The sequence below is a fragment of the Manis javanica genome, chromosome 14 (assembly GCF_040802235.1).
Source record: "Manis javanica isolate MJ-LG chromosome 14, MJ_LKY, whole genome shotgun sequence".
In the NCBI taxonomy this organism is placed as follows: domain Eukaryota; kingdom Metazoa; phylum Chordata; class Mammalia; order Pholidota; family Manidae; genus Manis; species Manis javanica.
In genome coordinates, this window is record NC_133169.1 from 10,984,916 (window position 1) to 11,270,544 (window position 285,629).

The window sequence follows — 285,629 nt, forward strand, 5'->3', positions numbered from 1 at the left end:
CTCAGTGCTGGTGATACAGAAAAAAATTAGGCCCTTTCTCTGTACTCAAGGAGTTCACAGCCTAGTGGGAAAGGCAGCCATATAAACCAAAAATCATTACTTTTCTTAAACCTACTTTCAGATCTACCTTTTGGGGGTAACAAGTTCCACAGATCACAGGTTATGGTATTTTAAAGTTGAGTGATCTTAGAAATCATCTCTTCTATCTCCTCATTTAACTGATGGGGACATTTTGGTTATTATTTGTTGTGGAAATTATTATGACTTCCTCTTATTTGCCTCCAAATAACCTCCCCAGGTTTCAAGTTCAGTTCAGTTCAGTGAATCTTTATTATGCATCTACTATATGCCAGGCTCTGTGCAAAAGCTGAAGACACAGTGATGGAGAAGACATCATTCCTGCCCTCCAGTAGGTCAGTCTGGGGGGAAAAGAACAAGCAAAGAGATAACAGTGATACTACTTGATAAAGGCAGGGATGGAAATGAACACAGGGTACTGAAAATACAGACTAAGGGCCTCTGCTCTGGATTTGGGGAGCTCAAGGCAGGCTTCCCAGAAAGAAGACCTATAAGGCATGTCTTTAAGGGCAAAAAGAAATGTGTTAGATGAAGATATATGGGAAAAGCACCCCAGGCAGAAGGAACAGCATGAGCAAAGACATGGATGTGTGAAATACCATGGCTTATTAGAACTGTAAGAAGCTGGTGCTGCTGGGGCATAAAGAGGGAAGTAGAGCAGAATGCATGCGGAAAGGAGGGCAGGGCTGAGCCCCAGCACACCTGACGTGAAGCTTCTATGGCCAAAGGTCACCTTTACCTACTGGGTTTGGTGAACCTGGCCTTGTTCACTTCCCTGTACTGTCTGAGCTAAGGAGCTCCACCACAGCCCCTTGTCTTCATCTTTATAAATCGAAGAGGCCTAATTTATTTTAAGGGAGAGCCTGTTCTTCAAGATGTGGCTCAAATGCCACCACCTCCATGAAGTCTCCATTGACTACCCTTTGCCTTCAAATGAACTCTGTTGTCTAGACCACACTGTGGGATCTCCGTGGTTCTCTTTCACCCTGAGGGAGTATCGCTTGTCTCTGCAGTGAGCACTCAAGCTCCCAAGGGCCATAAGAGTCACATGGTAAAGTTTAATAAATACCAAAAAGACTGATTTGGATTTCAGGACACATGGGAAGTGCTGGGGCTTTGGGGTTGGACAGGCCTGAGTTTGGTTCCAGTTACATCACTGGTTAGTAACTGGGGGCAAGTTTTAAATCATCCTAATGCCTCAGTTTCTTCATTTATAAAACAGGTGATGGCTCCAACTTCCTGAAGGCATGACTGTACGTGGGGGCTGGGGAAGGTTGGGGGCTTCCTAAGAGTGAGGATTTAGATGTGCAGCAGTGGTGGTAAGAGGCCTGAGAGCAGTGGGTCTGTAGGACAGGATGGAAGACCTGGAATGATGCGGCTCTGCGGCTGAGCAGCTCCCAGTTGATTCACTAACCAGTTAGATACTTTCCAGTGACAAAGTACTTGAGCTGGACTACCTCATTAGAGCTAAGGAAGCTAAAGGCCTGAGGGGAACGCAACCGGCCCAAGGTTACACAGTGAGCAAGTGGCAAAGCCTGTGTTGGAGAGAGGGAGAGAGGAGAGGAAGTGCCCAGGCAGGGTGGAGAGCAGGGTGGAGTCACATTTTGGATAGGATGATATGGGATAAGAGCACAAGGGTGACGGTAAATGTTTATCAACTGGCTTACCGGGGAAAAGTCAGCCCTGATTCTCAGTGTTTGCTGATTCCTATGGTGTAAATACTTCCACCATCACCTCACTGTCAGTGTGATATCGCTGGACTCGGAACAAGGAAGACATATGCAAGGCTGGCTTTCCTGAGCCAGTACCAGGCAGCTTCAGCACAACACTGAGGGTTCTGGGTTGCCACATGTGGTCTGGTGGGATGGCCCACTCCTATAGGCTTGCATCTAATTCTCCCCCAATCCCATAAGGTAGGGGACTTCTTACTCCTGTTTTATAGGGTGGCAAGCTGAGGATCAGGAGGTGGTTGTCCTGCCTGTGGTTACACAGCCGTCGTGTGGCAGCCTGGGCAGTCTGAGCATGAGCTCTAACCACGACACTGTTCTCTTCCCATTCCAGCAGGGCAGCTGTATTGAGGGGCCTGAGCTGCTTCAGTGGCATTACCTGCCAACTTCCAGTCCATTTCTTCATGACTCTCCAATCAATCTTTGGCTTTCACATAGTTTGGTTTTGTCTCCGTCCACTCCCACCCCACTGACTGTTTCTCATCCCTACCCTACAGCAGGATGTACTTCAACAGTCCCCATTTAGATCCAGCCAGCGCAGCCAGGAGACCTGGAGGCAGGAAGCTGGCCCAGAAATGTCAGCTGAAGCAGAAGGCAGGTCTGGTGGAGTGGACACAAAAATGCCCAGGCCTGGAGTCTGTCCCTGAAAATGGATCTTTCACAGCCCAGATGCTGTATCTGGCACTGAGAACCAATACTAACAGCACATTTCTGCTACTAACAACATAAATGATAATTTATTAGGAAATCATTAAGCTTAAATATGTTATCTGGAGCCTTGAACCAAACAGGTGGCTCTTTGGGGAATAGAGGGAGGGAAACCAAGGGGAGGGAAGGGGAAGGGAGGGAAGGTAGGGGGTGCTGGAGGGAGGAGGTGGAGGGGTGCTGAAGGGTGTGTCCAATACAAGGAAGGCCGGTGAGACCCCAGGCTGTGTCTGAGCCCCAGGGCTGTGACTGGCAGTGGCAGGTTAGGGGAGGAGGAACGACCATCTCATTAATAATACTAACAATAATCAAGATTATTGTGTGTAAGCAATTGTAATTATTCGGTTTCTTGGGTTGTGGCTAAGATTACAAGTAATACTCGCCTCTTAATCATGAGGGCCAACAGGGGATTGGGAAGGTGAGAACTGATATAAAGAGGGTGCTTTGGGCTCACTTGATAGGAGTTCTGCTCCTCTCTGACCTAGCCACTTGCCACTCACCATTCAGGAGAGCTGCTTTTAGAAGCTCACTGTGTGAGCATGTGTGTGCACACCTATGTGCATGTATGCACCTGTATCTGTGTATCTGTGTGTGTGCATGGCTCTCCTACTCTTCCCTCTTCCTATGCAGGGAAGCAGCTGGCCAGAGGCCAAGGGGTGATGGAAAGCAGGAGCCAGGCAGAAAGATGCCGCCCTCTTAAAAACCCAGGTGTGCCTGGGGAATCCCATAATGGTCCCTTCCTCACTAATCCCTAAGTCTGCCACAGTTATAAATGCATTTCCATTCAGCTCTGGTCCCATCTCTTTGGAACTCCCTTTGTACACAGTGGGAACTTAATAAATACTTGATGATGGTTCTGAACCTGGGAAGCCAACAGCTGTTCCTAGCTCTGACTCTCAGAGCCCCCTTGGGGAGCAACCATGGGGGTCTTCAGTCTTCCGGCTAGATACTCTTGTGACTTTATGCTCAGGTGGAGTCATGGTCCACTTACACATCTTGCTTTGGGGAGGCCATTTCCTCCATGGCTTCTTCCTGGCTTTCTCCCACCCACCATTTGAGCAACACTGATGGAGCAACTACTTGGTGTTGAGCATCATAATGGAAAGGCATCCTGGGAGATAGTATAGGAGCTGTGGGGTCAGATTGACCTGGGTTCAGATCCTAGCATCCTTAATTACAAGCTGGGTGACATCTGGCAAGTTACTTATCTGTGCTTGGGCGTTTTCTTTTCCTTTCTTTTTTTTTTTTTTTTTTACGGTTTTCATCTGTAAAAGGAGAATGATGACATCATTTCCATAGGGTTGATGAGAGGGTTAGAAATAACCTAGAGGAGGCACCTGCGCAGATTGCAGGCGTTCAGTAGGTGAGCTTTTCAGCCGGGGGTAAGAAGGCTATGGGTCCTCTCTGCTTCTGTGACCTTGAAGTTGTTACTCAACATCACGGACCAGTTGGTAAAATGGGAAGATAATGCCCACCTCCTTGGGTGTCTGGAGGACGTAACTGGATAATATGTGTAGACCCTGGCCATTAATAAGTTGCCTTCCTGCTTCCTGCCCCAGCGTCGGGGTGCACAGCTACCCTCCTTAGGAGGCCCTCTGCTCCTCCTCCCCACCGCCCCCGTCCGTGTACATCTTTCATGGCCGTGGGCTCGCGGGTTTCTGCCATACCTGTCAGAGGAAAGAGGGCAGCAGCTCAGCTCCGCGCACGCAAGCGGAAACTACAGTTCCCAGCCCTCGCCGCGCCGCCGCTGGGCCCAGAGCTGAGGGCAGTTGGCTCCTCCTCCTGGGCGGAGCCTAAATGGGGGCGGAGTTAGGAGGTGGTTGGAGAGTTAAGCCAAGCCAATGAGACCAGCTGCTAATAAGTGGGCTTGGCTTACAATATAACAGTGGCAGGAGGAGGCGAGCAAAGCAATTGAGCCAGCGAGGAGTGGAGCTGGACCTGGCCTCGCACGCTCCTAGAGGACCACCTCCTGAGACAGAGTTCTTTTTCCTCCTTCTTCTTGCTCAAGCTCTCTCCTGCCCTCCCTCCCTGCCCAGTGCAATGCATTCTTGAGTGGCAGCGTCTGGACTCCAGGCAGCCCCAGAGAACCGAAGCAAGCCAGCGAGAGGACGGGAGCCAAGACACTCCGGTTGGGGAGCTTGGATGCCTGGCTTTCTTTGAGGACGTCTTTGGAGCGAGGGTGGCTTTGGGGTGGGGGATTGTGCTGCAAGGAATCCAGCCAGGTCCCAAGATGGACACTTCTGGGCACTTCCATGACTCCGGGGTGGGAGACCTGGATGAAGACCCCAAGTGCCCCTGTCCATCCTCCGGAGACGAGCAGCAGCAGCCGCCACCGCCGCCGTCAGCGCCACCAGCGGTGCCCCAGCAGCCCCCGGGACCCCTGTCGCAGCCTCAGCCTCCGCAGCCTCAGCCTCAGCAGCCGCCGCCGCCGCCGCCGCATCCCCTGTCTCAGCTCACCCAACTCCAGAGTCAGCCCGTCCACCCCGGCCTGCTCCACTCCTCTCCCACTGCTTTCAGGGGCCCCCCTTCGGCCAACTCCACAGCCATCCTCCACCCTTCCTCCAGGCAAGGCAGCCAGCTCAATCTCAATGACCACTTGCTTGGCCACTCTCCAAGCTCCACAGCCACAAGTGGGCCTGGTGGAGGCGGCCGGCACCGGCAGGCCAGCCCCTTGGTGCACCGGCGGGATAGCAACCCCTTCACGGAGATCGCCATGAGCTCCTGCAAGTACAGCGGTGGAGTCATGAAGCCCCTCAGCCGCCTGAGCGCCTCCCGGAGGAACCTGATCGAGGCTGAGCCTGAGGGCCAACCCCTCCAGCTCTTCAGCCCCGGCAACCCCCCGGAGATCGTCATCTCCTCCCGGGAGGACAACCATGCCCACCAGACCCTGCTCCGTCACCCCAACGCCACCCACAACCACCAGCACGCCGGCACCACTGCCAGCAGCACCACCTTCCCCAAAGCCAACAAGCGGAAAAACCAAAACATTGGCTATAAGCTGGGACACAGGAGGGCCCTGTTTGAAAAGAGAAAGCGCCTGAGCGACTATGCTCTGATTTTTGGGATGTTTGGAATTGTTGTTATGGTGATAGAGACCGAGCTCTCTTGGGGTTTGTACTCAAAGGTAGGGGCTGTGGTTTCTCTTTATACCTTGAACAAAAGGCTTATGTAGGTAGCAAGAGAGCGAGAGAGAGAGATTGGGGGAGAGAGGTGCTGGTGGTGGGAGAGGCGTTTGCTCAATTACATTGAACACTCCAACTTCCCATGGTTTTCCTTCTTAATCCCGGGAGAATTCATTCCTCGCCTTCTTGTGGGTGGGGGGGGGGGGACATCCCCAAACACTGTGTCTCATTTGCAGACTCTGGGTTAGGGAGGACGATAGAATCCCTTCTGAGAATCATTTTTCCTCCTGGCTCACTCGTACAAAAGCATAACCCAGCAGCTTAACGCACCAATTAATTACATTCTGCCTCGGTGCTTGCCAGTTCCTGTGACTTCCCCCCTCTCCTCCCCTCCAGGCTCCACTCCATTTTCCCGAGGATAAAAAAGAAATAAATGTCTGGGTGGGGGGCGGGGAGGGGAGTCCATGCCAGTCCCTTCTCTCTCTGTCCTCTCGTCTCTTCCCAAGTTTCTATTTCCCTCCTCCTGAGAGACTTAGGGCGAAATAGAAAAGCACCCATGCCCTGAGTCGCCTAAAAATACAGGCGGAGGAAATCATCGGTCCTTTCCCTCGGGAAAGAGGACTCAGAATAAACCTGCTGCTGCCTCGTAAACATCCCCTGATAAAAATGGCTACAGGTGTTCCCCAGGCAGAGCAGATGGGCGCCGCCTTGGCATCGGCCCGGGGTGGCGGTGGGGGGAGCGCCTCTCCTTGGGCTGGGATGACGGGGCTTCCCAGGAGGTCCCCAAGAGCCGGCGCCCCCGGCTCAGCCCTGGTTCTCCCCTCCCACCCCAACAGCTTCTGGGAATAAATAAGGATGAGTGTGTGCGCGAGCGGGTGAGTGCGCGTCCCGTGGAGATGGGCGGGCACCGGCTTTGGCGAGGTCCCTGGTCCCACTTCTCCGGCCCCTCAGGCCAGCCCCAAGGAGGAGAGGTTCTCCTCCCCGAAGGGCTCGGAGCTCCCGTCCTCCAAGAGAGTGGGGACTGAGGAAGGTGGGTTCTGTGGGTGCTCTGCCTGCTGGGAGCTCTCCTGCCGCGGGCTGGAAGGCTTGGAGACCCTGGAGTTCTTGGACAAGTGGATTTCCCCCCACTCTACCTCACCCCCAATTTGTTGGTGTGTGTGTGTGTGTGTGTGTGTGTGTGTGTGTGTGTGTGTGTGTGTGTGTGTGCGCGCGCTTGCTTGCTTGCTTGCTTGCTTGCTTGTTGCTTGGATTTTTCTACTTATTTGTAATTTGGGGCAGGGGGTGGCTGGGCTGGCCGGCGGGTAGCTGGGAGGGGTTCAGCTGTTGGCGGTTTCAAATAGAGCTTGTTTCAGGCTGGGCACAGCTGCTGCGAGACTGTTACATTCCTTGTTGAAATCCAGCCGCAAAAACCTAGGAGGTGCTGATCGGATTTCCCCCTTCCCCAGCCTCTTGCTCTACCAGGGGATGGGCAGGCTTGCCTGCTCTGGCCGCGGGCGGGGCAGACCTGTCAGATGACCTCAAGAGGCGGAATCAGGACTTCCAGGCGGAGGGTTTCCCCGGGACCTGGCTTCTCCGAGGGGGCTGCCTCAGCTGACGGCAGCTCCTGGAAGCTGCGTCCGTCCAAATAGCAAGGATCTGAGCCCCTCAGTGAGCAGGAGTAAGCGGGGTTTCCCCTGGAATCGCAGCTCACTGAGTCATTCCCTGTAATGAGCCTCGGAGTCTGCGGGTCCTTGTGCTCGCTGCCTTCTCAGAACTGCCTCTCCTGCTGGGCGCCCCCGAGAGGGGCCACCACCCTCCGCAGGCCCAGCAGCCTCCCTGCTCACGGCCCTGGCTCCCTCCAGTCACCCCCTGGGAATCAGGAGGCCTTACTGGGGGAAACTGAAGAGGGCCTAAGTTCTGTGAGGGGGGGGTGCAAGAGGAAGGGTCAAGACCAGCACCCCCTCTTTTGGTGACCCCTGTGGTCAGAGCTCTTCAGGGAATGGCTCTTCCTTGGGACAGTTCCCAGCATGAGATTGGTGTGTGCACACTTGTCTTAATGCAATGGAAAGGTTGATGCTGGGCAGGGAGGGACTTGGAGCAGGTGCCCCTCTGATGGAGTATTCAGGCAAAGGGGGCTTTCCTGGAGCTGGAGAGAGCAGACCTGGGTGTGATGAAGGGTGAGGTGACCCAAGGGGGGCCGGGCTTCACCCGTTTCTAAATTGCTGACCCCTGGCTGATGGCAGCACGGAGGGGGCAACAACTGGGAAGGTCCCGCTTGCTTCAGCTGGTGAGATGGCCACTTCCTGCGCACCTGGGGCTGGTATTGGTGTGATAGGTGGGGCTCACTTTAACCTGCTCACCTGATCACCAAGGCTTCCACCAGTCATCCATGCCCTGACTCCTGGAAGAGCGTTTTCTGGGTGGCTTCTATGTCAGGCCCTGTGGACCCAGGAGGGGCTAACGCAGCCACACTTCTCCTCCCCTGGAGGCAAATACGATTGTTTTCAAGAATCAGACCTAAGTCTGAATCCCAGCTCTGCCATTTGCAGTTGTGTGATCTTGGACAAACCGTGTAGCTTCTGCGAGCCTGTCTCCCAGCTGTCAGGTGGGAGAGTGAAGTACAGCAGTGTAAGGCTCTCACACAGGGCCTGCTCGATGAGCGGGACCTCCTGTGATTGGTGTTGGTGATGATGAGAGAAAAAGAGATGCCTTTTCCCTCTGTATCTAACTCTGGCTCTGGAATTAGCTGGGGCCTTAGCAGATTGGGAACCAAGACTGGACATGCAGTAAGAAGTTGTCTTGGAGGGAGAAGTTCTGAGAAGGGACTGGGAACCTGGAAACCACCTCTGCGCATGGGTCTGTTGTAGGGGAGGTGAACACCTGTTCCCAGCCTCATGGAGAAAATGGGCTCTATTGTGACAAGAGGCTTTGGGTTAGAATGAAGGATCACACACAAGCTGGGAGAGCTCAGAGGTGTTCAGCCGACACTGGGTGGGATGGGTGACAGTCTCTTTTGCTGGAGAACTTAGTGTGTCTTGTTGGCTTTGCTGACCAGTCTGGGGCAGGAGATGGACGGGGTGACCTCAGCACCCCAGTCAGACTGAGTAATTCTGCACCTATGGTGGCAGTTCTCACTCAAAGGCCCTTGGGAGAGGGATACACATTTTTCCCCTCAAGGGACTGAAGACTCTTAGCCTTGCGCTGAGCTGCTGCTTTCTCAAGTTCTCTGCTTCTTGCCAGGGGGCTGTGGCCTTCCTGGTTGCCTGTCTTTGGCTAATACCTGTTACTCGGGGACGCATTCCCATGCAGGCCTGGCTCTCTGGGAAGGAACAAGGCCTGCCCCTGCACATATTCAAAGTTAATGTAACAGGGAGCCTGCGTGAGGAGGTAGGAAACGAGGACAGAACAGTCCTTGGCCCCCTTCTCACAAGCTGCAGAGGATGACAGTGAAGGAACACACACTGAAGTGGGGCACCGTTTACAGGAGGGCCAGTTCCTGATCACGGCCGGGCCATGAGGACACACAGCAGGGAGCCTGCCAGGGATGGCCCTGAGAGCCTCCTCATGGTACCGGGCTACCCCCAAACCGGCGGTTTTTGGAATAGGTGGATTTACCCTCCAGGGCTTAGACACATGACCGGGCCGGGTCTTGGCGATCCTGCTGAGAAATCGTAGTGACACTGTCTGCCCCGTTAGCATGAGTCAGGACAAAGACAGTGAAGATTTGGGGAGTTCTTGGCATTCTTTACTTTCCCCCAGAGCTGGCCTGAGGGGGCTATTCCCAGGCACTCACCCTGGCTGCCTGTCAGCCCTTTTGCAGACTAGCCCTCCACGAGTAGGGAGGGCAGGGGTTCAGAGCTGGGACAGGTGGTCCTAAAGTGCTTTAAACTCCCTGCTGTGCTCCCTCCACTGGGGTGAGGGAGAGCTGGGACCGGGCAAAGCCCTCTCCTCCCCAGCTGTGGGACCCCACCCGCCACCCTGCTGCCCTTCTGGTGGCTGAGCCAGTGCCTCTGCCAGCTGGCAGGTCACTAGCGGGCCTTGTTTCCCAGGGACCTCAGGCATAGGGCTGTAGGGCCATCTCGGGGGCTGCAGCAGAGGCTCTCCGTTTCTACCATTTTTGCACGACCTCAAACCACTTCCCCACCCCCGGGCTCACAGTCCCTGTGGGTTTCACCTCCCAGATGAGCAATCCTCCACCCCCTGGTGTCCCATTCACTCTCACCCCACCAACTTCCTGCCCCTTTGCTCTTCCTGCTACCACGGCCTGGCCTTGTTGCAGGGGGCCACCCAGGCCACAAGCAGAGAAGTCAGTATGACGGGGCTGCCCCCTCCATTCCCACGTGTGGTGTCTTTTCTCATACTTCCTTCTTAGACCACCTTGTGGGATGCAACTTTGAAAAGGGCAGGCGTCTCTGCATGCCCAGAGGAACTCAGGCCCTGGCTATTTACTCTTCAAAGAAAATGGGGTCCCTTAGGGCTAACTTGTGTCTCTGCTGGCCTCACAGAGGGCAGTGAATCCACTCCCGGCCTCTAGCTTGAATGCCTGAGTAGGGTCACCTGTCCAGGCTCTTGAATCCTCTGCCCTCCCTGGTCATGGAGGTCTTGGCTGCAGAAGGGCAGAGTGGCAGCCGGGGCTTAGCTGGGTGACTGGCCTGCACCTCCTGCCAGACCTGGGGCCCTTGGAGTAAGTGGGTGGCTGTCCTGATGTTTGGGAGGAGATGGCTCCGTGCATTGTGTCTGCGGCTTCAGGCATGTTGGGAAAGTAGAAATGGGGCAGACCCCTTTCCATGGACCCTGTCTGTGGGATCACCTGCAGGACAGGGCTGTAGAAGGGGGGAGACTCTTTATAAGCACTTGGGTACAGTTAGGAGCCTGAGAGCTGGCAGCCAAGTGCCCCAAGCAGTTAAATCGCCACAGGTCACACCGAATGTCTAGGCCCAGGGAGGGCAAGAGTGACTCTGGGAGTGTGAAAATGAGGTCCTTCTCCCACCCAGGGTGGGGCCACTTTATTTATAACCTTTGTGGACCGTCTGCAAGTGAGTCAACCGTTTGTTGGGGACACAGAGGGGACAGCTAACTTTTATATACGCTTCTCCTTAGCGTGTCATCACACTATTTATAACTGTCCTGGGGGAAAGACTTCATAATACATCCGGATTCCCTTCCTCATGGGCGGTTCTGCTCGCTGCTTGGGCACCAGCAGCATCTCTGGGGCATTTATCTGCTGCACAGGCTAATTAGAAAGCTGCTGGATCCTGGCCTTGTATTTCCCTTACTGAGCTTCAGGAAGGGGGCTTGTGAGGCCGTGGTCCAAAGGCCTGCTTTAAAAAATATGAGGTGAAGAAAACAAATGAAAAGACACTCGAGTGACCTCTGTAGGGAAGCTGAGGCCTGGATGGCCGTGTAAAATCAGAACAGGGAGCTCTGGTTTTGTGGTAGTTATTTGTAAAGCACGTTTGGGGGAGAAAATGAGTGCGAATGAAAGAGAGAGTGGGAAGGGGCCTGTGAGGGGGCGGCTGTGGATTGATGAAATGCTGCTTCACTCTGCTCCGAGGCAGGCAGACCAGCTCGTTCATTCGTAGCTGTTTTTCTTCTCTTTCTTTCAAAACCCCAAAGAGGGAGAGAGACAGAAGAAAGCCACCTATTTCTCTTTAAATAATGAGGGTGGGGAATTCTAAGACCATGCTGTTCTCTGGAGCTGTGGGGAGGAAAATTCTAGTGCCTTTCTTTCTGGTGAGGAAAGTCCGGAGGAGGCTAATGGGTTTTCAGGTGCCCCCTCCCTCCTTCTGTCGTTCCACCTCCAGGAGCTCAGCTTGGATCCCGGAGGAAGTAGGGGAGAAGGGGTTGGGAGCAGGGGCGACGCGGGCCTGGCACCACATGGCCCTTGAATGCTGCGGGTGATAGGAGAAGGGACAGCACGGGCCGTTTGTGCAGCACCATACTATGTTTACATTCGAGAGTCTTGAAAGGAGGTGGTGGTCAGGTCCCCCCTTTGTAGATGATGTCACTTAGCTGATTCTGCTAGTGGGGGGGCGGTGCTGGGATAAGAAACCAGCCCCACTGATTCTCAGGTTTAGGCCTTATCCCTTGCCTGCTGCTGCTGGATAAACTGCTTATCATTCTTAAAAGACAAGTCAAGGTTTGTGGGCCAGACACTCATGATGCAAAATGTTGGGACGGGAGGAACTTTACCAAGAGATAGGCAGGAAGGGGCTTGATGGAGGGTGGGAGGTACCAGGGCAGGTACCAAGAGGAGACCGAGTCCTGGGGGAACCCAGGGGCAGCCTGGGTCCAGAGGGAGATGGTGGACAGACCCACAGTCTGTCCTGGGGATGCCCCCCTACCTGCAGGTCTACTGCCCTGGGGCAAGGCTGGCAAAGCTGAGAGGGAGTACGTATCAAGGTTACAGAGATAAGAGTCCACCCGGCAAAGGCCTGGGCTGGTGCAGGTTCCTGTCACAGCCCTGCAGCATGCCCCCCTTCCACCCTGCATAGCCAGCAGGCCCCAACCTGGTGGAACTCTTCCTGCACACGGCCCTCTGACCTCTTGCCCCTCTCTCGCTGTCCCTGGAGCCCACCTGCCTCTTTTCCAGCACTGGCTACAGGGCTACTTCTTGGGGGTGGTCCGCTTGGGCTCATCATTTATTCTCCCAGACATTTTCCTGCTTGTTGTTCCTCATGATCCCCTGGGAGTCAGTATGGTCAGCAGTAGTTCACAGATGAGTACACTGAGCTGCAGAGCGGGTGAGTGGCTTCCTTCAGGTGCCCATCTCAGGAGAGATGGTTCTAGAACAAGAGCTTGGGTCTCCAGTGCATTGCTTGTCTCCTTGCTCCAAACCCCACTACAAACCTCTGCTGGGGATTTCAGCGGGGGAACCTCCCAGGGCTTCTGCATTCCCTGGTTCTAGAATCATCTTCATCCTTGAGTCTGAGTTTCCTACCTCCCTGGTGAGGGGCTTTGTTTAGCTCAGTCAGTGGCAGTTAGTGTTAAAGGCTCCGAGAAGGTTTTTCCACCTCTTGCATCTGACTTGCGAGATCTTTATCAAGTCCTTTCACCTCTTTGAGCCTGTTTCTCCAGCTTAAGAATGAGGGCTGACCTCTGATGCTGACTCCCTTCCTGCTGCAAGCTTTCTGATTCCTTTGAACATGCATTTGTCACGTTCTGGTGCAAAGACAGCAAGCCCTAGTCCTCAAACTCATGTTCTTGAGGGGTGTCAGGCCTGCACCCAGGCACCACCCATCCAAGCTGGACTGTGGTCTCTGGCGCTGGTGCTGGAGGCACTGAGGCATAGGGCAGTAGTTTTGGGCTGTTGGGGTGGCTTCCTGTAGGAGGTGGGCTGGTCCCGAAGGATGGGACAGGCCAGCATGGGAGGGTCACAGGCAAGGGGCCTTTTTGAGTGTGAGGAAGTTGGGTGCCAGGGCAGAGGGGGCAGTGGGTCAGGCACAGAGCTGGGCAGTTCCTGTCATGTGGTGTATGCAGGGGCAGGAAGGGAGGAAAGAGAAGCCTGGAGAAGTTGCCGGGGCTGGTCTCACCCAGGACGTTCTAAGTGGGAATGAAACACTTGCACTCAGGGTGAGGGCACAGGGATGATTAATATTGATTTGATGTCTGGAATTGCCAGGGGCTCAGAGTTCTGCACCCTCAGGCCCTGAAGACCTGATGCTCTTCTTTTCTCACAGCTGATATTAATTAGCACAGCTGGCCTGGTGTGTGAGATAAGGGCTTGGGCTCTGGGTTCGAATCCAGACTTGGTGGCATATGGCATACCAGGGGTGGGTCCTCAGGGAGTTTCCTGTATTTGAAGCGTGTTTCTTAGACATTCAGAGGGCATCACAGCCCCTGCCTATAGTATAGCACCCAGCCGGAGCCGGGTACACACTGAGCCTCGATGTCTGCCAGCTGTTGTTTTTGTGAGAGCCCTACTTAGAAAATGCTCCTGTTAACCCACAGCTACCCAGAGGCCTGTGGCGGGGCGAGAGCACCCAGGTCACACCCCTACCCAGGTGGCTGTAGAAAGGGGTGCTGGAAAAGGTGAGCGCACTTAGAATGTGCCCCCTTTCTCATAAAATCAAATGGCCTCACCTCGGGTGACCAGCTGCCCAGTCGTGTTTGTGGTGAGTCCCTGTGGGCGCATCTGCCCAAGTGAGAGAGAAGCAGGGTGTTCCCTGGAAGAGTTGCTGGGCTTCTGGAGCCTTCTTACCTCATGGGATCCTCATGTAGTTATTCTACACTCACAGTCAGCAGTCTGTGGCCTGGAACAGCTCACTGGGTGTGGACATGCAAATCCAACAGGTGGAGGGAGAGCAAAAATAAGCCCATGGAGTCAGGCCAGGGGCTGAGAGGCTGGGCGGAAGGTCAGGGGGACACATGATGACCCGGCAAAAAGAGGCTGTAAGCGAGGGATGCCAGGGAGAGGGCCAACAGGAGGCCGTCCTGGGCTGGAACCAGGGAGCAGAAGAAAGGCTAGCCCTTCCCCCATGTGTCTTCAGGAGAACACAGTCTTCCTTCAAGACTTGTGACAGGGCACCTGCTTGGATTCAAAAGGTTGTGGGGCTGGTGAATCAAGGTTCTTTCTACCCTTTCTGCTGTGGCAGGTGGTCACTCTCCCGTCCAGGTGCCAAGGGGCATGAAGAGCAGCTTGGGAGGGGAGGGACGTGCCAGGCTTGCCCTGCATGGAGGCCATTTTTTTTCACAGGGGCTGGTTGCAAGGTAACTAGTGTTGTATTCTGAGCAGACCTGTGGTGACACTAAATGAACAACATGCAAATGATGTGTGAAATAATATGCAAATTGGCATCTGTTATTTTTGAGTCAGCTTGTTGGGCATTTTTCTTAAGGGACAGGCACCGCACTCAATGTCAATGAACAGGAAAGCTGTCTTAGAGGACACTCTCACTGAGGCTGAGGCCTACTCTGTAGAGCTTATGGGTACCAGGCATGCCAGCTGGCATCTACAGGAGCCATTGTCTAATGTTTAGCTTGAGCTAATAGATGAAGTCCGTAAAGGTGGATGCCTTGACCAGGGCCACCTGGCAGTAGGGAGGAAGAGGCAGGTGACCTGCTGGCCAAACTGACAGAGGCCCTTTGGGGATGGGGGAGAGACCGTGCTGGGGGGTAATTCTGGCCCATCCCTTTGCTGCCAGGTGACTATAAGGCCAGTGACTCAAATGCTCTGAACCTCGGTTTCCCCATTTGTAAATGGAGATAGCGGCATTCACCAGCTTGGTGAGAATTACATGTGATAATAGTTGAGTAAGTGGCCAGCCCGGTGGTTGGCACATCCCGGGCTGCCAACAAATGGCAGATCTTTCTAGCGTCTGTGCCTGAGCTGGCACCTGCCTGCATCCTTGCAAGGTTCCACTAGCAGGAATTTTTGCAAAGCCTTTTCTCCCTTTTAAGACATCCGATTTTAACAAATTGGGGCTTAGCCATTTTCTCTCTTTTCTGGATGCCACTGGGTAGGATGTTTGTTGGTTTGCTTAGCCAGATGCTGATTAGCTCCCACAGGTGGGGATGCCTGGGGCCATGGATGTAGGTGATGTTACCTTCCTCCAAGGTGAGGGCTTGGGGTGGGCATGTTACTCTGGGTCAGGCTACCTCCTTTGGAGGGTCTCCAAGCTGAATGGCATTGGTAGGATGGCCTAGGGAAGCCAGGAGCCAGCTGGTCTCCCTCTTGTCATCCTCATCCCCCTCTTTATAAAACCTCAAAGCCCAGAGAAGTTATGTCACTTGTCCAAGGCTGCTCAGCATTGTAAGTGGCAAGGGTGCAAGTGGAATCCAGGAATTCTGGCAGCCCCACGGTAGCTTCCAGGAGTGCAAGGATCTGTGCCCTCAAGGACTTGATACCAGCGACAGGTGTTTCTCCTCAACAAAATGTATTGCTCTCTGCCAACTCTTCCTAAAATTGCTCAGGCTTTCCACACAGACCTGGGTTTAGATCCTGGACATGCACTATTTAGCTGTGTGGCCTTGCACAGCGGCTTCTTTACTTGGAAGGGTGTGATTATAATTCTTTTTGCTGAGGGCAGAGGTGGAGGATTCAGTATGACACAGACCTAGCCCCAGGGGGCTCTCTGGGCTATGCTCGTCCGAGGCAGGCTTCACCATGGTTGTTTCTTCTGAGAGCTCAGCGGTCATGGGATCATACGGGGTCCCTCGGAGCCCTGTGCATGGCTCCCTGCCCCTCCTGCTCCAGGCTGGACCTGGCGTTTGGCTGTGCCAAGATACTCTCCCCTGCTCTGGTGGGGGGAGTAATGGTGCTGAACCGGTGGAAGGACATTTGGCACCAGACATTAGACTGGGTCCATGCTGTGTGCCAGCGATGGGAAGATCCCTCAAGAGTGAAATGAAATTGATGCAGGTCGCGAGCAGGCCCAGGGTGGAGGGGTCTCCTCTCGGGTGGATGGGATCATATGTAACGCTTCGGTCCTCAGCCGCGTGTGAGAAGGCGCTGCTCTCGTAAGATGGAAACTTCTTTCCCCTTCCGTAAAAATGACTCCAAAGCAACTCTGAATTTTATTCAGGAGTGAAAAGAAGGACAGATGGGGGAGGAGAAGAAAGTGAACATTTTTTAAAGGCCTTCTATATGCTGTCATCCACCTCATCTCACTTAATCCTCTCAGCAACCCCCGTTCTACAGATGACTGACCTGAGGCTCCGGGGCCTTAAGTGACTTGTGCAGGGTCTCACAGCCAGGAATTGGAGAGGGCATTTGAGCCCAGGAGAGCCCCCAAACTCCTGCTCTGTGTGGCAGGTGTGCTTTTGCAGACTGCCTCCTGGCCTGGGCTCTTCACACCAAAAAGCTGTTCTTGCTTTAGAAGCTCTCCACCCCTGCCCACCTCCCACCCCCCACCCCTTGTCTGTGCTGCCCTCACTGCCAGGCCAGCCGCACCCAGAGCATCAGTGGGTGACATGAGCTGTGCAGGAAGGGGTGGAGGGAGGCCGGGAGGGGAGGCCGTCAGTGTAGACACAGAGGTCTGTTGAACCTCCAGGAGCCCTGACAGGGCAGGCTGGGCCCTGAGGCTGATGGTGGTCTCCCATGGGCTCTGGAGGGCCCCGCGGAGTAGTCAGTAGCACATGTGCGGCTGTTCTTGTCCCAGCGCTGTGGCTTCTTGGCTGGGCACGCTCAGTGAGAGAACTGACTTCTATGAGCCTCAGTCTGCAGATCTGTGAACAGGGGTGATGACGATTTTGCCTCGGTGAGGTGTGTGTCCTGAAGAGCAAATGAGACTAGGCACAGTGCCGGGCTCATGGGAAAGGGCTTGGAAAGTGCCTGCCCTTATTGTCGTTAGTTTTCTCCTCATATAACTCTGAAAACTCCAAACACAGATTTATCCGTCCTACACGCCCCTCTCCTGGATCCTCTGTTTGCTGGCCTGGCCGGCAGGCGTACCCCTCAGTCCCCACATGCTGCGCCCACACCCGCCCTGGTTTCCTGCAAACTGCAACTGCTTTCTGCCCTCTCCTTTGTTGATCCTGCTCCATGTCTATCGCAGGAGCCCCCCTCCTCCCGCCCTGCCCCAGTTCCCTTCTGCTCCCCAAGCCCTTGGTCTCTAGTTGATAGTTACCCCTGAGGGCTGACAGCTGCCAGGGGTGCCTGTTGGCCCTGGGGGTTCCATCCTGAACAGGATAAGGAGCTCACAGGCTGGTTGGGGGACACAGGGAACAGGTAATGACAGGTATGATGAGAGTTTTATAGGAGATGAAACCATGGGTATGTGGCCTGGATTTGGTGGGCAAACCTGAGGTTGGGTCCCCTGCTCCTTCTGTCTGTTTCCCACCCTCTATTTCCCCGCAGGCCATAAACTTCATCTCCCCGTTACCTCTTCTGTCTTCCCTCTTGTCTGTCTCCCAGCCGCCCCCTGCTTCTTACTCTAGGCAGCAGAGCCGGGTGTCACGGCAGGCTGTAACTGTACCCAGCCATGGGCTTGAATCCCGACTCTGCATCACTTACTGCCTGTGTGGCTTTGGGTGAGTTGCTTCAGTGCTTTGATTTCATGCCCTTGGGGGTTCACCATACCGCTGGGGCAATCGTGAGGATTAATGAGACACCTCTCCATGTAAAGTGTGTGACGTAGTGTGACTGTGGCATCTGGCCTGTGCTGAGCCCCAGAGGGTCTGTGAAGAGAAAGGCCCTGGACTAGGAGTGGGTCTCTGTGTTTTTGGGTCCCTGTATTGCCATCTGGAAAATGGGGTAAGTGAGGTTGAGATGGTGACAGTCCCTCCCCTGGCGGTCTTAGAGGCAGGTGGTGAGGATCAGGTAGAATCAGGGAGTGCGTGGAAGGAAGCTGGGACACCCCGAGCAGAAGTAGCCTTTGCTGATCAGTGGGTGCATTGTGGTGACCTGGGCTGGGCTGGGAGAGGGTTAGCTTCCCGGCTGGGGAGGGAAAACCTGCGAAGGCATTATGGCTAAGTGGATTTTGTCACTATCAGGAGGCGGCTGGGAGAGAGAGAGACAGGCCTTTCTGGCCAGCCTCCCTCCCTGCAGACCAGCCCTTGGCAGGAGGCCTGGCTGCTCCCGAGCCCTCCTAGCAGCAGGGATTTAATTACTATAATGTAAGTAGCTGTGGCTCGAGGCCTTTTGGCGGAGGGGAAACAGATTTGTCTTCTCACTGGGAGAATAAAAATCGACGGGAAGGAAAGGAAATGTGCCATCCACTACCGTACCCACGCCCGATGAGAACCTTTCCTGGGGGTGGAGAGAGAGGAGTGTGGCAGCGCGGGAAGGAGACGCCGTGTCCAATTCAAGGCCCCTGGGTTCGTGTCCATGCCTTCTGTGGCATGACTCAGCGAAGCGCCTCTGTTTCCCCAGTGATCCTGGTAGCAGATCAGCCTACCATTCCAGCACCTTCTTTGTGCCTGACATTGCCATTGAGAAACTTCCAGCCACGTAGGGAGCCCTGTAGAAAAACAGGTAACTTTGTTCATTCAACAAATAGTTACTGAATGCCTAATGTGTGCCTGGATTGTTGTAGGCATCAGAGTAGGAAAAAAAACCCACAATGAATCAAAGTCCCTGGCTTCTGGAAACATATATTTCAGTAGTAAAACCGACAGTAAATTCTACAAGTTAATTATATATATTATATCGATGGTGATAAATGCTATAAAGAAAATTAAAGCTGGGATGGGAGGCAGCATGTTTGGAGGGAATAGTGGAGATCAAGTGTTCAAGGAAGGCCTTCCCAGGCAGGTGACACTTGATGAAGGATTGTTAGGAGGTGAGGGAGTGAGCACTGTAGGGACGAAAGAAGAGTGTGAGAGCCCTGGGTCAGGATCATACCTGGCACGGTCTGGACATCTATGTCCATAGAAATACAATGCAAGCCACATCTGGAATTTTAAATTGCTCAGTAGCCATATTAAAGAAAGTAAAAAGAGAAATGTGAAATTTATGTTAATAGTTTTTATTTAGCTTAACAGTAAAAATATTACCATTTCAATGTGTAATCAACATAAAAAATGACTGAGGTCATTTACTTTCTGTTTTTCAAATTAAGCCTTTGAAATCTGGTGTGCATCTCACAGCACATCTCAATTGCAATCTCAGTCATTAGTGGAAATACCACATCTGTATTTAGAATTCATGAAATTTACACTTAAAAAAGTAGACCCACACACCCAAGTTGTTGCAAATATATTTAAAAAGTTTATCAATTAATGACTGGAGGGAGTATCAGGTTTTACATGTTAATTACTGCAAATGAAATTTAATAAATGAGATAAAAATTCTGTTGCACTAGCCACATTGCAGTCTCCGTGGACATGTGGCAGTGTCTGCTGTGGGGGACAGTGCAGGTGTCGAGGCAGCGAGAAGCCCTGTGAGGCTGACGTGGTGAGAGCTGAGGAGAATGAGGGGACCGTGGAGGCAGGGTCACGGGTGAGGTCAGAGGGGAGCAGGATGGACTCTGGGGGGGCGTTGTAGACTGTGGTAAGGAGTTCGGCTTTTACCTTGGATGATGGGAGCAGATGTAAGGCTTTGAGTGGAAAAGAGAGAAGATATGACTTGCATTTTAATAGGATCAGTCTGGCTGTGGTGTTGGTAACAGACAAGGGGGTGGGGGCAGAGGAACCCCTTTAGGCCGTGGCACTGTCCAGGTGAGGGGTCATGGTGCTGGTGAGAAGTGGCTGGACCCTTGGACCATCTGGAGGGAAGGCCTTCCTGAGGCATTGGATGTAGGGGCATGGTGGTGGTAGTGGGGGGGTGGCAAGAGATGCAGGAAGTCAGGGATGAGGGTGAGACTTTGGCTCAAGCAAGTGCAAAGATGAGTTTCTATTAACTGGGAAGGAGGAGACTGTGGGAGAAGCAGTTTCGGGGGGACCATGGGAGTTTGGGGCTGGACTTGTCTGAGGTGCGTCGGTTTCAGTATGATGTGGGTAGCACATGCTCCAGAGGCTGTGGGAGGTCAGAGGACAGGTCTGGGGCATGGAAGGCTTCTTGCCTGGGCTTCTGTGCCCTGGCGGGTGACTCCCTTCCCATTCCACAGGACAGATTCTTGGGCAGGGGGCCACGTTTTAAAAACATTCAAGTAAGTTCTCTGTGCCTCCAGCACCATCAGCACTCACTGGAGGTTGCTAGGGTCTTTCTGGGCCAGAGCCACATTTCAAGTTCAAATTTCTCTGCTCCAGGCTGACCTCAGGGCAGTTTGATGAATAAAGAGTCAAAAGCTTCCCCAGCCTGGCTGGGAAGCCTGATTTTATGGAAAGTTATTGAAACAATACAGAACTCTAGAAAAGGGCATTCCTGATTTTCTGCAGGGATATTGGGGTGGCTGGTGGATTAAGGCACATTAGCATGGACGTGGGGGAGCCACTTCCTCAAGGGGGAGGAAGAAAGGATGAGCTCCTCACCGAGTGCCCAGGGCTCTCAGGGACCACGCAGGGAGCTGTCACACCTGTTCCCTTTGTGGCTGGAAGGAAAACTGGGAAAGGGGCCCGGAGGGGCCTGTAATGTCTTCTCCCAACCCTTCTGGTGTCTGAGGCTGGTCCCGGGGCCTGGAGGATGAGGGTCTTGGGACCTGTGGATCAAGGCCTTCTGACCGGGGTCCAGATCTGGACCCTGACCTTATTGGCTGTGGGACGTCAGTGATTTATCTTTGAGTCCGTTTGTCCATCTGCTGAAGGGCGGGGGTGGTTCCTGCCTTGTGGTTTTGTGAGGTGATGTTAATGAGTGACCTTCACCAGGTGACCTGACACTCTGTAAATGCTGCTGCTCGCCTCCTTCCGTGGACGCAAGGTATGCCGGTGGGCAGGCTGGTTCTGCCCCCTGACTGGAGGGAGACAGAGCAGAAAGGACATCTGAACTGGTGTTGGACTGAGGATGCCTGAGGGGTAGCACGAGCAGAAGAGGAAGAAGCACCTGCTGTATGAGAATGGTGGGAGGTCTCGTCCCCTTCCAGGAGACCTAGGATCTCACCCTGTGTCCTGAGATCATCTGTGGTGATTGTGCTCCTGGGGGGCTATTTAGCAATGACTGCCGACACTTTAGGCTGCCCCAGCTCGGGGAGGATGTTGCAGACATCTAGGGGGCAGGGGCCAGGGATGCTGGTTAGCATCCTACAGCATGCCAGACAGTCCCCACAGCAAAGAATTATGTGGCCCCAAAGACCATGGCACTGAGTTTGGGAACCCCTGCTTCAGATGACTCATTCTCAGGGGCTTGTTTTGAAGATAAATGAGAAGAAGGGCGGGATTGCTTTATCAACTTCAGCATGCCATTCTGATCACGCCCCGCCTTTTCTCAGGGGCAGCTCTGTGTCATCAAGGGCTCGGGACCAGGAGTCCCAAGACCTGAGTTCAAGTGCCGACTCAGTGGAGTGTTCCCGCGTCTTTCATCCTTGCAGGTCCCGTGTGTAAATGGGACAGGGGTGTTTCCCCGGTGGGGAGCCCAGGTGAGAGCCTGTTTGGGGAAGATGCTGCATTGGCTGTGATGTGCTGCCAAACTGGAGGTGGTGGGTTGTAGACTTTCTACCCCAGCGCTGAGTGATGACTTTTGGAGGAGGAGAGCGCAGGAACCCTCTCTGCCCCATGAAAGGCCTCACGGTTCTTCTCCCAGGCCTGCTCCATCTTGCTTCTTGTTTTGTGTTTCCTTGGAAAGGTGGAGCTAAAGTCTCCATGGGGAAGTTGGAATTTGCAGGAAAATGCAGGGCTATTATCTCGGTGCCGTGTGAGTGGGAGACAGAGCTGGGTGACTGGCAGATTTCCTGGCAGGGGAAAGACAGCTGAGTGCGCCAGCATGGGCATTACTCGGATCCTTTTGGGGTGAGTGGACCAGGATTTCCCAGGGGCCATCTCAGGGAACAAGCATTTGTTCTGAGCTCAAGACTTAGCCCCAGGGAAAGACAGGACTCACTGTTAGGGAAGGGCCAGCATCGGTGTGTTGAAGCTCCAAGAACATTCTTCTGGGCAGTCTTTAGGTGGTGCCTGTTCTGTGCCAGGCACTGGCCCCAGAACTGCTGGGGGACAGGGAGGGACAATACAAGGCTGAGGGGGCGGTTGGGCTGCCACCAAGCTGCGGCAAGGCGGACGTGACCAGCGCATCACGTTGAGGGACGTCTATGATTTTTCATGTCTGGAGGCCTCTCAGAAGAAGAGGGGGTTGAGCTGGGCTTTGAGGGAAGGTAGGGCTCCAAGAGAAAAGAAAGAGTATTCCAAGCTGGACGGACAGTATGGGCAGAGGCCCAAAGGGGAGAGTGCCAGGCGTTCTCTGAGAAGGACAAAGGAGGTAGATGTTCCTGGAAGTGTTGGAAAGAAAAGACTGAAACGGGACATGGAATCTGCTCTCAGGGGCCTCGCACTCCGGGCTGAGGAGTTTGCACTTTTATCCAAAGGCGTAGGGAGTGATGGAAGGTATTAGAGCGGCACAGCGATGTGGTCAAGCCACAGTGGAGGATGGATTCTAGAAGGAGGAAGCTCCAATCAGGGAGGCTGGTTAGTTAGTGTAATAGTTCTACAGATGGAGAAATAAAGGCTTGAACCAGGCTGGAGGCAAAGGGAGGGAAGGTGTGGGAGCAGGTGGGGGCTTTGGGGAGGCAGGTAATAAGCGGGCCTCACATTTCTCCTGTGTGTGTGTGGGTCATCCAGGTGAGTGCTGTGGCCTGAGCTCCTCACTGCTCTGCTCAAAAACCAGCCCTCTCTTGGAGGCTGGGAGGCTGGGAGCACTCCAGCGGCAAGCTCAGAGAGCAGGTGGCGCAGCGCCTGTGCCTGCCGGCATCAGCCGCCCTGGCTGGGGGGCTTTCCTTCTGGAACCCATAGGGCCGAGCTGGCTTCCTGCCAGACCCAAGGGAGCTGGAATACACCCTCTTCCTGCTCATTTTCAAAGATACGGGAGGAATCGCAGCAGCGTGTGGAGCCAGCTATGCTTGGGCTCGCATCCTAGCCTGGAGCTGACAGGCTGTGTGGGTGGGCGGGCTGCCTGTCTCCCTCAACCTCAGTCTCTGCGTGTGGAAAATGGGGGTAATGATGCATAGCCCATGGGGTGGTTGTGAGAGAGGAGTAAATAAGAAATCATTATAGGGGTAATGTTCTTAGCTCAGTAAACAGCCACCATTTCTAGTTGGCAAGATGTGGTGACAGACCGGCCGAGGTGAGGTGGGAAGACGCAGGACCGCGAAGTTTTTAAGGGAGATGGACTTGGGAAATGGTTGAGAAAGTAAGTTCTTGCTCGATGTGTCAGCTTCGAGGGGCTCGGGGGGTCCCAGGAGGACATCCTGCAGGAATCTGGTGACGCCGGGGCCTTTAACAATGTGGCCCCATAGACGGCCCTTGTAGCTAGCTTGGAGTCAACTTCTTAAAGCCCCAGCCTCCCTGCAGGTGACCGCAGAGTGGCGCTCAGGAGCTGGGTGGGCACAGGCAGCCCCGCCGTGGTGCTCGGGCCTCCCGCCCGGAGGCTGGCCCACCTCTGCCTGGGGCTCTGACTGGGGCCTGGCCCAGCTCAGGCTCCAGAGGAGAAGGAGCCCTGGGTTTGGGATCCAGGATCTGGTAAATGTACTGGCTCTGCCCCTTCCCTATCAGTGTGGCCTGGCAGATGTGTGGGCTCCCTGAGGGGCAGGGTCCTCATCCATAACGTAGGGGTGGTTGTCGGGGATAGTGGCTGGCATGTTGGGGCTCTCAGCTAATGTTTGGGGAATGAATGAAGGGAAGGTCAGGCAGGGAGAGGGGTGGGGAAGGCAGACCCATGGGAGGCTCTGGGCATGGGATGGGCAGTGAAGGGGTCGGGCAGACCCAGGCTCCACTCCTGCCTTAGCCATCTGCCACCATGATGACTGAGCTTTGGTGTCTCCTCATCACCCATGTGTGTGGGTGGTAGTGGTGACGGGAGGTAGGGTTTGGGGTCTGCCGTAGTGCCTACCTCAGTGTGGTGATGGGTCTGGATGGAGACACAGCACCAAGGGCTTATAGAGCACGTGTCTTACATGTATTGGTAAATAGAGTAGGCAGATGGGGCAAAAGTACCCCAAGGGGCAGTTCCCAAATGCTGTTATTGCCCCAGCTGGGGCAGGGGAGCAAGCAGTGTGCTTCTGGAGGCTGGGCTTGCTTTCTGCCCTGGCTGCACACCAGGTGTTCCTTTGACCTCTCCTCTCGAGAAGTGTGACCCTACAGAAATCGGCTGCAGCCACCTAAGGGCAGTGTGTCCTGAGGGGTGGGCCAGGAGTGGTCTGCTCCCCAGGCAGATACATTTTCTATGGCACACCATAGAAAATGTAAAAAAAATAAGTACAACCCATGAGAAGTCACTCTACATTTATTATCACCACGCACCGGCTCTTCTAAATAAGGTCAGTGGTGAGATCCCCGTCCTGCCCGTGGTGTGCCCTGCCTAGCAGTCCTCCAGGAAAGAGCCTGGGGACTGTGAATGCCACGAGGGAAACTCACTAAGCCCTGGCAGAGGAAGCAGAGATAATTTGGAGAGTGAGCCATCGATGATCGCAGTGGCAGCGCAGATTTGGGGCCCAGGGGACCTCTCTGGGAAGGCAAGGTGGGGTAGGGGTGAGGAGGTTCTGGCTATGAGCTTAGCTGGGAGAGACATTGTCCAGTCTCTCTGGATGAGGGCGGGAAGAGGGTGCATTCCACCTCCCCTGGCCTGGCAGGAAGCTGGCGCTGAGTCTGTGGGTTCCAGAAGGAAAGTCCCCAGCCAGGGTACTGGTGCCAGCTGGTGGGGGGCTGTGGCACTCTGCTCTCTAGGATGGGCAGGCTGCTTGCTCCCTGTCCCCCAGGGAAGGACTGGCCCTTCAACTGGGGAGAAAGGAGCCAGGGCGGCTTGGGGAGATGAATAGGGATTCACATGTCTCTACCTTGCATAACTGGGATGTGCATGAGGATCAAGATGAGCACTTTTAAGGGTTTTATTACCATGATTCAAACAGGTTTCTTGCAGGGTTGTGGGAGAGGCTGATGTGGAAGGATTGTGGGAGCATTGCTTTCTAGGCTGGAGAGGCTTCAGGGGATATGCGCGGAGGGAAGTGTGTCCCTGGGGCTGGCTGAGGCTCTGGCCTCGGGGCTGTGTGTGACGGGGGCCTGGCGGTGTTCGGCCTCTCTTCTGCCTGAACTGCTGGAGGGCTCCTTGCCAGGGGAATAGCATGGCCTACATCTGGAATCAGACTCCTTTGATCCTTGCTGTAGGAGGCAGATGTGCATCAGTCAAGATGGGCCTCAGTGGTCCTGTGCTCTTGCAGTGAGGAAAGCAGGAACCTTTGGGAGTTGGGGGAGTGGGAGGCCCTCTTCTCGATCTGCTCTCCAAAGCAGATGTGTCTGGTTCCATTTGGAGCCCATCTGGAACCAGTGAGTGGAGTGCCTGTGACTGTGTGGAGTTTCTGGGGCTGAGCAGCCAAGCTCAGTGTAGCCTGTAGGCACCTCCCAGGATCTCATGGCACCACATCTGTACTGGCTGGATGTTGAGGAGTTAGCAGGATTTAGTAGGGATAGCAAGCACGTTTTATTTGGGTGTCAACTCTGAACAATGGACACCAGCTGCTGGAAGGGCTGTGTTGAGAAGGATCTGAGGTACAATCTGAGTTTGCTGGGAAATGTTGTGATTTATTTGTGATGTCTGTCCTGGGCGAGCAAAGATGAAGGAGTGGCAAGGTCCTTGCCATCCTTGGTGTAGTGGAAAGAATACGGGCAGCTGTGTTTGGTCTTAGGTGAGCAACTTTTACCTCTCTGGGCCCCAGTTTCCTGACTTCTAAAATGGGGGTAAAAATGTTGCCCTTTCAACCTGATAGGCTTATCATGGGGCTACGAGTGAAGTAAAAGCACTTTGTAAAATATAAAAAAGTGATACAAGTTCAGAGTGGGGGGGCTGTTATTGCATCACCCAGGACCCGTAAGTGACCTAATAATGATGTCTGCATCTCTACTTCTCTGCCTCTCTGAGGACCAGACGGCTCAATGGTCTGAGGGCGTGAGAGACATGGCTGACGTGATGTGTGACCGGTACAGTGCCTGGCACCAAGGTCTTGGCGAAAGTGTCAACAAAGTGTTTGGTCATGTGTCTAGTTGGAAGTCACTTTGTTTCTCTCATTTGACCCTCTCTGCAGCTTAAGATTTGGAGACTTTTTGTGTTTAATGAGAGAAGGACAGAAAATCTCTCCTCTTGATTTTTACTCTCCATTAAAGATAGCAAAATTGCTTTATAAAGTCTAAAAGCCTGACAAAAGCGTGTACATTTAATAACGCATGAATTATGCAAATCTGTGTAGTCACTTGATTTGCATAATGAGGGGCTGGAGGAGGGTTGGGGAAGGGAAGGAGCCTGGGTGAGGACTTCTGCCCAGATCTGTGTGTAATGGGGGATACCTACTCCCTCATTCCCTGACCTCACCTTTTCCTGCCATCCTGCTCTCTGTCCCTCTGCCACCTGGCATCCCTCCCACTTGCAGGGGCAGTCACCAGGGCAGGGGACACCGATCTGTGCTCACCTCTCCTGTGGAACTGGCTTCATTAAATCTCACGGCCACCCCTCCGTGCACAGACAGCTTTCTCTGAGAAGTTCCCCCGGGTCATTATTTCTCCAAACGTCTGCCTTGCCGAGGTGGTGGACTTCGTTAAGTGCTGTCTGGAATTGTAACTATTGCCAAGGGCCTTTTTCTCCAGCTCTGCGGGAAGTGAGGGTGGGAAGGCATCCGGAGGAGAGGACTCCTCACCTGACCTCCCTGGCTTCTCCCTGGGCATTTCTGATCATTGCTTTGAAGGGTTTCAGTGTCTGGCGGTGAAGGGGGCTCCTCCTGCCTTTCCCTGCCTCCCTGGGCCCTTGCTAATCTTAGGACTTCAGATCTGAAGACGGCTGAGGTGGGGACAGAGGACACTTGAGGCTGGCGCCAGTGGGAGCCTCCTGGAAGCCTGGGGATATGGGGGCTCAGGCTGATGGGGTGCAGGGAACCAGTCATGGAGGTGGGCTGGCGGTGGGAGGGGTCGGGCAGCTGGCTTCTCCAGAAGGCACTGATACTCCTTGTTCTGGAGAAGTGGGGCGTTCTGGATGGTGGCTGCAGGGGCTATCCGTGGCTGGGGAGTGGTCAGGGGGTAGGGCCCACATCTGGGTCCTGGAAAGGCTGAGCAGACAGTCAAGACTGACAGGCTGGGGTTCAGCTCTTTTCAATATGCTTATTAAGCCCCTAGCTTCATGGGCCAGGTGCATGCTAGGTGTTGTTAGGACCGTGGGGATAAAGACCTCAAAGCTGTCATTTACTGAACTTCTACTATAAGTGTCAGGCTCTGTGCTTCTTTACATGCATCATCTCATTTAATGTTCATAACAACTTTATGAAGTCACTGCTCTTATTACCCCATTTTATTGATGTGTAAGCTGACATTTGGTCATAGCCAGTACGTGGCAAAACAGGACCTAAGCCAGGTCTGCTGACTCCAAAGCCCATTCTCCTGACCACAAGATTTTGCTGCCTCTGTTGACGCTGACCCAGATCCTTCCCTTGAGAGTCTTATGGTAACAGGTGTAAGCAGGTGGTGGGTGTGGTACAGCATGATATGTGCAAGGAGAGAGGTTTGAACTAGGATCAGAAGTAGCATTTAACTTAATGCTTCTTAAATTGATTAATTTAAAAAACATTTGCTTATGTCAGAAAGGGTCAGGGAAGGCTCACAGAGGGGGCGGCCCCTGAATAACCACAAAAGAGAAACCAGATTCTGCCTTACATTCGGGGGATGAGGCCAGTGCAGGTTGCAGGTCAGGGGCTGGGGTGGGGAGCGGGGTGTTTTCTCATGAGCAGGGTAATTCCAGATGCTGTCAGCTCCCTCCTGCCCCACTTGAGGGGTGGGTGGGGATGAGATGGAGCTGACAGACTTCTGTTCCTGTCCTGCTCAGGGGATCACGGCTGAGACAGGTGGGGGCAGGTGCTGGGTGCTGTCCTAGGGGCTCTGCTTTTTGGCCCGTGTGTTCAGCAGATGCACTGGCCGGGCCCAGCAGCCCTGAGAGCCTGTGGGTGTCCTGTGTGTGGACTGTACCTGCTTGAGGTGAGGCCACAGAGGTTCCCATAGCCACACCCACTCAGACTTCAGGATGGGGCTAAAATCAGAGCGGTCCTGAGGATTCTCTGCACTGCAGAGGATGGGGCAGGGCTGGAAGGACCCTATGTTGCCTAGAGGAGGAATCTGAGGTTCAGAAAGGGTAAGTGACTTGCCCCAGGTCACACAGCCAGTGAAGAACCAGATCAACCCCTGGGTTTCTGGTCTGGGTACTACAGGGTTCTCCCCTCATTTGCTCTCTGCCCTGGCCTCCTGCACTTTCCAGACTGAGCCCCTGACGTCGTGTACTTCCCACACATGCACACCCCAGCTGTGTTCCCTCACCCCTGGCCATCTTCTTGGGGTCCTCTGAGGCCTGGGCTTTGTTCTGGAGAGAACTGAAATGGAATTGGCAGATGAGGAAGGAGCGGAACCCACTGATTACATTACCGGGACACCCTTCCCACACACTCCGCCCTCCCTCCCCAGCCTGGCCCCAAGGTCCTTGCCCCTGCTCATCAGCACAGGTGCCCTGGGGATGCGCTGACTGGGGAGCAGGAGTGGAGAGAGAGAGAGTAGCTGGTGGATCTGAAAGGCTTTCTGCAGAAGCTCGGGGTTAGGTGGGCTCCGTGTTGGAATCACAGAGGTGTGCACTGGAATCCTGATTCTTTTGCTTACCGACTGTGTGACATTAGGCGAGTGACTTAACTTCTTTGAGTATCAATTTCCTCATTAATGAAATGGGGGTAATAATAGCATCTACCTCACTGGTTTCCTAACTTTGCTACATTTTGGAATCACCTGAGGATCTTTAAAAAAATGCTGATGTCTGGCTCTCTGCTTCTGGGCTGATTTCATGGCCTGGGCACACCAAGGGCATCAAAGTTTATAAACCCCCAGGGGTACTAAGGCATAGCAGAGGTGGGATTTGTGGGGGGATTAAAGGAGAGCATACAGACACCTGCTGGGGACTCACTAAAGGGAGGGGATTATTGTGTTATTCATCTCCCTGAAAGGGAGGGTTTTCATTTCTACCCCACCGGGTGGGACTGCCCCCAGGGCTGACCCTGCCGGGCTGCCTGGGGCCTGTCTGTAGAAAAGCCCCTCCTTCACCCCTCTCACTCCACAGCCCTGGGGCAGGTGTCAGTCATCCTGACGTCCCTGGGACACTCCTGCTTAGGGGCTGGGGACCTTGAGGGGGCTCTGGAAAGAGCTGGCTCCTCCTCCTGGTGGCTTTGGGGACGGAAGTTGCTGGCATGCAGTATGTGGTACTCCCGGTCTGGATTTGGTGGCCTGATCTGGCCTGTGAGGCTCAGGGCAGGGGATGTCTGTGGGAACAGAGTGGGGTAGGGGCTTCTTCTCTGAAACTGTCAACTCTGCTGCTCAGCACTGGTTGAGGCTCTGCAAACCCCAGGAGAGGCTGTGAGGGAAGACACATTTCCCCAGATTCCTCAGCTGTCCTGGCAGGAAGCTGTGCATCACCGGGCTGACAGGAAGGAAATGGCTCTGTGGCTTGGAGAGAAGTAGGGAATTCAGTTCTGACTGGGACTGAGGGAAAAGGTGGTTGCTTGTGGAAGCCGTTTTGTCCAGATGTAAGGACTCTTTCTCCCTTCAGGCAGGTGCTGCCTGTTTCTGTTCCTTTGAATGGCAAAAATGGAATTTAATTAACGAGGAGCCGTGAGAGGGAAGTGCGAAGGGGTCCTGTGAGCTTCCAGGAGGTGGAGAGCCTTCGCGGGACGTGCATCCTTCTGCCTTTAATCAGCGCCTTTCTTACCCAGCTCCCTGCTTCGGGGTACGGGGGGGGGGCGACAAAGCATTTTGTGATCTCACACATTACTCTCTTTCTTCGTCCACAAACCATTACCTTTGCAAAGGTCTTTGACTTCTATTTCTTTTTACCACCCTCCCAAAACACAGTCAGTCTTTTAATAGCACAAGGCCTTTTGGATCTGTCACCAAAAGTGCCCTCAGAATAGATGCTTTTAATAAAATATATTACCTCTAAGCCAGTGTAAACCTGTGAAATTTGTATATTTCTTTTAGAGCATCTCTACAAATTCTACAGTATTGAAATCGCCACCCAGTGACCTTTTAGGAAATACCAAATAAATTACAAGAGACAAATAGACAAACCAAACAGCAAAGTATGATTTCCAGCACCTTTCCTGCCAGGTTCTCAGGATGAGTCTGAGAAATCCCTGACTCCCTGGGCACCCCTCCTCTGTGCTCCACCACTACCCCTGTTCCCCCCACAGGCCTTGCCTGGCAGGAGCCGGTGGCCCCGGTGCTCTTTGAGAGCCATTTGCACACAGTTCTGCAAGGCAGCTCTGGTATGTGGCTCCCGGCACCTTGTCCTGTCTGTGTTTGTCTCTGGGCTCCATCATTTAAAACACTTCCACTGATGGCCAGAGCCCCTGGAAGTGCTCTTAGGGGTGGCTGGGACTGCTTGGGGAAGGCTCAGGTGCTCTGCCCACTGGGCTGCCCCAGGCACACGGCACGGAGCCCTTGCCTCTCCGTGTGAGAATGAGCTGGGGTCCACCCAGTGACCCACCCTGTGGAGCACTGTCTGCGCCCAGGCCGGCCCGCGGTCACCCGTGTAGAGCGTCTGCTCTGTGGACCCCCTGCCGTGTCCTTCCCCCCACTCCAGGTCAAGTCCCCACTGTCATCCCGCTGCACTGGGCACCTTCCTTCCCTGCCAGTTGGTGGTGCTCCGGGGACGTAAACCAGGTGCAATAGCCTGTTTGTACTTTGTGTAGGGAAAACATAATTTGGGGGGGAAGTGGTCTATAAAATCGTATTGCCTAGAGCCCCCCCAGGGGTCTTCTGAGGACTCACAGCTCCTCTGGGTTATGGGGTCTGCTCCCCTTCCAGGACAGGTAGCCAGAGCCTCTGAGCACCAAGGGGTGGTGTTGCACGCTGTGCTCACTTCCTGAGGGCCACTAATTGCAGTTTACTTGATAACAGTGGCCATGTTGACAGGCTCATTTCATGGGTAAGTGAACTCAGTAGCCAGCCTGGCTGCTTTGCCATCACCGTGCAGTGACCTGCGTCGCCATCATCTGGAAGCGTTGCTCAGGTCCCCTAGAACTCAGCTGCTGTTTTCCCCACAGAGATCCCACCTCACTTAACTCTTGGTGGTGACCCCACCACCCTCCCACGTGGGGAGGGGGGGGAAATGAGAAGGAAAACCGGCGGTTAGAGAGTATTCCGAGAGCTGCTGGCCCTTCTGTAGGTTAAATAGTTCCATGAGGAACATAAATGAGACATTATCAAAGCTGCTCAGGGGTTCACTCACTCCTTAATTTGATAATTAAATCCACAAATATTAATAGAGTTTTTCTCACATACCAGGCACTGTGCTAGGGGTTGGGGGTGGGGGAGAAACTAAAATATGGAAAAGATCTTGTTCCCACATTCTAAGAGCTCACAGCCTGGTAAACACATACCTACGGCACTTCACCTGTCTCCCAGGCAGGCCTGGTTTCCTCAGTGGAGGAAGCAGAGGAGAGGAGGCAGCTTGGGAGGGCGTGCTGTGCTTGGAGTGGTGAGAGAGCATAGCTGGGTATTGAAGGTTGACTAAGAATGTGACAGGCCAAGAGAGGAAGGTGGTGCTTGGGCCAGACAGCATGTGCAAAGGCCCAGGGAAGTGAGAGTGCAGTCCATTTCAGAGGAGTAGGAATAAAGCTTTCTATGTTTGGGATCTTTGGTTTGGGAGTGGGGCTGGAGAGGTAGGCAGGGGTCAGAGCACACAGGTGCCTTGCTTAGGGGATCCACTTTTATCCCAGAGGACATGGAGAGCCACAGAGGGATTTAGGCAGAGGGGTGCACAATTTGCATTTTCTACTAATTGCTGTGAAATCCACATGGCATAGCAGAAGGAGCATTGGAGTAGCTGCTCTAGGGAGCTGGATTCTAGATCCGGACCTAGCCGCTGGGTGACCTTGGCCAAGTCTAGGCCTCCGGGTCTTAGACTTGTAAGATGTGGAGACTCAACGTCTCTTCCCAATTCTGACGTTCCCCACCCCATGACTGCCAATCCTTTTGGCCTCCATACCCTTTGTTCTGTACTTGTCCATCTACCTCTGGCTGCCTGCCCTGTGTCTCCTGGTTGTCCCACCATGCTCAGTAGCTGGTGACAGCTGGAGGGAGAGGGGTGAGCTCTTCAGGAAGAATGCGCGCTCCTGAGCTCTGTAGCTCACAGGCTGCCCACCTTTCCAGCCCTGCAGGGACGCCTTCATTTCCCTGGCCCCAGCCCACCTGCCCCACAGCTCACAGCCCCGGGCCCAGCTGCATTTCTCCAGTGAAAAAGTGCGTTCCCCTGGGCCTAACCTCCTCCACACCTGACCCCCAGGGACAAGAGGCAGCTGATCTGGAGTTGCTGCCTGGAAGCTGAGGACATCTGTGTGGGGAGATGTTGGTGCCTTTGGCCCATCTAGTCTTTTTTTTTGCTCTGACCCTGGTTTTAAAAGCTTGGCATGGTATCCCGGTTGCCCCACCATTGCCCTTCCTGCCCAGGGACCCCTGGGCCACCTCACAGGGGGCTTTGGGATCGGCTGTGGCAGGGACAGGCTTTCCTCCACGAGCACCGTTGGTTCTGCTACCACTTCGGCTTTAGTGCTCCTGGTCCTAGAGCTTCTCCTGGGGAAGCAGCAGGGAGAGGGGTCGGCTGGGTTTCTGTTTTCCTAAGTCTCTGATCATAGCTGTTATATTTAAAGGCTTAAACAATGGGTTGAAAACAAATCTAAGTATCTGTTTAGTCAGTGGAATGAGGAAGGAAATCAAAGGTGACTCAGAGGTCCCCCCACCCCAATTCTAAGTGTTATTTACTACCTGAATGGTCAGACCTGTAATGGAGTAATTTTGCCTGATCCTCCTCTCCTTGGGAATTTGGCATGGTATTTCATTCATTCACTCATTCATTCATCCATCCATCCATCCATCCATTCATTCATTCATTCATTCATTCATCAAGTGTCTATTGAGTAGCTACAGCTGTATGCCAGGCCCTTTGTGAGGTAATGGGGGCAGAGACAAATAGGACCCACACCCTGCCAGGAAGCAGCCAGAGTCTGGGGTGACCACCCAGTGGGAACCCAGGGGCTGTGGGATCTGAGGGGCTCCAGCACAGAGGGGCGTTCAAACCCAGGACCTTTAGCTGACAATCTGAAACCCTATTCCTAAAACAGGGAGATAGAAATAGTGCAAGAGGGGCAAAATGTCAGGAGGAGAGTATGGCAAGGGCAGAGTAAAGAAAGGGACAGAATAAAGGAAGCAGCAAATTTCCCCACAAGAGAGATGCCCCAGACAGGCCCCAGTTCCCTGTGGAGGGAAAGGCCATGTGCTCTCTGAGCTCTGCCCTGGCAAGCTGGGTCCCAGACTGGTCACTGTTGAGTGATGCCTCAGTTTCCCCATCTGTAAAACTTGGACTGGGGTTATCTCAGAGCTCTGTTTCGAATGAACATTCTGTGACCAGTGCAGGGTCCTAGATATGGGACAGGAGCCCTTCAAGTAGAAGACATGGTGTTCCTCCGGCCTCTCCTGTCTCAGTACTGAGAGACACCCAGATGGGGCTGGTGGGCGTCCTGCCACCCTCTCACTAGCAGGAGGCGCCTTTGGGCTGCTTTGCCTGCTGAACTCTGGAAGAATGAAGGTTCTGGGTCTCCATGTTTGTATATTTTTCTGGTGTGGACATAAGTCTTTGTGGAATTTCTTTCTTTGCTTTTTCTTTTCATCAGTAAGGCCATTTGAAATGGTCAAGGCATAGCACTGCATGGTGAACTTGCATCTTTGGATGCATTGGACTGGCTCCTCAGCAGGCCTGTCTCCAGGTGCCCCAGATTCTGTCCCATATGTGTGGCTGTGGGGCAGTGTCAGACCCCCGAAGCCCAAGGGTCACAGGCCCAAAGGCTCCCATGCAGGTCACACTCATGGATCCATAAAGACAGGGTTTTGGCAGCACAACATTAGTGGAACTGGGGTTCTAGCTATGTGACCTTAGGTAATTGCTTAGATACTCCGAGCCTCAGTTTTCCCATCTGTGAGATGGGAGTGGCTCTCTCTGTCTCCCAGTGATCAAATAGGAAACTGCACACAAAAAAAGAAAAAAAGAAAAAAAATGCTTCATAAACAGGAAAGCTCTGAATTGACGTCCAGGATACAATGATTCAGTAGCAAATCTATTCTGATATTCAGCCTTCTCCATGGTTATAGCTCCCTCTGTGCTGAGTAATTCAAGTCACAAAGGGTTAAGACAGGCTAGGCACATGACTGAGATTGTCCATAATTGATGGAATAAACCTTAAAGGAGTGACATATAATTGCAATTAACCCAGGCACTGTGATACTGCCCTGCTAAAAATAGTGTCTACTAATAATGCTTTGATCAAGCAGAATGATCCTGTCTGTGAGCCTGGGAGCAGGGACCCTGGCAGGGGGTCTGCTAACTGTAGCATGGAATCCCTCCCCTCCCACTGGGCAAGGTGGGTGTGGAAGCTGGGAGATGAGGACCAGAAGGGTGGGGAGGGGACCCCAATTCTCTCAGACCATATGGCAGCAAATGCTACATATGGAGGGTGATCATAGAATTCATTGTCTAAATGGGGACTCTTTCAAGAGTATTACATTAATAATTACTATTCATATTCATAATTATGCCAGACAACAGTCCCAAACTGGTCTCTGCCGGGCCAATGGGGATATGTGGTTGCCCTATGCTTAGACTGTTTTAAGCTCCTGAGAACCCTTGGGCGATAGAAAGAACATTTCCACATTCATTATTTGGTCTTCCTCACAATACCTCTGGAAGGAACAAAGGAATTTTACTCTCATTTAGTGGATGTTAAAGATAATGATCCAGCCAAACCCGTCCAGCCATGGTCTTTGGTCTGGCTTCCTGGTGGCTGACCCCATGCAGGTAGAGGGCAGCTGGCCAGGACCAGGGAGCTCTGTGGCTGGGGAATGGAGCTCAGAGGGAGAGAACCGGCAGCCCAGGCTGCAGAAGGGCAGCAGCAAAGGGACCATGTCACGGACAGCACAGGGCATAGGTCTCAGCACAGGCTTTGCCTGGGTCTTTGCTAATCTTGAGCTTGGAATCAGATGCCTCCACTTACTATGTGGTCTAGCAGATTGTGTAATTCCTCTGTGCCTCGCTTGTCAAGTGGAGACACTAATTCCTTACTGTGAGGGTTGTGAGATCCTTATGACCATGGGAAGACCCGGGCTCTGATACGTCATGGGGACTCAGTGGGTAGGTCCCTGTAGAATCTGAAACTGGAGAGATTTCCTAGAAGCAGCCTCCTTTAGGGAACCATGGGGAGCCTTCTACCTCAAAACAGCTCTAACTTGAACCAGTGAGAGTGGATGAGCTCCAGTTTTGAGATCCAGGGCTGCCTGAAGTTCTTGCAGGAGGCACGTAGATAAAATAAATACATGAGGAATCAGGAGATCCCTGACTCCCACAGGTAGTGGATAATTTACCACATGCACTGTGCGAGGCAGGGCTGCACCCAGGGAACCTTCGGCCTCATGGTTCCCTTGAAGCCCTGCACAGACAGGTAGCCTCCATTGGCTTCCTAGGCTCACGGATGTGCTTGCTTGGACATGGGCAGAAGACATGGCTCAGGTGGCAGGAGACATTGCTGGAATCAATGGCCCTTGAGAGCAAAAGGTAGGTAGGTTGGCAACAGTTTGGTGCCAGAGAACCAGTCAGAGAGAATTACAAAGGTGCCATGTTCGGCCTATTAATAGCCCATGTTTGGTCTCCATCGCTTCTATCAACATCGTCCATCACATCCAAACAATTAAAAAGCCTGTTGCCAAATGGCTAGGAGTTAACAACTCCCGGCTGTGCTGAGTTTCTGAAAAACAGTATTTCTACTTCTTATGCTGCACTGAAATACCAATTGTTCCAAGCCAACTGGTTATTTTTCCAGACCATTTCCCTTTATTTATGCGTAAGTGTTTATATTTTTAAGTGAAAAGAAGATGGAGAACCTGGAGTAGGTAATCATTATTTCTCCTGATTTGCCCTTGAATGAGTCATAGAAGATACGTCCATCCCCCAAAACTGAATGGAGTATTTGCCAAGGGATGGGAGAGGAATCGGACAGGGGTCCTGCCCCTTTTGGGGGCATTCAGGCTGATGGACAGGCAGAATGGGGGGCTGGGAAAGCACAGGCCCTTGTAAGATTTAACAGCCCTTCTTGTCACTGCTGTGTGAGCTGTGGTGGGGCAGAGCCCTCTCTGGGCCTCAATTTCCTTGCCTGTAAAGTAGGGGAGTCAGAAGAGATGGCCTCGAAGGCCCCTTCCAGCTGAGACTGCGCTTTCAGTGGAGGACTTGCTGTCCCGTGTTTATTGGCAGGAGCGTGGGTGATGCTGTCCTCAGGGTGCTGCTCCAGGAAGCCTGTGAATGTGGCAGGGGAAACACCGGTAGGATTCTTCTCGATCTTGGGAGCTCCGGAACAGCCTTCAGAGATGTCTGTGGAGCCTGCCAGGCAGTTGTTTTTCTCACCATATGTGATTTCTGGGCATCTTAAAATTTTCATTTGGCCCAAGCATTGCCGGCTCAGGGAGATGCTTTGCTCCTGGTGGGGGTGGAAATGGGCTTGCCTCTGGGCACTGGGCTGGGAGCTGGCAGAGAATTCCACTGTGGTGAGGTTGGAGGGTACAGGCGGGACTCAGGGTTGCCTCTGCCAGGGCAGCTGCCTCTGGTGCAGATGAAGGCTGGGGCTGGAAGGCGAAAAAGGAAAGAGAATTGGAGGGTGAGGAGCTGAGAGATGGAGTCGGAATAGTCTGGAGGCCTAGTGTTGTGTCTTTCAAACCAACACATGCCTTTCTGTGGCTATCAGGGAATGTGAGTTAACATCTGTGTTTCAAGTTAAATCCATCTGAAGGTGAATTTACCCAGTTAATTGCAATTGGTCGACCACAGCTCCTGCAGAGAATCTGGGAGTCTGGTGTGTGTTGGGGGGCAGGACAGGGAGAGAGGAGCCCAGGTCTGGGAGAGGCCTGGCCTGGGCTGGTTCGGTTCTAGCTGGGAACCCGGTGCACACACAGCTTTCTGTAGAGGCAAGTGATTTCCTGATGTTTTATTGGTTTGGGGGCCTGATAAGGTTTTAGGAAGAGCAAAGTAAAACTCCTTTAAAGCATACCATCCACAAAGCACAGTTATTTGTTTCAAACATTCTAGAACACTTGAGAAAACGGAGGCCCCTGTAAGCTGGAGGAAATATAGGGACCATGGTTTTGTTGAGGGGAGTGGCGCATGTTTGTAAGGAGAACCCCTCACGGTGTTGACCGTCGTCTGTGCCGCCATCTGGGACTTGGACGAGAGATCCTCAGTGCCTCTCCGGAGAGGAAGGTGTGGGTCAAGACCTTCCGAATGGGATGCACAGTGATGTGCACTCCTCAAGGCAGAGAAGGCCGCAGGGGCTTTTGGACAACACAGGGGTAATGTAACAAGCTGACTGGTCAAGAGCGCTCACATTCCTCAAGCAGGGGAGGGTGGAAGGTAACCAGGAGCAGGTTGCCTATTGGAGAAGGAAAAGTGGCTGGGTGACAGGTCTAGAGGTGAATTCCAGGACAGGGAACTAGGCTTTTGGAGAGAGACAGACTCAGGGTGGTTCTCTTTTCCTCAACAGGGAGGACATAGCAGGCAGGGATGCCTACCCTATGAGCATAGACCTGGCAGCCCTGGGATCCAGGTTCTAAACTTGCTTCATTGCACTGGTGTTTGATAGGGGCTGAGCCAGCCTCACTGGGCTTCCTTCCCTGGCCTCATGTAGAAAGAAGGGTGGGGACTAGCTGATCTCCAAGGGCATCTCCTGCCTGGTGTTCTGTGTGTTCATGGGTGTTCGTTTTGGGGAGGGACTCACTTACTGCATCACCAATGATGCTGAGGGCAGAGTGGGGCTTCACAGACTGGAGGTGGAAATGGATATTTTGTTTGTTTGTTTGCTTAAAAAGCAATTTTTGTTTAGCTTTACTGGGGGCTAGGCACCTGGGAACACTGAAGTTAGATCTTTGAAAAAGCCCTCCAAAGTAGAGATGGGCTACCTTGAGAGTGAGTGAGTTCCCTGTCCCTGGAGGTAATCAAGCAGACTGATGGCCTTTTGCCAGGAATCTTACAGAGGAGAGTCTGTAAGATAGGTCATTTACTAGAAGGCTTTTAAGTTTCCTTTTTAACTCCAAGGTTCTGGCGCTCCACTGCTTCTGTGTGACTGCCTGTTCAGTGGTGTCTTCTCAAACCTATCACGGTGGCCCCAGCTTCTGGGCTTCACTCTTGTACCCCTAGAGTAGCAATTCTTATCCCTGGCCTGCACATTGGAATTGTTGAAATATTTTTTAAAATGTCAGTGCCCAGGCCTCATAGAGATTCTGATTTAATTGTTGTGGGGTGGGGCCCAAGGCCCTCTGTTCTAGAAGGGCCTTGGCTACCACTGTCAGGTGGGCTTCCATCCCACCCCCTGCTTCCTGATGGGTGGGCAGACACAACCTCCCTCTGGTTTCATTCTACTTTGGTATTGAGCTCAAACGTTTGAGGCTTTATTTACCCCCTTCCACATTCATTCACTCAACAAACATATGTTAAGCTCTACTTCGTGTCTGGGAGAGCCCTAGGTGGGCCAGCTTTTGGCTGTCTTAGGAGTGGCAAGCACCAAACTGTCTTTAGAAGGACTTCACCATGTGCATTTCTACCTCTCACACTTAGCACAGTGCCTGGCCAATATAAGCACATAATAAAAAATGCGATTGAATGGCATCAAATCTTTGCCAATGCTTTAAGTGGGGCAGAAAAATAAATTATAAGCAAGCGTACAATGGAGAATTCATGATATGCCAGTTCCTCTCTGCTCAGATCCTGTGAAGGAAACCATCTCTTTAATTGGAATTATGTCTGTGGCCTTAGGGGTGACCTGTCTGACCTGGTATTTTGATAGCACGGTCTTCTGGATGACCTGTTTCCTTCCTTGGGGCACTGCACAGTGGGATAGCCAGGGCCTGGGGAGATCATTTCCTCTTAATTGGTGTCCTGGTCATCATGCTGGCTTCACTGTACAATATCAGGCCACCTTCTGGGTGGCTGGATGCCCTTGTTATTAACTGCATGATGGCCCTCAGACATCAGGTTCCATCTTCTGGGAATGACAAAGTGGAGGGCCACTGAGAAATGCCCCAGGCCAACTTGGCTGGATGAGTTTTATTTTGAGACCATCAGCTTCCTGCACCCCACAGGTCTCCCGCCTCCTCCCCACGTCTACTGGGGCCCAGTCTGGCCCACACTTGGAGCAGTGATGCAGACCCCAGTCCTGACCGGAGGTTGCTCACAGCTTGTCTGTTAGTCCCAGCCAGGAAGGCTGGCCGGGAGGATGGTGACTGGGTGACTGACATCCCGTGTGTCCTGAGACTCACCGGGTGGAGAGAACACAGACCTTTCTGTCCAACATGCCCAGGGTTCGATTCTGGCCTCCACATCTTCCTTGATCAGGGGTAGTGGGCAAGTGACAGAATGTCCTTGGGATTTTTGAGGGCCTAAAACAATCACAACAGTGCCTGGCCCCTGGCGAGTGCACAGTCCGCTTTAGCTGTGGCTTATTGTGTTCCATCAGCTTGCATGCCTTTGGAAATTCAGAAGTGTCTACCTGCTTGACACATCTCAAAATGTTGTGTTCAAAGATTCAACATTCAACTAATATTTGTTGACCTACTATATGCTGGACAACATCTAGGCATGGGAATGTAGAGCTGGATAAACAAAATGGAAAAATCCTGCCCTTCTGGGGCTTTCATCCTGGGGGGTGAGAGACAGTGAACATCGGTGGGTACACGGGTTTAGATGGTGATAAGTGTTTCGGTCATCCCACAGGAGGCAAGGGCTGACAGGGTGACACTCTGGGGTCTGCTCAGGGCAGGCTAGCGGGCTTCTTGGTGCTGAGGTTACCCTGCACAGCATCTAGGTAAGGAGCAGAACTCCCAGCTGAGATGGTGGATGTGAGGATGGGGCTCTGAGAAGCCACCTTCCCATGGGAATTGGTCACATCCCCACTCCCGGCCTGGGTCAGCTGACTCAAAATATCCCTGCTGGAGTCTGGGAGAGAGAGGAGACTGGAATGATTTAGTTTCAGCCCTCTGCCCACTGGCAACATGCCTCACTCCCCCAGCAGTCGGGTCGGGGAGCGACGAGAGCAGAAGCTCCATGTAAGAAGGTGAGTCAGATGCAGAAGAGGCCACGGGGATACTCAGACCCATCACCAGCCCCTGGGGCCGGGCGGAGGCACATCCTCACTCACACAGGGGGCTCCGAGGGTAGGCAGGCACCTGGAGCTTGCGTTCTAGCGCCAGTGGGTGTTGAGCAGGACAAGGCCTCGTGGACTTGAGTCTGTACAGCCCATGTGTGCAGAGAGCCTGCGTGCTCGGAAGCTAGCAGCTCTGGGGAGAAGGAGCTCCCTGAAGCCCCCTTTGCCCACAGGTTAGTCTGCCCTCCTCACCTCCCATTCAGGGTTCAGGGTCAGTTTCAAGTTCATCTGCCTCTCTAGGGATACGTCCTCTGGGCCCTGTCACACCCTGGTCATCAAGGAGCCACTTGATGTCTTCTGTCTCAGCCTAGGCTTCCTGCCCATTCCTGCCTGTCTCAGTCCAACTTCTTCTTCAGCCCTGCTCACCTGCCCCTTCATCTACCTGGTGGGATCCAGGCTCAGCAGGCTCGGGGTGGATGGGTGGGGTGATCCCTGGCATTTCTCAAGTACCAGCATAGGGCCTGGGCATAGTTAGGTGCTCAGTAAATATTTATAGAGTGAATGGCTGAGTGAATGAATGTTTGGCCCCCTGCAGACTGCCGAAGGTGTCTCTTTGAAATGCCTTGGGAGCATCTTTATAAACTGTTGTAACTTTAAAATGCTGACGTGGGAGGTGCATTCAGAAGCCCTTAGTGAGGACCAGCTGAGCTTCCCTGTTCTGTGTGGAAAGAGAAAGGGTGTTTGGCTACAAGAGAATGTGAGCTTTTCTTTGTGTGAAGAAAAGGATGAGGTTTTTCGTAGGCATTATTTCACTGCTTCCCCCAACACCAGTGGGTTAAGTGAGAACAGGTCCTGTAGACCGGGCTTGCAGAAAAGGAAACAGAGGCCAGAGAAGTTAAATGACAGGCCCAGTGTCACACAGCTAGTGAGCAGCAAAGACATGACTTGAATTCCGGCCTTTTGATGTCTAATCCCATGTTGTTTAGAAAGAGACCATGGTAATCTTCTCTGTTAGCCACCTCATTCTGTTTGAAGAGAAGATGGCATGAGTGGGTTTTGCTGCTGATAGTTATATCACGTACAGAAATGCTTGGGGAAGAAAAAAAAAGAGAAATGTTTGGAATGTCCTTATGACCTGTGTGTGTCATGGCCAGTGTGTGCCTGGGGCCATTGGCCATTAGGCTTAGCTGAACTTCAGGGACTATTTGGCCCAAGAGTCTCATTTTACCAGAGGGATCAAGGCCGAGAAGAGTGAGGCAGCTTGTCCAGAGCCAGGAATTTACAAGGGTCTTGGCCCCTCTGACGCCAAGCCCAGGGCACAGCGTCAGAGCCCCTGTGGTTATTCAGAATCCTGGGTTCTTGGAACGTCTCCCTTCTCAGCACTTCTGGAGATCCAGGTGCTCTCCGTGGCCCCAAGGACCCCCCTTGTCCCCTTTACCTGTTTGCTCTGCCCTCAAGTTGGACAGTCCAGGGATGCCGAGGACAGTCCTGGTCTGGACTGTGAGTGACCAAAATAGGATTCTGGTGGCTGACTTCTGGTAGGAGCCAGGCTGGACAGCTGCTGTGAGGATGCCAGGAGAAGGCATGGCTGCACTGAAAGCAGGTAGCTCAACCTGGGAGGGTGAGCCTGAGCTAAAAGATGAGCATGAGGCCAAAGATGTGGAGAGTGGATGGGAATGAGAGATGGTGAGATGGGCAGGGTCAGAGTGGGTGAGGGAAGAAGGCCGGGGCTTGGCACTGAGGGGAACACACCAGGTTGCAGAAGGGAGCCCCGTCTCTGCAGAGAGCAGAAGAGAGCAGAAACCAGGAATGCAGTCTTCCCTGTGGTGGGTGAGGGACTTGCTTTAATTTGCATAGCATTAATTAGCAAGAGTATTTAATTAGGACAGCCGCTACAGAGCCACAGGATTACGCGGCTACTGAATATCAATGAATTTTGGAGCCTCTCCATGAAATTGAAGGAAAAGTTCATCTTATTAAACAGAAAAAAATTTCTAAATCAATTAATTCCCAAATTGAATGCACAAAACGTAGATCTGAATTCAGTAAATACAGACTCCAGATAGTATCACCTCTTCCCCTTTGGGGGTTCCAGCTAGTAACAAAAATCATGAATGGACCCCATATGTGTACACACACATGCATATTTGGGGGCTATCACCTTGGTTGGAGAAGGCCCCTGTACATCCTTACCTGGCTAAGCTGACACGTCACTTCTGTTCGGTGGTCCTCTCGGACTCTGCCTGCAGGCATAGTTTTCTGTTATTTTCAGATATTTATTTAGAACTGCAAAGTCTCAGAAGATCTACTGTAATCATTACAATTCTGGCCTGTCTTTGGAGGCTACAAGGCAGGCCAGGAGAGCAATTTATACTGCTGGCTCAGAATCCAGAGAACACACTCCATCACTCTCTGTACAGCCTCAAGGGAGGAAGGGCTGGAACAGTTCTGAGAAGCCTCCCTGCAGAGCCTGGCAGGGCAGGGCACGGAACCCGGAGGCCGACCGATCGGAGCAAGTCCTGGCTTCTTCCATCGCGACTTAGACATTTGTCGGCCATGTCCTTGGACGAGTTAGGCAACTTCTTGGAGCCTTGGGTTCATCCTCTGTTAAAGTGGGTTGATGAGGCCCACCTAGAGGGATAGGCCCCTATGGTAGTGCTTTCTTACAGATTGTTGTCATCCGTGAGAAATCACAGATCTGTGAAGGGCTGATGCATGGCCTTCACAGAGGCCACACAGGTGGGGTCATCCTGCTGGAATGCGGTCCACCCTCTTACCCCCACAGCACTCTGAATGGCTGCAGCCAGCCTGCCCCAGGATGGCAGGAGCTCACTCCCTCACACGGGAACCTAGTGCATTTTCAAGGTGATGGAGGGGGGGAAGCATGGTATATAGAAAAGTCTGGGCTAATTGTGCAACCTGGAAAAGTCACTGTGTCTCTGACCCATAGTTTCTCTATCAGTAAAATGAAGACATTATGACCTCATCTATAGGGTAAAGATGTGAGGCGAATTGTGTAGAAGACTAGTCGAGGACCTGGTACATAGTTGGTACTCAATAAGTGTTCGGTAAAAACAAAAGAACTCTTAGTAAGCAGTTTCAAGAAGCAATTAGTAAGCACCTATCATCCTCAAAGCACTGCGGTGATCTAAGTGGAGTAATCCCTGGATGCTCAGTTTCTGCCCAGCAGGATTGTATGATCTCATGCTAAGTTGAGTACCCTGATGCTTGGTAGCATAATACTATATTTTCACAGTTTCTTTTTTATATTAAAAAAGTAGAAAGCTAAAAAATAATTGGAAATATACCGTATGCAGTTTGGGGGTCTGTGTTTTTCACTTGATATACCATGAACCTCATGTCTTTAGATACTCTCTACAGAAATAATTTTAAGTGGTTACACGGTGTTTTATCACTGGCTGTTCTCAAATTGGCTTAACCACTCTAATATTTTTGGGCATCTAAGGATAAATGGCTTTAAGAAAATGACTCTCATCTGTTGGGATATAATTCCTAAGCATTCCTGTGTAGTAATTACTCTGTTGTTGAAAAGTTCTGAGTTACAGGGGAGAAGGGTAGACCAGTTGACCAGAGGACTCCCTCCCAGCCCAGTGGGTGGCAGCAGGGCAGGTGTATCAGGTGCCCCCACCACGTGATGTGTGGCAGCTAATCAGCCAGCCCTGAGGCGCAGCCATCACCCAAAGAACCATATCAATTTCAAGCTTTATCATGGTGCAGGCAGCAAAGAAAAAAATGATAATTCAACATTTTAATGAATAGAAAACATGTCTAGTCTAGCCAGACTCTTTTGACATGTTTTCCAGCTATTAAAAATGGTTAATGGTTTATTTTTCATTGACATATGATACAGAATGCACAGAAATCTGTAAAGTAGCAAGCATTCCCGCTGATCCAGAGAACGGCTCGTCTCCCCATGGGCCTGGAACTGGTCAAAACCAAGGAGCAGGTGGGAGTTGCCTCTTATGTAAAGGCTTTGAGTTTTAGAACAAAAGGAAGAGGCTCAAAGGAGAGGAGACAGCATCTGGCCCCTCTCTCTTTATTTCTTTCTCTAAAAATGTTGGAAATAGACTTGGATTATGATTTCAGTTCATTTCTGCCAAAAGAAATAAATTACAGGTTGAAATGTGCAGCTGATCCCGAACCCTTTCCCAGGGAGGCATGATGCTCCCCAGATGCCTTCAGATTTCTTTGAGAAAAAAGTTGTGGTCATTTCTGGCTCAGAAACATTGCAAACTGTTGATTCCAGGGAGGTGGTTTGTCTCATCCTAAAACAGTATGGATTCACTGCCTGCTCTTCTCAGCTCCACCTAGGTTTTATGGGTTGTATGGCACCCATAGTCTCTGTATGGTTGGGATAGAGGCTAAGGGCTGTCTTGAGGACAGGTGAGAACAGATATGTGAAACCACCCTGTAAACTGTAAGGTGCTTTGCAGAATCAGTTACTGTTATGATTAGCAGCTCCTGGGGCCTAGGAGCTGTTTCATGTGTGGCTTGCGTCTCTCAGGATGCCTTCGCTGTCTCCTTTGAGAATGGGAGCCGTCTCTATTCCCTACCTTCCAAGGACCCAGGAGGGCACCAAGTCCCCAGCCTAGACACCCTGAATCTGTAGGGGATGAAACGGAAATGTAGCCGCTAACCTTACATGGCCAGGCATGGGTCCAAGGCACTTTACATACAAATGCATTTATTTTTCACAGTGGCCTGATGAGGTAGGCGCTCATGTTATCCCCATCTCACACACGAGGCAATGGAGCACAGAGAGCTGGGGGAAGGAGCCTGAGGTCACGAACTAGTAAGCGGCAGGGCTTGGACCCAGGGGGCTGGCCCCAGAGCGCAAGCTGCTAACCATGTGGGTTCTCTAAGCTGCCCTGGGGCTGGAAGGCTGCAGTGAAGGTCAGGTGGCCCACGTCCCCCATTCTCGGCAGGAGGCACCCTCAGGGCCCTTCTCCTGCCCAGGCCCCCTCTCTGCTCCCTGCCAGGCCTCTTCTCTCTCCAGTAGCTCCTCTACTAACCTTGCCTCCCTCCCTGCCCTTCGCCTAAAACAAGACACTGGAAGCAGCTGCCAGGGCATCTTCATTCATGACACGACTCTGCATTGTCAGAGATGGAAGGGACCCCAGGAATCCTCTGGTTCAGGTTTGTTAAGAGGAAAGACAGGCCCGAGCTGGCACAACACTGATGCCCAAAGCATATAATAGCAGCACAAAAAAGAATTTTGTTCAAATGACTTATGAAGGTGGAGGAGAAATTCTAAACAGCACATCAGCAAACCCAATCGAGCCATGTGTAGCAAACATAATACATCGTGCCCAAGAAGAGTTCATCCCAAGAATGCAAATATGACTTAACTTTAAAAAATGGAGGCCTGGGGGGCAGCTGCTGAGCCTGGGTCGGCCCAAGGCCCAGCACAAGGGATTTTCACGGTTCAGGTTACCTGCGTGCTGCACTCTGCTCCCAGAAAGAACTGGTGACAGTCCCTCCTGCACCTCCACTCCTCCCCCTTTACACAGTCTCTGGGTAAAATGAGATGCTCCATCCCTGGCCTTCCCTGATTCTCTCTTCCTATTTTTCCTGCAGGATTCCATGTTCTCGCTGGCCCTGAAATGCCTTATCAGTCTGTCCACCATCATCCTTTTGGGCCTGATCATCGCCTATCACACACGTGAAGTCCAGGTAGGTGCCCTCGCCCTCACCCCTTCATGCAGGGGGTCATTCCTTTGCCTTTCTCTGCACTGAGCCCATCCCCACCCAAGGGCCCCCCCCCCAAGCAACTATTCAGGTGATCTTGCAAGATGGTGTCTGAGAACATGGCTCTTCTGGTTTGGAACCTCACAGAAGAGAGAATTGTGAGGCTACCCTGTGGCTTTAGAATAGCTATGGCATTATTTTCATTTGAGGATCCCAGAGGCAGACATGTCTTTGTAATCTTGGGGAGCAGCCTGCTCAGGATCCTCAGCACTGTTGTAGTGTGGGAGCCCTTTATGAATTGCTCTGCCTTTTCTGTCTCTTGTGGGATCCTTTCTGAACTTGAGCCACTGAGTCCCCCCAGTGAGACACACCTGCCTCATGGTCCCCTCCCCACCCCCACTGCCAAATGCCACCAGGAATCTGTACTTCCCGGTGGGGTAGACTTTACCCCTGCTGGGTCCTGCCAGGCTGGAAGGAGTCATTTTCTAGATAAAATAGAAGTTTTAGGTGGTTGAGGACTATTGTTTCCTGCTGCCCAGGAGAGATTTGGCACCCAGAGAAATATGGGCTGGGCTCTGGGGTGCACTTCCAGTTTGGCCAACATAGGCAGGATGGCTCGACCTGAGCTGGGAAGGGCAGGTGGGGGTGAGCAGGTCTGCGGAATCTTCTCGTGACAACAGCTCTCCTCCATCACCCGGCCCCTCAGGCCGACCTGTTTGATGGGGACCTGGGTGGTTCTAAAGGATCCAGATGCTTTTCCTCACATCCACATGAATCTGGATATAATCCTGGTCCTTTGGCAGGAGGAACATGGATTGATGCACATCTGGGCAGCAGGCAAGAGATTGACAAAGACCAGGACTCAGAGTCAGAAAAACTGGGGTCACGTCTTGGCTGTGACCTCTTCTCATGGTGTGTCTTTGGCCAGCCCTTCAACCTTTCTGGGCTGGAGCACATGAGCCTTCGCTGGTCTGGAGCACGGGGGTTTTACTCCAGTTTTTCTGGGTTGGAGGGTGGAATGAGGAGCACAGGAGCACGTGTGCTGTAAGCAGTGAAACGCTATTCAAGTCTCCTCCCTTCGCTTCTCAGCATTTTCTAGGTGGAGCTGCTGTGTAGACAGATGAGGTGTGGGCGCCTCCTCTGCTCTCTGGCCAAGTGTCAGGGGGCCTCTGTGGCTGGCCTGGATGTGGACGCCGTGGCTCCAGGCCACCTCCAGTCTGCCGATGACCTGAGGATGCTAATTTAGAAGGCTGTGACTCTTTAGTCTCCAAAGGGTCACAGGTGCTCAGACAGAGGCTGTGCTCTGAGGCTAAGAGCCCTGACACCACCAAGCGGCTTCCTTCATGGAGTCCGAACTGGACAAAGCTGCTGGGCTTTAAGCCAGACCATTGTCCAGTCAACCCCAGAAAGGAGCCGGGAATACAGGGAGGAGGAATGGGGTGAGGAACCGAGATGGAATCAGGAGTCACAGTCTGGGCTTCAGGCCAGGTTGCACCCCCAACCCCTGCCCCAAACCAGCCTCGGGGCCCACGTATTCCCTCAACCGCTCTGAGCCCGCATGTCCTCATCTGCACGGAGTCTGCCTTACATGCATCACCCTGACCTGTGTGGGAGGTATCACACAGGCCAATGAAAACAGACAGAGTCGTAAAGCTCGGCTATGATCCAGGCTTGAGGGAGGGGAACAGAGGAGCGGCTTCTAACCTCTGCCACACACTGGTCCCGCTAAGCCCGGCTGCTTTGCCTCCCACTCCAGGCACTGGCGTGCAAGAGCAGGTGTCCCTCCCTCTGATTCTCCTGGGCTCCTGGCTCCCAGTGCAGAGCCTGCAGCCTGAGCTCTCAGGCCTGATCCAGCCCAGCTGCGCTGGTGACCTCAGTCCTGGCCTGGTGGCAGGCCCATGCTGCTGACAGGCAGTCACCTAGCTGGGCACCCTTTGCCCCACCCTCTGCTCGCAGCCGGTCTCTGCTCCACCCTAACTGTGGCCAGTAGAGGATGCTATTTCAGTCACTTAGCTTGGCCTGGCACAGAACTTGGAGAAACAAAGTGAATTTGGTGACACTGAACCCTGGCTCAGACACTTCAGCCTGGATGACCTTGGGCCTGTAACAACCTATCTGGGCCTCAGTTTCCCCATATGGAGTATAGACTTCTATCACTCACTTTGCTGAACTCCTAAGAGGTTGGTAACAGTAGAGAGTACAGGATGGGCTTCCATGAAACGGAAACGGGTCCCTTCTTATGACCTCTATCCCACTGCTTCCAGCTGGGCCTCGTCTATGAATACGCTGGGGCCACCAGATGGTCACTGTCGTGGCTGCCCACTGCTGGCAGGTGGCTGGACTTCCTCCTTGCTCTGGCCTGGCCCTGTACTCTCAGCTCCCATTGCCCAGCACCCTTAACCTTCCTGGCCCACCTTCACCAGTACCTGGCTCCCTCTGGGCTTCTTCCCCTTCCAGGAAAGTTCTTTCTGCATGTAGCTGGACCTTCTCCTGCCAGAGGGAAATGGGAATGGCTTGGGCCCAGATCGTCAGTGGGGGGAGGGAGAGGGCCTGCCTCTACTGGGCCCTCTTGTGTACACCTCACCTGACCATATTACAGTTTTCTGTTTTGTGTCTTTCTCCCTCATCTTGGGGGCAACGATGTCATTAATCTGCATTCTCAGGGGCCCACAGTGTCTGACAAAGAGCAGGTGTTTGCTGTGCATGTTTGGATTGAAAGGGTACTGGATTCAAGCTCTCTGGTTCCCATAGCATTTCAGATGATGACTTAGCTCTGTGGTCTTGGGCCTGTTTCCTCATCTGTTGAGTAGGGATCCTAAGCACCCCCAGATCTGTAATTCTCTGATTTAGGTTGGGTGCATGGCCAGCTAGGGGACTTACTTCCTGGTGGCTTCAGAGGGGGGCACTTGGAAAATACCTTTTGCAGGGAAAGGCCACATCTGCTGCCCACCTGTTGTAAAGCAGGACAGTGGCAGGGTGTTACTCATCTCCTCTGTGGGGTGATGGCAGGAGCTTGTGTTAAGGAGACGCTCACTGCTTCCTTTATCTACACCAGTTGCTGGTCACTGAGCTAAATTTTAGCAGGAACCAGATGCCCATGTCTTCACCTCCCAGCCCTGCCCAGACCTCACATCCAGGCCCCAGGCCCTGGCCCAGCACACCTGTGAGGCTGGGGTTACCTTCTAGAATAATATTCTTATGTGTTAGCATGGGTGGCTTGCGTTTTTGAGGGAGAAGAATTCTGAAACATCACTGGGTAACTCTCAACCAAACTCTGGCTTCAACTCACAAAGTCTCAGGCTTGGAAGGTCCCCAGAGGGAGGGGTGTGCTCCACCAGTACAGGAACCCCCCTACCTCTGTGGCACTGCCCACGACAGGGTGGCACTGCCTCTTGAGGGAGGCTCTTCTCTGATGGGCAGCACAAGGTTTTAGAAAGTCATCCTTCCACTGAGCGGAAAGCGGCCTCCCTGGAACTTCCACCGAGCCCCGACGCAGGTTCTGGAGCAGAGAAAGGAAGATGCGGTGTCTCCCAGGAGACAGCCTCTATTGTCTGAAGAAGGCTGTGCATTTCTCCTCCATCTCCTCTTCTCTCAGTGTTTCGGAGCATGGAGCTTTCAAGGCTCAGGCATCTGTTATCCCCAGTCCAGTGTGTCCTGGAAGGAAATGAATACACACACACACAATGCATTTTGCTTATTTACCGAAACTCTGAAAACAGTGAGTAAAACCACTTACACCTGAGGTTTGGTGATCACCAACAATTCCCAGATGGGCAGGGCCAGCCTCCAGCGCCCCGACTGCAGACTCACGATTGAGATGTCATAGGCATGTGCCTGGCTCAGCATATGAAACGCGGAACTCTTTACTGCTCCCCCAGTTTCCTCGCTTCCCTGCTCCGGGTGACCCATCTAGCTCATTCATTCAACATGTACTTACTGAGGGTCTGTTCTGTGCAGAACAGGAGCCCAGTTCTCTGCACTAGAAACCCTGGAATTACCTCTCTCCAAAGGGGACACCGACCTTGAGGAATCTATGGCTTTAATTAGTGTCTCCGGTGCCATCGTGGAAGGCAAAGTCTCAGGTGGCTGAGAACACGGACTTTAGAGTAGCTAAACTTGGGTTCAAATCATGCTCTTTGTCATATTTTAGTGCGCATAGTGGCCTTTCGCAAGTTACTTAATCCCCCTTAGCTTATTTCTTTTCTGTAAAAATGGGACGAATAATAGGACCTCCCACAAAGGGTCATTGTGCAGATCAAATTAGATAATATATGCAAAACACCTTCCCTGAAATGAGGATGCACTTGCCTGGCAGGCAAGGCGGAAAGGATATCCCAGGCAGAGGTGTTCAAACAAACAAAGGTGCCGGGATGGCAAAGTGCAGAGTGTCCTGGGTGGGTGGGGCGGATCCACTGTGGAACGTGGACGGGACCAGCAGGAGCTTGTCTGCCCTGTTGAAGGGTTTGGAGCTGCCCTGTAGGCAGCAGAGGAACCACGGAAGGATGTCAAGCTGGGAGAGAGGGGATCAGATCTGCATTTCAGCCACAGCATGGCAAATGTTAGAAGGGCCAGTTTGGGACGCAGGAGATTGAGTTAGAAGCACGTTTCTGTGGTCCAGGTGAGGGAGTGTGATGCACTGAACTGGGACAGGAAAAGAGCTGGGACGGGGGGTGGGGGCATGGGGGGCTGTGTACACATGAGAGACAGACGTGCAGCAAGTAGAATTGGCCAGACCTGGTCACGATTAGGATGGAGGTGCTGTCCGCAGGGAGAGGAGGGGCCTATGCATTGCTTGGGTAGCTCGGTGGCTGGGAATCCATTCACTAAGATTGAAGCCACAGGACTGCCAACCATGTGAGTTGTGGACCTGTTTTTGAGTTTGGAGTTTGAGGTTTGGCAGAGTTGGGGGGGGATCCAGCTGCCTCCAGGACTATGATGCAGAGGCCAGGGCAGGATGGGCAGGGGGCAGTGAGACGAGAGGAGGGCACAGGGCAGATCACTAGAGGGATACCACCACATGAGAAGTGGGAGGGGGAGGAGCCCCCAGAGGAGAAGGAAGAGTCAGGGTGGCCAGAGGCAACCCAGGGGGTAGGGGGTCACAAAGCCAGAGGCAGAGAAGGCAGAGGTGGTTATGCCACAGGGGCAGGGAGCGGGGACCACGCTGCTCCTTTGCCGTAGGCCGGGGGAGGCCCCAGTGCAGTCACTGGAAGTGGCAGTCACAGGGCAGTGGCAGGGGAAGGGGACTGAGGGGGAGGTGGAAAGTGGTCATGATGAATAGGGTCAGTCTTCTCAGAGGCTTGGCTGTGACTGGAAGGAAGCCAGAGCGGCAGCTGGGGAGGGCACAGCGCCGAGGAGGGATGTTCGGTCTGCCTCTGTAGACTAGAGGGACTGTGTGCGTCAGTTGTCAGAAAGGAGCCCATTGAGAGGGAGAGGAAGTAAGCGGGGTGCCAGGCTCTGGTCCAGAAGCATACAGGAGGGGAGGGGGTCACACCCCATGGAGGAAGTGAGCTGGCTGGGAGCCTGGGGGCTGGGGTAGGGGACAAGGTGGGGAGGTGCACTGGCACCCCAACCTGGAGGTGTGGCGCAGAGCCCTGGTGTCCTGAATGAAGCCTCAGGGCAGGAAGTTGCAGGACAATGGCTGGCACGCAGCAGGTGTAGGGGCTGCTGTGAGCCTAGGATGGGACATAGGGCAGTGGTGGATTTCACATCACCTGGAATGTGAACTCTGGAGATAATTAATTTCAGTTTGTGGTTATTGGTCATATTCAAAGTAAAAGGCATCAGTCAGATCAAAGAATCAAGAAGATTTTTGTTTGGGGGTGTCGATCCTTTCAAGATCTGACATTGGTCTCCGGAAGCTTCTGGTCTACTTCAAACTTGATAGAAACATGGTGACCAGACATGGACCTTCACCCCCACAGGGGAGCAACAAAATTTAGTAGGCATGTAAGAGTGGACATTATTATTAAATAACTGTAGATTTCTTAGCTGACAGGGAAATAATTTCAAATTTTAGCACATAAATTATATTCAAGAGACAGCTCATATAACAAAAAGGCTCACCTGCCGTGGCGTGATTTTCCTGTCGGTCAGGGCGCCCTCCTGGGTGTGCGTAACACACTGTCACAGGGACACGGGCATCAGGAATGCAGGAGGTATCCCCGGTCCAGGTGCTTCGGGGTCCCAACTGCTGAATGAGTTAGTGGTGTCTTCCCCTTGAGGGACAGGGCAGGAGGGTTCAGACCTACCCTCCCTTCTCTAGTCCCATTCTGAACTTAACCGTAAGGAAAGAACTACTTTGTCAGACACTGAGAATCAGGAAATAATTCTGTCTTTGGAAGCTGCTCGTCCTAGACCACGATGCTCTATGACCCCGGCTAATAAGTGCCATGATATGAGGTGTGTGTCAAACGCCATGTGGCCACAGAGGGCTGGGCAATTTCACAGGGAGATGAGGCTTTAGTGTGTATTCATTGGAAGCAGAGGCCTTGTGTATTTGGCCTGGAACATTTCAGGGCAGTGGGAGAGGGCAGGCACTGGGTCTCCGTCCTTGCAGGCCCCTGGTGGACATTTTCTCAGGGTGTCTGGCTGGTTGGCAGATGGTTTTGAATGGCTTTCATGGGGTTCAGAGATGGGCCACTGGCCAAGGTGCTCCTTTTGAGCTGAACGGGTTGGGGACCTTGAGACCCTGAGGCCTCCAGGCACCCCCTCACCTGCCTGGCCTGAGGATATCAGTAACTTAACCGTCTGTGTTGCACAGAGACGAGGAAGGAGCTCCAAGCACCCAGGGTGGCTCCAGGACCAAATATTTAGTGAAGCTTGATAGGAAAATCCCGACAGCGCCCCCTCTGCTAAGCTCACCCATCTCCTGTTGCACTTTAACAACAGGATAGATCACAGCACAGTGGGGGACTGGAGACGGGGGAGTATGTTTCTGGAGCTGGTGCCTGGTGGGACCACCGCGCCGAGGACACTGCCTGCCCTCCTTCCCGGCCTGCCCACACCTGGTGGGGCTGGAAAGGAAGAGGGAGAGGAGGTGAGTCACCCTTACCGTGGCCACGCGTCCAAACACCGAATCCTTCTCAGACTACCCTTGGAGGACAGAAAGCTGAGAGGCTGACGCGTTAGCAGCCACCTCAGTGACGGTGGTGTCACCTCATCTCGTCTAGTGCCTTGTATTTTTTGCTGTGTTTTCACATATATCATCAGACCTTTTGCCCACCTGACTTCGCCTCCCTGACTTTCAGGTTTCATCATAGATGTGTCCTTCTTCAGGAACCATTCCGGTGACCCCTATTCCCCAGCAAGGTGCCCCTTCTGGGAGACGGCTTGGCAATGCCTCTGACCCCTGGCATTGCAAGTCTTACATAGGATTGTAGGCACGGTTTCTTGCCCAGACACGCTCCCTGGCTATGTGTCGCTGGTGGCGAGGACTGACTTGGGGTCACGCTGTGTCCCAGAGCTGGAGCACCTAACATGTGGCAGGTATTCAGCAGGTGAATACCTCACCCTGACACATGAATGACAGCAAACCTGAGGCCACTGAGGCAGGTTTATCCTCCCCTCACTCAGTAGAAGAGAAAATTGAATCTCTACAAGGCTGAGAGATGGTCCCGAAGGCCACAGCCTGGCTTCTGGCCTAGGCTTTTGCATCATAAGGGGTTGAGGGTCTCCATGGGCCACCCCCCATGAGGTGCTGTGCCCACTGTGGACCCCCTCAGCCCCTTCTCAGCAGCCGGCCTCAGTCCTAGCACCTCTTCATTCTCGGATCTGGGGCTGGCCATGGATTGCCATGGTTACCAGGCTAGCCCTGCCAGCCACCATGTGGGGTTTATTTGCTAAATATTTAAACAGTTGGGTTTAACCCTTTCTGCCTCAAACAGGGCTCTTCTGCCCCTCTGCCCCTTCCCGTAGGTGTGTGGGCATCCAGGATCCCCCAGCTCTCTGAGGGCCTGCTGTCCAGGGCTGGGCAGTCCAGAGCCCGTGGGGCTTACGTACTCAGCGTAGTCAGTCGCAAGGCTGTTTCTCAGCTGCCTGCACTGACTCTCTGTTATGTCACTTGGAAATGGCATCCGTGTCGTGCTTGTTGACGGGACTCGTGCAGTATCTGTTAACAGGTGTGAAAACCACTGCCCCTGGGCATGTTCAGACTTGCCCCAGCCGAGAAGGTCAGTCCCAGGCCGCTGGAGCCAGCCTGGCAGGGCCCTGGGGACTTCCAGGCAATGCCTCTTACCAGTCTTCCAGAAGCTTCCTCAGCTCCAGGAGTCCAGGATGTTAGAGTGTCCTCTACCCCTGAGCCCCGGCAGGGGGACAGAAGCGCACCTGGGCTTGGGGGAAGTCAGTGTTTCTGAATGGGAAGGCGGTGTCCCCTCACCTCCCCCTCCCCCTCCCCTGCTGGCTCAGGACAAGGTGGCCCTGGGAGGCTGAATCCACCCGGCTATGTGTTACCTTGGAAACCACACTCTGTCCTCACCCCGAGCCCTGTGATGTGAGGGGGCCGGGGCACGCTTCTCAGGAAGCTTCCACTGTAATTCAGGGATGCACGAAATCACCATCCCAACACTGGCAGCTGAGTGAATGAAAGGGTTCTGAGGAAAACAGCCCACGTGCCTGCCCACCTGGGGGCTTCTACCCTGCCAGCCTCTGCCACTGGTACATGGTGTGGGGGCCTGTGGCCTGTGACTGCTGTGTGAGCTTGGACGAGCTACTTCTCTCTCTACCTCAACTGTGTCATCTACAGAGTGGGCAGATTGGGTCAGGTGATCTCTGGGGCTTCTGACTGTTTCCAGGATTCCTTGTCGGAAGGATGCTCAGTGACAAGGAGAGAAACTGTAGCCAGACTAGCTGTGAACAGGTTCTGGTAACCACATGCAGTATCCTTTGCATTCAGGAGGCCCTCGGGGGGACTGTCCAAGCCACCTTGTCCTGCCTCCTAACTGCCTTTCTTTTGCCCAGAAAGGGACCTGGCTGCCCCTCAATATAGTCTCGAACCTGAAATAGCAAACAATCAGGAGGACAGTTCTTTGGCTGCAACATTTTGAAGTTTAAAGGTGACTCCTCTTAAGTCTCCCACGGATGGAAGCTGGCCCGACATCCTAAAGCTTTCAGGCTAATTAAAGCCAAGGACCGCGCTCCCATCAGCAGCTCACTTCCAACTCCTTCCATGAATGCAAACTCCGGCTGCTCCAAAGTCATTGTGGAATGAGTATGGAACTGAATAGAATATTCTATTTCCCTGAGAGAGCCCATGTATACCATCCATGACTTCTTCAGAGTTAATTCACTCTATTTTGTATTGTCCTCACTATTTTAAAATGACGATCTCTTCCCCCATGGCCGTGCTTCTGCCAGGAATGGGCATCCGTCTCATGCCCTGTGCTGTGCCCGGGCCCCCACAGGCCAGGGACCCCTGCTCCTGGGAGCATGTGTTTTGAAAGCACCACAGGAATTCCAGTCCATCCTCCTGATTAAGAAACATTGTGCTCACTTATAAGCCCACCAAGGGCTGTGTCTGCTCTTAACCATCTTTGTGGCTGTCCTGCTGTGCCAGTGAAGGGCGTTGTGCATAGTAGGAACGTAATGATTCTAAATCTGGGCTGAAGATATTGACGGAGGACTTGGGAAGTTGGGAGGCATTGTAGAAGTTTTAGTGTTTGGAGGCTTCTGTCCAATTATCATTGCATCGTGCTACCAGGAGAGGCCTGATAATTCTGGTCTGTGCAGCGGGAATCTGGTAAAATGACATTTTCTTCATTTTAAGAGGAAAGAGCAAAATCACCACTGCTCAAATTCTCCGAAACCCAACCACTGGAACACATATGAACTGGGCTTGGTTTATCTTTGGGTGAAAGGATCCAATACAGTTCAATGAAGCAGAGTTCCGTTTCCTCTGAACGTATCACTGATACAAACCTTTGGGTGGAGGAGGGAACACGGGGCTGGTGGTCATAGAGCTGTGGCCATGCTGTGGCTTTGTTATTAAAATTGCTTAAAATTTTGGTAAAATATACGTGACACACAATTTATTGTTTTAACCACTTTAAAGTTCAGTGGCAGTAAGTACATCCACACCGCTGTGCAGCGATCACCACCATCCATCTCCAGACAGGATTTGTCATTTTTTATGTGACCTCAAGTCACCTGCTGGCTCAGGGCTGTGGGTACCCCCTCTGAGGCCTCTGGTGGACCTTCTTCATACAGTTCATACCAGAATCCCCTATGATGTCAGCCCCAGCCTTGACAGCCTCACCTTACAGCCCAGTTGTCACCCTGTGAGTGACAATAATGGCAGCCTCCATTTATTGATCTCTGACACGCAGGGGCTGTGCCCTTTACGTTATGACCTCAGTGAATCCTTATGACAGCCCTAGAGGTGGATTCTGTCATTAGCCCCATTTCGCAGACAAGGCGACTGAGGTGGAGAAAAGGCAAGTGATGTGTCCAAGATCATGCGCCTGGTGAGAGGCAGAGCTGGACTCGAGCCAGGCTGACCCCCTCCAAGCCTGTTGGGCTTCACTGCTTGGGGGCGAGAGCTCCGTCCTCAGATGTCCTCTCCTACCTCTGGTTCCTGCAGTGCTGGAAAACAGCCTGGAGGGTGGGCTGAGCAGGGGGCTCCCCTCCAAAACAGAGCAAGAGAGAACATAACAGAGCCCAGGGTGAACAGCGACTCAGACGCTGTCATCCAGCCCTGCGGCAGCACCAAGGCCCTCTGCCCCAGCCACACCTCCAGGAGGGCCCCCAGCTCTGTCCTGCCCTGTGATGGCAGCTCAGCCCATCAGAAATCCCCTCCTTATCCCGGCTTCTCTGTTGTCCTCCCCTTGAACTCAGGCCTGCCCCAAGGATGAGGTCCAGTGCCCTCGGGAGTGGGAGGATTGTATCTCGGGGTACGTCCTCAGCCACAGAGCCTCCCCTCTGGATCCCTGCTTGGCCAGAATCTTCCCTGGAGCCCTGGATGCCTGGCTGGGCTGCATACTGGGTCTTGTTCTTTCTTGACCCCCTGCCGTCTGAGGGCACGACTCCTCCGTCCTGTGCCCACTCAATGCTATCCAGAGCCACAGGGCTCCCGACGGCCCCTCGGGACCAGACCTGCCTCCACCTGCAAGTCAAGGCCTGCCTGGGCTGCATCTGGTCTTCCCTGTAGACAGCGAGTGGCCTGGCACATTGGATTTTAACAACCTCCTCAGTTTCCCCACCCTTTTTTCTGATGACCTTCTAGTAAGGGGCTCGCAGCCTCACAGCCGAGGTTGGATGTAGGATGTCCCAGGGTCTTCTCCTCCTTAGAGGAAACGTCCCCAACTCCCCTGGCAGGATGAGGAGCCCTGTCTCTAACCTGCGCCCCCTGCTTCTCCCGGGCCCCCTTGGTCTGCACCTGCCGGGGCTGTGCACTGGTCAGTGCACAGGGCCACTACAGCTTTCTCCTTCCCTTATCACAGCCCAGACAGCCAGTGCCTTTGACTTGCACAGCAGCCTATTAGTTCACCCTGAGCTGAATTTTTACTAACCCCTGGCTCCTTCACAGAGCTGCTCAAGCCCCAGGCCCCACCCCGCCGACCCTGATCTCCTTTTCTTGCTTGTATAGTTGGCTTCTGGGGGCAAGTGCCACACCTTTCATCAGCCTCTGTTCTGCTCCCCTGCATTCAGCCCTTCTGTCTAGTCTGTCTAGTCTCATTCAGCAACACGTGTTGGGGGCCTCCCAGCGTCCTGTCCTCCCACATTTGGTGAGCCCAACTGTGACAGCGCCATCCAAGCTATTGATTCAAAGGAGAAACCAGAAGTGAAATCTGGGGAAGTCTTTTTTTGGATTAAAGTCAGGAGGAATGGAGAAAAAGGAATTAAAGGGGTTGCAAATCTTTCTCATTCTAAATATTCTGTGGCCTCCTCCAAGGCTGTGGTTTCATGCTCCCTCCTGGCCTACCCTCCCCAAATGAGCCCCGCAGGTGCGTTCACACCGAGCCGGGCTCCGAACTGCAGAATGGACCCTGTGTCTGTGCGGCCCAAGGTCTGTAGGATGAAAGGGTGAAGCAGCGCTCTTGCCGCCTGCGGGACTGGGTGTGGCAATGACCAGGACCCAGGCAATGACTGGGTTGTGACCAGGAGAGCGTGGCCACATGCCCCCGGGGCTCCAGCATTCCCAGAGCCATTCTGAGCTGCAGCAGCTGGGCTTGGCCCTGACTGCTGACCTGTAGCTCCACTGACCACAGGCACAACCAGAGAGCAGTAACCAGGCACGGTAGAGCCGTCACCAGGTGCTGAGCAGCCGTGGCCACTGAACTTGACACCCCGGCGGCTCCTCAGAGCACCAGGTCGGGGGCAGGCGTACCCTTGATACTGGCTGCTGTGGTGGTGCCTCAGGCCCTGCCCCTTACTGCTCTTAGTCTCCTCGTTTGTGCTACGGGGCAGGGAGCTGAGTGTTCTCCAAGGTTCCTCACAGCTCTCCCTGGTGCTTCTTGCTAGAATGTGCTAGAAACCGTTTTGATTTGAGAGCAAAGAGAAATGGCCACCACTGGGTGTGTGTAGCTGGTGGGGGGAGGGAGTGGGCAGGGCCATATTTGTCTTCCTGCTGCTGTTAGAAATAGCAACTGTTCTCCAGCTCCCCAGAGGACTGGACAAAAGGGGTGATTAATTCATTCGACAGAGCTATTGAAGGTCTGTTCCATGCCGGGCACCATGGGGACGGCAGGGTCCCTGCCCTAAACGAGCTTGTGATCTAATGGCAAGATAAGCACGCCAGTGCTCACCACGGCCTCAACTGCCAAGTGCTGAGGCTGAGCTGCGCAGCCGGGGTTGGGTGGCGCCGCGGGGATCTCCTCAGATGGGTGCGAGCACTGCTGTGCAGGGTGTCTGACGGGGGCCTCGAAGGTGGCAGAGTCCTTGCAGGTGCCGTGGGGCGAGGGTGCTCGAGGGAAGGGGCCCGCTTGAGCATGCATGGAGAGCAGGGAGAGCTGCGTTTCTGGGTAGTGGGAGGGACGCGGCTGGCCACAAAGGCAGTGTGAAGTGATGATGAAAGGGAAACTGGAGCCAGGTCCCGGTGAGTGGGAGCAGGAAGGATTAGGTGTCCCTGTCTACAGCAGCAGCACTCATCTATTAGAGGGGGTTTAGGTGGCAATCGGATGGGGGGCCAGGGAAGCTGGGGACCATATCCCCAAGTTGCATTAGCAAAGCATTGTACCAACAATTGAGGAAAATATCAGTCTTCAGTATTAAGACCAAGGGGTGGGCTGGGGAGGCACTGGGGAGACTGGTGGTGGTTAGGGTGGAGGCCCACTCCTCCCCCAAACTTTAGGACCCCCAGGCTGACTTTAAGGACGCAGCGCTGGGCTAGAGGAACTGCTGAGCAACCTCCACCCTTGAGGGATCTTTAGGAATCAGCACAACAGCTACCTGGTACACTCTTGTTCAAGAGCGAGAGGAATGGAAAAATACCCCTCCTGGCCCCAGAATCTGAGGCTCTGTGATCTCGCTGAGGGAACACAACCCCACAAGGAGCCAGGGCTGGTTCGGAGCCTGAGCATGTCTTGCTCTGTCAGATTCTTTTCAGATGTTTAGCAGGAGCTGTGCTGATGAGAGTGTACAAGAACCTTAGGATTTTACAGTTTTGGTCTTCTCTCACTGTTCCCAAACCCAGTCTTGTCCTAAAAACACACTGCTCACCAGCGGCCTGAGACTGAGCCTCCCCAAGGCAGGGCGTTGCTGTCCTTTGCCTGCAACATTGCGCTTGCAGGTGTGGGGTGCCATGCGGCCGGCCCCCCGAGTCCTGGCAGGATGGGCTCCTCTCCCCACGGCTGGGCGTCACCTGCTGGAGTAGGGACAGCACCTAAGGCTGCCGTGGGGGCTTTTCAGTTTGTAGTGGGCTTGAAAGTAGCAAATGCAGGGGAAATGGAGATACACCGGCTGTGGCTTGTAAAGGAGCAGCTGACTTCGAACAGGAACTGACTGTGGCTCATGCTGCTGTCGGCTCAGAGCGTGAGAGCTTGCCAGCAGCCGCAAGATGCAGCGTTTGCTCTTCCCAGTTGCTTTTTGACCTTCTTATCAGCATCATCTAAACCTACCTCTTCCCACCTTCTCTTAATGGCCCTCCTTTCCTGCTCACTTCAATCTTTCCTGTCTTTCATATCTAAACATGTGGTGTGTGTTGCTGTGGGCTGGCTTCGTGTGTGTGTGTGTGTGGCTTTTGAGCTGAATTTGCAGGGCTGAGGTTTACAGCTGATAGTGCCTGGCTCTGGGAAAAGAGAAAGAGGAGGACAATGAGAGACGGGATCCCTTGTTGCAGAGAACATTCTGATCTGGGTGTCCTTTCAGGATAAATTTAGTCCCCAGCACTGGCGCAACGTTCTAATTTGGTGGGAGTCCTCAAGCGCCCATGGAGGGGGGTGGCTGTGTCTTCCCTCACCTTCCTGGTGTACTTCTGGGGTTCAGGGGCCAAATGAAGCCCAAGGTTTATTGACCATCATCTAGGACTGGGATGATGACAGTCCAGATCTGACACAAGATTTAATCATCTGGCACCATATTTCCTTCAAGCCATGTTCTAGTTGGTCGTAGCTCTTGAAGTGTCTACATTCTTGTAGCTGGCACATTTCCAAGTGGAGATACAGATTAATAGTCTGTACTAGCTGTGTTCTCATGCTTCCAGGATTAAATCAACAGGTACAGAAATATTAATTGGGCCTTTATGAAAGAAAGATGAAAGATGGTACAAAGCAGAGCCTTCTAGGTTTGGAAACAAGAGGTGAAATTTCAGTTCTGCCCATGGGTGACCTTGGCAGATCACTGAACGCCGCTGAGTGTCTTCCCTTCTGTATAATGGGATCATAATGGCCATACAGGAGTGTTGGGAGTATCAGCTGCAAGAGCCGTGTCAAGGGGCCCCTGAGAGGCTGGCACAAGCAAGGGGCTTGATGAATGTTTAATTTGGACTAAATCATGGAGATGGCCCTGCAAACCTAGCCCTCTGCTCATGGCACGGGGCTCCGGCTCTTGCCCACTACTGGCAGCTACTGAGTGTGGACACCTTTAGCCCTTTAGATTAAGTCTCAGGCCCCTGGTGACCATTCCCACAGTACTTTTCTTAGCCTGTGATCAGGACGGCTCTCTGGGGGCCTCCTTCCCAACCCTTTCCCTGCCACCCTTCACTCCCATGGCCCCATTTCCTATTGTTTCTCATGATCAGAGTCAGGAAGCAGAAACACTGGCCAATGCTGTGTTAATAGGTATCGCAGGGCTCTAGGGAGCCTCCTGCCTTGTCCAGGAAAGACTGGCTGGTTCCCACCAGCCCAGGCCCAAGTCATGGAGCTGAACTAATTGCTGACACTTGGGGCCTGGGACCACCCAGCCTCATGAGCTAGAGTGGATCTAGGGATGGTGGACAGCCCCATAGCAGGCGCATAGACCACCCTGGAAGGATGGTCACTGTAAAAATGGTAACAGCAACTAATAATCACAAAGCCTAAAGAGCAGTGCTACATGTTTTTCAAGATTTATCTCATTTAATCTTCATACGATCCCATTTATTCCCATCTGTCCTGTATTAGTTTCCTATTGCTGCTGTAAAAAACTATTATGGACTTAGGGGCTTACAACAACACAAATTTATGATCTTACAGTTCTGCGGCTCAGCAGCTCAAAATGGGTCTCATAGGCTAAAATCAAGGTGTCTGCATGGTTGCATTCCTTCTGGAGATTCTGGGGGAGAATCCATTTCATGGCCTTTTCCAGCTTCTAGAAGCTGTTCCACACTTCCATCTTCAAAGCCGGTCATAGCAGGTCAAGCTTTTCTCGCACGCATCACTCTGGCACTGACTCTTCCTGTGTCCCTCCTCTGCATGTAAGGACGTTAGGATTACATTGTGCCCACCCGGATAATCCAGGATAATCTCCTTTTTTTAAAGTCAGTTGATTAGTCATCCCAATTCCATCTGCATCCTGAATTCCTCTGTCATGTGAAGTAACATATTCACAGGTTCTGGGTACTAGGATGGGGACTTTTTGGGGGGCCATTATTCTGTCAGAACCCCTATCTGCAGGTGAGGAAACTGAGGCTTGGATATTAGATAATATAAACAATATACTAGATAAAGTCATGCAGCCAGTAAGTGGCAAGGTTAGATTTTGAACCAGAACTGCAGGATCTAAAATCTACCACCATTCTAAAGGGCTCCTTAAAGAACCAGATAAAACACATTCCTCCATAATGGCCCCAAAGAGTTGACCACAGCTGGGGAAGGAAGGATGGAAGGAGCTCACCCAGTTTGAATCCCCACACACGATTTTGGTCCATAATGGAAGAACAGGACTCTCCGGTGAATAACACTGCACAGACTCTAAATCAGTGGTCCTCAAACTGGTGTGTCGGAATCACCCAGGGAGTTTTCAAATAATACTGGTGCCTGAGTCCAACCCCCAGAGACTGGGATTTAATTGCTCTGGGGAGGCACTAAGTATAGGGATTTTTCCAAGCTCGTCAGGTAATTCTAAAGTGCATCAGAGTATGGGGATCATTACTTTGAGCTAATCCATGGCCCCAGCCATGCCCCCACAATAATGTTCCATCTCATTTGACCATGCCCAGACACACCCCTCTACTGCCAGGACTTTGCTTTTGGGTCCTTTCTCTGAAAGGCTGTGTCTCCCCCGTTTCTCCCTTGTGCTCACTCTGGTTGTGTGCCCAGCAGCATCAAATGTGCCCAGAGGCACCCCCCACCCCACTTTGGGAATGGGGTGTATTGTCCACCCATGTCTCTTATCTCTACATGGCTGCCTGCAGAACTGAACTATATTAATTCCCCCTGGCACATGTTGTATTTCTATGAAGGGTCTCTCCTAGAAAATATAATGAACTGGTTTGTTTTTTTAGGGATTCTGCATCAATTCAGCTTGAGAGGCAGTGGATTTGGAGTCTGACTGGAGATCAGGGTCTGGAGCCAGATAGCCTAGGTTCAAATTCCAACCCTGCCAGTTCCTGAGAGCTTGAGGCAAGTTATTCTATCTTTCTGTGCCTCAGTTTTCTCATCTGTAAAATTGGGACAGTAATAGTGCTGGCCTGGGGTTGGTGTGGGAATGAATGGTTTAATTTATGTAAAAGGGATTAGAACAGTGCCTGGTACATAGCAAGACTATGTATTTCCTGCTGCTATTACTATTCTCTTAATGTAGCCCTATGGGACTCAATTAAATGGAGCTAACACTGTTTACCCACTCAGTGCCAGGATAGGAAAGGGCAAGATGTGTTCCCAGTTCTCAAATGGCTCATGGTCTTGGAGGGAGGCAGGGGTGTTGAGAAGGAGTCAATCAGGCAGACGACTAACTGTAATGCAGTGTTAAGGACTTGAGCCAAATGGCTACGGGGTCATAAAGATGGGAACATCCGTGGTGCAGGGATTTAACAGGACCATGGATGTGAAGGTGAGTCATGAATTCTAAGCACTAGTAAAATCTTACTGCGTTTTGTCCCTACCACCCTCACTTTTGAAAATATGGCCTGTGACTCCCAGGGGAACTCCTTGGACTAGTTCTGCACATGGTGAATTCAGGTAAATCGAGTCAGCAGTGCTTGCTCGTGAATGTATTACCATGTCCCTGAACAGTGTGAGTGATGTCCCAGTGCCCCTGACACGGAAAACCTGCTACTGGAGAAGGGGCTGGCTCCCTGCAAGGAAAGGTTTACAATCCCCTCCAGGGGCACCCCAGACTGCAGCTGGGGGCCACTTCAGCGGGTCATGAAGGAGGATGTCATGCAAATGAGGGTCGATGGATGGCCACAATGAACTCACAGTTACTTAGAAAGTCATGGGGTGGTACAGGACCAGGGGCCTCAAACCCCTCCAAGGAGAGGGACGGAAGATGCCCAGACGGGAGCTGGAGGTGTGAAGGTGGCCTTGGGGTTAGTGGAAAGGGAGAGAGGCGAATCCTTGGTGTGAGAGGCTCTTTAGAGGGAAGAGTCCTCCCCAGGCTGAATGTGCCCCCCACCTCCTCCAGCCAGACGGCCAGTGGCTCCACCCACAGACCTCTCGCTGGCTCCCTGCTCCCTGGCTCAGTGTTGGCCCGTGTTGCTGGCAGCTGCGGCGTATCTGCCAGCTGTGGGAACAGCTGTGTGCTGCCACTGGGCCGTGTTACCCTCTGGCACATTTCCCATCCCCACTTAGTTGAACATGTTTAAAAACAGGACTCATGACTCCTCTGGTTCTAACTGTAAAATATATGCTCAGAGGACAAAAATTCCTGTCTGCTGGGGGAGGACAGTAGGGTGAATGTTTGATAGGCTTGTAGGTTGTCTGATCTTGAAAAAAAGCACCTGTCGCAAGGCCGACAGATGTTGATGAGTATATTCAGAAGGAACACCATGTGAGCCAACAATGACACCGGGTTGTTACCAAAATGACAGGCATCGATTCTGACCCAGAGCTCAGAGGGCTTTACTGTCAGAGACATCATTTAGACCTCAGCTCTGTGGGAGCAGCCTGCTTGATGCTGACTGCTCAGCTGCAGCCCTGGTGTGACTTGGGACAAAATGTTTGCAGGTTCCCTGGGCCTGCTTGGATGCCCTATGGATCCATCCATGCACCTTGCTGGTGGTCACAAATGTCCCTTCTGGTTCCTGGACTACCAGAGTCTCTAGGGATCTGTCCTGGGCAGGAGAGCCCTTGGGCTCACTGATGGGTAGGACCCCACGGGATTTCTGAGCCAGTTCATCGGGCCTGGCCAGAGACCAAAGCCCAGTACCTGCAGCTGGAGCAGGCCAGGCACCAGAGAGAGCCAGTCCCTGGCCAAGGTACTTGCAGGCTTGGTGAGCCTGAGCCCCATAGGAGGCCATAGTCCTGACTTGTCTCTCATGTGCGAGATGAAAAGGGCACTCACAGACAGGCGGCCTCTTTCTGCCAACTGGTCTGAATCGCGTGGAAAGGCTGGAGAATGAGGCCAGGGAGGAAGCCTCCAAGGGGCAGCCAGAAGAAACTGTCAGGGGCAACTGAGCTGGCTTAGTTCTGCCTCACGTTACGGGGCCACATGCATGCCCAGGTCAGCAGGTGCAGGGAAATTCAGGTTTCAGATGCTTAGCTCTGGCTGGGGCATTTCAATCAATAGATCCTATATTTTTCTGTAATAATCTAGGTAGTACATTTTGCCTCACATCCTTGGATCATAAATATTTGTCTGCAGCTTGTAGTCTTCCTAAAACATGACTTTGAGCAGGTCATCCTCTATTCACACATTCTCACCTTCCTTGACTTCTAGATAAACTGAACGCCCGTGCCTGCCTTCAAGGTCCCACAGTGAGCCTGGGCTCCATGCGGCCCCAGTCCTGCCCCTGACCAACTGCCCTGTGGTCACTGAACATGGACCAGATCTTACTTTTTCTCCTCCTGGCATTTACTCAAATTCTCCTCCATCCTAGCTGGAGGTTGAGCTCCTGCACACAGGATCCTGTGTGCGAATCTCTGCAGGTTTGGGTGAATAAGCCTGTTCACACTGACATTGACAGCTTGTCTTTCTGTAGCAGAGAGTCAAGTGGATCTGGTCTAAATCCCAGCTCTGCTTCTGATAAGCTGTATGACCCTGGGCTAGTTGCTTAAACCTCTCTGCCTCAGTTTCCTCATCTGTCAAGTGGGGTCATATTAGTGCTTGCCTTGAGGCTTGAAGTGACCATTAGATGACATGATGCACAGAAAGCACTTGGCAGAGTGTCTAGCACAGGGTATGAGTTCAATAAGGTGACTGCTGTTAGTTTTGTTACTATGATTATTTCATCCCATGCCCACTGCCAGTGCTGGGCACACAGTAGGTGTTAATCTTTGTCGAATCAATGAACAAGTGAATGGACATTGAGCTAGGCTCTTATTTCCCCTTCTTGTGGATGTGGCCCCTTCCTCCCTGGATGCCTATGTGCTCCCCCCTCCGCCACCCCCAGCACCCTGACGGTTCTCGGAGTGCCTAGGTGCCAGTGGAAGCACACGGGACGCTGGAGGTCGAGTTTGTCACCCTTGGTTTGCACATCCTCTTGGGGTGTCAGCTTTTCCACGTTTTTCAGGTCCTGCAGCTGTTGGCTAGGGAAGCCAGCTCTGGAGTCAGCTGTGCCTCTGCCATCCTGCCCTTCCCACCCCCTGGGTTGCTGGCTGTCACTTTAAGTGCGCTTAAAAATAGGCGGCAAAAGTTGCCCTTGTTTGAAGTGTAAGATATGTCACTCTCTGAAAGTGATTTTATTCTTACTGCATAAAAGATAAGAAATAAGTATCTAGTTAAAGAACTTTTCTGGCTGGCTCTTCTTTCAGGGGGTGGGAACGAGCATCCTTTGTCTTGTCGGCGTGGGCTCCAGGGAAGAGGGAATGTGCTCCCTTCAGAGCAGCCAGCGCGGCCTCTCTGGGCTGCTTCCCCATTGATCTATTTCCTTGAGTGAATGGGTTCTACAGAGCCTACAGAGAGATTTTCCCTAATGACTGTGGGTAGAAAAGAATAAAAAGTGACTCTGGGGGTATCTTGGGACCTTAACTGTCATTCCAGGCTGAGACCTCATTTCAGAATGCAAAGGGCCTTCTCTAGTCAGGGACAGTGAATGGGAAGCAGGGCTGTCTGCATAAATTAAAGGATCTCCTCTGGGTGGGGTGAGGGTCTTCTCCTTCTCCTGATCTCCCTCAGAATCTCAGAGAAACGAGGCTGGAGCCCACTGACCAGCTTGGGCCCAGGACGGGTTGGTGGATAGAGTGGTAATCGGTGTGTTCCTACTGGGTTTCTCCCAGTAAAGCCTGAAGTCTAGGGAAGGAATTCCTGCCTGACAGGCCCTTGGGAAGACCCCTTCTCAGATCGGCCGGCATTATAACTGGTGCCAGGGAGATGCGGGTGTTGGTCTGCAGAGGGCTGGCTGATGTCACTCTTCCTGTAGGCCCCACATCCTGGCCAGCTCTGGAGCTCTGCGCTGGGATATCCTGTATCAAACCCTGGTCCTGAGCACCATCTCCAGGGTGAGGGTTTGGATCAGAAAAATCCAGAGCCAATTCTGGCTGCCCCATGGTAGAGCAGCAGCTCTGGGAGGATAGAGGGAGGCCACCCTGGTGTAACACATCACCACAAGCCCAGATTCAGTAAGTGGGGATTCAGTAAATACCCACCTGCATTTGAAAGGAGGGATAAGTGAACTCACAGCTGCTTTTCCAGCAGGGGTGGGTGGTTACTCATGATCCCAAGCTGTGCTGTGATCTGCTCTGGGCTGGGTCAGGGGAACAGGGAGGGCAAGCCCCTCCTTTTATTTCGGAGTGACCTGCCTCTATGGCCCATTCTGTAAAAACACAGCCAATGAAACCATCCAAAGCAGTGCAGTGACAATGATGACTTTGAGGCCCAGAATAGCAGTCAAAGTCCCTGACATTTGCTCAGGACTCTGCACTTCTACAAAGCTGTTTCCCATGCATGAGTCGCATGACTAGCCTGGTGTTTAAGCTTTTAGTTACAGATGAGAAGGTTGAAGGGCCTACAGGTCAAGGGCCATGCCCAGCACTGTCAGGCAGGAAAAGGCTTCTGTCTGGGGTGCAGAGCCCTGGATACCCCAGCACTCAGAGCCATTTCAAGTCCAGCTACAGATGTAATCTCAGTGACCTTTCTCAGGTCCTGCATTCTGCTGCCTGATCCCTTAAGCCGTGGCAGCCACCACGTGGGTCACGGCGGCTCCACGCCACGACCTGCTCGCTGTCAGCCCCAACTCTCATCCTTGGGGCACTTGTGTGTTCCAGAGGGAAGCAGTGGAGGCCTTGGGCAGGAGCTAAGCCCTGTCACCTGCCACTCTCTAGGGCGTTTATGGCTGAATGGCCTGCATGACCCTGTGTGGGGGACAGGACAGGGCCCTTGGAAGCTTCACTTTGTGAGCTTATAGCGTGCCTGGGTTCCAAAAGCAGGTCAGCCTGCCCATGTTCCTTGGAGACTCTGGCTACACTGTTTGGATGGTTCCCAGGGACGGTCTACAGAGGCACCCTGAGCAGACACGGCAAATGCCTCGCACTTTGCTCATTCACCCAATGAGTGGCAGTGACCTTGACCCTCTGGCCTAATCCCAGAGAGCGACCTAACCCTCTTGGTGTCAACCGGCTGAGGCTGGAGAGCATGCACCTCTTTTCATCCCAGTTTAATCATATTGTAAGTGCTGTGTTTGTATAAATCATTATGGATACTAGGCTTTGTGTATGTGTATATAGTAAATATTATATTACTATAACACGAATATAATAAATGTTAATGTGAAATAATTAAATGGTGATTTACCCCAGTCGTATTGCCTGTCTGCCCAGGGTATGGTGAGGTGGTGGGACTGAACACCTGGAGTTAGAGAGCTCAGGGTTTGAATTTTGTCTCCCCCTCTTCTAGCTGTGTGACCTCAGGTAGGCTGTGCCTCTCTGAGTGACAGGTCATCATCTGCAAAGTGGGTACAGTTTCAGTGCCCACTCGGTGAGTTTCTGTGGGCGTCAAAGTGAGTGCTTGTGGAGGGCTGAGTGCTGCGCCCACCTCACCCCTAGGAGATGCTCTCTAGATGCTATAGTGCTTTCACAGCTCTTATTACTCCATTAGCGCAGACAGTGCTTCCTGTAGAGGCTGTTCCTGAATTAGTAGTGTCTTGCTATAAATTACGCTTGGGGGATATCCTGATTAAGTCACAGATGAGCCTGAGGTCGAAGCCCCGCCGCGTTCTTCAGTGTGGAGGCCCTGGGTCAGAAGGCTGGGCTTTATTTCCTGCTTTGTCCCTTGCTGCTTCTGCGGGTATTGCTAACACACCCTCCCGGGCTGTGCATGGGAATAATGATGCCTCTCAGGCTACGAGGACCAGACAAGCTAGTGTGTGCCAGAGTACCTGGCACAGGGCCCAGCACATGTCCATGCCCACCTGTTGTCCTTCCTTCCCTCCTTCGTTTCCAAACCAAGGCTGAGGCTGAGGTGAGCTTCACTCACCTTGGCAAGTCTTGGTGAGTCCTCCAGGCCTGACACCAGGCAGCAAAGGAGCAGAGGAGTAAGGCTTGGGGTGGCTGCTAGCCGTTCCCAGTGCCCATCTCGTTCCACGAATTGAACTCGAGCTCTCCATTCCTTTTGTATGGCAGTTGCGGAGCCGCGAGTTACCTGTAGGCTCCAGTGTTGGAGCCGGCCTCTCTTGGGTCTTACGCAGTTCAGAGACAGAGGGAGCCAGAGAATGTTAGAGAGGGTCTCTGTCATCATCTTCAGACTATCGTCCTCACTGGACTGACCACCATCCCTTAAGCATCTACTGTAGGAAGGGCACTGTGTTCCCCAGGCAATTCATTTATCCAGAATTTAAAGGGTGCTTGCACTGTGCCAGGCATGGGGATATCATAAGGGATACAGTCGATCATAAGACAGGTCTGATTGCTGCCCTCATAGAGCCTCCTGTCCCTGGGGAGGGACAGGGACAGGTAATCACAGTAGAGAAGTAGGTAAGTCAGTGGAAATTCAGACAAGAATAATGAACAGAACTGGGCCATGATGGAGAATATTGGCAGAGGAAGTCATGAGGGTTGGGGTTTCACGGAAGACCTCTTTGAATAGCAGTGATTTTGGTATTGTGAGATTTATTCCTATTAATATTATCTCCTTTCCCTGAGTACTACATTATCATTTCCTTAGGAAAGTGAGGTTCAGATGGGTTAATTAACTTGCCTCAAATCACACAGCTGGTCAATAGAGAAGCAAGAATTTGAACCCTGCTCTGTATGACTCTAAAGTCCAAGGTTCTTTCCACCATCTTTGTCTCCAGGAATCACGATAATCCTGCCCCAGGTGTTCATGGTAATAGGGTGACTGTCAGTATGAGCATTAAAAGACCCCAAGGCCAGGCTCTCTGCCTCCCATCCTAGGGGAAGGGATGATGGGGCTAATCCAGGTGGCCTTTCCCCCTCATTCTCTTGGGACTGGCCTCATTAGGAGTGAGATGACACTGCCTCAAGACCAGGTATTTTAGGTCATAGTTTGTCCCAGGCTCCTTATGAAGCCGGGCAGAACATTTTCTGTTTTTGCACACACACCCGGCTGACATGCTCCAGTTCCAACTCCTAAACGCCTTTTACATTTCCCAATTTACTGATTGTTTCAGTGCCACCAGCTTAATTTGAAAAACCCTTCCATTCATCACAAAAGCAAACCACACAGTTAAAAGAGCCGTCTTCTGTCCTCTGGGCGCTGCCTCATTTCCTGCCCTTGATTGACAACTTGCCCAGGAGCACCTCGCCCGCCTGGGCGAGTGTTTGCTGTGCACATAGACCAGAGGGGCCATCATGCTGGACTTGGGGGGTTAGGAGGACATGGCTTGGTCTCTCCCAGAGCTCCTGGCCTTGGACATTTCTGAACCTGCTGCTTTATCGACACAATCAGTTCTTGAATCAAATTTGCAGTCAGTTTATTGTGTGCCTTGGTGGCTAGATGAATTATAGCCTGGGCAGTCTGCACTGAAATCTTTCATTCATTTAAGAATTATATCTAAACATCTATGTATGCATTAAAGTATATATATATATATGTTGGGTGTCAGCCACGTGTCAGGCACTGTGCTGGGCTGATGGAATACGGAGACGTGTAGAATGCCGGCTCTGCCCTCAATCTGTTCTCAGGCGGGGGTGGGAGACGACACTCTTGTGGACTATAATTCTAGGAGGACAGACTAATAACAAAGAGCTATGGAGACGAAGGGAAGGGGCAAGAATTCAGATATGGAGTGGAGACCAGGAAAAGGGTCCTGGGAGGCTGGGCTTTCCAAGAATTTATGTGCTCTTTCTCTTGCTGCTGAGTGTATATCTTCTAAGATAAAACCCCTTTTGCTGGCAGTGTCATTCGCCGTCTCCACTTACCTCCCCACACCGGGTCTCACGTGGACTGTTAAAGCAGGGCCGCTGCTTCCTTGCCCTCCTTCCATCACCACCCCACCTCTACTGCTGCTGAGGAATCCAACAGACACACAAATCTGAACTTGGCCTTGTCTGAAAACCTTCAGCAGCTCCCTGCTGTTTTAGAATACCATCTAGACCCCTCAGCATAGCACCCAGACCCTTGGGACACTGGGCCTGCCCTGCTCTGATCTGCAGCTATTTCCTCCTTGAACACTGTGACAGCCCTGCTGAAGGTCTCTGGGCCCCACCGTTCTGCATCCCTGGGCCTTTGCACATGCCGCCCTTCTCCACCTTGCCTGGTTCGTGAGTGCCTGCTCATCTCTCCAGCCTGAGCTGTCCCATGCTAGGAGGCCTCCCTCACCTCCCTAGCTAAGCTGACCTCCCCCTCTCGGAGGCCCCCACTCAACTTCATGTGCACAGACCTCTTTGCCTCTCATGTGCAATGCATTCCTCTACTTAGATGACTATTTTTAGGGAGTCCTTTGGGGCCTCCCAGGCCCATGCTTCTCTGAATCCCCCCATGCCCGGTACAGCATCTAAGAAGAGAAGTGTCCCACAAAATGTTTGGCAAATGAGTGACTTATATACAACTTCGGCCGCCTTTTCAGACAGTGACCAGGAGGCCCCAGAATTGAGCCTCCACCGTCAAAGCAGCTTCTCTTCATGTTATGGTTTGTGAGCAGAAATCTGCCGTTGTCCCTGCAGAGGTGGCTCTGTTGTACATTCTAATGTGTCTTCTATGTTTACAAAGTGTTTTCTTTCAGGTGGTCAGCCCACCAGGGGCGGCCAGTTTCTGTCCTCAGAAGCCAAGCAGAGGAGGGCTGTGGCTTCCCAGGTTATACAAAGGTGACCTAAGGCTGGTACTTTAGTTTTGTTTAACCCAGAGCTGCAGAAGTGTCCTGAGATCACAAAGACTGGGACTTGGGCACTGTGGCCTCCCTGTTTCCTCAGACGCTTTAGGATGCTGTTCTCTCACAGAGTCCCATTGGCAGTGTTTCAGAGAATGTTCTGTGGAAAGTGTGACTGACCTAAGGTGATGCCTGCCTCAGGAACTTACGTGTAGGCTCCTTATGGAATCATCCAGCCACAAGCAGTAACTGTAAACAGGAGACCTCCCTTATCACACAGAGCACATGCCCTCAGAGACTGGGCAGGGGACATCTCCGGAGGAGGTCAGTGAACTGGCACCCCTGCCTCCTCAGAGCAGGGCTGGTCAACACATGGCACGCATGCCACTGGGATCCCATGCTGTACCCACAGCAGACATAATGAATTGATCCCAGTATTTCTTGATGAGCCCAGCTGTCTTCCCAGAATCCTTCCCACAGAGTGCTCCAGGCAGGCGCCTCTGATTGTTCTGAGCTGACTCAGGAGAAGAGCCTGTCACCCCTCCCTGCTCTTGTGCTTTCCCCTCTGCAGCAGCTCGATGTCCAGCCTCCCGCATCCCGCTGCTCCGGTTCCTGTGGGCCTCAGTGTGGCTGCACGACTTACCGGTTCAGAGACTGGAGAGGTAGTAGTGACATACTCTGAGCATGACACAGTCTATTCTCCATAGTCCAAGACTTTTCTCCTGTTGGAGTCCCTGACCTCCACCAGAAGACCCACTTCCTCACTCAAAACACTGGTCTTGCAGGAAAGGCCTGATGGAGTTCTTTACATGGAGGACCAAGAGGGCCTCTCCTGGCTGGGCGTGAGCTCCTTTAATGAATGCTTCGTTTTCTTCATTCATCAAGTATCAGTTAAGCACCTAATACTAAAGGCAGTCTCTGGGGAGACAATGAAGGTAGAAACAGATGTGACCTCTGCCCTCCAGGAGCTTATAGACTCATGACAGATCAGAGTCAGATAATTACACACATTGCTATAAAATTGCAACTATAAATACCACAAGGAGCCTAGGGTTGACACAGTCAATGGGAGGGTGAATAGGTACTAACTTGACATGGCGTGGAGGGAAGAGCATTCTAAGGGAGAACAGCATGTACAAAGGCTGTGTCAGGAAGGAGGAGATGAGCACAGCAGCCTGAAAGACGTCCAGTATGGCTGAGGCGGAGAGCGAGGGGTCAGGACAAGCACATGGACGCCCTGGAGAAGGAGGGGCCCAGTCCCCCTCAGAGCCCTGCAAGCTCTGAGAAGATGACTTGTTGTCCTTCTGCATGACAGGAACCCCCTGGGTAGAATGACGACTCCATCTCCAGTACGTGGGGCAGTGCCATGCACGTGGCTGAGGAGTGAAGGGAGCCAGGGATGGAAGGACTGAGGGATGGAAGGACGATGCTCTCTGGAGTATTTGCAAACTCTGGGATAGGTGCCCCCACCTCTCCGGACCATGCTGTCCTTGGGGTCTGGGGCAGGCCGGGCTTTAACTGTAGATCTTCGGGATTCCTTGACTGAGTCAGCTTAGGGTATAGCTCTGGCCATTACAGGGGTTCACTGCAGGCACTTTGTGCTCTATTTCTGCCCTTCCCCACGCCACTAGTTGAGTAACAGTCCCCAGTATCTAGAATAAGTTCCAAGATTTGACACTGATTTGTTTTCTTTGTGAAAGTATTATTAATGATTTATTGAGAGTTTAAAGTTCACATTAATAACTATCATTAATGGTAACCCTTTTACATGGCTTATAACTTTCAAATGGAGTCTGTTGGCTCCCAAGCCTGGTAGCTTTGTCTGTAGGCTCCCGTGGGGTCTGCCACCCTCACTGGTGGCTGTTTTCTTCCCCTGTCCCTGTGGTCCTCCCCAGCCCTCTTTTGTTGTAAGGTGCGGGGATGGAAATCCAGATATGAGCTTTCTGATGTCAGCCTCTCTCCAAGGAGCAGACATTTGGGCGCCCCATCTGGTGGAGAGCCGGGAACAGACCTGGCCCTGGGCCTTTACTGTAAGCAGAAGGAACCAGGCAGCTGTGAGCCAGCCATTCAACATGTCGCTCCACTTACAACTCTCTGACTTTTCATTCATGGCCTTGCACGTCTGACACCTCACTTGGCACATGATTCATTACAGCTTTTAAATAGCCCTTTCTTTATGGATTGAACTGTCCATATTCGTTTGGAACAGGCAGGTCGGCTCTTCCTGAGTGCAATAGTTTTGGGTTAGGGGCTTTCTGCTTGGAGTGCAGAAGCAGGACCGTAACTCAGGGAACTGCCCTCGAACTGGGCAGAAATGAGAGAGGTGGGAGAACATACCAGAAGTCTCCCGGCCTGGCCGAAGGAGGGAATGTGTGCAGAGAAAATTACTTTTAGTTTTGCCAACACTTTCAGGCATAGAAAAACATCAAACTTCTATCTGGATCTCAGGCAAGGGAAGGTAGTTCCACCCAAACAGACTGGAAAGGGCTTTGGAATTCACACAGGACTTTCTCTCCCAGATGGACAGGTCTGGATTCCATTTTGAAAACACTTCCCTGGGAGGAATTTCTCCAACATATGTCTCTCTCTCTCTCTCTGTCTCCAAATTGCAAGACTTGACAGTCTCTGAAACCAAAATCCCTCTTGCTACGGTTAAAGCCTCTTAGGGACCAGTTAAACTGGAATAAAGGATGGATATAACAAAACATGCAAATTCCCTTTCCTTTTAAAGAGAGCTATGTCTCATGGATACTACCTGAATGAAGGCATCAGTTTGTTATTACCATCCTGGGATTATAACTGGGGAGGGTGGTTGCAGAAATCCTTGTGAAAATCTCCCACACTCTCTTTGGGGAGGGCAAGCCCTAGCAGCTTCCTGTGGAACATTCTGGTTCCTATTGTTGCTCTCCCTTTATAGACTGGGCTCCACTAAGAGTGTACCTCCTTCTGTTGCTGGCTGAGAGGCTATTTGATACAATCCCAATTAAAGGAAAAGGATTTGGCATGCTTGTGGGAGCATGGCAGAGAGGGCCAGGAGGGAATAAACCGCCCGGGCGCTGCATGAGTCCCCTGACCCTCTGTAAAGGGACAGCCATCAGCAACATCAGGGCCCTTTGTTCCCTTTCAGATTCCCACAGTGAGCGCCACCCAATTTTGCCACCATGGTGACAGGACTTATTCTCATGCCTGTCTGCCTGTATCCACTCTCCATTCTGAGCTTGCAATGGCTTCACCCTCCATTGATCATGACACAGGTGCCAACTGCCACTCTGGCTTGGATTTTCTTGCAATCACATTGTCTCCTTTGCTATCCCCTGGCCCCATGGAAGGCTGCTTTTACAGACAGGATGTTACAGACAGGTTGGCAGGTGAGGTGATTTCTGAGGGGCTCACATGATGCCCAAAGGAAGGCGAGTCACCTCTCGGAATAGATTTGGTTCTTTGTCCTGAGTTCATGCAAACAGTAGAGTTTTGCCAAGACTAAAATAAAAAGTCTGAAATAAAATAAAATCTCAAGTATCTGAAAACCCCACTCATTTGGCAACAGAGGGACACAACTGTCCAAAAGTCCATGTACTTTAAGCCACAGGAGAGGCATGGAGTCACTCTCAAGTTAGAGGGGGCCTCAAGTTCTTTGTAAAATTCACATCAGAGCCCCCTGGTCCCCTTCAAGATTCCTTTCAAGGACGGGTTTGAACCACCCACTCTTTACTGCAATAGCAAGTGGATTTACACTCATCTGCCTCCACCCCACCCTCAAGCCTCTGTGCTTTTATTGTTTTTGTTTTTAACCAAACTTAGTTGTTAACTCCCCTGTGTGCAGGGCTTCTAGAAGTTCCAGCCCACAGCTGGGGAAAACGGCAGTAAGAGGCTCACCTCTTTGAGCCCCCACTGTGCCCCGGCCACAAGAAAGGGTAAGATGCAATCCCTACCCTGAAAGAACTCTCAGTTTAGAGCAAGTGCTCCTTTTAAAAAAAAATTGTGGTAAAATGCACATAATCTAAAACTTACTATCTTAACCATTTCTCGGTGCGCAGTTCAGTACTGTCAAGTACATTCACGCTGCCTTGCAAGCAAACTCCAGAACTGTTCTCATCTTGCAAAATGGAAACTGTGTGCCCATTGAACTCCCCATTCCCTTCTTCCCCTGACTTCTGGCAACCACCATTCTATTTTCTGTCTATGAGTCTGACCACTCTGTGTACCTCATGTAAGTGGAATCCTATAGTATTGTCTTTTTGTGACTGGCTTATTTCCATTGGCACAATGTTCTCCAGGTCCTTCCATGCTGTAGAATGGGTCACAATTCCTTCCTCTTCAGGGCTAACTAATATTCCACTATAGGTCTAGACCAGATTTTGCTTATCTATTTATCCATCAATGGACACCTGGGTTACTTCCACCTTTTGGCTATTGTGAATAATGCTGCTGTGAACATGGGGGTGTAAATAACTCTTTGAGAGCTTGCTTTCAAACTCTCATCTATCTGAGCTGTGCCACTCACTGCCTGGGTGACCCTGGCAGCTTGTGTGACTTCTTGCACCCTTAGTCTTCTAGTCTATAAAATTGGGGTAATGATAATACTTCCAGAATTGCTGAGAAAATTACACTAACATAGCACAGGTTAAAAGCATGTTGTGAAAGGCTGAATAATGCACACCCTGCCCCCAAATCCAGGTCATAATCCCTGGAATATTACCTTCTGTGGCAAAAGGGACTTGGAAGATGTGGTCAAATTCAGGATCCTGAGGTAGAGAGATAATCCTGGATTTTCAGAGTGTGCCCTAAATGTAATCACAGGTGTCCTTATAAAAGTGAGGCCGAGGGGGATGGGACCATAGAAGAGGAAGGAAGGGATGTGAGCAGTGAAGCAGGGGAGGAAGGCCGTGAGATGAGGAGAAGGAAGGAACTGGACTCCCCCTGAACTCCCAGAAGGTGCCAGCCCTGCTAACGACCCTGACCTTAGGCCAGTGAGACTCATTTCAGACTTCTGATTTTCAGAACTGAAAGAGAATAAATATGTATTGTTGAAAGTCACTACTTTTGTGGTAGTTTGTTACCACAGTAGGAACTAGTGCCCATGGACTCTGGGGCCAGGCTGCCCGGGCCGCATCCAGGCTCCTCCATTTACCTGCTGTGTGACCTTGAGTAAGTCACTTAACCTCCTCATGCCTCAACTTCCTCGTCTTTAAATGGGGGTAATAACAGGGCTCATTGTATAGGGTTGTTTTGAGGATTAAGTGAGTTAATATTAGTAAAACATTGAGAATAGTGCCTGGAGCCTTGTAAGTGCTGTGTGTGCATTTGTTAGATAAAATCCCTCCCGAGCATGTGGATGCTCTGGCTGACAGGAGGCCATTGGATGGTGCCAGGGGACACTAACTGCTCTGGTGGCTTTGGTGTGCTTGGCAGAGCCCACCGAGGAAGACCGGGGAGTATATGGCGCCTTTCAGGAACACCGTCAACCGTATTGGTTCAAATAAAGCATAGACGCCTGAAGGGTGGACTTCAGTTTTCTGTTACACCGAACGCGCCACACTTTCCACTTCCCAGTCTTCCTTGAAACATGACTACCTCTTACTCCAAATAAAAAGTCATGGTCAAATAAGTTTGAGAAACTACACTTCAAAGCTGACTGGTTTTCTTTTCTTTAGGATTTCTCAGAACCTAATACACAAACAAGCCCAGCGAATCTCCAAGAGACATTTCCCACACACTAGCCACTGGACTGCTTTTTAGGGCATGTCCTGCAAGCCTAGTGTGCTGCAGAGGCCACTGTAGATCGATCTGGGAGCCCAGGGCTGCCGGAGACCGTAGATGAGGTAGGCCAGGCCACCTGAGAGGAGTGTCGGGGTCCTGTTTGCCTGACCTCAGAACAATCTAGAAAATATAGCTGCTGCTGCTAAATATATGCTATCCCAGACCGTCAGAGAGGATTACGGACAGACCCACCCCTGAGGTCTGCAAGGCCTAGGGCCAGTCTCAACTGAGGCCCCGGACCCACAGTGCCGAGTCCCTAGCATGTCCCCCTCTCTGCCCTCTCCTGGATCATCCAGTGCCCTGAGGACTCTTGTGGGTACCTCAGCCCTCAGGCCCAAGCTCCATCCAACCCCTTCCCCAGCTGCCTCCTGGCCACCTCTCAGGCTTAGGGCCACATCTCTAGGCAGTTATGGTCTGCCTGCCAGAGGACAGGTGGGGGAAGGGGAGGTATGGGCCCTGGAAACAGGCTCAGAGAGCGAATTTGGGGTCCAGTATACATGAAAGGAGGCTTACGAGGTGGGGGTGGATGTGGCCCCTTGGCCCTGTGGGCGCCTGGCTCCAGGGGGTGGGCTGGGACCGGAGGAGGTTTGGAGCTCTGCCTCCTAGTTGGTGGCAGACCCAGAGCCAGAGCCTCAGGGTGTCCTCAGTTGGGCAGGAGCTTAATCTCCACTGTATCCCATGGAGCCCAGCACTGCACCTGACCTTGTGCCAGGTCCCCAGTGAGCCTTCACCATGCCAGTCCCCTTGTGATGGAGACCCCCAAGCCCTGCCCTGGCCCCTCCCTTCCTGAATGGGGGAGTGGGCAGTGGTGGGTGAGCAGAGCGAGCCGCTCTCAGTGCCCACAGGTAAATGTGCACAAGAGGTGGGCCTTGAAATAAGTGCCTTTATCAATCTTTGTACCTTGGTACTGTTTCCTACAGGGTGGTTTAGTCAGAAGGGCCATGGAACAAGTAAAGAAATTGGTCTCGGAGGGGGCGTCTTGTGAGTGGAGCCCACCTCTCATATGCTCCAGCAGGACTCTGTTCACAAAATCCTGGGGAGGGGGGCGTCCTGGGGGCTTCAGAGCTTATTAGGGAAAATTACAGGGCAGGAAAGGACTCAGGGGACCATTGTCCTTCCAAGAATGGCTGTGCTTAAAACATCCCCATTCCACTCAGCTAGCAGCTTCCCCCAGGACAGTTCTTTAAAAAAATACTTCACTGAGTTTGCAAAATTACAAAAGCCATATAAGCTTGTTTTAACACAGAGGTGTGTTCTAATTATTAAAGGGAAAAGCAATCAATAGTTTCCCTGATTTCCCTAACCCCCCACCTCTTCGGAGGTACTGGTGTTAACAATTTGGTGGTTAATCAGAAGGCTTTCATTGCCTTTGCGTGTGTGTGTGTGTGTCCATATTCAAGAATATACCATGTATGTATATATATATATATATATATATATACAGGGAGTTTTGTTTTATATATTGGTGTTTGCTTTTTTTTTTTAAAGAGGATTCATGCTATACTCATTACACCGGAATTTTCTCTTTTTACTTAATGATGTATCATGAGCATTTTCTAAGCCAATACAAACAGATCCACTTTGTTTTGAAAAACAGATATAATGTCCCATAGTATGAGTACCATCATTTATTCAACTGTTTTCCTACTGATATGTATTCAGGTTGTTTCCTGTTTTTTTAAAATTATTATCAGTTCTTTTTTAACATTCTTTGGTTTCTTTCTCTATCTTGTGCCTGTGTTGCAAAAGACTATTTTGCCCTGGGAGAATTATAGAAATGGTGAACATTAAAATGTTTTTCTTTACAGTCACGCTGACAGTTTTGATACCCTAACTTGTCACACTTTCAGAATATTTGCCACCATTTATGCATTCATTTGGGCAGCGGTGTTTCCCCAGCACTGTGTGTGGCGCTGTGGCGGTGCGGTGCTGGGGAAGGTGTTCTGGCCTCAGGGGCCCAGCCAGGTGCAGACAGGTGGACAGGTGCTTCAGTGAGCAGCTCAGCTGGGAGCACAGGGGGCTGAATAGATGAGAGGGTGGACCCTGGGCTCATGTCCTGTCTCCACTGCTCATGTGTTGTGCAGTCTTGGCAACCGGGTCATTCGTAAACTAGGGAAAAATGGGTACTTTTCTCACGGGGCTGTTCTGAGAACCAATTGGCTTAACATAAAGAAAATTACTTTGGACCAAGCCAGCAAGTTAGAAGCACCAAGTGGGTCTAACCGCTTTTTGCTGAGCTCACCCCCCCCACCCCACCTGCCACAGGAGATCAGGAAAGCTCCCAGCCCCCCGGGTGAGGGAGGTGATGTTTCAGCTTGTCCTGGAAGATGTGTTGAAGGTCATTTTTTTTAGCCAGTTGGGAGAAGACAAACACTCCCCGCCCACTGCTGACCCCTTCCTGACCTGGTTCTTTAGCTCCCCAGGTTGTTGAAAAATCCAGAAGCCTCTTTACTTTTCAGCAAAAACACCCTCTGAGCCAGGGTTAAAGAACCCCTCCTTAATGGTAAACAATTTCAAGTTACAATGGATCTGGGACCAGCAGCCCCAGTGATACCCCACAAACATTCAGCAGGATCTGTTCATGTGTCAAAATGAAATGGAAACTTCTCAGAAACTGCCTGTGGAGAAATGAATCTTCTCACCTCAGACTTAGAAGGTGCTCAGAAACCGTCTAACTTCCTGATCTGCCAGGGCACGCAGACTCAGAAGCCCCTGTTGGCCTGGCCTGAGTACACCCGGGATCAGCCCGCCTAGCCCCCCTGGCATAGCCCAGGACCAGAACGCAGTGGGCAAGACTGTGGACTTTGGAACCTGTCTGCACTGGCTTGAGAGCCTATGTCTGCTCCTTATTAACTGTATGGCCTTGAACAAATTACCTAATCTCTACCTAGCCTCAGTTTTCCATCTGTATAATGGGAATATACTGATTGCAGAGCCCTGTTAAGGACTAAATGGGATAATGCCTATAAAGCACATAGCACAGGGCCTGGTACACAGCAAGGCTACAAGACGTTGTGTCCATTGTTGGTGCTGTTGATGGCGATAGCTACCCTGCTCTCTCTCCACCTTGCCTGACACTGGGGCTAGCACTCCAGCCCTGAAAGTCCTTCACTAGCTGCCATGTGAGGGTTGGCTCTGTGACAGCATGGGGCAGGGACTGGAAAATCCCCAAAGAAGGCATATAACCCTGCCGAGGGCTGGGAGGAGCCAGCCAAGACTTGTGGAGAGGAGAGATGCTTGATTTGGATTGTGAGGAATGAGAAGGAGCTTCTTCCTGGAGGTGAAGTTGAGAGGAGGCGGACAGCTCGAACAAAACTCGAAGGGCCAGAAGTTTGGGGATCATGACTAACATGGTTTGCTGGAATGGGAGGCTAGGTTGGGGGGATGGCTGGGGCCATGTGGAGAAGGGCCCTTTGCCATCTACAGCTAGGATGATGGACTTGATCCTGACGTTCTAGAGAGCCTCGAAGGGCTCTAAGGAGGGAAGTAGCACAGTGTGGTCTGCATTTTAGACCGTTTAGGTAGCAGGCTGGAAGATGGATGGGGAGGGGCATGCTATGATGCCAGGTGTGGCCACTCTACCCTGCCTGTTGGCTGGGGTCACCTTGCCCTTACTGCTTCAAATAGAAGTGAGCGTGAACTCTCACCCCACGCAGGAGAGGGCCCAGCGTCTCTCCGTGGCTCTCCGGGGGTTCTTGGGAACTTCTCATTCTCTCTTGGCAGTTTCTTTGATGCCAAACTCCTATTTCTTCTGCATGTTCTCCAGGTTTCATCCTGCACATAGTGACCACTGTAGGCATGGCTCACCTTCTGGCCCCTTGATCTCCACGGGACCCAGGATCAAGGCCTTTGGTGAGCTGACTTCTCTGTGGATTGAAAGCAAGGGGAAGGAATGATGCTGCTGGTGGCACAACAAACAACACAGCACAGAACTCCGCCTAGTCTTGTTCTTGCAAGTCCATAACTGTTGCTGCCTTAAGGGGCGGTGGTCAGCAGCAGCTGCTTCTAAGGGGGCTCTGTCCTCCTTCCTGTCTCAAGACCAGCTCCGGTGCTCCCTCACCACTTCCCCTTTGCTCCTGATCCCTCAGCCTGTAGTCCCCATCTCCAGCGTTCCTGTTCATGTCTAGGGCAGGTAAATTAAGTCCTGTGTTTCTCCTCTGACCCTGCCCCAACTTTGCCCAAAAGGAATCTTCTTCATTAACAAACACAACTGGGTATGTAGGTGGGTTTCTGCACAAAGATGATCTGTTGTGTGCCAGGGACTCCACCACCTGATCCGCTCGCTGGAGGGGCTGAGGAGGGTGGACAGACGACGCCTGGGCATTCTGTCTTGTGGGAATGAAAGCAGCTGTCTTAGTTCCACAGACAGAGACCAGTCTGGATTGCTAATCACAATGTGGGTTTCCCAGGGTGGTGCAGACCCGGCCTATTTTAATTATATATTGATTCTGTGGTCAGTGAAGGATCTTCTGAGAATAGAACATTTAAACAATGACCTTGAATTTTCTTTAGAATTACACAAAGTAGAGCTAGAATTGGCTAGTCCCCACCATACACGGTTCCGCTGGGCAGGCTGGCAAGTGAAAGGGGATGGGACACGGAGTCATGCCAAATGCTGTTGGACCCTGGGCAACTGATGTAACCTCTCTGGGTTCTAGGTCCTTCATCTGTAATATGGGCATAATATTACTTCCTTATGAGAAGGTTGTAAAGTTGCAGTAAAACAGTATGTGCAAAATTGCCTGGCTTGGCCTGCACTTAGGTTTGGGGTAATTTTATCACATAAGAACACCACTAGAGCTGTGTTCCCCCAGCCCCCTGCTCAAATTCATATGTTGAAGCCCTACCCCCCAGCATGATATATTTGGAGACAGGGTCTTCAGGAGGTAGTTAAGGTTAAATGAGGTCACAGGGCAGCCTAACTGATAGGATGGTGGCCTTAGAAGAAGAAGAATTCTCTCTCTCTCTCTCTCTCTCTCTGCCACATGAGGACAAAGTGAGAGGGTGGCTGTCTGCAAGCTGGGAGGAGAGTCCTCCCCAGAACCAGACCATGCTGGCATCTGGACCTTGGACTTCCAGCCTCCAGAACAGTGAGAAAGTAAAGTTCTGTTATTTAAGCCCCCCAGTCTGGGGTGCTTTGTTATGGCTGACCAAGCTGACTAACAGAGACATGTATTTAAGTTCTGGACACTCTGTCTTCAGAAAGTGATGGTGATGTGCACATGGCCTTGGTGGGGTTTGCTGGGGTCTCCCCGCCCTCCATACAGCTCCTTCCATGGTCTCCAAGGTCCCAGTGATCTGGGCCTTGCTGCCTTCTTGGCCTCTTTGGGTCCTATCCTTTACTTATTTCCCACATTGGCCTTTTTTCTTTCATCTCTCAAACTCTCCACACTCCAACCTGCCTTGGGTCCTGGCATGCACTGTACCCTCGGCCTGTTACCTTGCTCTGCAAGTTCCACCCTTCAGAGAGCCCTGTCTGGGTGCCTGCCTAAGCCAGGGCGGCCTCCACCCAGACTCTTCTCATTTCCTTTGCCCATCTTAGTCCCTTCCTACCAGGCATTGCTCATTGAAGTTAAGCAGTTTACTTGTTTATTATCTGTTTTTCTCCAGTAGAGTGTAATCTCCATGAGGACAGAGGCCTTGTCTACTTGTTCTCGCTGTATTTCTAGAGCTAGCACAGTGGGCGTCATATGACAGGGACTCAAGCACAGAATGAGTCAGTGAGTGACCAAACAAACTGATCTGTGCTTGTGCATCCTGCATCTCTCGAACTAGACCTCAAGCACCTTGGTTTCCAGGACCATATCCCTCATTACAGCTACAGGCCAACCGATCCAGCCAGTTGTTTTGCAACCAAAGTGTTCTATGGAGGAGTGTGGAGCCACCACAGAGAGCAAGGCTGGAGGAGATGAATGAGTTGGTCTTGAATGCTTTTCACTGCCCTTTCAACTAGAACAGCTCTGAGTTATCTGGTTCCCATGTTGGGTTTCTAATGAAAAATCTCTTTAGAAGAAATGGCTCCATACTAGCAGAATATGGAAAACTACAAATTGGATCCAGCCTTTCATGTTACAGATGAGGAATCTGAGGATTGGAGAGAGAAAGGGACTTGCCCCTGCACAGATGGCTGGTGGCAGAAGGCTTTAGCCCCAGTGCTGCCGTGATCAGGGATCAAGAAATCCTTGTTATGTGGGTGAAAATGACTTGCTTCCTGAAATGCTGTAACTTAGATTTTATTTTCTAAGGACAGGGAGAGGAGAGGATGTATGGTTGCCCGTGGTCTCTGGCAGTCCCAAGCAAACTTCAGGCTCAGGAGTCGCCTGGGTTTTCATGTGCGGTGCAGGAGCCCCCTGCTTGGGCCAGGCCAAAGAGCCACTGGGGGACATTACATATGGCCCAGTGCCATTTGACTCAGTAAGTCACAGCAATGTCAGACAGGGAGGATTTCTTAGAAAGATGCAGAGCTGGCTGGCAGGGGCCCCATCCCTCTGAGAGCCCTGGTGGCAGACTCACAGACTCTCCTGACAGACCCCTACTTGCTCTCTCTTTTAGAGGTAGCTTTTTTTCTATCTTTGATTTTTTTTTCTTTCTTCCCTTCCTCCCTTTCTAGTTCTATGGCACATTTACTTACTAGAGATTTGTGTTAATCATTACTGCAAACCCAGTGGTTCATTTCATCACAGGCAATCCGCTCTTGTCCTTGGGGAAACCTAATTAGTACTACAGGACTTTCGATGTTGCTTTTCCATGGAAACTCTGTAGTAATGGTTTAGTATGTAGAATATATGCTCCAAGGAGTTTGGAAAAATATATATATTATTACTGGATTTTAAGAAAAATGTTTAGTTTTTTTTCTTTTTTCTTTTTTTCTGCATATATATTTTTTTATTTATATTTAAATATATATATTTAAATAATGGAAAATTCCCCTGTAGTTTTTCTCACACACAGAGGAGTAGAAAACAAAAACAGCCTTTTAGTTTTCTCTCCTTTAATTAAAAAAAAAATTCATAGTTGTGCAAGAATAAAAAATTTTCAGGTTGGCTGGAAAATGCCTAGGCAGGATCTCCCCTAACAGGTGAGAATATTTTCACAAAGATATTGTTTAAATAAAGAACCTGAAGATGTGGTACCTATACACAATGGAATATTATTCAGCCATAAGAAGAAAACAAATCCTACCATTTGCAACAACATGGATGGAGCTGGCGGGTATTATGCTCAGTGAAATAAGCCAGGCAGAAAAAGACAAATACCAAATGATTTCACTCATCTGTGGAGTATAAGAACAAAGCAAAAACTGAAGGAACAAAACAGCAGCAGACTCACAGAACCCAAGAATGGACTAACAGTTACCAAAGGGAAAGGGACTGGGGAGGGTGGGTGGGAAGGGAGGGATAAGGGGATTTAGGGGCATTATGATTAGTGCACATAATATGGGGGGGTGGGCACGGGGAACGCAGTATAGCACAGAGAAGACAAGTGACTCTATAGCATCTTACTACGCTGATGGACAGTGACCGCAATGGGTTGTGTGGTGGGGACTTGATAATGGAAGGAATCTAATGACCACAATGTTGTTCATGTGAAACCTGAGCAGAAGATTATATATCAATGATACCTTAATAAAAAATAAAATAAAATAAAAACAAAAATATACTAAAAAAAACCCACAGAACTTGAAAAGCCTCAAGTCTTTCAGAGTAGAATCAGAAAAACTAGTGAATCCTATGGGACAACTCCAGACTTACTCTGAGAGGGAGAAAAAAGGGGCAGGTTTCCTGTGTGCCTCCAAGGAAAATGCAGGGGCTCCTGGGGGGCCTGGTGCTCAGTGCTGTCAGGCCGACACTGGAGGCTCCGGGATTGTCTCTGTCTCCCTGTCAGACGGCCTGTCGTGGGCCCTCAGCTAACTCACGGTGGGCTCCAGAAATTCCACTTGCACTGACCTGTCCTGAGGTGACCAGGTGGCTCTTCAGGGTTGGCCCCCGTGAGCAGCTGGTGAATGACAGGACAGCTCTGTAAGACACTCTAATGAGGGCGGCGTGCAGGCATGTGTAGGGATGGAGGTGCAGATGGGATGGTCCAGTATACTTTACAGAGAGACAGCCTGGTTGCACCCATGCACTACAGCCAAAATTCAAGGGTTTCTGGAGAATCCATAAATAATTGAAATTGTTTTCTTTGGTACCTCTACTTGGCCATTCAAGGATGGAATGCCCTCACTGACCTCTTGGCTAGCTGCCAGCTAATCAATGTGCCCCCCAAATTTGCCAACAAGATTCATTGTTCACAGGCCCTATGAAGTTTTTCTTCCCCCAACACACCCAATAAGTTGTTTTTTTTTTCTTTGATTCAGCCTGCCAGTTGACTTTTTACATGTGAGAAACACTTTGCATGCAAAATAACTAAACTGTTGGCAAAATAACTTTTTGCATGCTTTGAGATTTTCTTTGATATATGAAATGATATCTCCACTGGGTGGGGGTAGTGCTGGGGGAAGCTGGCATGGCTACTAATCATACTCTTCTCCACATCGAGTTACTCAGTTACTTGAGAAAGACTGGCCAGCCCTGACTGATCAACTGTGCGGGTGGGTGGGGTGGGGTGGAAGTTCCTTCTCACGCACTGGCAGGAGAAGCTGAAAGGGAAATGTTGGGCATGGCAGGCAAATTATCCAACTCTTCTAATACATGTGCTAAGTGTATCAGTTGGTTTCCGTATGTATTTAGCTTTGTTGCCTAACAGAGCGCTCCAAAAATTAATGGTTTAAAACAATAATCATTTCACTATTGTGTGGGTCCGTGATCCAGGCTGGGCTCAGCTCCCTGGTTCTTCTCCTGGTCTCACCTTGGGTGGGCATCCATACGCAGCTGGTAAAGGATGGTCTCACTCTCATGCCTGGCAGCTGGGGCGCCCGTAGGCTGGGGAGGCAGGGGAAACAGAGCCATGTGGGTGCAGCGAGCCCCACTGCACTGTCATTTTTCAAACCTCTGCTACATCACATTTTCTTATGTTTCCTTGACCAGAACAAGGCACATGGCCAAGTTCAGATTGAAGTGGTTGACAAACAGCCTGTCCCTTTTGCTGGGGGAGAGACAAAGTCACATGTGAAGAAGCAAACAAATGGGATGGAAGGCATCTGAGGCCACTTTGATAAGCTGCCACACCAGGCTTGTCTGATACCTGCCTTCCAGGCACTACTGAACCCTTCCTTGCTTAAGAAGCTTTTCAAGATGAGCCCTCACCATGTCCAGAGCAGCCAGAGCTGCTCCCGACTGCAATCTGATTCATGGAGTGTGTCCAGTTCATCACAGTGTCCTCATCTAGTGGGTTCTTTTTTATTGGTGCATAATTGACAAATAACATGGGATACAGCTGACCCTGGAACAGCACAGGGGTTAAGGCTGCTGACCTCCCATGTGGTCAAAAATCTGCATATAACTTTTGACGCCCCCAGAACCTAACTAATAGCTTACTGTTGACCAGCAGCCTTACTGATAAATAGAAACAGTCGATAAACATATATTTTGTATGTTATATGTATTATTTTCGGTATTCTTACAATAAAGTAAGCTAGAGAAAAGAAAATGTTTTTTTTTTCAGATTGTTGCACGTCTCCAAAAAATTATTGAAAAAAAATTCATGTATAAGTGGACCCACACATTTCAAACCCATGTTGTTCAAGGGTCCACTATATATTTAAAATTATGCAGTGAAATCATTACCACAGTGAAGTTAATCAGCACATCTATCCCCTCACATCATTACCTTCTGTGTGTGTAGAAGAACATGTAAGGTCTATTCTCTTAGCAAATCTCAGGTACTTGTTTGTTCTTGCTAACTGCTTTGTTGAATTGAGTTGAGTTGAGCTAAATTGAAGTGAGTTGGTTCTCATTTATTTCTCTTTTATCACAAACTCCATGAAGGCAAGTTTAGAATGGCTCTGACGCATAAAATCTTCCTCCCAAAGCTTTCAGAATTATACTAACATGCTGAAAATCTTACAGGCTCTCAGAACCACCAGTTAAGTGTCAGAAGGATTAGGTCAGGCGCCAGCTTAGTTCAGGGCACTGTTTGAGGGCAGAGCGGGACTTGCGGGAGCCCGGACATTGCTTCTTCAGGCTGACCCTCCCCCAGATGAGAGAAGTCACTGTTTTAGGGTTAGAAAGCAGAATGACTCAGCAACTGGAAAGATATAGCTTTCCTCCGCCACTTAGGGAGGCCAGGCAAGAGGGGCAAACCCAGGCTAGGTAGGAGGAAGCTTGTTGGTCAGCCCCAAGCCTCTGAGGCTCCTGCTCCATGACAGCCCGAGTGGACCTCCCCGGGGCTTCCTGGTGTCCCGCACCCCATGCCAGATCCTGTCCGTATCACCTCGGCACTCTTCCAAAATTCACCAGAACAAACAGCTGCTCTGGAACCAGGGCTGGGTGGCTGAGACTGAACCTCGGGAAGGGTAGTCCTTTGTGGGAACTGCTTGCATACTCCCCCTCGCCCCTCTGGTCCAGTGGCACTCAAGGTCCTGGCTCTGGATTAGCTCTAGAACTTTCTAAGGCTTGAAAATCACCTGGAACAATTTATTCCAGATTGGACCATCCCTTGGGAATAGGAGGGTGCCCTTCCCATGGCATAAGATGTATTGACAGGTATTAGTTACAGGCTTAGAAATGAGTTTTCTATAGGAATTTATATTCTGGATGGTTAAAAAGGACCACTGGTAACCTGTCTTCTTCTTCCTATCAGTCATTCACCCACCCACTTCTTTATTCACTGAAACTCTACTGACTGCCCACTGTGTGCCAGGCACTGCCTCAGGCATTGGAGAGAGGCGGGAGGTGCCATGCCAGAGGGTCTTGAGAATTTTGGCTCTTCAGAGCAGAAGGCATCTTGGGGATTATCTAATCCATCCACTCATTCCTCAGAGGAGGAAACTGAGCCCAAGAGACGGGACCTTAATCATCCAGGGTCACACAGTAAATGGCACTTACTGATTCTGAATAAGCATCAGAGGCCTGCTCTGTGTTAAGATCTGGGTTGGGCAATGGAGATCCCAGCAGGAACAAGGAAGGCACAGCCACTGTACCTTTGGTGCTCCAACTGTGACTGTGGGTCCCAGTCCTGGTTACACTTTAGAGGCACCTGGAAGCTCTAAGAAAAATCCCTCATACCCAGAGATTCAGATTTGCTTGGTCTGGGTGGGCCCTGGCCTAGGTACTTTTCTTTTTTCTTTTGAGAGGGCATCTCTCATATTTATTGATCAAATGGTTGTTAACAACAATAAAATTCTATATAGGGGACTCAATGCACAATCATTAATCCACCCCAAGCCTAATTCTCATCAGTCTCCAATCTTTTGAAGCATAACGAACAAGTTCTTACATGGTGAACAAATTCTTACATAGTGAATAAGTTCTTACATGGTGAACAGTACAAGGGCAGTCATCACAGAAACTTTCGGTTTTGATTACGCATTATGAACTATAAACAATCAGGTCAGATATAACTATTCGTTTGATTTTTATACTTGATTTATATGTGAATCCCACATTTCTCCCTTATTATTATTATTATTATTATTTTTTTTTTTAATAAAATGCTGAAGAATAGGTAGATGCAAGATAAAGGTAGAAAACATAGGTTAGTGCTATAAGAGAGCAAATGCAGATGATCAGGTGTGTGCCTGTGGACTATGTGCTAATCCGAGCTAGACAAGGGCAACAAAACATCCACGGGTGCAGAAGATTTCTCTCAAAACAGTGGGGGTGAGGTTCTAAGCCTCACCTCTGCTGATCCCCAGTTTCTCACCTGATGGCCCCCCTGCGACTGTGCCTGTCTTAGGTTGTTCCTCCCTTGAGGAATCTTACCCGTCTCTGGCTAACCAGTCATCTTCCGGGGCCATACAGGGAAATGTAAAGTTGGTAAGTGAGAGAGAAGCCATATTGTTTGAAAAGGTTAGCTTTTTACTTCTTTGCAGATTTATGGCATAGGTACTTTTAACAAGCTAAGTGACCCTAATGTGCAGTCAGGTTGAGAATCACTGCTTTCAAGGAGAAACAGATGAAAACCAAGGAAACGCACATACAGACATGACTGAGATTTGTGATTTGAAAGGAATGAGCAGAAGCTGAGTGAGGATGGGGCCAGGTGGGGCGTCTGTTCTCTGCCCACTGTCTGAAAGCAGTGAGGCTACATGTGGAGAGCTGGGGTCCCGGGACTAGATGCCAGCAGGCATGAGGGTGTCCGCACATGGGATAGCAGCAGAACCTTCTGGGACATAGTGCTCCCTGCTGCGGAGCCACAAATCCCACACCAGAGCTCTATCTAGGCTAGCTGACACTCATCCAACCCCCAGGAGCCCCACTCCCCAGCACACACACGCAGGAGTGCCCTCCAAGCCAGCATCTTAATAATCCCTCACATTTTTGCAGTAGTTAGTGAAGTATGTTCCTTCTTATTATCTGTGTTGCTGGATCCTAAGGCTAATCCCATGAGATGGACAAGGTCAAGATTAACAGTCACATGAGAGAGATGTGGAAACAGGCTCAGAGAAGTGGTGTGACCTGTCTAAGATCACACAGCTAATAACTGGATGTGTACTGCAGCATGCCTCACTGGGCAAGTCCACTACCCCAGGTCGCCCCCCACCCACCTTGCACCAGGAAACTTGAAACAGAAGCAGGGCTCCTGAGAGGCAGGTGGTGACCCTGCCCTGGGAGCAGCACCTTCCTGTGAAGCTGGGCAGAGCAATGATGTGCCCTCTGCTCTAACTGGTTGGCACACAATCTTGCTCCCTGTCAGGCAATCAAAGGAATCTGACTTCGTTGCTTCAGTTCCTGCCCAGAGTGAACCCAGTTACTATAGTAACCGGATGCAATTCTTTATTATAGGGTGGATGATTTTCATTTTGTGTTTGAAGAGTTTGGCCAGGCAGTCACGCTGCCAACAGGGTTGGCCTGTCCGTGGCAGTTAGGAGCAGGGGGAATGCTTTAAGCAGCCATTAGGTCTTTTCTGCTGGAAACACCCAGGCCCAGCTGCATGGGGAAGGAGGGAGAGGGAGTCTCGGCTGGGTGTCCTCTCCTGTTCAGAGATCACACCTTCCTCATTAGAGCCGCCTGCCTGGCTCCTGCCTTAGTACCTTCTAGTTGCCTTCTGTGAGCCTCATGGGGGCCACGCTCAGAGCTGATCTGTTCAACCCTGAATCCTCACGGAAGGACCTCCCTGAGAGCAAAGCCTTGCCTTCCCCATATGTGAACCCCAGCACAAGCCCAAGCTGGGCACGTAGCAGGTGCTCAGTAAGTGCTTATTTCAGCTGCTTTGCCCATCCTCGTGGAATGACAACAGGCATCTCAGGTTCATGGAAGGCTAGGGCTGGAAGGGAACTTCCACATCACTGAGTCCAACCCTTATTTCACAGAAAGAATGACGCCCCCATTAACAATGCTACAAATTGTAATAGCTAGTATTTTCAGAGCATTTACTGGGTGCTAGACAGGATTCTATGCACTTTGTATGTACTGATCCATTGCAGCCTCACATAGACTGCTCTTTTCATTGCCCCCAGATGAGGAACTGAGACAGAGAGGTTCAGTAACTCACCTAAGATCACAGAGCTGGTCAGTGTTAGGATCCGGATCCAGACCCAGCAGCCCGGCTCCAGAGCCCTCACCACGAATACGCCACTGCGCAGTGTTAGAGAAACGCGCTGCCAGCACACACTCGTCAGTCCCTTCCCCGAGCAGCGAGAGGGGTCTGGGCCAGACCCGAGAGTTCACTCCGCGGCAAACACAGCTGTTCCATCTCTGTATCGCCCTCTTGGCCTTCAGTCAGGGCCTGGTAGGGGCTTGGAGCCGGTTTTTAATACAGATGAACTGTTCTCTCGCCTCCTCTGTGAAACAGATCTTAGAGCAGGTGCCTCCTCGGCGGCACCTTAGAGCAGGAAGGGACCTTGGGAAGCAGTTTACAGAAATGGAGGCCTAGAGAGTGGAAGTGGCTTAGCCAGTTCTCCCCCTCCCCCTCCAGGGCTCTAACCACACCAGCAAGGTCTCCAAAGAGGGCTGAGGTGGGTCAGCTGCCCCCTCCTCCCTCTGCTAGCTGTGATGTTCCATCCGGGCCACACTAACTAACGGGCTCTCTGCTCCCGCCAGCTCTTTGTGATTGACAATGGTGCGGACGACTGGCGGATAGCCATGACCTATGAGCGCATCCTCTACATCAGCCTGGAGATGCTGGTGTGCGCCATCCACCCCATTCCTGGCGAGTACAAGTTCTTCTGGACGGCGCGCCTGGCCTTCTCCTACACGCCGTCGCGGGCGGAGGCCGACGTGGACATCATCCTGTCCATCCCCATGTTCCTGCGCCTGTACCTGATCGCCCGCGTCATGCTGCTGCACAGCAAGCTCTTCACTGACGCCTCGTCCCGCAGCATCGGGGCCCTTAACAAGATCAACTTCAACACACGCTTCGTCATGAAGACCCTCATGACCATCTGCCCCGGCACCGTGCTGCTCGTGTTCAGCATCTCACTGTGGATCATCGCGGCCTGGACCGTCCGAGTCTGTGAAAGGTATTCCCGTGGGTCCTGTTCCCCATTCAGCCCAGGCCTTCTGAACGCAGAGCCTGGGGTGTGATGGGGGATGGGAGGGGGAGCAGGGGTCCCAGGAGGCATATGGTCTGATGGAGGAGGCCATCAGTTGCTCAACACCTCTGAGGAGAAAATGGGAAAGGGATGGGCGGAGTCCGGGCTGAATAGGAGCTGCAACATGGCAACACCAGAACCAAGGTAGGTGGGGAGAAATGCATATAGTATTTTGTCATTTTCTGTTCCTTCTTTGTAAACCAATATATCAAAGCAATCTGGTTATATCATTAACCCTTTCTCATGTCTAACACTTTGCAATTTCTGTATTATCTCTTCCTTTTAGAGAGTAACGATGCTCACCAGCATTCTAAAGCCTCTGAGAAGTCCTGCCATAATGAAACTGGTATAATTTTGTTTCATGCAGATATTCTCAGAAGTATTTACCCACAAACCCTTTTCATTTTATATTATTGATGGCTCGCTGCTCAGACTGCAGACCCCAGCAGCAGCATCCCTGGGAACTTGTTAGAATGCAGAACTAACGAATAGAACTTGCATTTGAAAAACTTTACCTGCTGATTTATAAGCTCCTAAAAGTCTGCCAAGCACTGTAGTGATGGAACATACTTTGGGAAACATTATTTTAGGAGGCTATGGTTGGGCAGTGACTCAGAGAAGCAGCTGGTGAGAGAGGAGGCTATCGCCTAACAGAGATCAGAGACTCTAACGCATGCTGCCAGCCCCTCAGAACAGTCATTCCCTTGAGATAGGAGGAAGGTATGTTGACTTGAGAGAGGTGATTTTTATGATGCTGGGGGCCTGGTCAGGCAGCCTGTGTAACTTACGTGGATTCTTGTAGTCACCCTTCATTCATCAACGCATGATTGTTTTGCCAAATCTTCCATGTACCAGTGTCCCTGCAGAGATAAAACAAGAAAGAAGACGTCCAGAGGATAGTTAGCCTAAAAACATCTCACATGGGTACACTGAACCAGATTTCCCACCTATTTCCAGATGTTCTGTTTATAGACATTTTTTTCAGATATTTGGTGGTCAGCAGACAGAGTCAAACTGGAAGGGCATTCTTCTGCAGCAGGACAAAGGTGCCTAAGCATGGCCAGCTTAGTCTGAGAGCCAGGGCAGCATTGGGAGGCATTTTTTACATATAGGGAGAGCCCCAGGGACACATGATACCCAACTGTTCAGAGCGCCACCTTTACTCAGTAGCTGACATTGCCACATCGGCTCTAAGGGGGAACCATACTTCACAGTGCTTCCTGAGCCATTTCTGGTAACAGACACTCTCTACAGTGGAGAAAGCATGTGTTTGGGTTCTAACCCCAAACTCCTCATGGTCTTCTTATCTGAGCAACATTGTGCCAGTCACTTCAACCTCTCTAGGCCTGTCTTCTCATCTGCAAGCTGAGGGTAATAATGCCTCCTTTAGAGGATTTGTTGTTAGAATCAAACAAGATAGTGTGTGTGAACCATATACTGCAGTACAATGATAGTGAAAATTAATAATAGTAACAGAGATCCCTTGATAACTCTTGGGAATATTGTGGCTGCCTGCTTATAATGAGAACCAATTCCTACCTATGGTAGTCCATGCTCTTTCTACCTTCCCTCTAATTGATCAAAGCCAAGCCCTCTAACAACAATTAAATTCACATGGTCCTTTAAGATGTTTGAAATCTTCCATATCCTCAGATCAACCCTGTTTGGCACATGTGGTCACCCCACTTTTCAGATGGACAAATGGGTTGAACATGGAACAAAGTACATTAAGTGAGTTTCATTGTTTATTGAACCTGTCACAAGTATGGGTGCCTATTTGTTACTGGAAAATAAGTGAGCTTCTAAGTGGGGTGTTTGCAAAGTACTCTGTTGAGTTTTATTTGGCACTGAATGGCCCTCCAAAGCTTCCGAGCTGAGGCTGGGTTACCCTGGCTCCTGGCCGACCACCAGGCCCCTGTCTGCAGGCATGACTGACAAGCCGCAGCTGAAGTCCAAAGACTTTTGCAAAGGCCCAGGGGAACGATGTGCAAATTGAAAGTTCTGAAGTTTCCCCTTCTCTTGTAAGGAGGCCCTTTGACCAAAAGGGGGTCTGCTGAGCTTTCACAGGAAGTCTATTAAAGCCATGGTGGGTGTGAGGGCTGCCCCTGTTTCACCTGATGCCAGACCTGTGTGAAATGCTGCATGTATGTCATCTCCGTTTGCCCTCTTAATAGGCCTATGATGGAGGCACCATTTTAGGGTTGAGGAAACCTCTGTGAAGGAACTGGCCCAAGGTTACAGAGCCAGTAAATGTGGAGCCAGGATCTGAACCTGATTCTGCCCCTGAATGTAGTCCTGTTTGTCTCACCTTCCCAGGCTGAATCCTGCACTAAAAAGGAAACTGTGGCCTAGACTCTCCTGGCAACTTTCCTGAGCTGAGAGTCTCAAAGCCACTGAGACTGACACTTAAATCCCAGTCTTGCTGTTTTGCCTGCCTCTGATGTCTGTGTTCTTAACCATTTTATCACACTGTCTTCAGGGTGGACTTTATGTTAAATTTAAACACGGCCGAGGGAGTAGGTGCCCTGGTGCAGCACTGTCTTGCCAGTGAGTTTCAGCCCTGGGCAAGTTCGCTGTGGGTTCAATGTGATCAAAGAATTGACAGCAAACGTTCTTGGGGTGAAAGGGTTACATCCAAGTTTATTCCCAGGTGGCAGGTCAGTCACTAAAATCCGGTTCACTCAGAGCAAGTTTGCATGCAGCAAGCCGGTCTCTGCCTCTGGGCCCCTCTGTCCGCACAGCCATCCTGCACAGCCGTCCTCTGGGCCTCTGTCCTCGGCGCTGCCACCACTCCAGCCTCTGCTCTGCTTTGCTGCAGCCTTGCAGCCATGCCACTGTGTTGTGCCCAGAGCCCTGGGCGGAGCTCTTCATATACAGTCAACAGCCATGTATTGCCCACAGGTGTTCAGTGAGCTAGTCAACCAGGGCCAGGTGAGAATCCTGGCCACAGGAACTCTCATTTTATCCACAAGCACCCAGATGCCCACGCTAGGCCCAGGATCTCATTCCCTCAGCTGGGCTTGTCTGTTCTCCAGAGGCCAAGTCTCTTTCCTCTCCCAGAATTGCCCTGGCTGAAGGGAGCTGCTTCAGCCAAGGTCAAACCCCCTGTCTAGGGACAACAAGCCTCCAGTGACTTATCAGTGTAGGAGTTCAAAGGCCAGCCCTTTATCTCCAGCAGGATAGCTCTGCAGGGTCACTCTGGCCCTGTTGAAATGCATGATACTTCACCTTCTCCCTCTGCCCAGTCCCACTTTCCTCAGGCCCCACAATCCTGAGAGCAGCCCCAATAACCTCTCATACTCAAATCTCAGTCTCAGAGACCCTTTCCCAGGAATCTGACCTATGAAACTGTGAAAACGTATATGAATAAGTATGCTTTTTCCTCATCAGGCAAAGCACTTCTCTTAAAAAGACAAAGCAATTTCTTTTAGAACCAAGCATAAAGGATCATTGTCCTTTCCCAACGTCATGGAATAAGTAAGATTGTCAGAGACCTCAAGACAGGAATCATTCAATCATAGAGGTGGGGGCTGCTTTTCCAGAGAAGCATCAGACTAGGGTGGGTGGATGATGTGGGCAAGATGACCTTGATCTCTGTTAGCCCAATCGGATGATGATTCTGTCACCTTAGATAGAAGAGAGGGTAAATGACCTGCCCAAGGTCACATAGCAGCGTGACTGGTTCTAGAAAAAACGCCCATGTGCTAATGCCCAGAGCAGGGCTTGTTCACATTCCAGGTGGCTTTCATCAGCCTGGACTTATCTCTGGTTGTATACACATACTTCTGAAGTTGCTATGGAAATCCCTCTTCAGCAAGATGCATTTTAAAAGACATCTCTCATATCTTGGTTCGGCTTTTATGTGACAATAAAGGTTTTTCACATTTCCTCCTCCCAAGGAGAGAGAGGGAATCAGTAATTACCCCGAACAGCCGGCTATTGGGAGGGCAGCGCCTGGTTGCTGGGAGGGCAGCGACAACAGCAGGCTTGTTTTCCTTGGACCCCAGTGAGGCATTACATCATGGGTTCCGAGGCCTGACAGTTGTGGCACTCGGCATTCTCTGGGATTCTCCTGGCCGCTTGCCCGCCTCCCACAGGCCTCCCAGAGCTCATGCGAGGAACCTCCTCATTAAACACTGTCACGCGCCAAGCAGCCTTGCTAGTGGAGAAACCATCCGAGGCTCGGGTCTCCGCGGGCAGCAGGTTGGGGAAGTGGGCTTTCCTGGCACACCCTCCACAGAGGTCTGCCAGCTCACACTGGTATGTTTGTCGCCCTGGAGGGGCAGCAAGGCCTCCCCAAACACCGATTAAATGGGCTGAGTCTTGTGATCCCGAGCCAGGTTTTGTAGAGGACCTTCCAACCTTGTGAATGGGTTCCCTTTGGACCCTTCCCTCCTGAGGCACCACTTTCTGCATGCAGGCTGTCCCAGGGTATCGGGACTTCTGGCCTGTGAACAGGTCTTTGGTGATGGTGGCATGAATTTCCACCTACTTCTGTATTTTGGTATTTCAATGAGAAATTTGATTCTGGAGACCTGACTCCTGGAACTGGAGGAAAACAATTTGTGGCCCATTCTTTCCCTGATGAAAACAGCACCCCCACCTCCACCCCCATTGTAAGGAAGATAAAGAGAAGCTTCCTTCCTCCACCTGCTCCTGCCTCTCTGAGGCCCCCAGGCCGGCACCAGCCAGAAGCCAGGGGGCAAGAATAGCTCCCTTGTCCTTCCCACCACCTTCCCACAGACTCCTTCCACCTCTGGCCGGGGAACTTCGGCTCCAGGAAGGGAGGAAGCACATTAGATGGGGTTGACACAAACCCCTAGGTAGGGCCCTTGTGTGCTGGGCAGAGTGGAGAAGAGCCCCGAGAACAGTGGCCCAAGGACTGTGGTTTCTCACTGGTCCCTTTGGTTTGAGGCACGACCTCCAATGCGGAACACATGCACAGTGACCCACCGGGACAACAGGAAGAAACGATCGGAACTTCTATTCATAGTTATTGTTGTTGTAAAACCTTAAGCTTTACTAATGTTTAATATGCAGGTGGACAGTAATGCATGTGTGTAATTTATAGTAATTATACATATAGCAGGGGAAGGGCACGTGCTCAAAACCTTTTTACTAGCAGAGTCCATCATTTTAAAAGTTTGCAAACCACTGGTTTGGGGTATCAGAGAATTGGTTAGTGAGAATAGGCAAGTATCCTGCCACGTGGAATGAAGCCTGCCAGACACGTCCTCTAGATGGAGAAATGAGAAGTCAGCACCCCATAGGGCAGGCACAACCTACAGGCAGTCCTGCTGTGGGGTTGGGGTAGGGGTGGGGGGTCAGGTCTGGATAGATCACTCCTAATTCAGAGACTTCACAGCAAGTGTGGTGGGGGAGAGGACGGGAGGAGGGGCATGGGGTAAGGGTGTGTCCCATCTTTGGAAATAAGACTTTGGATACCAACCTGCTGCATTAAGAAAGAGGAAGATAATCCTGAAGATGAAGAAGAATGTTTAATTATGAGGGAAAAAAAGTAACATTAGAAGATTTTTGGGCATCCCTAATAGGGTGCAAGAAGATGTGATCTCCATTAGAGATGAGTGGGCAGATATGAAATGAAATCGTATCTGGTTCGCATAAGCATAGAGTGCCAAAAAACTAAAATCATATTAGCAAAAAATGAAATCTATGTTGGGAGCTTGGGGGTACTGAATTTCTTTAAATGTGGACTGTGGAGGACAAACTTAAAAGTTTTCTCAGAATGTGGAAGAAAAAAACAAAGAGATGGGAGAAGAGGGGAAATAGGACAGAGTTGGAAGCTATAGAAGCAAGGCTAAATCCAAGAATTAAGAGTTATTTTGGAAGAAGAAATCAGAATAATTTGGATAAAAGCATAATCAAAGACATACATGAAGAAAACTTTCCCAGAATTGGCCAACCAAGGGGTGTGGGGAGGTTATGATTAGGCAGATCAAAAAGGCTTCCTGTTTTCCAGCTAGGATAGGGGCAAAAAGCCACCCTAATAAATAAATAAAAAGCCACATATCCTAATAAAAAAAATATTTTTCTGGACATTTACTGAATCTTAAGGCTAAACACTCTTAGCAGCACACAGGCAACAAAAGCAGACTTTTCTCAGGAACAAATTCTAGACGTTAGTGTCATTTGTGTTAGGAACCAAGAGGAACAAAAGTCATTCTTGGAGGTTTGTAGTTTCAGAAGGTAAATAACTACACATTTTGGGGAATTTGTATACCAGTTGACCAAGGGATCAATCATAATTACGATCTTAATAATAGAATGATATGAAAGACAGAAGGACAACATTGAAACCAGTAAACATGAAATCCAGTCTACATTTAAGCATGGCTGTAAAACCAAATTCCAATGTCAAAGAAAAAGCAGATTCTGGAAAGAGTAGATGAAATATGAAATAAAAAAAATAATTCCATAATAATTAGAGGGTTGCAAACCCTCAGGTTAAAAGGCTGATAGATGAAGGCTAGAAAGGATTAGTAAAATAACACAAAATTCATCATCCTAGGTAGAAGAGGATTTTTAAAACCGTATCACTTGATTTTAATAATTAGAGAAGTACAGTTTAAATCATGTTTTTTTAAAGCTAAAGGTACTCCCAGGTAGAATTTTTAAAGTATAGCAATAATGATATCAATAGCATCAGCCAGGTGTTATTTCACTTAACCCATACTACAGCTCTACTAGATACAAGGGCTCTTATTATCCCTGTTCTACATGTGGGGGAATGGAAGCACAGAGAGGTTAAGAAATGTGTCTTGGGTCACAGAGCCAGGGAGCAGAAGACCTGAGACCCCAACACCCTGCCTGAGAGCCTTGCTTCTCCCACCCTGAGAATGTGTACTTTCTACAACCTGGATAAGACACCCAAACAACATCAGAGATGGAAAAACAAAGGAGAAGCAGGAAGGAAGAATTTGAAAAAATAAAGCATGAAACAAATGAAAGACAACCAAACTTAAAATTTATAATGATAACATAATTGAGTTCACCTCCCCTATTAGAAGATAATGTCTCTTACTTAGACAGGATTTAAAAGCAAAATTTAATTTCATGCTGTTTACCAAAAGAGATACCTAAAACAGAAGGAACCCAGAAAAATTAATGAACAGCAGAGATTTATTAGGTAAGTACGAGCCAAAGGGCAATTGAGTAGAAATCCTCATTTGAAGCCAAGTTGAATTCAAAGCAAAAGTCATTAAATAGTCTAGAGAAACCATTTAATATGGATAAAAGTACCACACACATTAACAGTGAACTTTTCTGCAAAAATAAATAAGGAGATGAAGAATCTGCATTATTAAATGTTTTAATAACTGATAAATATTGAACTTTGTAGCCTATAAACAAATAGTACATCTTTTTAAGCACTGATGGAACATTTACAAAAACTGATCGACTTATTGGCCACACGTTTCAAAACATAAAAAATTTTCAGGCTTATTCTCTAACCACAGGACATAAAACTTCAATTAAAAGGAATCTTTTTTGAAGGGAACTTCTAACGCAATATCCTCAATTACAACTTGGTCAAAAGAGAATTATTCAAAACTACCATTAAAGACTATTTAAAAAGTTGCAACGACAGCTCCATATATCAAAACTCAGAGTGTGGCCAAATTTTTGTACTCAGATGAAAAATATTCCTAAAGTTAAAAAAAAAAAGCATCATGAAAATAAATTGAATTCATTAGAAGAACAAAACAAACCTCAGGAGAACAGATTGTTTATAACAATGACAAAGACAGGAATTAATGAAGTAAAAAAACCCAGAAAAACAGAATTTACAAATCCAAACGATTCCACCTTCTAATAAATCTAATAAAAAGAAAACACAAATGAAATTAGAAATTATAAAGGGGAATAACTACCGGTACTGAGGATGTTTTAATAAATGAGAATAGTGTAACTTTTTTTGAAAGAGAAGACCATTGAGGGGCCTTGCTTCCCCTAGATGTTAAAAGTATAATAAAACTAAGGTAATTAAGCCCCTGTGGCATTACTGAAAAATCAGTAAAGACAGATCAGTGAAACAAAATGGAAAACCCTGAAATGAACCCTAGTATGTAAGAACCCAATATATGAGAAAGAAAACCAATTAGGAAGCAATAGATTATTTAATAAATGTTAATGGATAGATTGGATACTTGGATAAAAACCAAATTAGAGTCCCACCTCTCCCCAGCCACCAAAATAAATTTCATGTGGACTAGAGTCAAATATAAAAGCAGAAACCACGAACAGGCTCCAGAGAACAAAGTGAATATTTAATCAATGCTGGGAGGGGAAAGTACTGTTAAGCATAAAATCTCAGAAGAGCAGAAACATGAAGGAAAAGACTGGTGTATCAGCTAACATCATTCATACAATAATTTTTAGCTTTTTGTCCTTCAAAACACAGAAACTTATTCTAAAAGCAAATATTACACTAGGAAAAATCTTTGCAGCAAACAAATCTCCCTATTATACAAAGCAGTCTTAGGAACTGATCTGAAAAACTCATTGCCTAAATAAAAAAAAAAAAAAAGCTAAAAATAAAAACAAGACAACCACAAAAGAAAAAACACAGAAAGCCAATAAAATGAAACACGCTTTTCAGCCTCACAAATCCAAGAACTACAAACTAAAACTATACTTTTCTCCACTGGAATGGACAAAAATTTAAATAAATATAACTCAGTACTTGAGAAAGTTGTTATAGCTGGTGGTGGAGTGGGCTGGTTGTTTCTCTCACACTGATGGCAAGAGGGAAAATTAGCATCAGCTTTCTGGAAAACAATTAAACCGTATGTCATGGGAGCCCTTACAAGTTTGTAACTTTAGCCCAGTAATTCTCCTTCTCTGAAGTTCTTCTAATGGAATAAACAGTTTATGTTAAGATTCTTCAGCACGATGCCATCCCCTAAAGTGGAGAATCAGAAGCCAAGTAAACGCCCAGAATTTAAACAGTTAAATTATATCACTTCCAAATACATTATACTTTCCAAATTCAAGTTAGGCAACAACTTAAAAGTAAACCTTTTGAAGACTGTAATAAGAAAATAGTCATGATGTAATATTTGAAAAAGGAGCACATATATTTTATGTGTGTAGAATATTACTGATTTTAAATATATAGATACCATAATATACATAGAAAATGCTTGGAAAACATACAAATATTAAATTATTTTCTCTGTAGGATATGACATGTGATTTTTTTTCCTTACATTTTATTTTCTACGATGTATTTTCCCCATTGTATTTTCTACAGTGAGAATGCATGACTTAATATATGTGTATTTGCTTTTTTTTTTTGATGGAAAGAGGTAGCATTTCTCTCCGCAAAACCCCTCTTTTCATCCTTCACAGGACCTCATGTTTTGTATCGACAAGGCTAGGAGAGTAAAGTTGAAAGGCTCGGTTTTTCCAGACAGTTCTCTCAGAAAAGCGCAGCTTCTGCCTGAAGGGTTCCCCTTCCAGACTAGCAGCCAGGGGCCCAAGTACCGGGGACAGCGGGACGGCGTGAGCCTAAGTCAGTCCTCCGGCCAGGGGAGCGTGTGTCACTCAGCCCCGTTGTAGCCGCGGGGCGTCGGCGGGATGACCTAGAGCCGGTGCCGCTCGCGTAGAGTTCTGCAGCTGCGGTGCGACCCGAGGCACGGCACCATGGGCTCCTCTGCCCCGGCTCTGGGCACCCAGCGAGGATCCGGGAGCGCCTGGCCAGGCCCGGAGAAACCGCGAGCGGGCGGGTGGCTCCCGCAACTCCAAGGCCGCGGAGAGGAGGCTGCCGGGGGCGGGGCCGTGGCTCGCTCCGCCAGGGGGCGCAGGTGCGCCCGGAGCGCGGGCAGGTGGGCCTGGTGGGCGCAGGGGAGGGGCCAGGCAGTCGCTCCCTGCGCGGCCCCGGGTCAGGTTCGCTTCTGCTGGCGCCCGCGGACAGCCAGGAAGGGCTTCAAGGCTGGGCCCCCTGATCCCGGGCTGCTGCTCGCTGCCGTTCCTGGTGGCACTCCCATCCTGACTGCAGGTGCATGTTGGACATTTCCCCCGTCTGTCTTTACTCCTTCTCAGGCCAATTGCTCGGTTATTTCTGATTCAACAATTCTTTCCTCTTTCTCACTTGCAGTAATTTTGTGCTCTTTGACACTTAAGCATGGAAACCGTTAATTTGGCTACTTTCTTTGTACTTTTACTTATATTAAATAATAATATATTGCTTATATATTATAATTAATAGATGATACCTCTTAGGAGAATCGAGAAATGGGGCAATAAGAAAATTCCCTTAACATCAGCATTCTGAAGCACTAAGCCTGGGACAGTGTGTGTGTAAAGTGAACTCCATGCTGCACTGGCAAGAAGCCGTTTTGTTTTTCCAGTTGAGTCAATCCCCAAATTACCCCAGCCTGTCTTACAGGTAAACCCTGAGCTTCCCTAAACTTGCTCTGCAGGGAAGTGGCCAGTGTCTTTTAGCCTCCAGGCTTTTGCCTTAGATAGACAGACCTAAGTACCAGCTTCTTTCTCCAGCAAGGATGGACCACCCAGCCTTTCTCAGGAGGGATCTGAAAGAGAATTAAACCCTACAGAAATGGGCTGGAATGACCAACCTCGCAACTTGGCCAAGGATGGTACACAGCTAGTTCCCATGCTTTGTGTGTAGGAGGGAAGTTGCTTGTTTCTTACCATGATGCCTAAGGGCCTCTGGGCTTAATTCTACCCCCTGGGACAGTTGAAAAGCGCTGTATCACTGGGAGGAGACAGTGCCAAATATCCTACAAGGGTGGGAATTCTGGGAGGGAGCTAAGGTGAGGAAAAAGGGGGAGTTCCTGTAAGTCACGTCAGCCACATCTATTTGTGGGCTGACATTAGTCAAGGCAGGAAATTCACATGCTGTCAACTTTTCCATTTTTCAACTTTGGGGTTGTTTTGATTGCCCCTGGGAATCCCATTGTGCCCTGCACCTCCACTGCAGGCACCTGCCAGCAAGGGACTGGACCCTGTCCATGTGCTCTGTGGCCTAGGGCGTTCCACGTGTGCCTTCCTCACCACCTTTGCTTTCCACCCTCCTCTGATGGGGGCACAGCCCACTGCCTAGGCCAATACAGAGGTCTACATTGCTGGCTTTTACAGCACAGCCACGGGAGGCTTTTCCGTAAGATTTTCTTTTGCTGTTTAGTACAGCCTCTTCCATCCCTTGAGACTTGGCCCCAGACCCCAGAGGCTGAGCTGGGGTTAGGGGGAATATGGGCAAGAACATGCTGCACTCTGAATGGTACCTCACTGACTACCCCACCTCCTGCCTGGATGCCTGTTTCCCTGCTCTGTGCATTGCCCAAGAGTTTTGGGGCAACTAGGGTTCCCTGATGGATTGGGAGTAGTGGTCCCCCCCACCCTCACCAAGACACACCTGGTCATTTTGCATTTTGTTCTCCTAAGCAGTCTATGGGCAGCCACAAAGCCCCTGCGGGCTGGCTGAGGCAGGCCCAGACATGCTGAGATGGGCCAGATGGGCTCTTACATCCCTACAATAGAGGGGCACAGAGCCCAGTTACTAAAACTCCTTTTGAAGATTTTACACAGGTTTCAGCTGCCAACGCATACCGGCAGCAGTGTCAATGCACAGAGGTTGCATCACCGTGATGGTCACGGCCTGAACTCAGGGCTAAAAGACAGCAGGCTCCTGCTTCTACCCATTACTGCACACATGGTACCTGTACCGAACCTGGCCGGAGTCCTGCAGCCTCTGCTGTGACACGCTCTGGGACGGGGAACTCACCATTTTAAAATTCAATGCTTCTGCAAAAAGCTCTGACTTAGAATTGTTTCCATAATCTTGGTTAAAATGAAACTCCTTGTAGTTTCTAACTTGGGTCCCAGCTCTGTTTTCTGTATCCATGCAAAAGAAAACCAAGAAACAGAGGCTGGTGATTAAACCTTTCTATCTAGGCAGTTGTGGGTGTGGGTGGGAGTCTAACTCCTGCTCTTACTGGCTGGAGACCTTGAGCAAGCTGGCCTCAGGACATCTGGGAAAAGGGATAATTCCCAGAAAGCCCTAAGCACAGGGTAGAGCATTGAGCCCCTGGTGAGTCCCCGTGAAGCAGGCTGGTATTCCTTCTTCCGCTGAAGGCCCCTTGAATATTTGAGAATAGGTTTCATCTTCTCCGTAACTAATGATCTTGAATCTTTCAACAAATCCTCACAGGACCTGGCCCTGATCAGACTGTGCTCTCCTGCTCATCCTTCTCCCTGGCCTTCAATGTCCCCACAAAGTGGAGGCCCCATAATGCCTCTGAGTGCTAGGCAACCTCCTATTTTCTTGGCATTATTCTCCTTTTAATGCAACCTGAGGGTGGCCCACAGGAAGGGCAAGGGCCTCTCAGAACAGGCATAATGGCCTGGGATTTGGGGGTGAGACCCAGGGCACATCTCTGTTTAGGTTTGGCATTTTTGACAGCCCCACGCTCTGTTGTTAACTTTCCTCACTGCAGCCACAAACACCCTGCTTGGCCTGAGCCCTGCGAGCAGGGCCTGGAACCCCACCCTGCGTGGCCCACCACCTGACAGGAGCCACAGCTGAGGTTAAGGCCAGAAGAGTGTTAAGCCATTTGGGGACCAGGTAGGACTCTGAGTAGCAAGAGGCTCATGTCCTGCTCCCAGCTTTAGCAAGAGGATGGGGGTCTAGCTTGGGGGTCCATTTCTCTGCCTTGGTTTTCCTGCTGTAAAAAGCAGTGGTATATTGGATCCTTGCAGCCCTTTACACAAGGGCTGCCTGCACACAGTGTTGAGATCACTTCCCCTGCTCCCTGGACTCACTGCATGTTGGGCCCTTTTATCCTGCACCAGATCTGTTCCCTTTAGTCAGATATGCTCCATCCTCTGCCATTCCCTTCCCTATGCTTGGCCCCAGAGAATGCATCCACTCTCACAAGGATGCAGCTATGCTTCTGAAGTAGATATGTTCAGCCAGGCCTCTCCTCTGAGCGGTGATGCTCGATTCTGATAGCTTGCTAAGTGCTATAGTAATGTTATTAATAGTTATTGGACCCCGATATTCACCAGGCACTGTGTTAGAAATTAAATATACCTTAGAGGCTAAAACACGAGTGATTTTTTTTCCCCTCATGGGGCTTGTAATCTACCTATAAACCGATAACAGGTAAAAAAACAAATATAAACTGAACTGATAACAGGTAAAAAAATAAATAAGGATGTCATTTCAAGGCTATGGCAGGTACTATGGAGTTAAAGCTGCTGTGATTTTGTAAAAAGTAATGGGGTTGGAGAGGGAGCCTATGTGTTATTTCCACTCACATCAGCTGGGACCTGCTTGGAAGGTCTCCCTAGAGAGGCTGTTTCAGCTGAGACTTGAAGGACCAGAGCACATGAGCCATTTATAGACCAAGCTGGAAAGGGAACTGGGATGTGCAAGGAGAGGGAATAGCATGTGCAGTGGCCCTGAGCTGATGAAGAGCGTGGTGTGTGGAGTCACTGGAAGGAGAATAGAATGGATGGGCATGTGACTGTGGCAGGACCTGGGCTGCAGAGGGGGCAGGTGGCTGAGAGTGGGGGTACTGGGAGCTATGTTGAGGGGTTAAGTCCAAGTGTAGTGGGAAGCCTCTGAAGAGATTTTTTTAAAGATTTTTTTTATTAAGGTATCATTGATATACACTCTTACGAAGGTTTCACAAGAAAAACAATGTGGTTACTACATTCACCCATATTATCGAGTCCCCTGCATACCCCATTGAAGTCACTGTCCATCAGTGTAGTAAGATGCCACAGAGTCACTATTTATCTTCTCTGTGCTATACAGTATTCCCTGTGACTCCCCCACACCACGTGTACTAATCATAATACCCCTCAATCCCCTTCTCCCTCCCTCCCCACCCACCCTCTCCCACCCTTCCCCTTTGGTAACCACTAGTCCCCTCTTGGAGTCTGTGAGTCTGCTGCTGTTTTGTTCCTTCAGTTTTGCTTCGTTGTTATACTCCACAAATGAGGGAAATCATTTGGTATTTGTCTTTCTCTGCCTGACTTATTTCACTGAGCATAATACCCTCTAGCTCCATCCATGTTGTTGCAAATGGTAGGATTTGTTTCTTTCTTAAGGCTGAATAGTATTCCATTGTGTATATGTACCACATCTTTATCCATTCATCTACTGATGGACACTTAGGTTGCTTCTATACCTTGGCTATTGTAAATAATGCTGCAATGAACATAGTGGTGGATATGTCTTTTTAAATCCTAGAACTTGTTTTCTTTAGGTAAATTCCTACCTCTGAATAGCTTTAAATGGGAGAATCTGGTTCATTCTAAGAATATCACTCTGACACCTTTGTGGACAATAAGTTGGAAGTGGGCAAAAAACTACTGGGTGGATGAGTTAGGAGGCTTTTGCAGCAGGCCAGGCAAGAGAAAACAGTGATTTAGAAGGGTGATTGTGGCAGTGGAGAGTTCTTGAATACATCCTATATGCGAGGCTAGGAGTTTTACGGGCATATTCTCATATATTGAATGTCTCCAGCATCAGGTCTATATTCAAACTCATCAGGCTGCCCTTCATTTCTCTCTGCTTCTGTTTTTGTCTTCTTTTTGCTCAGAAACTTTGTCAGTTAGTATTAATTTTTGGCTGTAGGAAACCCAAAATAACAGAAGCTTAAAAAAATAGAAGTTTCCTTGTTGTGCAAAAGAAGACTGGGAAAGGGTCAGTCCAGAGCAGGTATAGTACTTGATGGCATCAGGCTCCTTCTTCTCCCTTGTTGCCGTGTCAGCCTTTGTATACCTGGCTTCTTTCTCATAGTTCAAGAAGGCTGCTGGAGCTCCAGCCATCCCATTTACCTTCTAGCCAGCAGGAGGGAAAAGGGACAAAATAAGGTGTGCTTTTTCTCTTTAAAGATGTTTCTTAGAAGGAACACATGTCATTTCCATTCATATCCATTGGTTATTCACATTGCTGAAAAAAAATGTAGCCTTAATTATTGGAAGCCATTGCTCCTTCCTGGGTTCTCTTAGCAGTGAAGGAAAGAAGGTCTGTTGGGACATCACTGTAGGCTCAAAACCATTTGCCATCCTTGTATCCACACCCAACTCTATTCAGCCGTCTATTCAGGCATTACGCCTATGATTCTTATTCTGTAATGTCTCTCAAATTCATCTCCTCTGGCTACCTCGCTGATACTGATCCCTCTCATCTAATACTGGACTATAAAAGTAGCTTCTGTAGATCACTAGGTAACATTCTGTTACCCCTAAAAAAACCTTCAGTTGCTCCCTCTAGAAGATTTAAGTCCCCATTCCTTGCTTTAGTGTCCAAAGTCCTCTTTAGTCCAAGGTTCCCAGTCAACCCATGATAAAGTCAATTTGGTTCAATTTCAGTCATATGAGCAGTGATTGTAACAATACCTCACATTTCTAAATGTAAAGTTTTAGTGCCTATGCACTTGAAAGCAGCACATGTGAAGTCAGACAACCCAGGCTCACAGCTAATGGGCCAGCTGTGTGACCTTGGGCAAGTCACTTATCTTCCAGTATATAAGACAAGTACCTTGACTGCAGCTTGTTCTTGACAAACACTGGATCTTTTCTGTCCCAGGGCCTCATTCTTTTGATCTGTAGGTTGGAAGTACAAGCCTGTCTTACCTACTTCCGAGGTGGGCTATGAAGTTCAAACAAGAGAAGGTATGACAAGCCGAGGAGACATAAAATACATGATCCATGCTCTTCTGCTTCTCCCAGTGGCCCTAAGAAGTGAGCAGGCAGTATTGCATCAGAGTCCCCATAGGCTGGATTAGAACAGGGCCACTCAGGCTTTGTCCTGTCCCTTGACTTAGGGGCAGGGGAGGCCTGGGACCCTGGGGGCCTGACTACCTGCTACGGGGGGTCTTGGGGTATTTCCCCTGGGGGCTTGTGACTGTGCTGGGGCCAAAGAAGCAAGAATAAAATGTGAAAAGTGAGTTAAGTTTTTCTTTCAATTTAGGCTCTGAGGGCCATTTACAATTTATTTGAGGGCACGCTATCTGGCACCTAGGGAGACATCCAGATTGGCACTATAGAAAAACAGCATTTTTAAATGAGAAGCCACTTCCTGTGAGTGGGTACAGGTAGAAATGGCCCATACTCAATGCCACACTATCAGTTTTCAGTGGGGGCAACATCAGAGAGTGGCTAGGCATTTTCTGAGGAAGTGGATGCCAGAATTAATAAAGTAAACACCTATATTGTCAAACGTCAAGAATTAAGTAAATGTGAATATAGTTAACTAGGTAGTAGCTTTATAATTATTTTGTCAAGCGTAACAAATGAAAATTGCTCCCGCTTAGTTACCAGTATTGTTAATTTGTTTTGTTCTTGTTTATAATTTAAACTGTGGCTTTTATTTAGGGAATAAATGCGTCTTGAGGCTTTACATTCTCAGAAATTAAACTGTACCTTCCAGAGGTTGCCAGACTATCGCAGTGGCCAAATTAGGCAAAGCCTGAGGGCTGGCGAGGCTCCGAGCCAGGGTCTCAGAAGCCCCGTGAAGGAGACCGTAAGCCTGAGGAAGGAGAGAGACAGCCATCGTGTGCTGCATGCTGGCTTCTTGCAGACCTCAACCCACTGACCCCTTGCAATAATCTTTTGTTGCATTATCTCCATTTCATTGATGGAACAACTGAGGCTGAGGGCCGTGAGGTGACCTGCTTTGCCACTGTGGAGGCTGCTTGTTTAATCGCCTCTTCCCAGCAAGGTGAGTCTGTGAGGGTGGGTCAGCTCCAGTGCGCAGTCCTAGGAGGTGAGGAATTAGTTTTGAATACATAAGGAACTCTTACTGTTTATGGCTTTATAGAATGCGTAGTTTCTCCTCTGTGGCCCAGCGCCCTGTGAAGTAGGCAGGCAGGAGCGACTTTTCCCTTTTAGAAATTAGGGAATGGAGGCCCTCAGAGGTCAGTGAGGCAGAATCTCAGGCCGGCCCAGGACTCCTGCCCACATAGGGAGAGCTCCCCTGCAGCGCCCTGCCTGGGCTCCTGGTGCCTCCCTCCCAGGTCCCCGTGGCAGCCCAGGCGCCACCCAGCCTGCGCATCCCCGGGCCTGGCTCTCCTGATCCACTTAGGGCTTGAGGACCCCAGTGCCCAAGGTCACTTAATCTAACAAGCAGATAAGTGTGTGCTGGTTGAGCAGGTGACGGTGATGGCCATGATCTTCATTTTAGGGGATGACTGTGTTTCCTGGAAAGTCTGAAGAATTGTGTCAGTGCTTGAGAGGTGTTTCATAAAATCTTTCAGGAGATAAAAGTCAAAGGAAACAGATAAGTGGTTACCTCAGGGATCCTCCTTCTCATGATCGTTACCATTGTTTTCCTCATCGCCAGCCTCAGCCCTAATCATGACAGGCTCAGCCAAAAAAGCAAGCAAAGGAAGCTTACACCCTGGGGACGTTCCTCCAGGGCTCCTTCTCTGTGTGTCTCCCTCAGTTGGGTGAGTCAGGTTTCCCTCCCTGTCTGTGTGCGTTCTGGCCCTTCACGCCGCTGTTGGGGCCCTCCCTTGGCTTTCTGCGCTTGCTCAGCAACCACGGCTGGTCCCTTCTGATGCGTCTCCTACGTTCTGGCAGTCTCGTCTCCTCGGCCGGTTCCCAGGCCTATGAAGGGTCAGAGGTGGGCTGCAGTTTTCAGGCAGCGGTTTGTTGCCTGGCAACATGTTCCGAGCATCTTCTGTGATGGCTGCTTCCTGTGCAGCAGGGCTGGGTGCTGGGACCAGGGAGCCCCAGGGGCCTCTGGGGTGGCACGGGGGGAGCAACGGGGAGAGACAGACCACAGACCGGCTGGAGTAGTGCCTGAGTGCAGCCAGCTGGCTCTGATTATGGCCGTGGCCCCAGTTCACCTGCTCCTGCCCTGTTTCAGGAATCTCAGGGGTTCAGTGGTGGGAAGTCTTAGGGACCTTCGGGGTCCTGTGTAACTTGGTGGCCACCGCTGCGGCTCCCTGGGGTGTGGCCGACCCTCGGGAAAGGTGGCTCCCACCTGAGCTGAGCTCTTCACTTGTTGCCCATGGGATGCCAAAGGCCTCTTGCTGTGAAGTCACCTGGCTTCTGTGTCTGCATTCAACCCAGCTAAAAGCTCCCCAGAGACTGGGGGATAGGAAGTTGGGGTGGTGGGGACACAGTGCGATCAAAGAAACACCTACCTTAGACCTGGAAGGGGCTGTAGAGCTCATGTAGCCAAACCCTCCCATTTTACAGAGGAGGAAACCAAGGCTCAGAGAAGGGACCCGACTTGCCCAGAGTCACACAGCAAGTTAGAGTCTGAGCTCCCAGTTGAGGATCTTTCTCCTGGGACTGACTGCCCGGGGGCTCATGACTGGTGCCTCAGGGGAAGAAAGAGGCAGCGTGGTGCTGAGAAGCATGTTGTCCTTGGGCCCAGCATGACCCTCTCTGGCCTCCATTGCTTGACATGAAAAGAACGAGGTCTGATGGGCTGTAGGCAACTCCAAGACTCTGGGACTCTCAGAGACAAAGTGGACCCAACAGGCAGACACAGGCCTTTGTGTGTTCATGGCTATTGTCTGCCTTTCCTAGAAAGGCCCAGACGTTGGGGGAGTCCTGAGCCTCTAGGCTAATTCTCCCTAGGAGAAGCCATTCTGTAGGCAGAGACCCTCAGCACAGCCACTATTGTGCTCCAAAGGACACTTAACACCATGGGGTTGGTTTAGGGCAAGTCTTCTGGGAATCTGTGTCTTTGCAAACATGGCCCCTGAGGGCAGCAAAGCTGGGAGCTGCAGCTGCCCACTCCTCTGCCTGACCAGCTGTCCATCCTGTGTGGGCAATGGGGTAAGGAAAAGATCTCAGAGAGTTATAGCTGCTTGGAGCTAGAAGGGGCCCTAAAGCTCCTGGGGTCCGGGCCCCTCATTTCTCAGATAGGCAGACCGAGGCCCATGGCAATGAGGGACCGCCAATGTGAAGGGGGCTCTGTGCCATTCTTTTCAGGTCCTGCAAATGAGAAGAAGCTTCTAGATGGGTCATCTCTTTGTCTTTCCCCTTCTTTTGCTCCAGCAAGAATCTCTCAGTTGAAGAGGCAGAAAACAGGAATTCTGGTGCCGAGGGCCATCTTTCCCCAGCTGCACCCCTTCATTCTGCTCCAAGGCTGCAGAGATGAGTGAGGAGGCCTTTCCTTCCACAGCTGTTCTCGTACAGCGTGGAGCAGGCCAGCTCTGGAGATTTAGAAGTTTCTCCAGCAAGAAAGTCCCCCTTGGGGGAAAACTTTGGGTGTATGCTGGTTGTCTTCATTCCTTTTTCCACATAGCACTGAGTTTCAGAATTAGCATTATTTCTGATGTGTTCCAGGACTTCCCAATTAATCATGTAAACCAAGGTCCAAGCAGCTTGGCTGTGGGACTAGTGGGGTTGCATGAGCCCCTGCAACCCATCCTGCCACAGACTTTGTCACCCTTCATGTGGCCAGAGCCCACCCCCAGAAATCCAAGAAAGTGTGCTGCCTGGAAAACTCCGGCCTGTAGGAAGAGATTAGAGCTTAAAGGCAACCACACTGCACAGTGCAGGACAGGGCATTTCCTGCAGCCCTCTGGAGCCCCTCAGCCATGTCTGCCAGATTGGGGTGGTTGCCTCTGTGGAACCAGAATTCTTCCCACTCGCCCAGCTGTCCTGACTCCTCCTTGGCAACCCCTCTTCTCCGTGGCAGGGGAAACCATCCAACCAGAGCTCCCCCCACATCCTGTCCTGGGAGCCCCACTACTCTGGGAAGCATCAACAAGAAAATTCCTTCCCAGAGTGTTTCTTCCATCCTGCTTCTCTTTGTTCTTGGTCAAAGGGCAGTCCCCACCTCTCTCCCACAGGAACTAACACTGCCTACGTGAGACTGCAGCTCTGTGCCCTCCTTAAAGTTTGCTTGCCTGAGGAGCTGCCTGCCTTGAATTTTCTTTGGAAAGCACAGCTGAGAGGAGAAAGACATCCTTTGCCTCGAGGCACTGTTCTCCAGGGGGTGCCATTCACATTTGTGAATTGGCACAGCTGGGAGTTGCACAGTGCACAACCTCCACTGCTGAACACGCAGCCCTGCCTCAGGTGAACTTGTGTGTGAATCTGGCTCCTTTTAATACAGATCCAAGATCAGATACTTGAGATAGGAAGAATCCTCAGCATCTCTCCAGTCAACCTTTTTGGGTCTCCATTTCCACAAAGGCATAATGTGGTCAAAGATGGGGCTGTGGAATCAGCCAGACCCAAGTTCAAACCTAGGCTCTGACACTGGGTAGATACTTTATTTTGTGCAAGTTCCTGATCTGGTTGAGCCTGAGTTTCCAACTCAGGAAAACAGGAAAGGACAATGACAAATCTTACTATTGTGAAGATTAAATGAGATAATGCACACAAAGCTTTGGCCCCCCGGGCACATGGTTGGCACTTGACCAGCGAGGATGATTATTGTTATCTCTTAAAATAGGATCAAATATTCAGCCCTGCCTTGAGGGGAGCTCATCCCATGAATAAATTAAGATGAGAAATAGATCATTTCTCAGGTGTTTGAAGAAACATTTTACAGGAATCCCAACCACTGTAATTCTTATCTCTGTATATAAAAAATTAAGAACCGTGAAGCCCCTTTGCTTCTGAGTCACACTCTGTGACCAAAGGTGGATGTTGGAAATAGGCTCAGCCAGGAGGGGAAAGCTCACAGATGGTAGACTGAGGCCTGGGGGGTGGGGCTGAATGGAGACCCAAGGTGGCAGCTGTGAGAGGAAGCAGAGGCCCCAAGAGTGGAGTGGAATGAGACAGGATTTAAATGTTACCTCCCCGGGAACCCTTGTTCACTCACCACTTCTTCAGCAGATTTGCTGAGCTTTCTCCAAGTACCTGGGTGCCTGGGCTGGTGCAGGGCCTTGCAGAAAAGTGAGCGCTAGGAGCAAGCACACGATCAGATCCTGTGGCCGGAGGTGACAGGAGCGTGGAGGCTGAGGGAACTCCTCAGAGGGCACTTGATCCAGGAGGTTTCTGGGGGAGGTGATTTCCTAGGCCTGAGGGGCTCCAGGCAGAGGGACCAGCACAAGCAAAGTCTGGAGGAGGGGGGAGTATGGAGTGGGAAAGAGAACCAGCAGGTGCTTGCCAGGGGTCAGCGAGAGGCCACGGCTGCCCTCAAGGTTAGAGACGTAGGCCAGGCCAGGCTGCCTTCCCCAGCCAGAGTTTGGACTCAATCCGCTATCAAAGCCAAAGGGTTCCCAATCTTCTTTATTTATTTCTTTTATTCTGTGATACAGGAGAGATGGTATTCAGGCACCTGGCTTCTGCTGTGGGTGTTCCCCAGGTTTGCAGTCATTCCATCAGGCTGGCTGGAGTCCTGCCCCTTCCTTTCCAAAGGAGAAGACAAATCACAGTATAAGCCAGCAAAAGCGTCACCATAAGGATAGCCTGAGACCACCCTGACCCAAAGTCGAGACTCATTCACAAATATCAGTTCTTTAACTACTGTTAATTCTAAAGTGTTTGTATTTCTCAGCGTGTCTCCACACAGCGCTGTGATCATCCTCCCCGCACTCCCACCTGGGCCAGTGGGAGCCATTGGTGGGTTTTGAGCAGGGGAGGGTCTTGTTTGAGAACAAGTTCCCTGGCTGCGGTGCGGAGGGTGAGTTTGAGGGGGACACAAGGAAGACCATGAGACGAGGAGACCAGCTAAGGAGACCTCTGCTGCCATGAAAGGATGCCGCCTCTGTGGGGAGGTGGCGCCCGGGAGGGAGCGGGAGGCACAGGTTGCAGGGAGTTAGAGGAGCCCAAACCCGCAGGACTTCACAGGACGTGGGGATGTGGTGGAGGAAGAAGTTTGAGAACAGCGCCTGGTGTCCTGGCATGGCTAGGTGGCGGTGCTGCCCACTGATGGGAGATGCAGAGGAAAGGGGTAGGTCTGGAGGGGCCCTGGGCATGGTGGAGGGGCAGGCAAAAGGCAGGGTCAGGATGAGTTGAGCTTAACCGGCCTGCTGTCCCCCCCCAGAGATGTCCCACGTTGGCAGCCAGATATGGGGCAGGGGCTCAAAGGGAAAGTTGGAGCGGGTTTCAGGGACTCGGGGAGTGGCAGTTGAAACTCTGAGAGGGCACATGTCACCAGAGCGTGGAGGGCTACTGGCTGCGGGCCCCAGGAGGACCAGCACGGGTGTGCCTCCTCTGGCGCAGCCCTCTGCCCGTCACATCACACGCCTCTGACGCCGCTGCGGCTCCCTGGGGTGGGGATCCCATGTTGTTCCGCTTTATGCCTTCAGTGGGTGTGAAGTACAGGTTTGCTGAGTATGGGAGCCAGCCTGAAGCAGGGACAGGGCCCGGCCACTCCCTGGGGCAGAAGCCCCCTTCCACTCACGGAGGGCTCTCCGTGAGTCCTCACAGGAGAAGACAGGAGAGCCCGAGGCTGTGAAAGGGGGACGGGGATGGAGGGAGGCAGGGAGGCCAGGGCAGCGTCTCAGGGGAAAAGAGAGAAAGAGGCTAAGAGGACAGAGCGGAGAAGCAGGGGAACCACAGCCAAGGAGGGAGAGGACCGGAAGTGAGGACCTGGGGCTGCATGACAGTGCGGGCCTGCAGTGCCAGGGTGATGGTGCGGCTCTGCTCAGCACTCCCCGTGCTGGCGCCTGGGGGATGGCATCTCTGCCCTGCCTGCCCCTCCACGGTGCTCCCACTGCCCCTGGGCCATCACCTGGAGCCCCCCCAGACCCCCTAGCCCCCCAGCCTCAAGCCTGCTCATCCCCAAGAAGGGCTCTGCTCAGGGCACCCCTGCTGTTCCTTGGCACTTGGGTCAGTTGTAACTCGGCCTTTTTTTTTGCTTTCATGTTGTTTGGTGTCGGCTCCTTCACTGGACCGAGTTCCATGACTTGGATGCCAAGTTTGGCACATGGTGGGGGGCCCGCTGACAATTGTTGACTGAATGAACTCATTTATTAGGCCACAGAAACATGGCAGGCGCTGTGCAGGGTCTTCTATTTGTTATCTCAACATGATCCCGTGAGAGGGGTTTTACATGCTTCCTTCTGCAGAAGGTCAATCCCAGGTGCTGGGAGGGAAGCGTCTACTGGACCCCCAGCTCGCAGGTGGCAGGGCCAGGATCTGAACCCCAGCTGGGGATGCCTTCTCCTCCACACCACCTCCAAATGCCACAGAAGACACGCTTCCTGGGAACAGTGCTTCTTCCAAACATATTGTTTTTCTCCATTTTCATGCATTTTATTAAACATTTCCAAATCAGGAAACGTGGAAATATTTTTTAATAAGAAGAAAGAAAACATTGCAAATAGAGAAACTGACTCAGAGGGATTTGCCAGATGAACCATCTGCTTTTTAATTTAATAACCATTCAGAGGTTGACAGCGCTCCCCTTCATGAAGGAAACGGGGCTGTGGAGGGAATGGCAGCTGGCTTCCCTCAAATGGCGCATCCATTTGCGAAGCAGAGAAGTCGAACAAAACATCCTCACTGAACAAAAGGAGGGAGACACCCAAGAGAAGAGAGACACACGCCAAGAAAAGCGGAGCTGGCGTCTTGTGTAGACTTCCCACCAAGGCCTGCGAGAGAGGTGACGTCCAGATGTGTGACACCAGCCTGATGTCCTCACTCTCCCACATTTGGCGAAAAGTCCGCATGGAAAACTGCCAGAGGAGACCTTCATTCCATCGCCTCTGTGAGAAAAGGCTACACCAGCCATGTTCACAGAGCGGGAACAAGCCGCGTCTGTTTGATGGCAAGTCGCAGCCCGTGTGTGTTGGAGCTGTCATGCTTTTTGGTGGTGATGGTTTTCTCCCCTTTTAAAAATAACCTTTTTAGTTCTTGGGGCCGGAAATGAGAGACTAGATGTAGATTTGCCTTGGAAAGATCTGGGGCTGTTGCCTTGAATTACCTGGTGGAGGGAAACATCCTTATTTTCCTAAATTCAAAGTCGGCTCTTAAGAGCTAGGATACCAGCTATGGGAGTGAAGCAGGTAATGGAGTGAGTGACTCTGCGTATGCGTCTGTCATCACACACATGTGGTCCCATGTGGGCAGCCCTGGGTCTCGAAAGCGCTTGATTTCCCATTTTAAAATGTTTATTAGGGAGATATACAGGGATTTCACCTGTAGCTGTACTAAGCAGTGAAGTCCTGAAGTCTGTAGAAGCCATCTGCTCTTCAGCAAATCTCGTGTGTTTACACACATCAAGCATTTCTCGAATCCTCCTAAACTAAGGCTCCTGATACCCTTAAGAAATGGCAGTTTTGACCCCCAAAGCTGGAGTCCCATGTCCTAGCATGCTGAGGACACTTGATAATTAAGAGCTGATTGTACCAGAGGCCTGGACAAACATAGAGGGATGGGAATGAGACCCAGGGCTCCATGAAAATGTCTCCCTTTAGTAAGAGCTTCTCAAGCTCCTAATACAGGCTGATGCTCCCCAGTCACACAGGGCCTCCTGGCCATCATCCTACTGGCAGGGACTGAGCAGGGTGCCAGGCTAGGGCAGGCCGGTGTCTGCCCAGACACACAGACGCTGGCACCACGCCCCACCCCATGCCCTGCTCACTGCAGCTGCCATTTTTAGAATCAGAAAAAAATGTGGATTTCCACTTATTTGCTGTGAGAAGTTGGGTCAGTTACTCTCTGGAGCTTCTCACTGCTTCATTATAAAAGTGGGATAACAGCCCCTTGTCCTGCTGCCTTGAGATAAAGACAAAATGGGATCATTCATTCAACAGAAATTTATTGAGCCCTAGATATGCCCCAGAAAACAAAGCAGAAAAAGTCCTTTCCATCATGAAGCTTATGTTCTAATGGGAGGTGATAGTCAATAAACACAAAAGTAAGCCAAATATGTATCATGTTAGGTGGTGATACATGCATGGAGAAACAGGACACAGGAAAGGAAGATGGGGCTGGCAGGCATGGGGCAGTGGTGCAACTGTGAACAGGGTGGACAGGGAACACCTTACCAAGAAGGTGAGTGTGCAAAGGCCTGGAATTATCTGAGGTGGGAGTCTTCCAGGGAAAAGGAACAGTGGGTACCAAAACTCTGACATGGGGGTAAAGCTGAGCTATGGAAGGAACTGTACAGCCTGGTGGTCTTCTACTCAGGATAGAGTCCCAGCAGCAAATGCTCAGTGGTGCGGGTTACAGACAGAGCACTTTGGCTGAGGGCTCAGGGTGGGATCTACAGCGGGTCTTGAAGGGTCATTTAAAAGAGATCAGTGGGGACAGTGGCAGGCACGAGTCAAGCTTGGAGCACAGCGCCACTGAAGAGCAGGCCAATGGAAGAGGCCATGACGGATGGTGAGAGCTGGAGGAAAGCAGGAGAGCAAGCCACTGGAGATGGAGGAATCAGTTCTGAGGAGGCAGGCACCCACAGGGTCAAAGGCCACCAAGGGGTCGTCAGGTACACGCTGTTGGGTTTTTCACTGGAGAACTTAACCAGCGTAGGGTTCGCAGCTAAGTGCAGGCTGGCATCCAACGGTGTGAAGCTGAGGCATGATTGGAAGGTAAAGACAAAGCAATCGACTTGGCTCAATTCCTGAAAATTTCCAACAAGCCAGACTCAGGACAAATACTAGAACCATCAAGTCACTAAGATTCATGTGCAAAGAGTTAGGTCACAGCTACTGTCAAGAAGCTGAGTTCTTATTAAAAGTGAGAACCTACTCGAAGCCCAGAGAACTTGGCAGCCACTTTGACAAGAGTTCATCTGCTGAAGAGGACAGCTGATGTTACCTTAACATGCTTCCCTGAATTACTAAAGTAAGCATCACCTTCACAGGGGGTCAGGAAAAGGAACAAGCCGGCCATGTTCATGCCACAAATATTCACTGAGCACTTACTGTGAGTTAGGCTCTGAGAGGGTACCTAAAAAAATGCTACAGAGAAGACTATAATGTAACTCCCGGTTAGAGAAATAGGCCAGTGGAACAGAATAGAGAATCCAGAAATAGCAGCACCTCCACATATAATCCATATGACAGAGGAGGTGTTGGGAGTCAGTGAGGGAAAGGACAGACTACTCATTAAGTGGGCCTGGATAATTCGTTTTCCACGTAACAAAAAAGGAAGCCATATCCCTACCTCACACCGTACACAAAATCAATTCCAGGTGAATTAAAGACTTAAATGTGAGTGGCAACATTTAGAAACATTGAAAAGAAAGTCTTATAACTGCAGGTAGAGAAGGATTTCTTTAAAAATTATACAAGTCACTAATTATAAGTGAAAAGGAGGATAAATTCAGCTGCAGTAATATTTAAAACTATTCATCAAAAATACTATAAAGAAAATAAAAAGACCAGGCACAAACTAGAAGAAAGTATTTGAGACACATAAACTGACAAAGTTCTTCTTACCTAAAATGTATAGAGTTCTTAGAATCAATAAGACAAAACAAGCCAATAGACAAATGGAAAAGTCATGAATGATAATTCACAAGGAGGAAACATGAAAGACCAATAAACACATGAAAGATACTCAAACTTTTATCAAGGAACTGAAAAGTAAAAGCATGATAGATACCAATTTACCCATTACTTTGGCGAAAATTAAAGTCAAATGATGACAACTGTTGATGAGGACATGGAGCAACAGGAATTCTTATCCACCGCTAGGGGACACCTAATGGGGCCGTCGTTTTGGCATTTTCTGATGAAGTTACTTCTGTATATACCCTACCAACTAGCAAATCCACTCTTAGGTATGTGTCCTTGAGAAAACAACAGAATGCACCAAGGGCTATGATTTAGAATGGAGCTGTATTTCTGGAGATAGTGGGAAACCATCCAAATGCCCATCAATAGGTGAATAAATTATGGTATATTCATATGATGAAACAGTACAGGAATGAAAATACTATAGCCACATAGATCAACATATAGGCTGATGGAAAAAAGCAGTTCATAAAAGAGTTCATTGTATTAGCTATCTATTGCTGCATAACAAATTGCCCCATAGTTTAGCAGCTTAAAACAACAAACATTTACTATTGCATTGTTGCTATAGGTCAGGAGTTCAGGGGCAGCTTAAATGGGGACCACTGGCTCAAGGTCTGCCATGAGATTGGAGTCAAACTGTTGGCCAGGGCTGCGGTCTCACGTCAAGGCTCAACTTAAGGGTTTCTGCTTCCACATGGTGGGCAGGCTGTGGTCCCTTACTATGTGGGCCTTACCTAGTGGCATGGCAGGTGGCTTCTCCCAAGGGAGAGCAATCTGAAAAAGGACAAGGTCAAGATCTCCCAGACAGAAGCCATAGTCTTATAACCGGATAGCCCAGCACTTCTGCCACATATATAGAAACAAATTACTAGGTCCCACTCACACTCAAGAGTAGGGGATTACAAAGGTATGTGAACAGCCCAGGAGGAAGGGGACTAGTGGGGGCCATTTTAGAGTCTGCTACCACACTCTCATAATATGATTTCATTTTTATAATGCTCAGAAGTAGGCAAAACTAAATGATACATTGTTTAGCTATGCATACTTATGTGGAAGTAGTATAAAGGAAAACAAGGACATAATAAGCATGAAATTTGTGATTTTGATTGCCTCTAGGGGATTACAGGGGACTGACAGGGGAGAGAACACACAAGTCGATTCAACAAGGCAAGAGTGGACTGTGATTTCAGCAATAGTTATTCCATTGTTATGCTTCATAACTTGATTTTATGCTACATGTATTTTTGGTTTTCCCTCTTAGGTTTGGTTTGATATTATGGAAGTTGTACATGGATACATTTTAGAGGCAATTATTCTGTGGACTTTGCTCTGCTCTACCAGTTCTTCCCATTCACCCTTCTCCAGTGGTAACTACCTTGACCTCCTTTGTTAATTAATTTTAGTATTTATCTCCATGTCTCTAAATAACATGCTTGCATTCCTACTTTCTGGTACTTCGGTTTTGGGCATCACCTGTTCACTTCTACTATGGAAGATGAGCCTTCAGCCCCCTTTCTTCCCCTCCAGCTCGTCCTGTCCCTCCAGCCTCCTCTCATAATATCCTCATTTTGTTTAGATCAGTAATCAGTGTTTACATTGCTCAGACAACTTTAATGGACTCTATTCACAGTTGAGCCTTGTAGTAAAAGTTGCTAACTTTTCCTTTCCTGCAGAACTTCTGTTTTTCCTGGTTAATTATCATGTTTGTTCACTTGCTTAGTTTTCTATGTATTTATCACAAATTCCATTCCAAATTCTGGCAATTGTCTAAATCTCTTCCCAGCATGTCCAGGCACATCATGGTTTCTGTCCTTTTCATTTTCTTGAAGAAATGTCTCCCAGGGCCTCTGACCTGCTCCCGTCTGGCCTGGCTGCCCTCCCTGACAGGTGCATGGCCGTCCTGTGGACATCCGGGGACCATCGCCCTGGGCCTCTCTGCTCTGTGAGTCTCCAGTTTCCTCCATCCCGGGGCTTCCTCCTCGACTGACTCCTTTGATTTCAGGAAGCACATCCTCCTGTTACTTCCTGAGAAAGGGTGCAGAGGGGGCAAATCCTTGAGGGCCTTGCACGTCTGAAAATGGCCTCATTCTACCCTCATACTTAACCAATACTTTAGCTGGTTTGGACATCTGGTCTCTTTGGGTTAGAATTCTGGCTTGGAGATAGCTTTCCTTCAAAAGTTTGAAGGCTTTATTCCATAGCCTTCTAGATTCCCATGTTGCTGTGACAAAGTCCAAAGTCACCGATTTCTGATTCTTTACATTTGACCTCTCTCTCTCTCTCTCTCTCTCTCTCTCTCTCTCTCTCTCTCTCTCTCTCTCTTTCTCTCTGGAAACTCCATAGGATCATCTTTTCCCTCGTGTTCTGAAATTTCACAATAATGTGCCTTGGTGTGAGTCTATTTTCATCCACTATGCTGGGGACAGTGGACCCTTGATCTAGAAACTTGTGTCCTTTGGTTCTGGGAAACTTTTTTAGTGATTTCTTTTTAATCATTATTTCTCTCCTTCGTTCTCCTTCCTTTTCCCAGTTCTCTCTTCCTGAAACCAATATGATTTGAACTGGTAGGCTGATTCACCAATTTTCTCACATTTTCTCTCCTATTTTCATCCCTCTGTCTTTTTATGCCTTTTAGGAGACCCCCTCAATTCATTTTCCATTCCATCTAGAGAGACTTCTTTGGTATAGCATTCCGTCCTTGTCTCATGGGTCCAATACCTTATTTTCTCTCTCCTACAATATTTACATGTAGGATTTTTTTGCAAGAGTTCTTTGTGAATGGTCTGTATTTGATCCAGGGTTCTTTTTCTTTGTTTCTTTAATTGCCTGGTTTGGTCTGTGTCTTTAATGTTAGAGATGTCTGTCCTTAGATGTCTGGTGATTCCTGGGTGACTGCTTATTTTTAAAAGCAGGGGACTAAAACTGTTAATTGTAGAGGGACCCGAAGACAGAGCAAAGGTAGACATGTGTGTTTAATCCACCATCTTTACCCAATCATAGTCTTTTGCATCTATTACTTATTTCATAAAATTAAAAAGTGAAAAAGCCATAGTCCACACCCTAATGATAAATTAACGATAATACGTAACTACCCTAAAAAAAACTACACTTTTCCTCCTTAGCCTGTAAAGAAAAACACAGAACTATCTTCTCTGAAAATTTCTCTATTGCAAAAAATAGCATGAGATTAGTACGTGAATTTGTGACAGTGTAAACCGCTATAAAATTGTGAATAGGTTTGGAAGCAGTTTCTCCCTCCTCTCCACTCCCACAGCACTGAATCACCAGCCCCGCTCTCTTGCTCATCACTTCCTGCTTGGTGAGTTGCATGTGTGTCTTATCTCCATGACAATGTTCAAGCCACTGGAGAGGAGGGCATCTGTCCCATTCATCTTGGCATCTTCTATAGCCCCAAGTCAGAGGGCAGATCATTGAAGTTTGGCGAATGAGGAATGAATAACATCCTTGAGATCTGCTTCTCCTCTCTGCAGCACACACAGTTAGCACCCGTTGGACTGGATCTGGTGAATGACAAAGAAACCCCAAAAAACATAAAGGGAATGTAGAGAAAAATAAAACAGGCAATCAAACATCAACTTAAAAAAAAAGAGACAGGTTGCCCGTTGCTGTATACGTAACCCCACTCTGAGCTCCAGTTCTTTCCCTCGGAGTCCACCCATGTATGTGTCCCATCTTTCTGAACGTCCTCTCACCACCTGCAGACCACTCTGCCAAGCGGGCCATGCCATCCTGTCGTTCCTCTGCTCAAGAACCGAAATCCTCCCAAGGCCTCTAAGACCAAATCCAGACCTCTTATCCTAGAACTCAAGGTCTTCCAAAATCAGCCCCTGGTCTCCCAGGCGACCTCGTCATCCGCTCCTGGAGCCCAGGTGCCCTCCTCTCTCTAAAATGTCCTCATCATTCCCCAAGACACACAGCAGGCATGCCTGCCTCTCTGATGTCCAGGGGAGCAGCGAAAGGAGAAAGGGCCTTGCCTGGGTCACTGCTGTGTGTCCGCAGGCAATGTCCCTGTGCTTCCTGTTGCTTTCCTGTAGGATACTTTGCAGGACACCGTGAGAACGAGTGTGTTTGCACACAGAGTGCCAGCCGTATGGTAGGTTGGGTGACTCCCACTGACACAGTCAGAGTCCGTAATGGTTTCGGCCATACTGTGCCCTTGGGGTCCCCGACTCACATGCCTCCTACCTCCTTTCTGACTAGCAGAGCTTCTGCCTCCTTTCAGGCCTGTCTCCAGGTGCACCTGCACCTCTTCCTTCTCTGCATACCTGACACAGGTGGGTAAGGGGAGAAAAAGCAACACTTAACCGACTGCCCACTGGGCGCCAGACTCTGTCGGGGGCATGGAGAGCGCTGAGGATAGTAGCTAGTGCTTTCTGGGGCCTCCTTGTGCCCGATCCTGTTCCGAGCACATATGTGCATTTACTCCTGTAAGCCTCGTTGGCAACTCAGTTCTGCGGATTAAGGTTCCTAACGGCTTTCTGCCCTAACACCCAGGATGGTTTGTTCTCATCAAGCTGACTCCCAGAGGCTGATGGGGAGATTTTATCAAGAGTGACATCCCTGCAGGATAAAATGCAAAGTCCCTGTGTGTCATTCAGGCTGATCCTGTTAGAGAACATTCTGAGAAGGCACCCACCTGGACCTGCTCTGCCACCCCAAGGGCAGCCAGTGAGCTCTTGCCCTTCCTAAGGGTCCCTCTGCTGGAGCACCCTTTCCCCTGGCCTGTATGGAAAACTCCAGCCTCCGACTAACCTGCCAGCATTTGGGTCAAGGCCATTCTCTTTCCCTCCTGCCCATGGGGTACCTTGCCCACCCACTTACCAACCCTCATGCAAATGTCTGCATCCACAGCAGACCCCTCCCGTGAGCTGAGAGCCCCGAGGGCAGGGACTGCGTCCGGCTCATCTTTGTATTTCCGTACTTGGCTCAGCGCCTGGCACAGAGTGAGCCTTGGTGTTGGAGGTTGAAGTGGGGGAGGACAAGGACGGGGTGGAAAGGGCATCAGGGAACAGTGGTGATGTGTTTCCAGCTGGTTCCCCCCAGGGTGGAGGAGCCACATGCCTCCATCCAGCTCTACAGAAGGCTGTCCCTCTGCAGAGACCCCAGCGTCCCCTGGGAAGAACTCAGAGGCAGCCCTGGCTGCTGCAGATACCCGGGAGGTGCCAGTCTTTGGGATTCATCAGTCTTCCTAGGGGAAATTGCTAAATGAGTCTGGTGATTTTTTTTTGACGTTTTCCCGTGTTCGGGAGCTTGTGATTTCAGATTAATCACATGCATATACATTTGGGCTGTCGACTTGGAAGGGAAAATCTAAATTTTATTACTGCATGATTTCATCCCAAGCTATTTTACCAATGCCAAAAGGACGTCTACAGTAATGTGCAAATCATGACAAAACATTTTATGTCTGGGACCAAGCTCACGATAGGGAGCTGGGGCCGGGGAGCTGCAGACAGGACCCGGGGCGGGGGTGGGGTGGGGGGGCAGAACCACAGCGCCTCCAGTCACCTACCGAGAGCTGGGTGTATCCCCATTGTGGCTGTGTCTGCCGCAGCAAAATATCTCCTTCCTTCCCCCATCGGGGTTTGTCCCCGGCCTCTGCTCTGGGGAAGGGCAGTTGCACTAACTCCTGTCTTGCCCTCGGCAGGTACCACGACCAGCAGGATGTGACTAGTAACTTCCTGGGTGCCATGTGGCTCATCTCCATCACATTCCTCTCCATTGGCTATGGGGATATGGTGCCCCACACGTACTGTGGGAAAGGCGTCTGTCTGCTCACTGGTATCATGGTGAGTACACCTCTCTGCCCATCGGCCTTCGCTGAACCCCAAATGTTGCAAGGAGCCCCGCCCTCTACTGAGACTGCAGGGCCCCTTCCCGGTCAGGGTGGGGGACCAGCTGCTAGTGAACGGGCCACAGAAAGGCAGGTGGGAAATCCACAACAGTTTCTCACTTCGTGGTTTCCTTTCCTAAGATAGGAGGAGGTCCTGGTTCCTGGCTGTTAATGATATCTTCATAGCACCCCCAAAAGAGGCTGGGTGAAACTGCCTGTGGGTCCAACCCTCCACCCGCACCCACCGCCACCCAGTGAGCATCAGGGCATGTGGTTCTGTGTCCTTCCTGTCCCCTGGACCCCACAGACCTTCACACCATGTCTGATAAAGTTGAGCTGGAACTCACTTCTGAGGTGAGAACTGGGGAAAGAGCACTGAATGGGCCACAAGAGACCTGAGTCCTGGACTGGGCGGGTCAGGTCCAGGTTTGCCCTGGTTTGGGTCCTGGTTTGCCCACAGGGCCCTGGGCCGGCTCTGGACTTTCCCTAGACTTTGGCTTCTTCACCTGCATGGTGAGGCTCTGGCTTCAAGTGCCAGAGCCTTCCGCGTGCTGGCATCGGGGTTGGACTGCGACCCCACCTGTCTCTGCCAAGGTGCCAGCAGCTGCACTGCATCCTTTTGAGACGCAGCTCTCCTGTCCAGCACCCTGCCACCTCGCTCCCACACAAAGCTTTGCCTGTCACATGGCCATCATAGCACAATATATGGGAGGGATGTGAGTGGGTTCCAAGTGCAGTCTGGGGGCCCTGAGCAGGGCACTTAGCCACTGATCTCAGCATTCCTGAGTACAGAGTGGGGATTAGAAGACTGCCCTGCCCTCCTCCCTGCCAGGTGATGAGGACAGTCGCCATGCATCTTGTCAGTGTGTTTGTCAGTGATGAGGAGTTGCACGTGCCACCAGGGTTGGCAAAGCCCTCCGCATCCCCATCTCTGCTGCTCCTTCACGGGCCAGTCGACAAGGCATTCCCTGGCCCTGCACGTTAAGTCCTAGATGGAATGCTATTGCTCTTTGACCTTCTTCCTAGACTCCTAGGACACAGAGTGAGCACATGTGTCCAGAAGAAGAAACTGAGGCTCAGAGGAAGAAGCACACAGCTTAGCCAGAGGCCAGTGGGGTACAGACGCCATGCTGTCTGTGGCTGAGTTCTAGGTCTCCATGGCTGTTACTGCAGCCCGCCATGGGGTGCCCTCTCTGTACCCCCAATGCATCAGTGAAAGTTCTTCTTTTCAGGACTCCCTCAGATTTCATCCATCACCCCATTTCACCATGGGGAGAGAAAAGCTCCTCCTTCTGAAATGGAAGCGACTCCTTTCTGCAGCAGGAAAGGAGTTAAGGGCTCACCAGAGGTGGGGGTGGCCCTGCTCCCACCCTGCAGCAGCCTGGTGGCCTCCTGGCACTGATCTGGGTAACAAAGCAGCTGGACGTGGGCCACTGAGAGCAGAGGAGGCTGGAGTCAGAGGCCAGGGGCAGTGGGTCCAGGGAGAGGAGGGCTCCAGCACTGTCGTCTCAACTGGACACAGTCCTCGCCCCTTTTCTAGCACAGGCGCACATTAGCAGGCAGGGCCTGAAACAGAAGCTAATGACAAAAGGCTTAGGGCTGGGGTCGCGATAAATCACGGGTAAGTGTAAGGCCTTAGAACAAACACCTCCCACCAGTTAGTAGGAGTCTGTCTGGCTCAGCTCCAGCTGTCACCAGGAAACCAGGGAACGATTCTTCTTTCCAGAAAGGAATGAAATGCCACCCGAAGGCCAAAGCTTTCCTGCCTGAGAGCGGCTGCTGGAGCGTGGGCTCCGTGCCCCAGAACCCGCGCTCAGCCTGGGCCGGCTCAGAGCTGGGGCTATAGGTGGGTGGGCCCTGCCGGGAGCCTCTGTCATTTTTAAATACCGACCACTCTCTGTCTCAGCCTGGAGCTGTGCCCCATCCAAGATGTGATCCCATCTCCATTTTCCTGGTTCCTTCACTCCCGTGTTTCCTGGCTTCTGTCCTGAAGCAGCTGAGTGAGGCGGGTAGGAGCCCTGGGCCCCCACCGCCCTGCCTTTGCCTTGGGCTGTGGTCTTCAGCACGCTTTATGGCCCCTAGGTCTTTACAGCTCCTTGGAAGGAGCGTATTGTTCCTATGGAGAGAGGGTGCGATCAACATGGAAAAAAAGCAAACGGATGAAGAGAAACCTGTACCCACCTCCCATATTAAAAATACAGCCCAATGCCCTTCATCTTTGCTTTGAACAAAACCATTGTCTACATATATACCGCTTTGTATAGAGGAACAGAGAGGTTTCCTGTATTCATTTTCAGTATTTTTACCCAAATTAAAGCCAGTCATCTCACTGATGTCAGCCAGTGAGGAACCCTGTTGGCATTTTTCTAACAAATGTGACTTTTCTGACTGAGTCACACCTGTCAAGGGTTTTGCATTGCTGGGAATCGCTTCCTCCCCTACCCTAGCCTCCCAACACTGTGTACATCTCCCCATTATTATTGCAAGTGCCTTAACTAAAGGTAGGGCTTCCTGTTTGGTTGCCATGGACACCAGGCAGGCCAAGGCAAGGCCTGCTCAGGAAGGATAGAAGGGTTTGTGTGCGCGGGCTGTAAATAGTCTTAATCATTGTTTTCTCTCGGCAATCCCAGTAACGGTGTAATTATCAGCCATTAAGCAGGGTATATAATTGTCTGAACAACTTGACATTGTTGACACAGACCCGGGATGTTCGAGAGATTTCACAGCAAAAAACCGATCTATCCAAGTCTAGTGTCTTTCCATAAAGGATTTGATGATGACCATGACACGGCAGAGAGAAAGCCGTCAATAGTGAGTATCCAGAATTGGAAATGACAACGACATTGAAAGATGTGCCCTTGAAGACCTTTTGGCTCTGCAGACATCTGGAAGGGCTTCGGGCCCCCACGCCTGCCTGGCAGGAGTCCCACGTCAACAGAGCCACTTTCTAAAGCTCAGCTCACTCTGTGGACCGTCCCTGAGTTAGGGACAAATAGACAAGGCTTCCAGGATGTCTGCTGGGGACACTGAGCTTCTCCCCAAGGCTCCATGAGAGATGCTTCTTTGAGCTGCAGAAGGAAAGAGATGATGAAGTAAAGGGAGCAGAAATGGAGTCATTCTGGGAGGAGGGAAAAGAGGGCTCAGCAAGACATCTGCTTAATGTCAGTTTTAGAAGATGAACTTCTCCCCGAAACACCTTGGTTTCAAACCAATTGATGTTATTTTAGTTGTTACATGGAATCTGTTGCAGAAACAGAATCCAACTGTAAATCCTCCAGGCTTCTCTCCTCCATTTGTCACTTTCATTTATGTTTTATTTTATTTTATGCGTCTTTTGTTAAGAACGCCTCATACTTTTCCCTGGGGACACTTGTTTTCCAGATTCTAAGTTTTGCAGCTGGAAAATGTTTCTTGGAAACCAGAAGTGGGAGGACTGGTGTGGAGGAGACCAGGTCTGGGGTCCAAATCTATAGAGGAATTGGGCGTGTTCCCCCCACCCCCCACCCAGCGCCGCCAGCACGCCTTTCCCGCTCCACTCTTGTGCTTCTGTTCACCATGTACCTTGGAAAGTAAGACCTCATTAGAGGTGGGTCCTTATCCCCTCCCACCACCCTCCTGTGGAACTGGGAGCTGGACAGAGAAAACCCAGGGGATCCAGCTGGTATCATCTGGGATTCAGGCCATGGCACTTTTGAAGGCAAAAGGCTGAGTCATGGATTCGCTCCATAATCTGACCCCATAGAAGTCACTCCAGCAGCTGCTTACCCTTTTCTGTTCCATTCCATCCTCTCCTCACATGCCCCCTCTGCCCACCAGCCATTCCTGAGATTCTGCACTAGGACAGTGTGAGCTCTTTCACCAAAATCAGCCAAGTCCTTAGCACATCTCTTAAAACTAACCCATGCCGCACAAGCCTTCCCGGGCTGCTGAGGCGGCCCCGTCAGACTGACCGGCCCTTCCAAGAACAAAGGCCCATCATCCCCAAAGGAACATAGGTGATCCTTCTGCCACAGGAAGGCGAGCTCAGTGGGAGGGAGGGGATGGATGCCGTGCTGTTGCTCCCTTTATTTCCTCTAAAGAGCCAAAATTGGCCATTCACTTCTAACTGAAGTCCAGACTCCTTGTTCTTCCTGCCTTCCTCTTCAATCCCATCAGCCTGACCTTTTCCCTTATCCTCTGCTTCTTGCTTTCCTCTTTCCCTGTTCTGTCCCATGCGGCGTAGGATGCAGGCCAGCAAATTTCCTGTCTCATCTCTGCTCCCGCTCTCTCTCTCTGCACCCCCCTCGTCTTCCCTTCCCTTCCCTCTCCCCCCTCCCTTCCTCTCCCCTCTTATCTCTCTTATGTGTGCGCGCACACACACACACACACTCTCTCTCTCTCTCTCTCTCTCTCTCTCTCTCTCTCTCTCTCTCTCTCTCTCTCTCTTTCTCTGCAGAGGACCAGCAGTCTGGATTTCAGCGCCCTGCCCACCACTTCCTGAAGGTTGCTGATGTCTGACCCCATCTCTACAAGTGTGCCTCTTAATGGAAATGACCAAGTTAGGCTTCACTTTGGTGACTTTCTACTTACATCCAGATGATGGATTTTCTGAAAGAAAAATAAAGTTTGGAGTATCCACTGCTATCTATTCAAGTTAGACTTGGGAGTTAAGAACCCAGCATCCTCCAGAGAACTATCCACAAGGGAGTCTTGGCATCTTAAGTTGAAACAAGGAAATGTCATCTAGTCCACCCTCTTGCCTCCATGCAGAAATGTATCTGGATCATATAAAATAGATGATTCTTTAGTTTAGACCATCTAACTTCTAATCAGAAGCCCCCTGCATTCAACTGGCTAGTCTGTGAGTCATGGCAAGAGCTACGGGGCACTCCATCTAGACCCTGGAAATTGGGGTGGTGGATGAATGATTGTTTTGATGAAAATCCCCAAATGGCATGGTGAGCGGGGAGACTCCCTCCTCAGGCTTGTCCTGCCATGGCTTTCAGGGGTGATTTAAGTAGCATTTCCCTGGGGAGATAAGAGAGAGTGGAGCCTGGGGAGAGCCCTGTCCATCTGATGTTCCATTTTAACACTGATATAGCCTCTTTTGGGGCTCTCAGCCCAAAGTGCTTTTGGAGCTGCACATAAAGGAGAGGGATTATACTTGGTCCAGTTGAAGGGAAACGGAACACACGTCTTCCCTCTAGGACAGCTTCTTTTAAGCTATTTTTTGCTTTGAAGGCCGGGCTAAATTGATTACGGCTACAGACCAAGCTGTCCTGCTGCCGATACATAGCCTTTGAAAACTGGGTGCAGAGTCTCCTGTAGGCCACTGATGCCAGGAAAGCACGGCTGTCCCTCCACAAGAGCGGAAAATGAGGTCAGAAAAGGAAAGTTCACACAGATGCCGTTCTTTTCAGTGTGTTGTGCTAGAAGTGGGTGGCTGACCAAATGAACAAATGTGCCAAGAAACACGAGGTGGTTTTAACGAGTGAAAGGTTTTTCCCCTTGTGAAAAGCCAGGGGAAAGCGTTTGCCCTCTTCAGCCATACCAAAACCTTACACAGGCTGGCCTTTGCCAACCTGCGGGAGAGGAAAGGAGAGATTATAAAGGAGAGAGGAGGGGAATCTTCCACCCATCTGCATTCCTCCTAACTCCAGTCCAGACTACATACCCTTGAATAGTACTCCTTGCCATCTGACACATTGTGTTAGCTCCGATGAGCCCAGAATGTCACTGATGGATTTCCTGCAGTCCTGGGACCTCACACTGCTAAACGGGGCTCTGTGGCGACTGTAATTACTTTTGGCATCTAGAGGATTTCCTGAGCTTATCATCTCTTCCCATGAGTGGCTCAGGGCCGTCCGGGGTCCAGTGTGCAGGAAGAGGGCGGTGGCCGCTGACCGGAGTGAATGCACCGTCTCCTAAGGGCCAGGCGAGAGCAGGGCTGACTCCGCTGCCTGCAGAAAACCAGGGAGGAGAGACTGTCCCACAGCCCCAGCGCCCAGTCAAGGAGACAATGAAGAGGACTTAAAAATCCACTGGGAGAATGTCGGAATGTGCCACTCTCTGCTTATTTCCCAGACAATCAAGCATTGGGACAAAGAGAGTCCTGAGAAACCCTGCTTCTCTGACTTACTGTCCTCGGTGTGTCCCTGGCATGCAACTACCCATGCAGAGCAGGAATACCACTCTGGAAAATACCAGGGGCCTTCCACGGGTTCCCTTAAAAATCCTGGTTTGAGGCAGGAGGGTTGTTGTCATGTTTAAAATCTCTGCATGATGGTGAATTCATGAGCCTCCTGGTGAAAGCAAGGAAGCGCTCATTCCTTCTGCTGACTCACAGCCTCAACCCAGGTAAAAAGACCCGGCTGGGGAGCAAGCACGTCGTTGTGTACACATAACTCGTGCCAGCCAGTGTTCTCCTGGAAAGCAATCTGGGAGAGAAAATGTATTGTCTCTTCATTAGATTATTTTCAGGAAAACTCCACAGCAGCAGAAGTTTCACCCATACTCCTTTATGCATAAACTGGCCCCTGGTCCCTGGTCTGGATATGGCAGTAGGGTTGAGATGTGCAGGAGGGAGAGGGGGCCTGTGTGTGCTGGACGCTCTGTCTTCCCAGCACAGCCTGGCAGATGACCAAGTGATTGTCCCTTGTTTTAAGTTCTCCAAAGACTCAGCCCAACCCAGCACCCTGCTCCATTAAGAAGTGGCTGGTTCTGTGAAGACTCAGTCTCCCAGAGGTCAGTCCTACAGCTAAGCCAAGAGGGCTGCAGACCCCTTCTTGGGGCAGGAATCAGGGCCCCAATAAGTTCTGAAGCTTGTCCAGCCAGAGAGCTCAAATCTCTACTCCACTCCCAGCAACCCTACAGTGGGCATGGTGCACATTGAGTGTCTGCCTGAACCTTGTCTCTTACTGACGTGCTCTCTCCCCATGGTCCTCTTGCTGTTCCCGACAGGGCGCGGGCTGCACTGCCCTGGTGGTGGCCGTGGTGGCCCGAAAGCTGGAACTCACTAAAGCAGAGAAGCACGTTCACAACTTCATGATGGACACTCAGCTCACCAAACGGGTAAGACACTGCTGTCCATATGGGGGACTTAAGACCAATGTGGAAGCCAGTCGGGAAAAAAATAGTCACGTGATAGAGGTTAGAGACATACCTTTACTTGGAGGGTTGAGAGAGCCCTGGGCACATGCGAACAGCTTCTACAAAATGGGCACAGCGACTCAACATTCTGGGCTCCTGTCTTCTGTTAAATCCCTGTGCATGGTTCAGACATCCAAATAATTTTCCTGATAATTAAGTCTGTAGCTTATGATGGTGTAACCTGCACCCCTTGCCTAATGGTACCGAATAAATCACCCAGTATGAGGGACCGTTTTTGTTTGTGCTTGAATATTTTCATGATTCTCATTAAGAAAGGGCAGTAGAGAATCTTAAAAATGATACTGGAAATGTATGAAATCCAATTCTTTGAAAAAAAATAATGAAAGATGATCTTCCCAGTAGAGCCTTCATTCCTAAATAATGCTCATCAAAATGTCATCACCCAATTTTCCCCCTTTTGGGTTTTCTGGATAATGTTTCTCACTTGTGCCCTTATGAAAGTGGTTAAAGAGGATGAAAACTGAAAATATGCAGGAAGGGGGAGGTTGTGTAGCTGCACAAAGTCTGACACCCCAGTGAATTGTCAGAGAAGAAAAGGCCCATTTAGAAGAGACAGAAACGAGCCTTCCAGGATAACAAACAGCGGGCCAAACGAGCAAGACAGGAGCTGTTTATCTAATGACAGCTTTTATGGAAAATTCTTTAGAGCTGCAGGCTGAACGAAGGTCAGTCAGTACTGGGGTTTCTTGCAAAACTCGCCTCTTACTGAAATGAGAGAGAATCAAACCCCTGGGCCGAGGTCTTGGCCAGCAGAGCAAGTCTTTCCATTTTGGACTAGAATGGGTGAGACCCACAAGCAACCACATTTTGGTTTGGGTTTTCGAAAGCTAGAGAAAAAACTTCAGTGATTAATGTCGCAGCACAGTAAAATGTGTTAGCAATAGAGACAAAGGCAGGAAGGGAGAACAAAAAGAGAGGGGGAATGACGGAGTGCGCGCCAGCTCTTGGGGAAGGCAGCGGGGGAACGCGCAGGTGCCAGGGCCGCTCCAGTTTCTCAGCGGAATTATTTATGGCGTTTGGTCTTTGATTACATATATTGGATTCTTTGAAGAGCCTCTCCAGATGTTAAAAGGAACAGGTCCAGGCAAATACTCTTATGTTGATATCCAGATGGTTGTAGATGGCATATCGTGGCCCTGAGCTGTACAGAAGGAGACAATGTGTAGCATCAAGATGGCAGGATCCAGGGCCGTAGCCGTGGGTAGTGGGTACGCCAGCGGATTTTGCCCAGAACCCTGTCATGCAGCTGCGATCCTTTGGCCCCTAAGGATCCTTTGGCCGCATGCAGAAGTCATGCTGGGTATTGAGCAAATGACCAAAGTCATCGGAACACATAAATGCAAATATTCTTGTCTCTCTTCTGAAAAAATGTGCAGGCGTGACAGAAGAGAGCTTTACCTCCAGAACCTTCTCAGAAGCTGTTTCCTTAGAGCAGAGACATGAGCAGTCTCTGTTTATTCGGGTTTGCTTTCTGAAACCAAGGATATACTTTGTATTTCATGTGATGCCTTTGCCCTCTCCATTTTTCACTCCGTAAATCAGACACTGGAGGGAAATAAAGCCGAGGGAAGCCAGCTCCCTCATATGACAGGAAAATAAACAATGTTCCTGCAGTGTAATTGTAGAAAGAGATGAGATTGTGGTTACTAATTTCAATCTTTCAAAAATAATTCTTTAAAATCCTCCTCAAGTCTGCTTATTTTTTGCAAAGTAGGACTGAAAATCTAATCAACAAATATTTATTGCTCATCCAAGAGTGCAAGGCACCTTTTTTAATCAAATAACACCTCACTCTTCTGAGAACACTTAAATCTGTTGAAATGTCCCTTTAATGTCTAATATCTTTTCCCGGAGAAACAAACACAAAAGGGATGATTCTTACAGAGGGCGGATTTTCAAAGCTGGCAGAATGGGGACTTGGAAAATTTCTTTTTCATGACCTTGATTGGAAGGAACTGGGCTGCAGGTGTGGTCTGCCCTGGCTTCAGCTCACCTTGACCTGCTCTCAGAGGAGCCCACCTTTCTTCCTCCGGGGTGCCTAGTCCGCCGTCTCCACCGGAAGGAGTCACGGGTCAGAGTGATGCTAAACTCAATTTATTCATCAGCTCTCAGTGAATTCTCCGAGAAGGATTCAATCGTGGGAGGAGCCGATCCTGGCACAATTACAAGCCTCTCAGGAGTGGACGATCAGTAGACTTAACAGATAAAAGCAATCTCTTACAAGTACATGCAACCTTAACTCTTCAAATACCTGAGCCAAAAAAAAAAAAAAGGCATTGTAACCTGTTAATCATAAAAATACTCAGACTGTTCCAGTGTTTGTTTATCCTGTAGAGGCTTCAGCCCAGCCTTTCCCATTAGAGTCGCTCTATTTTTATTTACTTACTTGTGCGTGGGGGGGACGGAGGTAGGTGGAAGGGGGCATGGTGACCTAGCAGCAGAGGGTAAGAACTCTGTTTCTGGTGTTCCTGAAGCGCATGGCTTTTCTTCTTTCCCTTGTACGACTTGTCAACCTTGGTGGCAACGCCATGTCTGCACTTAATGTAATCAGATCTTCCCACACTGACTTTGCACTGTTACTGCCATTGTTATTCTGTAATTATAATTTATTGCTAACCTCTGGGCTACTAGATAATATACATGTAAATGACACACAAAGAGACTGTAGAAATGACACAACAGCGCCATCTCTTCTCTCGCTCAGTGCTACATGTCCCCATCTCTCCGTTTTATGTAACTAAACACACCCATCCGAGGGGTCACCTTCTGGACACCACACTCAGTGATCTGGGACACCAGGATGGGTCATCCAAGAGTCCCTTGCCCTCGTGCTTACTGCCTGCCCGCAGAGAGAAGCTCTTCTTTCTCAAAGGCAAGACAGGCAAACCACGGACACAGTGGCTTACAAGGCACCACGGCCAGACGTTCTGTTTGCTACACCTGCTGTCCATGCCAGGCCTTCTTCAGGCAGCTGGTATGTGCCACTGGCTGCCTGTGTCTCCTTACCCCTACCATGACGGGTCCCTGCCCCAAACACTTCATCCAAGTACATTTCCCCATGAAATCAATGGGTAAGATCAAAACCAAACCCCCACCTTTCCTGTACTAGCTCCTTCTCCTGGCTTCTGTGCTTGGCTAATGACGCCTCTGTGGTTCCAGTCTCCAGGCCCTTCCAGGCCCTTCCGGGCCCTCCACCCCACCATCCTTAATCTAACCATCATCTCAGTCTGGCACCATCACAGCTGTTTGCTACCATTTCTCTTCAGGGGCCTCCCTTACCCCAGTCGTCTTGTATTCTGCTTCCTGGGGACGTCTTTAGACTCTAAGATTTAGCTCTGAACATACTGCCGTCCTACTCAGAAACCTTTAGCAACCTTCCAGTACCTACTGATCAGTGCTAAGGAAAAATTTTCTTTAATTATGGGCTCACGTCAGAGTTTCATCATAAATTTTTTCTTCCGGCAGGCTAATTCAAGGATTTACTCATAGTAGGGGTATTTTATAGAAAAAGACAATGGTAGTCATTGTTACACCATGGACAGAAAGTCTGGCAGGACAGTAGACTCTTGAGTGAGAGTTGGTTGGACCCAGAATTGGTCTTAATCACTTTAAAATTTATCAGATAAGTGATTGAACAGTTACCAAGAATGCTAATTCTCCCCAGAAAGGGATTGTAAATTATATCACTCACAAAGGTTCTGACCCAGACAGGTTGGGTGCAATATTTCTTTAACAAAAATTAAAGAAACATGAGTTTTGAACTGGAAGGATCCTTAGAGATAAGCTCCTCAGGCCCAGAGATGGGTGGGGTGAACCCACAGTCAAATGCAGCTTGCTGGGTCCTAGCTAGGGCTGCAGGCGGCTCTCCAGTCATAACCCAGTGGAGTTCCTTGGAACTTGGGATGGTGGTTATGGCCCCAAGCCTGCTGGGAAGAAAAGCCAATTTACCTCCAAACTAGCTGAGCATCACCTTAGTGTCATTATAGAATTAACCACCATCCATTGCCCTGTTGCTATGGAGAAGGAACTTCAAACTCCAACTTTGCATCACAGAAATAATCCCTCCTTGCTCTGTGCCCCAATTTCCTGCCAGCCACAGAGGTGGGGACCCTGTTCTAAGCACTCAGGGATGGCTTCCAGGAAAGGCTGGCAGAGAAGCCTCAGACGGGAGTGTGAAATGGGCTGGGGAAGGAAGGAGAGAGGGTGTAAGCCGAGAGGTGACAGAAATGGAGCCGCAGGAAGCCAGCAGCAGGTCTGTTGGGTGAGGGTGAGGGAAGAGTGGGGTAGGCAGACGGGGAAAGGGACAGTTTGTGTGATGGGGACACCTTACATCAAGCATCTGAAGACCAGGCTGGCCTAGGTTTTTGGACTGTGATGTCCGTCAGTTAAGCTAGCTTCAGCCTGTAGGACCCCTTGAAGTTACTTGTCACACCCACTTGCCAGGCTGATCTGCTTCCGGGCTTCCTCCCTTCCCCCTCCCCACCCCTCCCCTTCCTGGGAGGGGTTCTGGCAGAGCAATGGGCATGCTACCTTTTTCCCTGCAGGGTCTACCAATCGGCTCCTGGATTTAGTTTCCCAAGGCTCCCAGTGGCTTTTGGAGGCTCTGGGGGCCCACGAAGGGTGCCTCTCTCATCCTGTCCCAAACGTTCCTCCTGCCACCTGTAGCCTCTCTATAATACCAAGCGGCAGGTACTCTGGCAGACGGGTGGCCAGACCAAGCCATTGACATTGATGACATGGCCAAGTGTTCAAGAAATAGACATTGTGTGTTCTGTTTAATGTTTTCTTTTGTTAGTGGGGGGTGGGGGAGAATACCCACAAAGCCACCATGTATTGAAGTGCGCTATGGCCAGGCTCTGGGCTAAGTGTTTTGAGTGCATTCTCATATAGTCAACACCACAGTCCCATTTCACAGAGCAGTAACACTTGCCTTACTCTCTAGCCCCTAAGTGCTGTATTTTTCTCAGAAACATTCATTACCTGATACTGTATTAGAAACTGCCTACTGTCTCCACAAGAAACTCCCTGAGGGCAGGAATGCTATCAGTTTGTTGACCACAGTATGCTCACTTCTTAGAACACTTCCTGCCCATTGTAGGTGCTCATTAAGTGTTTTTTGAAGAAATGAGAAAGAACATTGTCAGTGAGGTTTAGTAACAAGCCCAAGGAAGAGAGAATAACTCCATCCACTTGTGAAGTTTTTCCAAGGACTAATGAAACAATGGCCACATGAAGTGTTTAGCACAGAGCCTGGCACGTAGTAAACACTCAACAAATGTTAGCTGTCACTATTATTTATAGTATCTTATTGAATGACTTCCTTGCGCAGGCCCATTAATTGTAGAGCCACTCCTAAAGTATGTAGGTCACTGAGTGCCTTCTCTGGCCCCCATCAGAGTGAGAGCACACAACTTTTTGGTAGAGTGCATATGGACCCACAGAAAACATCAGCTCATATGCTTATGGCTTCTGGGAACCACATAGCCAGCCTTGCATGAGCAAATGGCTCTTCTAACCATCCCTGAACCCATCCCATCGTGGCTAACCTTGCTCAGCCCTTCCCAGTTCCCGGACCTATCCCGCCCCCACCCCCCAGGAGCACCTTTTGGCTCTGGTGTCCCTGCCCATCAGAAGAGCCTGGAGGGTACCCAAGCCCCAATCAGGGGTTCAGTGCATCTTAGTAGGGGCACACAACCTCAGCTGCTCCCTAGCCCAACACTGCTCACAGCAATCAGCCAGGTGAATTAGAGGGAGACCCTGGTCACAACAGCATTTACTGCCAACCTGGGAAAGCACAGTGCAGTTAAAAGCCTATTTCTTTGTCTCTTGCAAATATTGATCTACTTAGCTTTGTGCCAGGCTGTTGGCTGGCAATTAATTTCAGAGTCAGCACCAAGGCTTGCATTTAACATCACTTTCCCGAACACACAGGGGCCTCCTGTTCAAACCCATAAAGATGATGTGCCTGCCTCTCTCAGCTACCCAGGCAGTGCTGTGATCTCAGTACTTGACATTTGGACTGAAGTTGAGTGTAGGTCCTGGTATGGTAAAGGGAAGGCCACAATGATGAAAAAAATTCTAATGTTCTTTCCAATTCCTTGATCCTGAGAAACAGGAAATAATTTTATTTGTATACAGATGAAATCTAGTTAGCTCTTTCTTCAGACCACAGGAAAACTTGATGCTCTTCTTGGACCTGGCTCTTATTTTGACTTTCCCAGGAGCTAGCTCTGGGATTCTGGCCCTCACATCCTGTCTGGGAAGCTGTTTCCTCATATTTTAAATGGGAGTTTGGGGTGGATGGTAATAACTAATATCTGCATGTTTGCAGTCTAAATAACACTTAAATCCATGTTGACTCAGTTTGCCATTTATAACTTCGTGAGCTTGGCTGGAGTCTCAGTTTCATCATCTGTAAACTGGAGATAATACTGTACCCCACCTGATAGGCTGGTTGTGAGGATTTCCCAAGTTTACACATGAAGACCCAGACCTATGCGCTATCCCCGGCCCCAGGTGCGTGGTAGCTGTTAGTCTCAGGACCAAGAGCACCATCATCATTGCCTCCTTTGGGCCTCATCACAACCCTTGAGATAAGAGTTTTCCCGTCTTACAGATAGTTAAGCACTTACCCCTAAACTGCTTAGTAAGGAGGAGCAAGGATCCACCCGCTGTCTTTCCAATTTCAAATGTTTGGTCCACACCGACACACTGACTTCCAGTGGCTCTGTCAGCATTCCAAAGAGGAGACGTGTGTAGCTGGGGTTCTGCTGCACATCTTAAAAGGTAGGGCAGGGCTTTTGTCTCTCTGTTTTTCTGTGAGGCCTTCTTTGGAGGCTAAGCACTCAGAGAACCTGAACAAATCACGTGTCGCATTGGCCCTCTCCTTACAAAAGGCAGCAGTCATATGCACTGTGTGGAGAGGGTTCCCTTCTGTTCTGCCTCTTTTTGCCAGGAGGCTGCTTTCCACCCCAGACAGAACCCCAGGGCCCATCCTCCTTCCACTGCCCTGCTCCTCACCTGGACACTCATCAATTCCAGCTTCTACTCACCACCACCTGCTTCCTTTCAGGCAAGAAAGTACCAGAGGTGGGCAATTAAGTCATTTAAAACCATTTTCACAGTGAGTTTTTGCTGAACAAAAAAGCAATATTTATGTCACTTAGAACATTTCTGAGAAGATATAGCTGTTCTTTTAAAACTATCACTTCAGTGCCAATGAAAAATATAATCCAGCCTTAGTAATAAATTTTTTAAAACATACACACACCAAAGTTATCAGCCTGCAAAACAATGTTTCCTAAGCCTTCCCACACGTCCCAGTATTTTAACAACGTCCCATCTGTTGATGTCAGTCTGAAGAAGCAGGCCTGTACTCTCCAGTTTTATTGAAATCATTTCTGGCTAGTAACCTGATTTCTACTAGGCTGGCCTACTTACTTCCAGGCCCCAGGCCTGTGGGCCAGTGCCAATTTGCATGGCTGACAGAAATGGGGAATGGTTAATCAAAAATCTGTTTAGTTTGTGCTTAATAAGAAATGTTTCCTCTTGCTCTTATTCCTAATTGCTGAAGATGTCTGTGTTTGGATTAAAACCTTGTCCCCTGCCATCTGGATGCCATTGATATGTCTCAGCTCAGTCGTGAGCTGGGTGATATCAGCGGTTTCCATGTCAACCGATGACAGCGTCCTATGTTGAAATATGTGATGGCGGTGCACAGCAAAGAAGCTAGCTCTGGGAAAGAGACAGCTCTGGTTTCACACCTGAATATCTTCACTGATTTTCAGACATGGCTTTGAAATTATTTCAGTTTTATGCCAATTACATGTACATGTCATTTCAGTGTAAATGTTTTTGGCCACCGGGGAAAGAGAACAATGGAGTTGTGGATACCTATGGTTCTATTTGGTGGAAAAGACATTTCTTCAAAGAGGCACTTTAAAATCTCCAGCAGATAGGAAATCTGTTTACTTTCTGAAGCTAAGAAATGTACCACATGCACTAAATGGAAATCTCAGGTAGAGCGTGGAACTCTGCGTGCAAGGGCAGCGAGGGTTTATATTTATCTATTTAAATGGAGCCCCAGGCCTCCAGGTCTTGCTAATGCAGCCTACCTAAATATAGTATCAGCAACAGCAGTCGAGAGGCAGTCCTAAAATAATTAAGAAAGAAATAAGAAACACCTCTCAACTTCAGGCTCCAGCCTCCCGTGTCCAAAACAGGATTAATAAGAGATGAATTTCAATCATCCTTTTCTAAGAGTTCATGACTTGATTAAGGAAATAGATTACTGAAGAATGGTTTCCTTACCATACGATAGACCGTATCAGCAAACACCAAAAACACATTATGTGAATGTAGGAAAATTTAACCCGAGAGCACCTTGCTTTCTTTATTTTTCTTTAGATCAAGAATGCTGCAGCCAATGTCCTTCGGGAGACGTGGCTAATCTATAAACACACGAAGCTGCTAAAGAAGATCGATCATGCCAGGGTCAGAAAACACCAGAGGAAGTTCCTCCAAGCTATTCACCAGTGAGTATGTGGGGCAGCTCAACCATCAGATGACTCAGTTAGGGGTGGCGGGACCCTCACACCTCTACCAGTATCTTTTATGCTTAGAGACACAGAAGAAACCCATTCTGTTCCTCTCCACACATAGGCTGCAGAACTGGACCCAGGGCAGCCTGTTTATTCATTTGTGGCACCTGCCACTGCCAGGCATGGAAGGTAAAGGTCTGAGTAAGAATCTCTAAGGGCTCTCACATTTCACTCACTCACACACACACACACACACCGTATTACAACTTGAAGCAGAACACATTGTGGCTGGCACTTTCTGTAAGAGAGGTATTAAAAAGTAGAATGGGAACACAGAGAGTGAAAACATTTATTTTGACCTGGAGGTTTTGGGAACCCCTGAAAGGCTGAGGAGGGCATTCTGGGTAGAAGGCACAGCCTAGACAAAGACATAGGAGAGGAAGGGACCTAAGAATAGCGAGGAGGCTAAAGTGGCTGAAGGTGAGCATGCATGGACACGAGAATGTGCTCTCTTGGGGACCCGACAAACCCTTGATTCTGGTCAGTTGTCACCCATGTTCGAGGTCCCCGTGCTGGGTTCCAAAACCAGATGAATTGATGTGCGTGTGGAATCTGCTTGTGGGATAAGCCTGAACCTGCCCTGGAAGAGTATGGCTGTTGCAACTCTTTCCCACAGACTGAGGAGTGTCAAGATGGAGCAGAGGAAGCTGAGTGATCAAGCCAACACCCTGGTGGACCTTTCCAAGGTAAGTGGCAAAGTCTGAAGACACCCTAAAGAGTTCTCAGACACCACAGACTTTTCAGGTGTGGCTGTGCAGATCTGGCTGTGCCCAAGGTGTGTACGAGGTGGGACCAGGAAAGCAAAGAATACCTCCTTGGTTCAGCAATGATCTGGATTCAAGACCATTGCAATCTACTGATACATCTTGTTGTCTTTTAAAACCTGGCATTTGCTTCTTAAGTTCAATCACTCAAGTCTGTCTTTATTTGGAATTAATTAGCTGACCCACTATATCTCTTTAGTGTGTTGCTTTATTAGATGTACATCGAGGGCTCCTAAGGATGCGCTCAGGTTTGCACAGGGCAAAGGGCACTGACAGGGCCGGTTGGTGATATAACGGTGATCATATATCAAGGTCACACCTGGGAAGATCCTTCCAGTTTGCTGTTGTTATTGGGAATTCATTTCCCTGCATCCTCCAATCCTTGCAACCCAGATTTTCTGACCTCCAGCTTGGAGGTGGGTGCATTTCTTTACTTCTAAAGAGGCAGATAGCCTACAATGTACACAAAATGCCAAAAAAGAGAGCCCTCCTTTGAGGGCCCAAGATTTGACATCACATTGTCATTCTGCGTTCCTGGCCCTGAATTGCTATAAACACTATAAAGAAATTCGCTCTTCTTGCAAATCACTGAAGCCAAGGAATGGAAGGCTGCCCTGCTGGTTGAGCTGGGTGTAGGCGCCATTGAAGAAAGGGCCTGCCCCTCCTCAGTCCCTTCTCCTCATTGCCTCTTAATAGAGATTGTTTATCAGTGTTCAGCCCCGGGCCAGGCTGGCAGAACATTCCAGCAGATGTCAATTATCATAATGGCACATGTTTCCTGGGTAAACAAGAGAAACTCCCTCAGGCAAATTAAGCACCCTTTGAAAAGAGGGTGCAATCAGAGAAATTGCTGGTTGCTGGGCCACGTGCAGGCACCCTGTTCAAGTCTGGGATCAAGCCACAAGGGGCCTCCTAAGCCCAGGAGGACTTGTGTCAGGGAATGCGTGGCTTGCGTGGATGGGGAGAAGCCTGTGTGCCTTTGGAGGGGGCGTTGAGGTGCAGTGCAGAGCCTCTGAAAGCCCGGAGGTGGGGCGTGCAGGAGTGTAAGAGGGAATCCCAGGGTCTTGGGAGTGTTGGTTAAAGCTCTTGGGTTTCAGTATCAGAAAACTACTGGAACTTGGTTTAAAATGGAGGCGTTTATTATAAGGGTACAAAGAACTCATTCCAGGCAGAAGCTCAAAGTAGGCGTCTGGTCAGACTTCAGGAGGCACCTAACTAAATCCGGACCTGGGAATCCCTCAGCTCAGGAAGAATTCTCTCACCCTCTCTTCTCTCTCCTTCTGTTCAAGTGCCTGCCTCTGTTTTCTCTGCCTTTCTTTCTCTGCCCTCTCCCCTACCAGCTTTCTATGCCTCCATCTCCATGGCAGACCACGGCAGGCCCCTATCCAGGGAGTACACATTCACTTCTAGTCACAGGCAAAGACGAATTGGCCAAATACTATTGGTCTTGATGCTAAATTCTCAGAAGCCTGAGATGCCTGGTTGGTCCGGGTTATGTTTCCACCCTTGGACTAATTAGCTGTGGCCAGGAATAGGGTCATGTAAGGCAAACCTGGCGGGGTACCCACCCTGTGAGATGCAGGAAAGGCCCGACAAGATGCCTTGAGATGCTTCTTCCACAAGTAGCAATGTTACCGACCTCACCTCTCCCCTGGCAGGACACACTAGGGTTGATGTGCACCTGGGAATATCTGGCAAATGCGACTTCCAAGCCTGCATTTCTTCAGTGCCACCCATGGCCTCTCACAGAGATGGGGCCCAGCACAGAGCAGACAGAGGGAAGCAAAACCTCCGCAAACTGGGTAGGGGAACTAAGCCATCAGTAATCCGGGAACAAGTTACCTAGAAAGAAAGGGTGGAGAGGGGAGGGCCCCTGGGGGCCGGGGTGTGAGACCTGGAGAGGAGGCCCGCTCTGACATCCACCCTGTCTTTGCCTTTACCTCCCCGGAGACTCTCCCAAGGGCCTGGCAGCAGCTTAGCATATTTCACACTGGTCCACATTCACCCTGGCATCCTGTCACCAGGCAACAGAACAGAGGAGACGATATTGCCACCTCTCTCCCTTCTCTTTCTGTGCTTTGTCCCCTCAACTCCCCACCTTCCCACCCCTGCCTTTCCGTCTTCTTAGATTAAGAAAATGGCCTGTGGCCTCCAAATGTTATTTGCTAGATTGAATAGCCATCTTACAGCACGGCAGAGCTGGGAGGACTTGGACTCTTCGCTAGCTTCAATTTCTTCAATTGAAATGTAAAAGTAATTCCTACCATCTGAGGCTCCTGTGATCAAATAAGATAATATCTGTGACAATGCTTTGTAGATGATTAAGTTTTTGCAAATGTTAGTTCTGATTATGAATATAGATGAGGATGCCAAGATCCAAAGGAACAAAGTGACCATCCTAAGGTCACACATTTGGCGAGTGGCAGTACTGGGGTCGGGACCCAGGGGCCGGATTCAGTCCAGAGCTTGTCAGGGCACCCCTACAATCCAATAAATTTGTGGTTCTGTACATTCTGGGAAGAATATGCACCTGGAGAAGGTTCTGTGAATGTTAATTAATGAAGGAACTTCCATCTCCAAAGTCACCCTCTCCTCCGAGGGTGTCCACGATACAGGGTCCTGTGCTCACAACCACAGAGCTGCCTTCATTCTGCCCCTGTGATGACTCCTTTGGCGCCCCAGGCAATGCCTTGTGGGGCATGTCAGCATTTTCAGTCCCCTTCCCCTCACCTCCTCCCTGGCTTCTCCCATCACCACCTTCCGTTTGCCTCTTTTTTCCTCTCCTTTGCGTCCTCCTCCATTGGCCCCTGGGGCACCAATGGCTTCGGCATCCTCCTGGAGGAACTTGAAATTTCAGACAAAACAGAATCAGGGTGTCACGGGCAGATGACCAGAACCCCCAAGAGCCACAGTGCCACACAGCAGGGGGACGAGGCAGCCGCCAATCTGGCCCTCTGCCACTGCAGCCACAGGAACACGGCGACCGCGAAGAGTCCCATGAATCTTGCTCCCAATTCTGATGTCATTTAATTTTCAGAAAGAAATATGGCCGTCACATAGATGAGTGTTCTACAGGCCAAGCCCGGAAGCCAGATTATAATCAGAAAGTTGCCTGATGTAAGAGTGGTGTCAGAACAACGGCACAAAACTATACTGAGTGCATAATAAGCAGATGGTATTGGTTGGAACTAAAGTGGTTTAGTTGCAATTAAGTGAATTGAATTTGAGGGATATTTAGAGGTGGGGTTGGCAGGCCTTTGCTCTGGTAGGAGGTGAGCGTGTGAGGAAAGGGTGATACCGGGGCAACTCGAGGGAATGGCAGCACCTCTCCTGGAGGCAGAGAGCTTGGCACAGAGCAGATTTAGGAAGGAAAATGGCCCACTGGGCGTGAACTCCCTTTGGCTCTAGTCTGACCTGGTTTTATGACTTAACTCTCAGAAGGCAAGTTGATTTGATTACTTTTAAGTTTTAGTTTATTTTCAGCTTCCTGGAGAACCCCAGTTTGGCTCCCCCGCTGTCACAAACTCCTTCAATGTGCAATCACAGGTGTTTGCGAAACACCTGCTCCACAGAGGTGCCCGGGACTGGCCTCCCTTGGGGGTCTTCCTGCCTTTTCTTCAGCCGCTCAGGTCTTGGTGGTAAACACTGACAAACCTCTAGGTCTATGGACATCATCTGTGGCACAAAGGGCCTTTCCTCATCAGTAAAACTCCTACCTTGGCCAAAGGATGGAGTGGGTGGCAATTGTATTCATCCACTTGTTCTACCAACATCTTTTAGTGTCAGTCAGGTACATACCCCCTTGCTAAGCATGTTTATGTGTATTTGCCCATCACACAATGTTAGTTGAGCATCTCCTATGTGCCAGATTCTGCTTAAGGCCCTTGGGACATATTCCTGAACCCAGCAGGCAAAGATCCCTGCCCTGGAGAAGCTTTCCTGCTGGTGGGAGATGACAGAGAACAGCAGTAAGCAGTGGGAATAGCAAATTAGCTCGTGCAGTACAAGGAAGATAAGAAAAGAAAAAAGCTGAGCAGGGTTAGTGGGATCAGAAGTGGGGGTGGGACAAGGTGTATTAAGCAGGGTTTGGGTGGGGCTTCATTGAGGAGGTGACTTTTAAGGGAAGGCCGGGAGGAGGTGAGAGTGCCATCCATGGGATGTGTGGGTGAGGGAGGGTCCCTGGCAGACAGAGAGACAACATGGAGCCCAGGAGGTTTACCTGGGGAGCCTGTCAGGAAGTGAGCGTCAGGTAGGGGGCAGAGGGAGCGTGTGAGTGTGATAGATCCACAAAGGCCTCCACGACCACCGGAGCTCTGTGGGGGGACTGATCCTTCAGGGATGTCCCAGGAGGAGGATGCCCCTCCTCACTCACCAGGCAGGGGAGAGCCCGTAACCTCAGGGAGGCAGCGCCGCTTGGCTGCGGGCCGTGCTGGAGGAATTAGTTATGCTGTACCTGGTATGTTCTGGCTGCTGTGTAGAAAATGGGCAGGCGGGGCAGTAACTTCACTATGTGTAGTTATCATTAACTCCTATCTTACAAGAAGACCAAAGTTCAGAGAGGTTAAGGAGCCTGAGGAGGGCACATTATTAGAGAGCTGCAGACTTGCTTGAACCCCGACCTGACAATTATGTCTATTGCATGGCCCGCCCCTCCTCGCCCCCAAAACAGTCTTCTCTTTAATCATTAGGCGCAGCAGCCACATGATCTGAGAAACTGGCTATAGTGAGAACGTGAGCACAGTAGAGACTGGCTCCACTTAAGAAAAAGTACTGCTTCTTTTCCATTATATGTATTTTCTAATATGTTGTTATAATTCATATGCATTACGTTAGTACTAACTCACCCACTTGAGCCTCCATGTCTCCTGGAAAGTAAGCTGTTTCTCCTTCCTTGGCCGGATCCGACACGGCTGGTGCGGAAGCCGCTCGCGTTGTAACCTGGAGGAGTATTCCATCCTTCCCATTGCAGGTTCCTTTCTGATGACACGCTGTCTCCCCGTCTCTCATCTCTGTCTCTCCACGCAGATGCAGAATGTCATGTATGACTTAATCACAGAACTCAATGATCGAAGCGAAGACCTGGAGAAGCAAATCGGCAGCCTGGAGTCTAAGCTGGAGCACCTCACGGCCAGCTTCAATTCCCTGCCCCTGCTCATCGCAGACGCCCTGCGTCAGCAGCAGCACCAGCTCCTGTCTGCGGCCGTGGAGGCCCGGGGTGTCAGCGTGGCAGTGGGCACCACCCACACCCCGCTCTCCGACAGCCCCATCGGGGTCAGCTCCACCTCCTTCCCAACCCCGTACACAAGTTCAAGCAGTTGCTAAATAAAACTCCCCACTCCAGAAGCATTACCCATAGGTCTTAAGATGCAAATCGACTCTCTCCTGGTCACTTTGCCATCAAGGAACAATCAGACCAGGGAACTTAAAAAAGAGAGACGGAGCTAATTGACTAACTCATGTTCATTCAGCGTGCTTGGTTCGATATGCCTTGAAACCAGAAATCTAATCTCTGTTTAGGTGCCTCTACTTGGGAGCGGGAAGAGGAGATGACAGGAAGCGACGCTCTGGCAGGGCCCTTGCTGCCGAGTTGGTGGAGAACAGAAATCCACGCTCAATCTCAGGTCTTCACATGGGGGGGTGGGGGGTCAGGTGCACTGAAGTAGCCAGTGCACAGTGAAGCCGGCCCAGGAGAGGGTCCTGCCAGGGGAGGGGGCCGTGACAGGCTTGGGGGATGGGCTCCTCACCACTGGGTCCTCCAGCACACTTCTCTCCTTTCCTTTTGTCTAAGGAAGCCTGCAGATGACAAAAGTAAAAGAGAGCTGCCTACAGCTTGCCAAAACAGACGTTCTTCTCTCCCATACCTTACACAGTCATAAAATCCAATTTAGACTGAAAAAAAAAATACAAATGAAAAGCCAGATTTTCCATCCAATGTTAATACCCACATAAACCTGTGTCTGCAAGTGTGCGCACACACACCCATTTGCACGCGCACACACACACACATTCCACATTCCACCCAGGTCTTTTCTTGTTTGAATTTGACCTAAATGAACAGGGACCTGGTACCTTACCCTGCACACAGTAGACCCTCTCCAAGTGTGTGTTGAGTTGGTTGGATCTGAATGTGGGTGCTTCCAGTCCTGGTAGTTTGCTAGTACTGGCCACATTCTGACCTTCCCTGATGATGCAGGTCCCTTCAAGCACAATACAGGTTTCTTCACCCTGGATGTGCACCACACTGTTTGAGATGATTGCCAAGCCCAAACTGTTGGCATCCTGGAGGGATAAGCAGCCGTCTAAAAATAACAGCTTCTGCAGAGTTTTCTTCTTATACCCGAGCAAGCTGTGTTCCAGTGGGGCACACGACCAGGTGTATGTATGGCAGGCAAGAGGGACAGGATTTGTGCTTGTGTGTGCACACATGTACAAACGGGTGCGACCCAGTAACATCTGAGTGAATAAAAGTATTGCCTGGGATTGCTCAGCTCTGTTTATCCAGCAACAGGCTTCCAGGCCTAGATGTTAGGAATGCAGAGGGGTCAAGAGCCTCACCCGAATGCTGCTGAGCTGAAAGGACAAGTGATGGTGAGTGGCCCATGTGGTTCCTTCCACCTAACCCGAAATCACCTCCAAATGACAGATGAGATGACAGGGAGCCCTTAGGGGACCTTGTGGGTAAGGTAAGATGGCATGGATTTGTCAGTAGCCTTTTCCTACTGTGCCATGTTAATCTTGGTGCAAAAATTGTTCCAATTTTTTCTCAAACTTCATGTGGCTTCAGAAACATCACAATCCGGTGTTGTGACAGGCGTTGTGAGGAGAGGGCATGTGGATGCAAACATTTTCCATTGCTCCATAATCTGACCACCCGTGACATTTGTGACGTGAAGGCCATTGTGTTATTCATCATGTTTCCCATGCTGAGGGCTGTTGACTTCTGCCTGTGGGATGCTCACTCATACTGCAGGAAATATTTCATCTGTTTAGGGTAAAATAAAAGGGGGGTGATTTGCAAGTGGTTGCCCAGTGGGGTTTCACTTTGTACAGGACATCATTGCCATTCCAAAGGCAGCATCTGGCTGTGGAGTTTTCTTCTGCAGTGCTGTGTTGGGCCTTCCAAGGACAAGGGAATCATTATGCAGAAAAAGGTAGACAACCCTAGAATGAAGGCCACTATTTCAGGATCTGGTCTCTCTCTGAGCTTCTCTTCCTTTCTCTCTTTTTATTGCTGTTGTTCCTTTAATGGCCTCATTTTCATTTTGATGGCTCCTCTGTACATTTTCTTTGGTTGTTTTGCACACCACAGATGCCACTCCTGCTGTTGGTTTTTTAAGCTTTTTACTTGTTCTTTTAACTACTGGTTATCTGAAAGATCCCCCTGCTTTTTTTTTTAAGTCCCAAGAATGGTGCTCCTGTTTTCGGGGACAATTCAGGCAAACATACAAACAGATGAAATAACCATGCCATTTCTTTGTGGTGTTAGTTCCATTTCATGAAGTGGAGACCACTGACAGGTCAACCTGAGTATGCCAAACCTGATCATTTAACCTACAGCCCTCAGCTATTCATTCCTAGTCACCCTTTCCATCTGCTGTAACCCTGTGATATGTGTGTGTGTGTGTGTGTGTGTACATGTGCACCTAAATAGGGATTTAGTCTTCATCTCAAATAAATGATATGCAAGATCCCACTGCCACTTCCCCTGCCCACAAGTGTGTGCAGACCATTGATCCATTGTTGTGTGGATCACTCTTCTTTCACCCATCATTAATGCTGTACATTTAGGTAAGCCCTGAAGACCAAGTTACTAACACTATTAAAGAGAGTGGCTGGATTTATTTCCAGTAGCAGTAACCACTGGCATCCTAGAAAAATGTGGGTATTTGTGGCATGATTTGACCTATTGGTAGTGCAATAGCTATGTATGGTTTTTATTCTTGGTGAAAGAATACTTAACCTTCAAAAAACCCCAATCGAATCTGCATGTTGATCCTGCAATGGTAAATGGGAGGCTGCTTCTCTATACTAGTATTTCAGCTTTGTGGGGGGAAGTTACCCATTCTCCTGCAAGTATAATCAATCCTTGATGACTTAGGTATTGATTATCCATGCTGTAGATCACCTACATGTTATTCCTATAGCCCATCTTTTGGCTAATTCCGCTGCACCCCAGCATCCCAATCAGAATGGAAAAGGGGGCAGGTGGATTCTCTTATCATGCCTTTTCCTTATTTTCAAGTTTGGTGGTGGAGTTTTCATTGTCTACTCAAGAATTGGCTATATGTAAAAACTACTAATTACAATAACCTCACTGAACAGTGAACAGATTGAGTTCTGCCCACTCCTGGAGGGCTGACTCAGCAGCAGAGCCCCTATTATAACCTTGCTGATAACTAAGTGACAGGTAAAAGTACCCTAATATTCCCTAAAATATCTAGACACCCGAAGTAAAAATACAGAGCCACCCCCTCATCGCTTAAGCCATACTATAGCTTCATGTACTGTAAAGTCAGGGATGTACTGTGATACTTAGAGACCACAAATCTCAGTGGGATTTCAGGACATAGAATCAGCTGGTAAATCAAACCAGCCTAGGGGCTCACTCCTCCTTAGATTGAAGTCCAAATAAAAATCTGCATCTTGGGATCAAAGGCCACGTATATGCGATCATCATCAATAAGTTGTCATAAAGTGTCTATGAACTGTTCTTGCCATCCTCATAATATGTAACTTTGGGACGTCCTATCTCTAGAAATGCTTAATATCCAAAAGAACACAAGGGGTAAGGCCCTGAGTCACCACTAATTTCTGACTTCAGCAAGTACCAGTGGTGTAACAACAATCTTGTAAAATTAGGAGGTATGTGCAAGTAAAGTCTAAAATGCTGAGCAAGTGCAAGCTATTGTTATTTATTAAAAGCCAAGAAGGAACAGCATTGAAGACATAGTATTTTTAATAGACTTGATGATTTACTCCTTAGATTTTGAGTAATTTCCTCATGAATAAATAACCATGGAAAAGAAGAAAACTAGAGATACAGAATCAGAATAAAACTCTAACACTGGATCCACTTCTTTGGCTAATTAATATAACCACCTCATACCTCAATTTCTCTGAACTTAAAATGAAAATAATAGTTCATATTCTTAAGTACAAAGTATTCAATAGGTTTAAAAATGGAATCATTAGTGTCATCAACAGCAGCCCAGGCAACTCTATGTAGACCATACTTTGATGTTGCATCTGAATGTAGTCAACAGTTACCAAAAAGTAATTATTACATATCAACTAGATAGTGAAATTAGTTGGGAGAAATATGGGTGGGCACATAGTTCCAGGACCCCTCTCCTTCTTCAGAGTGCACCTCAACAAACAACACAACCCAAATTAAGAATCAGTGTTTCATCTGAACTAAATGGTGTTGCCATCATAGAACCCCAGCTGAGACACTATTAAGTCATTGCACTACCAGTAGGTTCCTACTCTTTTTCAAATTCTGCTTTCCAATCCTAAAATATGTCCCCAGTTCCATACAGTCATTCTACTTCCTGGAAGTTGCTTAGACGCAGATCAAGGATCCGTTCGCGGTCATCTTGCTGTCCCTACTGACTGTGGCGTTTGGTTTCAGTACCTTAGACAGCTACCTGGTGGCTTCCTGGTAGACTTGAAAACAACCTCTTCCCTCCAGTTAGCTTGATGACTCCCTGGACAGTGTCCTTCCTTCCTTCCTGCTGCCAAAGTAAACATTATGGGAATGGGATCATCGATACCACTAAGAAAGGGATAGCAATATTAACGGTCTGCCTCTGGTAGGAGAACAGGGTGAGTACTCTTCATCCCGAAAACTTATGCCAGGCTGCATGAATAGAAATTAACATTGAACTCCCGTCAGGCAAGTAATATGTAGATTTTTACTGAAATAGACCGAAGCTTATTAAAAAGTACTCAGTGCAATGGTATATAAATATATACAGATAGAGAAAAAAAATAACTGTGATCTTTTTTTCCTTACACCATTACTGGAAACGCCCAAACATGAACTGGAGTTCCCTCTGAACAAAACCATTATCAAATCTTCAACGTATGACCTCCAAATCTAGGTGCCAAGTGCCCTGTGACCGTTGTTTACACACCTGAGAAATACATTCTGAAAGCTGTAATCTTGGGCTGGGACCATGTGTTGAAACAAACAAAAGAGATGTTGTGACCAACCAAGCTGATGGAGGAAAAGCACAAAATTCAACACCAACCTGTAGTTAGGATCCCAAAGAGTGGCTGAATTTATACCCCCCCCTCTCCAAAACAAAAAAAGAAGAAGAAAATGAAATCAGTGACAAATCAAATATGAATCTGATTGGAACAGCCAACGTCCAAGTTCACAGAAGAAGGTCGGAGAATGAACAACATTCTCCAGCTGTGTCATATTGTCTCCGTTTTTGAATCTCAACCGGGACTGATTCACCTTCATCAGACATACTTTTTAATGAAACAACAACTCAATTTTGGTCCCAGACTCTCCATTCTGCACTGACCAGAAGAGAACAACAAATGAGAGAAACAGGATGTTAACGGAGGAAACATTTTCATGGCAAACTCAGAAACTGAAGTGTTTATATTCAGAATCAGATGAGCTTCAACATGAATTTGCATCTTGCCTCTCTGTACTGCTTGCTATTTTTTAATGATAGGAGAAAGCATAACGGTTTATTTTAAATATGAAATATATTGCTATATTATAAAATATATTGTAACTTTCAATTAATGTTTTGTATCAAACTAGTCTTCAGCAGGCTGAGTGTCAGCCTGCTCTCTCAACGACTGTTTCTGAGTACACATCACTGTTAGTGACTGTTGACACCCAGACCAAGGGTCTTTAGCCTACAGAACTGCCATATTCTAATTCTCCAAGACCTGACTGTTAGACACACAAGAACAGTATTCCAAGCTTAGGAGAATAATTCTACCCTAAATTCTATCAAGCCATTTCAGAAGAGATCTTAGAAGCCATCACTCCTTTAGCAGCTGTGCAAAACCCGTTTAATAAGCGCAGGCTCTTTCTACATAAATGCAGAGGCCCCATTGAATAAATTATATAAATCTCAGACTCAGCCAACCAGTTTTTCCTTTGGCAATGTCAGAATGGGGCACAGGGAAGAATCTTGTTCTCCTATGATACAAAAGACTCAAAATTCTCACCAATATGATTTTCTCTAGGTCAGAGTAAAATCAGGATCAGAATTTCATTCATACAGGGCCCAGTGAGAGCCCCAGGTGCAAATGTGCTTTTCTGAGCTGGCAGTGGCCTGAAGGGAGCTAGGTTTCCACATGTTTATCCATAACATGGCACAGGTCCTAAGGGAATTAGAGAGGAGGCAGGACTTCCTTTTTGGCTACTTTAGCTGGGAGGAAAGAAAGAGTTTCAATCAAGATGTGTTCTTGATTGGCAAAATTGAGGAAAATTTTCAAGGAACTTATGAAATCTATCCCCCTCTTTCTCTGATATAGCAGTTGAGACGCACATGGAGAATTTCTCACTTCCCTACTTTGAATGATGGGGGGGCTCTTTCTAGATGAAAAGAGGATGTGTTTGGTCACGGAACAGAGGTTTCCTAGAATCAATGGGCCTCCTCCCAAGAGGGTTCCTCATTTGCTATCACTACTTGGGGGTCATATCACACAGGCACAAACTAAGTAGCTTCAGGATCTGTTTAACAGAGCAGGCATTCCTCTTCCCTTTACAAACTGAAAATTCACACAGATACACTGATTGTGCAAAACAACAGATTTTCTCCTGGGAAAAAGGCTGGAATCCTCTCATACTTCCATTTATTTGAGCTTACATACTGATAAGTCTTGGGCCTCAATAATAGTAGTTATGCTGTCTGAAAGAGAAATATCTAAATGTCCAGCTTCAATCTGCTTGTGGAGCTGAGACCTAACTTGTACACACATTTTATTTTTATTGAGCTAAATTCTCTCAGCATTTGTACTGCTCCTCACTTATATATTAGACTGAGCTCCATTAAAGCCATCAGAACTCCAGGGCACCTGTTTTTAGCAGGTTACTCACTCACTGGGTAATGGGAATTACTTTATTCTCAATTTTATAATTGACTGATGAATGTACTGGTGGCAATTGAGTTGTCTCATACTACTTTTCTGCTACTAAGTAGAACTATGTTTTTCAGCTTTTCCTTCCATTGCTTCTCAGACTGACTAGGACTTTTACAATTATAGAGAGCAAATATATTCTGATTTTCCCCCTCAGAGCTATTACTCAATCTAGATCAAGGAAACCAATACAAATTCCTGATTTGGGGAAAGCAAACTTCTTGACAGTAATTCAACTATATGGCTATATGCTAACCCTTGCTACTCAGAGTGTGGTCCACTGGACCAGCAGCATTTGCATCACTGGGGAACTCATTAGAAATGCAGAATCTCAGGTCCCAGGCCAGACCTACTTGATGAAATTCAGTGTTTTAGCAAAATCCCCAAGTGATCTGTAGACACATTAAATATTGAGAAGCACTGGCCTCGCGTCCCAACATCATTAATAATCGGAAAATTAAACCATTTCTTCCTTGCTCCTCATTTGCAGAATTATTTGAAGAAGTAAAGGTCCTGTATGATTAGAAAGAAAAAAAATGCGTCTTAAAGTTCCACTGAAAGTCCTATAGCTTAAAGGGTACACAAAAACAGGCTAGCTTTTTCCAGTCTAATTTTTTAAATGCTCACTTCATAGCTGTTAGCTGTCAGCTGTCTCAAAGCCCCTCTTTAGGGTTTTCATTGTAGCCTATCTGGCAGGGCCATTAGAATATCGAGTGGACCCTCAGGGCAGGTCCCCCAGAAGGCCATTTAAGTTACTGCTCAGCATAGGACAGAAATAGCTGTATCAGTATTCCTTTCTCAGGAAACTCGGCATCCAACAGCGGGAACTCTCTCCCACTGGAAACTAGCAAGAGAGGTTAGTCTAACCGTCTAGAAACATTCCTAATCTCTTTCTAAACCAGTTCTCTTATTCATCACACCAACCAGAGACACTCTAAGGTGAGCAAAGAAAGATGTGAATTGTAATATTGGCGCCATAAATAGATATGTACCCAGAAACAGTTATGTTCTCAATTAATGGCTTTAACCTGTTCATTGTAAAAAGTGCCTTGGACTTCAATCTAAAGAGGTCAGTATAAATATATATGTGTGTGTGTGTGTGACGTATGTAGGCAAATATTTACATATTTACACATACATAGGTGCACACACATACACCTGCACATTCATATATAATATATACATACATATATAATGCTTCATAATATATCATATTGCTATTCACAGCTTCATTTCTTTAGTCTGGTCTTATGTTTGTTTAGTGACACCTTTACATAGAGAGGTTCTATTCGGGACACTGATGTATTTTTTTGTTTGTTTTTTACTTTTTATTAAAAAGGTAAAGGATATTAAAAAAAAAAAAAAAGTCAAGTGCCTGAAGGTTTTGAATGGAGTTGTGGTAACTTTCTCAGGTCGCCCAACAAGGAAACTGATTTTTCCTTTGGGAAGCATTTTTCTGCTTCAGCAACTTTGTTTTCCTTGGGCAGGAGTACATAAACAGTAGTGGTTAAGGGATTTTTAAGTCTCATTATAATCCACTTTCATGGCCTCCATAATGCAACAGCAAAAATTTTGTTCTGTCTACTGCCCAGTTCCCTTTACACATCAGCATTAGAAAGGCCTGGTCTTTACATCCTATGCATGGATTTCTGGGCCTTGGAGAAATTAAATTGCAGAGAATGGGATTTAGATCAGCTCTAAATATTGCTTCCTTTCAATAGTGCACACAACAGGACAAATGGGAAGTTCTTTCCCTGAACGGGATGGGAACCTGTCTTCGGAGGCCAGCAGGGGAGCCCCAGAGAGCTTTCTAGGTCTCCTGCACCCTGCCTCTCCACAACAGTACAGTCACTGGCATCAACCAGCCTCTCTACCTTAGCCAAAGATCTTCTCTTTCTACAGTGTGACAGCTTACAAGGGGCCAGCCTCTGGTTAGAAGCCCCCAGAGCTCCAGGGACGGTGGTCAGGTTTCCGTTGCTCTGCTCATGAGCTCATGGAGGCATTTTACTTCTTTAAACCAACTAAGTCTTCTCTCCAACCCGCTGTCCAAGTCTTAACACCTCATAGCAGCCAGAGCTGGGCCGGAGAATTAATGCCCTGTTCACAGTGTCCATCAGAAGAGACATTGCAGAATGGCAGCAGGGACCAGAAAGGCGACAGGTCTCTCCAGCTGTCCGCCCAGCTGCAGTCACATTGATGGAGTCATGGCCAAGAAGGGTGGGCAGCCAGGGGAGGGGAAATCAATTCCCTGAATTGCCCTTCCTTAAAGCTCTCTTCCAAAAACTGTTTGTGAATGAATACCTTGCAAGCTCAGTGATAACTAAATAATAATCCTTTGTACTTATAAACAATAATACCTCTCATCCAAAGACCTCAAATGTCTACAAGTTAGTTGTCACCCTGTGAGTGGATGACAGAGATTCCCATTATTCCAGTGGGAAAACTGAGCTGGAGAAAACCGAGCAGTCAATACTTATTGAAGTCAGAAAGTAAACTGAAAATACAACCTAGGATTTCTCAGCACAGGCCTCAGGTGTTTGGAATGTGAGTGGTGGGCTGCCTGGGGGGTTTGGAGGTCTGAGCCGGGAGATCGCATCTTCTTTGTGCAAAACGTGGGCGGATGCCATCAGTAGGCCAAGTCTTTGGCCTTTACCACTTCCTCTTGAACTGAAGCCGGAGAAAAAGGGCATTTCAAAAATATTCTGGCAAATGCTGATACAATGTGATGGCATCAAGTAAAAACAAAAAGGGAACTGACTCAAACCAAAAACCAGAAATGCCAACAGTTGATTTCCTTTAATTTTATCTCCTTCCTTCCCTATGACTACAGTTGTGAAAACAGGAATGTTTTAAGGAGGAAATCTTAATTTAGATTGGAAGCAAAGTCCCCTGGAAAAGCTTACCTTTTAAGTAAGGCCAGGATTGCCCTGGTGCTGATGGCAGGGCCTGACTCAGGAGACTGGTCCTGCCGACATGCAGACCAGTGAACGGGTTTAATACCTAACCCAGTTCTAACAACCTAGAGAGTGAGAACCATGCCTGAGGTGAGCAGCTGTTCATCAATGAAAATATATAGGCACGTGGAGGTCTGGTAAGGCAGATTGGCAGCTCTGCTCAGATAAAGGATCAGGCAGTTATGAGCAGAGCTACAGTCATTCCACTGGTGTGAGCAGAGGTTCTCAACCTTGGCTTCACACGAGAATCCCCTCAGAAGCTTTTGAAAACACCCAAGCCAGTGCCCCCAGACCCTGGAGATCCAGAAGGTAGAGTCTGGGGTGGCACCTGGGCATTTCCCAGAAGCCCCCCTGGCAGTTCTAAGGGGCACCCAGAGTTGAGCGCTGATCCAGAGCTTGCTGAGCTGGGAGCCCCAGCGCCAAGCCACGCCAGCGCTCCCTAGACCTCTACCCTCCTCTGAGTTGGCAAGGGGCAGTGGGGGAGGCATCTGGGGGGGAGGAGGCAAGATTTATATAAAGACGGGGATTGGCTGGAAGTGCCATTGCTTTTCATCTTGTTCTCATTTCTTTTCAGTTCTGGACCCATGAACGTGTGCTAATTTGCATTCAGGCTCTATACGAATTGGCAAACAATGCTGCCAGGTTATTATTCACCCAGTATTTCTCTGCCTCGCTCCCGCAGCCTTCTGCTTTCTCCTGGCACACAGTCTGTCTGGGCTTAACGTCTTTCTTTGGCTTCCACTCTGGCCAAGGACTAGGGGAGGGCCATCCCGACATTTTTCATTAGGCAAAAAAGGGTAAGATTAAAAATAACATGTCCTTGCTAGCAGGTGTTTCACTAAACCTAACGCAAAAATAGGGTAACTCGCCATGTTACATTCATTGATGTTTTCCTAACTATATTTAACCATCAAATAAAAGTCTCTTATCTTAAAGAAGACTTGACCCATTGTTACATTATGCATAGCTGCGAAAGCTGGAAAAGCAGGACATTGGAACTCAAATGTGGGTCCAGTTCTCCTGACTGGACAGTTCTGCTGAATTCAGGGCCCTCTGAGTAAGACCGCCCCCTGCAGGACAGATGGAAATACAGCAACCTGGGGGAATAGGAAACTCCTCGGGCATAGAGGCTCATTTGTGTTTTATGTCCCTTACCTTACACAGCGGAAATGCAGAAACAAGACAAGTGATTTGCCCAAAATCAAATAGAAAACTAGGGCGGAAACTGCAGTGGAACGTTGCCCCACCTGTTGAGAATGCCTTCTGTGCTGGTGTAGAAAGCTGGGGCCTGCCCAGAGCCTCACCATGATCTTCCCAGATTCATCCTCATAGCCACTTATATAGATTATGCAAATGTCAGATAAAAATAAAAGGCCTCTGCTCCCTGCCCTCCCCCCACGTATTCACACATTCACACACACACATACACACATACATACACACACCACACCAATTTCTCACTGAAAAAAGATATGCATATTGTTACTGACCATATTAATTCATCATGTATTTTATATTCCAGAGGCATTGATCATTTCAAATTTATCTGGCTTTAGTTTAAAGAATTTAGAGGTAATATTTGCAAATCTACAAGAACCCCTACTGATTAGGAAACATTAAATTAGATTATTAGAGTGATGCAATTTTATCCACTTACGGTGGATTATGCCAATGGTGGTCAAGGTTATTAATCTTTATTTCAGTCACCACTGCAAACAGCACATGAAAATTAGCCAAAATTAGCTTAATCTCTTTTTTTGTAGCATGAATTGGAAATTTCCACTTGATTATTTTCCGAGGACAAGTCACACTTAACAGCGTCTCTTAAAATGCAATCTTGTCCCCTGGAACACCAAAGGTGGGGAACAAATGCACCATGCAGTCCCTCCCTGCCCACGGGGGACTTCCTCTCTACTTCGGTAAAGCTTCTCTCCAAGTCTGTTCCGCCTTCTTCTTGAATGCTGGGGCATCTCTTAAAAGTGATCAATTATATCTCAAGAAAGAGTACATGCATCCATGGGGCACCTGCACCCGAGGCACCCATCAAGGGAAATGTCAGGTCGCCTGTGAACTGTTATAAGCCGTGATTCAACTGCCCTTTCTTTGAACACCTTCTCCCCTTTTACCTCTCAGAATGAGAAAGTAGATACATAGCTCTGCCCACTTCAGAATTTAGGAATCCTAACAGATTTATACTTAGGATTTCAGAGAGAATTTTTTTCTAAGAGTGACAATGCAATATTTATTAACTTACAAATTTGGGGTAAGGGGCCCCTGTTTGGGTGGAGTTCAGATGAGAAAATCATCTGGCATTGTCTGAACATCAACAGGAGGACATGGCATCCTCCTTCCCTCTTTGGGAAATGCTGAGAGGAGCCCATGAGAGGCGTTTATGCATTACCTCCAGGGTATCCCTCTCCCCACTTCTCCAGCCAAGAGCACATGGATTTTAATTTGGTGAATTCATCCTTCTCCCATCTCCGCTGTGCATTTGGGTGGGATCTATCCTACTTCTAGGCCTATGGTGGGCCGCAATGGGCTTACACCAATCAGAGGACCTCATCATCCTCGCCAAGGGAGCAGCACGTGGCCCAACTCTGGTCAAGGGGAGCAAATGAATCCCAGAGCCAGGGCTTGACCAGGAGCCACCAGAAAAGACAGCCTTCCCCAGGAAGACATGGTGTGAGGATTTTCTCAGGAACCGATGTGACTGTTTTGTTTCACAAGGGAAGAGGGTGGGGTTGACAGGGGCCACGGTGCGGAACATGAAGATGTCCCAAGAAAGCAGAGGGGAGAGGTTGGGGGACACGGGCACCTTGGTGGCATCTTTGGAACCACTGAATCTTCTAATCACCTAAGCCAGTAACTTTGCTTTATAGTGAAGCCATTTGGAGATGGATTTTCAGCCACATCTAACATAAAAGAGTCCCAGTGGAGAACAACCAGCCTTTTGTACTCATCCGATTTCCCAGCACAGTAACCTTAATGAAAATTAAAGGGAAATGCCTATTAGCAGTTCTGACACTGTAAAAGTTTAAACCACAAAAATTATGTAGGATAACAAGAAAACTGGGCCTCTCGAGTGCAGCTTGACCACCAAGGTAGAAGGGGAATGGCGGAAGGAAGAACCATGGAGTGAGATTCTGCTAAATGAACCAACTGGTTTTTACCAAAAGCCCACAGTGACTTATGAGTCAGGTGGGGGTAGGAGAGGCGTAAGAGAAATCTTGGTATTGTTTGGAAGGAAGGTGAATAGTGATGACTTCAGAGTTTGGTAATTAAAATTATAAAGTAATTAATAATATAATTAGAGTGTATAACTTCCAAACTTAGTAGAGATTGAAAAAATGAGGAAATCAATTCAAAAGGAGGGGAAAAACACAGAAAAGGTGAAACAAGCTGAAAGGACAAAACCAAATGGGATACATATTTCCAGATATTTCCATAATCACAATGACAACAATGGACTAGATGCTCCAGGCAAAAGAAAAGGATTGTCTGACCAAGTGTTTTACATTATCCAAATAAATGCTACTTACAAGGGACACAACTAAAACATAAAGGAAAAACTGAAAGTACAAATTTTAAAAAGATATACCAAGTATATTCTCACCAAAAGAAAATGGGTGTAGCTATATAAATATCAGGGAGAACTAGGACTTAATGTGAAAAGCACTGAGTTCACCAAGAAAATGTAACAAGTGTAAATTTATGTTACATTTAACCACTTGGCCTCAAAATACAAAAAACAAACATTTATGGAACTATAGCAAAACACAGACAAATCTACAGTTATAGTAGGAAATTTTAACACATCTCTTTGAGTTAAGTAGTGGATCAAGCTGACCAAAAAAGTCTGAAAGGACATAGAAAATTTGAATGCAATAATTAATAACCATATAATGGAGCTTGACCACTTATGAAAATTGACCATCTAAAGGGCTATAAAGCAAGCTCAACAACTTTTAGAGAACCGTACCATACGAATAACATTCTCTGACTCAATGTGACAGATACTAAAAATCAGTAAAACCAAAAATTATAACCAAAAAAATTTCCTTTGGAAATTAGGAAACATGCCTATAAATAATTCATGAACCAAAGAATAAATCATAACAGAAACTTTAAAATATGTAAAACAGAACTTTACTGAAAATACACTTCAAAATTAGCTGAATGCAATTTTACGAGAAACAGAATGGACAAATAGAAAAGCAGAAATTAAAGAGATAATAAACATATACACTAATAAGATTTTTTACAAGCCAAAAGCTGATCTCTGAAAACACCAATGAAACTGAGAAGCCTCTGGCAGGATTGAATGAAAAGAGACAGAGGAAGGGAAGGTGGGAGAAAAACAAAATAATATTAGGAACGATGCTATAAACCCTAAATAGAATGGGAGGATATTTGGAAATAGATGAACAAGTTAGATTCCTAGAAAAAGATTACTTACCTAAGAAGGAGTATTTGGTACTTTACTCATCAGTTTAAGAAGATGCTCAAGAAAAAAATCTCAGCTACTTAGGATGCTATTTACCAAAGCATCTAAAGATAATTGTAATGAATAAGTGAGCATGGTTGCTGGATACAAACTCAATAGATAAAAATTAATTACATTCCTATGCCTTTTTGATAAGAAGCTAGAGAGTGAAATTTTAAAAAAATTTGTAATAGCATCAAAAAACATTTAAAATGCAGCAATAAACTAACAAAAAATGTATTTGAGTCTTACAGAAAGAAGTGTGAAATATTATTAAAGGACAATAAGGAACACTTCAATCAGTAGGAAAATATCCATGTTCAGGATTGTAAATGTGTTTATTCTCCTCCAAACTAATCTGCAAATTTAATGTAATGCCAATCAAAATCCAAACAGGTCTTTTTGCAGACCATGACAAGCTGATTGTAAAATTGATACAAAAACAGAAGAGGCCTTGACATTTCTGAAGAAGGAGGTGGAAGAACTTGTATGTCAAGAATATCATAAAGCTCTAGTAATTAAGGTAACACAGGGAGAGACAGACAGATTGAACTATGCATCACAACGGAGAGCTGACCTATAGACTCACACATTTATGGAGACTTGATTTATTAGAGAGCTTGCCTGGCAAATCAGTTGGAAAAAATAGACTATTAAATGAATGGCATCAAGACAATGATTATCTAAATTCATACACAGAAATTAATTCTGGCTGGGTTAAAAATGTAAAGAAAAATTATGACACTTTCAGAAGACAATGGAAACCATTTCTTACACAAGACTCCAGAAGCTCAAACCACAGGGGAAATGAATGATTGACAAATCTGAGGTAGATTAAAATTAAGACCTCCTCTTCCATTTTTTAAAAAGTGAGATGTGCTACAAATTGGGAGATGTTTACTGCTTGTATGGCTTACAAAGTCAAACAAGCCAGAGGGGGAAACAAACAAACAAAAAAATGGGCAATAGAAAGGAACAGAAGCTTCACAGAAAAGGACTCACAGAGAGCAGTAAAGCTGAAAAGATGATTAACTGCCTTGGTGACCAGAGAAATGCAAATAAAAATTGCAAGTTACTATTTCACAGCCACTAGAATGACAGGAAAAAAAACCTGAATATCAGTTTTTTTATGCAAACTGCTAATGCCAAGTGTCATCTGGAACTCTGACCCTGGCTAGTGGAAATGTACACTGGTCCAACCACTTTGGAAAACACTGGCATTATTTAGAAAAGCTAAGTAGTGCACATCCAATGACCCAGAATGTTTGTGAACCAACCAAACAAAATACTGTGAGGCCAGACCCCAAACCAGAAGAGAGTTAATAGATAAGCTATAGTAAGTCCCAAGATGGAATGTTACACAGCACTGAAAATGAAATCAAAGAACTGCAGCGGGAATGACACCCAGTCGTGTATATGCTGTGGGAAGAAGCCAGCCAAGGAAAATACACATGGTGCATGCCTGTTATACGATGTTCAAAAACAGGCAGAACTAAAGAATATCCCGCTTCCCATTGTCACTGGTGTGTCATGGTGAAGAAATGGGGCCATGGGAATTCTAAGCTCCTGGACCCTTTCTAGATTTCAGTCTGGGTCGATAAGACATGGGTGTTCATTTTAGTTTTCTTTAACCTGCACAAAGAGGTATTTATATGCTCTTTTGTACAGCTGCTATACCTCATAGTTTTAAAAAGTTCTTAATAAAGCAGCACCCAAAATAGGCAAGGTTTTCCCTCCAGTCCAGTACTGCTGATTAGCATAAAGAGCAGCTGTAGTAATATCTAAGGTAAGTGGGAGAGATGACCAGCTGCCGGGAAAGTACGACAAAGCTAGAGGTGCTTGGAAGTCCTGGATGTGGTTTTGGACTTTAGAAAGCAAAAGAGATGCCCATAAGTGATACCCATACATCTTCAGTGAGGAGCAGAGCCTTTGTCTCCAGAGAACTTTGACCTTGAGCACAGGGCAGACCCTCCTGAAAACAGAGAAGGCCACATGGGAAAGCAGTCTTGCAGCTTCCAGAGAGGAAAAAGCCATGCTAAGGATGTCTTCTTTAATCAGGAACAAATCTAAGTACTCCCCACTTGGATTCAGAGTCAGCTAGACAAGGTTTATTTGTTTTTGTATTTATTTATCTTATTGAAGTATAGTTGACATATATTAGTTTCAGGTGTATGCCATAGTGATTGACATTTATGTACAGTATGAAATGCTCACCACGAAAATAGGGATTCTTATGCTGACTTAGGTGCTTACTGGCTGGTGCCCTTCTGTGAGGAAGAACTCTGAGCCTCAATTTCCCAATCTGTGAAATGGGATTGCTGTGAGGATAAAATGCTATACCATCTGTGAGGTCACCTCCCACAGACAGAGGGCTGAGTCTCCCACTGCAGATGTAGTTGCCTATTTCTAAGCTTTGTGTTTCACCCAGAGGGAGCTGACTTATTCAACCACTGCTTCTTTTCATGTAATGATGGTGCTTTCTAGTCTCTGCCATGCCTAGAATCAACTGACTCTATTAGCATAAAATAAAGAAGGCTGGAAATCCCAGCACAGTGTCCCAGGGGCTGCAAATCAAGAATGCAGCTCACACAGTTCGTATTACAGCCGGGAATCTTAAGCACATCATGCACTGTAACTAAAACGAGGCTGACTGCCTCAAAAGCACAATCTCGACAATCCTCTCAGTCATCAAGAAATCTTGAGAACTGACAAATACCTGCTCCCAATTTAATTTTACAGAGGTCTGCATTTCTTAAAGACAGGAATTCAAAGGAAGGCGTGGAACACTCAGAAAAATCTTGGGGCCCAGGAGGCAGCAGCCCTTTGCCCTGGCAGAGGAGGTACCTGGGACCTGTTCCTGTGGCCTCCCATTCCCACCTCACCCCTGCCGAGCAGCCACACACTCGAGTCCAGAGGCCAGGGCGCTGGCTCCTCCCTGCAGCTCTGGTCTCTGCAGTTATAGCCTCTTTGCCGCCTGCACAGAGATTGATCTCCCCCAGTTGTGCCTCCATATCCTTCACTGTGAAAACACTCTTTCTTCCTCCTCATTCTTCCAAAATGAGGTAAGTCACTGAAATAATAGCCACTTCACAGTGCATTCAATTTTCAACAATCTACTCACTTCTCTCACCAAAAGCACTATGATGCTTCTGGCTAAATTAATCATAAATTCCCATCTTCCTTTTCCTGCTTATATTCATTTCCGTCAACATGCCAAAGTTCTTGGAATAAAAAAGATGAGCTTTTAAATAAAGACCATCTAGAGATTATGTTCTGCCCTGCATGAAAATTCTCCAGGTGCCCCAGACTTCTAACCGCGCCACATGGTAGCCCCAGCCCTCCTCCCCCTGCCGCTGCCCTGTCTCACACTGACACACAGCTGAGTTTCAGAAACCTGAGTTTTGTACACTTCTATTCCCTGTGGGTTTGCTCATGCCATTCCTCCTGCCTAGACAGCCCTTATCTTCATTTTGCCAAGAAAACTACCACATCCTTCAAGACCATTTCTATAAAGCCCTCCCCCTCTCCCTCACTGGTAATAGCAGCTACCATTTACCATTTATGTGGACACCCAGCGGTTCTCAGCCTGCACATAATGACCACCTGGAGAGGTCTCCAAACCACACATTCCTGGATCTCATTCCAGACCTACTGAGTCACACTCTCCCATGGCGAGAATGAGGGGCTCGTCTTCTTCCAGAGCCTCAGCGGTGATGCAAGTGCACAGCTATGGCTGAGGAGCTGTGCTGGGTGGCGACGGAGATCAGGGGTTCTGGAACCAAACACCCTGGATGTGAAGCCCAGCTCTGTTGCTAACTGGCTTGCAGACCTTGGGCAAATCACTCAACTTCTCTGTGTCTCTATAAAAATAGGCATGATGATGGTAAGAGTAACTCCCTCATAGGGTCCTTGTGAGTTTTAAGTGAGGTAATATAGAAAAATTGCCTGGCACAGAGTAAGTGTTCAATAGATGTAAAACTATTATTGTGTCCCTCTGGCATACGTTTCAAGGAATCTTCAATAGCCCTGAAAGGTAGTTATTACTCATCATAGTTTACAATGAGGGATCTGAGGCTCAGAGAAGTAAAGCAGACCGGGATTCACACGCAAGTCTGCCTGACCTCAGACCCATGTCCATTCCAGGAAACCATGTCGTGTTTTATTTTTGCAGTGGGTGGGTCATGTTGATGTGGCCTTTACGTTTGCGCAGGCCATTGACACTGGATGCCAAGTTCCTTGCAGGGAGGATTCCCCACCTTGGGCATAGATGTATCCCTAATACCTAGCACAATAAATGCCATTTAATAGGCCCTCACCAAATACTGGCTGAAGTATGAGTTAATAAAGCTAAAAAGGAAAGGAGAGTGGGAAAGAGTCAGTCAAGCAATGGTAGCCTGAGTCCCGGAGCCTGTAGCATTTGGAGAGTGTCTTCACAAATGGGAACTCCTTCACACACCTCTGAAATCCTGCGACCAGGTGTGGAGAACGTGGAGGTTCCTGTGGCAGGGTTCTCACCTGGCCCTGGTAGGCTCGCTCACTACACACGTGCGGGCAATGCGTTGTTATTGACTCCATATAAAGAGCTCCGCCCAGTGCTCTGGGTAACACGGTGGTATGGCCGCACAGCTGCAGGAGAGCAGACACAGAAGTGGCGCCAAGGACAGAGACGGAGGGGGTTGCGGGGGCAGAAGGGCCTGGAGGAAGAGACAGGCTTGCTGCAGGCAGACTCGCTCTGAGTGCATGGGATTCCAGTGACTGACCTGCCACAGCGGGAATAAAGTTGGGTATAAACCCTTTCACCCCAAGAACATTCCATTGACATTTTTCGGTCTCATTGAATCCACAGTGAACTTGTCTGGGCTGAAACCCATTAGCAAGACACCAGGATATTATTATCATTCTATTTTAAACATTAGAAAATGTAGGCAGAACATAGCTATGGTTGGTGAATCACTTGATTTATTTTCTTATCTTTATTTTAAATATTCTAGTTGTGGGGAGAACAGAAGTTCCTATGGCCAGGATCCTCACCTGACCCTAAACTACTGATGATGTAATTGGCCTACTGCTAGGCTACTGCTTTCACACCCGTTGATAATGAGCTATTATTGACTGAGTCACTAATATTGACTGAGTGCTCTGGGTGGAGGCAGAGACGGAGATGGATTATGGACCTCGGACTGCTGGTTACAGACGTGAATTGAGTGCTTCACCTACCACCATGAGAATAAATCCAGGTATAAACCCTTTTATCCTAAGAATGTTCTATTGTCATTTCTCAGTCTCACTGAATTTATAGTGAACTTGCCTGGGGCTGAAACCTTCAGGTGAGACACTATTCCATGGGTATTTTTTAAAATTTTTTTATTGAGGTATAATTGGCATATAACATTATATTAGTATCAGGTGTACAACATGATTTGCTATTTGTATATTTGTGAAGTAATCACCACGAGACGTCTACTTAAACATCACTATACATAGTTACAAAATACCTTTCTTGTGATGACGACTTTTAAAATCTACTTTCTTAGCAACTTTCAAATATGCAATACGGTGTTATTAACTATAGTCATCATGCTGTGTGTTACATCCCTGTGGCTTATTTATTTCATAACTGGAAGTTTGTACCTTTTGACCACCTTCACCCATTTTGCCTACTCCCCGACCCGGCCCTACGCCTGCCTCTGGCAACCACCAGCCAGTTTTCTGTATCTGTGAGCTTGGTGTTTTTTGTTTTTGTTTTTTCAGATCCCACCTATAAGTGAGATCATACGGTATTTGCCTCTGATGGCTTATTTCACTTAGCATAATGCCCTCAAGTTCTATCCATGTGGTTGGAAATGGCAAGGTTTCACTCTTTTTTATGTCTGAACCATATTTCATTGTGGATATGTATACATATATGTATATATATCACTTTCTTTTTCCATTCATCCTTCAAAGGACACTTAAATTGTTTCTATGTCTTGGCTATGCTGCCATGAACATGGGAATACAGATATCTTTTCGAGTTAGTGTTTTCTTTTTCTTTGGAATAATACCCAGAAGTAGAGTTATTGGATCACATGGTAGTTCTACATTTAATTTTTGAGGAGTCTGCATACTGTTTTCCACAGTGGCTGCACCGACGTACGTCCCCACCAACAGCGCATGAGGGTTTCCTTTACCCCACATGCTCATGGACTCTTGTCATCTCTTCTTTTCGATAATGGCCATTTTAGCAGCTGTGCGGGAATAGCTCACTGTGGTTTTCTGTAGTAAGCCACTTCCAAATCATCTATGAAAACGGAAAGTATATGAATCAATGAACAAAGTTTTGTTGTTGATGTTGTTTTTGCCCAATTTACCTCCAGGAGAGAAGGAGTGGAAGTCTGGAATTCCTATCTGCTGATGTTCTCTAATTAATAGAAATGCGCTCATTTGTGATGCATCCACCACGGGCCTATCTTTGGGAAGGCTTGCAGAATAAATGTCTGGGTTTTCTTAAGGCATATGTGTCAAATGGAGGAGGCATGTGGGTGAATTGTGGGGACTTCAGGAACTGGGGGGCCTGGAAGAGGACCTGGTCAAGGGAGTGGCAGCAGAAACTGAATTTAATGAAGAGGAATCCTTCCCTGGCAGGTGGGTCCCACAGGCTGGGAGGGCAGCAGTGGCCTCCATATGCACCTGAAAACAGAGCCTGGGGTGCCTGCCCTGACCTGGCAGGGAGACATCCACACTGCAGGGACCTGTGTTAGAGCTCAGCTGATAGTACAGAATGAAGCAGTCAGGGCCACACCCTGCCACCAGAGCCAGGGAAAGCTGCGGTTCCCAACCTCCAGACCACCAACCAATATTTTCAAGGATTATATTTTCTTTATTTGGTATAAGCCTTTCAGTTTTCAGTCTTTCTTTTACAGCATTCTCTTCCTAAAAAGCCTCTGTTGTCCATGAGCTCACATTCCCTGGGAAGTGCAGGGCAGAAGGGTGGAGGGGCTGAAGCCCAGGCCTTGACCTGGGACCCTGCTGTGAGCTGCGGTGGCAGGGGCAGATGCGGAGGCTAGGTGGGGTTCCTCCCAGCACATCTGCCTCCCCACTCCCTGTCCCCAGTGCTCCCCCGGGGTGACCCTGCTGCTCAGGGAACCACCGTGTCCCCAGCCAGAGGCAATCTTTTCCGAGGGCTTGGTTATAACTCTTTTTAAGAAAGGAGGTAGGAGGAAGCATTCACAAACCCTAAGGACTGGGGCAGGCTCTGGAAGTTCAGGTCAAACAGGTTATAACGACGTTTCCCTTTAGAGACAGCTATTCCAGGTGGCAGGTGACACACAGCTGGGTCTGGCGGTGGGCAGCATGGCGGTGTCCGCTTTAAATGTAAAGGCCCCCAGCTGGCCTGCCTCTCCCCCTCCATGAATTGTTAATAAGGCCTCTCTGGCTGCATTTTAAATCCCATGTGAACAAGCCTGTTGTGTTCGGACCAGACAGGTGGGACCTGACCGCGGAGGAGCAGCAGGTGCTAAAGGCAGAACCTGGCCACAGAGAGGAGACCGTTTTGTTCAGCCAAGCTGGAAGCCTCAGCTTCAGCGAGGCCAGCTTTCACTTTCCATCCTCTTCCTCCATGTCCCACCCCTTCTCTGCAAATATTTAGAATAAAATCCACCCCTGCCTCTGAGAGATCAGGTTTAATTTTTTATATAAAATTGGCAGGAGAGTGTTGGAGGCAAGTTGTGCCTGGGTAATAAATATAGAACAGCTTCCTCATGCATTACAGGCTGGCACATCAGGGACTCCACCATTGCTGGAACAACCTGTAGCCGAGTCATTAATTTGCCGCTTCAATTCTAAAGAAAGCCCACCAGCTTTGATTTCCTCATTTATTTCCACAGACACACTATGTCCTCCCTCTCCATGGGCAAGCTAATGGGTGTTATAATGACTTACTTCTGCTTTATTTCTACCTCCTATTCTAGTTTCAAAGTTGGAGTTTGGTGATTGAAATACCTATAACATCAATATTTCGTTTCCAAAGACATTTTAATTTTAAATGAATGGTGCAAAGCATCATGTCCCTTCATATACAAGGGCATCTGTTTATTCTACCTTGGCAGTTTTCTTTCTTTCATACCAGGGGAATTGCAAAGATAAACTGTTATTGCTAAGCTTTTAAAAATTAAAAGCATCACGCTGGTATCAGGCATCATTTCACATTTTTTAGAGCCATGCGGTTCAGAAAAAACCCCAAAGTACAGATTAATTCCCTTCCTCTTACAGAATGGTGCAGTGGATGGAACAAGGATTTGGAGTCAAACCAGCTGGGGTTCCACTTACTAGGGTGTGACAGTAGGCAATTTATTTAAACTTCTGGACCTGTTTTCTCCTCTGCAGAATGGAGACAGTAATATCTACGTCAAAGGACTGCTGAGGGTTATATGTGATTGTTTAAAGCAGTGACCCCCTGGACCAGCATCACCTGCACCCCCAGGGAACTTGTTAAAATGCAACTTCTCAGGCCCCATCCCACACCTACTGAATCAGAGTTCTGGGTCAGGACCCAGCAACCTGTGTTTTAACCAGTCCGCCAGGTGATTCTGGTGCCTGCTCACATATGAGAGCCCCTGATTTAAAGCACGTTGCACACAGCAGGTAGTCAATAGTTTCTTTTTCTATTTAAATAACAGCAATCCTTTACACCCAATGACTTGTGCATGAAATGAGCTAGGGATTTCAGCTTGGTTGCTCGATTTTAGCTAGACAAGGTCTATACTGCAGTCCAAAACATCACATAATTTGCCTCAAAGATGTCATCTTCCAGGAAGCACACTGACGAGAGGGTGGGCAGAGAGCATGGTGCATTGTTTTATGAAATGTTTCCTCCTAGGAGGAGACCTGAAATATCATTTTCGTTTCAGGAAGAAACCAAGTACTCTCAAATACCCAAAGAGGCGGCCTGTGGTTGGGCTGGAGTCTTGACTAAATGCTGCCATCCTGTGGGCAGAAGCGAGACACAGCGCGTGACTACCTGGCCATCCAATCAGTACCGACTGGGCATTCACGACACACCAAGCCCCAGACTGTATCCAGGCAGGTACAAAGGTGTAGATGTGGAAGCCCCCTGCCCTGAGGAGCTTGCAACAGGCCACTGAGTAAGACAGGACTGTAAACAGGTAAGAATGTACCCAGGGCGGGAGCCCCCGAGCGGGATGCTCACTTCAAGTGCCTGAGAAGATATTTAAATACACAATCTGTCCCCTAAGGGCAGCAGAGAATTTGCAGAACTATTAATACATTTTCACAGAACAACAAATACACAGATTTTTTTAAATGAGAAACTAAAAATTATGAGTGACTAAAAAAATGCTATTCAAAGGCTCAGTTTCTAATTATAGTCTCCTACTGGAGAAAACATGGAACGGATTCATTTCTCTTGACATAACAGACACTCTGTGAGAGCGCCCATTGATAAAATGGTGCTCTCATTTGAATCTGTTCAAGCCACATGATTTAAAATTCTGGGAGGTTATTTCATTTTAACACAAAATACCATTCTTTGAGCAAATGCAATTAAATTAAATTCTATGTATATCTAATTGTCTTCCAGATCAGTAAAAAAAAATCCTTATCTAGCTACCAAACCGAGAAATGGTTTAAAAGAATAATGAGCCATGTCAAAAAAAATTGGAAAGGATCTTGAAGGCACTCCCAATGGCCAACTTGAGAAAAATGAGGGCATTAGGATAAATAATGAATTGTAACCCACTTAATAAAATAGGAAACATGAATCTACACGGTTGTAAGTAAATTAAATAGAAAGTTTGATGAAGAATAGCACATTTACATAGTTTTAAAATGCTATCCCAGAGGATGTAAACTGATACAGTATAGAAAATAGTATGGAGATTCCTCAAACAATTGAAACTAGAATCACATGTAAATTGATACAGTACAGAAAATAGTATGGAGATTTCTCAAACAATTGAAACTAGAACCACTGTATGATCCAGCAATCCCATTTCTGAGTATCCACCCAAAGGAAACAAAATCAGTATCTTAAAGAGTATCTGTACTCCCATGTTGGTTGCAGCATTACTCACAATAGCCAAGACACGGAAACAGCCTAAGTGTCAACAAAAGAGTAGATAAAGAAAATGTGGTGTGTGTGTGTGTATCGAGTGGAATATTATCTAGCCTTAAAAAAAAAGAAAGTCCTGTCATTTGTGACAATGTGGGTGAATCTAGAGGATATCACGCTCAGTGAATAAGCCAGAGAAAGAAAAATAAGGTGTGCTCTCACTTACATGTGAAATCTAAAACAGCAGACTCACAGAAGCAGAGAGCAGATTGGTTGTTACCAGGGGCTGGCGGGAGGCTGGCATGGTGCCAAGATGTCGGTCAAAGGGCACAAAGTTTCAGTTACACAGGATGAATAAATTCTGGAGATCAAAAGTACAGCATGGTGACTATAGTTAATAATCCTGTTTTCAAGTAAATTATATACTTGAAATTTGCTACCAGAGTAAATTGTGTCCTCCACACACCCACACAAAATAATAACTATGTGAGGCAATGGATGTGTTAATTAGCTCGATTGTGGTAACCATTTCATAATGTGTAACTGTATCAAAATTTATACCTATATTAAGCTATATCACACTGTACACCTTAAATATGTACCATTTTGATTTGTCAGTTATTCCTCAGTAGGGAGGTGGGAAAGAAATGAGGAAGACAATGATAAACAACAAAATAAAATAAAATACTACCCCACAAAATATGAATTACAAGCAGGAAAAAGTAACTATGGTGAAAGATCCTGGCAGACGGCACCTAAATCAAGGGACGGAAGTACATATTATCAATAATGCGACACTTACATTGGAAGCACAGCACCACTTCCGCCACACATATCCCAAATCTAATCATGAAGAAACAGATAAAGTCAAAGTGAGGAACATTGTACAAAATTAACCTGTAATCTTCAAAAAAGGTCAAGGTCATGAAAGTCAAGGAAAGCCTGAGGAACTGTTCCAGACTGAAGGAAAGTCAAGAAATCGAAGAACTAAATGCAAATTGTAACTCTGAGCTGGATTCTTCTGCTGTAAAGATTATTATAGGACAAACTGTAAAGATTATTATAGGACAAAACTCAAACGGGGTCTGAAGGTTAGATGTAGTCATGTACAAGTGTTAATTTCCAGATATTGATGGCTACGTGGTGGTTTTGTAGGAGAATATCCTTGTTTGTAGGACAAAAAAAGCACTAAATACTGGATTAAAATTAAATTAGCTTAAAGGAAAAGTAAAATTAAAAAAAAGAAAGTACTTTTTAAAAAAAGAGCATCAATTCTGGTTCCTTGGGTTGTAATCAGTCTCTGAGAGTAGTTAGGGGACCTTGGATAAATTACTGAACTTCTCTGCGCCTTCATTTTCATATCCGTACATTGGTAGTATAATAATACCTACCCCGTGGGGTTATTGTTAAGGGTTAAATGTGAACAATAAGAGTTACATGTAAATAGTGTAACATAATTTATAAAAGGAATCATTTAATTTATTATCCAAACTGAGATTTTTTTTCAGAGTAAAAAAGGGTGTCAACTGCTGATTCCTCAAAGAGACCATCAAAATAATCTGTTTGGCAGTGAGGTCAAGTTTATTGCTTAATGCAGCAAGGGAGGCCACTACCCTGACAAACCACTACCTTAGTGGTGTCATAGGTGGGACAGTCAGAAGGTCTGGAGCATCTGGCTTAAACTGGACCTTTCAATACAGGGGCTGTGGAGGATGGCTGATATTAACCAAGTCATGATACAATAGTTTAGGATTGGTGGGCACAGGGAGGAGAGGGTTTGGAAGGGGGCCTAGAGGGGTAAACAAGTGTTTGATAAACTGTCCAGTGATCTACTGCTGTGAGAAGGTGGGTGTTACCCTGGTGAAGGCTAGTGGAATAGTCTATATTCCAATAAATGGACTTTTTAGATGTTCCTGAAACAAACAACAAAGCTATTTGCAACCTCATCTTCCTGGGCATGAGTTCCTTGGAGTTCAAGTCATGCTAATGCAGTCTTGATTCTTAATTCTATTAAGCTGTGTGGCTGTAGTTGGTGTCTATTTGCAGAGGACACTAACCAGACATGATTTAGGGACAAAAGGCATAAACCAGGATATGTGGTTACCCTACCTACCACTAGACAGATACCAAATCCCTATAGTATAGGAATTATTATCCTCATTTGGCAAATAAGGAAACTGAGGTTTGTGGCCATTAGGAAGGGCAGCTCACTGAGCCTTGGCAGACCAAGGAAAGCTTCCTAGAGGAGGTTTGGGTCAAGTCAAGTTCTGAATCATTAGCAAGAGCTCACCAGGAGACAAAGGGAAGAGAGGAGAGATGGGGGCAGGGGTACGAAGAAGTGCACCCAGCGGTAGGAGCCCAGGCCTCCTGGGGGAACTGCAAGCACCTCAGCCCGGGGAGAGCAGGAGTGGGAGGAGAAAGGAGCCCTGAGGTGCCTTGCTCTGGAGTTCGGGCTCTATTCCAAAGATGGTGTGGAGTCACTAGAGGGTCGTAAGCAGGAGTGACATGCTTAGATAAGCATTTAGGAAGTTAAACTTAGCTGTGGTTGTGGGAAGATTGATTGGAGAGAGCAACAGTTGAGAGGCTGCTTCAGTAAGTTAGGAGAGAAATAAGGAGAACTTGAGTTAAATTAGAATCAGTGAGAGTGGGAAAGAAGTGGGCAGATGGAAGACAAGGAAGCCAAATCAACAGGACTTAGCATTTTGAGTGGTAGGTCCTAAGGGGCCAAGGAAAGGAAGAAGGGAATTTTATTCGTATTGCAATTGACATAGTGAGTGTCATCCTATCTGTGTTTCATTCTTTTAAAAAACTGTCATTCAGTAACATTTTTTGATTTTCTTCATAGAGAACTGACATTTCTTTTAGCTATTCCTATATATAACTATTACTGTTTTGCTGTTAAAAATGGTATCTTAAAGCCTCAATTCTCCTTCCCAAGCTGATGGGCTGAAAGGTAGCTATTAGCAAAATGACCTGTTTTATAATTGGGCCAAATGCCCAGCCACTTTGGGATGCCAGGATTTAAAGAAAGAACCACACCACTCAGGGCAGCAGCTAAGTAGCCAAATAGCAAAAGGCGGCTTCGCCGGCTCCGTTCCTCAAACACAGCAGGACCACGCCCCAGCCAAGCAGCGGTGCCAGAGCGATCATCCGCTGCAGGGGGAGCCGTGATCACAACCTCCAAGGTAGGTGAGAAAATCTGCCAACACCTGGAAAAGAACAGACCCCTGAAAGATTTCTCTCCAGGAAGCCGCGTGCTATTTGTTGAAATGCAGCTTATCATTAGCAGCAGGCAGAGGAAGGCCTTGGCTTATACAGAGTTCCAAACCCATAGGGAAACACATAGCCCCTGGATGTCTAAAACTGCACATTTTCACATCCGACTAACTGGGCTTTCTTTTTTTTTTTTTCTTGCTATTATTTACTTGGGAACTAAGGAAGTCATCTACTGAATTTGCATAGAAGTGATTAAGCATTGCACAAGCACTGTTTGAGCAATTAGGTGTCTAAGTTCTAACAGATAAAGCAGTTTTTCAGAAACAGTTCAGAATGCTATGTGGGTAATAAGCAACATTTTTATCTAGCCCTTTTTCGTTTTCAAAGCCTTTTCCCACCTATTGCCCTTGATCATCACAACCACCCTATCAAGTAAGCAAGAAGGATATTATTATCTTAGTTTTACAGATTTGGAAACTGAAACTGTGGCCATTACTTTGCCGGGAGGGTCATAGAGCTGACACTCAGGAGAGCCAGGATTCAAAGCCTTGCTCTGAGGCCCCCACACCCTTGGCATCGCCACACTGCCCTTTACCTTTGCCTGTCAAGGTATCTATTCTCGGCTACTCAAGTTCTCTTGCCAGCTTGAAAATTGAATACAAATATTTGCTGGGCTAGAGGAGAAGAAATAAACCAAAGACAAGTGTAACTACAGTTTTCCTGCTGAGTGTTTTGCCCCACTTAACTATAAAGTCATGGGAAAGCTTATGGTAAAAGGGATTCTCCAGATAATTAACCCACCACCAGAGCCATGAGCATGAGAGAAGTTTTCCTCACTTGGCATTTGGATCAATAATATTCACTGAGCAGGGACCTTCAGCTGGTCTCCCTAAAGCCATGTACAACTGCCCAGTTTGGGGCTAATCCTCTCTAGGTTAACAGGCCATATTCCACTGAAGAGCGTCCATCTTGGGCTGGGAAGACCCTTATATAAAGTATGTTTTATTTTATTAAATATGCCATTAGACAGATGGAGTCTTCCTGTAATAACGATTTTACTTCCAGTAGAATATAAACTAAAGGGTTCTTTCTGGAATAAAATGCACTGGAGAATATTTGGTCCCAGCAGCCAATTTGGTTTTAATTTTTTTCCAAAAATTTGAACATTTTCTATGAAGAATTGTGTTTTTTAATCATTGAGACATGAAGAGAAATTGGATACCAAGAACACAGTAACTACTGACTTTAACCTACACTGGCTAAATACAAGAGCGTGATAAGAGAATCATTTGAATGGTGCACTGGAACCATTCCCACTAGGTGTGAATCACTAGGTGAGATTAGGTGAGCATCACTTCAGATCTAGAATAGGCAATAGCTATCATGATGTCTCCCATGTTTTGGTGTTTTATTTTTTCCTGAAAAGTGTGGGTGTTTTTCACATTAAAAAATAGTTTGCTTGTAGATCAGCATCTTCCTTATCAATTTTTTTCCCTGAAAATTTAAAGAGTGACCTAACTGTAGGCTTAGGGCTTCCGTTTTTACAAATGTTTGTTCTGCTTCTTGAAAAAGAAAAAATAAGTTATGTTTTTTTCAAAAAGGATATGTTTGGTTGGTTGGTTGAATAGTTAGACATCAGGAGTGGCTTTTAGTTTTTGAGACCATTGTCTAAGTTATTCTGGAAACTTAAGCTTATGTTCATTAAGAAACCTCAAGTTAAACTGCAAAATACAATCACCTAAATCTCTAAATGTTTTAATAATGTGCTTTGTCTAAAGGACCTTTTAGAAACTGTTGTTGCAAAGAAAGCTTTATCTCAAGGTCAGCATTTCTTTCAGTTTCATTTCCATTTTGCTCTGTTTCTATTCAAAAATATTGTATTGGCTGCTCACCTCTGGCGCAGGCCCACACTCCCTCCTTGAGGGTGTACTTTGCTTTATTAAACTACCCTTTGCTTCTACCTGTTCAACGTGCTCATGAATTCTTTCTCAATCAGAGTCAAGAGCCCTCCCACAGGCTGAGATCTCACCTAGCAAACAGAAATCTCCTGGACAGGATTGCCCAACAACATTTTGGCAACCAAAAAGGGACTCTTAACCTGGCACCCACTAATGATCTAGGTAAGGAGGAATTTTATGCTACTTTAAGGTGCTCCTTGTCTTTTTCTTGAATCCTTGGTTGTTTTCTTCTGCTTCCTGGGTGGCCACAGGCTGATCTTTTAAAAACCACTAGGGCAGTCACCACCTACAGTAAGTCTCCCATGTGAGGATAAGTTGGTCATGGAAGGGGTTAGATTAGTTCAGGTCATCTGCCAACCTCAAGACTATGTCAGTGCATCAAGGTAACTGTGAAGCAAAACCATCTACCCCACCCCACAACACCTCCTCCCTGTAGGTTGTAGTCTCAGCTTCCACGGATCCGTTTCCTCCCTTAGTGGTGCTCCCTGGCGCCTCCTCCTTGACTCAGTCTACCACCTCTTCCTCTCAGTTCCATGTCTACCCGCCAGCCTGCACACCTGCTTCTCTTGGCTCTTTGTCCACATCTGGACTCCCACCTTCCACGCCCTTGTTCTCTGCATTTCACACCTATCACCTTTGCCTCTGGGACAGGTGATCTGTTGGGTCTATTTATGCCAGCAGGGTTACCTGGGATTTATACGTTTTTTGGGGGTACTTAGGAGTCAGCCAAGAATGAGACCTTGGCCTCTGGGTTAATCTTACAACCTACCTAATTTCCTAGTTTGACGTCACTACGTTGAGACACTTCGTTTCCCCTTGGAGCCACTGAAAGTGAGGTGATCAGGATGCTCAGTCAAGGGGGGTCTACCCTGGACTTCAGGACCTGACCCCCCCTTTTCCCCCACTCCCGTTCCTGGGGCCACAGCTGGGGATGGAGTTGAGCCAAAGGGGCACCTATATAGGCTCAGATGGGCCACAGGATCTCCTGTGCACACCGGGTATAGGCTCAGGTGTGAAGGGTACCACATATGACCAGTGTCTACAGGTACCTCTGGATTTCTGGGGACACCTGGACAACCTCTAGCCGCTTGGGGATCAGGGAAGCCTGGTGGTAGTGGGAAACTCCTTTCTCCTTTCAGGTCCTGACTTAGTCATGGGTGACACCTCCTTCATCTGACTCCCCACTAGGGAGCATCCTCAAAAATCAGGAAGTCTTTAGACTCCCTGCAATGGAAGAAATCAATCTTCTGCAATACAGCCTGGTCCCTAAATGACACCCTAAACTACTTACTCTTAGGGTGTATTCATAAAAACTGAGAGACTTTTAAATTAGATAGATAAAAAAGAAAGAAGCTGATTTCCTTCTGTAACACTGCTTGGCCTCAATAAGAGCTGCCACGCAGAGAAAATGGCCCCAAAACAGGACTCTTAATTGCAACACCATTAGCAATTGGATATTAGTAACTAGAAATTTTTTTTGTATGTTTCTCTGTCTATGTATGTGTCCATATATGTTATCTCTGGTTGGTATTGCTAAAAATTAACTGTTTTAAAGACAAGCGCTTATAAAAAAAATTGGACATTCCAAAACTTCCAGAAATTCTGATAGAAAACATTCAGCATTAATGCTAATTTAAGTTCAGTGAAAATAGACATGTCTTTATGGCTATTAGCATTAAAATGAAAAATTTTTTTCTGCCTAGGTTTGCTTAAAGTCATTTAAGTTGATGTTATCTGTTAAATCTTTCAAAAAAAAAAGACTTGGGTGAATAGCTGACTTTCATGTTTAATGAAGCCTTTGAGGGTAATCTAGCATGGTTGTTAAGGACAAGTGAACCAAATAGGTATAGTAGGTAAACTTAACAGTAATTATATGTTAGGTTTGTATACCTAAAGATAGCTTGAAAACCTTTTTGGTAACCTGAAACCTTTTTGCTAAGTAATGAGTCAAGTTAATGAATTAGATCATTTCCAAATAAGATAAAATAATGAAACATTAATTACTGAATATAGGCTTGTCCACTTATGGCTTCCTTATTACAAAGAAACTAAAAGTACGTTTGGGTCTATCAGAAAACATATTTTGTGCTTATTGAAAGATAAAGATTATACTATGAAGAGCACGTTTCTAGAAATTATAAAAAGTGATTATAAATTTACCAATCCAAAGAATGCTGGTGTAAGAGTTTACAACTGCTTATTTCTTAGTTTTCACTGAAAACTAAGGTTTCTAAGGGTTTTAAGTTCTAATTAAGACTACTAGAAATAATAAGGAAAACATCTTTGCATATAAGAAAAACAAGATGTGTGTTTTACTAAGAGAAGGTATGAGGAATGGAAATGTATTTTTACTGAGGGAAAAGAAGGTAATTTGTCCTAAAGTACAGATGGTTATTTAAAGAAGGAAAACTCTGAATATAAAAAGAAAGTTGTAGAAGGTTTGTGGAAAAGGAATTTAATGCAGTCATGCTATGTGAGACGGAAGTAAATGAGTCTTGATATCAAGTACACAACAAGATTAAAATTTTGTTTCTGTTAAAAGGACAAAGTTTTCTTGAACTATCAGTCTGTTCTTAGTATTAAGAGATTGTGAAAGGTTTTTCTAATTGTTTTATCAGAATAATTTCTTGTGCTTCATGTTGTCTGAATCAGGTCTTTGAGTTCTTAAGAAAACAAACTCTTAATATTAAAAGAGCTAAGTTTCGCTAACAACTATGTAACCTACTATATATTTGCCTTTAAAACCTTTTATTGTCACTTTGGTTAAATGTGTAAGTATTGTTTTGTGGTGACAAATGGTCCTATTTGGGCAAATGCCTTAAAACTTTTTGGTAATTTTGACAATGTCCCAAAATCAAATTCTAAATAAAGTCCTTTTACTTCTAGTTGACTGAGATTTTCCAGAGGGTTCCCTGGAACATGTCAGAGGATTTTCTCCTCATAAAGAACTATTTAGTTAATTCAGCTCATTGATTTGATATGTAAAATTATCTGGGAAGCACTGTCAAATGATTGATGCTAACTAAACTTTAGATTATCGAACTGTTACATGTTATTGAAACAACCAACCAGATTTCCTTGTCAATTGTCTTATGATGAACTCTCATCAGATTTTTAAATCTTTTGTCATTTATAGATAGTTCATTGTTTTACTCCAGAATTAGTAGAAAAACTGGATTCAAGCAAAACAGGAATTAATTACCCAAGAGTGAGTAACCTGAGCAGGATGATTTTAATTTCTATGAATTTTTGTTTCAAACGTTTCTGATCCTTTTCAAAAAATGTTAGAACCAAGTCACCAGAGCCAGCCCACACTCAGAGGGAAAGGATTATGCAAGATCATGAATGCCAGAGGTGGGGAGCATCAGGAACCAGGTCAGAAGCTTTCTCTGGCCACTGGAATAGCCTGAAAGGCTTCATGGAGGAGGAACTTGAGAGGTACAGCTTGAAAGGATAAGAATTGAGCAGAATGAGAGAATAGTAGAGGGAAATACAGAAGGGAAGCACAGAAATAAAGAAGATACAGAGTAGAAAAGCAGAAAAGCATATTCAGAAAGGGACTAGGCCATAGAGCATATTGTTGGAAAATGTGAACTTCTCTTGGGAGTAATAAGGTCAGAAGGGTGGGTCAGGGGCTGATTGTCAAGGATAAGGAATTTTGTCTATTCTCTGCAAAGGTTAGCCATGCTTATTCATCAGTATCCTCACCGAAAACTTAAGTCTCTGTTGGCATGACATTTTAATGATTTACTGATGGCTCAGAGGTGATCATGTCTAAAGAAAAATATTACATCATAATACATAATTCACAAAGTAGATAATATGTTCATAGAAAATTAAAAGTCTACTCTCATCATATTGTTTTGATTTCATTTTGTGTGAGCAAATGTTCACTGTCCCATAAGAAGCCTAAAGGTTTTAGAAATACTTTTACAGTGAGTTATTTGATTCCAATGCTATCAACTAAATAAATATTTCATACCCATATGTATTCAGTACCAGTGTTGAGAGTGGAACAAACAAATTTTGAAACCAGGAAGAGAATTTTAGTGTCAATTGGATCTAGTTTTTTGAATGTTTCAAGAAAGAGGATGTGATAAAATGTGCAGAATACCTGCTAACAGGTGGAGTAAGGCAAGGACCCTGAAAGGCCTACTGAATATAACAACATGGAGATGGTCAACAAGAGCAGTTTTAGTGAAGTGGTATGAATAGAAGCTAGCCTGGAAGGGTTGAAGAACTAATAGGACTTGCATCCTGGCAGTATGGAAGACAAATTATAATGAAAAACAAAAGAAAGCCAAAACACCCTCCTGCTAAAAAAAACTTCCAAAAATACTGAATAAAATCTTGCTTAAAATGCATAGCTGAGCAGACAAGAAAGTAAGGGAATTCTTTCAAGGCCAAAATAAATCAAAAGCACAAGTTTAAAAGGTGAACAAGCTCTGAATCCAGCAACCTTCCTATGGGCATCTGATGATCCCCAGTAACCTAGAACTTTCCTTCTAGCATCCATGTTATGAAATAGATGGCAAAGCCTAGTGCCCTTACAAACTGGAGAGTTGGTTTTAAAACCCTCCATAAAGCCAGTACCCCCAAAGAGCTATAATCTCAGTTGCAAAAGAAAAAAAAAGACTAAAATGAAACATTTGCATCATAAAGGGAGAAGGATGTAGCTTTGAATGGAGGTAAAATCTCCCCTGAATAATTTTTAAGCCTCAAGTTGGCCCTCACAAAGTGTTGTTGCTCAAATTCATGCTACCTGCTTGGTCCAAAAACCTCCAGGGCAGGAATTTAGTTTAAAGTGGCCCCAAGTTTGGAGCGTCCCTGATGTGGTCAGCAGAAGGAAAGCAAATTCTTCCCAAAGTAATATACCCTTAAATAGGCCTCAAAGACAGTTGGCACAAATGTGAGGTCATCATGAAAATTACAGAATATATAAGAAAACAAGACACCATACCAGAGAGTCAGCAGAAAAGCCAACAGCTAAACCAGATTCACAAAGACCTCAGTACTGAAATGACCATATAAATAAAAACAAATATATAACAGATTTTTTAAAAGACTTATACAAGCGTGAATAAGGAACAGATGGCTAGAAAAGTGACCTTGAAATGAAAAAGTACCAAACTGAACTTCTCAAAGTAAAGAATTGATTAAATAAAAATTTTTTAAATATGAAAAGTGTGAAATTAATGACCTTAAATGCTTACAATTAGATAAGTGGAGAGGATAAAAAGAATGAGCTACATGTCTAACTTAAGAAATTAGAAAAAGAATAACAGAATAGACATAAGGAAAGTAGCAGGAAGAAAATAATAACAAGTAGGGAAAGTCATGAAAGTGACAACAGAGGATCGACAAAGCCACAAGTGATTGTTTGAAAACTGACAAATTCCTGGCAAAATTAATTAAGTTTAAAGTGGAGAGACAGAGGTAGAGAGAGGCAAAGCAATATTGCCTTTCATGTCATAGTATTGGAAGTCATACAGCATGAGTTCTGCCAAATTTTATTCATTAGAAGCAAGACACTAAGGCAACCCATATTCTCCCTTTGTGGGAAGATTGTCAAAGAATTTACAGAAATGATTTAAAACGACTACTTGCTATATTACACTTTCTAACCTAAAACAGAAGACCAAAATAAATAAATAAATAAAATGTATATAGACTAGAAAGGAAGAGGCAATCTATTATCATTCATAGGACAGATTCTTTACATGGAAAATAGAAAGACAAATTAGTAGAATTAAAAACAAAGCTGAATGTAAGATAGATACACAAAACCAATTGCACTATTACATACCATTAACAGATGGTTAGAAAATGGACTTTTAGAAAGATACCATTAGGAACTGCAACAATTAATATAAGATACAGTGAAACCTACTCACATATATAAGTGTCTCCTGCTTAATGTCAATCCAGTCCTAAAAATCAGGCATTCTGCACAAAAAAACTTATCAGGGTCTTTTCTCCCATTAAATTAAAATGAAAGAATTATAATAAATTTCAAACTAAACTTCTTAATCAATTCCCTAAAATTAAACTATGCACAGTACTCCCAGGAGAGGAAGGCCACAAACTAGCAAGAAGGGACGTTCTCCCAGCTGACATGTGCCAACTACCCACAACTGTCTCTATCGCCATGAAAAGGCAGAATAATTTGATACAGACCAGATTAACCCAGACAGTCTCCCCTGAAAAGGAACCTGGGGAGATAGACCTAACCAATATTCCTGAAAAAGAGTTTAAAATTAAGGTCATAACCATGCTGATGGACTTGCAGAGAAATATGCAAGAGCTAAGGAGGGAGGATATAGAAATAAACTCTGGAAGCATTTAAGAGCAGAATGGATGAGATGCAAGAGGGCATTAGTGGATTAGAAACCAGAGAACAGGAACACATAGAAGCTGATACAGAGAGAGATAAAAGGATCTCCAGGAATGAAACAACATTAAGAGAACTCTGTGACCACTCCAAAAGGAACAATATCCGCATTATGGGGGTACCAGAAGAAGAAGAAGAGAGAAAAAGGGATAGAAAATGTATTTGAAGAAATAGTTGCTGAAAATTTCCCCAGACTGGGGGAGGAAATAGTCACTCAGACCACAGAAGTACACAGAACTCCCAACAGAAGGGACCCAAAGAGGACAACACCAAGACACATAATAATTAAACTAAGCATAGTAAAAACCTATAAGTAACAAATAATCATATTAGGTCATAAAATGCTAAAAACTTAAGTATTTAATATAATCATTAACAAAAAGTTGTTTTGCATGCAGTAGCAGGACTTCTTGTGAAATGAGCAATACCGCTAGAAGCATCCCCTTTGTTGGCGTTGGGCTTCTCAAAACATCTAACTCTGATATTCTACCAATGATCCTGACATTCTTCCTATTATATTTGGAAGGTAATCTGAGAATTCTCTCACACATTGTTTTGTAAAAACTTTTTATTTGGGTTAGGGGGACATAATTATACATTTTTACTATACAAACACTGGCCAAGAGAATGTATTGAAAGATATATTTCTTGTATGGGATTAAGTATTTAAAAACAAGAAGCATTCTGCCAGGAAAATGGTGACCAAGAAACTCCCTGTACGGTGCACCTGAGCTGATGGTGGGATTGTACTGCATCACCCTGTTAAACTCATCATGACCATATGACTTGTTTTAGCCAATGAAAGAGTAGAAGTGACACACCTTCACAGGCAGAAGCGAAGGAGTCAGTAGATAGATGTATTTCCATGTTCTTTCACTCTGCCACACAACTGGCAGTGTTCTATAGTAGCTTCCTATTCAGCCTGAGTTCCAAAGTGAGGACAATTCAAATACAGAACAAGGTCCCCAAATCACGACAGACATATAGTGTAAATAAGAAATAAACTTGTTTGGTTGTTTTATTACCACAGCACAAAAAGCCTTTCCTGATACAGGCACCTAGGAATAGATCAACATAAGTGCAGTACCTACATACAGAAGATCATAACACTTTATTAAGTGATATTAAAAAAAGAACTAAGTAAAAAGAAATGTCATATCAAAAGATAGAAAGGCTTGTATCATACATTTTTTCCCAAATAACTCATAGATTCAACATTATTCCAATCAAAATCCTGAATGGGTTTTCCATAATTTAGACCAATCTATTCTAAAATACACGTAGAAGAGCAAAGAGCCAGGAAGAACCAATATATTCTCTAAAAAGTACACACTCAGCAACTACACTCTTGAGCATTTATCCCAGAGAAATTGAAACTTTTACATTCACACAAAATATGTATGCAAATGTTTGTAGAAGCTTTATTCATAATAACCCCAAACTGGAACAATCCAGATGTCCTTCAGTGTGTGCATGGTTAAGCAATGTGTAGCCTATCCATACCATGGACTACTACTACCACGAATAAAAAAGATCAGGCTACTTGATACACACAACTTGGATGGATCTCAAGGGAATTATGCTAAGTGAAAAAAAGCCAATCTCAAAAGGCTACCTACTGTATTATTTCATTTATATAACTTCCTTTAAATAAAGGTATAGAGATAGAAAGCAGATTAGTGGTTGCAAACAATTAGGGCTGAGGAGAGGGAGAAAGCAGGTCTGGCCACAGAGGGCTAGCATGAGGGCACCTTGCAGTGGTGGAACAATTCTGCATCTTGATGGTGGTAGTGGTTACACAAATCTACGCATGTCATAAAACTATGACATGAAACACATGCATAGACCTATACACACATGCACATATACAGATATAAACATGTAAAACTGGTGAAATCTAAATAAGCTCTGTGGATTTCACCGATGTAAATTTCCTGGTGTTGACAGCAAATAACAAATTTTAAAGAAAGAAAAGTATTACAAAACCTATGTTCTGTTCGCAATGAAAATTTGTTAGAAGTTAATTTAAACTCTCCATAGATTTCAGAATTAAAGAATGTGTTTTTAAAATAATTCATGAGTCAAAGAAGGAACCAAAATGAAAAATTAAATACATTTTACAGCTATTGATAATGGAAACAGTATATATCAAAACTTGTGGGATATGAAAAGTAGTGCTTCAAAGGAAGTTTATTGCCTTAGAGGCTTTTTGTAAAATGGGGTTAAGGGCTGAAAATTAATGAACTAAGCACATAACTTAAGAATTAGAAAACAACAGAATAAATTTTTAAAAAGTAGAAAAAAGGAGACAATAATTACAAGAACAGAAATAGAAATAGAAAATGAAATAGAAAACCAAGATGTAACAGAGAGAATCAACAGGCCAGAAGTTGGTTCTTTAAAAAAGCAATAAATTAACCAAACCCCTGCAATGATTTACCTAAGAAAAAGAGAACAGAAGGAAAAGATAAATAATTTATCAGTCAGTTTTCACTGTAATATGCTGTGGTAATTAACAAAATCCCAGATTTCAGTGTTTATTCTTTGCTTAATTCCACCTGTTGACTACAGGTCCACTGCTTGACTCTCCTCTACATGTCTTCATTCTGAGATCCCCAATTAAGGACATGATATTCTCATGAAAGAGGGAAGAGAGCAAGAGATTTAATGGAATACCACAAAATATGTCATTGTCACCTTGTCAGTTGGGTGGGTACGCATATTCCTCACACAAGCAGCATTTCAAATCACATGGCAATAGGTGGGAATGTATAATCCTCTTGCAAGAAAAGGAACAAATACTTGGGGAATGATAATATAGTCTACCACATGTAATATTATAAAGTAAAAAGGAGGAATAACTACACACACAGCAGAGATTAAGATAAAAGAATGCCACCAAAAACTTTGTGACAATAAATTAAGTCTTAGACAAATGGAAAAATGTATAAAAAAACACATTACTTATTAAACTGGTTCAGCCAGAAATAAGATACCTGAATTATTAAATAAGAATTTGAAATAAGATATCCTAAGTATTAAAGAAATGAAAGCAGTATTTAAAAATTTTCCCACAAAGAAAATACCTATCCCTGGCCATTTTATATGGTAATTCTACTGAAAGTTGAAGAGAAAGGTCATTTTAGTTTTATTCAAATTCCTCTAGAGGATATATAAATAGAAGGAATACTCCTCATATAATCCTATGAATCTTGAAACCCAAATAGATGAACACGTAATGAAAAAGGAAAAAGCAGAGGCCCATGTTGTTCATTAACACAAATGCAAAAATCCTATACAGAATATAAACTGAGCACAATAGCATATAAACTTGATATTTTATGGTTATTTATCCTAAGAATCCAAGGATAATTTAATATTAGAAAATCTATAAATATAAGTCTTTGTATTAATATATTAAAGGGAGAGAAAAATATGATCATCTCAATAGATAAACAAAAATCTTTGATTTAATTCAATATATTTTCAAGATAAAACTGTTTTGGTGAACTATGAATAAAAGGAACCTTCTTTAATCTGACAGAGGGGATTTACAAAAGCCTACCAAAATATTATTGTAAATTTATTTACCAAAAAAACCCTACAAAAATAATCCTCAATTTTCACTACAAAAATCAAGATCAAGTCAAGAGTGCCCAAGTCAAGAATATCAAGAACATATTATCATTTCTTTTAACATTGTACTAGAGGTCCTAACCAGTATAATACTTTAAGAAAAATAAAAGGCAGTAAGGCTGGATATGAGCAGGGAAAATACTGGCATCTTTGTTAACATGGGAAATCCAAAAGAATCAATAAACAACTTATTAGAAGACCCAATAGACAAATTATTAGAAAAAATAATAGACAAAACTATTTGACTCAAAGACAGCAAGGTGGCTGGATACAATATCAATATACAAAAGCCCAATTTATTTCTACACCAGCAATGATTACAAAGCATAATTTAAAAGGATAATTTACAATAGCAGCAAAACTACAAAGTATCCAGGAATAAACCCAACAAAAGATGTGCAAGATGTGAACACAGAAAATAATAAATCTTTACTGAAGGGCATTAATAAAGATCTAATAAAAAGAAAGCTGTCCTTTGTTCATGAATTATAAGACTCAGAATCATAAAGATGTCAATTCTCTCCAAATTGGTCTATATATTCAATGCAATGCCAAACCCCAACAAGGTGTGTGTATGTGTGTGTGTGCGTGTGTGTGTGCACACACGTGCACATGCAACTTCAGAAGCTTGTTCTAAAATACATATGGAAAAACAAGGGACCAAGAACAGCCAAGACAGATGAAGAAGAAAAACAGGGAAGATTTTCCCTACTTTTCATACCAAGACTTTTTGTAAAGCTATGGTAATTAAATAGTGTGTTGTTGGTACAAATTGTCCAGTAGAACAGAAGAGACAGCTCAGACATAACCCATACATAAATGGAAGTAGACATGACCAAGTTGGCATGGCAGATCAGTGGAAAGGTGGGGCTAATCAACAAACATAACTGGAAAAAAGAATTCATTTGTATGTAAAAAGTAAAATTGGATCCCTACTTACACCATAAACAAAAGTAAATTCCAGAAAGAATAAAGATTTAAATGTCAAAAACAAAACTAAGTATTGTTAGAGGAAAGAGTAAGTTAATATATATTAGGGTAGGAAAAAACATAATAAATAATAAATATTTATGAATTTAAAGTTAAGAACATCTACTTATCAAAATAGAAAGTGAAAAGGCAAGCCAAGTATGAGAGAAGAAATGTGCAATAAACTGACAAAGAATTAATGTTTAGAGTATATCAAAAATTTGACAAGCCATTAAAAATGAGCAAAAGACATGAAGTATTATAAAAATGAGCCAGGAATGGCCTCTATATATTGGCCCTTGGCTTGTTTATTTCTTCACAGCAGGCTGAAACCATAAGGTCAAAAGTCTGCCAGTAGCAAACTCAAATTTTTATACCCAGTTGTTCAAAACATAGTCCTAAGAGGCAGACTTTTAGACTTTTAGAGCTGCCTGCCTGCTTTCTATACTTCACAAAACTGCACCCAACACTTGCTGGTCATAGATAAGACGAACTTTGTGGTTATAAAGACACCAAGCTGCTGCTGCCCTTCAGAGCTTTCTGACCCAGAGACCTGTTTTGCTGAACAATGTCACCCGAACTTCTGGGAATTTCCTTACCTGTCTCTCCTTCTAGATGCTCCCTCCACCCCCTGCCAGTGGTCTTTGGATTGTTTGTGAGGTTCTTCTTTGGATTGTTCTGTGAGGGACTTCCCTTGTATGCAAATTTGTCAAAGCTCCCCCAGACAAAGCTGTGTGTGCTACTGTCCCCTTTTGAGCATATCTTTTTCCTGGATCTGCCTTGAAATCCTTTGAACCTCAAACACTGAACCTCAAATCCAAAGATAAGCAACAAATATATGAGATGCTTAACCTCAGGGATGTGCCAATAAGGCCCAGATGTCTGAGACAACATTTAACTTCCATTTCATTGCCAAAAATCAATGTCTTAGGTGTTAGAGAAGATGCTGCTGGTAGGAGTATAAGCTAGCACAACCACTTTGAATAAAGATTTAGCCCTGTTGTATAAAGTTGAACACTGACATACACAAGACCCATCAATTCCACTCCTAGGTAAATAAGCCCAAGAGAAATTTTCATACAGAAGCCCTAAAAGACAATGCTCACAGTAGTGCTGTTGGAAATAGCAAAAAACTAGAAATTGCATAAATATTCAGCTGCTGGAGAATGAATTAATCAACTAGGGTACATTCATATAGTAAACTGTTAAGTAACAGTGAAAATGATTGAAATGCTTCACTCAACAAGAAGGATGAATCTTAATGCAATGGTCTGAATGTTTGTGTCCCCCAAAATGTTTATGTTGAAATCCCAATGCCCAATGTGATGGTATGAGGAGATGGGGTTTTGGAGAGGTGCTTAGGTCATGAAGGTGGAGCCTTCATGAATGGGATCAGTGTTCCTATAAAAGAGACCCCTCAGCAATCCCTAGTGCTTTCTGCCATGTAAGAAGTCCACTACCAGGAAGAAAACCGTGTGGGCACCCTGACATCCAGCCTCTAGAGCCATGAGAAATAAATTTCTGTTGTTTATATATCTGTGGTATTTTGTTAGAACAGCCTAAATGGATTAAGACACTTAGCAACATGTGTATGCCAATTAAAGTCCAGAGCACTAGATGAAAGTTCAAAATCAACTAGGGTATACTCACATAGTGTACACACACAAATATATTGCTTAATTGTGCATATAAATGTGAAGAGTTTAAAACAAGGTAAAGAGTGTGTCAACACAAATCATCAAGATGGAGGTTGCTTCTGATGGGGAGGCTGTGGTAAAGGATGGGGACCACTTATAAGTAGATGAAAGTTATTGGTAATATTTTAGGTCTTGGGATGGGATGGTAAGGTGAAGAGTTATTGGGGGTGTTCACTATATCATATTTAAAATAAATAGGCCATCCAAGAATCACTGATTATAGTGCATTATTAACTAATTCCGTGTACTTGAGGTCCACTTTTTAAAAATAAAAGATGATATCCACATAGCCTCAGGCCTTCTGCCCCCCCTACATTATGAATGACCGGGTCTAATCAAGGCCATGAGCAAAAATGCAACATGCCAAACCCAAGTAGCTACACCCCGCCGTGCCCACAACGCTGCCCAGTAGCAGGTCAGTAAAAGACCCCAGGGGGACAGCAACGAAAACTCAGCTTAACCAGGACGATAACAAAAGAGGGGGGAATCACGTGGTGCTTCCTCCCACGCCTGGCGCGCCCATGATGTCACCAATCCGCGACCGGGCCATTGATTCCCGACTGAAGGCAGAGAGGGCTACGTGGTGGGGGAGGGCGGGGGAGGGAAGGTCCCAGCGGCAGTGGCAGCCCCTGGTGTCCCGGTGGCAGTGGCAGTCACTGTTGTCGGGCTGCGTCCCGGAGAATTACAGCACCCGGTAAGAGGCTTTTGCTTTCTCCGCCGTCACGTTCCCGGACCAGAACGCCCGGCTTGCGCCACCTCTCCAGTCCCGGGCTCTGGGAAGGGGCAGCGCGGGGGCTCCCGGGGGCTCGGAGGGTGACCGCCCCGCGCGCAGGGACGCGGCGCGCGGGGGCAGCGCCGGGCTGGGCCTCCTCGCCGGGCGCCGGTGTGCGTGCGTGCGCCGTGGGGGTGGCGGAGGCTGCGCGCGGATGCTCGGGCGCTCGTGCCAGCCGGAGCCCGGCAGCTGGGTACCAAGGCGCTTGTTTCCCTCTCGCAACTCCGTCGCCGCGGAGGGAGCCTGGAGGGAGAGGCGCCCGGGACGCGGCCAACCCCGCGCCTCCTCGCCCTGCCCGCAGAGGCCGGCGCCTCCTCCCTGGGCTAACAGCCGGCGCCCTTGGCGTGTCTTAGACGGGCAGGCGTAGGCGGCCACGGTGGAGAGCCCACTGCGGGGTCACGGCCGCCGCGCGCCGCCTCGGTCTGGCCCTGGTGCAGGAGGCCTGGTTGCGTCACCACCCCGTCCTTCATCTGCTTGGCTTGATCCTTTGGCCCCACGAGAGGGTAAGCCTGCCTCAGGTGTTTCGTGGCGATGTCAGAGTTTGGGAATCTTGCCTTTCAAAAAGGGATGCCTGCCATTGGATTTTAAATGCAGTGTGGGGGAATCCAGCTTGCGGTTAGCTGAGGGAGCGGAGTCTAAACCGCTAAGAGAGACTTGCACACACAGGCCTACTCAGTGGCTGGGAGGCCAGATTGTTAGAGCAGGTCATTGGGAGCAGAGAACACAGGAGCATCAAATCGTGGAGCAATTTCTCACCCAGAGAAAAAGGAAGGGCTCTTGGGCACACAGTAGGTATTTTGGTGAATGCCTGTGGAAAGAAGAAAAAATCCTGAGGTATTGTTATTTCTACCAGAAGGAGACCTATTGTGAGTGATAATGCCAACTTCTGTCTTTACCAAAGAAGGATTGTTGACATTGTTTCAAAGATCCTCGGATATCTTTTTCATTATTTAACAAACAGTTGAGTGCTTGCCGTATGCAAGGCAGAGAAATAGAATGGAAAGGAACGTGAACTTTGGAGTCAGGTCTGCCATTTACCAGCTTTGTAACACTGAGTGAGTTATTTAACATCTCTACTCCGACTTGGCCTTATCTACAAAATGAGGATAAGTTTATCAACCTTGCAGCCGTTGTTGTCAGAATTTGAAATGTCTAGCTATTGTTGGTAAGGACATGGCACCCAGGCACTTGAACTTGCTCTCTTGCTGAAGGTATCCCATTGGTACAGCAGTTTAAGAAGCAGGGGAACTTTTTGCTATTTTGGATATTTGCTAATCTGTCAGATATGATAAAGCAGACTTGGAGGGTGGGGTGGGAGGGGGACTCTCAAAACCCATAACCTCTCTACTGAGAACTCATAAAATTTTAGAATTGGAAAAAAGGCCTCACTTTATTAATTACAGCTGCTCCTTATTGAGCACTTGCTATGTGCCTAACACTGTACCAATTTACATATACTGTTTATTTAATCCCTCTAGCAACCCAGTGCAGTATTATTCCAGTTTACAGATGTGGATGGTGAGTCTTGGCCAAGATCCTGACAGTAGTTAATGGCACAGCTGAACGTGAACCCATGCCCTTAGGCTATGTGGGATTTGGGTCTTGTTATTTCTCAGTGACTGGAGCCCTGGCAGCATGAACCTAGTTTAGCGGGGAAAGGGAGGCATAAGCAGATCTTAGAGAGGGCCAGTGCTTGCTGCAAGAATAACATCTCCAACTGTCCAGTGATAAATTATCTTCTATTTTACATTTTACCCAGTATTATCCAGATGTGAACCAAGATTTGGCCTTTTTACCCAGAGAAAAAGGAAGGGCTTGTGGGCACACAGTAGTATTTGGCGAATGCCTGTGGAAAGAAGAAAAAATCCTGAGGTATTGTTATTTCTACCAGAAGGAGACCTATTGTTTAATACGCAAAACCTCCCTTTAGCTATTTTTATAGTATAACACAGTATAATATGAAGAGCTTTCTGATTTCATGGATTTAAAGATTCAAAGCTGTGTTTCAGACCAAGATTGGTATTATTGCCTGTGACCAACTGATTAGAGTTTTCAACAGGATCTGAGCTTTGGGGCATCTGTAGTGATCTCTTGAGATACAGCAGTGTGTTTTGTTTCAACTTCTGTCAGACTTGGACCCTAATGGGTCCAGCTGCCTGAGTTAAGGTTTCTGGAAAACACTAGATGATTGTCTGGTACCAAGGATAAAGAGTTCAAGATACTAGTTTGTCACAAAATTAAACATTTGGGAAAGATCTGTGACTGATGTGCATTAATGTGGGAATTGTGAACTGGTTTTAAACAGATGATATTCTTGGTGTTTTGGATCAGCATTGGTGTTGGCTCTCTGCTTTAAGATGAATTAGGGCTATGGAGTGGATTATTATAGGAACTTACAGTGCTTATATGACCCATACTTACAGACTGGATGTACACACACCTCATTCCTCCACCCAAGGAGCTGTTACTGTTGCTTCTGTCCCCTCCCAGATGCCCTGAAGTCACCTGTTTTACCATCTCTACCAAACTTAATGGTGGATCTGGAGGATATTATTGTTAACTGAATTAAGTAAGACGGAGAAAGACAAATACTATATGTTTTCACTTACATGTTGAATCTACCAAACAGAAACAGACTTACAGAGAACAATCTGGTGGTTGCCAGAGAGGAAGGGGGTGGGAGGATAGTCAAAATACGTGAAGGGGATTCAAAGGTACAAACTTCCAGTTATAAAATAAATAAGACATGGGAATGCAATGCACAGCATAGGGAATGTAGTTAGTAATATTGTAACAATTTTGTATGGTGACAGATGTTAGCGAGATTTATTGTGGTGATCACTTCATACTGTATATAAATGTTGAATCACTATGTTGTATACCTGAAACTAATATTGTCCATCATCTACACTTCAATTTAAAAAAAACTTTATGCAAAAAGCCCGCTGACATAATTTATCCTCCCTTTCCTCTGTATTCCACCATCACCACACACACCGTGAAGCGCTTTCCCAAAAAGAGGGTATATAATTATATAGTTGCAAATAGTAGAAACCCAGTGTAAACTAACTTAAGCAAAAAAAGGTTTTTCTGCCCTTTGATCATTTAGGACATCCAAAGATAAGCTTCAGGCATGGCCGGATCATGAGGCAGATACGATGTCATGAGGACTTTTGGCCCTGCCTTTTTTCTTCTTTTTGTTAATTGTCCTCATTCTCTCCTTCTCTCCTGCTGCTTTCTCTACACATATTGTACTAGCTGACTACTGGCAGCCCCAAGCCTATGACCTCACAGCCTTCTTCAAGCATTGTAAGCTAATCATTGTGGATAAGGACGTAGGAATACCATGACGGGACAGGTCTGTCTCACAGGCCACTCCTGGGATGAAGGAGTAAATTGCTCCTCTCTAACCTCACGGGCAGGGGAGTGCAGAGGTACTAGGCAGGCAAAAAGAGCAGATGACTACCACGAGCACAGAAATGTAAGTGCAGTCGTTTCCCACTTCTTGAAGGCCCTTCCAGAGTCTGAGATGAATCCACCTGGTTTTGTTTGTCCATCACACGTTGCTATTCAGTGTGGCATTCATCACGTGTGCTCTATCCCGTCGTCCACGCCTTTGCATCAGCTTGTTGTGGTTGCCATTCCCTGCTGCTTCACAGGACTTCCTTTTGGAGCCAGGTCATGCTTCTCCCAGAAACCTTCCTTGACTTGACCTCCATCAGGGAGTTAGCCCCACCTCCCCCTTCTCTCTGTGCCAGGCCTCTTTGCTTCGTATCCTTATCTTAGCTGTCATTTTTTTTCTTCATAGCATTTACAGCCAAGCAACATTGTATATTTCTTTGTTTGTTGCCTGGCTCTCCTCATTAGTACATCAACTTCCTTAAAATAAGGGAAAGAATTTTTGTTTTGCTTACAGCTGTATCTCTAGAACCAAGGACAGTGCCTGATATGTTGTATGTGCTTAATAAATATTTATTAAATGAATGAAAGAAATCTACCCACAGGAAGAAAATGCTGGTATCATGTTGATGAGGATTCCAATCTGCATGATAGCTGCAGTTCTCCCTGTCCTTGGCTGTAAACTCAAGTACTGTGGGTCCATCCCAAAAAGGCAGACCCTCTCTTCCTTGCGCCTCTAGAGGCTAAGGGTCAGGCCCCAGGGAGAAACCCTATGAGATGTTGCAGACCCCGCAAACCTTTCTGAACTAGGAAAGGTTGTATATTCCCATAGTTTGAGTCGTTTTCCTTGGAGTATTTATTTTTAAAACACTTAGTTGAGCATTTACAAGGTGCAAGGCACAGTTCTAAGTACTTTATAAATAAAAATCATTCTTTGACTAGAGTCTTGGGATCAAGGGTTGTGAACTTTAAAACTTCTTTTTAAATACCAAAACACTCAAGAAAGGCTTAAAAAATACCAACTAGAAATGTATAAAAGAAATGAGACCCCTTTCCATCCAGCTCATCCCACCTTCCAGAGATAGAGCAAAATAGCTTGATGTGTGTCTCCTTCCTCTCCTCTTCTTAGGATTTTACAGTCATAGCTGTTAAATAAAGTAAAATTTTTTCATGTACAAAAAATATGTATATTATATGTATCTTACCGTGTTGTTTGGTTTTCACTCAAATGCAGCCACGTTCCACCTGCTGGTCTGCACCTTGTTTGCAGTAACTGTCCTCAAGGTGCTCCTGCTGCATGCGCTCTGCCCCTGGAGCAAAGCCACCCTCCCTGGGGCCGTGGCAGAGCTGGAGGGGAACCTGCAGCCCTTCGTCCTCCAGGACGGAGTTGCTCCAGTGTTAGTGTTCGGCCCTCTCCCAGGAAGAGCCCAAACCTGTGTCCAGGCCCCTGCAGAGCAAGTCTGTCTTCCTGTTTACTGTTGGGCCTCATCTTCCAGCAACCCTACCCCAAGACCCACTCACTCCCCAACAAGAAAAAGAGGGTGGGGGAGAATGCCCTTTTTGTTTCTTCTTTTAACATGAAAAAGTATTTCTTATACAAACAGACTTGCCCAAGAGGGCTATTTATTGTTTACCCCCACTTCACTGTGCCTCTGTCACCCGGCCCTCTCTGCCACTGGGTATTTTAACTAAAAACGAAACTCTTGGCTAAATTGAAAAATGGTTTCTTGTTTTAATTTGCATTTTCTTGTTATGATTAAGTTTGAAGTCTTTGCATCTGTTTATTAACCGTTTTTATTTCCATTTTTTAAATTCTCAGTTAATATTTTGTTTACTTGCTTATGTTGAAGTTTTTTTATAAATTATGCAAATTCTCAAAAAAAATTAGTATGTATTGATTATGCAAAACAAAAAAATTTCATTTGCTGTGAATACTTTTCCAGTTCATTGTTTGCCACCTAATTTGGGTTTTGCCATTAAACATACATAACCAGCTTTTCGTTCTTCTGTAGATACATTTTGTTCTTTTTTATTTCTTCCTCTGCTTGTAAACCTTAAAATGTTTTTTCCTCATTCTGTAGTGTAGTAATTTATGGTGTACATTTTGACATATTACTTTAAAAAGCTAATACTCAGTTCTATTTCAGATTTTAACAAGATACCTGATGAAAATACTGTATAATGTTTTAAATAAAATCAGAATTAGATAAAGGTTTATGTTTTGTTTTAAAGATGTTTACATTAGTGTATGTATCATATATATTCCTTTTTAAATTTATTTATCAGAATCTCAAAGCTTGTTCCACAAAACTGAGATTCAGATATATGCATAATTCTCATAATTTGAACATTCTTAGTACTTCCATAAATTGTGGCATGAAGTGGTGTTTTTCTGTGGCTCTTGCGCTGGTTTAAGGAAGTACTCTTGTTCAGCTAACAGCTTCTCAGTGTGTAGCCAACATGATGAATTTAGCCCCTTCCAGTTCCCTTATCCCACTGTGGCCTTAAGACATTTTTATTGAGATAATATTATATATAATTAACAGCACATGTGTGCCATTCCATGAATTTTGACAAATATATATCTCTTTTATTCACCATCCAAATCAAGAAAATAAAACATTTCCATCACCCCAGAAAGTTCCCTTTTGCCCCCTTCTAGTCACCATTGTCTGCGAAGACACCACTGTTCTATTTATTGTTTATGTCTACCATGACTGATTAGTTTTGCCTGTTCTAAAATTTCATATAAATGGAGTTATACAACATGTGCTTCTGTGTGTGGCTTCTTTCAGTGAGGTTCACCCATGTTGCATTCTGTCAGTGTCCTCTGTGTGAATATACATCATTGTTTATTCATTCATCATTTGATTTGTTTCCAGTTTGGGGCTATTAAGAATAAAGCTCTGTGAACATCCTTTTTTTCTTTTTTTTCTTTGTTTTGTGTGTGTGTGATAAAAAAATACATGGCATGAAATTTACCGTCTTAAGCCATTTTTAAGTGTACAGTTCAGTAGTGTTAGGTATATTCACATTATGCAACATCTCCAGAATTTTTCCATATTGCAAATCTGAAACTCTATATCCATTAAATAACAACTCCCTCTTTCCCCTTCTCCTGACCCCTCGTTCTGTGAACATCCTTACATATGTCTTTGTTTGGCCATTTCTTTCCATTTTCCTTGGTAAGTACCCAGGAGCGTTTAGCCTTAGAAGTTTAGCCTTAGAAGAAATGGCCAGTTTTCCAAAGTGGTTGTACCATTTTACACTCCTACCAACATTAGATATTGTAAGTTTTCTCGTGTTTTTTTTTTTTTTTTGCCATTCTGATGGCTTGTGAAGTGGTATCTCATTGCAGTTTTATCACATAGCATTTTAATCATTTATCTATATGGCTGTTCCCATTTGCTAGACTGTGAGCTTCTTAAGGACAAGTTTCATGCAATACATATTTATTGGTGTTCTTTTTGTTGTTATTAACTTCACCCTACTGAGGGTGATGGATGCTTTGTTATAGAAAACTTGAAAACTGTAGAAAAATATTCAAGTGAATAGAATCACTGGTAACCCTACCTCTCAGACATCACTATTAACATTTTGGTGTCTTCTGTGTCATGCTGTGTTGGTTATTCCAGGGTAGGTTGATTAAGATACTCAGTAGTGTCCCAGCCCTCCACTCTGCCATCCTCGGGGTATCACTTATTTACAGCAAGGAACCTTTGTCACAGAAAGCCCCTGACAGATTGCTTTTTGTGTTTCCTTGGCTAGAATTGTATCACTGACAAGAGAAATGGAATTACCAAGATCAGGTTATTAGGCTAATCATGATCCTCCCTCTGGGTCTGGGGAAGGAGCCTGGCCTTCTGAGAGAAAAGTGTACAGAATCAGGCCTTCTCAGAGAAGAAAGCATAGTTCTAAGGTAGGTGGTCAGCGCTGTCTGCCACTTAGGCATGTTGTTTTTCAAAGCTGGAAACTTTCTCTATTTACAATTTTATGTTCTTTTTACTTATGTTTACTAAGAAGTTTACTAAACCTCTTCCATGGAATTAAGTTTGTAAGTACTATTTTCATGTGTTATATAATTTAGGACTATATCAGCATCTGCTTAACCATGTTTTCAATTTTGGACATTAAAGCTATTTTCAGTTTTCTGCTATCATGAACAATGCCTAGTGTACAAATATTTTTGTAATACATTTCAAATTATCTTCCAGTTTGCCTTCCAAAATAAAGGTAAATTTTTATTCTTGCATTATTAATTACATTTATTAACAATAACTATTTCATAATAGGATTACATTATTGCTATTAATGCTTGTTGACTCATAGCTGAAGCTATGAACTTATTTAAGACTTTGGACACATGCTGTCTAATTGCTTTGTGAACAGTTGAACCCATTGGTTTAGTTTTAACACTGATATGAGAGTGTCTGTTTCTCCTTTCCTCATTTTTCCTTTTTCTCCATCCTCTTTCTTCATTCAATCATTGATGTATATTCATTTGACAGATATCTGTTGAGTACCTTCTAGAGCCAATGTGCTGAATCATGGGGGTGCAAGACTTGTACTGCTCAGGAGAGAAGACATGATTAATCAAATGATCATGCAAATGTGTAACTGCAACTACTGATAAGGATTATGAAGCAAGCTTCGTAGGATTATGGGTACTGTAAACTTTATATGCCTCTGCCTCTAGCATAGGGACAAGACTAGAGGAGAAACTGTATGACTTGGCTTTTGTAAGGCTGCAAGAGTACTGTGTGGCTTTTGGGTGAACAGAATGGAAGGTGCCTTTTGTGAAGTCTGGTTGGGGTAGGCTTGGCCAGGGAGTGGGCATACTCCAGACCTTGTTATGGACTTGGGCCTTTATCCAAAGAGTAGTGGGTAGCAGTGGGTTTAAGAACGGAGGTGGTTACCTAATCATATTTGAGAATATTTTGTAAGAGGCCAGAGTGGATTCCTAGAGTCTAAGATTAGAAGGTAATGAAGGTAGCCTTGGAGTCCCCGACTAGCATGGAGTAATTTCACCATTTTAATTACTAATTTTGTGAATGAAAATGTAAATCATATTACATATTCATGTCCTTAACTCTAAGTGTGATTGAATATTTTCCCAAATATTTGACAGGCATTTGTACTTACTTTTTTGTGAATTACCTTTTTTATTGACTAGTTTTAGCAGAGGCAGCTTAGTGTTAATAGCCAAGAGCACCCGCTCTGGCGCCGAAGTGCCTGAGTCTGAATCCCGTCTCTGCCAATCAGCTATGCTACTTCAAACAACCTCTACGGCTTCGGTCTGCCTCAGTTCCTCTTCTGTACTATCAGAAAAATAATAGTGTACCTCTCTCATGAAGTGGTTGTGAGGATTAAAAAATAACCCCAGTGCTGGCCCCAGTGGGCACAGTGTGTGCATATGCTATCTTACGAAGTATGTGGGCTTTTATATAAATATACTGTGCCCTGCCTGTGTGTTGTAACTGTGATTCCATTTTCATTTTTTTATTAATACATGTTTTTTTTTAAACTTTACTGCAAACATTTTCAAACATCATGTCACTTTTTTGAAATACAAAAATTTACCTCCAGTGACAGATACCGATCAGCCTTCTCCTTTGTGTTGTCCTCCATTGCTATGCAAGAGGTCAAGTCATACTAATTTTTTTAGTGTTATTTTTATTTAAAATACTTCCATTTGTAATTTATTTTGGTTTATTAATACAAGGCATGGCTCTAAATTTTTTTTTCTAAAAAGCCAACCAGTGGGCTGAGCTCTGTGTGTGGACTAGCCCTTCTTCCCTTCTCTGCTGCTTGTGGCTTCCTCTCGTGCACCTGAATCGGCTCACACGCTAGGGCCTGTCCAGGGGAGTGTGGTTCTGTTGTTAGTCTGCAACTCCATTCTTGTATTATACCAGTACTGCCTTGACTTAATTAGTATAGTAGTCATCTTTTTAATAATTTTGTCAGGTATTCACTCCTTACTGCCCCTAGGCTCATTAGAATTTGCAGTAAGCTGTTTTTAATGTGGCACTAATTGGCATTCATAACCTTGCCGTCACATTTGGGGCTGGTGTATCCTATGAAAAATATACCTTCTTCAGCAGAGTTCTGTACTTTACTGCATGTAGGCTCTTATATTTCTTAAGATTATTCCTAGATGTTTCTGTTTCCTTTTTTCAGTCTTTTATTTGCTATTAAGAATATGGTATTTTCCCCCTATATAAGGAGGCTGTTGTGTTTTGTATATTTCTCTTATATCCAGTCATATTCCTTGACTGGTGTTGGTTTATGATAGACAGTCTTTGTTATATTAAAGAAATAATCCTTCCCCCCCCCCAAATAAAACGAAAGGCCCTAATTCTGCTGGACAGTAAGGAGAATGCTATACTGTTAAGTTTAACTAAAAAGTGGAAATTGTGGCTGTACGTGTCATCTGTGGCAGCTGGTGTGCGTCAGCCTTTTTCTTTGGAGAGCCCCAGTGCAGGAATCCCTGCCTGCAAAGCAAGATCTGTGCTGGTTCTGTGCTTGGAGCCCCCTGGTTTGGACTGCCTGTCAAGGATGGTACACTATTTTCCTAAAGCCGCAGTAAAAAAACACCACATATCTGATGGCTTAAAACAACAGAAATTTATTCTTTCACAGTTTAGGAGACCAGACATCTGAAATCAGTATCCCTGAGCCAAAAGCGAGGTGTTGCAGGTCTGTGCCCCCTCCAGAAGCTCCAGGTGAGAATCATTCCTAGCCTCCTCCAGCTTCTGGTGGCTGCCTGCATTGCTTGACTTGTGGTCGCATCATTCCAGTCGTAAAGGCCAACGTCTTCAAATCTCTCTCTGCTCCATCTTCACCTACCTTCTTCTCTGTAGGTGGAAATTTTTGTGAAGTTGTCAGTGCTGCAAGAAATGCTCTTAAAGGTGTGTGTTAGGAAGAGCAAAGCCTTATTCATTCCCTTTGGAATGAACACCTTAGCATCTGGAAATGGCTGTCGGTCAGTCCCAGAAAATCAGTCCACTGAAAGTCAGTTCTGTAAGAGCCCCTCAACCTCACCCCCTCCCGCTGTCCCCTGGTCTCCAGCTCTACAGCAACAGGGAGTTAGGCAACATACATTTCCTCTAATTCTGTTACGAAGACAGAATAAAAACTGGTCAATTAAGACTAGAGAGCGTAAAGAAAAAAGTAAAGTCAGCATATTTGTTGTTTAATAAATTCGTCATTCAGGGATTTGGCTATTTGGCAAATTGGCTTTCTGCATTTGGCTGTTGGTGAGATCCCCAGGAAATACTGCAGAACTCAGGGGCAGAGGTGGCCTACACGCTTGCCTGCAATGGGGCTATGCTTGTTCCCCTCTGCTTCCTATAAGCCATGGAGATGGGGACATTGCCCTTGCAGAAAGCTGGGATTGAGCCCAGCTATTCACAGGTTCAGTCACAGGGAAGAAAAGGAAGAGTAGGCAAGAGTGAGGGAAGGTCCCCCCTTTGGATCCTGACTCAGTGGAACCCAGAAGTGGGCCAGTAGCTGAACCTCTCTGTGCTGGCCAGCGCCAAAGCTAGAAGTCAGGGATGAACTGACAGACTGATCTAACAGAGGAGAGGCAGTTTAAGGGTGTCAGGACTCAATGCATAAAACCACAAGTTGTATAGTATCATCTTGCAGGTTCATTAGGAGACTAAATACACCTTGACTGTGCAAACTTACATGTAAAATATTCAGCCCAGGCTTGTTAGCCATTATTATTACTACTGTTCTGACATTATTACTAATATTACACCTTTAATAAATGAACCTACTATCACAGTGCCTGGCATCTATAGTTCATAAATGCTACTTTTATTTCCTTTACAAGATAATTTTGACTGGGTTCAGGCACTTAGCCATTTTTGGAGACCTCTGTTTCTTCTGGGAGTATCTCAGTCATCTCTTATTTTCTTGTAACTTCAAAATCCAGTCTAGTTCTGAACATCTATAGACTATACATGAGCATAATACAGCTGTGGAACACTCAGCCAGTTAGGCGACTCACTGTTCTGTCTACAGAAAGCATTATAGGCTATCCAAGCCAGTGCAGTTATTGTGGGAAGACTGAGAATTTTAAAAAATATGTTGATGTGGCATTAGCTGTTTGAGTGAAATACAAAAACCCAATGATAAAGAATTGAAAAGAAACAACAAAAAAAGGAGGGCAATTAATTTGTGCCTGGAAAATCTATGAACTGCTTATCACGTATTTCCTAGGAGTTAAGAACATGAGTTCATTTAGGGTGAATATCCTGTTCTAAAATAATGCCCCGGTACTTAAAAATAACTTAGTAATTTGTTACTTTGTTGGATAATAGGTTGCAAGTTAAATAGCATACATTTACAGGCAGTACATTTCTGTCGAGTATCACTTATGAGCAAATACTGAAGGAGTTTGCAGACATCTGCTTTCCAGTAGGGAGATGGATGATCCAACTGGATGTAGCCCATATGCGCAGTGAAGTCTGGTTATAGGAAATGATAGATAAAAAGACTGTTGTTGCAAATATGCATTCCTGCACGCAGTAAGGTTAAACAGAAGATTCACAACAAGCCAAATTAATCATTACAGAGCCAGACTGATAGTGATTTATAGTTAAAAAGCAAGAATAGCAGGGATTGGAAACTACAACCAACTTAGTAGCCCAGATGATAATGCATCGTTGCCCATAACTGGTCAGATCCAAGCCCAGCAAGGCGCATGTGGGGCTGGAGCTTGGCAGTGTTATGTGGAAGCCAGGCTTTCAAGAATGCTGAGTGAAGGGCATTTTTATGCACACCTTATTTTTTGACGGTAACTCTTAATCATTAAGGGAATTGTTAGCAAATACCCTTAGGTGGTATGTACACAGGAGGATTTGCCTTTGGGGTTACTTCACAGCCAGGCAGCAGACACAGGCCCCCCAGGAGGTGAGCACCTGCATTAGGAAGGGAGCACCTAGGTGTTCGTGGTGCCTGTACACACAGGGAAAATGTGGGAAGGGTGGGCACCTGTGAATTAAGAACAGAAGATTGGGGTCATTTTGACTGTATTTGCTTGTCTGTCTTTTCTGGAATTTTCTGCTGTCAACCTGTTACTTTGGTTAGTTTTTTAAAGAGTTTCATCCAACTTGTCAAATCCCTACAATAGAATGGCACAAAGGTTTACATCACTGCCTCAAAACCCTCTGGGAGCTGGAACAGTTACTGAGGGGAGGAGACGAAACATTTATGAATAAGACTGTCTGCAGTTACATGAGCTGCTAAGATTAAATGACAAGAGCAGTTGTTCTTTCAAGGCATAAACTGACCCTCTGTTTAGGAAATCCATTTCCTCTTTCTGCTTCACCACTACATCCTATATTAGATTAAAAGGGATGAGGGCAGCAGCGGTACAGCCTCCCCTGCACAGTAGCAGTGATTAAGGCTTTTCTGGACCATTCTTGTAGAAGTGTTAAAGGCTTTGGGATTGTTTAGCCAGAAGGCAAGAAAGCAGAGGTAAGACATAATTCATTTTACTTAAATGGGAGATAGAAGATGGGAAGATAGTCTGGAATTGCTACAGGAAGAGTCTTTTAAAATTGTGAAGTATAGCACATAAATACAGAAATGTGCACAAAGCATAAGTGTATAACTTAATGAATTACTGGAAGGCAGCCATATATGTAACCTTCACCCAAGTCAAGAATCAAGAAATTTATCCGCACTCAGAATACTCCTTCCCAGTCACACACCCCTTCCTTCCTCCCTGAGGTAACCCCCACCCTGTCTTCATGCAGTGCATACTGTAGTTTGGCTTTGCCTGGTTTGGGACATTACATAAGCAGAACCACATAGTATGTATGTGGCTTCTTTCACTAAATAACACATTTAGAGAATTATCCACCTCGATGCATGTAGTTATAGTTCTTTCCTATTTGTTGCTGTATAGTATTTTATCATAGGCATATGCCACCATTTACCTATTATACTTTTGATGGACATTTGGATTATTTCCAGGTTGGGAGCTATTAGGAATAATGCAACTATGAACTTGTACTTGTGTGTAATTGTCAGATTGTAGGGAGTGTGTATTCACTCCTTGCCTAGATTATGGTAAACTGGTTTCCTGTGGTAACCAGGCGTTGCTCTGTATCCTTGCTCCCACCTGGTCTGATCAGATGGTTAATGTTGCCTGTCTGGTGGATGGGCAGTAGCTCACCGGCTTTACTATGCATTTCCCTGTTATAAGATAGAGCACCATTTCATATGTTTATCAATACTTAAGATTTCCTCTTGTGAAGTTCCTATGCCACTGTTTGCCCATTGTTTTTTCTACGGAGCCATCAATTATTCAGTCAGCTAATCAGTTCTCTGAAGGTCACTATGAGGGGGAATGTGGAGATGTATGACACAGCTTCGTGGACCCCAGAAGACTTTACAGCTCTAAAGGCAGACATAAGCAAGTAATTCTCACAACATCGTGATGACTATTGAGTGTCCGTCTTCCCCACCAGGCTGACTATTAGCTGATCCATGGGGCTCTTTACTTTTGTCCTGTTCTCAGCACTTAACACAGTATCTGGCACATGTTAAGTGCTTATGAAGTTCTCTTCAGTGATTGAATGAGGCGTTTTCAGAGGATGGTGAGAGTGCTTTAGGAGGGTTAAGTGCTGAGTAACAGAGAAGTACAAAATATGGAACCATGAATTGCATCCACTCCCCCTCCTGGAGAGGGGTAAGGCTTTCCTAGGAGGTAATATTTGAAGCAGATCTTGAAAGTCTATTTCACCGCAAACAGTGGAGGAAGTACATTCTAAGCCAAGGAACAGAATGTGCAAAAGCACAGAAGGGAAGGAAAAAGCACACTGCCTAGAACTGTGCCATTGGGGGTGACTGACACCGAGGATGCACACAGCGAGAGGATGGCAGAGAAAGGGCATGAGCTAGAGACAGTGCCGGGAAGGACCGCCTTGTAAATCTCACAAGCAATGGGGATAACGTCAAGGTTAAACACACAATAAGAAATTTCTCACAGGGGGGTTGGCTATTGTTAACTATAATTGATCTGTTCAATGTTTTCCTAGATACCTTGAACAAAAGAGAGCAAGTGTATAAGCCTGATGATGAAATCAATTGGATTTTCCCCTATAGATACCACAAATTATCCTGGGGGATGCCGTGGTGTAACGAGTGTGTGCAGTGGTGGTGAAGACCGAGATTTCCGCAGAGACCTGGATTTAGCAGCCCTAGGGCTTTAGTCAAACCTCAGTTTCTATACCTGTAATTTGGGAATAATGTCCACCTGATAGAGCTGCTGTGAAGATGGAGGTAATGCATGTGAAGTGTTTAACCCCGCCTGGCTGGAGGAATGGTGGTATAGGATGGTTTTTGATGTAGATCCTAAATTGTTCGGTTGCTGTACGGTTGTCCTGCTTTGTATGTTCAGGCCAGTTTCCGACTTGCTAGGAAACAGCCCAGAGCGGGGAGCTCAGTCATTTGGAGAGCTCTGCCCCCATGTCATCCACACGGGGACACAGGACTTCCGGGAGCGACCTGGGGGACAGAGGGCAGCCCCAGGCTGTTTGTCCGGAGCGCTGCGTCTTTGTTGTCCTTTGCCTTCATCCCCCGTATTCCTGGGAAGGCCTGTGAGGGGAATTATGAGCTCAATTTTAGCTGCTTTCCTAAAGAAAGTATCTAGGCGAGATCGCCTGCGCGGGAGGGAGGGTTAGACTGGTGACCCGCCGGAGCGCCCCTCCCCGGCTCGGCCCCGCCCCGCAGCCTCCCCTTCCGAGGGGAAGTCCTTCTGCAGAAACGAAAGTGAGACGGAGCCGTTGCACCCAGCTCGCCCGCCGCAGGGGGTGCCACCTGACCCCGCTACCGAGGCGCCCCGGTGTCCGCGACGGGGAGGCCGGGCCGTGGGGAGGGGCCGCCTCCGGGAGGGTCGCCCGCGCAGGGACATGGCTCGGGGGCGCCTTGGGCCGGAGGCAGGTAAGCCGCGGCCCCGAGCCTACTGTACGCGGAGCTTGCTCGCCTTGGGCTCCGCCAGCACCCCACACGCGCTCCTGTTTTAGTCTGCGACGTCCCTCACTGTGAAAGAGGGAGAGGGAGAGGGAGAGAGAGAGAGAGAGAGAGTGTGTGTGTGTGTGTGTGTGTGTGTGTGTGTGTGTGTGTTTTCTTGCGAAAAAGAATTACTCTTCGAGGAATTTCTATCATGCTAATTAACACTCAGTGCCGAGTGGTGTGGGGAAGACGACTTGTGGGGAAATGCACCCCCCTCTGCGTAGCAAGGCCTGCGCCCCAGTCAAGGCCAAGCCCCCCTTTCTGCTAGGCCCCCGTTGCTGCTGCTCCCTCACCCCATTTATGCCTCTTGGACAACATGCTTTACCTCTAGCAACCTTCTCTCTATACCCTTTCCACTGACAGCTTTAGGAAATGAAAAATAGCCCTTCTTAACCTGTAGGGGAAAGTTTATACTGGCAGCTTTATTCTTTATTGCCAAAAACTGGAAAGACCCACATGTCCCTCAACAGGTGATGAGATAAATTGGGGTTCATTCATATAATGGCACCCTGCTGGTCAGCAAAAGAAAGGAGCTACTGACACACCAGCATGGATGAATTTCAGCCTCGTTATGCTAAGCTACAGAAGCTAGACTGAAAAGATTCCATACTTAGGAGACCATTTATGTCACATTCTGGAAAAAACAAAGCTAAAGGAACAGGAAATAGATTGGTGGTTGCTAAGGGCTGGGTGTGGGATAAGGAGCTGATTGCAAAGTGCATGAGAAAACTTCCTGAGAAAGTGGAAAACTTCTGGGGGTTATATATATACATATATCCCTTTTTTAAAAGGATTAGGGACAGACTTGAAGAAAAAGCATTTCTTTACACACACCAATACATTACCCTGTGAAGCCCAGGTGGTAATAGGTGTGGGCTCATCTCTTATTCCTAAATACAGGAGACTAGAAGATGAAAGTGAAATGTATGGCAGTGAATATTAAGTGGCTTGTTACGTAGTCTGCATAGTAGTAGGTAGGAGGTGGGCCAGCAGAGATGCTGAGTAGTCCATGGGTTGGATTCCCACTTTCTTGCCCTTATTCTGTTCTCCAAATGGCTGTTCTCAGGTGGGGTTTGGCTTGGCTTGCCTTGACTTTTAGGGGACTTAAGGGGATATAAAGAAAAAAATCAGTAATCTCCCTCTAATCTTTAACTAAAATAACTCTTGTGAAAGCATTCATGGATCCTTTCTTTTCTCTGTTCTACTGCGTGCACACATGCACACCACCCATACTGGTGGGGTTTTTTGTTGTTAATTTAACTTTTATGTCATTCCCAAATTTTCTTCTGTTGAATACAAATAGACTGTAACACATTTAACTGTGAATACCATTCCATAGCATGAATGCCATAATGTATTCAGTTCCTTTTCTACAGATGGACATTCAAATATTTTGCAGATTTCGACCAAGAAGTAGCAGTTTAAATCTAGAGCGCTTTTAACTAGGGACTGGCCCTAGTCACTTTGAAACAAAGTTCTTTTACCAAGGTCACTCAAAGCACTAATCAGAAATCCCCTAAAATTCCCATAGTTTAGCTCTGTGAGTCAGTCACACATTCTCTGTACCCACATACACCTTGGCCCCTGGAGTATGGTTGGGGGTGGGGGGTGGGGTTGTGTGTAGAAAAAGGAGATGGGATTGCATGCCTGGGGTGTCTTGTTCATGCAGTCATTCAACAAATAACTGGTTGAGGGTCAGCTTTGTGCCAGGTGCTATCTTAGGTGTTGGGGACGCAAAGATCAGAGATAACAGTTCTTGTCTCCCAGAGGTTCCTGTGGAGTCTGCTGTGCCACCCAGCCCCCATCAATGTTACATAGGGAATATTGGGAATGGAGAGTCGAGTATAATTTCTGAGCCACTTAATATTGTTAATCACCTTTCACGTACACTACAATCTATGTGTCCCATTAAGAAACAACTATTATTAGCATGTATAGTGTGGGGGGGCACGGGGAGGGCTGTGCAACACAGAGAAGACAAGTAGTGATTTTACAGCATCTTACTATGCTGATGGACAGTGACTGTGAAGGGGTACGTGGGGGGGACTTGGTGAAGGGGGGAGCCTAGTACACATAATGTCCTTCATGTAATTGTAGATTAATGATACCAAAATAATAAATGAATGAATGAATGAATGTAATACCGCATCAGTAAATTACAGAACAGTTGTACATGTAATTAACATTTGATTTGGGAAAAGAATTGAAACCTAAATGTTTTCTCTATATGTGGAAAATAAAAAACTGTACAGAAAAAAAAAAAGAAACAACGAGTAGCTATGATAAAAGGTAGAGTAAGTGGTGCATCGGGTGCTGAGTGGGAGGAATTTAAGGAGAGGAAACTTCCGTGGGCTGGGGGAGGTAAAAGTCGAAGAAATCTGAAGAGGAGGTCTCTAAGAAAGGGGTCAGAGTTGTAAAGGGGCAACAGAGGGAAAAGCAAGCGTGTTGGATCGGAATGTAGGGGGGTGGAAAGATTAAGGTAGCCCAGGTAAGAGGTAAATAAGGGGCTGGAACTGGGAAAAGACACATCGAGGAGAAAATACAAAGGTGATAGACAAGATAGGACTTGCCAACTGCCTGGTTAGATGTGGGAGACAAGGGAAGAAGGCAGGCAGGCCATAAAGACTCAGGTTTCTAAGCCTTAACAACTAAGAGGAGAATGATGCAATTAACAGTAACAAGAACACTGGGAGATGGGGCTGGGTTGAGGGGAAAGATAATTTGGTTTGGAATATGTGGCGTTTGACGTAATGGCAGTATATCTAATTGGATGGATTGTCTAGGCTTTTGAAAATTCAAGTCTTAAGCTCCAGCACAAGGTGGTGGCTGGAGATAATAGATTTGAACGCTGTTTCTTAAGAGAGCTAGTTTAGATTGGGAAAGTGGATGCACTCAACCTGGGAAAGGAAGTAGAGGCCCCTAGATAAAACCTGGGGAGCCAGTTACATGTAAGGGGTAGAAGAAAGGGATGGGGACAGAGAGGAAAAAGGTGAGAGGAGGCCTTTGGTACTGTGTCACTGAACCGTGGGAAGGGATCTTTACAGAAGAGAGGGAGGAACTGAATTGACCAACCACCAAATAGCAGTTCAGCCTAACAAGTTTGAAAGGAAGAATTTATTCGGCCCCATTCACGTGAGCCAGCTTCCTTCTGCACCATTTGGGAGCTTGGAACAGGGAAAGGGGACAGTGGGCCTTGGTGGAGAAGGGAGCTGACCGTGAGATCCAGGCTGAATGAGGAGGTGTGTGAAGCCAGATGGGGAAGACTGGAGAGTGGCTGACCCACAGCAACAGTGGGTCACTTGAGCAGCAGTTTCCCCAAGAGTGAGGAGTGGAAGCTATAGAAACAGGGAAGTTGCCATCGGAAAAGAGCAGGAGTTGGCAAACTACAGCGCACAGGCCAAGAGCAATCCTCCACCTGTTTTTGTAAATGAAGTTTTACATCTAGCGTGTGGCTGCTTTTGTGCTGCAATCAAAGACCCATCAGGCCCTTTACAGTGAGTTTGCTCAACAGCTGGAAAAGACTGCCATGGTTTGAGGTTTGGTGGTGGCCCGGGTAGAGCAACAGGAGATAGTGAGCATCCAGGCAAGCTGGCCGTGGCTGAAAGGTAGAGGTGGCAGGCATTGGGAGGGACATTAAGGAGCTCCAGGGCTAGGGTACCAGAAGTGCTCAAATCCCCTAATTGTAACGGGGTCTGGGGATGTAGAAGGCTCAAGTTGCTGAAGAAAGGGGCACAGCTGCCTACAGGTCCCCGACCAAGCCTTCAGGAGAATCAGACAAGGGGACAAGCATGGGGGGGAACATTGTTGCTAGATGCCACCCCCTCCCACCCACAAGCTCCAGGGAAAGGCAGCAAGGTATTTATTGACACCCCCTACCCTCGGTCCCTTAAGTTCTTCCTGCCTCCACACCCTCCTCCAGTGAATAGCAGTGGGAAGAGATGGTGAGCAGGGTGTGTGTGTGGTGGCCCGGGGTGACAGCTGCGTGGCAGTATGTGAGATTCAGGGTAGCTTGTTCCCTGTAGCACAGGGTTCTGGAGGACATGGAAGCAGCTGTTGGCAGGTAGCTAAAGGAGCGTAGGAGGATGGGGCACAGGGTGTCCAGGAATCAACCCTGCCAGCTCCACACACCCAGGTGAGCCTGGGTGGTTTGGGTAAAGTGCCCAGTGGCCCTTGCTAGCCCGGGCAGCACCCTGAAGTATGAGGATGATGGGGCTTTTCTCTTAGGAAACCATTCAGCTCCCCGAAAAGCATCCCGGCCCTCCTGAAGACGGTGGCAAGCAGATGAATTGGGGAGGTCCTGCTGCCCCTCCCCGTTACGGCCTTGGAGGACTGGGGTTCCGGCTCGTCCGGTCCACACGCGCTTTTCTGTCTGGGCCAGCCCTCCAAGCGACAGATTCAGAGGCAAGGAGGCTGTGCTGCAGTCTTCTCCCTTGTCCCCTGACTCCCTTAGTGTTTTGAGGTTATTCTGTTTTTGTTTGTTTTTAAAACAAAATAACATCTATCTGCTAATTTTTCTGATTTTAAAAGGGTAGTTTTTTTTGATGAGTGGAAAGATTCATTCTCAACTCCCTAAAATTCTTTCAGAAGGAAACAAATGAGCTAAGTTGCTGGTGAGGCTCTGCTGGGGATTCAGAGCCCCCTTGGGCCTGCGGGAGCTGTGTGGTTTGCCTCCTGTGCCCTGCCTCTGCCCTTGGGTAGTCCCCAGGCAGTACCTGTGCGCTGGGGTCACAAGCCCACGTCTCACTCACCTTCTGAGCCCATCAGGAATCAGGCGCAGCCCACCCCGACCTAGGCACTGCTCACCACTGCAGTCCCAGTTCACTTTCTTTCCCATCTTCCTGTTCTGCAGGGGTGTTCCTGCCACAGATACCGCCCCATCCAGTTCCAGGCTATGAGTACAGCCAGCTCAGACACCAGCAGCAGCCCGGGCCAGATAGTTTCCAGCTCCAGCAAATACAGTTTCTCACGGGGCAGCTCCCAGAAGCGCCCGTAATTGGAAAGCAGACACCCTCACTGCCGCTGTTCCTCCCTGAACTCTTGCCAAGGTTTCCAAGACCACCTGCCAGAAGCAGGCAACTGGAGATCGGGGGTGTCCCCAGGAGTCTGCCTCTCGGAGATCAGGTGCTCCGGAGAGGGCTCCAGCATCCTTCCCCACGTGGCAGGAGTCTGCCATGGAGAGGTGTTGATAGGCTTTCCTCCTGGTTCCAGGCTCTGAATATCAGCCAGGATCAGGAACAGAAGATCTTAGAGCTCCTGCAGGAGCTTGGGGAAGGGAAGGCCACCACAGCACATGATCTGGCTGGGAAGCTCAGAGCCCCAAAGAAGGAGGTCAATCGAATTCTGTACTCTCTGGCAAAGAAGGGCAAGCTACATCAGGAGGCAGGAACGCCCCCTTTGTGGAGAATTGCGGTCTCGGTTCAGGCTTGGAACCAGCCCTGCCAAGTAGCAAGAGCACAGAGTCACAGCCAGGAAACTGCCAACTCAGACCCCAGTTTGGAAACTGAATACGAAAGCCCCACACCTGGCTTGGAAGATCCTTTTGACATGGCTGAGATTAAGGAGAAAATCTGCGACTATCTGTTTAAAGTAATCAATTCCTCTGCCCTGAACTTGGCAAAAAATATAGGCCTTACCAAGGCCCGAGATGTAAATGCCGTGCTGATCGCCTTGGAAAGGCAGGGGGATGTCTACAGGCAAGGGACAACCCCTCCCATATGGTATTTGACTGACAAGAAGCGAGAGCGGCTACAAATCAAGAGAAATACACACAGTGTTTCGGAAACCACTACAGCTGCTCTTCCAGAGACCAAGAGAAACACAGAGCCCCCTACCTGTGACCTACCCGGCCCAGATGCCTCAGCCAGTGCCGTAACCATGGAAAAAGTGGAGAATGGGCAGGAACCTTCCCCTGTCGTGAAGTCAGAAAGTCGGCAAGAGGCCACACCAGAACCAATGAAACTGAAACCACCTGTTCATGACAATGGCCCCTCAAAAACAGGGTATGTTGACTTTGAAAATGGCCAGTGGGCCACTGATGACATCCCAGATGACTTGAATAGTATCCACGCAGCACCAGGTGAGTTCCGAGCCATCATGGAGATGCCCTCCTTCTACAGTCATGGCTTGCCACGGTGTTCACCCTACAAGAAACTGACAGAGTGCCAGCTGAAGAACCCCATCAGCGGGCTGTTAGAGTATGCTCAGTTCGCTAGTCAGACCTGTGAGTTCAACCTGATAGAGCAGAGTGGACCACCCCATGAACCTCGGTAAGAGACCACCCAGGAATTGTACCTGACCAGGGCTGGGGTCAGGTGCTCTTACTCCTGACGCCGTCTCGGCTGACTCGTGCGCAGTCTCATGACTCTTGGTGGCCCCTGTCTTTTCCCTCTTCCTTTCCACCTTTTGGCTAAATCACCCTTGTTGGCCCTGCCTTCAGATCTTGAGCAGGGAGTGTAGACCTTGGACCAGCCAGAATCTTGGCTGAGCAAGGGGGAGGTTGACCCTGTTGGCCAAAATGAAGCTTCTTTGGAGATGATTAGCTTTCATGCCTGCCTCCTAAAGCCAAGTAATAAAGACTGGACTCCCTTCCCATCCCCTCCATGTGCCATCCCCCTTTCCCTAAGTGAAGTTCCCCAGAGAGGTACAGAAACAGGTGGGTTGGGGCAGGCTGCACACACACAGGAAGGGTGGGTTGTGCTGCTAAGCAGCAGCAGGTCCAAACCCCCTTTTGCTCAGCTCCTTTAGGGAAAGGATGGCGTAGAGCTTGCATGGCTGCCTGCCTGTTGCAGGTGGTGGTTCTAATTCTACACACCTCCTCTGCACACATGGGTGGGCTAGCACTTGCTGCTGCTCCTAAGCTGTGAAATCAGAATTGCCTCAGACAGCTGGCCAGGCCCTGCACCATAGGCTCCTGCAGGCCAGTGGACAAATTGAGGAAAACAGGTGGGCCCAGAAGGAGCTGCTGAAAGGGCCTAGCAGAGAGCTGGAACCACTGAAGTAAATGGCTGCACACCGCAGCCAAAGAGCGTGCCAGTGAGGATGGAAGAGAATTACACTAACCTTTATATTTACCATAGATTGGTTTCTAAGGGTGGGGATGCCCAGCTGTGTCCCCTGTTCCTTGTCTTAACCGTCTTAATGACACTGAGATGGCCTTGCAGGAGAGCTGCTAAGGAAAGGGGGTGCGTCTGTCCAAAAACTGGCAGAGCCAGGACTGGTTTGTATCTGTGGGGGGTAGAGACCGGATGGCCGTCCTTCTCTTCCTCTTCCCTCCATCCCCCTCCCCAGAACCCCAGCAGTGGACTCTGTGGTTAACCTTTTTTTGGACTCCAGCTATAAGAAACATTGATGTCATGTTCAAATATTTCAGAAGACCCAGGAAATAAGAAATTTGACCTACTTTTCTAAACAAAATCCCAGATTGAGCAAAGAGCTGAACAAATTTGAAGGCTTGAACAAAGGAGGTCTAAGCTAAGTCCACAGGCCTAGGACAAATGCTTTTCGGTTCTCTATATAACAAGGAGAAACGCCTTTCATCCCAAGCTTCAGACAAATAGAGCTGTAGAGTGACTCGAAACAAACAATAAGAATGATGTATCTCGGAGGATAGATTGGGGACAAGAATAGGGCCTGAGAAGTGGCAGGTGTCTGATCCCTGTAGATGTCTGGGGACAGTGAGATTGCGCTGTGAGAAGCTTTTGCTTTCTTTAGGAACTGCCTTGAGGTAGCCAGTCTACCATAGTTGCTTTAGGGTGAAGGCTTTTTGGTTGCTAACAAGACTGTAATAGTGATTTTAGCTCATCATTTTTGGTACAGACTTTAATTCATCGCTGAGATATAGTGGGTTTCCCCTGAGGTAGTGGTACATCGCCTGTGGCTGTGTTTGCTCTAATGAGCTATGGGGAGAGAGTCACTGGCTGCTTTGTTTCCAAAAAGTTGGGACAGGCCGAGCCTCCAAAGGGACAGGAGTCCATTGGCCTACCCTCCGTCTTCTCCACGAGTCAAAAAGCCCCTTAGCGTAGCAGGAAATTTCAGGGTGAAGATCTCTTTGGAGAGGGCAGAAGGGATGGCCTAGACTAGTGTTCACACATCTAATCACTTTCCATCAAGATTTAAATTCCAAGTTGTCATCAGTGGCCGAGAGTTTCCCCCAGCTGAAGCTGGCAGCAAGAAAGTGGCCAAGCAGGATGCCGCTATGAAGGCCATGACAGTTCTGCTTGAGGAAGCTAAAGCCAAGGACAGTGGAAGACCCGAAGAGTCATACTACTACCCCACAGAGAAAGAATCCGAGAAGGTAGGCGTCCTGCCCTCTGGGAGATCGGTCACCTTCCATGTCCGTGAAGTGTGACGATTGTCACTGGTCCTCCTAAAGCAGCCCCAGCCTCAGCCTTGGATTCTGTGTCTCCGAGTCCGCTTCCGGCTCTTCCCCCTCGCCCCCCTCACCAGCCTACCTTTCCTCCGCCCACACCCAGCTCCTCTCCTTGCCCCTCTCCCAACCGAACTGGACTTACCAGAATTTCAGTTACAGTTGAAAGAGCCCTTAAAAGATTATCGAGTCCAATCTCCTCTCTTGGCAGATGAGAAATGAGACCCAAAACATTTAAATCACTCACCCTTTCCTGCAATGCCCAGAAAATCCTGCAGCCCTCTTCCTTCGGAAACCATTCCCTGACGTGTAGTTGCCCAAAAGAGCTTCACTCATCCCCATCCCCTCTGCTCCAGTGGACTAGCCAGTGTTTTCTTAGTTTTTCTTGTTTTTGTCTCATTTCCTCCAGACCGCAGAGTCCCAGCTTACCACCCCGTCAGCAACATCCTTCTTTTCTGGGAAGAACCCCGTCACTACCTTGCTTGAGTGTGTGCACAAGTTGGGGAGCTCCTGTGAATTCCGCCTCCTATCCAGAGAAGGCCCTGCCCATGACCCCAAGTACATCTCTTGTATCATGTATCTCTGCTGAGGTTTTCTCAAAAAAAAAAAAAAAAAAAGAGAGAGAGAGAGAGATACATTTTCCTCCTTGCCTCCACAGAGATGGCACGTTATCTCATTGAGCAGCCACTCCTGTTTTCAGTGTGGAACATGGGGGGCCCTGAGGGCATGGTTGCTGCTTGTGGAGCAGAGAATCTGGGATTAGGAATTCGAAGGGCCACGCAGGGACCAAGCACTAGGGAGATACACGGCTCGGAGGTTACTGGTGGTGGGACTAACTGGTACAAGACCTGGGCGTACCTGAGAAGCTCTCTGCTCTGAGGCTCTGCAGACTTACATGGTCAAGAGAAGGGTTCCCGGAGGAGGTGAAACTAGGTTGCTGCTTAAATGTGGACTAGGGGTCAGCCAGGCTGAGAGAGACTGGGGGCAGGAGGAGGGCAAAAGGCACCGGCCCTTCAAGGCAGAAGTGACAGCGTGAGCCAAGGCACAGAGGTGATGTGTGCGAGGAAATGACAAGTCGTCAAGGATGACAACCTGACAAAGGTTAGGTAGATCTCTCTAATCAAAACCATTTTAATCCTGCTGCTTTCCTCTCCTGTCAGGTTCCAGTACTGTGTTGCAATGGGAAACCACACTTTCCCCACGGTGAGTGCGCCCAGCAAGAAGGTGGCAAAGCAGATGGCTGCAGAGGAAGCCATGAAGGCCCTGCACGGAGAGGCCACCAACGCGACGCCTTCTGATAACCAGGTGGGGCCGTTTTCCTGCTCAAGAGACACAGGCCATTTCTAGCAACTGAGCAGCTTGGGATTACCCATGAGTCCCTCAGAGTTTCCCTAGGCGCTTATGGTTCCTCCTTGGCTAATTCTCCTTCAGCCCGGAAGCACGAATGCGGAATCATTTGATAACTTGGAATCTGTGATGCCCAACAAAGTCCGGAGGATTGGCGAGCTTGTCAGATACCTGAACACCAACCCCGTGGGTGGCCTGTTGGAGTATGCCCGCTCCCACGGCTTTGCTGCCGAGTTCAAGTTGGTTGACCAGTCCGGACCTCCTCACGAGCCCAAGTGAGTGTTCCAGCCCCAGCTGCAGCCGTGCGGTGCAGGGTGGGGGCGGCCTGTCACCCAGGGAGAGGAGGTGTACGCCAGCTGTGAATGACGGGAGGGGCTAGCCCTGTCTCGGTGGCCTCCTTGAAGACATTAGATCATCCATCTTGAGAACAGTCACTCTTCCAGGAAGCAAGCTCCTTTGTAATTTTTTTTAACTGATAAGGAATATGTATGTACATAGAAAATCTTTCAGGCCAACTGAGAAAGTATGCAATGAAAAGGCTCATTTCTGCCCCAGATTTCCCGTTTCCCTCCTCAGACTCACACTATTACTAGAGTTTCTTGAGTCCTCCTAGAAATTTCCGTGTATAAGCATATTTTCTTTTCTCCATTTTAACAAAAATAAGTGTATACCGTATCTTCTGTTCTACTTACCAGTGTGTCTGAAAGATCATTACAAATCCTATACAGATCTACCAGACTCTTTTGTTATATGTGTTTCATCAGATAGATGCTTGTGATTTAAAAATTGTTTTATTGGACACAAGACACAAAAGGTCTTTTCTAGAATGGATACCATGTACCTACCACCTAGTTTAAGAAAGAGAATGTGTCTGTTAACACCAAAGCCCCAACCTTGCATAGTTGATTCAACCCACTTCCAATGACACTTGGTCGGCCCTGCTGGGTCTTGCTGTTAGAAACACTCCTGCAGTGAACTTCTTGTACTGTAGGTCTCTGCTAACCTCTACAGAATTTTCAGATAAGTATGTATTTTTTCATTTTATATGGCATCCAAATATAAATTTATATGGTGTCCAAAATTTCAGTATAAATTTTCAGGAATGGAATTTCTGGGCCATGGGTCATGTACTTTTTTTTAGTTTTAGGGTTTTTTTTTTTTTTTGTATAGGTAATGACTATTCAAAACAAAAGCATTATTCAAAAAATTTAAAAATATATAAAAATCTCATTCTCAGTCATTCACCCTTTGGCCTAGCTCTCACCTCCTCTCTCTTACACACATACACAACCAACATACACTAACGTCACATTATGTATCCTTCTGGAGTATCTATATAAATACAAGTATAATTCCTTCTTTTGTTTCACAGAAATACATATATACATTGATGTCTAGCTTGCTTTTTACACATAGTAGTATTTTCTTGGAGAGCTTTCCAAATCATTTTGTATCCTTTATATATAAATACAAAGTATTATAGTGTTCCAGAGTACAGGTTCCTCGTGGTTTATTTAACCAGTCCCTCTTGATGAACGGTTGGATTGTTTCCAGAATTTGCTGTTTATCATAAACAGTGCTGCAATGAATAATAACATGTTTGTATGCATTTAAAATTTTGGTAAATATTGCTAACTTTTCCTCTAGCTAGATTATACCAGTTTACATTTCCACCAGCAGTATGTGAAGAATGGCCCTTGGCCTTCACCATCACCAGTATGGTATGGCAAGTTCCCCCCACAGTCCAAAAGTAGAGCGTTCCTATGAAGGCAGAAGGCCTCCTTTATCTTCAAGCTCTGCCTTCACATGCTGTAGTTTCAGTTCACTTCCTTTTTCTCTCCCATAAAATCTTCTATAAAATCCTTCCTAAGACTTTAAGTCAGTCATTCTCGCAGAATTAAAGAACTTACTGTGAACTAGATTGAAGATAAGAAACATTCCTGCCCTTGAAGGTACCACAGACACGAGGCACAGTAGTGCTGTGGCGTGCCATGATGGAGGCAAATGCAGTGTGCTGTGGGCACACGCGCACACTGTGACCAGTATCTCCTGTGAGACAAGGAAGGGTGCATGGAGGAGAAGTACCAGCTTAGTAGCTACATTTATTGGCCATAAGTAAAGCACATTACTTCCTTAATGTGAATTAATGCTGCGTCCTCTTTTTTTCCTAATATCTGAATGCTGGAAACCACTAAGTTTGTATTTCTACCTCAGACCTTTCCAGAACTCTAGATTCCTCTGTCTAGCTTACTTGTCACTTCTGCTTGGATAGACATCTCTAATCTGACATGTCCAAACAGAACTCACTTGATTTTTGCCTTTTAACTTCTTTATCCCCTGGTCTTTCGCATCTCAGTAAATGACTGTCCACCTAGTTCCTCGAGCCACAAACCTGGAGATCATCTTCTCTGCTGCCTTCACCTCCTTGCACCCAGCCATCCTTAAGTTCTGGTTGTTACACCTGCAGTTTCTATCCCAAAGCCCTTGCTCCTCTTTCCACCTCCAGGGTCAGCACACTAGGCCAAGCTGCTGTCTTCTCTTGCCTAAACCATGGCACTAGCCTTCTGGTCTCCCTACTTCATTCACTTCACAAATATTCATGGACTACATTCTGCTTATTAGTACAGGAGCCAGATACTGACCAATAATCCCAATAATAAGCTCACATATTTGGTACTGTTACCAAGGGCTCGATTATATGATGCCGTGAGAATCTATACAGCATGAGCAGAGGGCCTGGGGCCGCCCTTAGGAGTGATGGCTGAGCTGACACCTGAAGGATGATGGAGTGAGAAGAGGCGGAGGAGATAGTACATCACAAGTACTGCAATGGGCAGAGAGCGGAGCTGCTCCCGGGGCAGCGGCAGGCCGGTGTGGGCGGCGCAGAGAGGCTGGAGGAGACTGGAGGGGCAGGTGGGGATGCAGGCCACAGTGCTCCTTCCGCACCAGAGGGGGGCTTGAAGTGAGGGAGTGTCACTTGCTTCAACCCTGACTTTTGCCCTCCTTCCACTATTTCACTGTATTTTTGTACTAAATTCTGTTTCCTACTCTGAGAAAACCATTTCTGACCTTTGCCTCTTTGTCCACCAAAACCTCTCTTCCTCCCTCCAAACCGATGACCTCACCTCACAGTTCACTGAGAAAAGAGCAGTAGCCATAGGACAAACACTCATCTTCCCGTCAGCAAGTCCACCTTCCTCTCTGCCCTCTCTGCTGCCAAGTGTGCCGGAGGCGTCCTCCCCCTCTGCCTGGACCCCTCCCCTGGGCTGCTCCTTCTGTGCCTGCCCCTCCCATGTCTGCACTTGCTGCCTCTGTGGCATCTCCCGTCATGCCCTTGCCTGCCTTTGAAAACCTCCCTGTGACCCCTCATCTCCCTCCAGGTCCCACTCGGTCCTTCCACTCCCTTCACAGCCAGGCCTCTCAAAAGAATAGTTTATTTTATCTTCACATTCTTCACTCATTGCGTCTGGGCTTTTGTCCCTAGCATTCCACTAAAAGGCTACCCACTAGCCATATATGGTTTTTGAGCACTTGAAATACGGCTAGTGTGTCTGAGAAACTGAATTACTAATTGTATTGAGTTTAATTAAAGTCAGCTGCCTCATATGGCTTGTGGCTGTCATGTTGGACAGTACCGCCCTAAAGGATTCTAACTGCGTAATTAGCAAACTCTATCATAGCTACCACCCCCCCACCCCATCCCCCTTGCAGTTGAAAATTGGCACATGACTTTTAACTCCCCAAAAACTTAACTACTAACAGCTTAATGTTGACCGGAGGCCTTACTGATAATATAAATGGTTGGTTAACACATATTTTTTATGCTATATATATTATATACTCTATTCTTACAGTAAAGTAAGCAAGAGAAAAGAAAATGTTTTTTTTTCAAATTGTCACAGATCTCCAAAAAAATTTTCAATATATTTCTTGAAAAATATCTGGGTTTAAGTGGACCCACACCATTCGAATCTGTGTTACTCAAGGGTCAGCCGTATATGATAGCCTATATATCATATAGAAAAATACAGATAGATGTGTGTGTGTGTGTGTAATATATAAAATCTTTGATACAGATAGATAGATACAGATATAGATCTAGATATATATCTTTGTGTGCAAGAGTTTATATTGTTTTCAAACACATAGAACAGTCACAGGGAAAAGTCCTACGCGGTTCCTACGACCCTCTGCGACATCTCCGTGCACTGTCTCGCTCCTAACTGAACTCTAGCCCGTTGGCCTTCACGAACCTGCCAATGGTGGCAGAGAAAGCAACAAAGGCATTCGGCTGCTTAGGATAAGCAAGGAATGGCGAGAGGCTGGGTGTGTGGCTGAAACAAAGATTGATTCCTTTTACTGCCTGAGCTGGTAAAGCTGGTAAACCTTGATCCTGAACCCTTTCTTACACGAAGTTGGATTATCCACAGCTGGGCTCCCCAACAGACTGGGATCTGGTTGAAAGCTACGGTCCTTGAAAGCTTGTCTGGTCAATGCCTAAGCATTTGGTTCCATCCCACTGCGTGTGTGTGTGTGGAGTGCCCCCAGTGGCACTGGCCGCCTCTCTGCCCCAGCTCCACACCTTCCCATCAGAGCTCCTGTGCCCAAGATACACTCTCCTCCCCCAAGCCATCTCAAGGGCAGACCTTGACATTCTGACCTCTCCGGTTGAGTTCTCTTGAGCTAATCAGAATATGAATGAGGACACAGAATCAGGTACTTTAAGTATCAGAGCATTGAGTGACAGGGATTATTATTGTGGGGAGAAAGTTATTCCCTTCTCATTTCTGTGTAAGTTAAGAAGAAAGCCCACATTTAGTGTATTTCTTTAAACCCTCTCTAACATTTGCTAAACTTCCTTTATAATAAAGACAGGCCTAGAGTCTTTGCAGGCAGTAGTATCTAATCAAAATTTAATAACATGATTTTGTCATACCCCATTTTATAGTCACAATTTCCAGCAAGTGATGGTGGTTTCCCATTTACAATAGTGATATGAAGTTTCCGTTTTAAACATGTTTACATTTTTAAAAGAGTCAATTTAGAGAAAAATAATAATAGTCCAGTGCTATCGATCGAGCAGAAATCACATTGTGATTCATGACTGTCCAAACCTGGGAAATGCCGCTTTAGAAACAGAGCTGCTGAGAGTGCTGCGTCCATCTGCCGGCAAGACTGGCGGATCTCAAGCCAGACTAGCCCTTCCCTGCCGCAGCTGCCAAGGTCAGGTGCTTGTCCTTATCCCTTGTGTCTGCTTCTCATCCCAAAGGTTTGTTTACCAAGCGAAAGTTGGGGGTCGGTGGTTCCCAGCCGTCTGCGCGCACAGCAAGAAGCAAGGCAAGCAGGACGCGGCAGATGCGGCTCTCCGCGTCTTGATTGGGGAGAACGAGAAGGCAGAGCGCATGGGTTTCACAGAGGTAACCCCAGTGACAGGGGCCAGTCTCAGAAGAACTATGCTTCTCCTCTCAAGGTCCCCAGAAGCACAGCCAAAGACAGTTAAGACGTCTACTTTTGGTGCTCTCTTTTGTGTGGGGTCCTGCTAACTCCTCTCGGGGGGAGCTGGCTCCCAACTTGCTGTCACATGAATTTTTCCCAGGCTTTAATGTTAGCCTCAGTGGAACACAGAACTGGGACGCTAGATGTGAGAGGGGAAAGATGACTCACAAGTCGAGTAGCACTCAATCTCCCTGCCCACTTGGAGATACGGTGGACGCAGACCAGGCTCTGTGGCCTGATGGGGCCTCCTGTTCCCACAGCTTCCTCTCACTGGCAGCACCTTCCACGACCAGGTAGCCATGCTGAGCCACCGGTGCTTCAATGCTCTCACCAACAGTTTCCAGCCCTCCCTGCTTGGCCGCAAGATCCTGGCAGCCATCATCATGAAGAAAGACTCTGAAGACCTGGGGGTCGTGGTCAGCCTGGGGACAGGTAAGTGGGGCTCTGCAACATGCGCCCCCAGCCTTCTGCCCCCCAGCCTCCTTCACAGTCCCTGGAAGCATATGTCCTTTTCGTTCTCTACTGGAGTCCCATGTGGGTGACTTTAAGGCAGGGGGAAAAGAATGTTTATATTTTGTTTTAGCTACAGTTAATTCCAAGTTGGGAATGAATTCTCATTTCCTAGGTAGAAGTGTATGGGAGTCAGGATCTGATAAACCGAGGCTGTTTCTGCCTTCAAGCCATAAGGACACACAGCCTCTACCCTACCAGCATCACTTTCCTTTGGGAATTTCACGTTTGTTTGGTGCCTTCCCAGGGAATCGCTGTGTGAAAGGGGATTCTCTCAGCCTAAAGGGAGAAACCGTCAATGACTGCCATGCAGAGATCATCTCCCGGAGAGGCTTCATCAGGTGAGTGACATCTGCCGGGCACCACTCCGCTGCCTGCCCAGGGCATTGCTGCCCTGGTGCCCGTCTCACTGGCCCATCATTGCCCCGCCTGCACCAGCCTTTGCTTCTCCAGTCCGTTTGAACTTGTCCTGTGGAACCGATCCCTTCTGTGAGTCAGGCTGCATCCTGCTAGTCAGCCTGCTGTTCAGTGCCTCCCTTTCCTTCTGACTCTGCTTCATGCCCTTTTTAAAAATGCACAATGACCTCTTAGTCTCCAGGGCTTTAGGGACGAGGAGAGGAAGCCTTCCATCTCTATTTGAGGATCTATAAACAACCCCATGGTCCTGCCCACTTTTGCCTCCAGTTCACCCCTTTTTTTAAATTAAGGGATCATTGATATACATTCTTACAAAGGTTTCACATGAGCAATGTTGTGGTTACAACATTCACCCCCACACCCCATTGCATCACTGTCCATCAGTGTAATAAGATGCCACCGAGTCACGACTTGACTTTTCTGTGCTACACTGCCTTCCCCATGAACCCCCCACTGTATGTGCCAATCATAATGCCCCTCAATCCCCTTCTCCCTCCCTCCATCCGCCCTCCCACACCCCTCCCCCTTGGTAACCGCTAGTCCCTTCTTGGGTTTATCCAGAGGAATGGATAAACAAATGAGAGCATCCGTTCTGTGATTCTGCTGCTGTTTTGTTCCCTCCGTTTTTTCTTTGTTCTTACACTCCACATATGAGTGAAATCATTTGGTACTTGTCTTTCTCCACCTGGCTTATTTCACCGAGCATAATACCCTCCAGCTCCACCCATACTGTTGCAAATCAATTCTCCTTTTTTTGAATTGATGAAGGAAGAAACTTGGGGAGAAGCAACAGCCTCCTACAGTCCTTATCAGTTTGCCCTGCCCTAGAATCTCTGTAGCTGCCAGAGCGGGGAGCTCTTGGCAAAATGAAATTGACCTGAAACACTAGCTTTGCTTCAAGAAATGCAGAGGTCTCCCACAGAGGATTTTCCACTGCCTCTTTCAAGCAGAGAAACCGTGAAGGTTCTGCACTGTTCAGGCTCTTCCTTACGTGGGGCTGACTTCCCCTTACTTGTGGTCAGATGATAGAAGAAACTTCTATTCCCAGAATCAAACCTGTCTTAACCAAACTTTCTACTTGTAGGTTTCTCTATAGCGAGTTAATGAAATACAATCCCCAGACTGCAAAGGATAGTATATTTGAGCCTGCGAAGGGAGGAGAAAAGCTCCAAATCAAAAAGACCGTGTCGTTCCATCTGTATATCAGGTCTGTACACTCTTGCCACCAGAGCTAGTCCTGCCGGCCCCTAGGGTTGGGTATCCAAATGGTCTCCTGGCCCATAAATTGGAGCTTATTTGATGGGACAAGTTTGGAAGCCTCCTTCAATGCCTGATATTTACACCCAGCTCTGTGTTTGAGGTACATACCCCTCAATATCATGTGGAATGAGTCTCACATACACTTCTACCCACCTCCAGTGGGTAGAAGGCTTCAGAAAAGTCCCTTGCCTTTTCTGTATCTGACCCTTCTTGAGCCCCAGGAAATTGGAATGGGAATGAAATCATCTGCACAGGTCAGCTTTAACGGATGCCCGTTTTGCAGCACGGCCCCTTGTGGGGATGGTGCCCTCTTTGACAAGTCCTGCAGCGACCGTGCCGTGGAGAGCACAGATTCCCGCCACTACCCTGTCTTTGAGAATCCCAAACAAGGCAAGCTCCGCACCAAGGTGGAGAATGGTGAGTGACACACGTACCTCACGCTTCCCACGGGAAGGCTGCAAGGCCCCACGTCCGTCACAGGGACTAGGACACAGCTGCCGGTTTTTGGCCATTAGTCATCGGAGTACGAGGGTCTTGTGTACAGGGAGAGCAAAGATCCGGGTTCTTTCTTGGAAGGTCTGTGGGAAGATAACGATTCCATTTTTAATTTGGTAGCTGGTGACATCTCCAAATCAGGAGACAGAGGTACCCCCTCTAGAGCTCAGAGGAGAGAGTGTGGCTGGAAATACAGGTTTGGAGTCATCCTCCTGTGGCTGTTCTTTCACTCATGGGAATGGATAGGATCACCTCGGGGGAAGGTGGGAAAAAGGAAAAGAGTGGTGCAAAGCCAAGCCCTAAGGGGTCGGCAGAAAAGGATGCCAAGGGCGTGGCTCCCCTCTGGTCTAGTTGGCTGCTGGCCCTGAGCCTCGCCTGCCAGCAGCTTCTCCTCCGCTGTCCTCTCATGTCTCCTTACTGGCTCCTCACATCCATTCCCATTCCCTTCAGGCCATTCTACAGTCATCAGAGTGGTCCTGAGACAGAAATCAGATCATGTCACTGCCCCACTCAAAACCCTAAAGTGTAAATGCAGAGGCACCATAGGACCCAGCAGTTCACTCTTAGGTGCATCCTCGGGGAACTGAAAACATATGTCCACACAAAAACTGATACACCCGTGTTCCTAGCAGCACTCTCCACAATGCCAAAAAGTGGAAACAGCCCAGATGTCCATCAGCAGAGGAATGGATAAACAAATGAGAGCATCCGTGCAGTGGAATATTATGTGGCCATAGAAAGGAATGAAGTGCTGATTCACACTATAGCACGGCTGAACCTGGAAAACATAGGAAATGAAAGAAGCCAGTCACAGAAGATCACATATTAAATGATTTATAGGAAAAGTCAAGAATAGGCAAATCTATAGAAGCAGAAACTAAATTAGTGGTTGCCTAGGGTTAGGGGTGAGAGGGATGAGAGAGAAATGGGATGGGAAGTGACTGCTAATGGGTAGGGAGTTTCTTTTGAGGGTGATGAAATGGTCTAAAATGGACTGTGGGGAATGGTTGCGCAACTCTGAATAAACTAAAAACCATTGAATTGTATGGCTTAAGTGGGTGAATTATATATCTCAAAAAAGCCATCATCCTGTAGTGGTTCCCCACTACACTTGACATAAAATCAAAACCTGCCCTCACATAAGCTTCAGTACCCCTGGCTCCTTGCCAGCTTCCTGAACAGCCAAACCTCTTGCTTCCTCAGGGCCTTTGCTTCTGCTGTTCTCTGTCTACAATACTGTTGCTCAGTGATTCGTTCTCCTCCTTCCTGACTCAGCTTCCCTGACAGTCCCAGGAGGTTCTCTGAGCTGGCCTTCAGGACAACAGCCTCATAGCCTTCAGAGCACTGTTACCATTTAGAATTCTTACATGTAGATTTGTTTACTTTATGCCTATCCCTTCCTGGCCTCTAGACCCATAAACATTCTAGGAGCACAAGGATCCTCTTTGGTCTTGCTCACCCTCGTTTTCTAGCACCAGGCATCATGCACAGCACATAGTAGGTGCTGTGAAATACATGAAGAATGAATGAATGAAGTCTAAGGAGTTTAAACACCACACCAGGGAGCAGTTTGGTCCAGGGGCCCTGTGGGTCTGACCCGCGTCTCTCCCACAGGGGAAGGCACTATCCCAGTGGAGTCCAGTGACATTGTACCAACGTGGGATGGCATTCGGCTCGGGGAGAGACTCCGTACCATGTCCTGTAGTGACAAAATCCTTCGCTGGAATGTGCTTGGCCTGCAAGGGGCACTGTTGACCCACTTCCTGCAGCCTGTGTATCTCAAATCTGTCACACTAGGTAAGGAACCGGGAGCTGGAGCCAGTCTGTCATTCTGCCTCCCAGATCCCAGCAGACTGCATCCTCTGTTGCCAGGTGTTAACATGGTTTCTCCCGTTTTCAAAGCGCTCTGATGCTGTGGTCGGTAACTGACGTCGACTGCCCGGTGTGCTGTGACAGGAAGGTTGGTTTAGGCAAGCCTAAGTGAGGACATGCCAGGCAGGTGTCTTCAAGATGCATTAAAGAAACACAGCAGCTAGCTTCCTGATTATCCACAGCCCATGGGCTTACCTGGAACCTCATCGTTGTGCTTAGATGTTTGATGATCCCTTGTACATCCAGGGTAGCCACAAGCAGAAGGTGCTTCCTCTTGAGGGAGCTGTTTCTCTGTCCTGACACCTCTGTCTTGTACCTTCAGACACCCCACCTGCCTCTGCCTCCCAGGGGTATTGGTGCAAACACAAGTGTCTGCGTTTCTTTCTCGTACCCAGGTTACCTTTTCAGCCAAGGGCATCTGACTCGTGCCATCTGCTGTCGTGTGACAAGAGATGGGAATACATTCGAGGATGGACTACGACATCCCTTTATTGTCAACCACCCCAAGGTGCTCTAGCCCCATCTGTTGTCCTGTGACATTTTCTCCTTTTTAAGCCTTCCTATTAGCAGAGCAAAACTGTACATTGTAGGCAAGGAGCCTTAGTTGGTGGCCTGAGAACTGACCTTTGCCCCTCTTCAATATCAAGTCTGGCATTCATTTAAATCATGGTGGGGTTAGTATGTCTCAAGTCTTAGCCACACAGAATCCTAAGTATGTGGGAAAGATCATGACCCCACACTGCCTCTTTCCTGAGTCTTGAGTCCCTGCTTTAGAATCTTTTGCCTGAAAGGTTTCCATCTTTCTCCCTTTGTTCTGGGACTCGCAGGTCGGCCGAGTCAGTGTATATGATTCCAAGAGGCAGTCCGGGAAGACCAAGGAGACGAGCGTCAACTGGTGTCTGGCTGATGGTTACGACCTAGAGATTCTGGATGGGACCAGGGGAACTGTGGATGGGTAAGGAGCAGCGGGCACAGGAAAAGCCAAGCCATACATCCTGCCCTGGCTTGCACGGGGGGCACCACATTTGCCAATCTCCAGAGCTCAGAAACTACCCACCCCACCAGGGCCACGTCCCCAGCGGGGCTACCACCTTTTCTGGTCCCAGGTGACTAGCAAGTGCTTTTATTTCTCCAGGCCGCGGAATGAATTGTCCCGGGTGTCCAAAAAGAACATTTTTCTTCTATTTAAGAAGCTCTGCTCCTTCCGGTGCCGCAGGGATCTACTTAGACTCTCCTATGGTGAGGCCAAGAAGGCTGCCCGTGACTACGAGACAGCCAAGAACTACTTCAAGAAAAGCCTGAAGGACATGGGTTACGGGAATTGGATAAGCAAACCCCAGGAGGAGAAGAATTTTTACCTCTGCCCAGTATAGTGGGGCCAGTGGCGGGTGGGATGGGGGTTCCCACCGGGCCGAGACGGGTAGGCAGAGCATTCCTCGTCTCCTCACCTCATTAGTTGAGGATGGTTTTCTTTCTTTCTTTTCTTTTTTTTTAACTGGAACCACAACTGGTCATACTGAGAACTTTGGGTTCCTATTTATCCCGCTTTCTTTGGGAATACTAGGCCAGGTCCAACCAGGCCCCCTTCTCTTCCCAAGCAAAGAGGTAGAGAACTAAGGGGAGAAAAAAGGGGTCTTCTTTCCATCCAAAGCGTTAGCAGTCACTGAGGACCTGCCGCCCGATTCCTCGGCTGTTTCGGTTTTTTCATTTCCTTCCCCTTTGTGTTCGCTACACTGACCTCTCGTGGTCTTGCTTAGGTTCCAGTCAATTAATTGTGTGAATCATGTTGGGCCAGATGCTTTCATTTGTGGATTCTACAGGCCCCTCTGCTTCCCCGCCTCCCCCCTTGAGATTCCTTCCTTGTGATCGTTAAGTTTCTCCTTCTCCTCCAAGAGGGTAAAGAGGTGAACTTAAAAGAATTTGGTGATACATGAATAAGGGCATGAGTTTAAAACTACAGTCAGTCAACTACTGGTGCCAAGCGTGATCGGAGTCTGCAGACAGTGCTCAGCCATCTTCGGATCTTGCACTTTAGCTAGCTTGGGAGGGGCCAGGGGGCTGGGAGGCTGCTACTCAGGAAGTGTGTCCCTCCCCAGGTGGCAGGGAAGGCCAGGACCAGTCTGACCTGGCTAAGGGAAGTGCCCAAGCAGTAGCGGAGCCCTCCCCTCTGGGGGTGACACAGACCACGTCCTGTGGAGCATAGACATGCCTTGAAATGATGCCAAGCTCCCAGCTGCCCCTCCTAAAGCATTCCTAGGACTCTATCCTACCAATGGGGCACAGCAGGGCTGCAGACCCCAACCAACTGGTAGAAAAAAATCCAGGGTAAATCCTAGAGGGCAAATCATCTCTGCTCAGATAATCAGGACTCAGCATGAATAAGGGCAAATGATCATATTGAGTCAGATCACTATTCCCCCCGGTCTGTGTCTCATGACGGTGACAAGGGAAGTTGACCAAGTCATGTGTAAATTAGGAGTTTTTAAAAGAGTGCCATAAATGTTGATTCTGAACTGCTACAGTTAACCTATAATTAATTGCACAGATTTAAAAATCAGACAATTTTCCATCCATCCGAGTGCTTTTGTTTAGTCAGACAGCTTCAGAAAGTTGTTCGTGGGCAGGTGACAGTCCTGAGGTCTCCCTCCCTGTCAGGGAATCTTCGTAGAGTTGACAGACAGCAGTAGCTGTAGGTGGAAGGGCAGGTTGGCCTGAAACTTTGTGAGGTGAGACCTTTTGTCTACACCTCAAACTAACAGTGACTCTTGTGGTCAGAGCCTCTGGCCTCTTTTGGAGTCTGGCTCAGGCCTAAGTCACCAGACACTCTTAAGAGAAGTGCTAGGGCCCTGCCACCTCCAGACCCAAGCCTGCCACTAGATGATTCCTCTGTCTCCATCTGTGAACATGCCAAGTTAGGGTGGATGATTTGCATCCTCCCCAGGCTCCACAAACTACTGACTAGTTAACCTTCTGTCTGTCCCACATCTTCTGCAGTAGATAAATCCACATCACACTTCCTGGAACTATTCCCTCCGTACTTTTGACCAAAACATAACCAAAATAAGAAAACCCAGATTTTTAAAATACACTAAGGATGTCCTGGCAGAACACACAAGGGTCTCAAGGAACTAGTAGAGAAACATGCCTGTCTTCTGGGGGAAGGGATCTGCGCCACCCCAGTCCTGCAGACCTGCTGCAGGCACATGAAATCAGTCCTGCCCCAGGAGGCAGCTCGTCTGCCTGGTTCTTCACACTGGAGGGCACCACCTCCTGACTTCCCGGAAAGTCCTGTCCCTCTGGTCCATTCTGGGCGTTAGGGTCTCCTGCATAGCTCCGACTCAGCTGCATCGCCTTCCCATGGGAGGAGGTCTCCAAAGATGAGAGCGCAGCTCGCCCCAGGGCTTTGTCTAGCAAGCCTGCAGCGGTCTGCTCCTGCTACAGGAGGGCAGCAAGGCATTCCTTACCCACGTGCCGGCTGGAAATGAGCCTTCGTCAGGCCCTGCACGGCCGCACTCGCCCACGCCCAGTGCCCCTCTACGTGACACAGGATAGGAGGAGGCAGAGCGCCCACCTAGAGTGTCCTCTTCACTTTTTTGTCCAACCTTTGTTTTTAATAAGCAGGACCCCTTCTTCTCCCATCCTTTTTTTTTTAATGGCCTTTGTAGTTGATTTGTCTGAACTGTGGCTATTGTGCATCCTTTGAATAATCACTTGTAAAAATTGTCGCTGCTTGAAGCTATTTCCTTTACTCATGTTGAAGGGACTTTCTTGGCTTTGGGGGTCTCAGCAGTGACCCCACCAGCAGAGCAGGGAAGAGCCCAGGCATAGACTTGGGTGCCGTGATGGCTGCAGTCAGTTTTATGATTCTGCTTTATGTGTCTCTTGACAACCGTGACTAACAATATACATTCCTCGTAAATAAAAGAAGAATCTTAATTGTTAGAAAGCCTCAGTCTTGCTTTCTTGGGGGAGGGGACAGGGAGCTGTGGTCCTGGCATTTCTGGTAACAGCACCAGCTGCATCCGACACAAGCTGGGGACAGGGTTGGCCTCAGCCCTTGGGAAGGAGCAATTTCAAAGGGCCTTCCTGGGAGGAGAGTTTGTGTCTGGATGGATGTGCATCAGGCACCCTGAGATACTTGCACAGCTCTGCTTTCCCCAGCAGAGCCCACCACTTAATGTCTGTCCCCAGACACTTCATAATGCAAGATTTTTGAGGCCTGGAATAGGAAAGCATCCCTGGAGACAGTATCACACATCACATACACAGCTGACCCCCTCCTGCAGCGTTTCCCTCCAGCACCACCAGCAGTGTTCTGCTGCAGGAATGTGCTTAGTTGGAGCGAAGTTGGAGCTGGGACTTGGACTGGGCCGGTTGCTTTTCCTTCAGATCTGGAATTTTTCTCTATCCTGAATTTCAAAGAGAATGCACCGCTTTCCACATTGTAATTTAGTCTAGAACTTCTCTAAAACTCATCCTTGACCCCTGCCCTCTCCGTTCCCAGGCAGCTCCTTGTTCCTGGGAGGGAAATACAGTATCCAGGTCTTTTAGAAAGTGGTCAGTTTCCTTCATCCCCAAGGCAAGTGCCAGACTCATCTGCAGAGGGAACAAGTCTGTCCCCACTACGTATCTCCACGTGGGCAGTGAAGCAGGACTGTCCTACAGGAGCCCACGAGGATTTCCTTCAGCTCATCATTTAAGATGCTGTTCACCCTGCATTTCATCATTCGGTCAAACCTGTGTTCTGGGAGCAGGCCCGCCCCCCTCATGGACCACAGCCTTGACTCCTGGACTGCGTGAGCTGAGAGAGGAGGCCCCAGCCATCCTTACCTCTAGGAGGCCTGCCCTCACCTCTGTCCTGCCCTTCGGGGTCCCTTTTTCAAAAGGCTGCTCTCCAGGAGCTGTTTATGGTCTCCATCCATGTGGCCATTCCTTTTCCATCTGCTGAATGGACTTGTAAGGCAATAAATCACAATAATTGAAGTTATCACTGACCTTTAGATTCTTGAAATGTCTTTAGCCCCTCACAAGTCCAGTGTCCCCAGCATTCTCCCCTTTTCCATATTTACCAACCCTCCCCCCACCCTCCACTTCCAAATATAACAGATAGGACGCAACTTCCTTTACGAGAATCTGGAGCTCCCAATCAGCCTGGCCTAGAGTGGGCTAGAACAGTGCAAATAGTCCAGGAGCACAGACATGGGAGGCCACGGCCAATGTGGGGAGCCGGGGGGCACTGAGGGTGGGTGAGGGCACTGTCCTAATGGTTGCAGGCCCTACAGTCCCTGGGAACCGTGTGACTAGCATACTGGTCGCTCAGACCTGCTGGGGTGAATAGTCCAAGTGGCTGCTTGTCCTCAGTCTGGTCTGAGGGGGTGACTGGCCAGCACCAGCTGGGCTGTGAGGGACGCTGCAACACCAGCCCAACTGCCTAGAAGCGGAGGGTGATGGTGGAAACTGAATCAGCTCCAGCTTGGGGAGTGAATCCAGAGAACACCCTGAACACCACCCCCTTCTCTTTCCTCCTACATGCCTCAAAGGCCCAGCAAGAGCGTGGGCTCTGGGGTCGGGCCTGGGTCTCAGGCCAGCACAGCTCACCAGCCGTCACTTGGTCCGAGCTGTCAACAGGGGCCCTTTCTCTACAGGGTTGTTGTGAGGAGTAAAGACAGTGTATCTGGAGCAAATGGCACCCAGCAGGCCCAGAGGAAACAGTAGACGATCCTGGGACTGGGAGGAAACAGAACAAGGAGTCAAGGCCCCCATTTCCCCCACAGGGCATTCCCTATTTCCTTAGAGGGAAACGACCTTGCCCTTCCCCCACAGACTGCTATCTCTGCAGAAAATGCCAGCTGGGGGTGCTGCCTGTGTCTTGTTTGCTTTTAAATTTTCAATAACTTCACACCAGCTGTTCCAGTTTTAGGTGCCTCACTGCCAGGTGAGTGCCTTCCTCCCGCTGCAAGGCCTGTCAAAGCAGTTCCACTTTTCAGACAGAAATGGTCAGCAGACCGCACATGGAGACGATTCCAGCGTGTTTCCTGGCTGCCCCCCTCCCATGCCCACCATGTTCAGATCCTCCTTCTCAGATCTGGGGCCTGTGGTCCCCGCCCAGAACTGAGCTGGGTGCTCAATTCTCTCCAGAGACAGCCGCACCACGGATGGGAGCATGGAGCTTCCCTGACACCAAGAAGAGGTCAAAGGGCCCAAGAGTGAAAGACAGCGGTTCTCCAAAGCTGCCCAGTGCCCTGCGGGTGCAAACCCTGTCCCAACATGAGGTAACACCACGCCCTCCTCCTTCCACCTCAGCCCTCCCCTCCTCCCCGCTGGCATGGACCCCAAAAGGCTGCATCCAGAGAGGGAGGGAACGGCCCCACCCGAGAAACCCTGCCCGGTTCACCTCTTTATAGACAGCGATCCCTCTCTTCCTGGCTGCAGCCCTCAGCCAGCTCTGGCATGCCCATTTTACAGATGAGAATGAGCAAGTGCAGAGTTCAGTGCTTATACACGGCCAGGCAGCCATCTCTGGGCCTTGGTTTCCGTATGTGTCACACGGCTCATGGAGAGGAGCTGGGCCAGCTGTTGGCTAACAGCCCCTCTCGCACCGTTTGGTGACTTACTTGGAGAACAGTCGATTGCAGGAAGTACTAAAAGCAGGAAAGCCTCAGCAGCCCAGCCCTGGTGAGAAGCCTAGGAGCACCAGGCCGGAGGCCACAGCCTACCCTCCAGAGGGAGGCCCGCATCCTTCAGGGGGAGGGCTCCTTTCCAGCTGCTGCTTCAGGTTTCAGGATGTTTCTACAGGGCAGTGAGTTTGAGGCGGGTCCAGGCAAAATACAGGCAACTCTCAATCTTTTGCTCCAGAAGGGAGTTTCCACAGTGCCGAGACACGCCCCCCTCAGAAGATATATCCCTGAGCCCATGCTGGCAAGTGGGGCGTGAGCTGAGGCACATCTTCCCAGCTGCTGGCCGCCTATCCAGTGATGTCCTTCCAGTGAGCACAGGACCAGATCAGCCTGGGGGCCCTGAGCACGTACCTGCATGGGGAGGAGCTGACCCAGAAGGGAGGCAGGGCCAGGCTGGAGCTCAGCCCAGGGACGGAATGTAACTTTGCTGAGGACGCTCCAGAGAGAGGCCCATCCATGGGACTCACCTGAGAATTCCCTGTAACGCTCACCTCCAGTTGCACCCCCCCAGCTCCAGGCCCTGTTTCCCGGGACTTGGTTTGCTCGAGGAAGAGATAGGGTAAAGGAGGGCCCGGGACGGGGACTGGCATGAGAGGTGACCCCATTCCCACCAGCTCTGACCCCACATTCATTTAAGCGTCTAGCTGAGGCAGGAACAGGACTGAGCTTTTCCACAAACATTACTTCACCCTCACAGCAGCGCCATGACGCGGGCATGTACAGATGAGAAAGCTGAGATCTAGCAAAGGAAAGAGACCTGCTCAAGGTGGCTGGACGAGTAAGCAGCGGACTAGAGTCCAGACTACAGAGCAGACTGCAATCCAGACTTCCCTGGACAACAGCCACCTGGAAGTACTAAAAGTAAGGACTGTCTCTGCAGCAGCTGACGGGCCTCCCCAGCGGGCTGTGATCCCTGCCCCGCTATTTGCCTAGTCTGACTCCTCCCACCCACCGCTGTGCCGGGAGGAGCAGGAGTCCAGCTGGCCTCCGCGGGACAGCAGGCCCCCGGGTGCACTTGGCAGACTGACCCCTCTGCGACCAGCCACCTGCTGACCAGGCAATGAGCCCAGACTGGGCCCACAAATCAGAGCCACGTGGGGGAGTGGGGGCAGGAGATCCTGTATGAGGTCTGTTTCCTCGGCTAATGGGCCAGGTGGCCTCCAGCCGGTCCCTGGGAGCTGCGTCAGGATACAGCCTCCAGGGACCACAGGACAAGAAGCCGAAGGCTGTGCTTTCTGGGGAGCCGGTAGCAGCAGGCCTGTCCTTCTGAAGTTCGGCTTAGACCCTGCTCTGGTTTGGTTGGGAGGGAAAAGAGGAGGGGCCGGAGCAGGAAGGACGAGCTGCGCGCTGAAGCCCCGGAGCAGAGGCAGTGCTGATGTGGCCCCATCCTGGCCGCGCCACTCCCTGCGCAGCTGGCCTCCAGCCGCTCCCTCCCGCCCGGCCTGCTCTGCTCTGGGCAAAAAGGCTGGGTCTGCTTAAAGGTGACATCCTTAGTTTACTCACGTCAAACAACCAGTCAGTTCAGTCGGGGGTGCGGGGAAGCTGTGAACTTGCACAGAGTCCAAGTATTTGGACCTCAGGCTCCAAGGAAGTCACCCAGAGACTCAGAAGTCAGAGGCTTTCCTAATACCTTGCCCACCACACCCCGGTCCAAAGAGGAAAGGAAGGAGAGGGACGTCTATGAGGTGCGGAGAATTCTTCACCCGGAGAAGGGACTGGGCTTACTTGCCTCCCCGGAGTCGGACAGCAGTGCCAGGCTAGCCCTCGGGCAGCCCAGCTGCCTCTGCTTAGGCAGGCGCAGATGTCAGATCCAGGCCTCCCCCCTCTTGCTTCTCCCTTCTGAGCTACCATTGCATAACTGGAGCCTGTCCCACCTCCCCTCCTGCCACAGGCCCCTTCCCCCTGCTCTGGAGGCAGTGGAAGATTCTGTCCCCTTCTCGGCCCCTCCCCCATCACACTGTCCTCAGGGTGGAAGGCTCAGAGGTCTCTGTCCTCCACTTCCCAGCCTTCTTCCTGGTCCAGCAACACTATTGCCCGGGTTGGTACAAGAGGAGGGCGGCAGCAGCCAAAACACAGGCAGCTGGTCCAGCCGCAGGGTGGGTGCTGGCTGTGTGGGTGGGGGTGTGAAGGAGTGGCTCCAGACGAGGTGATAGGATGGATCGGCGGTGGCAGCGCCCCTCTTCCTGGCAGCTCACTTTCCCTCTTCCCCCCAAAACTATTGTCCAACAGTGGGCAGAGGGGTGAAGGAGGTTGGAGCTGGGGAGGGCCTCACTTGGGGCTGGGAGCCGAGTGGTCTGTGTGGAGGAAGGTGGCGGTGGTGTAGTTCCGGAAGAGAGGCTGCAGGAACATGCCGACGGTGCCGAAGACACAGACGAACACGAAGATCCAAAGGAACAGGCGGTCAATCACCATGGCAACGTACTTCCAGTCCTCACTCACCTGGAAAGAGGGGACAAAGGAGGCCCAGGTGTCAGTCACATGATGCAGGGTAGGTCAGAATGGGCATAAGGAGGTCCCACCACACGTGTGCACACACATGCACACGTACTCACCACCCCTTTCCCTCCACAATAATCCCAGAGTGATTTTCCCAAAGCCTGGCTCAATCTTGCTTGCTTAAAAGCTTTTAGTGGCCCCACAGCCTTCAGGGCCCATCCAAACTCCCAAGTTTGGATTCAGGATACCCCATGACAATATGAGCCTACCCCCTGTCCTTGTCCTATAGCCCAGACATGCCAAACCCCAGCGTGTCCTCTCAGGTCTGTGTGCCTTTGAATGTTCTCTCTGTCTAGAATTCCAGTCTTCCCTTCCTCTACCTGGTGAACTCCCACACATCCTTCAAAGCCTAGATCAAATGTCACCTCTGCTATGAAGTGATCTCACTTGGTCCCCCTGATCAGACTGAACCACTGGCCCCTCTGGGTTGCCTCAGCATTGTGTACACAGTGCTATCACAGTATTTTACTGCACTGTACTGTCATTTCGATTTGCATGTGCTCCACTCCAGCAACAAGCTCCTTAACTACAGGGACCTGATTCGTGTTTGTAATTCCAGCATCTGAAACACAGAGTGTCAGCAAATGGGTGTTAAATTAGAGAATGAATGGCTGCCTCTGCAGGCCTCCTGAGGTGACTGGACAGGGAGCCCCACCCAAAATCACCACCTTGAGCACACGGGCACCAGAGGGTACGGCCTGGGTTCCCAGATGTGAGCAAATCAGTCAAAAAGAGAATAACCACCTTTTTGGCTTGAGAGCCATCACAGGGTCTACATGAAAGGCTGGCCTCCCCTCAGAGCTGCTCCACCCCAGCCTGAGTCTAGACCTTCGTGCATATGTTCATCTCCAGCCCAGCCAGCTGGGGTGTGGGAAGGAGACAGCTGCACACCTTCATTTAGTCAGCAGCTGAAGAGTGACTCATTCATGTCACACTTGTGCCTACTATGTACCGGGCACCAGGCTAGGCAGTGGGGATATGACTGAGAGCACAAAATGCATTCCGTGGTTTACAGTCTACCGAAGGAGAGGGACACTAAAGACAAAACAATTATACGCTGCTGAGTGCCTTAAGGAAACAAAGGACTGACAGAGAGAAATGGAGGGGAACATATAATTCAGGGTGTGGTCTGGGGAGTTAGGGTTTGAGGAATTGACATTTAAGGTAAGATCTGACAAGTGAGAAGGAGCCAGCTATGGCAGGAATACATGAAGAAACAGTTAGACAAACCCGAACTGAGGGACCTTCCATCGGCTGTACCCTTCAAAATGTTTATGTCAAGAAGCACAAAGCTGAGCAACTATTCCAGGTTGAAGGAAATAAAGAGATGGGACAACTAAACGCAATTCAAATGCAACTGGATTGGGGTGGGAAGAAGCTACAAAGGACACTGATACATAGGAAACTGGAAAACTTTTAATAATGGACTTTGTATCAGATCAAAGTATTGTACTTATGCTAGATTTCCCAAATTTGATCACTGAACTTGGGTTACACAAAACAACATCCCTATTCTTAGGTGAGACACACTGAAGTATTTGTGATAAAGGGTCACGATGTCTGCAACTTACTCTTATTTTATAAACAGTAGAGCAATAATTTAAAATAGTAGCAATAATTTTTAAAAGGAAAAAAAGGTCATTCCAGGCAGAATCCAATATGTGCAAAAGTCCTGAGGCAGGAAAGAGCTTAGCTTTAGAACAGATAAGCTGCTGACCTGAGCAAGAGGAGACAGCACAAGGTGAGGAGGAGACATTGTCCATTTGGATGGAAGAGCACAAGAGCTGAGTCAAGGAGACCATTAGGAGACTGCCCTGGTCCAGGCAAAAGCTGATGGAGGCCTACAGCCAGGGTGCTATTGCAGATGGTCAAGAAAGAAAAAAAGCTGGAGAATTATTTTGGAGTCCTGTGCTCACAGGCCAGGACTACCAATTATCTGTATGGTCCAGGAGGTAAGAGAGAAAGAGAGGAGTCAAGGATCACTCCAGGTGTTTTGTCTAAACCACAGGGTGGATGGTGATGCCATTTAGTAAACGATGGGAAGATTGGAGGAAGAGCAAGTGGGTGGTGGGCATATAGATCAAGCACTCCGTCTTGGGCATGTTAAGCTTGAGATGTCTGTGCAACACCCAAGTAGGTCATAGCATCCTTAGCACCCAGCTCAGTAAATGCACATTACTTCAGTGGACTGCCACAGGGGAGGTGGAGGTGGGTGATGCAGCCAGATGAGCCCCTGCACCCCCGCATCTCCCATTCCGCCTCTCCTGGCTCTGAGGCTCCTACTCAGTCTTCCCCAGCCTCAGGGCCCTTCTTTCTCCATAAGACCCTAACCTGCTCCCTGGCCCAAGCCCCAGCTCCAGCCTGATATCCTGTGCTCTCAGGAAACAGAAACTCTAGGCTCTGAAGCCACCCCTCTCCCCACCCACAACCAATAGTTGAAGAGATAACCCCCGACCCCCACACGCCCCATCTCCCCCATGCCCTATTACCCCCAAACCAGAATGGCTGCAGGACCCAGCAGAAACCTGGCCAGTCACCATGACAACAGCATAGCCACAGCCTGGAACCAGCCAGGTAGCTGGAGATTGTCTGCAAGGCAGGGCCAGCCACAGCCACAGTCCCCAGAGTGAGGGGATGGCAACTCATAGTCTCCCTCCCCACTCCCTGGCTCGGTGCTCAAGGACTGCCCTTTCAGGGGGCCGATGCAGAAAAACCCTACCTGCAGAAAGCTGAGGGGTGGCTCCAGGAAGCCCTTGCCTCCACCTGCCCCCACCTCTATAAATATTACACAAGCTGTCTCCAGGGACCCAGAAGAGCAGAAAGGGTTATTGATTTGGGACTCTGTCCTCTCTGCCTCCAGCCGATTCGTGGAACCTCTTAACCCTTCCCCCCAACACACACACCTCTTCTATGGCCCTCAAGTTTGCCCTCCACCCTGGGGCGTGGGGGATGGACACAGAGGGCTCATTCCTCGTGCGTAGAGTGGCAGATCAACAACTTGGATTTGGGAATAAAAGGGGCAGGGAGGGGCCCGTGGGGCCACAGCCCAGCTGCAAACCCTGAAGGGACCCCTCCCCACGCTAAGATGCTACAGCTGAGGCATTTTGCCCCGATACTAGTCCTCGGGAAGTCGCAAGGTCATTCTGTACCGACTCCAATTTAAGCCGCCTCCCGAAAACCAGCGGAGAACCCAAGTCACGCCCAGGCGCACAGCACCAGGCCAGACTCACATTTCCTGCACCCTGCACTCCTATTAGCTTTGTGTGTCTATGCAAAGCCGCTGCTTTCCAGATACCGAGGGCCCGGCAGCCTCAGCATCTCACTCCCCGACTCCCCGAGCCGCACTCACGCTCTGGTCCTCGTCCTCACTCCGCATGTGGTCCGCAATGAAGCGAACTCCTTCTACCGCCTCCCGGAGACCGCAGCTGCACGGTCCCCCAGGGCGCCCCGGGCCTGCGGCCGGCGTTGGCTCAGCCCCATACGCCCCAGCCAAGCCCTGGACGGAGGCGCGGTTGACGAAGCACGTGCAGGAGTCGGCCCCCGGGGCTTCGCGGAAGAACAGGGCACCTGCGCCCTCGCGCTCGCGCTGGCGCCGCCGCAGGCGCAGACGTTGGCGTGCGCAGTGGTGGCGCGGTTGCTGCATGAAGAGCAGCGTGGGGAGCTTCTCCAGAAAGACGACCTTGACCCAGGGTGCCATGGTGTGCGTAGTGGGTGAGCGGTGGTGCACGTTGAGCACACACACACTGGTGACGATAGAGAAGGTGACGAGCACCATGGTGAACATGAGGTACTTGCCCACAAGAGGCACGTCGAGGGAGGTGGGCGGCACGATCTTGGAGATGAGCAGCAGGAAGACGGTGAGCGCCAGCAGCACCGAGATGCACAGCGTCATCTTCTCACCGCAGTCAGACGGTAGGTAAAAGACAAGGATGGCTAGTGAGGTGATAAGCACACAGGGGATGATGAGATTGATGGTGTAGAAGAGTGGCTTGCGTCGAATAATGAAGTCGTAGGTGATGTCCACATAAGTGGAGTCGTCTGGGTTCTCATTGCGGCGGCCGGGCAGCGCCACAATGTCCCACTCACCACTGGGAGTGAAGTCATCCAGGCTGGCCACATCACTCTTGAGCACTAAGTCAATCTCCGTGCGGTCGTAAGTCCATGAACGGAACTTCATGGTGCAGTTCTGCTGGTCAAATGGGAAGTGCTTTACTTCGATCTTGCATGCGCTCTTATAGATGGCAGGTGGCAGCCAGAAGATGCTGCCGTCATAGGAGACCACAGCGTTGGAATAGAAGGACACCTCATACATGCCATCAGCACTGCCAAGGGATAAGCACATTCAGCCCTAAGCATTCCTCTACCCCCCCCCTTCAACCCAGCCCTGACTGGGAGAGGAGGAAAGCCACGGGAGATATGGGGAGGGGAAACCCAGGTCTAGGGGTAACCATCTAGAACTTTAGAGAAGTGGAGCAAGAATTGAGCAAGAAGGGGATCTGTGTGGGTCAGTGGGAAAATGGGGTGTCCTGATTAGGAGGCAGTGAGGCCAGAGTGAGAAGCCCCACGCTATGAGGGGGGACAGTGGCAGGTGGGTGAGGAGATGATCCTGCTAGTGTTTTGGATCTTGGAGGTAAGAGGGAATTATTGCAGGGAAGGGAATGGAATCTGGAGGAGATACCAGGACCTCCAGGTTCTTTGATCCTGCCCAAGCCTCCGACAGAGCCTATTCCTAAATCAGTTCAGGCACTGAGGACTGTCCATCCTTCTTTGTATCCCAGTGCAGCTCCGAACTCTGGGACTCCTTATTGTCTGGGAGGGGACTGGCCCCATGGCCCAAGTCACCTGGGCTATCCACATTATACTTTACTGCTCTGGGTCTGTTGGTCTAGGTAGTGAGTGCATCTGTGCTCATAGAAAGTCCCTTCTCTCCCCAAGCATAAGCTAATATACTTTCTCAGAGACCTCTTTCCTCCCTTAGCACTCTCGTGGTCTCCTCAAGCCTTCCCATTGCTCCAGGGCCACCTACTTGTTGTACAGGACCACATCTGGGAGCCAGATGTGTTTGGAAGGGAGCCGAACTTTCTTCATGTTGTCGAACTCCTCAGGCTTCCAGGTGAGGCGATAATCCTCCCACTCCTGGGAAAGGGAGAGAGGGAGGCAGCACCAACCTCTGCACCATAGGGGCTCAAAGTCAAGGACTGGGACAAGAAAGGGCCCATCTGGCTTTCAAAAGCCACTGCTTTCCCACAGTGGCTTCTCTACCCAGAAAATGTGTCTCACAAGACACTTTCTCCTTTAATTTACATAGCTAAACCAAGGTATTATATTAGAATGTACATTCTCAAAGGAGAAAACAAATCTTGCAGAGTTTAACATGTTCAAAGTCACAGAGCTGGTAAGTGAAAGAACCAAGATTCAGATCCAGTTATTTTAAGACAGCAAAAGTTATCCTTTCTGCCTCTCTAGAGGAGATTAAAAGAGGGAAAAGCACATGCTAAAAAAAAAGGGTGGGGAGAAACCCAGGGCTGTGCACAGGAAGAGCACTAACCTGGGTCAGCCAGACATTGGTGGTCATGATCTGCTCCCTCTCATGCTGCAGGAAAGAAGAGACACCTCTGAGAAGGGCCCTGGCCTCATGTCCCCTCCCGCACCTCCCCAATCCTTGGGGACTCCAGAGGAGTAAGTATAAACATGAGCACATCCTGGCTGTGCTGACTTGAGTAGCTGGGCAAGAGTTTAGGAGCCCCACTCACCACACTGATGAGCTGGGCCAGTGATACCATGAGCTGTACGGTCACCAGCTCAGAGCCATTGGTGGCTGGACGGATAAGCTTATTGTAGCGTGAAGGGTCCAGGAGATGCTCCACCAGCCGCTCCTCTGTGTCTGTACCCCAGACTCCTGGGCAGGGCAGAGGGGTGGGAAAGGAGGTGAATAATTAGGCAAGGAGGACCCACCGAGGATGCCACCCTCCCTGGGCAAGTGTGACCACCCAGGCCCAAACAGGAGGCTATAGCTTCCCACTGCTCCATGCCTAGCATACAGCAAAGTACTTAGGTTACCCATAGGGGGAAGCCCCTGTGAGACCACTGACCAAGGGGCCCAGACAGCCCCACACAGATGCCTCCAGAATAAGAACTGGTTCTGCAAAGATTAGTGGAGACTGGCTCTTCCTGCAAGAAAAGGGTGGTTTCAAAAGATGAGATTTCTGTTTCCCTGGCCTCTCCTAAAATATACCTTGAATCAGGGGAAACTTGGGAAGGTGGAAAAAAAAGACTGGAGGAGAATAGTTATTTATGTCCCACCACACACCCTTCCTCCTCAGTCAGTGCCCATCTATGTACACAAGTAACGCTATGTGCCCCCATACGTGACTGAGGCTGTGACCCCATCTCCCACCCTCAAAGGCACTGGGTTGGAGTAGAATAGTTGAACTGCCTGAGCTGTAGGTTATGGCATAAGATACCATAAGATACCAACTTCCACACAGATGGGAGCCCCATGAGACGGCATGCAGGTGTGGAAAGCTTATTAGGTTTATGTTCCCTTTGTACCTGCCCCTCCACACTACCTCCTGCAACTCTGCACAAATGCACCCCACCCTCGAGAGCTCCTCCCTGCCCTCAGCCTGGCAGAGCTCCTTCTCTCCCGAGTCTCCTGTCCCACCCTACAGAGTTGAGAAGTCACTGCTCTTCTTTTTGCCCCTGTGGAGTGACCAGTATCAGGAGCCCAAAGTGGAGGACAGGAAATAATGGGGAGCCAAGGGAGGTTGCTGAGCCAGGTAGGTTTCTGGAGATAATGCTTCTGGCAAGAAGTCAAATGGCATCTCAGACACAATCATAGTCTGCCCTCCTGCCCCGCCCCCAGAAAGCCTGGGGAGACCCCCTCCCTCCATCCTCTCCGGGCCCACCCTCTCCCCACCACCATTGCCCCGGTTCCGTCTCTTCCTTACATCATTTACTCCTTCAGTATGTCCTCCTCCCAGTTCAGTATCGCAGGGTCTCTCCCCTAACTCAACAGACTCCCCCACTCCCAGGGATCCCTCCCTCCACCTTCCAGACTGACCAAGGTGAGACAGAGAGCAACGACCTGTCCCTACCTGAGCACAGCCCGAGAAGGCAGAAACTGAGAAGCAGCGCCATGGGGCCGGGGCGCAGGGCCATGCCGTGGGCATAGCTCGCCAACTCGCCTAGAGCGGCTGGAGCGCGCGGCTGGCCGAGGGCCGCCGGCGGGGCGCTGTCCGTGGTGCTGAAGCCTCCGACACGCCGCCCGTGCCGGGCCGGAGCGGGACCCAGGTGGAGCCGGGCCTGAGCGGGGCCCAGGTGCTGCTGTGCCGGCCGCCGCGGCGGTTCCTGCAGCGCAGTGAGCTGCGTGAAAGAACCAGCTTCTCGCTTATCCCGATCTGAGCAGGCGGAGGCTTTTCCGGCTGTTCTTCCAGGGCATTCAGCTGGGACGGTGAGGGGGCGGAGTCTCTGCCCCGGAGGCGGAAGCACCGGATGCCAGAGAAAAGGGGTTCCCTGGCTGGGATATTCTGCCTGTCCTGCTTAGGCAGGGTGTTCGTGATGTGGAAGAAGGGCGACTAACGCGACGGTAGAAGGGTTCTGAAGCCCCGAAGCTGGGGCAGGACGTGGGGGTTTCTGAGAAGGAAGAAACAGAGTAAGATAAATAGGTCAGGGCTCGCTTAGTACAGGGGGACGGAGTGCCAGAATGAGGAGGCTGAGCCGGGAGGAGTTTCTGGAGTCCCCATCCTCCTTTTTCTCTCTTACCAAACCCAGATGATCTGCTTCCGGGAAAGGCTGAGAATGCAACTGGGCAAATGCATTTTAGGCCCTTAGAGAAAGAGACAGGCTGTGGGTTTGCTGTTTAAAGAAAGCAAAGAACTTTGGAGTCTGGGAACAGGATCCCCTCGCTTGTCACCTTTTCCACCTCCATAAACTCCCTTAAAAGCCAGGCTTCTTCACAACTGAAGGACACAAACAGCAGCAGACTCACAGACTCCAAGAAGGGACTAGCGGTTACCAAAGGGGAGGGGTCAGGGAGGGCGAGTGCGGAGGGAGGGAGAAAGGGATTGAGGGGTATTATGATTGGTGCACATGGTGTGCAGGGGATCATGGGGAAGACAGTGTAGCACAGAGAAGGCAAATAGTGACTCTGTGGCATCTTACTACACTGATGGACAGTGACTGCAATGGGATGGGGTATGGGCGGGGACTCGATAATATGGGTGAATGTAGTAACCACATTGTTTTGTAACCACATTGTTTTTCATGTGAAACCTTCATAAGAGTGTATATCAGTGATACCTTAATAAAAAAAAAGCCAAGCTTCTTGCCGTCCTCCAGGAGTTCTAAGGTGGTGGCATCTGGACATCACCTAAAAAGAAGGCAACTTTCAAAAGTGGAAGGATAAATGGCCCTTATCAATTAGCCTTTCTCACTCCCATTCCCTTCCATTCCAGTCTTTGACTGCTGTGTGACAAGGGGGATCAGAGGACCATTTCACAGAGGCCAGCCCAAGAGTGAAGCTAATACAAAGAAGAGCAAAGATGAGACAGAGGAAGAGAGGTGTCAAAACTCAATGACATCTTTGATCTTGAAAGCCCTGAACTTTTAGCTTCTGAGCTGATAAAGGCTTCCCTTTTTTATTGGATTCTTATCCTTTCAACCAAAAAATTTCCAACTAAAGCAGCCTTAAACATCAAGGCTTTGTCTTATTCCATCTCTGCTTACTTCTCCAATTTCAGAGCCATTACCCTCGGCTCCACACTCCAGCTACTCGCAATATCTTTTAAGATCCTTGGACATTCTGTCCTTCCCATCCTCCACACTTTAAGACCATTTAAACAGGTAGTTTGTTTGGCTCTCTAATCACGTGTTTTCTCTCAACCACCTTCTAGTTAACTTTGAACATCTGGCAGAAATGTCAGTTCCTCAAGGAAGCTATGCCTGGCCGAGGTCTATGTCAGGTGCTCTGCTATTTGTTTCCAGAGGATGTCCAATGAACAAGCAATTTAGTCTAAGTTGGTGGCTGCCTCTCTTGTTAGATCATGAACCAGCACAGCACCTGGCATATCCTAGGACTCAACATATAAGGAAAAAGGTCTAGTACAGGACTGACATCTTTTCATGTGTAGGAGAAAATTCCTCTCTAAAAGCTCAGCTAAAAGCAACTTATGTAACATCCTCAGTTCCTGGAATTGAGGGGTACAAATAGGACAAATACTAGAAACAGACTGGAGAGAAATGAGATGGTTACTGGCCCCATAATGCACAGGGAAGTGGGCATAAATCTGCACTATAATTTTCATGGTATGTGTGTGCATAAACATGCGATGATCTCTTAAGAATTAAGGAAATCTTAGACCAAGGGAAGGAGTGGAAAACACAAGCCTTAAGGAAAAGGGAAGGAATGTGTGCAATCATTCCACTTGGGGAAAGGGTCAAAGGTATGAAGACTCACAAAATAGTGACCAGGCAAAGTGTTGGCAGGATGCTCCTATTGCCTTTATGGTAAGGAACATTTTTCTCTTGCAAGTCAGATCAACACTTGTTGGGTGTCTACAGTGTTACGGGAATTGTGTAGGTGTTGAGGATGCAGTGATCAAAAAGACCAATTCCCAGCCATTAAGGAAATCACAGTTTGGGGACCAATACTTATTACACAATGTGGTGGCTGCTCTAGTAAAGAGATGAACAAGGTTCTGTGGAAGAGCAGAGGAGAAAGAGTTTAGTGCCTAAGGGCCTGGAGGGGATGGAGATGAAAACTGAGATTCAAAAGATGAGAGAGCCAGTAAGATAAGGGTGTCTTAAAGGCATTTCAAACTCCTGAAAGGGAGGGACAGGGAGAGTTACAGATAGTAACTTAGCACGTTCCTCTTCTGGCGGTTGCAGGAAGGCTGTGAAATTTTCCTCTTATGAAAGCTGTCTGTAGCGGTTGCCGGTTCCTGGGATGATAGACTAGACTAGGCATTGGCTTGTGTGAACCGCTTGGTCGCTCCTGAAATTCCTTTCAGACCAGACCAGGCAGCCTGTTCCCCTTGGCCCCCACCTTCTCTTTTCAAATTCCCCAGCTTTTACTTCACATTTAATTCCAGCCTGGGAGGGAGTCCTCTGAGTACAGCCACCCAGTGGCCAAGAAGAGCTGGAACACCCTCCCTCCCTCCTGTCCTCCACACACTCCTTCCATACCCACCAGGAAGAATGGCAGCCATGGAGAGAGGACAGGTGATGGATAAATACAGAAGTATCAGCCCTGAGGCAAAATAGTGACCATGCAAAGTGTTGGCAGGACGCTCCTTTGCCTCTATGGTAAGGAACATTTTTCTCTTGCAAGGCATTACAATCATCATTTTCCTTTATTGAAGATATTTTTTTATTTAAAAATTTTACTGCTGGAGCAATATATATTCATGAAGATCCATTGGAAAACACAAATTAGCAAACAAAAGTAAGTACAAAATAGATTCATAATCCTACCTCCTAAAAAGAAATCATGGTTAGCAATATATATAAAATATACATTAAGTATATAAATTTAAGTGTACAGCTAAATTTTCACATAAGCCCCCACCCAGATGTTAAAAAATAGAACATTACCAATGCCCAGAAGTCCCCCATTATGTTTCCTCCAGTCATGATTCCCTCCTCTTCAAAAATAACATCATGGGGTCGGGGGAGGAATGGGGAGTGACTGCTGAAAGTTCTGCAACTAGATAGAGAGATGATTACACAATATTCTGAATGTACGGAATGCCTACCAAAGAGCTATTATGGTAAATTTTATATGTATTTTCCCCACAATTAAAAAAAATGACTTTATTCGTTATGCTTCAGAAGATTGGAGACTGACAAGAATTAGGCTTGAGATGGATTAATGATTGTGCATTGAGCATTGACCCCCCTATACAGAATTTTATTGTTGTTAACAACCATTTGATCAATAAATATGAGAGATGCCCTCTCAAAAAAAAAAAAGACTTTAAAAAAAGTAACCACTCTTCTGACTTCTAACACCGTAGATCGACTTGGCTTGCTGAATTTTATATACATAGAATCATATTCTTCTGTGTATGTTTTTTAAAACATTATGTTAGTGAGAATCATGGACATTGTTGAGTGTAGTTCATTCATCTTCTTTGGTATAGGTTATCCCATGTATACCATAGTTTATCCATTCCATCACTGATGAATATTTGGGTTGTTTGCTATTTTGGACTATTAAAAACAATGCTGCTATGAACATTCTTGTTCATGCTTTTAGTATACAAATATATGCATTTCTGTTGGGTACACAACTTAATCATATACATTTTTAAAGGAACGCACTATAATCCAGCTTTGTAACCTTCCTTCTTCATTTACTACTTCTCAAATATCTCTCTACCAGTAAGTATTTTTATAACTATTTTAACAGCTACATAGTATTCCATTGTAGGTACAGTTTCTGCCCCCACTTTTAATTATTTCCAAGTGAAATTGCTAATTCAAAGGTTTTAAGGTCTTTGATTATTTAGTTATTTATTGCTAAATTGACCTCCAGACAGACTGATACCATCAGAGTTACCCTGGGGTCTCGGACTAAAGCACCCATGGCTGACACCTCCACAATCTTGCCTGTGCAGAGCCCTTCCTTCGTCATCTTTCCCTCTTCTCCTAGGTCACTCCAGCTTTGTCTTAGGCCTTTCTTCCCAACCTCCTTCTACTTTAGGGCCCAGTTCTTTCACAATGTCCCCCATTTCCACCTAAATAACTTGTGCTTTCACATTCTTTCTTGGAGTTAATCCTGACTAGTATCACCCTTCATAGCCCTTACCCTTCTTGATCCCTATTATTGCGTGTGTCACATTGTGTTACAGTTCATCACACCTGCTATGATTCTTCCATTATCATGTGCTCCGGAGGGCAGGAGTAAGAAATACAACAAAAGTGGTAAAATGTATAGCAGCAGGCATTCGGACCCCCTTCCTCTGGGCCAGAAATCGAGCCAGGCACTCCCCACGGAAACTGCACACCAGTACCCACTACAGTTCCTGACAAAGAGCAAGTGCTCTGGACATCCTCGCTGAGTGAGTGGTGGAATGATCTGCTCCTTCCCAGAAGTCAAAGGAGAAGGCTGCTCACTCCGTCCCAGACAAGTGCATCAGCTCACTCTGCTAACACATGACCTTTCAGAGAAAACAAAAAATCTCTGCAATGCATTCTTCATAAAGCAGCCAGAGTGATCTTTTAACATTTTAGATCCTGGCCTAAGAATCTTTCAGTGGTTTCCCACAGCACTTTGAATAAAACCCAAACAACTTACTGTGGTCTCCATAACCCAACTCCTGCTTTCTTCACTGGCCTCATCTTCTACCCCCTTCCCTCTTCTTCCACTAGACTCAAGGTATGCCCATCCTCTAAAAAAAAAAAAAAAAAAACCTTAAAAGCTCTTTACCATGTGCACTGTTCTATGCACTTTTCATGTGTTATCTCACTTAATCCTGCCAACAACTTTATGAGGTGGGTACTGTCATGATCTCCATTTTACAGACACAGAAATTGATGCAGGCACAGGCTAAGTAACTTGCCCAAGATCACACCATTAACAGCTGGCAAAGCTGGAGTTCAAAGCCCATGCTCTCAGCCAGTGCATCAGTAGTTTACTGCTTCTAAATCATGCCACCTTAGTTCTCACTTAGGACCTTTAAGGTTGTTGCTTTCTGTTGGAATGCTCTTCCCCAGTCCCACCTAGGCTTACTGTGTCTTCATCAGATCTCAGCTGAAATACTGCCTCCCTGGGGAGACCTCTCCTGACTACTAGACTTAAAGTAACCCCCAGTCACTCTCTCCCACATGACCTTACTTTAATTTCTTGCACCTACTTATCAGTCTGATATTCTTCTGGCTATGTTATTCATTTGTTCATTGTCTGATTCCTTGCACTTACAATGGAAGTGCCATGACAGCTGGGATCTTGTCTGTCTACGAATGTATGTATATATACTTTGACCAATCTCTGACACACGGCAAAACCCCATAAATGTTTATTGAGGTATTATTTAGCATTTGCTGATCAATGTATTATGTGTCTATCACTATGTTAATCATGTTACATATTTCATCTAAACTGGCACAATGACTCATGCTGCAAGGCAGAAGGTATGATACTCATTTTGCAGAAAAGGAGACAAAGTTTTGCAGAAATTAAATAACTTGTCCAAGTTCACATAATTAGCAAAGCAGAGGAGCTCAAATCCAAACCCAGTTCTGTCTGACTCTCTGGTTTATGTTCTTCCCACTCAACTGTGCAGCCCCCTTTATGACCTAATTCAAAGGACACCTGAACTCAGAACCCACACCCCATTAGATACCCAAGAGAATGTCCCACCTCTCTCCTCCCTCCATACACTCAATATTTCACAAACCCCAACCCTCCACCTTTTCCACAAAACTCAGCTCTCCTTTGAGAAGCCTCATTCTCTGTTAGTGCTACAACTATTAGTTACCCAGGCTTCCAGAGCTTCTCAAAATTCTGGTGATCTTTTGATCTTCCTTGGTCTTAAAACAAAGCCCAAGCTCCTAAACATGGTTTTGAATATCTGTCAAAGTTTAAGCTCTGCCTACCTTACCTGTATCACTCTCTCCCTCCCTCTAGACGCAGGCCTTCTTTCCTACCTCAAACTTGACATGATCCTACATCAAAACCTTGGTACAATCAATCCCTCCTGCCTGGGAGAGAGTCTGGCCCTTCCTCCTCCCTTAGGTAGTTCTACTTATCCTTCAGAATTTAGTGTGTCACTTGTTCAGGGATGTCTTTCCAGATTGCCTGTCTTGTTCTTCTTTGAGGCACTTACTGCATAACTGCAATTAAGTGATTGGATGTTTAACTTCATGAAGTGTCTGACTTTCTACAGGACCGAATGCACAGAAAATATGAGGACCAGCCCTGTCTCATTCATGCTACATCCCTAGCATCTCATGTATAGTAGTTGCTGGTAAATATTTGTCCATCTTCTCTCACATCAAGTGCTCAATAGGCCCTTTATACTCTACCTTTATCATATCTGTTTTCCCCAATAGAATGTAAGCCTCATGAGGGATTTTTGTTTTATTCAATCTTGTATTGTATCTAGCACCCAAGTATTCATTAAATGAGATCTCTGTTACTTCCTGTCCATTTCTAATGCCCCTGCCCTGCACAGTCCAGTGGAACACCAGATATGACTCCACACCAGGCTGCTACTAGTGTTCTCCCAGCCAGAGAGATGAGACACTGAATGGGCCAGCAGAGAGAGACAGACCTCATCCAAGTGACCGTGACTTTTGAGTTTACTCATTGGGGCACACGGAGTCTGTGCAACACTGTGGGATTGTCTCCTCATGTTGCTTTATTCTAATTAAAACCCTTTATAAAATACGAAATTTGGGATCTTCCCAATGACTGCATTTATGGGTTTCTTGGGTAGGTCAAGTGACACTTGAAAACCTCTTTAAAAAGCATCGGAGAAAGGCAGAGTAGAGTGGAAGGGCGAGGACTTTGGAGGCACACTCAGGCACTCTGCTTATGAGCTGTACATCCTTGGATAGTCACTGTTTTTCTTCACTTGTAAAGCTGGATAAAAATGCTTACCATGCATTGTTGTTGGGGGTAGGGCAGGGTAGAAATAATTGCAATATACCCTTGCTCAGGAAGTACTCAATAAATGGGAATTCTTGCCACAGCCTTTTACACTAACAACTTGCACATACAAAGTTGTGGTGTACCTAATTGTTCAGGCTCCTCAAAGAGAGAAATGGCCCCAGAAAAGGCAGGACCATCTTTATATACCCAGAGCCCAATTTAGCTAAAGACAGCCTTTATCAAACACCACTGACTAGATAACTGAGTAGCCCAGCAGGGAGCACCAGGGTGCACAACTTCCAACATAAGCTAACTCGTTTTAGTGCACGTGGAAGAGTTTGGTGGTAATCTGACCAGTGTGGCTCAAGTGCGGGATTTGGCAGAATTCACCAGGCCCTGCCACAGGCTAACAACACCTGCCCGGGGCCAAAGAACGACAGCCCGGTCTCTGGAACCTGAGCCAGCTTTGTCCTTTGTGATAGTGCCACCTAGCGAGGGCCGAGAAGCACTGCCACCTACTCACGGCAACTCCAGGACCACTGCGATAAGGTGTTAGCCGTTTCAGGCTTGGGACGCGGAGAGGGCTCCACCCGGGCCTGTCTCCTATTACTGTGACTAGTGATGTACTGCTTCCATGACCCTGCAGAAGAACTCCATGCAATCCTTCCCCTAACCTCTCCCAGACACGTGGAGTCTGATAAGCGCGAAGGGTCAACTCTTGATCACCCCTCATACAGAGCTGACCCACGATGTGTCACACATTTCAGGGTCTCGCCTCACAGATCCTTGGAAGTAGACAACGTAGGCATTACCCTCATCAGTGCCAGATGAGGAAACTGAGGCTCGGGGAAAGGTGGTTAAGACAAGGTCACACCAACTAGCAGGAGGGCCAGGACGAGAATCCGAGACTCTTGTAACCGGGTCCTTGGCTCCTCGCCAACCACACGCCCCTCATTCAGTGTGAAGACGGGGCATGCCCACTCCCCAAGGAAGGCAGAGGCTTGGGGACGCTGCGCCCTGGACCAGTATGGGCGCGCACTTTAAAAACGGCACAGTGACAACCGAAGCTACCCCTTTTTCTTCTCTGCCACCGAGCGCCCGGCCCGCTCGTCGCAGCTCGGAGGCGGGGAAAGTGGAGCCCAGAGCAAGGGACAGGGTCCCGCGCGGGTAGCCCCTGGGAGCACGCGGCGCCGGGTCACGTGAGAGGGGAGCGCTGGTGAGGTTAGTCACACGGACGCACGCGCACTACACGTACGTAGACACGCACTGAGGCACTGAAAGCGACCCGCCAGAGGGCTAGAGTCACATGTGGAGGGTGACAGTCGAGAACAAGGGGGCGGGAAAACGGGAGACATCACGTGAGGGAGACCAGAGCCGGGAGGTCACGTGAGGGGGGTCGGAGGCGGGGCAGCTGAGGAGGAGGAGGAGGGGCGCGCGGCTTCCGGCGGCTGGGGGGGGCCGACCAACGGAGGGGGGGGCCCTGTCCCGGAGGTGGCGGCGGCGCCATCTTGGCGAAGGGGGGATCAGGAAGTGCGGACCGCGGCGGCGGCGGCGGCGGCGGTGCCCGGAGCGGAGGCCGGAGGCTCCCGGCCCGCCGGCCCCGGAGCGGAGCGGAGCGGAGGATGCAGCAGCCGCAGCCGCAGGGGCAGCAGCAGCCGGGGCCGGGGCAGCAGCTGGGGGGCCAGGGGGCGGCGCCGGGGGCCGGGGGCGGCCCAGGGGGGGGCCCGGGGCCGGGGCCCTGCCTGAGGCGGGAGCTGAAGCTGCTCGAGTCCATCTTCCACCGCGGCCACGAGCGCTTCCGCATTGCCAGCGCCTGCTTGGACGAGCTGAGCTGCGAGTTCCTGCTGGCTGGGGCTGGAGGGGCCGGGGCGGGGGCCGCGCCCGGACCGCATCTCCCCCAACGGGGGTCGGTGTCTGGGGATCCCGTCCGCATCCACTGCAACATCACGGTGAGGACTCCCTCGCGTGCGCTTCTCTGGGGGCCCCTTGTCAGGGACTCAAGATCACCCCACACAGCTTTTTGCTAAGGACCTGGGAGGCCGAATCCCCCCCTCGGGGTTCGGCCCCTTCCCTCCAGAATACACTTGTTTCCGTTGCTTGAGATTCTGCCGTCCCTCCCCCAGAACCTCTTCACTGACCTTTCATAGTGAGGGATACCCCGACATATGGCTTCTTGACTAACCCTTCCCACTAACCCATCCACATCCCAAGGCTAATGATTTTGGCTCGTTTCTTGATTCAGGTACTCTACGACTTTACCTTGCCACCTAGGTATGTCCCTCTCCTCCCACAACCCATCTCAAGGTTTCAGGCCTGTGCACTGACTGATCCGAGCTGGAAGGACCTGGCTTGGAACTCTGAACATTTCAGCGATAACCCCCTTCTCAGTAGTACCTTTGACTTAGGACGTTGCCACCTGTGAGATCCCCTGCCCAGGCATCTCTCACGCAGCCCCTCTTTGCTCTCTGAATTTTACCAAGTGGTTGCAGTTCGCCGACTCCTCCTTTCTCTTTGGATTCCCTTATTCTGGTGTAACCTCTAACTCTCCTCCTTTTGCCCCAGCTCGGAGCAGATCTGCCGCCCCCCTCCTGCTCCCTGGGGTTGTATCTCCATTTGCCTGGGGTTGTTGCCTTTCCTGGTAATGATGGTGATGTGCAAGCACTATTCCATTTATTCTGAGTAGTAAGTTTCTTTTCTCCCTGGTAAACATCATTTCATCCTAAGCATGCTAGACTAGGAGATAACTAGTCTACCCTCAAACATCCCTTGAAGAGGGTTTGTCTGATAATGTGGAACGGCTGATACTCCATAGGACAGCGCTGAAGTTGGTTGACACACCTGCTGGTAGTGTTCTCCCCGGTAGGGGCATTGGTTAGGGAGCCAGGAGACAGTACTTTATCCGCACAGGCAGACAGTGGACAGGAGCGGTGCGGGGAAAGACAGACCTGTGAATCGTGTGGTACTTGCAAGCCTGAATTTGAGTTACATGGTTCTTGTTTTCTCTCCCTTTGCTCCATCAACCAGGTCAGGGTTTGGTGAGGTAAGCCTCAAGTTGGGTTGAATGGTGCCCTGCCAAAATTCATGTGTCCCATTTCTGTCTTTCCCCAATTTCCCTCCCCAACCTTTTTTTTCCCAATAAAAAGTTACGATTGAGGGACTAGGTATGGCAGAGTCAGGTGAAGATTTGAGCATCTTGTGTTCCTCCAGCATGAGGATTAGAGCCATGACAGAGCTAAGACCCCCAGTAGAAGTGGTTAAGGTTTCCTTGGCATGTGTGGACACCTCACAAGCTAATTTTGTTCCTGAATTATGCTTCCAATTCCGGAAGGGTAGGTTTGCCCCTTTCTAGCTGCCTTTCCAGTTGCCAGAGGCTACCTTGCCTCTTCATCCCTGGAAGGAAGTCAGGTTTAGAAGGTTCTCAGTCAGATTCCTGGTGGCCCCTACAAAAGAAACTTGGCCTGAACTGGCCCCCTTAGTTTGGGCAGAGGGGGAGCCTGGTCAGGCTGCATTTGGCACCGTGACTCAGGAATGCTGGGAATGTTGGCAGCGTAGGCTTCTTCCAGCCTGCCATGTGGAGCCCTACAGCCTACGCTTGGACTGAGAGGGTGGCAGGTTCCCGAGAGGTGGGGAGAACTGGCCCTTGAAGGGGGTCTGTTGGGAATGGGGTGGGGAGATTTTTCCTGCTACCCTTTTTAAGTTTTCAAAATATAATCTAGTTTTTATTCCTCTCTCCCCAGCTAAAATGAAAGTGATTTGCAGTCTGCTCTCGCATCAGTGTAATTGTTAGGAGGTGATCCTTTCCTCCACTTGCTATGGCGTTTGACACACAGAAGGGCTGGAGGACTGGGTGTGGGAGAACTTTGAGTCTGGAACTTCAGGCAGCGCAGTAGCTAGGCGCCCTCCCCCACCGTAGCAGCGTGCGGCTGTGCTGCTTCCTTCAGTGTGTACCCGTGAGGGGAGAAAAGGTCCAGGCTTCTTGGAGGGGGTCCTCCCAGGGACTTTGTCTACTGGTCTAGGATTTTTGGGGAAGCTGCTTGGTCACACACTGACCTGCTGAGCAGGGCTTTTTATGTATGTAGGAGGGGTAGGAGCAGGGGGAACTAGAAGTCTTGGGGAGCAGAGGGCAGGCAGAACTAGCTCTTCCTGAGTTGCCCATCTTGATCACTCTCCCTGCTCTCGTCCCCTCAGGAATCATACCCCGCTGTACCCCCCATCTGGTCGGTGGAGTCCGATGACCCTAACTTGGCTGCTGTCTTGGAGAGGCTGGTGGACATAAAGAAAGGGAATACTCTGGTGAGGGGCCAGGGTGTTGGGGTGGGGGTGCGTTTTCTCCTTGAGGCCCATGCCAGAAAGACATTCTGTGAAAGGGGGATATATCTGGAAAGTGGATGGTGCAGTAGCTGAACATTTGGGTGCAGATTCTTAGGAGAGTTGCTTATTGAAGCCAGAGGGAGGGCCCTGGGCTCGGTCCCGTAAACCCCTTCCCACAGCCACATGGCCCAGACGACTCAGAGAGCTAGGTACCAAAGTGGGGTCTGAGCCAAGAGCTCATCCATGCACCTGTTCAGATTGACGTGGGAAAAGGAGTATTTGATGTCATTGTGGTCCCCTGCCCACAGCTATTGCAGCATCTGAAGAGGATTATCTCCGACCTGTGTAAACTCTATAACCTCCCTCAGCATCCAGACGTGGAGATGCTGGACCAGCCCTTGCCGGCAGAGCAGGTGAGCGGCTGAGGGGCTCTGGGCCTGTTGTGCAGAGCTGCCCCAGAGACAGCCCTCTTAGCTGAGACAAGTCTGCAGTCGTCTCTCCACCCCTGCCGAGTCCAGACATACGCATATTGTGACTCTTTGCCCCTTTCTTCTGCAGATGAGAATCTAGGTAAATGGGGCAGTAGTAGCTTCACCCCTATCAAAACTCTCACGGGCAAGTATCCTTCATGTTGAGTGGAAGGGAGGAATTTTTACCATTAGCAGTAGCAGTTGGTGGCGATTGGGAAGGGCCCAGGCCCCTTGTGAAGAACCAAGAACACAAAATCAGTCTAGTGATGATTGAGTGAAGTAGGGATCTTGGGAGAATTAAACTGGGAATTGTGAGGTGGATGACTGAAACAGCCGTTTCACTTTTCTTTTATCCTATGGCTTATGGTAGGAGAATAATGGGCCGGTAGGGAAGTCCTTCCCTGGGCAGTTGCTACCACTCTCATCTGGCTGGTGGAGAGGCTGGCAGCATTGTAGGCAGGTGCACGGTGTCCAGACCTGGAGGTGCGGGAGGAGGTTAGAGGTCAGAGGTTGCATTCTAGGAAGCCACTGGGGCTCTGATCTCCACTTTCCCCTTCCCGCCGCAGTGCACACAGGAAGACGTGTCTTCAGAAGACGAAGATGAGGAGATGCCTGAGGTAGGCTTGCCATCCAAGACGGCATTGGCGGGAAGCTCTTTCAGTCAGCAGCAATGAGCACCCACTGTATACAGAGCTCCAGTCTAGAACAGGGGAGAGAAGAAAAAAAAACAAAGGAATAAAACAGATGTACTGACTTGGAGGAACAGCCAGTGTAGTAGAGACAGGGCCCCACCTCCAACTGCTGAAGACGGTTAGGTGCAATTCTGTTTAAACCAAAGTCAAAAAAATCATTTCGGTTGGCTTTGTCAAACCTGAGTTTGCGTCCTGTATCTCTTAGCTATATTAATTGGGAAATTTTACCTGACCTCCCTAAGCTGCAGTTCTTCCTTATTTATAAAATGGGATTATCATACCTACTATATACAGTTGGCTTTGAAGATTAAATGATGCATTGCGTGTGAAATGCTCCATACAATACACGTTAAGTGCTAATCAGTTTATCTGATGTGGTATCTAAAAACATAGATATTTTCACAGAATATAACGCAACGGCTAAGAACTTGAGCTTCAGAGCCAGACGTCTTGGCTCTGCTAAGGTTGTATGACTTCGGGCATGATAATTAACCTCACCAGACTTCAGCTTCTTCATCTATAGAAGGGGCTGGGGGAGGTAATAACAGAATAACGGCATGGCAATTCTAAGAATTTAATGAACTAGTGTGTATAGCATCTAGTACCATATCTGACTTTTTAGCATAAACATTCACTGGATGTTAAGTCAGTATGACCACGTGCTGCCTGAGCAGAGAGCCCTCTGATGGCTTTGTTTCCTAGTGCTGGATTAATGGCTCAAGTTCTGCACCTTCTGTAACTTTGATGGGGTCTTAAGATGCACAGAACAGCTAGTGATACATGAAAATTACTCGTCCCAGACAGTGGACCAGCCCCCTGTGCCACCCCTCCAGCACCTGACTGAGAGGGCCAAGTGCTGGGTATGGGCTCCTCCCACGCCGTGAACTGCTTACTCACTTAGAGCAGTGTGAATAAGGGGCTAACTCTTGCTCTTGACCTCTACCATCCCCTTTTCTAGCCCGCTCTCATTTCCAGCTTGGCAGTGGGCACCTCTGCGTACCTGCTTTGGGTCCTGCAGGAGTGGGAGGGAGGGAGTTTCTTGTCCCAGTTTCTCCTTTAGACATGGAGTCCTGAGAAATGGGAACAGAAGTCCCCCAGTGAAACATGAGCTTTGAGTCACAGTGTTAGGCCAGAGTCATTCTAGGAATTAAGGGAGAGTTTCTGCTGCCAAGGGAGAATTTGGGGGATGGCTGGAGAGGAAAGTCAGTCTGGAGAACAAGAGGGCTGAGACCTGCTTGCCTTCCCTAGGTCCTTTTGTAGTTCAGCTGCTTGAGAATTGGCTAGGAAGAGAGATGGGCCTCATCCTTTAGACGTGGAGGGCATGGGGCTGGGAATTGTTCCAGAAACGGTAAGGGCGTTATTCCTTAGCCTGCTAGATAGACCACTGTTCCTTAACTTGCAGCTCTAGGCCGGATGGTACTGGGAAGGCGACGGTCCCTCCCCAGGACCTGTGTTGGGTTCCCTTCCTCCTCTCACTCCTGCCCCTCCACTCCCCAGGACACAGAAGACCTAGATCACTATGAAATGAAAGAGGAAGAGCCGGCTGAGGGCAAGAAATCTGAAGATGATGGCATCGGAAAAGAAAACTTGGCCATACTAGAGAAAATTAAAAAGAACCAGAGGCAAGATTACTTAAATGTACGTGCTTTCTAGGGAGAGGCTGGGCCAGGGGTTGGTGGGCTGTGGCTGGGCGGTGGTCGGCCATCCCGTATCAGTCTGAAGAACAGACTCCTTTTTTGGGTGGGTTATGGGTGTGCCCAAGCCTTGCCTAAAGCCTCGGCAAGCCAACAGACTACTGCTGAGGTCTAGTGTGTGTTTCTAAACCACCTGATGGAGAAGGGTTTTCTCTCCCCCCTCCCGTGCAGGGCGCAGTGTCTGGCTCGGTGCAGGCCACTGACCGGCTGATGAAGGAGCTCAGGGATATATACCGATCACAGAGTTTCAAAGGCGGTGAGTTTGCCTCAGAGAGGGGCCTGAACAAAGCTTCTCGGAAGGAAGGAAAAGAGTTTTGGCGTATGTGAATGCTTACGAACTTTTCAGGCCAAGCATGGAACTCCAAGCCAGTGGCTCAGATTGGGTGTGTGTCCATCTGGAGTGAACTCGGAACCTCAGCCTGGGGGAAGGATTTGCATCTGGGCCCACTCACCACCTGGAATATCCTAATAACACCCGTTTCCCTTCTAGGAAACTATGCAGTCGAACTCGTGAATGACAGTCTGTATGATTGGAATGTCAAACTCCTCAAGTGAGTGGGGCCTCTGGGACCGGAGAGGAAGTTGAGTGGTGGTGTGCGTGGAGCCCCTGTGGTGGGGGTCTCCCAGGTGGTCCTGTGGGCCCGCTGGAGGCAGGGTCCCAGGAGCAGGTGTGGGCAGCAGTGCGTCCCTCTGCTGCCAGCCTGGGGGAGGGGGAGCCACTGTGATGCCCAAGCTGGGCCAGGGGTCTGAGCCCAGACTCATCGCTTCACAGAGTTGATCAGGACAGCGCTTTGCACAGCGATCTCCAGATCCTCAAAGAGAAAGAAGGGGCTGACTTCATCCTCCTTAACTTTTCCTTTAAAGTAAGGCTGTTTCTAGTCCCTCCTTCCTTGGCCCGGCTTCCTCCTCGGGGCTTCAGTCCTGTGGAGGATGCTGGCCTCCCCTCCCTGACAGTTGCCTCTGTCTCTCTCTCAGGATAACTTCCCCTTTGACCCACCGTTTGTCAGGGTTGTATCTCCAGTCCTGTCCGGAGGGTGAGTGGCTCAGGGAGGGGAGAGGCAGCTCCTGCTGTAGTGGGGGAGGGGTGTGGAGCTTCTGCCAGTCAGCCAGCTGACTAACCTTTCTTCTGCAGGTATGTTCTGGGCGGAGGTGCCATCTGCATGGAACTTCTCACCAAACAGGTGAGCCTGTCTCTCACCCGTGGCTGGGCTGGCGTGGACAAGGCTGGGCTGGGCTTCACCCAACACATGCCCTACGGGCTGGGTGATGGACATGATGTGGCCCTTCCATTCTGCTGGGCAGGGCCTGCACCCACCCGCCTCGGCAAACTGGTGACGGCTGTTCCGGGAGAGCAGGGCAGGGGCCCTTCTCCACATGCAGCTGCTCACTGGAGAACACGTGTAAGGTTTCTCTGGAAACTCTGCTGACGTGAGTGTTGTCCCTGCCTGTTGCCCAGGGCTGGAGCAGTGCCTACTCGATAGAGTCGGTGATCATGCAGATCAGCGCCACGCTGGTGAAGGGGAAGGCGCGGGTGCAGTTCGGAGCCAACAAGGTGACGAGCCGGGGCTGCTGGGGCCAAACGCAGTTAGGGCCGCGAATAGGCCAGGCTGCCTTCTTGCAGGGGCCTAGGGTAAGGCCTCGGGGCTGGTGGCGCTGGGTGCCTGGGATGCCCACCGTGGGAACGGGGGCAGGGCCTTGGCCTCGGGCATACTGAGGCTTTGGGGAGGGCACAAGTCTAGAAAAGGAAGGCTTTGGGGTTGCGCCCCAAAGGGCCTTTCCAGGCAGAGGGTGTTAGTGTGTCCGTGCCCGGTGCTGGGTGCTGGGACTCCAGGGTGTCTGGGTGGCAGCCTGTGGAAGGTGAGGGTCAGTAAGACCACAGCTGGCCATGTCTGATTTGGTGGCTTCCTCTCCCCAGTCTCAATACAGTCTGACAAGAGCACAGCAGTCCTACAAGTCCTTGGTGCAGATCCACGAAAAAAACGGTGAGGCTGGAGCCAGGACTCGAGATGCGGACACATGCTAGGCCCAAGGTTTTCACTTCCAGCTAAATAGCAAGAACCCCTTCTTTTGGTTTCTGAGCCTTTACTGCTCATTAACTTGGCAGCTGCCCGTTGTCCAGAGAAGGGCTGGAGGTGGCTAAGGTCCACAGCCTCTCTGCCCAGAAAAGCACCGAGCATCATCCCACAGGTAGACCTGGTGCCCTCTTGCCCACCCCCCGCTTTGAGAAAGCTCACCTCACTCTTCAGGGTGGGCACACGCTTCCCCCTTCCCTTACCATCTCCAGGTAGGCAGCTCCTCAGCTTCCTGTATACCCTCTCTCCCTGCATCTGGAAGCTTCCTAGGATCTTTACGCCTGTAACCCTGGAGATGTCTTCAGTGAGCGGGATGGGGGTGGGCTTCGGCCTCCCCCTCACTCTGTTCTTTGGTTTCTTTGCAGGCTGGTACACACCCCCGAAAGAAGACGGCTAACCCTGGAGAGTTGACCCCCCACCCCCACCCCAGGCACCACTGGACCAATTACCTTCGAATGCTGTATTTGGATCTCACGCTGCCTCTGTGGTTCCCTCCCTCATTTTTCCTGGACGTGATAGCTCTGCCTATTGCAGGACAATGATGGCTATTCTAAACGCTAAGGAAAAACACAAACACAGAACTGTTTCAAGCACTCAAGACTGACTGACAGACCAACCAACCGCCTGGCTGGAACCCTTGCTAGCAGGCATTCTTATAAGAGAAACTTTCGGGCCTCCTTATATTGCTGGAAATTCAGCTGTGCTCCAGACTAGAGCCTCCTTACCTATGCTATGGATTTTTAATTTATTTTCTCTTATTTCATGTACACTGCTTTTTTTGGTTACAGTGTATGATGGATGTGTATGAAAAAAAATGTATCTTTGGGAAAACAATTACAGTTTGTTAATTTGAAGATGCTGGTCTTGACTCATCTTTTTTATTCCCACATCCACCCCACCCCCATTCCCTGAACTACTTGGGTGCGGGGGAGGGTCACCAAGGCCACTGTGGCTCCAGTGATAAGAGGCTACCCTCCGCTGCTGGAGCCAGAGAGGTGCAGCGGAAGCACGCGCCCGGCTGGCCCCGATCTCTCCTGAAGGCCTCTGGAGCGACCAACACTTGTCCCCCTTAGAATGCGGAGCCCGGCCTGCTAGACCACAGCGTAGTAGGCTGACGTGATGGCCTTAATTAATTCTTAGGACTACCTTTCTAGTCACAGATGTTCAAATTCTAAGAAAAAGAAAATATGAGGAAGGAGGCCTAAGAGGAGGCTTCATAGAATTGCTTGTAAATGAGCTGAGCAACGGGGGACAGTCTCCCGAACGTGGGCCTGGTCTCTCTGGGTCCGGCTCTATGCCGTGCAGCTGTAACTGGTGCTCATTGGTTTGTCTCCCTGGAGTGGCTTCTAATTAACACTGAAGGGTAATTGTTGGTAGCTCCCTTGCTCACCCTCCTGTGTCTTGCTTCTTCTGGTCCTGGAACAACATAGCTCTGAAGTAAGTTTGACTCGGAGAATATTGATTCAAGCCGCTCCATTAAGATGGGTCCTACCGGAAAGGGTTAGCTTTAAGGGGTTTGTTGTGTACCCCTGTGTCCTCACCCCAGGCTCTGGGAACTGCTGGGTAGGGCACAGGGCAGTGGGGAGTCGCAGAGCTAGAACGGTCAGCACTGTGTTGCCTGTACATGCTTGAAGAGTGCAGGCAAGGTGTGTGTGTGGCACACGCTACCTGCTGGCTTCTGGTCGGTAGGCTCACTGCTTTGGGGCCGAGACAGCCTCTCAGGGCCAATTATGCCTACAGACTGGATGATGACCTCAGTGACAGGGCAGGGATGGCAAAGATGCCAGTCAGAGAGCTCAAATACAGGACAGCTATCTGGGACCACACAGAATGCTGGAGGAGCTCTGTATTGCTTTGGGACCCAGCAATTGTAATGTTGGTCATTTTCCCCCTTTTCTTTGAAAGGATTTGGATGTCTTGATGTTCTAGGTGGATGGAGTGTTCACAGTCCCACTCAGTGCGGCTCAAGCTACCCACACCCACCTGTATGGGGTGCTCACATATGCAGAGGTGGAGATAAAGAGGGAATCCGAAGGGGAAACTCATTCCATAGAGCTGAAACCTGGCTTTCAAGGCCTCTGTGGCTTTCTTCTGAACTTACCACCAGCCTTGGCTGGAATGTAGATTGTGTTTTATGTAATGTGTACTGTAAGCTGTCTTCTGTATAATGTATTTTGTAATGTATTTTTCTCATCTACCAAAGGATGAAACAAATAAAATTATTTAAATAGTTTGGCTCTAACAATTATTTAAGGAAATAATGGGGTACACGTTTACCTGACGTAAAGGTGCACCAGCTTCTGTAAGATGCGTTGCACCAACTCTGAGAGAATCCACCTCCTCGTCCAGTTGCCCGTCCCTTTCAGGACCTTCAGCCTGGGGGTCTAATGAAGTTACAAAGCAGAAAAAAAGAACTGAGTCCATATCATCCTGAACCGACTGTCTTCTCTCTACCAGGAAGGCCAGGAGAAATGAAACTTTTCAGACCCTTACCTTCCCCCTCAAGCGTGCACCCCACCTCCATCCCCGGCAGGGCCTGGAGCGGCAGCGCCCAGGCTGGGCCAGCTCATGAGGCACGCGGGGTGGCTTCTCAATCTGACTACGGCTGTTCAGAGGGCAGGACTGGGGAGGGCTGGCCAGACAGGAATCAGTCACCCTGAACTCATGAAACGTGCCAAAGTTTATCCACCAAGGTGCTGGCTCATTGTTTGAATGCTCCCTACCAGACACTAGAATGGAATGCCAGGAAAATAAATGCCTCCGTTCCCCAGACTTAGGACAGCTTACACCACGCTCCGGGGGTGCAAAGAAGAGAAGGGAAGACTGTACTGGCTGCCTTGGGCTTTCAACCTCATGGTGGCTTCCCATGTGTGGCTCAAATGTTGATGGCTGAGTCGCGGAACTGAAGACATGTGACAGATCGCCTGTTTTTGAGAGGCAAACTAGGGGTAAAGGCAAATAGGATTCAAATCAATGCTGGGCACCAGAGTGATGGCTCTTTTCGCCCCCGAGGCCTCAGGAGGGAAAGGGGCAGGAGAGAGCTGGGCAGGCAGAATCTGGACAGGAGAGGGAACATGCGGATTGCAGCCTCACTACTTAAACTCTTCAAACTTCAGGATGTGTGACTGGAAGAGAAAGAGAAAGTCTCAGCAGGAAGGAAGAACCACCCCAGCCAGCCCACTCAAGCCCTTGGATAGCTTCGGGTTCGTCTAAGGGATGCCAGGGAAACAGGCAGCAGCAGGCCTACGGCAGTGGCCTGCAGCTGAGACCCCCAGGGCCGGAGGGGATGGAGAGCACAGATTTAGGGCCACGTACCTCCAAGTTCAAAGCACCAGTGATTTTCCCTTTGAGGATGCGATGTATACCTGATATGAACTCAAAACATCCCCAAAATAGAACCCAACAACAAAACCTTGGCAGCACTTGGTCAGGCAGGAGGAGCAAGAGAGAAAAGTGAGGCCGGGGCTGCGGGAAAGGGTTGTGGCTGCAGACCAGCTCCTCCGACAAGCCTCTGCGTGTTAGGGCTAACTCCCTGCTGCCAGAATAAAATGAGATAAAAGTGCTAGAAAGGTGGGAGATGGGGAGACAAAATAAGAGCATATAAAAGGCATTATTACTGTTGCAAAAATAATTACGGGGATCTGGGACTTTACATTCTCTAATGGGAAATTCTGGGGACAGAAAATTGTGTTCACTGAACCCTGCTCTTGAGAGAGATGAAGACGGATGGAGCCAGGCTTTCACTGTGATGAGCTGGCATTCTCGTGTGCCTGGACCGGGCAGGGCAGGGCGCTGGTCAGAAACCCCCCTTTCCCCAGGTCTCCCCTTCCTTCTCAGATCCCGCCAGCCTGCCATCCCCCTCGCTCTGGGACTGTTTCCATCCATGAAACTGGCTTCCATCAGGAGTCAGACCTCAGTTCCACCCCGCTATATCATTTTCTTGCTATGAAACATGAGGAAGCTTTCGCTTTCCTGAGCCTTACTTTCCTCATCCATTTAAAGGTAAAGTTGTACGCCTGCCTGCCTGACTTCCCAGAGCCGTCTCAGAAGTCCACACCACAGCTGGGAGCCCCGAGTCTGGGCTGGCCACCCTGGTTCCCCTAAGTCCTGGGAGATGCTTTCTGGGTGGGGGGGCTCCTCTACTCCGGGCCACCCTCCAACCCCCAAGATGTCAGGCTCAGCCTCACCTGAAGCCCCTGGGCCGCAGCCGTTGGCTAGTTACTCCCCAGGCTGGGCGGCAGGGGCCCTCTTCATGCAGTGACCCAAAGTGACCTCTGGGTGGTGTCCCTAACCACTGGGCACAAGACCCCTTTGGCCTCCCAGGGAGCCTTGGCTCTGTACTTGGGGAGATGCTTCTCCGTCTTTCCATCTGTGTGTGTGTGTGTGTGTTTCTTTACCTCTGGTTCTCCTCCTGACCCCCCAAAGCATTCTTTCATCCTTTCACATCCCACCTAAGCCCAATACTGAGAAGGGGCTAAAGATGGGGCTTCTCCATTTCAAAAATGTGGAAACTGAGGCCCCAGCCGTGTCTGGATCTAAAGTAGCAACACATCAGGAGACCCCAAGTCCAATGCTAACCCCTATTGTGGGGGTTCAAATTCCAGAATCCTTCTCCAGTGAACTCTGAAGCAAAATCCAATGTACATAAAACAGGTGAAGCGTAGGCTGCCCGGCTCTGGCAGAAGTGGGTGGGAAGCCTGCCCTCCCCTGCCACCACAACCTGCCACCGCAACCTGCCACCACAACAGAGCCCAGCCTTTGGGCAGCACCTGAGACCCCTTGGGATCCTGGGGCCCACACAGCGCGGGTATGAGAACCAGTACTCCAGAGGCAGATACTGAAAACTGGGGCAGAACAGCGAGAAAAGAGGCTGAAGGGCACCCTGAGGGTTCAGCTGCCCCCTGGCTACCCGAGGTCCCTGACGCCCTCGGGAGGTGGAGGACTGCTCCCCTTCCTCCCGCAGGAATGGCTGCATCAGAGGCGGATGGTCCAGAAACCGTCGCTGTCCAGGCTGTGCAGGCTTTGCACAGGGCCGGTGGCCGACCGGCCAAAGTCAATGAACATGACCACAGCCCAGCTGTCTACGCGGTCCAGCCCCCAGCACCTGGCCCAAGTGAGGAAGAGGAGAGAGAGGAGGGGTTCCACCTAGTGCCGTGCAGTGGTCCTCCACACCGAGGGCTGCAAGGTGAGGGAGGGCTCAGAGGAGCGGGGAGGTGCCTCTGCGTTCCCCCTTCCTTGCGGGGGGAGTGCTCATAAACAGAGATCTTGAGAGGAGGCAGCAGGAAAGAAACTAGAGCCCAAAGGAGGGAGAAAGAGAAAGGGAAGCAGCAGCTCAGTCCCTGGGGTTGTCCTGTACCCCCCAACCTGCCCAGGCACACATCTGTTCCAGGCCGGCCCATAATCCCCCAGGTGGTACTCGGCCAGACAGTGGGTCCCACGCCGCACGGCAGGGTCACGCAGGTAGGGTTGCTGCTCCTCTGGTCGGCCAGGGCCCTGGAGGACAGCACCTGTGTGTTCTGGTGCAGAGTCTGCAGGCAGTACAAACACAGCAGGCTCGCTGACTGCATCGGACACACATGCCTCTGCAGATGTCACCCGCTGCATCAGCACCACCACCAGGGAACCGAAGGTACGAGGTGGGGGGGAGAATGCGAATGAAACCAGGGGCTAGACGGTGGTCATTCTGGGTTGCCACAACTGACTGGCCCCCATCACCACACTTACCCCAGAAGCCTCCACGAGAAGGCATCAAAGCCCAAGAGGTCCACCAACCTCAGTGACGTGCATGGCCCAGAAGAACGGCATCTGAGGACAATGTGGGCACCGGCAGCCCCACCTCCCCGCCAGCGTCACAGATGGTGGCCAGCCGTGCAGGTCTCGGAAGCACTCCCTCAGAAGCAGCACCAGGAACCACCCTCTAGGGGAAGAGCAAGGAACAAAGGCAGGTGACTGGAGGACACCGGGCAGCCACAGGCCCTCCAGTGCAGACAAGTACCCACATGATCGCCATGCAGGGCACAGAAGCACCATACCAGAGGGCACAGGGTTGAGGAATCTGGGCAAGGGGAGCAGAGAGGAGAAACAAAACCATACCAGGAACTCCACAGAGACAGGCAAAGCCCTTGCTGGGTTGCTTTTGAGCCTGCCCAGGGGATCGTGAACCTCTAAAAGATGCCAATGTGGACTGTCCATAAGGCAGGACACATTTTCAGTCCCAGTGTCTTCCTCCCTGTGTTTAATTTAAGCACATGCCAGACCATCCTGCCACTCCGCTAACTTTATTGTCTGATCACACGTGGTCAGCAAGGCAAACCTGCCACTTTAAAAAAAACAAAACCTACAGTGTTTCAAATCAAACAATATTCTGGTGTCCCTCACATTAAGAATGGTGTCTACTGTGAATGCAGCAGGCGTGGTGGACATGATGACCTCATGGCATCCGGGGTCGGGGAGAGTCACAGGCTGCCGACTGCACAGAAATGGAACAGTGTTAAAGTCACTGTGGGTCACAGCCTTACAGCCTGGGTCTGATGCAGGAGTTCCTGAAAACTCTCCCTGCCCCCACCCTCAAGGGACTGAATGGTGTTTTCCTAGGCCTCATTTGCCCCAGTGGTCTCTCCACCTCCGCTCAACCTCATTTCTGTGGGCACTGAAAGAAAGCTGTCCTCAGTTTCTCTCTCCCATGGGGGTCACCAGAAGCTTGAGGTGTGAGCTGCATACATGCCAGAAGGTAGAAGATTGAGTCCTGGAAGCACGAGGCTGTCCCAGGAGGGTGGCCCCCGCCCACCCCAACACAGGGGCCAGGAAGCTACATCCTTCAATGTCCCAGCCCTGGGTCCTCACCTGGCGGCAGGGAGGGTCTGCTGGAAGATATATGCTAATCAGAAAGCTTCCTAGAGGAATACAAAGGGACATTCCCACACTGAGGGGTCAACACAGGATGAATCTGGAAGTATGTCCAGGAGAAATAAATTGGGAGCTGCAAAGTCACGTCCTGGGAGCACATGGCAGCCCAGGGTCTCATCAGTGGTTCTGGCAATTCCTTGATCAGAGGGCTTCTCCAGAACCTAGAGAAGAACAGAAAAGGCATCACTCAGGCATGGCAGTGTTTATTTCATTGATCCGTATGTGGAATCACTCCAAGGGAATCTGGAGACACGGCCTTTGTGCTGACACAGGCTTCAGCTGACTCTGGGGACTCCCACCCACTGTCTCCTTTCTTGCCAGGATCCTGAGCCAGCCAAAGAAAAGATGGTCAGAACAGAGAGGGAGGTGGCTGCTGGTACGGCGCCGCCATCAGGACCCACAGTCAAGGGAGTCCTGAGCTTAGTACTTGGTCCAGCGCTGATCCCAGGAGGTCCCTGTGGGCTCCTCTTGAGGAAAAGAAGAGGAAAAAGTGGTGGAAGTGGTGATGGGGAAGCAGGGCTGGTGGAGAGGGGGAGGCCTGGGGGCCCACCGCTCCCTGCAAGCCTGCAGCCCCCAACCCAGGCTGGCTTCCCTGTCCACGCTCTCACCCGAAGCCAGCCCCCAGGACCCCCATGAGCCCGGCACACCCACGCATCTGCCGCCTCCTGTTTCGGAGCCATGGGTGCTGCCAGGGAGCACACAAGCCACCGTTCCCGACTGGACACGCCTTATGGTCCCACAAGCCCCTAGAAGTTTCCTTCCTTCTCTCCAAATGGACTACTCCACACCCCAACTGCCCTCTCCTCAAACCCACCACATCCTCCCCAGCCCTGCCTGTAAACTCACATCTTCACCTGGGAAAAGCTGGATGCAGCTGATGGGAGGTCCCTCACCGTACCATCCAAACCACCACTGCCCCCCACTGTGCCCACCCCTCTGCCAGCCCTCCCATTACCATGGCCACCGGGTACCTGCTCTGGTCTCACACCATCTCGCCTCCACAAGAACAGCACCCCTGCCATCAAGACCTCTTTCTCCTCCTGGGTGGGTGTCTCCTACCAAGAAGCAAATATGCTCTATTATCCCCATTTGAAAAGACCCGGACGGCACATCCCCTCTGGCTACCACTGTTCTCTGCTCCCTTCGCTGAAAGCATGGTCTGGAGTCCTGTCTACTTTCATACCTGACATTTTGTCTTTAACTCATTCCAACCAGGTTTCCCTGAAATGGCTCTGTGCAATCAGCAATGACCTTCAGGTTGCTGAATCCTTCATGTTCTCTGCTCTGAATTTACTTGCAGGATTCCACCCACTCCCTCTTTCCAGAAACACTTCTTTCTTCACTTCCTTGACATTGCACGCATCTGGTTGTCCTTCTCTGCCACCAGCCAACCCTTTTCAGGTCAACCAGTAAATGCTGGCACATCCCAGGTCTTGGTCCTCTCCTCCATCTGCCCTCTCTCCACTGTCATCTCCAGTCCCATGGTTTCAGGGATCAACAATACACCGGAGACTCCCAAATCCCGGTCTCCAGCCCTACTTACTCTCTGGAATTCAGCTCAGATACTTGCCCGGACAGCTAAGAGGTACATAAATGCAGCATGTCTAAAACAGACCCCTCCCCCCAAATGTAAACTGGTCCAGCCACTTTGGAAAATGGTATGCAGGTTTTTCCAAAAACTGTAAATAGAAATACCATATGACCCAGCAATTCCACTTTTGGGAATTTACCCAAAAAAATCCCAAAATCACTAGTTCAAAAAGATACAGGCATCCCTATGTTTACTGCAGCATTATTTACAAAGCCGCATTACAGACCCCACCTAAGTGTCCATTCACAGATGAATGGATCAAGATGTGGTACATACACACAATGGAATATTAGCCATAAAAAAGGAAATCTTGCTATCTGTGATCTAGAGGGTATCATGCTAAGTGAAATAAGCCAGGCAAAGAAAGACAAACCCCATATGATTTCAAGTTATATGTGGAATCTAAAAAACAAAACAAATGAAACCAATATAATATTGTATATCAACTATATATTTTAAATATATCAACTATAGTTTTTAAAGTTTAATTTTTAAAAATTAAACAGACTACCCCCCACGCCCCCTGCCAGGCTGCTTCAACCCAACTCTCTCAATTTATAAACTGCGTTATTATTTACCTAGTGTTTCAGGCCAAATTCATCTCTTTCCCTAGCTCCCTACATCACATTTATTAGCCAGTAAAGCCACTAATTTCTCCAAAACACACCCGAACCCACATACTCCTCTCTCTCTGTATCTACCACCCCGATACTAACTGCCACCACCTCTCGGGGGTCCGCAGCAACAGCGGCCAAAGAGCTCCCTGGCTGCCACCATCTCATCACCACCCAACAGGCCACACGATCTCTTACAGACAGCCCCTCCCCTTCACCTGCCCTGTCCCGCCTCGGAGCACCTGCAGGCACTCCCTGTGCCTGGAAGGCCCTCCCCCCCATTCCTCCCAGGGTTGGCTGTGACTCACCATCTATCTCAGCTGAGGCCTCACAGGAGGCCGCCCTGCGAGCCTTCTAAGGAGATAGCTCCTCATTCTCATCACCTTATTTCAATGCTCTGTCTGGTACTCATTATCTGCCCTTTTCTTTTATTTACTTATTGACTGATTGATTTGTCATATGTCTCTTGCCACTGGAATATAAGCATCTCAAGAGTATGAAGCACATTTGTCTTTTGCAAAGTATCTTGACTGCTGAGGGAACTCCACGGCCAGAACACTGCCTGGTGCATAGGGAGCTCTCAGTAAATATGTGTGAGTGAAAAAAAGAAAAAAGGAAAAGAAAGAAGCAGAAGGAGGAGAGAGAGGGAGGGAGGGAGGATGGCAGGCAGGCAGGCAGGTAGGGAGGACGGGAGGGACAGAGAGAAGGACGGAGCTGAAAGGACTGGGGGCAAATTCTTAATTCCCTAAACCTTGGTTTCCTCTTCAATCCCAGGAAGCACACCGGCACTGAGGGGAGATTAGTAGGGCTACTCTCTGCTCAGGACGTGGCATGCAGTAAGCGCCTAGTAAACGGCAGCAGTAGGAGAAAGTGGTTTGGAGGGTGGTTTCTGCAGTCAGACTGACTGGACTCCCATCCTGGTCCAGGACTGACTGGCTTCTTCACTTGGGGCTAGTTAATTGGTGTCCTCACACACAGGAAGGGAGAGTACACAGCCCTCCCGCTGTAATAAACCGGTTCAGCAGCAAAGCGAGTAGAACAGAGCCTGCAGAGGGAGCCCTCGGTGAAGGCTGACTACCAATGAGATGCTCAACCAGTGAGACCCAAATCCAATCCCTGCACTACACCATCCTCACCTATGAGAAAACAAGGTGACGGTGCTAAACAGTGTCCTCTAGCCAAGCACAAAGGTGCCTTTTTATTTAGCATCTCCTAAGACAGCTATAAATGCCAACCCTAAGAACCAATTATCAGCAGTGGTTTCAAGCTAAACATTGTTAATACAGAAACATTTAAAACCATCTTTGGTTTAATCACCATTTCCTAGTGAAATAAGAGATAAATATAACGGGCCCATTTTGACAGCTTGTGAAATTGAGTTTCAGAGGATAATCGACATATTTATCATCCAACCACCACAGCAGGCACGTCACCCGAAAACAAACCTCAATTTCAGGATGTGTGTGTAACACACAAGTGGCCACCTGGAAGCTGCAGCAACAGGGGCAGCATCTCAGCAGCTGCCAAACCAGCTGATTTTAATTAAGTTCTCTTGTCTCCAGAAGCACTGTAACCCTCGTGCCCAGATCAATCAACTGCTGTTAACGGTCCCTTCACTTTGTCCTGGGACATTTCTCCCAGCTGGTCAAGCGTTCTAAGAGGTAGCCTGCTCCAGAATCACGCTGCAGAGTCTGAGCGGCGGGAGGGAAGACACAGGCAAACAAAGGTCAGTGGCCAGAGGGCTTAGGGATGCAGGGGCGCCCATCTGGGTCCCCTGTCACATCAGGGAGTCTCCCACACCACTCCTGAGCAGTGCAGGCCTTGTCTAATGCTCAAAAGAGCAGCGTCCTCCCTGCCTGCAGCCTCCATGTCTGCTCACTGCCACATCCCGGCTCTCTGCTCATCGTCACCCTGGGCTGTCCCTTCTAGGGCCCCTGGGCGGCTGCACCTGGAGCCAGTGAGAGGGAAATTTAATATTCACAGCTTTTACCCTCACCTGTTTCTCTGACACCCAAGCAACACACCATGTACTTCTACTACGTGCCAGCAGAGAGGGACAAGGTGGAAGGCCCAGACCTCGTTCTCAGGGAGCCCACATGTAGTCACTCACAAATATTTGTGAAATGCGTATGTTTCAGACACCACCACCACGAAGCGGACAATAAGTACACAAAGAAATACAGCATCAGGTGACTGTTAGGGCAATGAAGAAACACAAAGGAAGCAGAAGGGGGACAGCTGAACAGAGACCTGAGTGAAGTGAGAAGGCAAACCGAGCTGACATCTGGGAGAAAAGCCTTCAGGCTGAGAACCGCAGGGGCAGAGGCCCTGAGGCAGGGAGGCGCCTGGCGTGTTTGGGGAACAGCGCTGGGGCTGGTGTGCCAAGACACTTTCCTATTGCACGGGGCCACCTGACACAGGTCTCCCTGCGTCCTGGGTTCTATTCTACCGGCCGCTTTACAGCGTAAATCTAGGGGAACGGATGAACAAATGGAGGCACAGCCAGACAACAGAATGCCACTTAGCGATAAAAGAATTGCTGATGGTGCAACCACGTGGCTGAATCTCAGTAACACTCTGCTGAATGAAAAAGCCAGACACAAAGAAGCACTTACAGCGTGATTCCATTCACATGAAATTCTAGAAAAGATAAATCTCACCTAAAGGGATAGAAAGCAGATCAGTGGTTGCCTGGGGCCATGCAGGGGGGATTATTGACTGGGAACAAGCACAGGAGAACCTTTTGGGTGATTGAAATGCTCCATACAGGGTTGTGATAGTAGTTACACAGCTGCATGTCTTTGTCAAAATTCATCAAACTGTTCACCTAAACTGGGCTCATTTTCTTTTATGTAAATAATAGTTCAATTAAGTATACTTAAGACCTCAATAAAGCTATTTTTAATGTAAATTAAATCCAGTTACAGCACTCCCTGCACAAACCCTCTAGTGTTCCTACTATTATATAAATACCAATTGCTGCTGAATTGAGTTATGATGAAAAAAAGTTTCAATATTTTTTAAAAGTTAAATGTTACAGTTATTTGAATTCTTATATAAGCAGTCCAGGAATGAACTGCTTCCATTTTCTCCCTCCATCTACTTGGATTTTCTCAAGTCTCTGGGTACGTTTCCCCACATCCTCCAATGGCTCTTTATAACAGCTCTCCACTTAATTTCCCACTTTTTTATGTGCAGATACCACCCTTGGATCTCACAACATCCCGCTGTCCCGGACTGGCTGCTGTGCAGGATTCTACCCGTCTGTCATCGGGAGGTCTCTGGTCCCTTACCAGGGCTGGATCTCCTACTCCCAGATCCCCTCACTTTTTGCTTTATAGGTTCATTGTATTGGAGCATATCCTTCCAGAGAATATAGAACTCAACAACACCATCAACCAACCGGATCTGATCAGCATGTACACGACACTCCTCCCAACAGCAGAATACACAACCTTTCAAGTGCCCAGGGAACATAAACCAAGACAGCCTATATCCTGGGCCATGAAGTCAGTCTCAATAAATGTAAAGGGATTCAAGTCATAGGAAGTATGCTATCTAACCACAATAGAATTAAGTCAGAAATCAATAACAGAGAACAGGTGGAACTCTCCAAATACTTGGAATCTAAATAGCACACTTCAAAATAACCCATAGAACAAAGAAATCAAAAAGAAAATTAGAATATGTTTTTAACTGAATGAAAATGAACATACAAAATGCAAAAGAAAAACAGTATCAAAATTTGTGGGATGCAGGCAAAGCATCACCTAAAGAGAAATTTACAGCACTAAAAGCATACAATAGGAAACAGAACAAGTTACAAATTAATAACACCCAACTTTGACCCTGAGGGAAATAAAAGCAGACCCAAAGAAAACAGAACATAGAAACTGAGATAGCAAAATCAATGAAACTGAAGAGAGAAAAATAGAGGAAATTAATGAAACAAAGAGCTAGTTCTTTGAAATGTTAATTAATTAAACATCCAGCAAGACCGACAAAAAGACACAAATTACCCATTTCAGGAATGAAAGAGGCTATCACTACAGACCCCAGAGACATCAGAAGGATAATAAGGAAATACCAAGAATAACTCTACACACAAAAAAACAAACATAAATGTCAACAACTCACATAAAATGTGACAACTCACATAAAATATACCACACTTCCTCAAAAAATAGAAACTATCACATTGCACCCAATCTCAAATAGATCAATTAAATAGCCCATAACTATTAAAGAAACTGAACTTATAACTAAAAGCCTTCCAAAAAAGAAATCTCCATGCTCTAATAATTTCACTGGAGAATCCTACAAAACATTTAAATTAACATCAATTCCACACCATCTCTTCCAAGAGGAAAGAAAATTTCCCAATTAATTTTATACAGCTAGTATTACCATGATCCTAAAACCAAAGACAGTACAAAAAAAAAAAAAAAACACTATAGGTCAGTATCCTTCATGAAAATAAATGCAAAGATACTTAACAAAGTATTGGCAAACAGACCATGAGCAAGTGGGGGTCTATTTCAGGAATGCAAGGCTAGCTCAATATTTGAAAAATCAATCACTGTATACCTACCATATTAACTGACTAAAGAAGAAAATCACATTATCATATCATTCAATATAGAAAAAGCATTTGACAAAATTCAACATTCTTTACAGGTAGAATTATGTTCCCTCAAAAAGGGTAAGTTTAAAGGAGGAGTCAAGATGGCGGCATGAGTAGCTCAGCAGAAATCTCTCAAAAACATATATATTTTTGAAAATACAACAAATGCAATTATTCCTAAAAGAGAGACCAGTGGATACAGTACAACAGCCAGGCTACATCTACATCTGCGAGAACTCAGCATCACACGAAGGGGGTAAGACACAAGCCGTAGCCAGGCAGGACCCAAGTGTCCCCACCACCCCAGCTCCCCAGCAGGAAGAAAGGAGTCAGAGCGGGGAGGGAGTGAAAGCCCAGGACTGCTAAACAACCAGCTCTAGTAATCCGCACCAGGAGCACGGACACACGGTGCACGGTGTGCTGGATATTAGAGAAATGGAAGGGCAAAATCTTGTGAGCGGGTCCCCACAACCGCCTCCCCTGGGACAAAAGAAAATCGAGTGCTTTTTGAAAGCCTTAAAGGGACAGGGACCTCACAGCTGGACAGAATCGTCCCGGCACACTCAGCCCAGCAGCTGGGAATCTTGGGGAACTCCAGGCGACCTAACCCCCTATGCGGCAGTGCAGCTCTGAAGCCCCTCACAGCGATAAGCAGCCAGCCATTCGTTCCTCTGGCTTGCATGGACCCCGAAACACTGGCCCAGTAGCATGTGAGCCAGCGGCAGCGGCAGCCAAGCGAGCGGCCCGGGAGTGACCATGCCCCAAGAAACCACCCAAAATCTCCTCCCAGTGCACAGCCACCCGGGCCAGACCCAAGGCTTCCGCCAACGTGCAGTTGCCCAGCGGAGGCACTGCTATCACAGGAGGGCACACCCAGCGTGCCTGCCACTCCCCGCAGGGCTCTGTCCTGCCCTGAAGGAGGCCCCGCCCAAGGCAGCTAAGGGGATTAATCCGGAGGCTGCTCCTGGAGTGTGGGTAACCAACACAGACAGTGGAGAAGGGCAAGGCGACCAGCAAGCAGGAAAAGACTTTGTTCTCCCACCTGACACACCTGCAACCTGCCTACATCCACCTCTATTGCCATGAAAAAGCAGAAGAATTTTGTCCAGTCCAAAATTACCCAGACAACCTCTGAGAGAGGGCCTGGGGAGATAAATTTAACCAATCTCTCTGAAAAAGAATTCAAAATAAAGGTCATAACCATGCTGATGGATCTGCAGAGAAATATGCAAGAGTTAAAGGATAAAGTTGGGAGGGAGACTACAGAAATAAAACAGTATCTGGAAGGACTTAAGAGCAGACTGGATGAGGCGCAAGAGGCCATTAATGGAATAGAAACCAGAGAACAGGAACACAGAGAAGCTGATGCAGACAGAGACAAAAGGGTCTCCAGGAATGAAACAATATTAAGAGAACTGTGTGACCAATCCAAACAGAACAATATTCGCATTATAGGGGTACCAGAAGAAGAAGACAGAGAAAAAGGGATAGAAAGTGTCTTTGAAGAAATAATTGCTGTAAACATCCCCAAACTGGGGGAGGAAATAGTATCTCAGACTACAGAAGTACACAGAACTCCCAACACAAGGGACCCAAGGAGGACAACACCAAGACACATAATAATTAAAATGGCAAAGATCAAAGACAAGGACAGAGTATCAAAGGCAGCCAGAGAGAGAAAAAAGGTCACTTACAAAGGTAAACCCATTAGGCTATCATCAGACTTCTCAACAGAAACCTTACAGGCCAGAAGAGAATGACATGATATATTTAATGCAATGAAACAGAAGGGCCTTGAACCAAGAATACTGTATCCAGCATGATTATCATTTAAATATGAAGGATGGATTAAACAATTCCCAGAGAAGCAAAAATTGACGCAATTTGCCTCCCATAAACCATCTCTACAGGGTATTTTAGAGGGACTGCTTTAGATGGAAGCACTCCTAAGGCTAAATAGATGTCACCAGAGAAAATAAAATCACAGCAACGAAAGCAGACCAACCAAACACTAACTAAAGGCAAAAAATAAAATCAACTACTCAAAAAAGCAGTCAAAGGACAAGTGCTGGGCATAGAAGCCACAGGGCATAAATCTGCAAAGAAGTAAAAAGCTAACCTTTGCAAACAATATGGCTTCTCTCTCACTTACCAACTTTACATTTCCCTGTATGGCCCCGGAAGATGACTGGTTAGCCAGAGACGGGTAAGATTCCTCAAGGGAGGAACAACCTAAGACAGGCACAGTCGCAGGGGGGCCATCAGGTGAAAATTTGGGGATCAACAGAGGTGAGGCTCAGAACCTCACCCCCCCTGCTTTGAGAGAAATCTTCTGCATCCGTGGATGTCTTGCTGCCCTTGTCTAGCCTGGATTAATACTTAGTCCATAGGCACACACCTGATCATCTGATCATCTATATTTGCCTTCTTACAGCACTAAACTATGTTTTCTACCTTTATCTTGCATCTACCTACCACTTCAGCATTTTATTAAAAATAAAAATAATAATAATAAAGGGAGAAATGTGGGATGAACATATAAATCAAGTACAAAAATCAAACGAATATTCATATTTGACCTGATTGTTTATAGGTCATAATGTGTGATCAAAACCGAAAGTTTCTGTGATGACTGCCCTTGTACTGTTCACCATGTAAGAATTTATTCACTCTGTAAGAATTCGTTCACCATGTAAGAACTTGTTCGTTATGCTTCAGAAGATTGGAGACTGACGAGAATTAGGCTTGAGATGGATTAATGATTGTACATTGAGCATTGACCCCCCTATACTGAATTTTATTGTTGTTAACAACCATTTGATCAATAAATATGAGAGATGCCCTCTCAAAAAAAAAAAAAAAAAAAAGCAGTCAAAGGAAACATAAAAGAACACAGAATAGAACACCTAACATACAAAGAATGGAGGAGGAGGAATAAGAAGCTAGAGAAATAAAGCATCTTCAGACTGTACTTATAATAGCTTAATAAGCGAGTCAAGTTAGACAGATACATAGTAAAGAAGGTAACCTTGAACCTTTGGTAACCACGAATCTAAAGCCACAATGGCAATAAGTACCTATCTCTCAATAATCACCCTAAATGTAAACAGATTGAATGCACCAATCAAAAGACACAGAGTGACAGAATGGATAAAAAAGCAAGACCCATCTCTCTGCTGCTTACAAGAGACTCACCTCAAACCCAAAGACATATACAAACTAAAAGTCAAGGGATGGAAAAAGATATTTCATGCAAACAGTAGAGAGAAAAAGCAGGTGTAGCAGTACTGGTATCAGACAAAATAGAGTTCAAAACAAAGAAAGTAACAAAAGATAAAGAAGGACATTACATAATGATAAAGGGGTCAGCCCAACAAGAGGATGTAACCACTATAAATATATATGTACCCAATACAGGAGCACCAGCATATGTGAAACAAACAGAATTTAATTCTGTACTAACAGAATTAAAGGAGGAAATAGAATGCAATGCATTCGTTCTAGGAGACTTCAACACACCACTCACTCTAAAGGACAGATCCACCAGACAGAAAATAAGTAAGGACACAGAGGCACTAAACAACACACTAGAACAGATGGACTTAACAGATATCTACAGAACTCTACACCCCAAAGCAGCAGGATACACATTCTTCTCAAGTGCACATGGAACATTCTTCAGAATAGACCACATACTAGGCCACAAAAAGAGCCTCAGTAAATTCAAAAAGATTGAAATTCTACCAACCAACTTTTCAGACCACAAAGGCATAAAACTAGAAATAAACTGTACAAAGAAAACAAAAAAGCTCATAAACACATGGAGGCTTAACAACATGCTCCTAAATAATCAATGGATCAATGATCAAATTAAAAGAGAGATCAAGCACTATATGGAGACTAACGACACCAACAGCATAAAGCCCCAACTTCTGTGGGACACAGCAAAAGCAGTTCTAAAAGGAAAGTATATAGCATTCCAGGCCTATCTATAGAAGGAAGAACATTCCCAAATGAATAGTCTAAAGTCACAATTATTGAAACTGTAAAAAGAAGAACAAATGAGGCCCAAAGTCAGCAGAAAGAGGGACATAATAAAGATCAGAGAAGAAATAAATAAAATTGAGAAGAATAAAACAATAGAAAAAAATCAATGAAACCAAGAGCTGATTCTTTGGAAAAATAAACAAAGTAGATAAGCCTCTAGCCAGACTTATTAAGAATCTACACACATCAACAGAATCAGAAATGAGAAAGGAAAAATCACAACAGACCTCACAGAAATACAAAAAAATTTTTAGAGAATACTATGAAAATCTATATGCTAACAAGCTGCAAAACCTAGAAGAAATGGACAACTTCCTAGAAAAACACAACCTTCCAAGACTGGCCAAGGAAGAAACACAAAAGTTAAACCAATTACGAGCAAAGAAATTGAAGCAGTAATCAAAAAACTGCCCAAGAACAAAACCCCCAGGCAAGACAGATTTACCTCGGAATTTTATCAGACATACAGAGAAGACATAATACCCATTCTCCTTAAAGGTTTCCAAAAAATAGAAGAGGAGGGAATACTTCCAAATTCATTCTATGAAGCCAGCATCACTCTAATACCAAAACCAGTCAAAGACCCCACCAAAAAAGAAAATTACAGCCCAATATCCCTGATGAACATAGATGCAAAAATATTCAACAAAATATTAGCAAACCAAATTCAAAAATACATCAAGAGGATAATACACCATGATCAAGTGGGATTCATCTCAGGGATGCAAGGATGGTACAACATTCGAAAATCCATCAACATCATCCACCACATCAACAAAAAGAAGGACAGAAACCACATGATCATTTCCATAGATGCTGAAAAAGCATTCAACAAAATTCAACATCCATTCATGATAAAAACTCTCAACAAAATGGGTATAGAGGGCAAGTACCTCAACATAATAAAGGCCATATATGACAAACCCACAGCCAACATCATACTCAACAGCAAGAAGCTGAAAGCTTTTCCTCTAAGATCGGAAAAAAGACAGGGATGCCCACTCTCCCCACTGTTATTCAATACAGTACTGTAGGTCCTAGCCACGACAATTAGACAAAACAAAGAAATACAAGACATCTAGATTGGTAAAGAGGAAGTCAAACTGTCACTATTTGCAGATAACATGATATTGTACATGAAAAACCCTAAAGAATCCATTCAAAAACTACTAGAACTAATATATGAATTCAGCAAAGTTGCAGGATACAAAATTAATACTCAGAAATCTGTTGCTTTCCTATACACTAATGACGAATTAACAGAAAGAGGAATCAGGAAAACAATTCCATTCACAACTGCATCAAAAAGAATAAAATACCTAGGAATAAACTTAACCAAGGAAGTGAAAGACCTATACCCTGAAAACTATAAGACATTCTTAAGAGAAATTAAAGAGGGCACTAACAAATGGAAACTCATTCCATGCTCTTGGCTAGGAAGAACTAATATTGTCAAAATGGCCATCCTGCCTAAAGCAATCTAAAGATTCAATGCAATGCCTATCAAAATACCAACAACATTCTTCAACAAACTGGAACAAATAGTTTTAAAATTCATATGGAACCACAAAAGACCTCGAACAGCCAAAGCAATCCTGAGAAGGAAGAATAAAGCAGGGGGCATCTCGCTTCCCAACTTCAAGCTCTACTACAAAGCCACAGTAATCAAGACAATTTGGTACTGGCACAAGAACAGAGCCACAGACCAGTAGAACAGAATAGAGACTCCAGACATTAACCCAAACATATACGGTCTCTTCAACAGCTGGTGTTGGCAAAACTGGATAATTACATGTAAGAGAATGAAACTGGATCATTGTCTAACCCCATACACAAACGTAAATTCAAAATGGATCAAAGACCTGAATGTAAGATATAAAACTATATACCTTTTAGGAGAAAAATAAGAAATTTTGGGGATCTAGGGCTGGACAAAAAGTTCATAGACTTGACAACAAAAGCATCATTCATAAAAGGAAAAATAGGAAAAAATGGTAAGTTGGACTCCATTGAAATTTAAAAGTTTGTCTGCAAAAGAACCCTGTTAAGAGAATGGAAAACAAGCTACCAAGTAGGAGAAAGTATTTGCAAACCACCTATCCAACAGAGGACTAGTATCTAGAATATATAAAGAACTATCAAAATCCAACAGCACAAAACCAAACGATATAATTAGAAAATAGGCTGAAGAAATGAAGAGATATTTTATTGAAGAGGATATACAGCTGGCAAATAAGCACCTGAAGAGATGGTCAACATCATTAGCACCAGGGAACTCCAAAGTAAAACCGCAATAAGGTATCACTATACACCTAGCAGAATGGCTGAAACAAAAAACCAAGAAAACACCAAATGCTAGAGTGGATGCAGAGAACCCTTCAAACATTCCTAGTGGGAATATAAAATGGCACAGCCACTCTGCAAACAGTGTGGCTGTTTCTTTAAAAAGTAAACATGCAACAACCAAACCACTGAGCAATTGCAGTTTTGGGCATTAGGAAAAAGATTTTGCCTAAGAACGGAGGCTCAAAATGAAGTATAACAACAAAGGGAACCAACCTTAATAAGATCAAATGATCAGCTAGTAATTTCATTTCTGCTAGGAAAAAATTTCAACGCTATTTAGAGAACGTAATATAAAGTCTATCCAATATACCATCCACAATATCCAACCTACAATAAAAAGTCCCTATATCCGTAAAGAAGCCTTGACCCATAATCAAGGAGGTAAATGTCAGTAGAAGCAGAGCCACAAATAACCCAGATGTTGGAATGAGCAGAAAATGATTTTATAACTCTGGTTAAGAATCTAGAAGAAAAGACAAAATGAGTGAAAAGGGAAAGATTTTAGCAGTGAAATGGGGGAAAAGGAACCACATGGAAACTGAAAAATACATTATCTAAAATGAAAAATGCATTAGATGGGTTTAATAGCAGACTGGACATAACAGAAAAGATTAGAGAATTCCAAGACAGGTCAGTTTGGAAAAGTGGGAAAGCCTTGGCGACACACATACTGAGACCAGCAAGCCAGGGGGTGTGAATGTCTTCAAAGGCTCAGACGGCAGTTTCAGAACCGGCAGGGGTCTGGGTCCAACTGGAGTGGGGTTTTGTAAGATGTGATCCCATGAGTTAAGGGAGTTACAGACATTTGAACTAAGGTAGTTATAACTAATGGAAGGTGGGAAGGGAGTAAAGATAATGTGAAATAGTGAAGAAATGGTGAGGGCAGTGGATTTAGGGTCCCAATGTGTCTCATTGTAGGACTGGAAGCTTTAGAACTTCGCTCCTCAAAATGCGGTCTCAGGATCAGTAGCGCCAGCACCGCAGGGCACTTGTGCAGATTCTCAGGTCCTTCCCGAGACCCTCTCACTCCTGTTTCTGCAGGTGGGGCTCAGCAAGCGGTTTGACTAGCTCTGCAGTTAATTCTGATGCTGTTGAAGTTTGAGAACCACTCTTCTAGAATAAGAGAGCTACAAAGAATGGGGGGGTGGGCAGAGTGGGATGCTTGAGCTAGATCTTTAGGAGATGTCCAGTTGTGAGCAATGACAAAGCCTGAGATGGAGCTAGTGGAATGGGCAACTGTGACCACGTGGAAGAAAGGGGCATTACAGATACAATGGTCTAGGAAGCAAGAGACTGTATCTTAGATCATCCACATGGACACTGAACTTGAGTGATGATGGCAGAGAAAGACAGTGAGCCAGAAGCTGATGCAGTTGGTGGATAACGGGGCATGACAGAGAGATTGCAGTGCAACTGATGACTATAATCAAAAAGGTCAGAAAGGAGCACAGTCTGACAGCCCACCCTTTCAAAGAGTGAGAATTTAAAGAGAAAGGAAGAAAACTATTTGAAACTAGCAAGAGAAGCCACCTCTGATGATCTCCAAGTGGCGATCCCAGTCTACCTCTCAACCCATCTCCAGCTCCTCCAGCTGTGGCTGACCTTGTTATCTGCCTTATAGGCATTTTCTTCCCTTGTTGACAGACCCCAGGTTTAGCACATGCCTAGTTTAAAAGCTACATTTCCCAGCGTCCTTTGCACATAGCCCATGAGTGGCAGTTCCCTCCAACAAAACAAGCAGAACTGTGGTCCAGGCCTCTGAGAATGTACCTTTTGTGAGGAGATAGGGCCCTTTACTCTTTGCCTCTCCCCTTCTTCCTGCTGGAACCCTGATGACAGCCTGGAGTTCCCATACCAACCATGGGCTCTCTACCTCCTGAATTCTTCAATAGGAAAGAAAAACAAATGGCTAACTTGTTTGAGTCACTGTTGGTCAGATTTCCTCATATATGCAACCAAGTCAATCCCTAAAAGTCTGGGCTCAGAAGTGGAATCCTTTGGTTCTAATTCACCTCCCCTACTGAGAATTGGCCCCTTCTCTTGAGGGAAGTTCCTGGGGTTTAGGCACGGGCCTTCCCTTCTCTGTCCACAAAAGCAGACCCACCATGCTCTATCCCCCCCCAAAACTCCCCCATTCCCACATTTCATTTGGCAATATTGTCAGTATTATCAGTCGATTGATATTTATTTATTCTTCAATAAATATTTATCAGTGCTTGTCTTCCTGCCAGGAAGCACCAGATTGTACTTTTTTCTTACCCTCACACCAGCAGCCAGAATAAAGCTGTGCAAACAATAGATACTCAGTTAACACTTCTACATAAATCAAATAAAAACCTCGATTTCAACCTTCCAGGTGGAAAAAGCTCTGAATTGTCCAATAACCCTTTTTGTCTTTGCCAAGAATACAGCCTTCCCTTTTTTTCAAAAATGCCAAGTTTTCTGTACCTGACTTTGCTCCTGACTGCTAAAGGTCATAAAGGTTCCCTAATTTCTTGAAAGCCCCCACCTTCTCCATAGTAAGACCAGACTGAAGGTGGAGAAAGAATGGAAAGCGGCCTGCCAAGCTCTGAAGTGTGAGCACAAAGCAACCCAGCGCATGGAGGTCAGAAGACATACGGGCAGTTCCTGGGGCCTCTAGCCCACGTCAGGGGTCCTCCTGGAAGACGTTTTGTTTGAATTCACGTACAGTTTGTGTTTGTGGAAAAGCCTCCCATTCAGCTCCTGGATTGCAAGTGCCACTTTCTGCACGGAGCCCAGCTCTACAAATGCGAGGCTGCAGAGGAAGGAGACACGGCAGCTGTGAGCCCAACTCAGAACAGAGGGGCAGGAAGAGCTTCGTCTCCCCTTTGGCAACAACAGACAGCCGCCGTTCCAAATTGCACGGACAAGCCATGCTGATGTCCAGCCCCGTACAGACTGTTGCAGGCATCCGGGGGTGAGCGCTCTCACTTTATGCTATATGGCCCTGGCTTTGGGCTTCTTTCATACCACTCCCTCCAAAAGTTCAAAGCATTTTTATGGCCTTGAAAATCAGAAAGGGAAAATACCAGTTGATCCAGTTTTCTGGGGCAACCAAGACTGAGGCAGGTAGAGAAACTTACCTCAAGTAAGAAAACAGAACAAGGACATTACCAAAAGCAAACCCACGTTTTTGGACTTTTCAACCAAGGTTTGTATGGACAAGACAGTATTAGCTGCCAAGCCAGAGGGTTAAATATGGAAAGGGGGTTTCCCAAATGTCACTATGCCAAGTCACAGCGGGTGTGGCCCTGGGAGTTGTTGAGCCACTCTAACCTGAGGGCACCAGCAAAACGGACGAGGAGGAAAGGAGTTGCTTCTCAAAGAAAACAAAGGAAGAACGGTCCTTACCATTTGCAGCGGTCCTGGATCTTGTAGACACGGAGGGGGTTGAGGTCCTTTAGGAGATACTGAACTTCCTCCTGCAGTGGCAGGGTTCCAAAGAGACCCAGAGACAAAACTTACCACCAGTTCTCAAGGTTTCAGATGCGCAACCGGCAAACCTATAATCAATTGAACCCACACTTAATGAGAATCTGCTATGTGCATTGTGTGCCAGGCAAGGTTTCAGGTCCCCAACCAGAGAATTCATTATTAACTGAACCCACACTTAATGAAAACCTGTTATATGCACTGTGTGCCAGGTTTTGTGCCAGGTGATGCAAACACATAGATGAGAAAGATATGAGCCGTGAAGGGAGCGCAGTATGGGTAACTAACCTAGAACTGGAGGGAAAGGGGGTTGTGGGTAGGCTCCCAGGAGGAAGTGACTTTTAATTTATTAGGAGCCTAGGCTATCTCCTTTCATCTCTACCTAGGAGGGGAGGCTCACTTCTAAACAAACTTACTACACACGCCTTCCTGCCCCTGATGGCTCAGTCTCATATACACAGCAACCCGCCTTCACTTCTTGCTTCATGCATTCAACAGACATTCAGCAAACCTGTGCTAAGCAGTGTTACAGTACATACTAATTTGAATTCATGCTAAGCCCTGCACACAAGGCGCCCGTAGTTGAGAGAGGGTACACACGGGTGCTCTCCTGTCTAACACATGGGCCAAGTGAAGTCTGAGGGCAAGAGAACGCACGGAGAGGAAAGGGGTGGCCAGTGCACTGAGCCAGTGTAAATTTGTCTGTGGTCAGCCGCTGAGCAGGCTACTCACACCCGCCACATCTTGTCCGAAAGTCTCCCGTTCCCACTTCTCTTAAGGTAGCCGGGCCTCCACTGCCAAGGAGGTGGTCACCTCCCCACTCGCTGGACATTCCTCCACACACACTCTCGGCCGCCTCTCCTCCCCGTCTGCCCTCAGGCTGCCTCCCTCCCCCGGGGACCCTCCCACTCCCCGGCTGGGCCCGCCCTCTCCATAAATGCCCCGCCCACCTTGGAAATAATGTCTGCATGACCTTGATGCCCTTAGGAACTACACCCTATTTTTCCTCTTTGCTGCCAAACTTGTAGACAGAGCCGTCTCCACCTAAAGCCTCCGTTTCCTCTCCGCCCATTCCCTCCTGACTGCCTGCAGTTTGGCTTCTGTTCTTGCCCCACTGAAACCTCTTTCTTGAAGGTCACAGGTGGCGCTTCTGCTGCCCATCGCCAACGCTTCTCTTCAAACCTCCAACTCTCAACCCCTACGTGAGCATCTCTCCACTTCCTCCTTCTTTGCCTCCCCACCAGCACGTTAGTGCTGCAAATTCCACAACCATAATGAAAACCAGTTTTTCCCTAGAAAATTCTATTTTTTCCAAAACGTATATTTATACCATCTTCTTTCAAAAGCAGCTTTTACCAACCTAAAGTCACTTTGTTGGCTTAGGAAAATAGAAATGCATTATGCATAACTCATTTGTCTCAATTTTGATGTTTATATTACATTTAAATTCAAATTTTCTAATTTGCTTTACTTTTAAATATTTAATGTTTATTACACATGAATCTACAAGCTGCTGAGCAACAAGCAATTTGTGAGAACAAGCAGTTATGTACTTAGCATTTTCTTTTATAAAGCACTTTCATATACTTTATTCCATTTGATCTTTCAAAAAAACCTTGTGAAGCACACATCATTTGTCCTCTTTCTCAAAAGCATAAATAAGGATCAGAGAGGTTAAGTGACTTCTCTAAGATTACATAGCCAACTTAGAGCAGAGGTTGAGCCCAGGGCTTCTGACTTCAAATCCTACATCCTTTTCATTATATCATATAATACCACAGCTTTCTTCTCTTCAGATTTCACCATCACTTAAATAAAGTAAGAAACGGCTTAATATTTTTGTATCAGGAAACCACAGCCTTGGGCCAAATCCAATACCCCCTTTTTGTCAATAAAGTTTTATTGGAAAACAGCCACACAAATTCATTTACTTATTGTCTGTGGCTGCTTTCAGGCTACAATGACACATCTGAGTGTCTGCAACAGAGGCATATGGCCTACAAAGCATAACATACTTACTCTCTGACCCTCTTACAGTTTGCCAACCCGTGTTCTATAGTTCTGACTGCTAAGGAGATTCAGCTGGAGAGTTGTTTTTTTTTTCTTCCTTTTATAATTACCAATGCAGTGCCTGGCCCACCCCAGGTGAACAAACCCAGAATCTCTGGGGTTGGGATTAAAGTGGCAATATGTTTTTCAAAGCTCCCCAGATGATTTAGCATGCGGCCAAGGTCAAAAACTCCTGCTCCATGGTATCCAGCAGATTCAGGAAGCACTAGTTTTCAGGAAATGTGCTTGAAGGTTAGAAGAGAAGATCCCCGAACCCCAACCATATACACCCACACAAATACAAAAAAAACCTTGTGAACATCTTCTCATCCATGGGACTTCAATGTTACCAGTGAGTACTACCAAGAGTACCTTGGCAGTACTCTTAGAGTGGACAGCTAGCATTAGGAAGCCCTCAAATCTGAAGGTGTGCCTTCACTGTCACATTTTTTCCCCTGCCCTTTAATAGTTGAATTTGTCCATATAAAATTTTTCAACCAATTACAGATTTGACAGGAGGCTTGATACATTTAGCTAAAATTGCCTCTTGCCCCTGAGAGAATTTTCTACATCTCATTTCAAAGAATGAAAATAACTTACTAGAATTTTTTAATTACAAAAGCATTAAATGCTTATTATAGAAATACAGAAAACACAAAAAGAAAAGTTAAAAAAACACAGATAAGCAAAATAGAAGTACAACCCCATAATCTTACCACCAAAGCATGTGCACTGCACATCTATGTAAAGATTACAGGATCATGCTGTACATTCTGCTTGTAACCTGTTTCACTTAACAAGAGATCCCTTTCAATCAGTCATTATCAAAAACATCAAGGAAGGGATCTACAGCCTGCTAATAATTATGGCACCAGCATTTAAGGACCACTGACTTCATGCTACAGGTAGAAGTTTACTGCATTTCCTGTGTGCTAAGTAATTCCATGCCCATCAGACTGGCAGCTACGTAGCAGCCCGAGGACACCAAGCGCTGGTGAGAACAGAGCTCTCACACTGCTGCGGCTGGTGGGAAGGCAAGCCAGCCCCCCTTCCGGGTGAGGCCGGGTGTACTGTGGGGCCGATCCCACACCCGGGTACAGGCCCTAGAGACTCACACTTTCACAAGGACACACACTCGGGCTGGCTCACTGAAGCTGTTCAAAGTAGTGAGAACTGTTGAAAATAATGGTCTGGACCATGTGAAATTGACATTTTTGCAGATAAAAAAGGTTTGAATGCCAGCAATTTTGAATGGCACAACATATGCGTCTGAATGTCTACTGGCATACATGTGCCAGTATAGATATTTTTTAATATACAAAATGATAAAAGTAAGCCACACACACACACACACACACACACAGAACAGAAAGGGACCCACAGCTGCCTCCCCGATCCCCTGAGCCCCCTCTGTCTCAGGGCCCACCCTGCACCGTCATTACCGGTGACTGCGCCGACCTCCACATGGCAATTTCAACCTCCACACTTTGTAGCCGTCTTCCCCACTCACCCCTCTAGCTCTTCCACTCCACTCTGGTACTGCGATCCTTCAACCCTGCCACTTTCCACCATCCGGCTAACTCCTGACTCTAGCCCAACTCTCCCGCTCTCCATTCTGCCCCACCCCACTCCACTTGTCTTCACCTCCCTGCCTCCCTCTTCACCTGGCTGAGGTGCCTGGTTTATCACTGCTATCACTTCCGTGTGCAGAGCGCTTTGCAGGGCGTTCCTACTCCCTATCCCTAATCGTCAGCTCCCCACTCTCCCAAACTACTGCAGTCTACGTCTCTACTCAGACTTCCTATGCCCTCCCCTTCTACTCAACTGAGAACCCCCATTCTTAGTCCACAGAGAGAACTTCCCCACCCCGCCAGCACCGCGTCAGTCACCTCCCTGCACTCGTGTGCCTTCTTAAGGCCTTTGATGCTGTTACCTCCCGTCTCTCTGGCCCCAATTCTCCACTGGATGAGCCTCCAAATGATCTCTCATATTTGCTGTCTTAATACTTACAGACACAGAACACCTTCAACCTCACATCCTCCTCTGCTCCGACCCCGTTTTCCTACTCTCCTTCATTACGGAAATCCTGAACAAGTTGTCTATACTCACTGTCTTCACTTCCTCTCATTCATTCAATAAGTATTATTGAGTACCTATTCTGTGCTAGAAAATATTTTAGGGGCAGTGAACAGAGTACACAAAGACCCCTCCCCTCCTGGGACTTATCTTCTTCCAAAAGGACAGATTATAAGTAAGATGAATAAGTAATGTGTATGGCAAGTTCAACAGTGTAAGTGTTAAGGAGACATATAAGGTCAGAGAGGTGACAGCAGTAGAGGGCTGCAATCTAGGGTGAATGGCCAGGCAGGCCCTTTGAGGTGACATCTGAGTGAAGGAGGCCAACCCCTGGGAGAAGAACATGCTAAACAGAGAGAACTGCAAGTGCAAAGGCCCTGTGGCAGGGTCAAGATCTAGCAAGGAGGCCAATGAGGCTGAAGTGGAGTGAGCAACGGACCGTTCAAGCCCTTGTTGTTCAAAGGTCAACCATCTAAGAGCTATAAATAATTTAATTTAACTTCAATTTTTTTCTATCTTTTCTCTTAAGATGAAAATTATGATTCCTAAGGAACTAATCTAATTTCTTGTTTTATCCTACATTAAATATATAACAGGTTCAAATAATATCAGGATTAT

The 285,629-nt window shown here is 48.1% G+C and overlaps 5 protein-coding genes and 1 long non-coding RNA gene across 15 annotated transcripts in view; 3 read left to right on the top strand and 3 right to left on the bottom strand.

Moving 5' to 3' along the window:
- The first annotated feature begins 4,293 nt into the window (after positions 1 to 4,293).
- Positions 4,294 to 151,629, top strand: KCNN3 (potassium calcium-activated channel subfamily N member 3). 3 transcript variants are annotated; one of them, XM_037016765.2, is made up of 9 exons: positions 4,294 to 5,634; positions 45,898 to 45,993; positions 91,621 to 92,039; positions 124,170 to 124,311; positions 131,295 to 131,405; positions 139,911 to 140,038; positions 140,721 to 140,790; positions 145,894 to 146,139; positions 146,386 to 151,629. In XM_037016765.2, the coding sequence occupies exons 1-9, from the start codon at positions 4,741 to 4,743 to the stop codon at positions 146,416 to 146,418; spliced, it is 2,139 nt and encodes a 712-aa protein (XP_036872660.1). In that variant the 5' UTR covers positions 4,294 to 4,740; the 3' UTR covers positions 146,419 to 151,629. The 3 variants fall into 3 exon arrangements, with proteins under 3 accessions (XP_036872660.1, XP_017532004.2, XP_073077285.1); XM_017676515.3 differs by having other exon boundaries at positions 4,295 to 5,634; positions 145,894 to 151,629; XM_073221184.1 differs by lacking the exon at positions 4,294 to 5,634 and adding an exon at positions 6,079 to 6,662 and having other exon boundaries at positions 145,894 to 151,629.
- Positions 151,630 to 189,475: 37,846 nt separating this feature from the next.
- ADAR (adenosine deaminase RNA specific) lies at positions 189,476 to 228,243 on the top strand. Of its 6 annotated transcripts, XM_073222027.1 has the most exons (16): positions 204,250 to 204,463; positions 209,385 to 210,534; positions 210,652 to 210,801; positions 212,645 to 212,828; positions 213,310 to 213,458; positions 214,061 to 214,205; positions 214,332 to 214,522; positions 219,517 to 219,742; positions 220,004 to 220,175; positions 220,501 to 220,594; positions 221,755 to 221,877; positions 222,214 to 222,347; positions 224,040 to 224,222; positions 224,693 to 224,805; positions 225,125 to 225,252; positions 225,433 to 228,243. In XM_073222027.1, the coding sequence occupies exons 1-16, from the start codon at positions 204,433 to 204,435 to the stop codon at positions 225,668 to 225,670; spliced, it is 3,411 nt and encodes a 1,136-aa protein (XP_073078128.1). In that variant the 5' UTR covers positions 204,250 to 204,432; the 3' UTR covers positions 225,671 to 228,243. The 6 variants fall into 6 exon arrangements, with proteins under 6 accessions (XP_073078130.1, XP_073078128.1, XP_073078125.1 ...); XM_073222029.1 differs by lacking the exon at positions 204,250 to 204,463 and adding an exon at positions 189,476 to 189,609 and having other exon boundaries at positions 209,385 to 210,801; XM_073222024.1 differs by having other exon boundaries at positions 209,385 to 210,801.
- A 155-nt stretch (positions 228,244 to 228,398) lies between these two features.
- Positions 228,399 to 241,301, bottom strand: CHRNB2 (cholinergic receptor nicotinic beta 2 subunit). Its single transcript, XM_017655109.3, has 6 exons — positions 240,568 to 241,301; positions 239,224 to 239,369; positions 239,019 to 239,063; positions 238,497 to 238,606; positions 236,820 to 237,792; positions 228,399 to 233,413 (listed from the first exon to the last, which is right to left on the bottom strand). The coding sequence occupies exons 1-6, from the start codon at positions 240,629 to 240,631 to the stop codon at positions 233,243 to 233,245; spliced, it is 1,509 nt and encodes a 502-aa protein (XP_017510598.1). The 5' UTR covers positions 240,632 to 241,301; the 3' UTR covers positions 228,399 to 233,242.
- Positions 241,302 to 249,563: 8,262 nt separating this feature from the next.
- UBE2Q1 (ubiquitin conjugating enzyme E2 Q1) lies at positions 249,564 to 258,159 on the top strand. 2 transcript variants are annotated; one of them, XM_037016688.2, is made up of 13 exons: positions 249,564 to 250,015; positions 252,255 to 252,359; positions 252,686 to 252,790; positions 253,414 to 253,464; positions 255,037 to 255,177; positions 255,405 to 255,489; positions 255,724 to 255,784; positions 256,006 to 256,096; positions 256,209 to 256,267; positions 256,366 to 256,414; positions 256,690 to 256,863; positions 257,149 to 257,215; positions 257,671 to 258,159. In XM_037016688.2, the coding sequence occupies exons 1-13, from the start codon at positions 249,689 to 249,691 to the stop codon at positions 257,700 to 257,702; spliced, it is 1,347 nt and encodes a 448-aa protein (XP_036872583.1). In that variant the 5' UTR covers positions 249,564 to 249,688; the 3' UTR covers positions 257,703 to 258,159. The 2 variants fall into 2 exon arrangements, with proteins under 2 accessions (XP_036872583.1, XP_017510518.2); XM_017655029.3 differs by having other exon boundaries at positions 249,567 to 250,015; positions 256,690 to 256,785.
- On the bottom strand, positions 253,413 to 257,863 carry LOC118972106 (uncharacterized). Of its 2 annotated transcripts, XR_005060925.2 has the most exons (4): positions 257,755 to 257,863; positions 257,509 to 257,594; positions 254,540 to 254,609; positions 253,413 to 253,547 (listed from the first exon to the last, which is right to left on the bottom strand). It is a non-coding gene; the product is annotated as an uncharacterized lncRNA (long non-coding RNA). The 2 variants fall into 2 exon arrangements; XR_012125295.1 differs by lacking the exon at positions 257,509 to 257,594.
- Positions 258,160 to 258,288: 129 nt separating the features above from the next.
- TDRD10 (tudor domain containing 10) overlaps positions 258,289 to 285,629 on the bottom strand; it is a 39,455-nt gene continuing 12,114 nt past the window's right edge. The window contains 12 exon segments of the mRNA XM_037016690.2: positions 258,289 to 258,793; positions 259,583 to 259,689; positions 259,799 to 262,291; positions 262,294 to 262,409; positions 262,680 to 262,785; positions 262,788 to 262,833; positions 263,078 to 263,222; positions 263,939 to 263,957; positions 263,960 to 264,030; positions 264,332 to 264,372; positions 280,053 to 280,209; positions 280,806 to 280,876. Coding sequence (XP_036872585.2) covers positions 261,879 to 262,291; positions 262,294 to 262,409; positions 262,680 to 262,785; positions 262,788 to 262,833; positions 263,078 to 263,222; positions 263,939 to 263,957; positions 263,960 to 264,030; positions 264,332 to 264,372; positions 280,053 to 280,209; positions 280,806 to 280,876 — 1,185 coding nt within the window. The 3' untranslated portion in view covers positions 258,289 to 258,793; positions 259,583 to 259,689; positions 259,799 to 261,878.

Coding starts and splice junctions, on each gene's coding strand:
- KCNN3 (XM_017676515.3), top strand. CDS start 4,741: ATGGACACTTCTGGGCACTTCCATGACTCCGGGGTGGGAGACCTGGAT. Junction 131,406..139,910: donor ACACTCAGCTCACCAAACGG/GTAAGACACTGC, acceptor ATTTTTCTTTAG/ATCAAGAATGCTGCAGCCAA. Junction 140,791..145,893: donor CCCTGGTGGACCTTTCCAAG/GTAAGTGGCAAA, acceptor CTCTCCACGCAG/ATGCAGAATGTCATGTATGA.
- ADAR (XM_073222024.1), top strand. CDS start 204,433: ATGGCTCGGGGGCGCCTTGGGCCGGAGGCAG. Junction 214,523..219,516: donor GGACCTCCTCACGAGCCCAA/GTGAGTGTTCCA, acceptor CTCATCCCAAAG/GTTTGTTTACCAAGCGAAAG. Junction 224,223..224,692: donor TCTCAAATCTGTCACACTAG/GTAAGGAACCGG, acceptor TCTCGTACCCAG/GTTACCTTTTCAGCCAAGGG.
- CHRNB2 (XM_017655109.3), bottom strand. CDS start 240,631: ATGGCCCTGCGCCCCGGCCCCATGGCGCTGCTTCTCAGTTTCTGCCTT. Junction 238,607..239,018: donor CCAATGTCTGGCTGACCCAG/GTTAGTGCTCTT, acceptor TCCCTTTCCCAG/GAGTGGGAGGATTATCGCCT. Junction 237,793..238,496: donor GATGTGGTCCTGTACAACAA/GTAGGTGGCCCT, acceptor ATCCCTTGGCAG/TGCTGATGGCATGTATGAGG.
- UBE2Q1 (XM_037016688.2), top strand. CDS start 249,689: ATGCAGCAGCCGCAGCCGCAGGGGCAGCAGCAGCCGGGGCCGGGGCAG. Junction 255,490..255,723: donor ATCACAGAGTTTCAAAGGCG/GTGAGTTTGCCT, acceptor TTTCCCTTCTAG/GAAACTATGCAGTCGAACTC. Junction 257,216..257,670: donor GCAGATCCACGAAAAAAACG/GTGAGGCTGGAG, acceptor GTTTCTTTGCAG/GCTGGTACACACCCCCGAAA.